General features: G+C 39.4%; 4 protein-coding genes and 1 non-coding gene across 9 annotated transcripts; 2 read left to right on the forward strand and 3 right to left on the reverse strand.

Annotated features, from left to right (window-relative positions):
- Positions 1–23,302: 23,302 nt before the first annotated feature.
- Positions 23,303–174,891, forward strand: PPP1R9A (protein phosphatase 1 regulatory subunit 9A). 3 transcript variants are annotated; one of them, XM_062569142.1, is made up of 19 exons: positions 23,303–23,376; positions 24,836–26,521; positions 105,886–106,018; positions 106,510–106,630; positions 111,717–111,821; positions 127,531–127,666; positions 133,859–134,014; positions 139,626–139,679; positions 143,351–143,580; positions 144,971–145,067; positions 145,195–145,366; positions 151,823–151,980; positions 152,540–152,840; positions 157,085–157,172; positions 157,272–157,349; positions 160,847–161,045; positions 163,740–163,859; positions 166,991–167,173; positions 168,185–174,891. In XM_062569142.1, the coding sequence occupies exons 2-19, from the start codon at positions 25,058–25,060 to the stop codon at positions 168,395–168,397; spliced, it is 4,008 nt and encodes a 1,335-aa protein (XP_062425126.1). In that variant the 5' UTR covers positions 23,303–23,376; positions 24,836–25,057; the 3' UTR covers positions 168,398–174,891. The 3 variants fall into 3 exon arrangements, with proteins under 3 accessions (XP_062425126.1, XP_062425127.1, XP_062425128.1); XM_062569143.1 differs by having other exon boundaries at positions 152,744–152,840; XM_062569144.1 differs by lacking the exons at positions 152,540–152,840; positions 157,085–157,172; positions 157,272–157,349; positions 160,847–161,045.
- Positions 174,892–176,263: 1,372 nt separating this feature from the next.
- On the reverse strand, positions 176,264–191,850 carry LOC134136888 (serum paraoxonase/arylesterase 2). 2 transcript variants are annotated; one of them, XM_062569145.1, is made up of 9 exons: positions 191,740–191,850; positions 188,183–188,253; positions 183,464–183,519; positions 181,762–181,927; positions 180,776–180,902; positions 179,814–180,014; positions 179,066–179,147; positions 178,482–178,610; positions 176,264–177,529 (listed from the first exon to the last, which is right to left on the reverse strand). In XM_062569145.1, the coding sequence occupies exons 1-9, from the start codon at positions 191,811–191,813 to the stop codon at positions 177,371–177,373; spliced, it is 1,065 nt and encodes a 354-aa protein (XP_062425129.1). In that variant the 5' UTR covers positions 191,814–191,850; the 3' UTR covers positions 176,264–177,370. The 2 variants fall into 2 exon arrangements, with proteins under 2 accessions (XP_062425129.1, XP_062425130.1); XM_062569146.1 differs by lacking the exon at positions 191,740–191,850 and adding an exon at positions 188,346–188,513.
- Positions 191,851–200,943: 9,093 nt separating this feature from the next.
- Positions 200,944–219,806, forward strand: ASB4 (ankyrin repeat and SOCS box containing 4). 2 transcript variants are annotated; one of them, XM_062569147.1, is made up of 9 exons: positions 200,944–201,256; positions 202,515–202,604; positions 204,325–204,386; positions 204,495–205,392; positions 206,377–206,663; positions 210,309–210,608; positions 213,402–213,892; positions 215,765–215,878; positions 217,077–219,806. In XM_062569147.1, the coding sequence occupies exons 5-9, from the start codon at positions 206,387–206,389 to the stop codon at positions 217,263–217,265; spliced, it is 1,371 nt and encodes a 456-aa protein (XP_062425131.1). In that variant the 5' UTR covers positions 200,944–201,256; positions 202,515–202,604; positions 204,325–204,386; positions 204,495–205,392; positions 206,377–206,386; the 3' UTR covers positions 217,266–219,806. The 2 variants fall into 2 exon arrangements, with proteins under 2 accessions (XP_062425131.1, XP_062425132.1); XM_062569148.1 differs by lacking the exon at positions 202,515–202,604 and having other exon boundaries at positions 204,495–204,578; positions 205,223–205,392.
- A 10,588-nt stretch (positions 219,807–230,394) lies between these two features.
- PDK4 (pyruvate dehydrogenase kinase 4) lies at positions 230,395–240,358 on the reverse strand. The gene is made up of 11 exons (XM_062569149.1): positions 240,098–240,358; positions 239,293–239,434; positions 238,210–238,281; positions 237,447–237,631; positions 236,943–237,032; positions 236,308–236,385; positions 235,566–235,642; positions 234,766–234,864; positions 234,376–234,486; positions 233,561–233,674; positions 230,395–232,989 (listed from the first exon to the last, which is right to left on the reverse strand). Exons 1-11 carry the CDS (start codon positions 240,234–240,236, stop codon positions 232,846–232,848), a joined length of 1,251 nt encoding a protein of 416 aa, XP_062425133.1. The 5' UTR covers positions 240,237–240,358; the 3' UTR covers positions 230,395–232,845.
- A 5,722-nt stretch (positions 240,359–246,080) lies between these two features.
- On the reverse strand, positions 246,081–246,152 carry TRNAA-CGC (transfer RNA alanine (anticodon CGC)). The gene has a single exon. It is a non-coding gene; the product is annotated as a tRNA-Ala (tRNA).
- Between the last annotated feature and the right edge of the window lie 12,606 nt (positions 246,153–258,758).

Below are 258,758 nucleotides of genomic sequence, written 5' to 3' on the forward strand. Positions count from 1 at the left end.
AGATGTAAATCTTTGTTAGCGTTATGGTTATATTCTCATAAACTTAAAAACATAATCTCCAAAATGAATTCTGTCTGCTTCGGACACAACCGCTGTAGTTATACATAAAGTGGGTTTTGCATTGTTCCTACTGAAATTCAAATGCAGCTCAAAATATTTCCAGCCCTTGACCAAAGTTTTGCGCATCATTATGTGGGTGAGTGAACCCTTCTTGGCAATCATCACAGATGCTTCTTTTTCCCGAAGAATAGTAAACACTTGTTCACTTCCTGCATGACTGACTTGCACAACAAAGAAACAAAGTTCTCTTTCTAAATCTCTTTTACTCAGTGTGAGCAGCAAGTTGTGTAGGACACTGCACAACTTTGATGTACTTGTTGGAAAAAAAGCTTTTTGTCACTGTTGTTTTGTAACAAGCTATAATGGAAAAGCAAGATTAGAATTGCTTGGGTGTATAAATTGTTAATATCAGACTCCTTGAGTCCAGTATTTCTTCTGCCAAGCTATCCGTTATTACTTCTAACAGTCCATTTCCTCACGCAAACATGACCATATGCTGAATGTCATCTGCAAGAATTATGGGTTACTGTGCTACTCTGATATGGTCTAAGTTAAAAAATACTTAAATGTTTTTAAGAATGCCTAAGCCAGATGTTAAGTATCTTTATCTGAAACTTGAACAACTCAGTTAAGTGGGTTTGTTTGTGTTTCACAGTGGCTTTATAGCCTGTAATGAGGAAGACATTTTTTTTTAAAGCAGAGTCAGTGCACAACAAGTGGATACATGCTGTAATTTATTCACAGCTTTCATAAAGCTGGAGGAAAAATGCCAATGGATTTTGCAAGTAGTGAAGTATGATCTTGTGAACAAATCCAGCAAATGTAGTGTTGTAAGAGATCTTGTGTCCTCTCTGCCATTCTTGTGGGGAAAAAGAAAAACCCTCTGGGATTTTGACCCATCTATCTAAATCAAAGTTTTCAAAGCTAGATGCTTACTGATGAATAGTAGAATCATACCTAGTCAAAAGATTGTTTTTTCGCATAATAGCAGCCAGCCAAATGTTAGCTATGTGGGTCCTTTTTTAATCAGTGGAGAGAGAGAGAGAGGCAATTCCTACCAGGCTGAGGTGGGGCTCTTCGGTGAGATGACTGCCTTACTGAAGATGCCTGTTGTGAGGTCTCTAGCAGTTAACTGACTAAACTTAAGTAAAATGAATACCTTCCATGATGAAAAGCTTTTTCAACAAGTATCAAAAAATGTGAGTGCTAGATTATGTACTCTTTCAAAATTGCATCAATGGGTCAGTTTTATTGCTATTTGCTATTACCAGAGTATGCAGGAACTCTAGGTACACATAAGGTCCTTGAGGCTGTATAAGCAGCAAACAAAAAGCGAATGCTAATGCCAAGAGTTGACACCTACGTATAAAACAAGAAATGACAGAAGAATACAGAAATACACGTGGATGAAAAGGAACAATGAGAAGGACTGTTACCAACTACCCTGTTGACTTATAAAGTAGAGAATGTTGAGTTTTAGAAGTAGAACTAAATCAGCACGTATTTTGTGTCTCAAAGGGGGACCCACTGTATATAGAATACATGATCTTTTTCTGCTTCATTATAAATGTAGGTAAAAATCCATTTTTTCAGTGTAAAAAAGATGCTGCTGCTGCAGGCATAGAAATGGCTGGCTGACTGGATATCCACTCCAGACTCTGCTCTGGGGATTCAATCTCTTAAAACTTTTTGTTCTATAATGTCAGATTTATGACTTCTGAGGCATGTTTTCTGTAGTAAAATATGTAGAAAGCACTTTTTATGAAAAAAGTGTGAATTAAACTTAAGAAATATGCTTCCTTGTCTCCTGACACCAGTTATATGAGTATTTAAAAATCCTGTGGCATTATTTTTTGCAAAGGTTAGGTAGCCTGGTGTCATAGTTATTTTCTCTCGTAGTAAAACAGTTTTTTTTTTTTTTTGCATGAATAACAAATGGATTAATTAATGCAAAACATTTTATTAATAGTAGTAGTAATAGCTATTATTTACCCTTGCACAATCTTACTGAACTACCAGTATCTGATTCATGATTCAGAGTGTGCTGAATATTTAATTCTTCTCTAGATTTATATTTTTTAAATGTTGAATGAGGAGAATCCTTATTCAAAAACACTGTTTCTGTTTACAACTTAGAATATGTATTGTGTCTGTTGTGATAATTTCTTTGATCATTTAAAGCTCTGAAAATACATTGGGATTTTTGTATTGTCACTGGAGTCTTTGAGGGACATATTAAAGTATTAATAATTAAAATAAATTAATAATCTTTGAAAACTAAGGAATATTATGTTTGAGCTCAATTCAAACTTTTTTCATAAAATCAAAAAATAAAAAGCATTATGCTAGTTAATGAAAATGTATAATTTATAATAAAAATATCTTAGTCCTCTGTGAGATAACTGGAAACCATGAATATAATTTTATATTATGGAAATAAGCAAATAAGTAATCTTATTACATGGAATTATAGAATAGTTAAGGTCAGAAGGGACCTCTGGAGATCATCTAGGCCAACCCGCCTGGTAAGCTAGAGTAGTTTGCTCAGCCTGTGTCCAGTCATGTTTTGAATGTTTTCAAAAATGGAGACTCCACAACCACTTTGGGCAACCTGTTCCAGTGTTCGATAACCCTTATGCTAAAAAAGTTTTTCCTTATATTTAAATGAAATTTCTTGTATTTCAAATTGTGCCTTTTGACTCTTATCCTGGCACTTGGCACCAGCAAGAAGAATCTGGTTCAGTTGTCTTTCTTCCCCCCTTCTCCCCAATCAGCTGTTCATCCTTCCTGAGGCTTCTCTTCTCCAGACCAAACAGTGCCAGCTCTCTCAGCCTTTCCTTGTAGGAGAGATGCACCAGTCCCTCCCTTTTTTTTTTTGGCCCTTCACTGGACTCATTCCAGTATGTCCATGTCTCTGTTGTACTCGGGAGCCCAGAACTGGACCTAGCACTCTAGATGTCATCTCACCGGTGCTGAGTAGAGAGGAATAATCACCTCTCTTACCTGCTTGCAATGCTCTTCATAATGCAGCACAGGATGCTGTGGGCCTTCTTTGCCAACATCTTACAAAGTTTGGTCTGATGGAAGCCAGATTAACCTACTGAAGTATCAAAATAGTGAAATTTGGATAGTACTGTCCCCATATTTTAATCCAGTTTTCTCAGACGCCAACTGTGCCAGATAGACCCATCATGAGACACTATTAGGGAAAAAAGTTGCTTTATACATTTAATCCCATCACCAGAGTGGTGTGTATGATTTTTGTGTAACACCTTCAAATGAAAATTGCATTAGCCTCCAAGACAGCACTTGTTGAAGTGAAGGAGCAGAACTGAATGAACAATGATTACGGAGAACAACTAAGTTAATCTGCTCACAGTTTGTGGATCCTAAGCTGTTGTAGGGGGCATCTGGGTTCCAGGAGAATAGAGGAAAAGGGGCTGCCTGTTGTCTTATCTGCTGCATCTTGTCTAGATGAGGCGGGGGAAGCAAAGGTCACATGTTTGAGAGCAACAGAAGTTGTGCAGCTGGGAGAAGCTGGGGTGCAGGTGGGACGGACAGTGAAAGGAGTAAGGGTGGCAGCAAGCAGGCAGCCGGTAGTGGGAGGGAGATGGAAGACTCCTGTGTAAGCTCTTGGTCAGTTGGCCTCTGAGATGAGGGAAAGGAGACTTTAAAGAAGCACAGGAGAGGACTGGGTGGAGTATGGTCCCTTTAAAGAGCAGGCAATGGGGCACTTCCATGTAAATCATTGGCTTGATTTGGAGTCCTTCATACTGGCCTGCAGAGCTATTCTTGAGCCTAACTAAGTAGGGTAAGTACTGGTTCTAACAAAAGTGTGGAAATTTCTTCTGAAGTCTGGAGCTGCTACTATTTAAAACACTTTGAAATAAACCCATTTTTTTTTTCAGTATATGCTATTTACCTGACTCAGATTTTCTCTCACTAAGCTACTGCTCTTTCCAGACCTCATAAAATAGCACTGCACGGGAGCACATACTTCACATGCTATTCCAAAAGATGGCAACCTTAGGCTTCCAAATTAGGCCCTCTGCTGAGAGCTCTTAACAGTTCACAATAGTGAATGTTAGAAACTTCTGGGTTCTCCAAAATTGGGCTTGTTTTTATCCATCTATCCTATTTTTCCTACATATAAAACAGAGTTTATGTAAATCAGTTGGGGGGGGCAACTTTCCAAATTTATGTGTGTGCCTGAAGGAAGAGGAGGTAGGAAACCCTACATCCGCTATCTCTGGGTTTCAGTCTGTGGCTTCTGTTATCTGCAGCCGTGAGGCTCTGCTATCATTGTGTGCTAAAACGTTGTAAATATAAAGGGATGCTGAGGCCAGCTCCTGTGACACAGTGATAAAACAGAGACAGGAGAGCAAAATCATGAGAAAGGAACTATTTAATTTGATCAAAACCTTTATTTAGTACTTTTATGCTTATATACACACACTCCACTGGTCTTGTCTATATCAATGTTCTTTAAATGGCAATTACTATCCTTCTGAAACCCTGTACAGTTCTGGATAGATAAACCTCTTCATTTGAGACAGGAAAATGCACATAGACATTGCCTCTTCATATTAAATTCATTTTCATGTCTTCACAAAGCCGAGTTTTCTTTTTTTTGGTTAGCACTTGTCTTCTGATTTGGTTTTTGTCTGCTTTGTGCTTTATATTTTGTTTTCATTCATAAATTTTGTTTGAGAGTAGATCTGGAAAGAAACTTCACAGACCATCTCATCAAGAAAATGCAATAATTTTAAAATGTTTTGTCAAATCATGTGGATTTGACTAAAGTTACATTGACAAAAAGGAAGAAATTTTGATGTTGAAGTCAAAATGTTGTTTTTACAGCAAATGTTTCTTTAATATAACAGGATCAATACTTGTTTGGAAATACATCTTGCTCATTTTTCAGCAGTGATGTTTGAAAACTACTAGATTTGAAAATTCATGTCCTTTCTCAGTTTGGCTTAAATCCAGATTTTGAAATCTCAGTTTCTGTGAAGTAGATATGCCATTCCGCAACAAGGTCAAAATTGGAGTCCAACTCTATTTTATGCCAACAGTCTTTCATTTCTGTAATTGTTCATCATCTTCCCATCTCCCAATGTTATTTTATTTTTATCAATTTCTTAGGATTTTCCCTTCCTTACTCCTGCTGCACTGCTGAGGGGGAATAAGTACTAGTCTAGGCTATTACCATCTTCCCCTCTTGGAAGCAGCAAGGAGGAGAACTGGGAGAGGGCTCTGAAAGTGGTGCTGCTGTTTATTCCTTGTGCACAAAGATAGATTGTGGGTTTTGCCATGTAGCCTGTAGGGATATTTTCCTCCCACAAGTTGGTTGCTTGGTCTGTTTTAGCAATTTGATATTCTGGTTGTTTGGTATCACCCTGTATAAATCTTCTTGATGGGGTTTGCTGTCTGCACAGGTGAGGCCTCAGACAGTAGAGATCTCACCTGTATCAGGTTTACCCTGTGCCATATGGGATGTGTCTGAGCACCTCACTCTTCAGTGCATTCATCCTTGCCACTCTTGTGGGATAGAAAACTTATTTTTTCCTGCTTTTAACAAATGGGAAACCGAGGTCCAGAGAGGCTGAAGGCTAGAAGCAGTACAGAGTAAAGAAATGGAAAAGGGCTCCAGTGCATAACTTTGAGGTATGGGTCATCAGGTGATGTATGGTGTGTATGGGGAAGTTGTACACCTCAGAGGGGTGATCCAACACAGCTGGCGTTCTCTTTTTTTATATATAAATAAAAGCCAGTTGTGGTGGCTTCCTTCTTCACTTCCCATATAGGTGAATAAGTACTTTGAGCATTAACTCAGGAAGTTACTATACTAGGACTCGCGAGGGTCTTCCCTTGAGCAGGTTGCAGTTGCATGTCCCAGCTGCTGGGGGAGAGCCCAGTCGAGCAGGCTGCACTGCTGGCACTGGGGTGGGATCTCCTCGCCAGGTCCTCACCAGGCCCTGGGAGTGCACTGGCAGGGATGAGAGGTTTCTGGGGCCGGGAAGGAGCATGACTCGAAAGCCTGAGTCTCCCTGCAGGGAGGGGCGAGTTCTGGACTCTGCTCCCAGCTGCAGAGCTTGCTTGTGCTGTTTTAACTCTGCTCCAAAACTAGGCCTAGGGGTGGAATCTGCATCTTCCGTTGTTCAAGTGGCAGCCCTAACTACTCAGGGACAAGCATACTATTCTTGGTATCTTCAGTTCTCCTCCGGCCCTAGCTCGGTCTGACTTCTAGCCTGGTGTTTAAGCAGGAAACAGGGATTCAAACCACCTCTTGCTGAAAAGACCTCTAACCCAGGTGTCTCCTCTTTTCCGAGTGAGTGTCCTAACCAGTAGAAAATGATGCAAAAAAGAACGCTTGCAGCAGTGTCTTTCTCTCCGGCTGCATTTTTAAAGAAAATGTTCACTTCTGCATTTTTGTGAAGTACTCAGGACTCTGCTGTGTGGTAGGTATGCTCCGAATGCGGGGATCAGGCTCCTCAGGGGCCACCGTGAGCCTCGGGTCTTGGGTTGTCAGCTTGAATAGGCAAGTGACATAGCTGCCCAGGTGCTTCATTTTCCGTTTGCTCAGAAAGAGAATTTTTAAGAAACTTTTGGTTTTTAACTGGGAAGTCCCTCCAGGACAAAGCACTTACAGATGACTAGTTTATGATTTTGGAATTTCTATACTGTTATGTAGTGTTTTAAATTCTCCATTGTATGTAGCTTTAGCTGTCTTGCCCTAACTCCTATCATAAAGAAAGAATATGGTAGAGTACATTAGTGCCTTTACTCCTTTTGCTATCACTTTGTCTATTCTATGTCCAAATCTATCAGATATAAAAAAATTACTAACCAGAATTTCTCAAGTACTTTATCTGAATCAGATGTCTGTAATATCACTCATTATAACCATTTCTTTGAATCATTCAGCTTGTTCTAAATATTTTTTTCTGCAGAAGATAATTAGATTTAATCTTAAGCATAAGATTTTTTTTTATGAAATACTGTCAATATTGAACCTAATACTTTTTATTCATTAAGGATCAGAATTTAATAGAGCTTATACATTCTACAGGATTTTGTATTTAAATTAAGACTTCTTTTGATTTCTGTAATGAATCTCCTTACCTCTGTATTTTTTGTTGAAGATACTGGTCCAGTTCCAACCATTATATGAGTAATTCTTGCTCCCTCAAATTCATTTATAGCAGAGGTTCAAAAAAAATAGTCTCAGTCTTTCAGGGGAGACTATAGATCTGCTGGTGACAGAATTTTATCCATAAGTTTAGATACAAAATCTCTCAAACATTGTTTATTTTTGGACTATTTTCAGCCTATAGTGTGCTCTTAATTTATGTTGATAATATTGGTGTCTGTTCAGAGATAATTAACTTCCATATTCCAATATCTTTGTGTTTTCCCCTAAAAATCCCATGAACTAAAAATCATCATGGCGAAATACTCCTTTCTACTTTTTTGGTTTGGTAAAAATGAAGCTAGTGGATAATTTGCTATCCAGGGCCTAGACAAATTTTTCAAATGACTGAAGATTTCCCCTTGCAAAAACTTAATTCCCTTCATCATTATCGACATTTCAGCTGTGCACACGGCCCCTCTCAAACGTCACTGGGGAGAGTTTCCATGGGAACTGAAGAATGTGCACTGATGAGGCTTGAAGCAGACAAATAACAGTCTTGCTTTTTACCAGTGGGCAAAGATTTACTTCTCTAGTGTTTAATGGAAGGCACTAGAGCTTATTATGTTTTGAAGGAGAAAAAAAAAGGGGGGGGGAGGAAAGAAAAAGGCATCTGGAAGGAGGCCAAGTCTGCACTGTATGCTTGTAGGGTTCATATTAGCTGCTGCAAAAGCAAAAACGACCAATAATTTCTCCTGCTTTTTTTTTTTTCTTTTTTTTTTTTTTAAGTCTTCCAGAATGATAGCAAAGAAAATGCTTTGCTGAATCCAGACCCTCAGCAGCCAGGGGAAGATGAGAAAGGAGCGGTGGTCATTAGGAGGGTAGCTAACTGGGTGCCTGGCAGGGAGGCATGGCCACTTTATGAATGTGATATTTTAGAGGTGTTGTCTGATGCTGCAGAAAACAATCCCGGGAGCTTCTCTCCATGTGCTAGAACGGATTTGTCTCCAGGAGTTAACTGTCTAGGTTTTCCCACAATGTTCAGTGCACCTAACCAAGACCGAACATTAGATATAACAAAGGTTATTTTGTGACTGTGATTTGGTAGGAGGGAGGGAGGATTAAAGACTGGCGTTCAGTTAAAAAATACTGTCTCACTGCAGTCCAGTAAGTTTCTCTGCTAAGTTGGCCGTTACCTGATTGCCACCTTCATAGACATCGTGGTTATTTCCCTGATGTACTGAGAATCCACAAGAAGGATCAGAGAGGTGGAAACACCGTGGTTCAGTCTTATGAAGCAGTGAAATTGAAAGGATGGAGAAATTTCTACTGCTTTTTAGCTCTGTGATATCTGTTATGAAAGATTACCTCCAAAAGGAAAAGAAAGGAGATTCCAAGATCCTATTCAACAAGGCTCCAGTACATGCCAATGCACTGTGTTCCTTGCAGAGCCCTATCTGATCAATACCATGTATTTTTAGAAGAAACACAATTCAAAGCTTGATTCATAGGACGGTAAATGGCAAGCTATATTTTTTGAAAAATGTATTTTCCCTTAAATTCATGTTTCTCTTTAATGTCACTTGATTTTAGATTTAGTTATAGTTTTTTTGTGCTCAAGTATTTAATTTACACTTTTGGGTAATGATTTTGAGTTCTGTTTCATAAACATAAATAGAAAAGAAGTATAATTTTTGCAATAGTTTTTGGAAATAGCTTTTTTCTTTTTTTTCTTTTTGCAATTAGTTGAAATAATAGATCCTGAGGGAGAATAATTAATGTTATTTCTGTATATATTGTTTATCATAGATATGAATAATATTTGAATAATAAAATTAAGAAATCCCATTTCTGTCTCTTACCAGTAATTAGTATGTTATAAACACACAAGGCAATTACTGTACTTAAAAATCAAGAACTCAAATTGAAAAATATTTTTTCTCAAACTTGTGGATGGGGCTAAAATAAAATGAGATGCTTACTTTTAAATAAGTGTGAAAAGGATTTTTCTGAATTAAAAGTATTTTGAAATGGTTGTAAGAAAAAAAACACAGTTGCATTACTACAGTATCAAATACAAGAGCAAGGCGGGTGGCAGATAATCAAGTGCAGTCAGAGTATGTGGGGTTGGTCAACTGTTACCTCTATCTTTGAGTCACTTTATTTGTGCGCCTTTATCCATGCACAGAGAGACCTTGCAAGCAAGGTGTTGTACAGTTTAAAAAGTATAAAGCAGTGCCCTTCCCACCCCCCTGAATACTAATACAGACTTTTCCACTGAAGATTTTAAGATGTCTGTGTTTAACTGCTGCTGTGCACAGGGCTTGTGGTCAAGGGTAAACAGAAGTGAAGAGTAATTGCCCTGTTTCTGACTCCTGGCAGAGTTTACTTGATTCTCAGTGCTTGACCGAGACAAGTGTTTGCCTACTTCTTTAATTTGCTACTAGCCACATATAGTATGCCTGCCGAGATTTCCAGTAGGGAAGGTTAGCTGAAGTTATGTCAGGAAAGAGACTGTTCCCTCTTTCCTATTTTTAGGCTGTTTTAAATGCTTGTTGTCTGTTGTCATAGATGTAGAGTATGATAACGAGCCCCCAAAAGCTAACATTCGTAGGCTGCTTAATGTTGTATTCCCTACTGCTCTGCACACTAGGTACCTAATTGCTGGCTGCAGACATTATACAGGATGACTATCAGAGGAGACACTGAAGACTGGTATCACTGATGAATCATAAGTCTCCTGGACTACTTATCCTTTTGGGAGAAAGAGACATCAGGACTGCTCCTTGAAGGTCTAGGTGGTGGAGGGGAGAGAGCATAGTGGAAAACAGCAGAAATGGTGGTGGTGGTTCCCAAACATCAGATAGAAGAAAGTGTGATGAAGGACAGGGTTGATATAACTGACATTTCATCCCAGTGTGCCCAAATCAAACAGCGTTGTTTCCTGGGAGATTGAACAGAGCTGCACGCTTATTAATCACGAGCGAAGCTCTCAGCTGTACTCACAAGTCCTCAGAAACCTGTCTAACTCACGTGGGTGAGGATCAGCCCACCCATGACAAATTGCTGTGCCTTTATCCTACATACAGCATATTATCAAAAATGTTATGTCTGCTGAGAAGAAAAACTCCAAATGTGATAAATGTGGGCAACACTCCAAGAAAGTGGGCTTGTCTTCATGAGAAAATTGCACTAAAAATCACACATTAAGTTGGTTAATTCATTTTAATTAGACTAATCTACAGACCTGCATAAGAAACTGTTACTTCTCTGCAAATGTTGCTATTTTGCTTACAGAAGTAAGTGTTTTGCGTAGATTAGTGTGCTGATCTAACTAAATTGATCTGAAATCACACCTTAAGCTTAAAGTGACTTTTTCTAGTAGGTAGGGTTATTACACTCTGGTCGTCTTTGCCCTGGCCTCTAGTTTTCAGTGTTTGTTATACAAATACAGATGCTGTGGGAAAACTTTCACTGAAGCAATTTGCATCTTTCCTCCCCAAAGAGCATCCATATTCCTACTAGGTTAAAGAAAGACTTGTGTAGTCCTGGCCTCTGAAGCGTGGCCACATCCTTCTCAAACTGCTCATCATAGACTCCACTACTAAAATTTTTTGATAGTGGTGCAAGTCAGAGTTAACAATATAGCTCTTTTTCAGTGAAAATCTTGGAAGAACAATGCTAATGCAAAATTTACTCTTCTATAATGTGTACTATTTCAATGGAAGGTAAAGCTATAAGATATATGTATATTCTTTTTTCTTACCCATCCAGGAAAGGAATGTGTTCTTAATAAGTAAACTAGAATCTAAGATTCTTTGAAGAAATACAAGCATCAAGTAATTTATAATCACTATAAATTTGTTTTCTATGTGCTTGCTCTCTGATTGCTGGTTGTTTTTGTTTTATTGTATTTTACTATTTGAACTTCAGTATTAAAAGAAAAGCTTGCAGGAGCTTTTAAGATGTAAAGAATTGTGTAAGACTATTAAAAATATTGCAAGAGTTGCTTAAGAGAAGCTTGCTGTTGTGACATTCATATCTAAAGTCAGTATGCTAGGACAAGTTTTTATCTGCAAGACTGGTCATTTTAAATAATAATAATAATAATAAGTCTGATTCCCAGTGAAGGGCAGAGACATGAAAGTAGAATTATTTTAATGATCTAGCCAGACAGGTCTGTCAGAGAAGTCTTGCATACTTCTTTATATAGTTTTATACAAACAAATTGTATTCTTTTTATGTTCTTTATGCTCTTCCAGTTATGCCTGCCAAACGTTTTACCCCACAAAAGCCTTTGAGGTGGCTATTATACAATTTAGCAGGAAATAGCTTAATGATCTTTCGCACAAGCTGTCTGTATTTTTGGAAGATGTTAATTCTATGAAATATACACCTAAAAGAGTAAGTAAGGATAGATGAGAAAGGAAAAGAGTGATCTTTGTGTTAAAATAGTTTGACTTCTTCAGCTTTCACCATGATGGGAAGCAGCTCAAGAATTACAACCCATCTCTCATGATTCCAGCTACTGATTGAACTTTTTCAATACATTTTTATACCTAAGTAGATCTTATAATGTGTATTACATATCCTATGATTATTTTTACTACGTAAGAATTAAGCAATACTGTTTGTACCTGAAAAAAAATACCAGGTCCTCCTCTGACCATATAATTTCTTGAGTTAAACTTACTCAGGTCCCTTTCTAAGGAAAGAAAGGCCCATTGATTCTAAAGCAATTGGCAAAGCTAGGTCAGGAATATGGAAAAACAGCATGCAAGAAACAAATTCAGTATGTGTGATTCAGTATGTATGATTCAGTATGCTGGAAACACAACGTTGCCCAGGACTGATGTGTTCCTGTTTTCGCTGAACTTAAGGATGTCTTCAGTTCTGTTGCTGCAGCAGAGTAGTTAGGCTCCCGGGAAATCAACAGGTGCCCAGGGGATAGCCTAGGTAAGCTGTTGCAGAATTACTCGAGCAGTGCTGGCTTACGCTAAAAGAGCATCTGGTCTAGTAAGTGGGGTTACATTTTTGTCCTTGGTAACACGGCTGTGACTTTTACACAGCAGTCTGCGGGGGATTTATACTGTACCCTTTCCAAGGGGCAAACTGTTCCCACAAGTGCTCACAGATGCTCTGTGACGACTGAACGTGCCCCTGACTGTGTTTGGGGAGACTCGTACCACGATGTGCCAGGACTGCCTGACCTCTCAGAACAAAGGCCCTCGGGGAAAAATGCTCTGTTCACTTCCCTTCCTCGTCTGCTTTTCCCTCAACAGCCCTATGTACCTAACCCTTCTCTGTGTGCATGGGTAAAGAGAGGCGAACAATGCGGGGAGCTCTGCAACCTCGTGTGCGGTCAGGCAAAGCTAGAGGCCCTTTGCTTAAGGCACGCAGAGGTGACCTCCTCCGTATTTTCTCTGTACAAACATGGCATCCTAATGGGGGAGACACCGAAGCCGTTCCCATGCCGCTCTCCCCTCTGCAGCCAAGTACAGCAAGACCACTGTGGGTTGAAGGCAGCGTATGCTGCAGAAAGTGCTCAGTAGTTAACCTTCCCCTTGCGTGTTTAGTATGAGCTGTGATTAGCTCAGCTGAGAAGTAGGTGGAAAAAGTTTCTGCATCTACCTACTGTGAAGCAGATTTTTTGTTGGTTGATGGGATTTTGCTGCTATTCAACTGTTTACATGGACACAGTGCCAAGAGAAAACTTGTGATTTAGGTCTATATCCTTTTTCCATTCAGTGATTTTGAAAAATAAAGTTAAAATTTCATTTACATTTCTGGTATGGATTTCACGGAATTTGTTTGCGCAGACTTGGCTAAACAAAGAAACAAAAGCTTTAAAATTCACCAGCTCTGTAACTTTCTACTGCTCTCCACTGGTTAAATATACAAAATCAGCTTTCAAAGTGCGCATAAAAGTAATTATGGTATAAGCCAATATTCAAGACTTCTGCTTTTTCAGAAAGTATTCAACTTTCATTACTTTGTTACTTTATACGCTGTATTTTGCAGAATCAGTTACACTTAAACAGAGCATGTAAAATAAACAGGAAAACAATTCTTTCCTCCAAAAACAACAATAATTGCTAGTAAGAGTTGTGGATAGTTTCCTAATTTGCATGGATTTATAATTTAAAGACATTGCAGTCTGCAATAATCATTCTTTCTCTAAAACTAACGTCTGTTCTGTGATGAGATATGGTCTGCTCAGTGGAATAGATTTTCTTAATCATACCCAAGCTAGAGGCCCTTTACTTAAGGGACACAGAGATGATCTCCTTATTTTCTCTGTATAAACATGGCATCCTAATGTGGGAGGCACAGAAGCTGTTCCCATGCCACTCTCCCCTCAATCATACCACATGATTTTTGAAAACCTGAATCTTCTCATTTCTGGCATCTATTTTTCTTCTCCAATTTTGAGCCCTCCATGAAGAACACAGACAGTTCTGTATTCGTCCTCTTTAAAATTTCTTGTGTAAGAGATGAATCAGTTAGTGAAGAATTCATGACTCATTTATACAACAAATTTCATGAACTTCCCCACCTATGTGGCCTGATCATACCCCTACTGATTTATCTGCTAGAGAACTTTTTCTTCTGCAAAAAGTTCTTTATTTTCTTTTTGCTATTGTTTCAATCAAAAGCCTTTTATTGATTTATTACCGAAATGGAATCCATAGCCAAACTCAAGACTTCTAGGATTACAGTCTCTGACTACTAGGATGACTGGTATGTATCATACATAATCACATATTCTGTGGCACAAGTATTACAGATAGGTTTAATCTGAGAAATAGTGTAAATTTCTGTAACTGTTAATAGCAGATGGTTGAATATTTTAAGTTTATGCTTTGCTAGCCCACTGAAAATGAAATAGAGAAGGCAGAAAGTTAAACAGAGCTATGTGGTCAGTCACTTTCATTACCAAACCAAATGTTTTACATCTACCAAGGCAGTTTTGGGGGGAAGGGGAAAGAATGGAGGTGGGCAAGGGGTGCCAACCTTTACACTTCGAGAAGTGCAAAGTAGCAGAAGTCACTCATTCTTGCAATAAGGTGGCTTGATAGAGCAAACGTTTTATTGAAAAGAAAATAGGGGGAAAATAATAAAGGTACCAGTCCTGACACACTGAATCCCTGCAGTTCCTGCTAAGATTGTTTCCCAGACTGCCATGGGACAAAAAGGATAAATGCCATGTGTGAATGTTACAGAAAACCATGCAAGTTTGTTATGCTCTAATTAAGCCATTTTTCTAAAACATATATGCATAAATAGACCCATAAAATAAAATTTAAAAAAGTGGGATTATTTGCACTTAACGTGCAGATTGTGTGTCCAGCCTCTGTTTTGGTCATGACAGTGTTTTCTCTTCTGAGCTTCATAGTAGAGAGGAGATGCACACTGTTCTTTGGAGCATGTTTACTTGTCTTTCTGAAAATTTCTACTGAAGCCCAGTTTTACTCAGTGTATTCAAATAAATGTCCAAATAATAACATATACCTTTGTGTTTCCTTAAAACACCTCCTTTTTCTCCTTCATTTCCTCATTATTCAAAATTTATTCCCATTTTTCATTCTATTGCCCACAGAGTTCTAGCTATTTAGTGAATTTGTTGTTATAGCTGCTCTAATTGTGAGCTGCACAAAAACTATTTTTTTTTTAAAAAAAAAAAGGTGTTTTAGGAATTTAAGAGCAATAGGAAATGCTCCAGGCAGCAACCAGAAGGCCTGCCTAAAAATAAGTGCTTAAGCTTTATGTGTGTATTCTACATATTTCTACCTTTCCAGTAAAGGTTTAGAGTTCTAAAATTAACTTTGAAACAATTCAGGGCTTTCTGCAGCTTGGGATTTTTACAGTCATTTCCTTTTTCAGTGATCAGTGATGTTCAATATATTCAGCAAGACACCTTTAGTTCTGTTTACCAGTCCACAGTGTTACTGAATGTCTCATAATTTTTAAACACGTAAGTTCAAGAAAGCTCTAGAATAATTTGGTTTAATAATTTTATCCTAATAGAAATAGAGTTTGGTGCCTTGGTATAATATACATTTTATAGTAGTTTTACAGCAGGATTTAATTCAATGTTTTCTATTTGCAATGGAAAAGATTTTTTTTCTATGATTTCTTCTGGTAAGCTACCTCAGACATGCTCTTAAACTCAATATAGTTAATTCACCAGGTCACCCTGGTGTGCCCTGTCTTCTGACATACGGGATTTTTATATTTAGACTTCATGAGAAGATGCTTGCTAACAAATAATCCATCCATGATAATGCCACCATCTGCTGTCCAAGGAGGAGGGAGAGGAACGAAAACCAGGATGAACTCCCTTACTTGTGCACACTCCCTCTAGCAATCCACAAATCTTATTCAGGCATCTGGCAGGAACTTGGCAGCTTTGCAATTGTGGGAAGTGAAAAATGATTGTAGTTAAGCTTATGCCTAGCATTCTCTCTCTCTCTCTCTCTTTTTTTTTTTTTTTTTTTTTAAACAGAGATAGTAAAATAGCAATGCAGTACCAGTTCGTAGGCATGCATCTATGTATAGGTTTAGATGGCCTCTCCGGAGCACTCACAAACTGCTTGGAACGTCGTGCATGGGTGAACTGTGCTGAGGACTTGGTGAACTGTGTTCTTTCTCCTTCTCTGAATGGCACTGTGCATTACTAGCAGTAGTACCACGACTTCTACCTCATACTATATTAAATATCCCTTTACTTTCTTTCTTGCAGTAGAATAAGAAAGGAGAAACAAGAATTACATTACTTGATAAAATTATTCTCCTCAGTACCTCTGTATGCTCTTGTAAAGCAGTTGTGCAATGCTGACATAGACTTGCAAAAGCAGGAGACCAGGAGGACAGTTAGTTCTCTTCTTCCTATTCACATGCCTATTCACACTCCTGTTCACACTGCTCCCTATTCACTTGCCCTTTGCTGTTACTTCATGAGGTTTTCACCCTTACTAACTCCACTGTGCAATCTGGAAGGACCTCTGCCACTGAAGCTATCCATTCCCTCATTGCTCAGCTTAAGCCTCCTCCTTCCTTTTGCTTTTTAAAAGCTTCTTTCCCTGTTTTAATTATCAGGCAAGCTGGAGCTCTTGGAGTATGAAGCAAAATTGTTTACAAACAGCAGGGTTTTCAGGACTGTCTGAGTAGATGGTTTGTCTACCTCACAGCCCAGCTCAAATGGAGCTGGTAACTTCATGCCTGGTAGAAAAGGAAGACGCTGTTCTATACTGAACCTCTGTAGATTTATGTAAATTTATCCTTTATTTGTACTGGAACCTATGTAATGTCATGACACAGCAGCTACTATAAAATTAAATTTATGATTAATGCATTCCAGTGTTTTATTGTTTGTGTACCATTCCTTGCTAGCCTTATTTACATCACTATAATCAAGGAGTCAGTGGGATTCTTGAACCTGCCTGTATAAAGGCATGGAGACATGCAGTTTCCTAATCTTCTTCTGTTTTAGACATAATCTCTTTCCTCTAATACACATTATCCCCTGTCTGAAAATTCCATAACATCTTTAAAAAACGGGGGGGGGGGGGGGGGGGGAAGTTCTCTTGCTCCTCAGGCACCCCTTACAACTTCCCTCTTTTCAGATCTGACAGGTTGTTGGCAGTTTTGTACCTATCTGTATTTCCCTTATGCCTCCACCTCCTCAGCACTCCTAAACACTGTATTTTCTGTTTCACATGGCACAGTACTCAGCAATCTGCATTAGTTTCATGCTAGGTCTAAACTCGCTTAGACCCCTGTAATCTCACTTTTTCTTTCTTCACCCTTTAAGCTCAGTCCTCTCTCCCAATTTCTTTACAGCCATAGTAAAGAGTGCTTGAAGGAGGGGATGGTCATTTGTAAGAAGTATATTACCTATAGAAATGCAAAACAATGCAAAGGAGAAACTACTCATGCAACCTCATTTTAGAAAAATTTTACCATAACTGTTCACCTTGCTGAAGGAGGTAATATTCTTCATCCTAATTCTGTGTCCCTTCCCATTCACTTACTAAAGGCTCTTGAACTTGGTATGTTTACTTCTGTTAGGCTATCAGATAGTCTGCTTGAAGTACCTGCTTCTGCTGCCCAGACATTAGCATATATAAATATTTTAGTCCAAGCTCTACTATCAGCTTATTTACTAAGTGATGCCTCCATGCCTAAATGAAAGCATGTAAATATCTCCCTTAGCAGCGGCCACTTGAGCAACGACGATCTTCATCCCTGTGGCCCTGCAGCCTGTAGCTCTTTACTCTCTTTGCTATCAAGTCATTGCACAGTAAAACTACAAACAGTGGGATCAGAACCAATGTGTCCTGTGGAAACGGATGGAGTGGGTTGTGCATACACATAGCTTTGCTTGGCAGTGAGAGTCCTTTTTGCTTCGGATTGAGACAAAAACTCTTGTCTCAGTGAACCAAGATGTGCCTGCTTTGCTTCAGCCCGTCCCTGGGCAGGCCTGTTCCAACACTCGCCTATAGAAATTTTGGCTTCTACCCACCCAGTGGTGGGTAACTTCGTCCCTTCTGAGACAGTCTGTGTTGCCTTTCTGCTGCTACCAGAAACAGATATTGCATCAGTGTAATTCTAAATAAACAACCAGCTTTCCAGAACACAGCCCTTTTCTTGTAGGAGAGGAAGGGAAGATGTTCCAAATAACTAGTTTTCATTTTTCCTGCATCTTGTGTTCCTTTTTGTTTGCACCTGCTCAGCATGTCAACTGAATATTTATTAAAGAAGCAAAGTCATTTTGTGAATGATCTCGTTCTTATTTTGGATTTAGTCCCTGACTAAATCCCACCACTGAAATGACAAGAGGTCCCTCTGGTCTAGTGATGCACTTTTGCATATACACTTATGTAACTAATAGAACATAACTCTTCAGAAGAACAGAAAATTCCGTATTTTTTCACTCTAAATTGAGCTTCACAAAATACTTTGAAACACATCTGCCACACGTGAGATGTTGCCCCTTTCATCCGATAGGGAGAGCCAAAGAGCTTCATTTCAGTGACCTCGACATTTGCATTTTAAGATTTTTTTGATATTCTCCCCAAATTTTAATATTAGACTTGCTATTTGAAATGTAGAGTTATGGTCTTTCCTTCCTCTGTTTTCATTGTGGCTTGATGGCTTTGCTGGTGCACAGCTGTCTCCCTTATAGCAGCTATTCCTGCATATTTGTGTCTTAGGCAATGGCCTCCTTCAGCGTAGTTCCTGAAAAGCTTGTCTTTTACGACTAATGCAATTTCTTGTTCTGTTTTCAGCAAATGTTGGTGTCATCTTATTCTTCTGTAATTCTGAACTACTTAAAGATGTCATTGTAAATTTGCAGACTTTGCTATGTTAATGCTTTTTTTGTTTAAACATGATAGCAGTGTTCTCAGTTTTCTTTTTAATGGTATAATAAAGTGGTTACCCTTCTTGACTTCTCTTCTGCTTTACACAAGTGCTTTTATTGTTAGTACAGAACTCTTGCTTGCAGATGTCTCTAATTGGTAACTTGGATTTCAATACCATTTATAATGAAAATAGTTTCCCTACAGTGATTGCTGCACAGTAATGTGTTTCTCTGGACTGGCAAAGTGCACAGCTCTTCCAGAATAATTGAATATTTTTAGCTGGCCTAGTAGCTGGTGCCATATAGAACACAGTAATTAAATATTTACTGCTCTTATGCATTAGACTAAACTGATTAACAGATTTAGCTTCAAGGGAGAATTTTAACAGAGGGCATATTAGCAATAAAGTACCTCTTACCTATCAGTGGAGAAAGGCAATCAAAGTATGAGGCAAGTAAGCAAGGTATGGGAAACCTATGTTTTGTTGTACATTCTGTAATGACAGATTACTATTCTCAGCTAAGCAGCTGTTTTCTCATTTGTATTTATTTCAGTTACTATTTTTTTTAAGGAAATGGGACAAGCAAATTCCACTAGGTCATAAAAATTTATGTTACCAGCAGGGTTTGAACCACAGACCACTACAATGTGAGCTCAAATACAGGCATAGTCATCAGCTTCAGGGTGGAGCAACCCAGACAAATATTTCTCTCATATGCCAATGGATTGCACACTGCAAGACAGTATGAGTGTGCTATATTTCATGATTTCTGGCTTCTCTTTCTTTCTTTGAGGAGTCATCTGTTTCTGTCTCCAGAGCAGGAGGCTCCAAAGTGTCACTAAATACAAATGGTCAGTCAGTTGGAAAAGGTGAAAGCAAAACTTGCTGTCTTGTGTCTTTCTCTCAGCACAAAACATTACCTGATATGGCAAGCCAGTGAACTCAGCAATTGTATTTGCTTGTGGGTTATATACTGACAGTATCAAGTACACTTTTAAGCTCTGAGCATCAAATATATTCCTCCTCTTTCTCCCAGTTTTTCTCCAGCTCATTAAATGTTCTTTTCCTAATAATAATAGTGGATATTTACTGCACAAGAAACATGCTGGATATGATACTTTTGCACAGACTGGACTCCATTATTTTCTGTATTCCAGATTCCGGCTATTGAAAATAATTTTCATTTTCAACACAAAATATTTGTTATAAAAAGTTTGTTGTAACAAAGTATTTCTTAATGAGTACCTCTTAATGAGGTTCCCAACTTCTGCTTTAATCATGATATCTATGAAAAATACAACTTCTAATTTATGCTGTTAACAAGGAATACATCTGATGCAAATTTAAGCTGTTCTGGTTTGGAATAGTTGAAGTAACTTTTCTAACTTTTAATCTTTCTTACTGATTCTGAGATAGAGAGAGTTCTCTATACCACATACCTTCATGACAAAACAGATGAATGTGATAGGTACCATTTATCTAGGAATATCTTACTCTGTCAGCTAATCCAGTTCAAAGAATGTTTCCTAACATTTTCCCCATCTGAAGAGCGTAATATTAAATATGAGTTCTGCCAGAGTTTGATTCTTACTGAAGAATTGCACTGGAGTCAACAGTTAGTCTTTTCATTTTTCATTTTATTTTCTGCAACTAGCTGACATCCTTCTAATCAGGCCGGTAGCTGATGGTTGTCTATGTTGTGCTGAAAATCAAAGTTCAGTGTTGAGGGCCTATGAGAGAAGGCTAATGAAATACAGCTCTTTCGACCATTCTTAAGATTTCTAGCTTTTTATTTTGCCAAAATCATTAGTTCAATGTAACTAGTTGTATATACTGTGTAATTCGTATCTTTCGCTTTTGAAAAATACTTTCCCGTTTACTTTCTATCCATAACTGTGCATTATTTGAATACCTTAAAGTAGAATGTTTAAAAATGGATATGATAATATTCTTACAGTAATTTAGAAAAGGATATTAGTGTTCTGAACTTAGGTCCTTAGGGTAATAATAATTGGCTTTCTGATAAATTGTTAAAACAGAAAGTCTTGTTATAATTACCAGAGTTTGTTTCTTCAGATCTTACAGGACAAAGTCCTCTTTTAGATACTATTCTTGAGCTTTCAAGTACTTTGAAACGTTCTGTGTGAAAACAGCACAATCTACCGAAATTGCCAAATGAGTGATATTAATGAGCTCCCATTTTTTACTCCTGTAGGAGAGATTACAGTCAGAAGATTGCTAATGTTTGAAACTAAAGGTTATCAATTCATTATTACAGTTGTGACTGTTGTTTATTTTAGTCTCACACTACTCTGGTACAGACAGATCCCTAACTCAAACTTTCCTTATCTTCCAAAATGTTTATATCTCTTTGTTCATACAAGTCCTCTTTCTTTAATGAGATTATGTGAAAAGAATTCATATTCTCTAACTGGCCAAGGGTTAATGATAAAACTCAATTCTGCTTATTCTATGATGTGTCTAAAAAAGAAAACCCTCCTCCGCAGTGGTTTGGTGGGGTAACAGATAGACACTTCCTTAGCCAAAGATCAGAATAGGTAAATAGTTTCCATTTCCATGTGTATATACAGATACTGCCTTCCAAGACTGGAAAGAAGCTGACAGCAAAAGATGATGGGTTGACTTTCTTCTTTTTCCTAGGCCATGCAGGGAAACTTGCATTACCACTCTGCTGAGCAAATATATTGCTATTTCAGTAAATTAGTATCTTTGAAGCACAAATGTCACTCAAAACAACCCATCAGTGACATCCAGATAGTAATGTTTGTAAGTAAATATAATGCACACATAAATGAATGAATGGAAAATTAATTATTTTCAGCATTGGAGTACTGCATCAAAACTAGTTTAAAAAGAAACTGGGTAAAATTTAAAGTGATGCTGTCAGGTGAAACAACTTAGGTCTCTCCTGTCATATGTGCAAATTCTGAATTGTTTGAATGGAATTGTTAGTGTGGTGCAGTAAAATGACAGCCATGCTCTGCCATATGCAACAGTTCAGCTGAACAGATCTGAAACTTGCACTGGTTTGGGAGCAGACTAATTCCATAACTTCAGTGAAGTTACTGAGTTTATACTAGCATTATAAGGAGAAACTTGGTCTCTTATCTTCCCCAAAGTATGCTGTGCAGCATTTTAATGTTGCTCAGGAATTAACAGAAATGTCAATCATGCTTTAACAGAGCCTAAAAATACCTTCTAGTCAAATGGATTGTCACAGAAATACTGAAAATGTAAAAGGACCCACAATTCTTGCTGATTATATTTTATAGTTAGTTGCATGCCCTGTTCATGCATGAGAGTTTCTCTTGGAAAATGACATACTAATCAAAACAAGACACATTTTATTATTCTAGAGACTGTAAAATACCATTGGTTTAACACAGGCACTGTGGAAATAAACATGTAAAATGAAGAGTTTTTGTAAGCGACTAGGAGGTTTAGTATCTTAGATGTCAGTGGCCAAAGTCTGACCCCCTAAAAAAGGTCCCAGCTAACTGTGAGCAGCTAACCTTGACAGTAATTGCTACAAATCTCAGCTGTTGTAAACATGAGATGGTATTGAGAGAACATTAAATTATTGAAAATAGCTGTGTTAGCTTCTATGTTAGAGGCAGGTAGGCTTTTCTTTAACTTCTATACTATCTCCTTACAAGACATTTAAGCAGAACATATATAACATATCCTCAGTCATTACTTACCTCTTTTGATCTCCCTTTCTCCCTGCGGTGCTGGGGTACTTTGGCATGGCAATGCTGAGCAGCCTTCAGGGTGTGCAGAACCCCTCCTGATCTCAGCCTGGGCTGCGAGACTCACCTGGCAACAGCCTGAGTGGAAGCCAGGTAAAGCTGATTACTAGCAGTGGAAAAAAAAACACTGTTTAAATGTCCTTGTTTCTGTTCTCGCCCTTTACCATATATTCTTATTGAAATATTCTTTTTCAGCCTGTTCCAGTTGATATTAATGTGCTAGAAATTAGAACTCTACTGAGGCAAATGAAGACTGACATCTGCAAATACTTAGAATGGTGCATGGTGCACGTGCTTCAGTCTCGTTAAAACTAATGAATTTTGTAAAGCTGTATACCTTATATCTTTATTTTCATTCAGTTGTATTTTGATTCTGAGTACAGAATCACTGTTTTTCAGCATTTGCAATGTACATCCCCAGGCCGTTTCTCGGACGTTCATGCAATTAGTTTGATGAACTTTGCTTCGAAGCTGCTGTGTGATTAGCAGTCATTAGCTTCCTGGCTTGCCCATTTTACAAATTACTTCGAGATTTCACGTTCTGCAGTTGAGTTTTCTTATTCACAGTCTAAAGCCAGGACCTTTTTTGTGGCAAATCCACCCAGCTTACGAGCAGCGAGGGGAAGCTGCTGAGGACGCAGCAGCCTCCTGCATCCCTGTCAGCAATCGCCAGAGCAAGTCGCGTTTGGGAGAGCTGCTGAGCGCTCCGTTACCAGCGCATGCCTCCGCTCGGCAGCCTGCGCCAAGTGTCTTGTGTTTCAAGAGCTGCGGAGGGAGCCCGCGAGCCCCGCTGCGGCCGGGCCGCCCCCCGCCGCGCCGCGCCGCGCCGAGGGGCAGCAGGCGGCCGAGCGCGCTGCCGCGCCGCTTCCCCCGCGCGCAGGCGGGGCGGAGCGGGCTCGCCGGGCCGCGGCGGCCGGGCCCGGCCTCCGCCGCTCCGTGACGCCCGCCTCGGGCCGGGCTGCGGCGGGAGCGCGGCCGGCCGCGCCGCCCGCCCGCCCCCGGCGGAGCGGAGCAGAGCAGAGCGGAGCACTGCGGCTCGCCGAGGAGGTGAGGCACCTGCCAGCGGCCGCGCCGCGCCGCGCCGGAGGGGGCGGGCGGCGGGCGGGAGCGGGGCTGCGGCGGGGCGCGGCGGCTCTCCTCCCCCGCGCCGCGCCGCGCCGTGCCGCGGGTGTGCGCGCGAGGAGCCGTGTCAGCGCCCCAGCCGCCGCCGCCGCCTGCAATGGCGTTGAGGCGCCGCGGCGGTTGCTGCCTCCTGTCAGGCGGGCGGCGGCAGCGGCCGTTCTCCAGCGAGGCGCGGAGCGCGCGGCGGCCGCGCTGAGGCGGGCGGCGGCGCTCGGTAAGGCAGCGCGAGGCCGCGGGGGAGCCGCGCCGCCCCGCCGCGGGGGGCTTTTGTTCCCGGGCGCCCGCCGGGCGCATCCGGGCCCGGCCGAGCCCGGCGCAAGGTGCTGCCGCCCGGCTGCGCCTTCGCGGCGCGGCGCAGCGCTGCGCGCCCGAGTTCCCGGCGCGGGGCGGCGGCGGGGGCGCGGGGGTCGCTCGCGCGGGTAGGCGGGACCGCGCGGCCGTTGGGGGCGGCGCCCCCCGCTGTGCCCCGCGGCGCGGCGCCGCCGTCCTGCCGCATCGCCCGGCGCGACGGGGCCTCGCCGTGCGGGCAGGGGGTGAGCGAGTGTGCGCGCCCCGCGCGGCCGCAGCCCTCGTGCTCCGCGCTCGCCCGCGGCACCGAGCGGGCGCGGGGCGAGGCGGGGGGAGCTTCGCTCGCCGTGAGCCGCTGCGCCGTCGCGGAGCCCCCGGAGTCCATCAGCCTGCGGCTGCCGGGGCGCCTCCGCGCTCCGCACGGTGCTGACAGCGCTGCTCGTGGCAAGGGACAACTTCCCCTCCCAGGATTTCACTTTCTTTGGTATTTAAACTGAGAACGTGAACTTCGGGCGCGTTTTTTCCGATTCGCTCGAGCGCTGCTTCGTTCCTGAGCAGTGTTTCTGGAGCAGTCTAAGCGTGTTATCTTTGATGGTGTTTCTACCATTATGTTTCTCTGAGAGGACAAGGGCTGTCTTGCAATGCCTCAGGGAAGAAGAACCATCATGTTTGCATGAATTATTTTATGGTCAGATGCAAGACACTCAGAGGTTTGCTGGGACTTTTTTGATCCTTATTTTCTATTACTGCTATGGAAGAGTTTGATGCAATAAAAATAGTGGTGTTTCTCTTGTCACCTTATTCTTCCTATGCATGTTGGTGACATGCTACGTCTTTGTGAACAGAATTCAGAATTAGACATAGTAATCCATGCTTTTGCTATGTAGTGTTATAAGTTTGATCATAATTCAAAAATCCATTTGAAAAAAATTACAAATTTTCATATGTTTGAGTAGTGTTTGGTGTAAACAAACACTTTTCCTTTCCTTTTTTGTAAATGTTATTTCAAGTAACTATACAAATGGAAAACATCGTTTAGATTGAAGGAAGTACAAATGCATGGCATGATTCATAAAAACCTTACTTTCTATTGCAGGTTAAATCTGCATTTGCTTCCAAAAGCCCTTGGTCTTGCTGCTTTGTCACAATTGACTGCGTATGTCTAGATACTTGGCTCTAGATCTTCTGTCGCGCATGGCCCTGCTGAAGAGCAGTGCCGCCTAAGAAATACTTCTCAGCCAGGATCTCGGTTGTAACAGATTGCTGAGAGTGGTACCTCCGTAATTATGTAAGCTGGTTTTGCGCTCCTGAAGTAAACATGATGAAAACAGAGTCTTCAGGAGAAAGATCAACCCTCCGAAGTGCCTCTCCTCACAGGAATGCTTACAGGACTGAGTTCCAGGCACTGAAAAGCACCTTTGACAAACCGAAATCAGATGGAGACCAAAAAACGAAAGAGGAAGGAGAGGCCTCCCAGAGCAGGGGGAGGAAGTATGGCTCAAATGTTAATAGGATTAAGAACTTATTTATGCAGATGGGCATGGAGCCCACTGAAAGTGCTGGAGTTACACCTAAAACAAGGGGAAAGGGTGGCCCTCCATCACCTCAAAGGCGAATTAGGCCCAAAGAATTTGTAGAAAAAACAGATGGTTCAATTGTAAAATTGGAATCTTCTGTTTCAGAAAGGATTAGTAGGTTTGATACTATCCATGATGGTCCTTCTTATTCTAAGTTTACTGAAACTCGGAAGATGTTTGAGCGAAATGCTCATGAAATGGGACATTCCAATCGCTACTCCCCAAAGAAAGAGAAAGTAGTTTCCAATGAGCTTCCGGATGAGTGGTGCAGCTCTAAATCTCACAGAGGCAGCACTGATTCATTGGACAGTCTTAGCCCAAGGACAGAGACTGTCTCTCCAACTGTGAGTCAGCTCAGTGCAGTTTTTGAAAACACTGACTCACACAACGTAATTGTTTTAGAAAAGTCAGAGAACAATGAAGAATACTCTGTAACTGGTCACTATCCACTAAACCTGTCTTCTGCTGTTGCAAATATCTCCTCCCCTGTTGCAAACCTGGAGGGCTTCAGTCCTTTGAAAGAGGCCAGCACGTGGTCTCCACCAGCCAAACAAAGTACAAGCTTAGTATCTGTTGAGAACTCCCAGCAAAACAGCACATCTTCCTCACTGAGACAGAAAACATCTACAGGCACTTTGTCAGGTTCAAAAACAACTGAAGAAATAAAGAATACAGAGGTCAGTGCTGATTCTGCTGAGAATTGTGTGGTGAGTCCACAGGATTTGGTCAGCATCTCTGACAGTGAAAGGTCTGTGGACAGTTGTGCTAGGAATAAGTCAAAAGCAGACACAGACGTTCTGTTGCATCAAAATGAACGGTCAGAAAATGCAGAGGGTGTCTTTGATAGACCTGAAGCTGCAGAAATATCAAGAAATTTAGTGTCAGGTGGTGATTTTGCAGCAGATGCTGTTTCAGATGCTACTGAGTCCCATTATGATGAGACAAGTGAAAAGGAAGTAAACGAAGATGTGAACAATTTTCAGAGTTCCCATGTGTACATGCACTCCGACTACAATGTTTATAGGGTACGATCGAGGTATAATTCTGACTGGGGAGAGACAGGTACAGAACAGGATGATCAGGATGACAGTGATGAAAATAACTGTTATGAACCTGATATGGAATACTCTGAAATTAATGGATTGCCAGATGAAGATGAAATCCCAGCAAACAGGAAAATTCAGTTTAGCCGTGCTCCTATTAAGGTAAAGTTACCAACATTCTTTTTCTGCTCTTTGGTTCATTTTTTAAATGTAATTTTGTTTGAAGCAGATTTTGACAGTTGGCTTTGAAAAGACTGCAGAGCATCTTCAGATGCATGTTTCTGTTACAGTCAGTCAGTGAGCATAATCTCAAACGATACAGGGGAGATGAGCTCTGATGAACTTGGGTCATTTCCTAGCATACCTTATATCTGGGGAAGCTAGCAGAAATTGAGAATGACAGCTAGGTTTGCAAAGTTTTGGGATTTTAACATGCATGCTTTGATTTATATGGCTATGAATTCTAATCACATGTGAAATATGGAAGTGGGTAGCTGGTGGCCTTGATGCTTGTTATTTTTTCATTTGAAATTATAACTTCTTTAGATTTCATGGCCTCTCTTACTATGTTCTTTAAAATTACTATATTGAAACACCATGTCATGAAATACAATGTGCTGTTGAAGAGTGATAGTGTCCCCTAGTAGGCCATTAGTATTCTGTATCTGAATCAGTATAATCTTTTCTGGTAGTATCGTCACTATTAAACTTTGTTCATATCTTTATATATGTTTTGTATATGCCAGTTCAAGAGGCTGCAGAAAAGTAAAAGACTTAATGAATGGTGTGGTTCTTGCAGGCGTTTTTTGGTTTAAGTACCTTGAAATAAGAGCTAAGAATATGGACCTTCTCAAGTATTTTCAGCATGGGGCAGAATAACTAGTGCAATGTTTTGTTATACCAGCATTTCATGACTGAGTCTCAGAGTTAAGTCTAAAAGTAATTTACTTTGGAACTGTGTTTAATACACATGGTCTCAAATGGACATTGCAAAAGCATAGTCATTTTTCCAGAAATGACTCTTGAAAGTGACAAATGTGGTAGAGTACTTGAAATCTAAATATTTTGAAATCAAGAATCTGAAATGAAATTGACTTTATTTTCATTTTGTGAGTTTATTAATCAAAATTCATAAATTAAGAGAAAGAAGTTTGACCATCAAATTTGAAGTAATATGTCACTTATAAAATTTGTGCTTACATCATCTGTGGTTTAAGTTAGAGTAGAATGTACTTATATCAAGAAATCTTAATCTGAATGAAGCAACCAGTTTTTCACATCTGTTATTGGGGGGAAGTTGCCTTCTGTTCCTCATGCTGTTAAAAGACCATTTTTACACAGAAGCAAAATATTCAGAGCCAAGATAATGGATTTTTTTGTTAATATTTTATTCAGAGCTGTGTTGTTGACGAAAAATCTTAACAGTTTTTCTGCTCCTTCTAGATTATTCTCTTAATTAAACTAACCAGACTTATTGAAGTTTTTGGGGAAAATGAAGTAGAGAAAACTTTTATTACAAAGGATTATAGAAGACTTTTCTCCCCCCTCCCTCCCACATGCTATACTAACAGACAAGATGACTCTTGTGTTTTCTGAAAAGTCTACCAATTATGGGCAAAAGTTTCTTTAATAGTATTTATTATGGTTCCAGCATGTAGGAATTCCAAAAGTAATTATACTAATTTTATTCTGAAAATGGTAGAGGTTTTTTAACACTTTTTGTTTCTGTTTTGAAAGATAAAATAGTGACATTATTACTTCAGCATGTTGCCATGGTCTGTGGGCAAACTTCTTTTGCTCAAAAGAAAGAGTCGTGTCAGGTGCTTTAAGTACATTCTTTCTCAATTACTATTTAATTATAAAACTTTTCCGTCTTAAAATTTTCTTGATGTATTCAGTTCATGTTAAATGTTATGCAGTTATAATTATATTCTGTCAGGAAAAAGCACCCAAGAGTCATGTAAAACGAGTAAAAGTGTACATTTCTCACAGTTTTTGGAATAAAGTATTCTTAACAGGCTAACTGAAAGCAAAATAAATACTGCTTGAATTATTTTAGCAGCTTCACTATCTATTGTAGACAGAAGAAAATGGAGTAAAAGCTGAATTTAGAGAACAATGTAGAAGAAAAGGTAATTTGGGAGATGCCAACGTAATTGCTTGTTATCTTGTCTGCATCAAATGCATGCAGTGTGGCTGTCATGTGGGGAAAAACAGAAGTGGGACCATGTGGAGGACTTGTGCTGAGAGGAAGACCTGCAGCAAAAGTTGTGGAAAATTCACAGCTGCTCGTTTAGCGGCCTTCCCTGCAATTCCCTCGGCAGTGCGAAGCAGCGTAAGCCCAGGCAAGCTGCCAGCAGCATCAGGTCGCTGCCCGGCCGCCTCACTGTGGGCAGAGACCCAAGAGACTGGGGGAGCTGGAGAATCCCCCCAGGGATCCTTAGAAACTTGGGATTCCCTGGGCTCACGCATTGCCTCTTTTACAGCCTTGCTAATTCAGCACACCACTGGGAGCTAATAACTAATTTTGCCAAGCAGTTTCTGCCCGGCAATATGTATCAGTGATGGTTTGCAGGCCGTGAGGGACTTGTGTTCTGTTCCCTCTCACGGTTTTAGCGTATGAGCTTATCAAATCGTTTACTTGGCTCACCTGTTACATGGGCTTGCTAACTGAATACGTAACAACTGTTGAAAAATTTTTCTGATTTAGGTAATTTTATGTGTTAGTGGGCATAACTTGTGTCATTAATGCTTTTCTAAAACCTCACCTCATGCATAGCTTATTTGAGAGAGAGAAAAATACAGAGCAATGTAGGAATATTTTCTGAACGGTTGAAAACTGATCCTCTTAAAATGAAGCAATTTTTACTTATCAGCTGTTAGATAGCAGTGTTAAAAGTCGAATCCAAACAGTTGAACACTCCAAATGTTTCGTGCTGAGCTTTCACAATGTCATCTCTCTGCTCCTCTTCCACATTAATTAACAAACTGGATTTTTGAATTTGTAATCAGTGAAATGAGTGGGTAGTTATTGCCTTAAAGTTGTTACCTGACGATCTCAACAGATTTAGTTAAATGTCTCTGAATTAGTTATGGTTAAAATACTTTTTCAAGGGATTTTTCAGATAGACATGTAGTAAATATAATAAGAAGAGAGCTGAGACTGAACAGCAAGAAGATTTTGTTACTACTGAAGGGAAACCTCCCTGTTCCTTTAGGGGAAACTCTATGGACTTTGGGAAGTAGTGAAGTCTAATTAGAAAGATGAATTAATAAATAAAATCTCATTCATCAAACTGATACAGATTTAGCTCTGCTTATCATCTGATCAGGAAACCACAGTTACTTTAGAAACCTGCTGTAAGGAGAAGCACGCAAGTGGATGGTTACAGGAAATTCTGCTCTTGTACAAGCTGTAACTTTGCTATCACAGATCCCATGCTCCATGGGCCATTTATTCAGCTTTAGGATTATAGGATTTGTTTGCTTATCTGGTCTCTGTTGAAAAATAATCTCTTGAGGAGAGGTGGCTGCCCAAGGGCCATTGTAGGCTTGGGGAGTTTCTAGGTATTTGGAATGTCACATCACTTGCGTAAGTAGTTGTACATGTATTTTGGGGCTCAAGTCAGCTCTGAGAAGAAAAAAACAGAATAAAAAAGTGCAAACATGAGTATGTAGGCGGCTAAACGTGGTATGTGCATGTTTACAGTCTAAGTATTTATATAGCAGTAATTTTCAGCAGCTTTCATCAGCAGTGGTCCGTTCTTGGGTCGAGGTATTCTGTATATGCTCAGCTGTATAATTGAAGCTGTTTAAAGCAAAGAAGGGAAAAAGTTACCTGAGTGTAATGAGAAGAAAAATTCAGTCAAATGGTTTTGTCAGGGATACTTTTCTATCAAGAGGAGCCGAATCTCTGTGATTTGTTGGCCTTCTGTTGACTTTTGTGGGATTTGCTGGGAATTCAGTTGTATGCTGCTGCCCAGACATTGCAGGCTCATTGTAAAAGTTTTGCCAGCAATACCCAATTCATTAGCTTAAGACTTTCCACTCTGTAGCAAATGGAAATGTATTAATTGTTCAAATTACAGTCCGTTTTGTGCCATGCTCCCTCCATCCTGGCTGCAGTTACGATGGAGGATTAATGTCCAGCTCTCCTGCTTGCCCAAGTCCAAAATGTCTGATACCTTAATAGCTGATAGTTGCATCTTCAGTGACTGCCTTTTTTTTGCCATAGACACACATTAGGCCATTTAAAGCTGTTTGCAGAAATCAGTATCTGCTACTGACCTTTCTTTTGCAACCTTGTACTTTGCTGTGCCCTACATGACTGAGGGTGCTGGAGAGGAGAGGGTAGTATGTGATCAGACCCTGTGGCTCTCAGTACAGAATTTGTTGCATAGCTAGGGATTTTAGCCTGAAGCTGCTGCTTCAGTCTTCAAAGTTCTCTATAGCTTCCTTAGGGGAAAGAGGTGATGATGTTTGCCTAACTGAGACCGCTCTGCATTTTTGGGTACATAGGAAAGGTAAGAAAGGGAAAGAGAGGGATATAGCAGTGGCTTTTCCATGCTATAGAAGAGGCTTATATGATCAGTAGTATCTTTACTTCGTATGTTCTTCCTCTCTGTTGTCATGCAACATGACTGAATTATATAGCCTGCAGAATTGCCATTTTCCAGATTATTTTGTTCAAATTGTGCCTTGGTCAGGAATCCACATTTGTGCTTTTTTTTTTTTTTTTTTTTTTTTAACAGTGAACATTTGAAGAGGTTCCACAAGAAGTGCTGTAATTGTAGTTTAGTATAAAATACATATGACATTTATATTTAAAAGTTGTTTTGAAGTTTCTTGTCAAGTATGTGTTGATGTATCTTATTTAAAAACCAGCTAAAGCAGCAAGTCTTTCTTTTAGTTAATCCTCATTTGACTCACTAAAATGTATTCAAGCATGTAAATGGTGGTGAGGAAAGAATTTGAAGCAATCTGATGTTGTAATTACTTTGGAAATCTTTGCTCTGTAAAATATTGTTATTCTTTGTCTAGCAAACATCGAAATAAAGTATGTTGGAAACATTTGCAAACTCTAGTGTTGAAAAAGAAAGAGTTTGCTTGATTCTATGTTTAATATAATATTTGCCCATTATTATTAACATGTTGATGAAGTATTTAGAATCATAGAAGTCATAAGTGAAGGTCACTTGTTCACAAGTATATTGCAGTCCAAGACTGCAATCCTGCCAACGCTTCTATTTGTATTTTAGTTAAGTGAATATGGAGTCTGACTTAGATGATCTTCATAGGAGCCTTTCAACCTCAGCAAGTCTATGGTCCTCTGAATAAAGGAGTCCCAGTGTAGGTACAGAAAAATAAGAATGTGTAGTTTCCTTCTGAAAACACTGAAATGACGTTGTCCTTTTCTTAGATATGGTTCTCTGCTCTGGCCACCAGGTCTATGCTTTGTTTAAACATTGGGAGCAGAAGGTAATTTTTTGCTAAAGCATGAAACTAGGAATTAAATAGCTTAGGCTCAGTCACTGATTCCTCCTGTAACACTGAGCACTGAGTAAGTCACTGAAACTTTATGCTAGTGTTTGAACTCTGTAAAGTGGGCAACAGGATAGTCTTTGACAGCTCCTTTAAACTTGTAAAGTAGTTTGCGATACTGAGCTAGAAACTGTTTGTGTAGCTTAAAATATGTATATTTTACTACATAAACTGCCCTAATACATTTTACAGGTATTATGAAGTACAAGAAATTCTACAGACTAAATAGTAATAAAATACATTTTACTGCAAAGATTAAATGTCATACTAAATTTGATTATTTGTAAAAGTTCTGAAACAGGTTCTTTTTTCTAGTGGTAGGATGTATAAAACATTTCTGTGACCTTATTTTTTATTCTGATTACATCTGTTATGAAGGACCATGATAGAACCTTTTATATATTTTTATTATGGAAAAGGAGAAGAAATGAGTATTTCCTTGTAGATATTAAGCACTCTGAGGGATGTCGTGAGATGAAGAATAAAAGTGAAGGAATAAAGCATTCTAGAACAAGTTGCTATTTTGGAAGTTAAAAGATGAATCTGTTCTACATGGTTGGAATTGTATGCTTTCACTGGATGAGTCTGTCGCACAAAGTTTTCAGAAGTTTGCAGAAGAGTTTTGTTGCGTTAAATATAATTATTGGAATACAGTAGGTGGAATAAGTTGCTTGTCTTTCTTAGTACTCTGTGGAGATGTTAACTGCTGTGCAGGTTGTCTAAAAAGTCACTAAGAGGCTAGAGCACAGCTATTCCAGGATGCAATGCTTGCCACACAGTTATTGAATTGGGCAGAAGTAACATTGCTTTAAACTCACTTTCATAGGCATTATGGAAATTTGTAGAAACTGAGCTTGGATTGAATGATTGGCATTGGAGGTTTACACAGCTTAAATTGAAGGGTTTTGCAGTTAAGTGTTTTGAATTTCAAAAATGCAGATTGAGAAACTGTAGGAAAATAGTTTGAAATTAGCTGAAGCAAAGAGCTAAGGGAGCTAACAAAAGGCTTCTTGGAGCTTCTCTGATTCACAATTAGAGAAACTGTGTAGGATTTGCATCCCAAGAAAAGGCAGAATGTATGAACCAAAGAACTGCAAAGCTGAATAGAAGAAAAGTCAGCCAAGAGAGTATCAGAAGCTAGCCAAGAACATACAGGGAATGGCAAAAGTGATTGCTCAGAAATGAAAGCTGTCATAGAGCTCCAAACTTTTAAAGTGAGAGTAAGAGGCTGCCAGAAGTCAAGCTGAGTTTGACCTTGTAAAGGAAAATAATCCAAGTAGTAAAAAGCTATTTATCTAATAAAAATAAAAGAAGAAAGGAAATGTGGTATTATGCAGTAAGCAGAAGGTTATTGTTAGAGCTATCACCCCAAGTTTATTTAGCCTTCATTTTTTAGCACAGCTGGTGATGCTGAACATGGAATCAGGATTAAGAGGGTCAAGTGAAATAGATGTATAAAGGTGGAAAGTCTTATAGGAAATGAAGGCAAAACCCAGAAGTTCCTTGTGCTCAAGTCTATAAAAAGATGGTTGGGATAAGTTGCATTTTAGAAAGCCTTGTAGGAAGGATTTCAGAACAAATAGAACACTGTCAAAATAAAGATGATATTTAACTGCAGAAGAGCAAATGCTGTAGCCATTTTTCGGAAAGTTGAGAAAGGTGGTTCTGGCAGCTGAAAATTACTACTCTTTTTTCTATGGATGTAAGGCTGTAGAAAAAACTTTTAAAAGAATAATCAGAGGCAAGGAGGCAGATGGAAAAACGGAATAAATGTGAACAAATTTACGAGAGGTAGTGTATGTCAGACTAAATAAGTATCTGCCTTTGATAAGATAAGACCTTGTTAAAGATTTCAGTAGTCTTGTCTCAGAAAGTTGCAGTGTGCTAATGATGCTTGCTTGTGACAGAAAGTGGGAAAGCCTTATCATTGCAAAGAAGGATTACAGTAAAATATGGATGACTGGGAGGTCTTGAGCAATGGAGATGGTTTTATGGCATAAGCTTCACAGTTAAACTAGTTAAATTAGTTAAACTAAATATTAGTTATTTTAAATTAGTTAAACTAATTCATTCACAGGGAAAAACAGCAAAAGAGAAAGCCATTCTGCAACACAAAATGACGACAATAATCTGCTGTGTGATGCAGTTCTGAGGAAGGCAAATGACGTTCTAAATACGTGAAGCAAAATGGTTTTTGTAATGTCATTTTATAACTCACTAGGGAGACTTTATATTGAAAGTGTCTGTACAGATTCTGTTTGAGACAAATGAGTTTGCAGGAACAGCTGCAGAAACTTGCTGCTCTTAATTTTTTTGGTTACTTCTATCGTAAAGCAGGGGGCTTAAGAAATTTATCTTGTTCAGTGAGGGATGACGAAGTCTGGAAAATAACTTAATTACATCTTTGGTATATTCATAAAGAAAAAGCACCTAAGTGCTAAAGGGCAGTGTTTCACTTTTAGGGTGGAATTGAGCATTTCCCAGCTAAGACCATAGAACTATAATAGCAGGCAGTGGCACGGGCAATTCCCTTCTCTTTTTCTGGGTTCCTAACAGAATTTTGCGCTCTCTGAGAGTGTCTGTTACTTCTGTTCAAGGACGGAATTTCCTTCACTACTGCTGAACTTACAGGCCATCAAGAATGTATTAAAAAAGGTATCTGACATTCCTGAAGTGAAACGGTACAAAATGATAGGTATTGTTCTGTGGTGTCTTACTCTACACTGAGACGTATTTTAGTGTGAGCGGAAGCTGGTTTTACTCACTAGAATGAGTTCAAGAGGTTTGTCAGATCACTTGGATATTTCTGTATAATAAAGTCAGTGTAAGGTGTATGTGCAGAATTTTGCTCTGATAGTTGTTTGCCTTGTGTTATCACACATGCAGCAGTGTTTTCTAAACTAAGCATATCATAACTTTTTCATGTTCTCTGCCATTTCTATCTACCTTGGTATTCAGTGCTTAATCTCAAGGACATAAAATGCTGGTTTGTGTTGAAAGAATATCTTTGTATTCACACTACACTGCATGTGGACCTGGTGCATTTTATTTGATAAAATATCTATTTCAAACTTACTATTCATATTATTCATTTAAAAGCAGTAAACTGTGGAGGCCCTTAAAAATAGCACTATCAGACTCCTGTCCAATTCATCTACATGATGGCCTTAATGATTAATAAATATCCCAAGATTTTACCCAGCTTGTAATCATTTTTACAAGCTTATAATCATCTTATAATCAGATGGACTCTGTCAATTCTGGCATATTTAAATACTTATCTGTTAGCTCTGCCTTCCTCTGAGTCCCAAGATACCTGTTCATTGATGCCGACCTGGGAAACTGTCCAGTAGAATTTATTGTGTAGGGACTTCTCAAACAGAAAACTCAGAATATTTTAATAATGTATTTTTTTTCACAAGGGCAAACCAGAGAGAACTCATGAACCCAGGGATTTAGAGCACTCTAGAAAAATGGTAGTTAGTTATTAGCTGGTAATTTAGAAATATAGCAGAGTGCGCTAATGAAAATGAGAGTATTTCCAGCTGGTATTTAAGAGCATGATGCTACCAGGCCATGTAGCTTTTCATTCTTCTTTGTCCAGCCTTTTTCTCTGAAGTAGTGGCATAGCTGTATCACCTCTCTATAAATATGGCATGCTGAATAAAAATACTCTCCTTGATGTTTTGTATATTGTTAATCATGTCAATATTTAAGACTATGGGAAAAAAAATCAACTTAGTAGTGATTTTTTCTTCTCTCCTTAGAGTCAGTAAAGCAATTCTAGCCTTAACATCTTGCAGATCCAGAGTAACTTCTAAGACTTGCTGTGTTTTGAATACAAGTGCCTGACACAGTTCTTACCAGTAAGTCTTAACCTGTAAGGCTTCATTTACATTAGAAAAAAGTTATGCTGCTCACAGTGGACTTTGGCAAAGGAAGCAGCCAAACTGCAACCCAGACTAATCCTTTTAATGCTTTCTTTGTGAAGTATATTAAATGACTTCTCTCAGTGAATTATTTATCAAATTATAAGAATACATGGTTTGGTAAATCCAAAGGCAGTGGTTCAGTTCCAATAGGTATTTCATGCTTGTAATTGATAACTTAGTTTAAATATGTATGAATATTTTAACAAGAGCTCCATGAATACAGAGAATTGCTACCTATAGTTACAGCAGAATGGGGTCAAGTAAAGGTTTCTGAGATGTGGAAGGTTTCTGTGTATTTTCTTTCCCCTAAAATACATAAACATTTAGCTAGAAGGGGCCTGGGTTGCCTTTGAGTTGTTGTGAGGCTCTAAGCCTTTTTTTTCCACTGGCTATAATTTAGGTTTAATTGTTAATTGCAGTCTCACTGTTAAGCATAGAACGATGATGTGGCAACCGATTTGTCACTCTAGAACTCACTTGTGATACTGAGTTTTCTTGGACTTTAAACAGTTATGAAGTATTCAGAGGGAAGAATTTATGGCTCTATTGATTAATGCGACCTTTGCTATTTGGGAACAGAATGTTACCTTAGCTGGTAGGATGGTGTTTTCATGCGTATGGACGTCTATGACCCATAAAGGTGTAGGTCCAGTTTTTGGATTGATAGTAACCTTTTAATGTTTCCTGGTAGGAAAATCTACCCACACCAGTGTTTCCTGTTTGTCAGTCAGAATAACCCTTTAAGAAAGGGTGTTTGAAGGGCTTTATTGTACATATGATTATGTATTGTAGGATAAGCAGATCGTCCTAAATTTGTAAGTAACATTTAACAATGCAAAAAGATTTTGGAAATGTATTTAAACAAAAATTATCAGTTAAATATTTATGATTAAGATGATAATTAAAGCCAGCCTGTACAAAAATAAACCTGTTGATCAGTCATGTTCATTTGCAGCAAAGGCCACTAACATTTTACATACAGCAATAGCCTGAATAGGCTATGTGTTGTATTATATATGTATTATATGGATATTATGTATTTCATATGTATTCCTTTCATTTTTTTCTTTGGTTGTTTAGCTTATGTTTAGAATTAGAACCATAAATGTCCAATTGAGACCATATACTCAAAAGCTGTAGTTAAACTGATAAATAATTTAATTGTGCTGTAAAACTTCAATACAGTCTCAAAATTATTCATAAAACGTACCAAGTTGTTAACATCTTCCAGTTGATCTATAGTGTCCTACTGATAACAGTGGAAAAGAAGCATTTTGCTTCTTGCCTAAAGCTCAAGAACTCTCAGAAGAAAGGTCAATTTATATTTTTGAAGATGACTAAAAGCAATTTATAAAACATGTAAGAGATCAGTGGGAAAGGTTTTTTTTTTTCTTTTTTTTACTGGCACTTTGAATAAAGGGATTAAAACAGAAAGACAATGAGTAATATAAAGCAGATTGTTCGTTCCTTTGGCCTAAATTTTGATCTGCTTAAAGCAGACCTCTTATGATTTATTTATTTATTATGATTTTCCTTGTGCAAAGGGTTACTTTTCCCTATTTTTTAAAAAAAGGAAAAGAAATGGGAGAGCCCTTGTTAATGCATGCCCTTGAAATACGCGTGTTTCTCGGCTTGAGAAATGTGGGTTTGGCCTGCAGGAGGTGCGCGCAACCCCGGAGGGGCGGCAGGGCCGCGCGCCCGGGGACGCCCCAGCGCTCGGAGGCCCCTGCACACGGCCCGGGCGAGTCTTGGGTCCGCGAAGCCACAGGGCCGGTTTGTGGCTTTTTTAAAGATCTAAGCATTTACTGCTGCTTCAGCAGTCCCACAGTGTAGCGTTACCTTCTATACACAATTGAACCCTTTCTTTACCACGTTTTGCCTCGATTGACTTCCTGATGTTCTCTGAGCACTGCAGATTTAATTTTTTTATTATTATTTTTAATACAGTCTTTAGTTGTCTTCTCTTTCAGTTTTTTTCCTATATTGATTCTGAACACTTGCCAAGCTGTGGTTGTTCTTACTGACGGCCTAGGACATAGTTCTAGTTTTTATCCTTTATATTTATGCTTTCTAGGGCTATACGCTTGACACTTTACATTACATTTAAAAAAGGAAAAAGCAGCTTTCTTTCTAATTGACAGCTTGAGTTTCTATTATTGTTTTATGTAGAAAGTATTCATTATTTGAAAGATTGAAGAATTTACTGGGTTTTTTTTAGCTGCGTTAATATTGGTACAGTATTACCACCTTTTTTTTTAATCTTTATTTTCTGTTAATGGTATGTGTTCTCTTCTTCCCATGAAAGCATTTGTTAATTTAAAGAGGTTTTTAATTTCTCTTTCCATTTTAGTAGGTCCAGGTTTCAAATACAATTTTTTTTTTTAATTTACAGACTATGTCCATGTATTCTGCCTGTAAATGTTAAGTAGCACTGTATTTTGCATCTGTGTCTCTTAAGCTGTTGATAGTGATTCTGATGTGCTTTCAGAAATGCACTTGAATTTTCATTCTTTCATTAGTTTCTGATTTGCTAACTAGAAGTTTCTTTCTTTTGAGGGAGAACGTTAGTTAAAATACTGCAGCTGCTGTAACTGGCTAATTTTGTCTTATCTATGCTTTTTTTTTTTTTTTTTTTTTTTTTTGATACAGTGTTGTGATGAATATGAACTAGATGACTATGGAAGCGTTTTCACTTTTTGGATTTGAACTGGCTAAGCTTTGTAAATACAAAGCAATTTCACTCATTGTCAATTTGTTCACAGGTACTTTTTTCACTTTGATTGATACTGTGCATTTCCTGACTCCTTTTGAGCATCACATGTTAGACCATTCTACTCTTCAGAACACTTCATGTAAATCTTTCTTATTTTGTTTTGGCTGAATTTTACACCAAGGTTTTAATTCAGTTTTTTTATAAGAGAGGTAAATCTAAATATTTTTTTTCTCTTGTTCTTTCTCTCTCTCTCTTTCTTTCCAGAATATATACAATTCCTTACTTCTGAACTTTGCTTGTGTGCTTTTTTACTTCCATCTCTCAATCTATAAAATGAAGCAATATTCTTTTTCCTAAGATAATTTCAAAATACATGATTTAAAACTTTAAGTAAGTTGTTAGGTATAAAATGATACTTCCTGGAAAAATGTTAACCCTGAGCCATATCAGTCCTTTATAGTTCTGTAAGTGAGCAGATCTTATTATTGATTGAAATACAGATGTGTTAGTAAGCAAAATTGCCTCAAGTTTTCTGATTCAGCAAAGCAATGATTCTTTTGATTTATATATGTGTGTGTGTGTGTGTGTATGTATATATTTAAGTTTATTGATTAAAAATTATAAACAATCTTTTGAGTTTGTACAGCTTCAAATGCATAGAGGCTCCTCTGTAAATTCTGTTCATTCTCTGATTGCTCTTTTTCTCCCCATGGATCTTCCTGTCTGATCTCTCTCTTTGCTTTCGATAACTTGCTTCTTTATTGTGTGAGACAACAAAATACAAATATGCCATATGTTTCCCTGCAGTGTTCCTTAAATCTCTTCTAGCTTGGATGACACCTGAGAGGAGAGGAAGTATGTTCTCAGGGCCATGTTGGATGAATATCTGTTTTACCTGGCTAACTCTTACAGGCTGGTATGCTGCCAGATCATTTAAAAATACACACTTGTACAGCAAAAAAGTAAGGATAAAAAGAACACATTTATCTGCATACGCAGATATTTGAATAATAAAATGTTATAGTGTTTATCAGAAAGCTCAGAAACAGAAATTATTAAGAACTTCGTAATTTGGTCTTTGATAATAAACATAATGCTTCCTAGAATTTGGAGCTTGCTTTATCTGCAAGAATGTTTGCAATGAAAAGTGAACCTGCCAGAAGGGTGTAGCAGCAATGGCTCTTAAGGTATGGTGTGACTTCTCTCTGGTATAAAGTATTTTTTGTTCTCTTTTAAACAAGACAGCTACTATAATCATGAAATACAAGATCAAATTCTTCGTCTTTTATTAGCACTGGAATTCCATGATACAAATCCACTTGGTGACTTGCTAATAATAGTTGTCTTTTTATGACTGTCTTGAATTACTTTACTTTAAAAATGAAGGTCAAAATTTTTTGTTCCCATTTAGGACCTCAGACTTAAGTAAGTTCCTAAAGAGGAAAACAAAAACTATAGTAAAGCAAATTACATACGAAATACCTTATTTACTCTGTAATATCTTATTTATTCTATTCATGCTGTTACCCATATCTGTGTATTTCATCCACATATCAGAGTGTTATGCTCAGAAATAAGATACTTTGGGTACTCTGACATTGTCCAGCCCTTTGTCATGAACTCGATCAGTAAACTAACTTGCTAGCACTGATAGCAAATTTTCAGTAGTTACAATATCAGCTTTTCCTTCCATGATTCAGTTTGCTGACCTTGCATGCAAGAATTCCTGCCAGCTCATGATAGGGTATCAAACATGTGGTGATAGCTGAAGGAGAGGAAATATTGCATTTGTAGTGGCGTTCAGTGCCATGATGTATCTGCACTAGTGTATCTGCAAACTATACTGTATCAGATTGGCAGAAGACAGTCCTGGAAACTGTCCTTGCAACACAACAGTGTCAGGTCTTCTACAGAGGTTGTCTGGCACACAGGGAACAGCAAATAAAGTATTAGCATACATTCAAAACAGAGCAAGTGTATAGACATGGTGATGGCAATGATTTGAAGCTCACAGATGATTTTTCTGATCTTTTGCTGCTTTTAGTAGTGATGAATAGGACAGGCATGAGGATAACTGCAAAACTGATACGTGCCACAGGTATGTGGTAGCAGGTAACATCTAAGAAGCAAATGAGAGTGGGGAAGTTTGGAACATACCAGACTTAGTGATACAGTACTGCAAAATCATGTGGAATGACACTTCATGTCAAAAAGAATTGTCAAATTGAGGTGACTTACGGGACCTTTTCTTAAAGATGAAAGCATAATTATGACCATAAAAGCTGAGGGGGAACCTCTCCATGATTTGCCTCTGCAGTTGCTGCCTGTGCTAAAAGCCTATCAGTGATGCTGTTGTATATTTTTCACCCAATATCGTAACAACATCCACCTCATGGAACTGACTGCTTTCAACAGACGCTTTTTTTAGTGGTGTGTCAGCAATGTAGCAGTTCAATGTGGACATGTCTGTAGAACCAGTTCAGTGATTGAGTAGCATTTTATCTATTTTACATCTCACCTTACAGCTACATTGAATCTGCACCACAGACACGTTTCTTAATTTCACAGTAAAGTTAAGGAAAAATTTACAGCTTTGTCTACAATCTGCTGATAGTTTCAGCAACTAATCAGCTAGAAGACAGCCAAAAAAGGAAGTGACGGCAAAGTATCTGTGATGAAAAACCCAAATCAGAGGACTATGTGGTGTACTGGCCTTTTTTCTTTGCTCTAACTGTATTCCCAGAGCATCAGGTCCTGGAAATTGCCGTCTGTTCTGCAAGGAGCCTAAAACAATGGGCGGAAAATGTAGTCTGCTCTCTAAATATAGTAACAGCTGAGATGATCCTTTCATCCAGGATGAGCCTGAGTCAGAAAGTGTCTGCTTCAGGTAGATCTCGCAGTAACAAAACAAAAGCATAAACTGCTGTTTTGCAAGAAACAGCTTCACTATCTAGCAGTATGTAAAAGAATGCAAAGCCACTTTAAGGTAGTTAATGATTTAAAGTTCCTAACTTTCAGCACTTTTGATGTATTACTAAAAAGAAAATCCTGCATTTCTAATAAATGGTGTCAGCTTCATAAAAGAGACTATAGTGTGTTCAGTTGAAAGCCATTCCTGATGAAGTTAATCACTACTCAGCGAGAACTGCCTTGTGTGATTGCATCGCGACTCTGCAAACCGATCAAAAAGATGCTCGGAAAGGCCTTGCTACTGCTTAACAGGTTTGCTTACTTAGTGACCTCGGAGTGCATATAAGTCACCTCACAAGAGCTGGGATGTTTTTTTGAGGTGTGTGGGAAATCTAGAATCAGGAATTTCCAGGTCATGGTACTGAAAAGAAAAAGCAAGAGTGAGTGTGATTGTATAGCTCTGTATTGAGACTGTTCCCCATTAACACTAAGGCCAGCCTAGGGACGTGAGATGTGCTGAAAGACTCATTAAAATGAAGTATATAAACAGCTATTAGTTAAAAAAAAAAAAAAAAAAAAAAAAAAAAAAAGTTCTTAAATCTAAAGAGAATGAGATGAGTCTTATTACTACTTGGCCTTTTGTGTAAAGTGTGCTGCTGTCATTTATTCCTCTCCTGGATAGGTTTTCAAGAAGAGAATTAGATCTTTTCCATTCTTTTGATTAAATGCTACAGTCACCTACATTGAGGAGAGAGTTTGAGGCTTTGAGTGCGGAGTAAAAGGAAGCATCTGTTCGCAGCTGTCGTGAGGGATGTGAGCTCTAAAGGAACAGTAAGTCAGAGAGATTGTTCTGCTTCGTAAACTTATTCTTGACTCTACGGCAGGGCCTTGGTCTGAGTTTACACTTACTTTGTGGAGCACTACCCCCAAAGCAGCTTATTTTATCTTAGGATTTTTATGGGGTTTTTAAATGCTGAACTCTGTGTTTTTAATTAGTCAGTACCTAAATGTCATATTCTGCTTTGACCAGCTGATAAAACTGTAAGTACTTTACTGACTGTAGTCCCCAGTTGGTGATAATAAATAGGAGAGTGTTTGTTTTTCCAGCCAGACTGCAGACTTCTTTTCTGGGCTGTTTTAATAGCAATTGTCAATTGAAATTTGACTTTTTTAGGTTGTCTCTCCCACTGTGTCATTTGAAAGAGGTAGCTGGGAGGTGACAAAGAATAACATGTAGCTTTACTACTGTAAAGCAGTTCAAATGTGGAACATGATACCAAGTAAAAGACCAGTAGGTAACATAGTAGAAAGAGAAACAATCAGAGGAAGATAAAATAACTCTCAGTTATGCACCTGTGATCAGTGGAAAAGATAGGAATGGAAGAGAGACCTTGGCATTTTCATGCCAGGTTGTAAAACTTAGATAACTCTTTGGGAATCTTATGATACTGAATTGATTTTCATAATAGTGCAGTTCAGAAGAAAAATCCATTTCAAAATGCATGGTCACTGACTTACAGGTAAACCAACACTTTCAGTGGGAATTAGGATCTGGATATTTTGGGGAAATCTAAGTCGTTTACTTAAGAGTACAAATGAAATCTGTGAAAAAGCCAGGAATTGTAACTATTATCTTCTGAAGTACTTGCCTCATATTGCCTGCAATAGTGAACTTCTTCACTATTTTGATTCACGACAACTTCTGCACAGTTTTCCGCATCTCCAAAACATACATGGCTCATTTCATTGCCTCTTCAGTAGCCGTGAAAGAAGGTTTCAGAAATTAAAAAGAGGTAGGTGATGTACTGTGAACGAAATTCTACCTCCCATATAACTCTTGCTGATACGAGTGGGTTTATTGTCCATGATGGCTTTGGCAGAATTGAAACTGAAATTAATATGGAGAAGATAAAAGAAAACAGCTTTTAACCTGCAATTGAGGTAGCTAGTGTTTTTTACGGTAGTGCTAACTTTCTTCTTAGCAGCAGTCCAAGGAGACTCGGTACCTGTTTGAAAATAGCAGCTGTCATAGCTATAATTATATGCTTGGCCAATAAAAGTAGGAAACAAATCACAATTCTCAGAATCTTTACTCCTTTCCTTTGTATTGCAGTATCAAGCTATCTAGACATATAGGAAACAAAAGAGATTTAAAAGTGGTGGAAGAGTCATGAGAGTAGGTGTGTATATAGCTGCAGGCAGCAGTATAAATTAGATGCACCTGAATTAGAATTAAACAAGATGAGTTGGTACCAAAAGTAGTCTAGTTTTAGCTGTACAGCACTCAATAAAAGACCGATTGCCTTGTAATGTAGCCATATACTTACTCTTATTTAAATATTACATAAAACCATTCAGCCCACCAAACAATTTTTTTTTTACTGAGCCTGTCTAAATGGTAATCACTGATGCATGGATATAGAATTTTCTAATAATTTGATATTCCTCACTACAACAGATTGTGAACATTGGTTGAAAAAAAATTTTTTTTTTTTGAAGAGTTGAAGTTGCACACTGATAGGTGATATAGTTGCATCATTCTCTTCTGTCCAGTCCCTCAAATATATATTAATTCTACGGATTCATTTATAGATAATCTGAGTATTTAGAAGAATCCAGTATAATAGGGAAATAATACAATACTGATTTTTGTGGAACTTACTTGATGGTTTCAGAGCACTTTACTGAGGGCAGTTCAAGGATGTAGTAATATTCTTTTTAAAAGCCTCTGATTTGAAGACATGAATTCCTTTCATGATTGAATTGATAACCTAAGATTCTGCTTACACAACTGAATAAATGCATGATATTTTTCTCTGTATATCAGAGGCCATAACTGGGGTGTAATGTGGGAAGACCCCTGGCAAGCTGTTTTGGTAGAATCAGGTAGAATAACATTTAAAAAATGTTATTTTAAATGCAATTAAAGAGTCAGAGATTTTTCTCTTGTAATTTGAGATGATTGAGTAATCTTTATGTCACTGCTGCCTCTACAGCTATATGTTGTTGTACATCTTCTACGCATGTTGACTTTTTTTTTCCCCGTGATGTCTTAAAGCATGTTTGCACAGCAAATATTGTGACTCTTCTTGTGCTGACTTACGAGTGAAAGCGCTGGGAAGCGTGAGGCAGGGATGTTGAGCTAACTAACCTGATGAACAAAATTATTTCATCTCATTGATGAGAAGTTGGCCAGACTTTGAGACTCTTGAGAAGTATCATACAGCATGAAAAAAATAATTGTGTAGGTTTTTTGTACTGCTATATGCTCCAGACTTTTCTTTTTTCTTCTCCTCTCCCCCAAATTCTGGCACAGCTGCAGAATCATGGTAGAATCCTAGTGTTTAGTGAGACCAAAATTACCTTGTTCCCCCAAACTCAGTGAATTCTCGCTAGTCTATATTACGGACCTTTTATTTCCTCCTCCTTTGTGGATATCTTAAGAAAATATATGCTTTACTATGTTCATTAAGTAGTTTTCAGAGTGTGTTATATAACCTGATGAGTTTTTTGTTTGAATCTGCACAAGATACTTTGCCTTTATGCATGGTTATCTTGCTGCTGTTATCAAATTTATTTCTGGTACTGCAAATTAAGGCATTAGTACACAAAATATAATAGCATAGGACAATTTGAGGTGATTTAAAACTACTTACATTGAATACAAAGCTAAGCAAAGCTGTTTTAACTCATATTCCTAAAGAAGCTCCCAGAGTTTTTCTAGTTTTCATTAGGTGGTGCTCTTCCTAAGTTACAAAGCAGCTTACAGGATTGAGCCCTGAAAAGTATTTTAGATACTATGACCTGGTGTTTTCTTTCCCAGGTCTTTTCAAAAGCCTTCAGAAATCCAATTTGGAGCACAGAAAAACAAAACTACCAGAGTTTCTCATAGTATAGAGTGACATAAGTGAATCCAATGCACTTCAAACGCTGTAGTGATGTATTTAAGATAAACAAAATCAACTACCAAACTCAGACCCTGGTGCACAGGCTCACTTGCCTCCCCTCTGTGGGAACCTTGCGCCCAGGCTGTAGATCAGAAATTCTGTCCCATCTGTTAAACAGTTAATGCTTGGCAGCAGCATCTTACTGCATTTTCCAGAAAGCCCCTCTTCCACCTCTACAGAATAAAATGGTCTTCTCCTCCCTGGACTCTCAGTGGAAAGAGGGGAAATTTTCTGAGCTCCAAGTAGAGCTGCTTCAGTGGGATCTCAGCGCTGCAGCTGTCTGTGTGCAAAGCTTGGCCAGCAGCTGCTGCACTGCCCTTGGGCACGGTGCGGATGCCTGTCTCAGGAAGGTGGGCATTATAATCTTCTAGTTACTTTTTTACATATTTACCTTTTCCCTACTTTTTGTTGATTGTTGCCCTCAAAATCCTTGATTTCCTGTTTTTATACAAACGTGTCTGTTTTTCGGAATCATTGACTAAGTGTGTATATATACAAGTCTTCAGTTAAAAAACTTATCTGCAAATAAGATTTGGTCTTTTTTTTTTTTTTTAACTCGAAATTCAAATTGTACTGTGGATTGATACTGCAAATTGATACATGCTGTGCAATATGTGCAAGAGGAAAGAGTGAGCAATGCCAGGAAGGCTTTAAGGCCAGTTGTATTTATTTTATTTGCTAGTTGTGTTTTAATTTGTTCCAAATTATAGTGTTCTTTGTGGCTGAAACACTTACACCTTTTAGTTTGTGAGATAAATTCAGACACTTGCTGAAACATGGCATCCAAATCAAAATGTGCAAATTTCAAGGATTATACTTAGTGATACTGAAATCCACACATATGAATTAAACAGTTAAATATACAAAATATTTTACTATGCTTTCATTTAACTATATAGATTGCAATATCTGAAGCTCTAAATCATGAAAAATTTATCATCAGAAGTTTAATTTTGTTGAGTTTATGTATTTTCAGTGCCATTTGTTGCAGAACTGAACTTTAGACCTGAAAAGGCCTAAAACTCATATTACAGCCATCTCCTTTGTTTTACAGACTTTTCAAATTTCCTATTATTCTTCTAATATAAATCACTGATTTAGCTGATAGCAATGCAGTAGAATGCTCCTTGTGAGCTCAGAGGGAGTTTGAGTTGCACAAAGACTGAAGAATTTGATTTCATGCTTATGCTTGTAGTTGTTTCAGTTAAAAGCAGTGTCTCCTCTGGCTGCATGTTGGACATGCAGTGTTCTGCATGGACAGGCAGTATTCAGTTTAATCACTAGAAACGCTATTCTGAGTAATCTTATTTAAGTTTATGTAAAATGAGTAAATTTTAGGCTTATCTGAATAGCCACAGTTCAACTTCTATTTCCACATGATACTTTCTAAATTTTTAAAATTAATTATCACTCTGATGACTTCCCTGTGCTCAGTCTGGTTCCCTTGGAAACCAGTTTACCCACACGTCTAATCTCTGAACTGATGAAATAATTTGTACTGACTGCAACTCAATTTGAAGAAATCCTTCTCCTGTCTTAATTGAAGAATGTTAATCTCTTTGTTCCAGAAGCCTCAGAATTTCTGGATTTTTTTTTATTAGATTCAAGTAAAATGTTTTGCTTATAATTATTCATATTAGTGCTAGAACATGTGGCCAAGAGGACTGACATTATCACAGATTTTTGAAAAGATGTAAGCATCTCTTATGACCACAAGTAAAGCAATATTGAGAGGCTCGAAGCCATTTGCTAATGTCTGAGGTTAAGTTTTGCGACTATTGAATCAATGTTGTAGCAGAATTTAACTGCCTGATCGGTAGTTCAGAAATGTTTTGTACTGCTGTGGAATAGCTGTTGCATAGTGGCAGAAACAGGAGTTGAACAGCTAATGCTGATACCCCAAAGTTGGCGAGGTGAGTGGGTTGTGTTATCTTAATCCTTATCTTGTGAGCTCTTCAGACCAGACTTCCCTGGAATTGAGTCTTCTGAAAGCAGATTTTTTTTCTAGTCTTTAATGACAGGAAAAAATGCAAGAATAACGTGCTACTTTCTTCCTTTTAGCTTTTCTGTTGCTTTTAGTTTCACTGTCTTCTTTGAGGGTTTTTTGTTTATCATCACGGTGTTGTAATTTCATTTTCTAAATTATATAACAAATGAGCAATGAAAGTTGTCTCCAGTTTCACAGGAACAATAGAAACACTGATTTTTCTCCTTACATCTTGGTAGTTAATGATACCAAGATTTATTAAACTAGTTTTTTAAAGCGATATATGGAAACTTGGAAATCAGTTGAATAGTAGTTACTCTGAAAATCAAAATAATATTTTGTTTTTAAGGTAAACTTATTCATCTTTTATTTCTAATGTTCATTTATTATTTCTAGTCATGGCCTTTCCTCGAAAATTAAACTATTGGTAGGAGAAAACTCTCTCTCCCACCAGACTTTGTTGTGATATCAGACATTGTAGGTAGAACTATCTATGTTTTTGTATTCTGGAGTATTTGATATGATGCTTTTTGACAGTTTATATAGCAAAATCATACATTATGTGACTTTTTTTAAATGTAGCTAAGTAAACAATTTCAAGTATCTGCTGAGGTGTTGCAAAAATTATTTTATTTACAGTAGTACAATAAATAGTTCATTTTCTGTTTTCTTGTTTGTATTTTTTTCTGGTATGGGCATCTGTTTCTCCCTTTTTCTGACACATTCAGGTCATTGAAACATTTCCTGAGGGTGATCACAGCTTTCAAATATCATTGGATATGTGCATGCCAGGACTTGGGTAACAAAGTGGCATCCTCAAACTTTTTTTTAGAGTCAGAGAGTTTCTAGAATTTTTTATGGGATTTGTTTCACCAAAAAACTTGACTAAGATTAGAAAATGCTTAATTGGGAGGAAAAACAGTAGCAAGCAGGATTTATAGTAATTAGCTGGAAAGAAATACAGATTTTTTTGTTTGGTAAGTCTACTTATATTTACGTGTTAAGATTCTAATAATTAGGACTGAAGATTTGGTTGTGGGAATTAACAGGAAATTTTTACTGGTTGTTAGAGTTCATAGAATATCTCTTGAAATGTTAGGAGGTTGATGGAAGGCATGTGAGGTATTTACTGTGGTGAATCACTTCTTATTTTTCTGCTTATCTCTAGAAAAAATGTGTGTGTGAATCACATGACTCCTAGTTTTTTGTTGCTTGGGAAAAAACAGTACTCCTGTTGCTCTTTCTTTACTGTCAAGGCCTAGAAATTGGCAGAAAATGTAATTTATACTGAAATGATAGTATACTGATTTATACTCAGTTGGTGTAAATTTGCATTAAAGCAAATGTAACTATGTTAATTTGTATCTACTGGATAGTTTCCACAGATGTCATATTTTCCAGAGCTTTAAAAGCTTTTAAAATAAAATGACTATTTTGAGCATTTCTGTAACTTCAGTCTAAATGGGTAGCAAAATTTTTTTATCTACCAAATCTACCAATTCTGTAGAAGCATAAGGTAAGTTGACAGCTGGGCCTGGAGGACATGTCAGTGAACATGGCTGAAAGCACAGTGCGCAGGGTAGTGAGAAATTACTGGATAGACTTTCTCAAGAATTGAAGACTATATTTGTGGTGCTGATGCAAAAAGCAAGTATGGAGATAGCTGATAGTGTGAAAGCTGGAGATGCAGACAGCACAAAAGAAGAACCAGTTGACCTGTAAGAATGGTGCAACAGACAGCAGATTTAACATCAGTCATAAGTGAAAGTCAAGAGCTTTGGGATTTTTGACCGATACCTCCTGGAAGTTCGCACTTAAAAATAGCTGAGAAGGAAAAAATACCTGCGGCTGATGATGGGGTTAATATAATTAGTCTACTGATGTTATGTAGCCTTGAAAAAGTAAGTGTGCATTTAGGAATATATGATAAGGTATTTCTAGTAGAGGTGGTGGAACCCTGGGAAAACCTAACCTGAAAAGCTGTTTGCTATTCTAGTGCCTTGCCTTTAAGAAACTTGAAATTTCTATGGGAACAGGTGGATAGAGTTGGCAGTAGTGGAATCCAACAGAGCCCTGAGTGAATCCTCATCTTAGAGTAGAGGCTTACAAGCTAAACTAATTTTAAGGTGAACTTGTGTTACAGTTCCCTAAATTAAACCTCTTAGGTTCATGTGCTGGATCAACCCAGGGACAGAAGAAATTAATGCTTGCAGTTGCATGCTTTTTCGTTTCATTTTGGCAGATTTATCACATGAGAGCTCTGGATTCTTCTATCATGTTAGAACTGACAAATGTGTCAGCTGTAAAATGCTACTGGTGTTGAGTATAGTTCGGTTTGCATAGCAGAGCTCATTCTGTGAGCAGCTATACAGAGCTACCCTGCTTTCTCTCACAGAAATTAGTATAATTGAACTGAGAAACCCTGAACCCCAGACTGTGATGGGGATTGCACCCAGTGGAGGCTAGCTGAAGGTAGAAGGATAAATACTAAAGAGGACAGCTGGGCACTTTACCTTGTTTTGCTGCCTACTTGATCATATGCATTTCTGGGCTAATATATAATGTAAGAAACCAGCTTTCCATGGGGATCAGCTCATTCACAAATACTCCGTACAAGTGGTAGATAAACCTCAATAATGAGGAAAATAAAACCTATTAGTATGGAGCAAGAAGTTTTTTCTCCATTGGTATTTCAAATTTCTCACATTTTCATGAGCAAAAATGGATATAGTATCTCTGAAGTTCATCCAGACGTATTATCTCAATTTTTGACTGAGTTACTCTTCATGTCATAACCAATCTAGTTTTTATTTTGGATTCAAGTACAGACGGAAACATCTAAGTGTTACTAAACTAAAAGCAGGTATCATGGAAAAGTAGATAAAAGTACATCTGACATAGTCACCTAAAGGATTATAATCTATGACAATCCAGTGAATACAGTTGCTGTAATTCATGTCATCCTAAAGGAAATTTCTGAATCTCCTTTCAGCTTCAGATGAGCTGAAGCAGATTTTGAATGGGCCTGTTGCTTCTCTGTATTGATCATGAAGCCAGCCTAGTATCAGCAGCCCAGCTCATCTAAAGATATTTACATTTTAGGTATCTACAGCCAGTGAGGGAAATATTGGTGGCCTTCAGATTTTAACCGTTTCATCTTGTTTAACTCATGTAAATCTAGCTTTGCTTAAATCTCGCCTTGTGTTTTATCTTTAGTTATCTCCATGTAAGGAATCTGCAGGGATTTTGCACTTAACTTTCACTGTTGTGAAGCCGTCAATACATTGCAGTTATAGATGGATTCAGCTTCCAGCTTTATTAGGGAATCACAAGGATTCCCTGTGTGGAAAGGTTTAATGGGTCTATAGAAGTCCAGTTCATTCTCTGTTTAGTGTGCTTTAGTTTTCAGTGTTTTAATAGCCAAATGCTGTGGATCCACATGGATGAGACTTGGTTTGGATCAAAGGAAAACAAGGTCTGTCCTCGTCTCAGTCACCAGCTTGTTTAGTATAGTGGTCAGGTTAGCCAACCTGGACTTTTCCTTTACTTGGGAGTTTTTACTTTTCTGTAAATCTGATTTCAGATATACCAGAGCTCTGCTTTTAATATCATTTGTTATTAAATAAAATTGCAGTTTATAGAAACACCTTTTTCCCCAGGGTGTTAGATTCAATATCTGGATACCTAAGTACTCAAAATTAACATAGACTATTTTTTCAATGTAGCTGTGATGCAAGACCCAGAACCAAGGCACAGAGTCATTAGTAACACAATTTGAAATAGTATATCTTCTCTAATTCTTGGACTCTACTTGTTGTATTCTGGGACAGGGTTCTTGTTGAAAATGTAGTCTTTAGTATATCACCATCTCATTAATCATCTCATAATATGTGAGCACAAAGGAATTGGAAGTCATGTTCTGCTGGTCTTTTCTAAATGTTGATTGCTTGTCACTGCAATCATAATGGGGAAGGGTTTATTATACAGGGCGTTTAATGGTTTATTTCCACACAGCTTTAAAGCTTCTGAGGAAATGGACTCCATTCATTGTTTTTGTGAACAGGTAATTAATAGATACATGTTCTAAGATTTAGAAGCAGGCATTTGAGAAGAACTGAAGCAAAAACCTACTGTTAAAATTACAATAATTTGGGGGGAAGTTTTTCTCAAGTATTTCACAAGCCTTTCACTTCTTCAGTCTTCCAGATGTTAAAATTATATTGGGGTACTCCAAAAACACTGTAAAGCAGAGTGGGAGAGTTTCTTCTCTTACACTTAGATTGGTTTTACTCCTCTTGCCAATGTGCTCTATGTCTGAATGAATCATGTACTGAGTTACAGGTAGCTCTGAGGTCAAGCGCAGATTCCTGCTCAGTATAAGCAGCACAGTATTGTAAGAAAATGGAAGAACTCAATACATGACAATATAAAACAGATGCAGTATACATCCTTAATTTTTGTGTGTATGTGCTCCCAAAGGCTGCAAATTTTGCATAAGGAAAAGTAAAAGTCTCAATACTGCCCAAGGAGAGACTATTTAGACCAACTAATGATATGATCAATGTCAAGGCAATCTGGAATGGTCCATAAATTGCTGTTAGGTTTGTAAAGCAGCCAAATTGTATTTCTTCACCATATCTTTTAGTGGACATAAAATTTGTTTTGATAAAGCACCATTTTTGTTTAATTATAATCTTAATGATAGTATTAAAACAACAGAGCATTAATCTGAGTAGGGTGAACCATCTTGGAAGTCTATTCTTTGAAGAAATATGTTGATATACTTTTAGACAATGACAAGCGTACAATTATTTTAAATATGTATTATTCAATCGTTTTTAATTTTATAGTTTTGTATTGTGAAGATGGCTTAATTAGATTTTTTAAATGAAATAATACTTTATTTTTTTTCCAAAAGTATCTCCTTTCTTTGGAAAATTTTAGTTACTTACAAAAAATCAAACAATCTACAATTACTTAGTTTTAGAGAAAACAGTTTATAGTTCAAAAGAACTTTTGAGAAGAAATTGAAACATTCAATGTTGATTTAAAATATTAATGGGAGAATGTTGTATTAATTCCAGACAGAAATATTTTGAATCAATTTGGCATTAAATCAGCCTTTTTAGGGTCCCAAGGGAGCTGTAGTTAGATGCTTCATGCCTTCGTCTTCACTTGTAGGTTAAGCGGCACAGCTAGGCTGTATGTATAATGATTCACCACTACCAAGTGATTTCTAGTTTGGCTGTAATAAGCCAGCAAGTGGGAAGACCAACTGTGACAGGAGATCCTGTTCTTCCAGGGAATATTGAATCATACATTAATTTTTAAGTGTTAATTTTAATTCCTGTACATACATAAAATCAATATTTTATAGCTATTATTTTGCAAAATCATCAGTAAGGCTATTTTGTTTTCTGTTATGTTTCCCAGCGCTCAAAATCTGAACACTCTGTCTAATAGTTAAAAATGTTTTTTACTGACCTGTATTTTAGGGTTAAATTGAGCTTACTCTTGACTTGCTGCTTTGATTTTAGGGGTGGACACCAGGAAGCCAAAGTGTCTAGCACAAACTTAGACAAATCTTTTTTGAGAGACCTTCTCAATAGCTCGTTCTTGCCTGTAGTATCGAATATAACTTACAAAACTCTCAACGTGCAGCATATATTAACAAGCCCATGTATCCCATGGGCTCAATGCCTTTTAATTTAAGAAGACCCTTTTCAAATCATCTTCCCAACTCCTGCCTTTGAGTTAATCCTGCCTATATATGAAGTGATTTCTGTATCCCAGCATCTAGATTTCTTTCCTGGACTTATGCAGATTTAATCAGATTTAAGAATTGTTCTGCTTAGATTATTTGTGTTGACATTTCATTTATGTTGCACTGGCAACATGAAAGGATTGACAGAGCTGGCAAAAATGATCCTATTCTATTAAATGAATTTTTTTATAATTTTTTTTTAATTTCTGTCATGGTTGTGGTTTCATCCAGCAACTCAAATGCAAACTTTTCATTGTTACAAGCTTCTCAGTCTCATGGAGAAAAAAGGAATCTTTAACAACAAACTCAGCACTAGAAGTCAGGTATTAGCCTGGAAAGAATCCTTAGTTCATCTGGCTAATATGAATGGCTCAGTTGAATATCATCTTATTTTCTCATTAATATAATAAAATAAGCGTGAGTTCATGTTAGTATGATAAAAACCAAGTTTGTTCATAGTTCAGGCTTTTCACAGTAACTTTTCCTAACAAATTGTCTCATTAAAATTAGTAAGTAAGACCTATTCCACTTGACTACATTCACCACTCTTTATATTAAATAACTAGTTAGAAGCACAAGCCGTTCCGTAAAAAGTGTACACTATCTCACACTTCCATAAGCCAGCCAATCTGACACTTTCTTTAGCAGCAGTGAAGTAGAATTACCTTGAATCACTAGGAAGATAGTACATTTGTTATATAGTGGGTTCTGATGGTTTTGTCAATGAAATATTTTGTAGCTGAGATTTCATAAACATCATAATGTCTGCATATTATTTCATCTCTCTGCAGTTATTTGAAAGGAACATTCTCCTTTTCAGTGAATGAAAATTCTAGCCTAAATATCTGAATTCCTGTCATTTCGCTAGTTTAAGCTTTTGTTTGGATTCTTTTACTGATGGATTAAGGTAGCAGCTGCACTTCGATCACAGCATCTATGCCTTTTATTTTGACTCGAAGTTTCAAAATGTGCAGTTCGTGAAAGGTCTGAGCAAATGGATTTCTTTGTTTGTCTTGTACAAAAGAAAGCAGTTTGAAGACTATTAAGTGTATTACTGTGCTACTGTCAATGCTGCAACAGTTTAGGATGCATCATTGTTTTCCACTATCAGTACATGGATGCAGAGTCCTTGGGAAATGATGAGAAGTATTACCACCTGAGAGAAATCCTAATTTAGTTGTCCACTAATAAAAGGGACATATCTGGAATAATTTTGCTAACTGAAGTGCTCTAGCTAAGAGTGACAGAAAATAAAGGAGAATTTTACTGGTGACATTCTTTGCTACTCAACGGAAGAAATGAGAAGCGAAAGAAAAATGTGTCTCTCCTTAATGTAAACTACTGAGGAGCTTCTTAGCTACTTTCCACTGTGTCAAGTAATCTCTACAGTTTATTCTTTGTTTCGTATTGCTTTGTACTCTTTTTTTTTTTTTTTGATAACTTGTGATTGGGTATCCTTCAGGGCTTTGAGTGTGTTTTATTCTGGTTGTAAAGCATGATACAAACTTACTAAATTACATAAATTAATTTTAATAAGTCTATTTGACAATCTTTAGTGTCACCATTAATGTATGTAATTACTTCTTGTATTACTTTTAATTGTTCTGGACTTGTGTCCTATATAGACATATAGTTTGTGATTTGGCAAATTAAATTGTACAAAAAAATAATCAAATGCAAGCAGATTGAATTACTGGTGCCTAAATTTCACAATACACAATTCTCTAGCTACTAGAATAAGTATTAAGATTTACTTACATATTAACATCTAGGGTTTTTGATTTGCAAACCCCTGGGTTTGGTTTATTTCTGTAATTGCCAAAATAACTGCAAAAGATAGTGAACATCTGTGTCCTGTAAAAGTAGCCTAGTACATCATTAAAGGAAAGTATTTGTAGAAAACGGTTCAGCAACTATTCCTTCCTGAGCTCTTTCCCAGACTCCTCTATCTCTTAAGCAGTCATACCATAGAAGTAAAGAACGATTGATTATTCCTAGTCTCTCCAGCAATGGCTGAATTTTGCTCTGCTTGATCCTAGCATGAAGAGGATGCTGCCAATGGTCTCTCCATCCCTTTTTTCCTAGCAGCTTACCTGGCTGCCCCTCTGCAGAGAGAAGGGGAAGTAGAGAAGATTCTGATTTACCCTCTGTAACAGTAAACTGAATGTTGCTTTTTCTGCTTGCTAGCCTCAGGGGTCACTTCTGTTCCTCTAAGCTCTTCACTAGCTGTCCAGCATATTCTGCATATGTTGCTTAACATAATATATAATAATAATAAAGAGAATTCGTTAAGCGGAAATTTTCATAAACAAGTAGAAATTTCCTGAAATGCTGCTTTTCCTGCCTCAGTTAAGCATTGATCTTGGAATTGTGGTGAGTAAAAGAAAAAATTAAGCCAGCTAACCAAGCACTAAATGGGGCATTTACTTGTATAATGAAGATGCAAATTCTGCCTCTCCACTTCTAACCCTGACGCCAGTTCAAGTCAAATCAAGTCAGCATTTATTGACTGGCCAGAGTTTACTGACTGAAAACATTACTCTTGGCAAACTACAAAATGGCTAGGAGTATCAGACAAAATAACTGACGCTTCACTGCAGTAATATAGATGACCTAAATACCCAGTTTTAGTGGAGGCTTTTCATCTGTTAAAATAGATCTTTCATTGAGTATAAATTGCACATAGAAATATACAGTGTAGAAATGTTGCTATAATAAAATATCTAAGTCTTCTAAGGAGCTCTGTTAATCACAAATGTTCTCAATAAATGTAAAGGCTCTCTTTTATTACTAATGTTTTGATTAGACTGTTGTCTGTTATGACCCCTTTGGAAGAATGTAATTTTTTCATCTTTTCAGCATTCTGGCACATCCCTAAGGCTATGAAATACCAAGAAATTAAAGAAATATGAAATATTAAATAAATGAAATATATTTTAAAATAACTACTTTCTTCCTCACGATTTCTTTAAAGCAATATTATCCCTTAGGATTTTTTATTTTTATTTTATTTAATTCCAAGACCTTGATTGTTTTACATTGTTTCCAGAATTGGATAGCAGCTCCTAATTTGAAGTGATTTGGTTTTAACATTTTTCCTTTGCAAGAGCACTCCCTTGGTTTGCAGAGATTTTGAGCACCCACCTCTCTGGCTAATTTCAGCTGAAGCTATAAATGTTCAGCTACCATGAAAATAGTGCTCAAGACATCTCAAGCAGGGATAAAAAGTGTTGCTTTGGAAATGATGGGTAGCTTTTGAAAATGTAATCCTGTACTTGAAGTGCTTTTTTCTGTATTAATTTTCTCCATTTTAGTTTTTTATCAGTGTGCTTTACTGAGAGAATTAGAGTTTGGATGGCAGGTGTCTTCCAGGCATGGACTTACTACGGGGGACAGGGAGGGAAGATAAAACCACAATGCTAGCACCAGAGGCCATACTGTTTGCTCCAGTGTCGTCATGACTGTGTGCCCTCTAAGCAAACTGCAGCTATGTTTGCTCAAACTGATTCAGCACAAAGGACTTTTAACATTTGTCTTGCATCCAGAAGAGATCAATGTATGAAAACCTTATTTTAAGGTACCATGTTTTAATATCAGTGTGCTTAGAGAGGCAAATGATGCAAACTAGAAGCAGCCTAGGACTCCTTGGTGAATTCTTTTCATTACATACAGGCCCTGTATGTAATTAAGAATATTTGAACCAGGGTAGCTTTACCCTGGAGCAATTAGAGGCATGAGCTCCTTTTGCAACTTCACTCTTAACAATACAGAGTGATGTTTACTTGAGCACTGTTGTGTGGTAGCACGCAAGGAAATCGCTGCTACTTTAAAATCCTTCTTTGTGATGCTGCACTGTACCTTCAGGAGAAGATTTTAAAGATAGTTGCTGTAGTTACCTAAAAGGGAATTTCAGCAGTGGAGACTGGGCCATGGTTTTCTCTAAGAAAGGTATGCTACCAGTGTTCAAGTTGTTCTGTTTTTGAATAATTCATACTAAATTTTCAGTAATTAGTTGTACATAAAAACTACTGAAGAAGAGCATATGTCTGCAAGTGTAGTTAAATTTATACTGAATGCATTTAGATTCATTTAAAATAAAGCAAATTTTAAGTGCTAAAAAGAGAGGGGTAAGAAGGAGAGTTCAAAATGCAGAATTCAGAAACAGGAGGTTCAGGGATCAACTGCCAGGACAGTTGGTGCAATATGGTAGACTTTCTTCTTGCTTGAAGGTGCAGCAGAGAGGAGGTAGTACAACTAGCACTGTAGCATCCTTTTACCCCTCTAAGCATTTCTGAGCATTGCATAAACAGAAATGTTAAATATCGGTAAATTTTGAAATAATGTGATCTTTAGTCACTAAAAAGGATGTTTTGGGGAAAGTGTTTTAAAGGGTGTTTTTTGTTTTTTGTTTTTTTGGTTTTTTTTTTTCAATTTCACTTCAAATTTCAGTTTTCCACATTAAAATTTCTATTCTAAGGATTGCTCTGTCCCTCCTCCTGGGACTCCTAACTTCCATTCCTAACCTCTCCTGATGCTCTTTCAGGCATAGACCTTAAGGAAGTTACTATATCCAGTTACATGTATAAAGTCATACATGTGACACCCCAAGGGAATTTTTAATTCACATTTCCTCGTGTTCTGGCCAGCCAACCATAATACTATGGAGAAATATTCTGTTTCAAGTACGGGAATAGAACTGATTTGTAAGGACTGTTCTTGAAAGTCCTCTCTGCTTACATTTGTCGTCCACTTACTGCAATGATGAGGATGTGTTTGCATAAAAAGGAGAGTGAGAGTCCATGTTTTCAGCATTTTCTGGTGCATGTTAGTTAACAGCTTGTGGCTGACTATTTTAAAAGCACACTGAGCTGAATAACTGAAACTGCAGTGCACAACTAACAATTATGCAAGTTAATTACTCTTGCCTCAGTTGCGATGGCTTAAACATGTATAATTGCCTTGAGGAAATAACTACTATTACTTTCAGGAGAACACTTTGTATTATCAAAGAATCCACTCTGAAGCTTGCTCTCACAAAAGGATTTTAGCGCGGATCCCCTAAATGTTAGATCCTGAGGGCTGGGTTCACGTGTGCATCGAACTCAGGTGCAGGAGCAGGGCCTTGTGCAGGCCAGGACTGCACTTGTGGGTGGGCTCTCGGCCTCCTCGCGCTGGATGCTCTTGTGCGAGCAGCTCGCCCCGTTGCCTCGCTTCCTTGTGGCGATGGTGGCGCTCACGCGGCTGCTCCGGGGCCTCCGTTGCTCCTGAGTGGAAGGCGAAGGTTCGCTGCAGTACAGGCACGAAAGCTAGCGAGATGCGGCGGATCCGAGCTGCGATGCCGCTGGTGCAGCTCGCCGCGGCCCGCGAGCCGAGCACCGCGGCGGGGGCGGGCGGGCGGCTGGTTAAAAATTCCTTTCAAACTCTTAAAACGATCTTCTATTTTACTTTGTGTTTTTTAAATAGAAATTACTACCCAAAAATCACATTATAGCCCCGTTTCTGGCTGAAACATGCAAATTTTACTTCAGAGACCTATGGTATCTGTTCTTTAAAGAGTAAGAGCATGCTTTATGTGTGTTTAAGCACTAGTCTTCAGCCAAAAATTGTACTGCATTTGTAGAGCAGTTAATACATTCAGAATTCAGAGTGAATAGGAAAATTTAAACATTTTTGCTTGTGAAACATATATATTATAATATACTACAAAGTTGAAAATGTAGTTGTTTCCAGGCTTGATTCTGGAAATCTAAAGTGATAAAAAAAAAAAAAAAAAAAAAAAAAAAAATTCAGTGCAAAAGCTGTAATTGTATTCCCCGTGGAAGCAAGCTGGTGTGTAACACAGCTCCTTTTGACTTTTACTATCTGTGGGTTTTAATGTAGGCGGAAAACTTGCCACAAAATGATAATCGGATAGTACTCGACATTTCTAAAAAATGGGTTTTTTTCCCACCAGATTTGCAGCCTACACAGTGAAGTTATGTACTTGTATGATGAGAAAATGTAATTTAGGAAAGTAGGAATTCACTGAATATAAAGTCTCAAAAGGCAGAGGGGAATACAATTTCAGTATGAGGCTTTTATAAAAGGATAAAGGTTTATTGAAGTTAGTAATCTCTTATTCATGTGGTTGCGCCTTGAATATTTACAAACTGATATAGAACAAAATGTAATGTGTGCATACATTTTTCAGTACCAAGTAGCTGGTACCAAATTCAGAGGATAAATCAAAATAAAAGGAGAAGATTTTCTGACATCTCCTTTTGCAACCTCTTGTAAGAAATGGGATCTGAAATAAAGAGAGTTACAAAATTGGCATAAAACTACTGGCATTAAAAGAAGTGGTTTTATTCCCGTCTATTTAACTGTAGTGATAAAGTTATTTAAGAAATGTAAAACAAGAGAGAGGAATACAGTTTAGAGAAACACATACATATTTACATGTAAATGCTTAGAATTCAACAGAATTGTGAGGGAGGCTTTTGGTTGTGTGTTGGAAATGGCAGTGTGTTGGAAAATAAATATCTTATTAAGACTTCTTATTTTGGAGTCCTCAGTGGGTTTGGTTTGATTTTTCATGTGTTTCTTAGTGTCATTCTCAAATTCTCTGTTCTTCACTATATATGTCGAAAAGGGGGAATTTGTTTTTATTAAACTTGGGACTTGCTGTTCAGTTGATAGTGAGCTGCACTGAGATAAGGATGCCTTTAAGCTTTTATAAGATAGATAAATTTCCTGTACCCATTATAAAAATTTTATTAAGTATTATAGGTGAGGTGTTTATGGTGATAGTCACTGGACATACATACTTACACAGACCCAGTTCAATGGTACCTTTGTCTCATTAGTCTAGAACTCTGTCACCATAAAATAACAAACAATTCTTGAATTACAAGTATAACTAAATAAAGTAGTGATTCTAAAATTTTGTATCATCATTCAATTATTTGAAAGTATTCAAAATAAATACTGAATTACAAAGAGTTTGAGGAGTGCAGTATCTAACGGCAACTTGGTCCTGTGTTTTTGCCCTGTCTCAAGGGCAATGCAGAGCAAAAGTTCATGAAATTAACTGGTTGCCATAAAAACTGAAGTTCAATCCACATCTTTCAGGAGGAAATGATATAAGAAGCAACTGTATAGACTGAAGTTTTGCTTGCCTATAATTATTATTTGGTAACTGTCACGTAAAACTGTCATGTAAAAAGTCTGCTCTCATAACTCCAAAGTGCAGTTGACAGCAATAATTTTTTTTTTCTAATCTCAGCACAGTATCAAGGCTTTGTGTTAGAAAGCGATTGTATCTGTTGCTACTCCAGGTATTATATTCTGGGCAAGTCTTGCATGAATTCAACTCCCAGGTGTTGCCAAAAAGAACAGAAATAAAACATTTAATATAATATTCTTGAACTTGTCTTTACAATGTGAAAATACTCCTTTAAGAGTACTGTATAAATATCTGTTTGGATTTCTTAATGTTTATTTGCAATATAGAGACACTGTAATAGGACGAGGATATTTGATGGTAAGATTCACTGAGGGTATTTTGTTTTTTGGACATCTTGCTGATCCTATGGAATATTTTTTTAGATATTATTTTTAGATAACTGAATGTTTATTACCACTTATGTCTAACAGCTTTTACATTTCTTTGATTTATTTTGGTATGTGTTATCAGAATCTTCATAAATATTGTTTGCAAGAGCTTTTAGGTTGTGTTTCCTACCCCAGGCCCCAGCTTTTTATATAATGTGCAGTTTTAAGATAGGTTGGTGACAACTCTTGATTTTACAGTTAGCAGCAACTCTTACCAGACATGATACTAGGCAAACTACTTACACTTGCTCTTGCCTCGCAAAAGGATTAAAGCAAGCAGCCCTTAAAGAGAGAACTTCCCGAAAAACATGATGGAAAGAGTAACTAAGAAGAAAAAAAAAAGTATTTTAACTATGCTGAACTCCAAAGCTGGTATCTCTTTAGAACAGCTGAGCATGAGGAAGTAACTTGCAGTTATAAAACTAGTTTAGCTTCTCTAAATTGCAATAAATGAGGACTTTCAAACAGAACAGATTGTCAAATACTGTAATTTATCCCTCTCTAAAATTGTTCTCTTTTCTTGAATTGTTGATATCTGATCACATGATTGCACAATTTTCAGTTTAAATGTCAGGGAAATAGTGAGAAATACACAGCCAAGGGAAAGAAAGAGTAGGATCCTTCTGGTAACAGCAGCAGGTTAGAGCAGATGTTCATCAAGCGTGTCTTGAAACGTCACCCAAGATTTAACTTCATTCCTGTGCAGAAACTTGGAGGAGTTGTTGCATTTCATTTGTTTGTTGAAGATATGCTAGGTTGTAAAAAAGATCAATACTCTGACAGGGAAAATCAGTTTTTAAGAGATGATGGAGAATTTAAGAGTTCCTCACAGAGTTTGTTGAAAAGAATAACAAAAGCATGATAAGATTTTACAATTTTTTTTCCTTCAAAACTGCCTTTTATTAGCAGTAGAGATATTATTAAATATTGGTTTGAAAAGGAGAAAGTAATTCCAAATCAAACTTCCAATTAAAAAAAAAATTGCGAACAATATCCAGAAAATTTTGGCTGGCTCAATGCCACCGTGGCTTTCGAGGAAATAGAAAAGTAAACAAAAGAAGAGAAAAGAGAAAAGAAAAGAGTGGTAGGTAGAATGCAGAACTTGTCTCCAAGAGCTATCCATTATTTTTAAGATTTGTCAGCTGTTTTTGTAAGTGATAATTCAGAAAAAATCAAGTACAAAACAACTGTTTGGAAAACATGTCACTGTCTTTCAGAATATCTCCTTTTCTAATAATTGTAGAATTTAAAAATAGATCTGATTGTGCATTTTATCCAAAAGAGTTTTTTTTGAAATGAAATTTTGACGTGTTCTATTTTCTCTCTGGGAAAATTTCAGATAAGATCTTCAAAATATATACAAAAATAAAGAAAAATTCAAAACTTCTCAGTTTCTTTGGAAGTATATCTGGCCAATTTTAGAATAGTTAGGGTAAGTTCTAGCATGAATCATATGTATTTCACAGGTTAATTATCACTTCTGATAGATATTATAATGGCATGCTATTATCTTGATCTTGGTATCTTAAGTGTTTTAAAATAGAAAATATTTTAAATGCTTTGGATGGCATAGCAGTAAACGAAAGAAATTGTCCTTTACTGCTGTTTTTCCAAATAAGGCCTTATATGACGCTACGCTTTTTCCACTTATTGTGTAGAAAATCACTCTTCTAATCCTTCTGCTGAAAAAGAAAACCTCTAGGGAAGTGCTTAATTCTGAGAGAGTGTTAGGCCTTCTCAGCACTCACGCATGTGCCAAGAAGGGCAGAATTGAAGTACATAAGAACTGCTGTTCCAGATAACCCAGCAGATGATGCCGGGAGTGAATCAGCACCCAATAATGTATACAGTGAATTGCATGACTGCATTCAAATTCTGAGGCATTGCAATAAAGCAAGTATAAAAATGGTGAAATATTTTCTTTGAGATGATTCAGGTTTGTTGTATTCCCTGGCATATTTTATTTGAAGTTGGAGAAATAAACACAAACAGCCTTTATTAAAGAAAGTAGTGTTGCAAGAAAAGTAGTAATGCAGCTCTTGAAAAGAGAGATGAAAGAAGTTGGTTGCAGGAAAATTTCCAGGAATTACAGGGAATAATAAATTTGAGTAAATTAAGATTATGGTTTCAGAAAAAGGCTAAATAACTTTTTGAGGCCATTTGAAAGAATATTATATGATACAACATTCCTCTAGTACTTAATATTGGAAAACTTCAGTTGGAGTGCTAAGGCTTGCCTTGAGAAATTAAGCATAGAAATGTGTGTACATGCTCATGGACACGCAGTTGTATATTGCACATAAATACTGAGAGGTTCCATAGAACAAGTGTGTATATATACATTTATTGAGGCATTAAATGAAATTTACATAAGATAAAGATAGGTGTCTGTTGGCATCATTTGGAAGAATATATCTCCTTTTGGAGAACTGTATATACCTTATGTTTTAGAACAAATGAAAAAATTGATAACAAGACCTTTCCAGAATCACTGTGAAGATCTTAGAGATTTCTTGCATTAAACTCAAGCATGTTTACTTATCGCTTTAACCATAGTGAAAACTGTGGGAAGTACATATGGAGTCGTGACCATTCTGTCTTTAAGTGCATGGGAGCACATGGAGAGCAAATGTCTATGGGCAAGCCACAGCGGATATTTAAATATGACCTTACTAAAACTGAAGGTGTCCTGTGGACTCCACACGCAAATAATTGTTTGCCACAAAGTATTTTTTTAGAAGATACAGAGAAGGATATTCCCGTTCCTTCTATTTTTTCTGTTAACTTTTATGTCATTTAGTAAAGGAAGCAGGCCAATAACATGGAGAAAAAAAAATTACATTTTTATTTAAGATATATATCTTTTGAAATGTAAATCTTTGTGTTGTAAAACAACTTTTTGATTGTCAGTGAAAACAAAAATAATTTTATGCATCTATGTGCTTTTTCTTTCATTTTTAATCGCAGGCAAATTTGCCTTTAAAAGTATAAAAACATATTACTGGTGGTAAGTGTTGTTAGTGGTCAGCAGCAGTTCAAGAACTGCTTTCATACGATTTTGTGTAAGATTAGAAGATGCAGTCCTAACAGGATTTAAAAAACACTGGATTCTGAAAATAAAGTGAAACTGCACATGTGAGCAAAAACCTTGCTGAAAAGCTCTGCTTCTGTCAGAATTTAACCTTGATATTTATGGTGTAGATAATGTCTGTTCTTTTCCATTTTAAGTTATATCCAGGAGCTATTAATTCAGCTGTCAGAAGTTGCTTCAGGCTGCAATTTTAATACAGGTTGTCAAGATGGAAAATCAACAAAAATTGTATCATCAGGTTTTGAGTTCTAGGAGTGTTATTAGAAGACAACTGAGATCAGCACACCTGTAAGGGCTTGGTTGAAACAGAGGAGAATTATTTTAAACTAAAAAATAAGGTAATATATTTCTTAAAATTTCAGCTAAATCTTTGGAGCACATGCCAAGCTACAAAAAGTCTAGTATGAGGTCCAAGTATGAGATATTTCAGTGCCTGCTCAGCATATGCTGAAAGAAAGTAGAACAATAATTACCTTTAAGTGAGTAGTCCAAGAGTCCTGGTAAACTTTTCCCATGTGCTTTGACAGTATTTTGTAAGAGTCTCAATGCTAGTAATGAACTCGGTGGGATATAAATTGTTCTCTCTCTTTATTGCTTTATAAATTAAGACTTTGAATCAGCCTTTAAAAATTTTTCAAAATTTATTTCTGGCAGATTGCTTGTCAGGTAAGTCTTCAGAGAACATATGTATTAATAAAAGCTCTTTTTAACTAAAATAATAGTTTTGTTTAGAGTCTGTTTCTATTTCTGTGCTTTTCATTCTGAGCAGAAATTTCTACTGCCTTTTGTTGTGCTTACAAGAAGTGATGCACTCTGTATCCTACCTTGAATTCTTGACAGAATAGTGTAAGATTTTCTCCTCTTGCCCATTGGAAGAAGTAGGGAGCATGTTCAACAAATAGTGTGTTTGTCTTGGCTAGAACACACACTTGTAGTATACCCACATGCTATCTCAAACGGCATTTCTTCCCTGTTAGTCTCATAGCCCTCCCTTGCAGTTGCACTAGGCTCATTTTATCCTGTAAGGTTTAGTGTACCCTATGGAGAACTGGTGTAATATCCATACCTCTATTAAGTCATATAAGGTTCTCATGCTGCAAGCAAAGCAAATGCTTCAGGTCACTAAAACTTCCTTCAGTAAGACTGCTTATCAGGAGTATAAGAGGTGATGGGACTGTTGAGCAAGACCTTCATTTTAAGTTGTATCATCGGTAATAAAATTCATGTTCCTACAGTATTTTCCATTAGAGATGTTACTTGTTCAGGAAGGCTTAAGTGCTGCTCAAACAGTGGGTGCTTGGGAGATTGGCTGCCTACGTCTAGGTTCCTAAGATAGAAGGCGAGACTTCCTGTTCGGGTGGGGGAGTGAGTGACGGGCTCCGCTAAGCGTGTATTTAGATTTATGGTAATTAGGTTTCTATTCTGAATTGTGGTCTGGATGTGCTACTCCTATGGTTTAAGTAGGAAAACTAGCTTGCTAACCTGAAATTAAGTGCTACGAACACTCTTTCTCCTGTAACGTCTTACGAGAAGAACAGGAAAATTGTAGAGCAGAAGAGAAGAGTCATGAGAGAAGAGACAAATAAAAGAATAGGGATGAGTGGTAGAGGATTACAGAGATAACAGAACTAATGAAAGATGCAGATGAAAGCAAATGAGAGAAGACAATAGTAGAAAAGCAGCAGAGCTGAAAAAAATACGGAAACAGAAAATGCATCCACATTTTCTCTATTCTGAAACAAAAATTGCCTTCAGAAAGGACAGCTCGTGTTTCTGAGACACGTGCCAATGTAGGAATAGCCTAGAGTTATAAACAAAGGGAAGTAATTTTATCTCATTGGTAAAATTGTTCCTACGCTACAAATTATTAAGCATTCTTATAAATCAATCTTCTTTTGTGCCGTGTCTCAAATTTCTCCGAAACTTATGCCACGCAATCTTTCAAGGTTCCCAGGTGCTACCTGCTACCTTGATCTATTTCCAGAGAGCTGTGTGGAAAGCCCTGCTGGGTAGAAGGTATTTTTCTTCTAACTCTGGTCAGTTCTTAAATTGTGCAGCTTCATAGGTCCACTTCTGGTTTCTCTGAGGATTTTGGAGCCAAGTGTAGACACCTGAGCATGTATTAGTGTCTCAGTGCTCTGGTAGTTTTGTGAGGTCTCTTTCTGGTGATCCCGTCACATGGACATACAGAAACTTTTCAGGAATCTTAGGTGCAAGTTCACCTGTCTAAAATGGACTATAGTTACACCGGTTCACAATCAAGATTTTCAAAATATCTGCCGATTTAAAAATTCAGTTTTTAACTGATACCTTCCAAAGGAATTGAAATTTTGACTAAAGGTGAGAGGATGTGGTTGAACTCGAGAATTTTGAATAGTGCCACAGTATTTTGTCTTGATTTAGATTTTCGATGGTGTTGGATGTATCAAGCCACATAAATCTGTTTAACATTGTTCATCCAAATCCTGTTTACACAAGGGTTTGGATAAATCCACCATGATCTCTACATTATCATTACCGCTGTTCTTCAGCAATTGAGCTCTGTGCTGAATGAATATAGTTCCTGCTGCAGCATAGACTCTGAGGCTTAATCTGTGCCCTAAGAAATGCTTTCCTTGTTTAAGTGTGTTACAGTCATGAGCCAGATAAAGAAACGAGTAGACTATCTGGAGTTCAGTGTTGTTCTTGACGCATCAATATGTCTTCCAGAAATACTGACTCTTCTAATGAAGAAACTCTTTCCTTAGTAGGAGCAATGCTCTGGTATTTTAAGTCTGGAGCTCTAGAGGTGCTAAGTTGGTAGGTTTTGCAGACATAAGTTAGCTGGTACGGTAAGAAGTAGCCTCCCCTCTTCCCGCTCCCCTCTCCCTTCTCTTCTCGCTGTAGTTTCATTTCACCTTTGCAGGGCTTTGGTTGTTGGCTTTCACCTAGCAGCACAGACTGGCTCAGAGAATTAGTTGGGATAAAAAGAAACTTCAGAAAAAAAGGAGTTAGTTATTATAGTCTCTTAGAGATTAGTTTACCTGGCGTGGAGAAGCCAGTTTCTGATCTTTCAGGCTTTTGGATGGGTCTTAATATCCAGAGCATAACTGCAGAAATCAGGTGGTGTTTCTGCTCTATCTGCCGGAAACACGCAGTATCAGATGCTTCTGATACTAAAATCACAGTCCCTTTTCAGGAAATCTGACTCGGTATCTTTCCAGGCCATCAAATGTTATTTAAAGCACAAGCAGACAGGAAAGGAAAAATTTAAATGGTACAGAAATGAAAGAAAATATGCTGAGCTAAAAGCAAAGATAGCAGACTTCAGGCGTGTTCCCGTGAATGTAAAATAGTCATTTAGAAAGCTGCGATAGACTGTAGCCCTTGTTGAAATTCTTTTGGATTTGTTTCTTTTTAATAAGATTTTTTTTCAGCTTTTCTGTCTTGTATTAAGTCTCCTGAAAGGCAGAAAAAATGTTACTATGGTTAAAGATACCAACTCCTCTCAGCAGGATTTCCTGCACACCAACACCTTCCTGCGTTAGAATGGTTGTGGCGTTACTTGTTTTCTTTATGGCCTTTGCATGAGACCTCTGGATTTAGCAAAGCTACTAGGAAAGAGGAACACTGAATGTATCTATTGATCTGTTATCTATATGGAGAGTCTTGTTTTGTTTTACTTTTCTGAAATAATGTCCATTTTAAAAAAACATCAAACAGCAGAAGCCAAACACAAGATACACAGGAAGCAGTTTATTTAACTAAATAAAGTAGTTTATTTGTGTTAGAGATGTAATTGCTTTTTGCAGATTGTCAAAACAAGTTTTTTGAGTTGCTTTTGAGATGAAGTTTGAATAATCAGTAAGATGCTTAAACCTCTGCGCGTGATGTTTCAGTGCATTGTGTAGCAATTAGCTCGCAGGAAAATGCCTTTCAGGAGTGATTATCAGCAGAGGTCATGGCACATTCCTTTTGGGTATATGTTCAGGAAAAATAATCAAATATGTGTGAAATTCATTCAGTCTTTTCAAACTAGAAAAAAAATACCTGTCTGTGTATGAAAATATAGAACTCATGTGCATAGCCAGAATCACATATATAAGATCATGAAGGTAAATTTAAGGGAAACTAAAACCCAAAATATTAAATCTATTTTGTAGTGGATTTTTTTCTACATTAATTTTCAAGTATGCCTTTGTTATTTCATTGACATAATGAAAGTATGAGATTTGCCTGCACTGAAGTACACACAGCTTAGAATCCTAATTAATTTAGGAATGAACTTAAATAGCACCCAGAACTGGCATGTTAATTAATATATACAAAAAATAAAGGCTGTTTTGGCGAGTGTTTTTGCAGTTTTCCTTCTGAATTTCTACAGTGTTAATGCAATTGCTATAATCTAGTGACAGCTGTCACAAAGAATTAATTATTATTTTTCTTTGTACAGTATTTATAGTATGCAAGTTGCTTGTTAATATAATTACTCCAGTTTATGGATTCTATTTGCCTTCCTGCCAAAAGTTTAGTAACATACTTTGTTCTGGCAATAAAATCTTGGTCTTTTGCTTTCTGCATTTAAGTTTATGCTTGATGGGTTCTCTGATCATCTCCTTAAATACAAGTATAGTTCATTGTTAAAGAGTATGAGGTGTCTTTTCTGTTTTGCTTCCTTCTGTTGTGCATTATACTTCCTTGTTCTTTTTTTATCTCCCTTAAAAGAACAGTTACATCCCTTATCCTTCTCTGGCATGTATTTCTGGTTTTGTGATTTTTTTTTAGCAGCTGACAATAGAAGGAAAGAAAACGAAGGGAGTGTAACCTACCACAGCTGACCCTGAAGCATTTTTGTAGCACTTCTAGTAATACAAACGTGGGCTGCTCCTGTAAGTTTTATGATACTGTCTCGTAGCCTGGTTATTGGGATGTTTACTGTGTGATTATATTGGATTTAAACAAGAAAGTTTTTGAAAAAGGGATGGCTGGGGAAACAGTGACTAGAGCTAAGGTGTTTCTCAGCAAATAACTTGAAGATTGAGAGTTCAGGAGATTTACTGGACTTTGATAGTTGAAGCTTTCTGCTAAGATGCTGAATGGATTTTCAAAAATTAGAGCTGATTAAGGGACTTGGATGAAACAGAAAAGAGCAGTTGTTCCAGGTAAAGATATTATTGATTGAGGAAGGCTCTTAATGGTGATATTGGTGGCCTGCTGGAGTAGACAGGATGATCACATTTACTATCTTAATAGAGATTTTTGTTAAGATAGACATGAGCAGACTGTTGCATTATATTAAAAATCAATCAGTCTTTGCCTTATGCTTTATTCCTGCTTCTGAGATCAAGCAATACATCTCTGCAGGCATCTGGTTTGAAAATAATTGTTGCCCACTGGCACATGGGTGAGTGGGCGCAGTGCTTGGGGAACTGCAGCCGAGGTCCGTCCTCAGACTGGAGGAGTTGCCTTGCGGCACAGGCGGAAGCCAGAGGTGCGGTGTCCACCAATGTCACCTTGCCACACACCTCACCACTGTCACTGTTGTAGGAGCTGCTTTTCCTGATCAACTTTTGTTGCACCGCATGTGATTTCTAGAAGTTTGCCAAAACAGAGCGTTTCGTTTGTTGCTTCTAGTTGCATGTTTGGTACGAAAAGTATTAGACAAGGAAGTGAGGAGCTGGACTGTGGGAAAGGAGTGTGGAGAGGACTGAGCATAAGGAAAAACGAAGGAAAACCAGTATTTTCTTACTGGAATTTCTGTTATTTCTAGATAAATGTGGTAATACTAACATTGTACTGGAAGAACGCCAGAGTCTTCCGAGCCTCCTGTATGATTTGTAATTTGCTAGGTATCACTTTTCATTCATTTTGGTACTAAGTGAGATTTTCAATAGAGCATAGTTGATGTATATGGCAAGAAAATATGCTCTACAAGAGTTAGTAGTTCAATAGATAAGAGAAAATTCCTTTTAATTTATATATATATATATATATATATATATATTTAAACAGCAGACTATCTTTCCTTATGTCTCTGAGATGTAATATCTATTACTAGACTTGGGGAGAAATCAATAGTTTTCCTCTGCTTCTGCCATGCTCAAGGGAGAAAAAAAAAATCTGAAGTAAGGATCAAAGTTGGAATAAGCAGGTTAAAAATAAAAAGCTGCACATTAAGGAACTGTTTAGTTACTAGGAAGTCTCCCATTGATTTGGAATGGAATTCTGGATCAAATTCTTATCTTAGGAGAAAATATGCTTTACAGACATTATCTCAGTTTTCCAAAATTCTCTTTCATATGGAGTTTTTCTGTCCCCTGGGGCCAGTAGCCCTTCATCTTCCATTGCCTCCCTACTCAGGAATGTAAGCACTGTGTTCCTTCAGGAGGCTCTTTTGGAAGAGAACAGAGATTAGGAGGATAGATTTCTTGATATATGAAAATGAACGATAATGCATATGGAGAATTTTCAGTCAAGTTTTGCTGTCATCTTTTGTTCATGTTGTATAAAGTGAAAGAAGTATCTTTATTTCTATTGTTCATTGCTCTAATTATTCTGAAAGTCACAACTGGCTATTGTCTTTGATTCAATAGAAAAGTGATTTATCCGTTTAAAATAATGCTGTTTATTTCCGGACTTTCAGTGTTAGTTCTTATGTGCAGAGTTGACTATTGTCCCCTAAGAAGAGGAAATGAGACCATACGATCTCTTCTTTGTATTACAGATGTTCAAGCAATCATAGAAGAATTTGTTGTCAGCTTAACATCACACCTCTGGTTGCTCTAGCAAGAAGAACTTTTGTATTTGGACAAAGCATCTTAGTGCCTACCAATTGTTTTCACTTTTAATTGCAATTTTAACTACTTTAATTGCGATTTTAATTTTCTTGTGGCAGAAAAGCTATGTAAATGGATACAGCAAAATTAACATAGCTATTTCTTAATAATTTCTTAATTCTTTCTTATTTAATTTCTAAATATTTGGGGGGGGTTGAATTTAGAATAAATGTATTTGACAACATAACAGAAATATTATATAGTGCCATTTTCTTGAATAATTTAGATATATATAGCTACACAAATTTCAAGGAAAGTACTTAACTCTGCTTTCAATGACACTTAATCTACAGCCTTTAATTTTTGATCTAGGCTTTTTTCATATCCTTGTAATCTTAAGGATGCATATAAAATTATATACTTAAGTAAATGCACATTCATTATTGGTGCTTCCTTCAGTAGGAAGAAAATGTCATTTAAACTATGATTTTAAAAGTTTTACAAGAATTTTTCATTGTTGTTTTTAATAATAACTATCTCACATCTTTATGAGGAACCTCCACTAACAACGATTTCCAGAAAGCAACATGTTGACTTAATTACCAGCACTGTGTAACTACGCCCTTACTTGTTTTCTTGCATATTACTTGTGGTTAAGATATATTCCTGTAACCAAGAACTTAGCTTTACTAAACATGGGCTTGAAAAATGGAATGATCTGATTCTGAAGTGGAGGAAATAAAAAAGGAACAGGAGATCATTAATAGATTAGTCTCATGTTACTGGAAGTCTATTTTTTATGGGTTGTCTATTTTAATAATTAAGGAAATCATGTTTTATAAAGATGAGGATATTTACAAGATAATTTCTTTTTAGTTATGATTCCAGTAAGATCTTTCAGTTAAGCTTGCTTTTTTTCTCACAGGAGAGTTTCCAAAGCCCTTCTCAGCTGTCTTCCAGACAGCACTGGACTGGCAGTCAGTGTAGGCTGGTGTAAAGGAGAGAGAGTTCAAAGAACAGCTATTAATCTGTGTAATGAATAAAATCGTTTGTAAGCAGCATAACATTTTGAAAGGGAGCAAGTTCCTGCATTCTCAACAGATCTGATTACCATGTGACAATTACAGTAGACTATTGTAGAGAGTGAAAAAGCCTTTAGAGACTTAGAAGCATATAATAATCTACTAGAAGACAGCTTTAGTTTATTGGCAATATTCAATTCAAGGTTAGGTTTTATGGCACCTCTTCCTTCTGCATATGTTTAGCTCTTGTTTTATCTTACAGTGCTAGCATTTATGAAAGTGAATTGTTTTTGATTTGACTTCCTTGTCTAACCCATCTCTTTGAATAAAAAGAAGTACTGAGTAGACTTTTGGTATCTGTTTCCCTTAAATGACTGTAGTCTGTTTGAGGCCTGCAGGGACATTTCTTTTCTCTGCAAAGCTCGCTATGGGTGCACTGCGAAGCCAAGCAGGGCTAGGGCACAGGTCCCAGCACTGGCATGCAATCATCCGTACGGTTAAATTGTTGGCATGGTCCCTGGCCCAGTTTTGGCCCAGGGCAGCTAGGGCTCTCCCATGGGCGTGCTTTGGCGGCTGGCACAGGCAGAGCCATTCCCATTAAGCAGTTAGATTCAGCTATCCAGCCTTGGAAGAGGAGAGAATCCGCCTCCAGAGTCTTGCTGTGTCTGTTGTCCTTGGGCGCAGGGAATGGTCTGCGGCACGTTTACTTACCAGTCTAGATACAGCCTGAAATGCGTCCTTCTGTGGGTACCACCAGCTCGAGCATGAGCGTGGCAGATCACCAGCGGCATCGCTGGTCGTCGGCCTACCTTTGTGGCAGTTTTGGAGAGCTGAGTGATAGGGAAGGGGGAACACGCTCCATCTGTCTGTCCCAGAAAGGGGTAAGGATAGGAAAGGATGCAGAGGAAACTCTGCTGAGGTGTGTCTTAGGGAAGGTGAGTTCATGTATCAGCTCATTAAGTGGAAATGAACTGATGCTGTTCTTAACCCGGTGATCCTGTGTTATGCTTCATCTTAACTGCTGCGTTGAAGTGTTTCTGAATTGTTTCCCAGAAGTCTCTAATTGAGAGAGAAGAGAGACTTAACAAATCTCTTCCCCTTCTTGTCTCCCGGCCATGTCTCTAGCCATTGAAGCACTGCACTGAACACGCTGGCTGCAGCCTCGGGGTCAGTTTATATGACAGCAAACCTTCATGATAGCCGTGAGTACATCCAGGTTTTAGCCCAGGCAGGAGTAAACGGAGGTAGACTGATTTCAACAATGAAAGAAGTTAGGTTTTTTCCCCACCCCCACCCCCCTTAGGAAACTAACATTAGGCAGATAATAAACGTTCAGCGTGCTTCTGCTTCATACAATGAATTACTATGAAATAGATGCTTTTTAGAGCTTGGCAAAAATAACTAAGAGGAGCGGTATAAATCTGAGGATTGACAGATACAGTGCGAGGTTCTTTGGAGACTAGCGCTTTGTGCTCTCCATACCTGTTTTGGAAGGACTTGCTTCAGTGCTTCTACGCGAGGGAAGACTTTGCTCTGAGAACTAACAAGTGGAAAAACTCTAATGGCATTGAAGACCTGAAGTAACATGCCAGAGGCCTCCACTGAGCTGTATACGAATGTCTGTGAGCACTTGGCCAGTGTGTCCATGTAGTACAAAACAATTTTCCTGCTCAAACATATGAAAATGTTGGAAAGGTTGCTCTGCTCCCTTCTAGGCAGAGAGATCTGTCTGCGAGGTGCAAGTGTCTTCCCACAGCAATCTTTACATTTCCAAAAAGAGATTAAGGAAGCAATTTTCAGTCTACTTTTAAAAAAGATGCTATATAGTGTTTCATTCTATTGCTTGATGGTGTCCAATTTTTAGTTTATAATTTTCCTTGCATGTTTTGTAGTCTGAGGAAAACTCAAATTTTCAAAGAAAACTTCCCTTACTGCTTACCCCACTATCCATCATAATACCTTCTTCAGTCTAGATAGGGTATTACTAACACTTTGTTTCGGTGCTGAACAGTTTTCTGAATTATCCAGTGATGTAATTGCTTATGTTTTTCTTTTCAACTTCTTGGAGAAATTACCTCAATGGTGATGAAAAATAAATATTTTTAGAAATAGCTTAAAATCTGTGTGGAACACTTGACCCACCTGTGTCTCTGACATCAAACAATGATGCTAGTAGTCGGCCATGATGGCATTTGAAAAAGCACAATATTTATACAAGCAATTATAATATAAAATGCAAATTAGGACATTGCAGAAGGATAAGAAAGACTATTGCCAGCCCATACAACCTGAAATGTTGTTCCAAAGAGTCAGAGAAGAGAGAGGAATGAGAGAAGATCTGCACTGTGTATTTAAGAATAACAGTGTCCTGAATTTTTGTCCTTTATGAGGTGCACAAATCTCTGTGTGTGTAGCACAGACAATGGACAAATGACTCTCCTCCTTTCCATTTATTAGCAAAAGTTGAACTATAATCTGAATAATTTCTTAACTGAAAATTTTCACAATGAAATAATGCTAATTGTATGTATATGTATGAATATATGTGACACTGATGTATTTAAAAAAGGAAGGCAAAACCCAATAATATCTTTAGTCACTTGTTTTTCTGGACCTTTTGATCTTTACTATTCTTGCAGTCTTTAGCAGAGTCCCTCACAAAGAGTTTATTCACTTCTTTCTTATTTCTGCTTTTTAGATGGATTACAGATAATTCCAGATTTGGCAAACTCTGGATTGTTATGCTGCGTAATGAAGTACCGTGAGAACTGCATAAAAACATATTTAATGTTGCACACATTAAAAGAACTAAGTTGCTAAGCCACTTACATACTCTAAGGAGGGAGGAAAAGACTAGATTAAGCTTTTCCTAATATGTCATTTATTATTTATTGTCTAATTAGATCATAGTAAACTATGGGATACAAAAACAGAGTTTTCTAATGCTGCTCTAATCTGTCTTCCATATTAATCATTTAGGCAGTATGCTGTCTGTAACTTGGAGTTCTTGCATAAAGTCATAACGTATTTTAAAAACTACTATAATTATTTTCCTTTTTATTGTCTTTTTTAGGTAAACTTAAATGATTATACCACTCTCTAAAGTGAGTATATTTTAATTCCAGTGATAGAAATACAATAATTAAAAATATTCCAAATATTGCTTTCTAGAAGTATAGACTTTTAGCAAAAGAGCAATACGATAGCAAAAATCATGCCCTGTACTAGTTATATGGAAAGGTAGAAGTTCACCTTTTTATAGGTAGCTCTATTTTTATCACCTTGAAATTAAAGATGGGGAGCTGAATTCCTATACAGCCTTTAGATGTTTTGTAAGTAAAAATTAAAATCTTTCTGAAGACAGAGTTCAGGTTTCTTGAGGCCTGCATTGAAGAACCTCTCTTGATTCACGGCTTTTGTGAGCTCCTCACATTCTACAGCGCGCCGGTTTAAAGCAACCAATGTAGGAAGCTTCTGCGATGAGGCATTTATGGTTTGAGTTACATTAAAAGTAAAGTAGTGTCACAAAAAAGGGATCATCCCAGAGGGCTCACAGGCAGAAAAATATGGGTGAAATGGGAAAACCGTTAACTAATTGATGAGTTTAACTCAACACAGAAGTACGTGTGCATTTTCAGTTGCTTTTGGGCATATTCTCTATCACTGAATATGCTATGAAAACTATTTATGGTAGTTGGCCCACAGTAATTGGAAGAAAAAATACATGACAAAGTGTGAAGTTTCTTAAATGAGAAGTAATAAGGGCATTTACTTTCATGAGAAACTGTTAGAGAGAATTGTGTTACCCTGTGCAGAGAATTCAACTTTTCCCTTCGTTAGAGTCTTTATGAAAAATTTAAGTTTTCTGTTTACAAAAGGACTTTCAGTATCAAAGGTACCAAATTATTTTTCCAGTGCTACCGGTATGGTATTTATAGTCCTGGTTATCTGTTTTCCCTCTGAATTGAGGCAGGTCTGCAGCTGAATGTGTCTGATTGCTAGCACACCTGTAGTAGGGAAGCCAGTGTTGGGTAGCTAAAAATAACAAAGTTAGGGAGAAACTGCCCTTACAGAGCAGGGGCCAAACTGCACGTGTGTTTTGAGGAAGTGGGATGGACAACTGAAGTGCGAATCTGACTGTCAGCCTGATTTCCAGAAGCAAGAAAGAGGCTGTACAGGCAGGGCTGTGGAAAGGCATTATAATGCGTGGGAACTGGGTAGTTGAAAAAATTGCAATATATGGTATTTTTAGCAAACGCTTCAGAAAGAATATAAAAGATCTTTATTTGGAGATTTACCTCAATCTTGACCACCAGTGCTTTACTAAATGGAGATTTCCTGACACACACACCCCAAACTGTTTTCCTGTGAATAGTACTGTGCAGCGGCTGAGCTTGAAGGGGACCTCAGGTGTCACCTCGGCCCACCGCCCCGCTCAGAGCAGGTCCGGGTGGAGCAGGTTGCCCAGGGCTGCGTCTGCCCGTGCACATCCAGAGCATCTCTGAGGACGGGGAGACATCACTGCCTCTCTGGGCACCGTGTCCCAGGGCTCGAGAGTCATACTTTCACTGTGGATCTGAGGAGTGTCCGGCTCCCCCTGCTCTAATCGCTCCTGCTAGGTAGCTGCAGCCAGCAGCGAGGTCTCCCAGCGCTTACCTAAGGGCTCCCAAGGCCGTGCGTACTGTGTGTCATTTAGGTACTGGCGAGGAGTGATTTGTTTTTTTATGTTAGCTTCTCCGTGGATAGTCTGGGGAACTCTTCACATGATCGTGTTTTATGTTTAATCAAAAAGAAAAAACAACTGAGGAAGAATATGGCATCTTTTATTTTATATACATTACTGACTTATTAGTGTTCTATCAAAATTCAGTTTAGAAGTTAGTTATATGTTATACACTATGCATAAATATTTATTGTATTACTATAGACCTTATTAAGTAGTATTAAAATATTGGTCTACAAGCATATAAAATATGTGTGTATAACAAAAACATAAAATAAATTTATGAATCAACATGGAATATTAAAATAAAATACAAGTTAATATATTAAATATCTTTACCTGTATTTATTATATAACTTATATTTTATTGGGAGGAAGTTTATTTTTTAAATTTAGCATGTTGAACATCATTTTGCTTCTTCCACTTTATAAATATGCTACCTCATAGACTGTAATGTAAGAGGATTATCTGGTGGTAGTTATCATGAAGCAGTTTCCCACTTCACTGTAGAATTCTCATTGGTGAGTATAGGTGATGTGCTGGCATTTTTAACATGCCAAGTAAATCAATCAGTGTGTTAGGAAATAATAGGATTAGCTAGTAATTTATGCCTTAGGAAAGGACTCCGATACTGCAGCTTTAATTTCATCTTGCAGCCCTCTCTTCTCTGCCCAAAATGTTTGTGGGGTTTTATTCGATATTTTAGAGAAGTGTGTTGAAGGATGGATAACTAGAATTATTTCTAATGTTTTTACCCTGTGAAGGCTAGATAAGGCTTCTGCCCTGGTAGGAAGTGTTGAGAGTGTTTTTCTATAATGTATAAATATGTAATAATTTCTTGAAAAATGTATCTCTTCAAACTTAGTGGAGAAAAAATGCAGTAATACGACACTGGAAATGTATTTTGAAGACTACTTGCATAATACAGATTGTCTGAGAGTTCAGTTTGCTGTACAGAAATATGATTATTTCACTCATTAGATATTATGTATGTTTTCTAAAACTTCCTGAATGAACAAAACTGGGCGGGCAGGGACTCAGAATATGAGGGGTGTTTGCTGGTCAGCATTTATGCTTCTGCTGTCAGCAACGTTTGGGAATTAGTTTCATACTGAAAGAGTACTGTTTGCTGATTAGTTGACAAAATAACTTTACTTCACCTGTAATATATATATTATATATAACTATATATTATAAAATACACAAGCACAATGCCTTAAATGATGATCTTACAGAATGATTTTGCCTTTAATTGTTTCTGAATCATTGCTATTATTCATATTTAAGTCATTTTTGATTAGTTTCAAAAGTCTTCATTAGAGGATTTTGCCATGCGGATTTTTACATGCAATACTTCCAGACATTGGCTTTAGTAAAAGAAAAATAACAAAACAGAAGAATATGTTACTGAAAATAAAAATCCACTTTCCAGGATTCTTTATGCAGGTATTTAATTAAGGGATTATCTGATCAACTCAAGAACACAGAAATAACGTCTAGTCTAAAATGCACAAAACATACATTAAGTTGTGCTTAAATATTTGATTGAGATTAAATGTTTGATATGTCTGACAGGGTTGAAGAGTTAAAAAATAAAGATGAGGAAATGTTTTTTGTCAGACATTAAAGAAGGAAATCACATGATTGTTTATGAGAGAGTAACTTTTTTCCGCCTATTTATTTACAGAGAGAAAGAACAGTGACATGGCCTTGTTTTAATTGTTCTTAGCATTAAAAATACAGAATATAATTTTGAATTACAAATTGCTTATGGTTTCAGGGGTATGTTATGCCTCATAGTCCCTTTAGGTGTTTGAGTCAGGTGGCACAACAAAAAGGAATTTAAGATCCTTGCAGTGTTTCTGCCTGTGTATTTAAATACAAAAATTCTTGTCTTCACTTAGCATCAAATGCCTATAACCTTTTCTTAGTGTTTCATATGCTCAGAACTGGGAAACGTGAAGTCTGTGTACAGGGCTAGACCTCCTGTCCCACTGAGTTAGCAAAGCCTGATAATACTTCAGAGGAGACAATCCTTAAAAAGAGATACAGCTACGCCTTACCTGTGACCCTTTGGGGTAGTTTTAATGTCTTAACAGGTGGTGAACCTTTGGAAGATCCCCAAACTTTCCAATTCACCGTATACCTGTGGTTCCTGGCTAGGTATAATCTTTTATACTAGAATAGTGGGCACTTTCAAACCACTGGATGTTGGCTTGAAATTGATTGCATTAAAATTAATTGGAGATTTATCTGTGATGTGTTCATCTGTGAGTGCTTTTAAACTGCCGTGATGTTAATGGATTTTTCAGGGCTTGTTCCAGGGCACTTGCATTAGTATGATGGTCTAGAAGTCATCTGGATGGGGAATGTGAGATTCAATCTCTTTAGACTCTCAGTATTATGTTGGGACTAGTTTCTGTCGTCTGGATGCAGCTGTTGAGAGCCCCGAGGGACACTGCTAGCAGCTCTGAAATAGCAGTGATTCGGGGGTGTTCAGTCACATAGCTGAATCTTAGCTAAGTTTTTTATCTATGTGCAAAAAGAGGTGGACCTGAGATTGCCCTGGCAGAGAATCCATATGGGCTGATTTTTTTTTTTTTTTTTAAAAAAACAGTTACTTTGATGTACCACATCTCTGTGATCTTTTGTTTCTTCTCCATTTGTTTTGTTTCTTTAACAAAGATCAGTCTAGTTTAGCTAATGAAAGGAAAGGTCACATTCATTTTGCTTTAATTTTTTAATGCTTTCTGAATGGTAAACAAACTGAATTCAAAAACAGACAAAAGGCAGCATGTGGTAATTTCAGATCCGTTAGTTGCTTATTTTTTCCATTTCTGTATGTGTCTGTCTCCATGCAGAGCAGGGATCTGAGCAGACCTGTCACCTCAGTCCCTTCCAGCCAAGGCTGGAGCTTTGGGGTAATTACCAGTTTATTTCTGCTGTTGCTCCCAGCAGAAATATATTTGTTCCAGATACCTATAAATGTTTTAGCTCAAATATGCACAACTGGCAGTTTGCTTTTAGTATAAATTTAGATTTTGGCTGTTTCTAGCAGTTAGCTGCTAATTAATTCTTCTGCCTTATACTTTTGATGTTCTCTATTTTCTGTGCACCTCACTGACTCCCTGCAGTTTCAGGCTTCTTAATTTGCTTTAGAGGGATATGGAGAAACAGATGAATAAGTGTTTACTTCACACAATGTTTTTTTATATATTCAGGAGGATCTGTAGACCAAAACAAGGTATTAAATGATTTGCATGCATTTTTGGAGTTTATAGTTTAAGCGGTAGTCCGGTTTCACCCTGTACACGGTAAATGAGCATCCTCAGACTGAGCGTTCCAGAGAGCTTCCCGTGCTGCTGCCTCTTTTTCTGCAGTCGTCTGTTCCATTTTAAGAACTTTTTGGAGAGTCATAGCTTACCCTAGAACTTCTGGAACAGCTGTGTCCAGAACTTCATAATACTTTGTTTTTATCAAAGATCAGCTTACATCAACAATATCCCTTTGTAAAAATCTTCTTTCTAAGGCTTTCTGTGCTCTTTTACCTATTTCAGTAGAGTCATGAGCTTCCAGGGAAAGAAAGAGATTACCATACTCTAGATATTTGAAGGGCAGCAGTCCAATTTGAAACAAAAATTTTTGTGTGTGTGTGTGTGCGCGCGCGCGCACACACACATTTCTGTTTGTTTGGAGGAAAGAATTTCTTAATAAAGTTCAGAAGGCTACAGATACGCATCCATCAGTTTACAAAGCCAAGGATGTAATTCCTTGTTCTACCAGCACACATCACCGGCTTTACAAAGTCATGTTCTTAGGAAGAAATACTGATGTATTTCTCCTCTTTAGAAAAATACACCACTGTGTATTTTTTCATCTAGTTCATTTAGATTCATAGTAGAACTGGCAAGCAGATAAGGCAGATAAATATTAATTTGTGTTGGTATCTGTGTCTTCCAGACTGACTAGTTAAGTTTCTGTGCAGTGTGTGGGTTATTGATCATGTTTCATTCCTTCTTAGAGTAATGGCATAGGCCTGTCTTAAAGAGAAGAGATATTCAAAGTTTGTCATCTGACACAACGCAACATCTCAAATGTAGTGGCTTAGTTAGATACTGGATACATTTCTTCATTGCAGGGATGGAAGTAAAAAGACCTAGCCTGCAGCAGTAGGTTGCTTTTTCCCTTCTGCCCTGTCGGCTCGGCGACGAGCTGAGGAGCCAGTAGGCTGGCAGGTAGGTAGGCATTTGTGGTGTTCAGGGCTGCTCAAAAACAAACTAAACAAGCTGCCCTCTCTGCCCACTCACATCATTTTTTAACAGAACTAAGTAATCTTAATTAGGTATAGAATCATGCTTTGCTTTGATAAATGTGTATGGATGAGGCTGGAAAAGAGACACTCTATTCTGTATTGCCATTTCTCCAGAAACCGTCTTTTCTCCCCACAGCCTCAGGCACTCAAGTAAAGGACCTTGCAATAACCATCCCTCACCCCCTGCTTTTTCGCCTGACAGAAATCACAAATAATTAAATACTTAAATCTGCCCTACATAACAAGAGCTTATAAGTTTTCTTCCTAAATTCTGCTTCCATCAGCCTTCAGCATAGCCTTCAAACTTGCAAGACCTTACAGGATCTAGAATATGTGCTAATGATGCTTACTTATTTGTTAGGTTGGCTAGTTTGGCTCATCTCTCACTGGAAAGAGGATAGAGTGAGGAAGCAGAAACGAAGAGACCTATACTATTAGTGATGAGACCAATTTTTTTTAAATACAAGAAAATTAGTGAATGTATATAGATATGTGCATATGTGTATGTCTAAATGAAATGACTAAGAGTATTTATATATTGCTCCTACTTCTGTCAAGAACTGCTGGAAATGTGTGGGAATTAGTTTTTCTTAGTGTTTAGCCCTTGTCTAAATGGGCAATAATGATACAACCTGAATATCTTTCCTAATATTTGCTTGCTACTATTATTGTATAATAATATGTATGTAATAATAACATATAAAGTTTATAATAATTAGTTCTTTTGTAATAACATTTAATAGCCTGCTAATGTCATTTATGCAAATCAACCTTTATATTAATACACGTTTACATGATAGTACACATTGTTAGATGATAAAAACTCCAAGACTTAGTCTGTCACAAATTCTCTACATTTGTGTCATTTTATTGCAGAAGTTTTACAGAACTGGTGAGCATCTACTTTTTGAATGTACTGGCAATATCAGGACTCAAGGGTAAAAATGCAAGATACGGTCTAATCTCAACTTTTGTTTTCACTTTTTCCCAAATTTGACTTTAAAGTGTCTATTGAAATGTGAGTTTTGGAAACTTAAGATATTTTTGAGTATTCCAGTTCTAACAGTAAACTTTACATTAGGCTGCATCATTTCTGATAGCCACTTTCCCCCCATGTGAAAAGGCTTCTATATACAGATTTAGCTGTTAAATCCTGCAAATGCCTTGAAGAAGCATTTTGATATTAAAACATCAATTTTCTGGTTTTCAAATCTTTTGAAGTTATTTACATGATTAAAATGTTTGAGGAAATGATACAGGCACTTTCCTAAATTGCAAATGTCACTTGAGTTAGACAGTTTCTTTTTACATGTATAAAGTGCTATTTCAATTTAAAAGAAAAAATGCGTGTTTCAACATTAACCTTTTGACATTTATTTGAATAAATATAATGGAATTGTTTGTCTTGCATTCAGAGTTGCCTAGAAGCACCAGAGGGATTTTGCTGCAGAGGCATGATGGAGGGAGTGTTGCCCGGGGTGCTGCCTGGCGGAGGAGGACTGTTTTGCGAGCGAAGGGTGTCCGCAGCCCCGGTGTCCACAGGGGCCCTGGGCAGCCTGCCTTCTGCAAGGAGCTTTCTAGGGATCTTGGCTTGCCTCTCTGTGCTCACCGCCCGTGAGCTCTCTGGCAGAGTGGGGAAGATAGCACCCTCCTTCCCTACGGCAGGGGATACCATGGGTGCGGAGAGGAGCAGGAAACCTCAGGCTTTTTGTGCACCTGCCGAAACCAGAGTGGTGCCTTGCACCATTCAGAACCAATGAATACCTTTCCAGGGATAACATAGATTGTAGCTCCTTGATAAGATTGTAAGTAATGCCTAATGAGATTAATAAAAGTACTTATTGTGGAAATAACATTCATATATTATTTTCACAAAACTTATTTTTATGGGAGCTATGTAGAACACAAAGTATCCCTTTGATATCTTAGTATCTTTCAGTCATTTAGTTTTTAATTCATACTTGTTTTTTTTTGTCTGCCAGACCAAGTTAGCTGGGCTTCTGTATCCTTCTTCTCCTACTCAGCTTCTCTTAGAAGTATTTTTGAATCTCACCGAAAAGACTGTTCTTCTTTTGAAGTTTTGATTTTGACTTTCAGATTGTAAGCTTCATGCAGGAAATTGTGCCACTACAGTCCCTCTGGCCAAAAAAGACTTCTGAGCTGTAATTTCTACTTTTCTCCAATATTGTGCAGTCATGCAGGCTGTACCCTGCACTAAATATATACCTTCAATCTCGCTGTTAGCTAGTATTTGATGTACATACTGAGTCTTTCTTCGGTGTAATTTGTGGTGTTGTCAGGAAAAGTTTGGATGGCTTACTGAGCATTTTATAAAAGCACCTTTTGAAGCTACTGGGACACCTTGCCCCACCTGAAAACCCAAACTGCAGTCCAAAAAGAAAATATTTTAATTGCAAAGCCCTACTGTCAGATTTTCAATGCATATGAGACCATCGTTAAAAATTATTTAGTTCGGGAGGAGATTTAATTATCTTCTTTAAAAGAAAATCATTTAAGACCTTACTGAAGACAGACCAATGTGAAAAAAGTCAATGGAGAATTCCAGTATTCCTCTTCATTTTATTAGTCAACATATGCAGACTGCCTTGGTGTCTAGGAACCTAAGCCAGATTTAAGATTCTGTTCTCTTTCTATTATGTGTGTTACCTTCAGCTGAAGCAACAAAATTTGGTGTGTATTTTATTTTTTCTTATTAGTAATAGATTAGAAAGTAGTAAGGACAATATAGTTTACCATAAAATTATAGCTTGCATTTACTACTTTACATCATCCTGTTTGACTTTATAACCATTACTTAAGAAGTTCTTTGCACATTGTTAATAGCTTTAAAACTATACACAATTAATGTACTTGCATTATGTTCACAATGTTGTTTTTACCTGAGAGGGCATGATTTAACCTGCTGTGTTGCTAGGAGTGTGCTCCTGGTTTTGTATCTCAGAGTTATTAAGGCTCACTTAAGCTCTGGAAGGATTGCAGCTGTAGGGGAGGGGAGATATCTCTACATTTCAATTACAGGTGTTCTTTTAGGCAAGGGTAATATTAGCTCTGCCTGTAGTCTCCGTGGGAACTCTGGCAGAGTCTGCATTAAGGAGCTGGCACGCTACCAATATGCCATGTGGCAGGTAGGCTGATAGTTTATTTTGCAGTCAGTGACAGTGGCGAGCTCTTATGGTACTAAAAGGACAGCAACTTCAGGTCATCTTCCATAAAAGAGGGTTATGCTGGATGCAGTTACGTTACATTCAACATCAGAGAATTTTTCTGTAAGTAATTACCATACAGCAGTCAGTAGTCTCTTGCTAAATAGTTCATGGTTCCTTACTTAAGTCCCTGTTTAATGGTGCGTTTTTTGAAAGGCAAAGAGATAGTACTTAAATTGTTCATACTACTCAGTAGGAGGATTTTTGTGCTGATCTATTTGGCAGAAATCAGTATTAGCCATAAGACAATTAATCCTTTGGTGGAATAAGTACAATGCTGAGTATGACAAATAATTTTTCTAGTATTACCCATTTTATGCATGTAGTTTTCAAGAACCCATCCTTCAGTAGTCCCAGAAGAGTCTACTGGCTAATAAAGTAAAAATTCTTTCTTAGAGAGATGTGGTGGTTTTTCCATAAATTTGCTTGCTGTTAGTTAGCGCTAATAGCATAAAAACACAACAACTACAGTTTGCATTCTGTCACTTTTGTTGAGCTGCATTAAATCATTTATCAGAAATAAAATGAAGCTGAGGCCGTGGAAGAGTGGCTTAAGCCACAGTGGACCTTCACCAGCTGAAAGGTAGAATTTGAAGCAGATTATGGTAGCTGTCCTTCTGGTAAGACAGATGGGCTTTCAACCTAAATGTAGGTAAAGGAAGATTACTTTAATAATGCTTTTGTGAGGCCTGCCCAATCAGATAAAATAATTTGTAGGACTAGAGCTGAGACAATGTTTTCTTACCTGTAGATAGCAAATAGACAAAAACATGCATGGTATGGTCAAGTTGCTTGTAATCCAAAGTACTATTGGAATGTTGTTATGAAATTACAAGATACCAACACCATTTTCTGCAGCAACCGTGTATTGTTGATGTTCTCTTTGGTAGCAAAACCATTCAGCCATTTGGAATAAAATGTTCTTTGGAAAGTTAAGTAAATGATGCTATGCCCTACACTGTCCAGTGTTGCAGTTAAAATTTAAAATTTGACTGCTTTTTTCTCCTCCAAAAGTTTGTATGCTGCTCTGTTTTATTATAGCTCCTTCAGTTTATGGTGATATTTGCAGCATAGATTTTTTTAATTCTCTTAGGAATTTTTGAGTTCTAAAGAGGCAGAGTTTTCCCTTAGATTGGAAAAAAGGTGGAGAGAGTCCATCTTAAATTTGCAGAGTCCTTCTGTTCAAACTCTGTGTTGGTTGCTCCAAGCCCAGGGTGTGGGTACCTGCACGCCTGTGTGGGGCTCTCCTGCCGTGCTCTTCTTGCCCCAAGATGGATAGATGCCTGGGCTCAAGCAGCAACATGTGACTGCATTGTATGTGTGGCTAATCCTGTTGATCTTGAGCAATAAATGTATTGGGATAAGTCCTTAGGAAACACATTTAAAGTTTTTACTCTTGAATAATCTATGAAAATAGTACTTCCCTTCTTTAAGACTAAAATTGTTGATAGCATCTTTTTAAACACTCTGACTTCTAGTCTTATTTAACTGCAAGGAATTCAAAACTCCAGCTGACTGTAACAGACAAAACTGCCCATGTGGTTATTCAATTTATTAGTACAATAAAAAAGGCTTTTAATTCAAAATTAGTCGTTTTATACTACATTTTCAAGTATTTTGTTTGCAAGTTAAAGATGTTCTTTTTTTCGAAGTCTTATTGAATCTCAGTGTTTAATCAGTAACATTAAGGTTAAAATTAAAGTTAACAAGATTAAAGTTTTACCAACTTGGCAGACTGTTTTGATGTCCATAGGCATCTTTATTTTCCCACACTGCCTATTTCTAATTCCCTCATCCAAAATAGTGAGTTTATTCACGATTCTTTCTTCTAAGTGTACACAGCAGCCAGGAGCTACGTATGTTTTATAGCAATGCACCATCTCCCAGTGGATGCTAACTAACTTCACTACTTTTGGTTTTCTTAAGTTAGTACTAACTTTTGTTACGAAAACTAGAGAGGACTTGTAGATTGTTTTAAAGTGTTTTTCTACTTTTTCTTTTTTTGATCCACAAAGGTTTGATTAATAATAGTATTAATGCAAGAAAGCCTTTCAGCCTTGTTAGGTTATCTTGAAATCATAAAATAGTATTTTAAAGATACATTCCTGAAAAACTTGGCTTATACTTCTATTTTCTGTTTACTAATGGATTCTTAGTAATAGCCATCGTTACATTTTTATATATATTATGGCAAAGTTTTATAAGATTAGTTTGCTGTTTTCCTCTGCTTATTTATTAACAACAATCACAGTCTTGCTTTTTGCTTTAGACAGTAAATACTAGTTTACGTAAAAATATGTAAAGTCAGAATTTTGTAGAGACGTTCGGATATGTTAGTTTTATTCATTGTGTTAGACTAGGATAACTATTGAAATCATGATAAGATTATTGAAAGGGTTCACTGTATTGGGTACATAGCGTGCCTTACACAGATTATACCCATTTTAATTTCTTACCTGGAATGTGCCCAGCTTCTGCTAAATGGTGTCTGTTCTACTTTAAAAAGAAATGTGCAGCTGTTTGCAAGCAGAATACAGTTACTGTGAGTGACAGCAATACTCAGTTGTATGTTGTACACTTGAGCTAGTGAATAACCAAACAACGTGCCACTAAATGCTTCTGCTATGTTCCCTACACGTACATACTGTAGAGAGGTTCTTTCATAGCTTTACAAGTCTTCATTTCTGCAAATGATAGTTAGACCTTTCTCCTCTGCTTAGGCAAATCTAGACACTGTTTTCTCTGAGAAAGAAGGCTAAACATTCTATTTTATTTTTCCCTGTGAAGGTAGAATATTTGTCTTGAGCTTCTGCTATTTATATCTCAAGCTGGTCTAGAAGTTGTGTCTGGAAGGTGGACAGCTCAGAGGAAAAGGACAGGGGCCTTTGCAAAGGCCTGGAAGCTTGTTGGCCATGCACCTACTTCTGTGGCTGCCTTTACTGCTCAGATGTAACAGGGACAGTGGTGGGCCACACATTTAACCCCATGTCTGTTTTCATATCCGATAACGGACACATGTGGCATGGTGCCCCACCTGCTGCTATGCGCAGATGCAGCTACATGTGGCAGGACTATTAAAGACATACACAGGGAGATGTTGGGCCAACCCCAAAATAGTAAATCATGTTACTGCCAGGGGAAAAAAAATTCTTAAAGGAAAACCAAAGCTTGCGTGCACGTGTACATTCCCATGCCCTAGTTGACTGCAAAGAGAAAAGCAGCCTGAGAGTGAGGAGACCTCAAGCATGACTGAAGCTGCTCAACTCTGAACTTCCTTTTTCAGATTTTACTTGCTGCGAGGAGAGTAGGGAAGAGCCTGGTACCATTTCCTCATAGCAGCCAGACTGAAACACATCTCTTCCTAGAACAGAGGTCGCAAAAAGGACGTATTTTCCAACTGTTTGCGCATTTCACTCCCGTAACTTCTCTAAGCTATATTCCTCCATGATAAATGACAGGAGCATGACAGGAGTCAGGATTCTTTCTTTTCCGATCAGATACCAGTAGAGGAGGTTCATGTTCACCCTTCCGCATAAGGACATGGTGTCAGTGGGGAAAAAAAGGTCTTCTGGTCTGCTTTTTTGGGACACAGTAGTAAGAGCTTTGTAAAACAGCATCGCCGAGCCTCACCTCAGTGTCTGGTGCCCCAGAGGAATAGCCTGACAGAAGAATGGAGGAGTCATGCTAAAAGCTTCAGTGATGACAGCCTGAGGTCCTTGTACCTCTGGAAAAGCATTTCAGAGACTACCGGTTCTGTAGATCCCGCGATAGGTGTGCTTTACATTCAGTTGTCCAGAATCTCAGTGCCATCACAGGTTCATATGTGGGAAATACGTCTATAAAATCTGAATTTACACCGCACGTTGGAATTTTGTAAGTACTTCATGCAGTCAGACTCACTGCAGATTCACAGCTTCTGAACTCATTTAGTTTCATTCTAACTAAAAGGGGTAAAGACAATAGCAAATATCAAATAAATTATTGATGGACCCTCACCTTTTCTTTCTGGGGTTGATGAAGTCAATTTTGCTACTGGCTTCAAGGAAGCAATATTAGACTTTATGCCTGATGTCACAGAAAACACTGAAGTTGAAAATGTCAAAAAATATCATTGAATTGAGTCACTTCAAATGTTTTTATTTTGAATCCCCATTTTGTGGCATTAATACTGTAGTCTCATCCAGAGCTAGCATTATTCATTAATACTGGCTTATCCCTATGATCCTTCATTCTCTTTGTCTGTTTGGTCAGCTACACTCTACACACACACTTGTAATCTTCTATTTGCTGCTCAGTTAATACTATTTTTTTTTTTAAATTACACTTACAGCTGCTATGTTAAAACCAATTATATGGGAGGCCAGAGAACCCCTGGTTTTGGCTGATGTTTGAATCTCTTTTACCCGGCGTACCATATTAGGAGGCATTAAGGAGACTACACTCCTCTGGAAATAGAAACTGTCTGATTTTCGAAGCATTGACGTGATTAACTGTAATGTAATACACTCGGTATGAACGCTTAATGGATAAACATTCTTTTGCTTACTCTAGGCAATTTTACATCTTACTAGGATGCGATTCATTGTGCTGAACAAGAGTGAGAACGTGAAACTGTCATTAGAAAAAAAATGCAGTCAGCCAAAATGAATTCTGCCTGCAGGTGCAATTAGGGGATTGGTAAGTCTGCGATACGAAGAAACTGAGTAGCGATCTGGCACCGAGACTGCTGCGTTGCACTTTATATTTGAAAGATGTTTACAAAATACAGCAAATCTTCTGCTGTTATTACTGAAGCTTTTTGTTTAATCTTCTTAGCTTCTGCCTGTTTGTCCATTTTTACGTGCACGCAGTGCCGTTACCAAGCTGAATGGCTGTTTGTTGGTGGGAAAGGAATGCAACGCTGCCGCTACGTTAGCATGGTAACGCTGAGGTGAACGTAGCAGGAGGGTATCAAAGGCTTAAGCTCTCTTAGAATCATGAGCATTTTAGTCAATGCACAAAAATGTATGTTTATAATAGAAACCAAATAAACCTCTGTAACATATGCCACCTAAAGTTAGGGGGTTACACCTAGCCTGTGCAGAAGGCAACTGAGGGTCTGTCTAATATGTAATGCCGTAGTTAGCCATGCTCCCAGTCTTAAGCCTTGTATTTAAGTCTTAAGTAATGAGTAGTCTGCATACTCGCACTATGCAGAGGAAGAGTTTAATACATTTTTAAGTATTTCTTAATAGAACATGACAGAGCTTCAAAGAGACAGTCTCTTTAAACTATAGAAATACATTTACATTGCTAAACCGATTTCAATTAAAGAATTAATTAAGAATTTCTAATTAAAAAATCCAAACATTTCTTCATTTAAGTGGTTGTTAAATTTCTCTGGAACAATTTGTATGTGAACTTAGTTACTGTGAAAGCTGCTGGTTTGACAAATTTAGCGATTCGGAAAGCTGTTCTTTTGTGCACTATGGTTTGGCATGCAAGTATATTTGCTTGTTGTGTGTCACTTCTGAGGTGGAACTGCAAAGTCTCACCGTTCATAGCCCCAGAGATGGTCCTCCTTGGCTCATTCAGCCTTTGCTGTGTGCGCAGCAACCGTCAGTGAGACTGCTGACTGGTGCAAAAGGCAGTATCTGCCACAGTACGAGAGAGTCATAAAAACCATCAGGATAATTGCAGCTTCCCACCTCTCAAAAGGAACATTTGTGTTGATGATGTAAAATTGAGAAAATTGGGCAGTCTTCTTACCAAGTGAGATGATTTCCCCCATACTAAATATGATTTGCTCTCCTAAGGTTTTTCAGTAAAGGGAATAAGTGTGCTGTATACTAACACACTGTAAGTATTACAGTATATAATTCTATAGTATATAACACTACAGCATAGTGTTCATGTTTGCTTAGCTTGTATGTCATAAGTTTACATCAAAACTCGAGTTAGATGAATTATCTCTTTTAGTTTACTTAGCAAATCTTCTAATTTGATACCTTTTCTGTGTAGTTCTTCAAGTTCTTAATTCTGAAATCTGTAAACAAATAAATGGAACGACCTTTGAAAGTTTTGATGTTTTATTTTTATTGAATATGCAGGTTGTGTAATTTTTCTGTGGAGATTTGTTTTAAACATCTAAAAATAATGTGTTTTATGAATAGTATTTCTTTCAGTTGATTGCTTCTGAGAACATTAGTGGCATTTTTACTCTGTGTTTACATGTCTTGACTTCTAGACTATGAGAGAGAGTGGTTGCTGGCAGAGGAGATACTGAAGTATTGATTCGTGATGGTATTGCCACTCTATGGCAGTCTGTACTAATTGGTACAAGGAACAGTATTTACTCTTAATCAGCTCATGTGTTACACTATTGAAGGCAGAGGAAAAATAGCACCCTCAGTGATGACATAAACCAGTAAGGATGATCTGAAAAAAATACTGCAGCAGATTCAGAAATAAATGTTCAGTTAAATAAATTGGAACTTTGCCTTGTGCCATCTTATCCATTTGAACTTTTTTGGGCCCTAGAAGTCCAGATTCAAGGCTACATATTAAAGGCTGTGCATGTTATAATTTATTTGCCAAGCTAAATTCATTACGAACATTTTCTTTTGCATGCTTGTTTTCATACTCTTCTAATTTAGACATACAATAAATTCTTGGAGATAGTAGTCTGTTACCTTGATAATAGCAGGCCTTACCAAAAGTGTGATAAAACATACTTACTGTCACATTTGAAATGAAATTTGTTGTTAAATATTATTGTGGATATTTTTATAATTTTTCATATTGTAAGAGCTGCACTCATGGCATGAGCTTTGACGTTTCTGGAGGAGCGCTGTCCCCTCTGTCCTCCCCGAGAGTATGTGAAGTGAGGAGTGTAGAGAGGTGTCCCGAATTCTGAAGGCAGAGAGAGAGGATTGAGAGGACTAGATTTTCAGTAGTTGAGATATTGTTATGAATCAGGTACATCTTGATAATTTTGGCAAGAAACAGCTAGTACTTTGTAGCTGCTTTCTGTAGAACTGGATGCATTTCGACTGTTAGAACATTCTGCTGCGTGCACTGGTGTCGGAGAGGTAAGCAAACGTCCCGAGAGAGCGTGAATTTTGTATTTTGCTTTAAAATATACTGCACTTCTAGGCTTTGATACCAAGTCTGTCAGCAGTCCTTTGTGTGTTGCAAGGCATGTCCCTCATTCTGTACAATCCTGAAATATCTATAATTTCATAAGAGTAGAAGGAGTTAAATCCTACGAAGGTTATTTATTATACTAATTCTGTAGTTGGATTTCTTAGCTGTTCGGCTTTTTGTATAAGCTTATGCAGATGTGGAGGGAAAGAGGCGATGAGGAAGGGGAAGTAAGAAGTTTAGAACCTACCTTAGGCAACGTTTAAACCTAACGTGTGCAATTTCCTGATAACTAATACTGTCAGGGGTGAATAACAGTGATAGTTATTCTGTGCTTCAATTTGTAGAGCAGGGGTATAATTTCTTCATCTTCAATATTTTATATTCTAGAAGAAATAACTAAATACAGAGGCTAATTCCTTGGCGGCTAATCTGTGTGGAAGGTTGCCGCTGCCTTTGTTGTCGCCCATACTAGCCGTGTAAAGATCGCGTACCTGTAGGTGTACTCTGGTTACAGTTCTTCCTTTTACTGGAGAGACACACCGTCAGGGCCCAGACAGGTGTTTTATTTTGCCTTGTAACAGAGGTGAAGTTACAGTCAGCCAAAGCAATTCCGATTCAGGGGTCAGTGCTGAACTGCTGCGGGAAATAATTTCTTAAATTCCTGTACCTAGATCTCTAAGAGCACATCTGTCCGGATCTGTGAGAGACGTCGGGCAGGGGAGGCTTTCTAAACAACCCTGAGCTTTATGGGAATCTAACATCATGTGGCTTTATGGAATCTAACGTCATGTAGGTTGGCTCTTGGCTCTTTTCCATGTGATTGTCAAGCTACTGTAGTGAAAAGTAGGGGGTTTTGTTCACATTTATTCTCTGTTTCTGAAATTTGGATTACTAATCAGAAGTAGATTGTAAGAGATTTAAACAATTGCAAAGCAAGTGTGTGTTAGCAATTTGCGGTAATACAAAGTAAAGGCAAGGACAAAAGACAAGGTTAGGGCAAAGGAATGAACTACATATGAAGTGTATCTGTAAAGCTTGCAAAATTTTAAAAGCTGCTTGGAATTAATATATCTAATCAATAAGACCCTAGGGATTCACCTCATTAGTCATTTATTCATTCCATCATACTTTATCTTCCGATTTGATGCATGGTAAAAAATAACATAGAGCCCAAGAAGATTCAGACCTCAGTTTGCAAAATACTGGTAACATCAAAAAAGTATGATTCAGTGAAAATCATTTAGCATATACTGTTAATATAAGAAAAAATACAGTCCTGGAATCTCTCATTTGTACAGTGGAGTATTCATTTTGCTATACGTGTTTTTCTGTAAAACAGGCCAGCTTTTTCCTATTTTGTAGTAATGATAATGCCAGAGTAAACGGTAAAAAGGAGAATAGAAGGGGAAAAAAAACCACACAAAATTATAATTGGTTGCTATATGCAAAAAAACTAACCGTGAATATTCAGATATTGTGAATATTCAGATATCTTGTTGAATTCAAATTTCCATGCATTATACTGTTCCCCATATTTCCTGAGGCAGAACGATACACACAGCAACTTTAATAGCTGTGAAAGTTGTGAATTCCGTGAAAGCAATGTTTTGAATAGCAGAGAATGTTTTTAATTTTGACCAAGATGAATCTTCTTGAACAAGCAAATTCAATTACTTAATTTGCTCTCCAAGAAAAACTAAATTTAATTTAATTTAATGAAGAGTTGCACCCTGAAGGTATGGAAATTGGTTTTTTAAAAAAAGAGAAACTTGCTCAGACATTTTGTACTTGAGTAATGCAGTATTGGCCGTTGAATGGACTGTTTGGATTTGAGGGGGTTGTTACAGAAAAATACCAGAACATTTTTCCAGGATTGGTTTAGACACCTATTTGGCCGCACCATTCTAGAAGCCATCCTTTGTGGCCTGTGTAGAAAAGAGAGAAATGAATTTTGGCAACTGTGTTTCTCATGTCATGTGCCATATGGTGTTCCTGAAGCTGCATTTGCTACAACCTGCTAAGTATTAATTTGGTTTCAGAGGACCTGATCCTGTTCTCCAGTCCCCTGAGAGCTGCAGCATGACTGTGCTGCCAACCTGCTGTTGGAGTTGTTTTCAGTGTGCTTCAGAACAACCCAGGAGTAGATGCTGCATGGGAAAGTTTATGTTCTGTCCCTGCAAAGTTTACTTTAGTTCAATTTACAGCCTACAAGAAATTCCCGTTCAGCAAGAATTTGCTTTTGCTGAAAGGGCTTGGAGTAACTCATTCTTGACCTACAGCGCCCGCTCTTACTTTCTGTCTCTCTTTCTCTCTCAACTGCTCTTGCCAGCAGTTGTGATGCTGACTGCATCTCACATGTTTTTTTTTTTTTTTTAATCTTTAATAAAGTACTGCTCTGGCTTTCTTTGCTATGCAGTAATCTCATGTTGTAAAGTGGCACAAGGAGCGCTTTGGAGCATGACTAGCGGACGGCTGGAAACTTTCTCTTTGGGGTTGTGGTGTTAGGTTGGGACTTGTAAATGCAGTTGTGAAAGAAAGGGGCAGAGGCTTTGAATAATAAATACACTGCGTTCAAACTGCTGGTGAAGTTAGCGGCTAGCAGAGGAGTCACCAGGGCTGTTCACGCAAGCTGTGCTGGCTCAGGAGTAGAATCGGGCAAGAACTGGTATTTGGAGAATAATACTTTCTTAGAACTTGCCCGTTTTTTGTAAGGATTGAACCGCTGGATTTTTTTCCCCGTATTGGATATTTTCAGAATAGACGGGAAAGAGTCCCTTCGTAAAGAATAAGGAAATGTCAGAGAGCATCTTTTATCTCTTTATTGATCCTCTGCATGGTAGTACAGATAATTTAGCATATTTTCAACAGAGAGGTATTGAACTAATATTTTAAAAATTTTACTTCTCATCTTCAAGAAGCAAGTTTGTAGAAAGCGTTAGTATTAAAACTTAGTCTTTTCTGGAGATCTTAGTGTCTTTTCTCATAAGGATAATATCTCTAATGATATAATATTAGACAAACAGTGATCAGGAATTTTTTTTTAGGATTTTAGAAATTAATCTGTAAAGTCAGCTCTATATTATCTTTGCTTTACTCTTCAGCCCAGTGCTTATTTTTGCCTGCTAATTATTCTGACATGTCTTGATCAAGAGCAACAGCATGAACTTTTCAGGTGGGACATGCACTTGTTTCCAGTAAGAGTGATTTTATAGATTTTTGCTGTGTGAACAAATCATTACATATATTATAATTAAACTAGTATTGTACTAGTACATCAGCAATAAAACTAGTACTGAATAAATAAATAGTAAATAGTTGGGTATATAACTTCATTGTTGTATTGTATTGTTAAAGAAACAAAACCTTAACCTAAGCCAAGTAGCAGTAAGATATGGGTAAAAATCCCACTTGTACAGAGGAAAAAATGATATCCAAATATTTGGCCTTCTGCTTGATTTAAAGGGAGCAAGAAGACCTCATTTTTGTACTAACCCATCAATACTGTTCTACACAGAGTTTTTGTCACATTTGTGTCACATTTTGTCACATCAAAAAAAAAAAAAAAAAGGAGGGGCTGGCAAAGCAGTTGCTGCCTTTCACAATTTCACAATTTCTAATTTCAAATTAGAGCTACAAAAGCTTTTTGGTATTCATACCAAAGAAAACAGAGTATTTTGGAAACGCGTTTTAATTTTTTTAATTACATAATAAATTATCAGAAGAGAATCGAGACTGTATTAATAATAAATGGACATAGAAGGTTTTCCTTTTCTAATAGTCTAATTTTATGAATTATAGTGCGAATGGGAAGTATTTCCTTTATGGTATAGCAAGTATTAATGTATTTTTCTTTACCTCAGTCCTGTAATTGTGTGGAGTCTTTTTGACATTTTTGAATATAGAATTTTGTAGGTACTGTTGGTTTTAGGTTGCTGCTTTTATTTAGTAAAGATTGACAAATGTTATGAATTTCCCCTGAAATTATTGCCAAATGCAGTCTTTTAAAAGAATATTCCAATTACAATTTTGTGAAATACATTAAGAGGCAGTAGGAAATAGAATTTGTTTGGAAGGCGAATTCTTTGTGCGGAGGTCGCCCGTGTTGCCATGCTCAGTTTGCAGAGTAGGAGCCATCGGTAACGCATCTCCTCCCACTGTGTTACGCTGAGCACCTTGGCAGCTGCGCCTTTAGCAAGGCCAAACATCTGTCATGTATTTCTCTCCCCGAGTGAAGGACAGTGGAGTAGTTTTCCGGGAATTTGGGTGGACAAGTGTGTATTGGAAACATATCCTTTCTCCTGCAGTACAGAAATGTTGATGTACATTACAGAGTAAATTTTTAAAAAATGGAATTGAAAGGCAGACGAAAAACATGACAGCCCTTAGTTCCCAGGGAGTAGAGTTCCCTACCTCAGATGGCCCCTGTAAGAGCATGATCTCAAACAAGATATGCCTTGATTATAAACCAGACTGTTGTGGTTGTTAAAGGTACAGGATGAAAAAATACTCTGACTCGGCCATTGAATAACTTGAAGACCTGGCAACTTGAAATTTCTATGTGTGTGAAACTGAGGGAGCAAAATAACTTAGGAGGAAAAAAGATTTTGAAGGAACAATTTGCTGAAGACATAAAAACCCCCAAAGCTGGAACAGGAAGCCTACTAGAAAGTTTGTAAAGCTAATAGACTGCCAAGATGCAACAAGAGCACTCAGAAGCCAGTGCCCTAGTAGAAAAACTAAAGAATGTTTCATGTTACTGTTCATGACAAAAAATATTCCCCACACTGAAATGTTTTTAATGAAGAATAAATGGAGAAATTATCTTGAAGTTTGGTAGAGGAAGTTTTTTATTATTGAAAAAATGAATGGTAATAAACTACTAGAAATAAATAATATTCACCTAAGAATTCTTAAGGAATTAAAATATGAAATTATCAAACTATTAGGTACAGAGTGTAATGTATTACTTTGTACTTCTGTCTCAGTATCCGAGGACAAGAAGGCAGGAAGGCAACACCGAGTTTTGAAGTACACTCCAGGGGAGAACAGGAAAGCACAGATTACAGGCTTACATACTAGGCAAATTAGTAGAAATAATTCTATAATAAAAAATCGGATTATTTGTGTATGTGTACAGACTGTATTAGTTTTGTAGAGAGAAGTCATTCTCAGAAATGTACTACAAGTCTGTGGAGGCTTTAACAAGAGTGTAGTTGTCTGATCTGGCTGCTCCTTTGACGCTTTCCTAAAAGACTTTGACTACATCTTCATTAGACTGAAGAAGATTAAACTATCACTGGAAAAATGGAAAGGCCCTTCCCTGGCATATCAATAGGTTAAAAGAGAAAAAGAGTAGGATAGGTTGCGACTTTTCATAATGAAGGAGGGTTACCAGTGGAGCGTCAGCAGGGACTGAGATTTTTAACTTGTCTGGAAAAAGGGTGATGAGAATTTTGTCACAAGATTGATGATGACGCAAAATTGATCAATGTAATCAAAGTGCAAATTCACTGAAGAACTGCAGAAAAATATGTGAGTAAAATAAAATCTGTCAGTAGTGGAATATAAAATGACATGTCAGTAAATACAATGTAATGTGGTTGGTACATTAAAAAACAAGAGGAGCTCTATTCATATGCTCTATTTGTGGGCTCCTAGTTAACCTCTAGCACTTAAAAACAGAGCTATTGGAGTTTTGTTGGACTTCAGTGAAAATGTGTGCACAAGACTTAGCAGTAGTCAGAAAGGTGAAAAATGTTACAAATTTCTGCAGTCTTACAGTTGGGCCAATCGGAGACCCAGTGATAAATAAATGAGTACATATTATAGTGCATAAATGTTTGACAGACTTCCAACCAGACATCAATGGTGAAACGTTTTAGATATTGCTATGTGAAAACTTAAAAGATTCTGGGGGACTCCCACAGGTATGGGAGCTAGTATAAGAGCAGTTTGCTGCATTGCTATGTGTTGCTGCATCTTTCTTGGAAGGACTCGAGCATTTCAGCTGGGTTACTTTCAGGTCCTACAGCCCCTTGGAGTTGAAATACTAAGACATTCTGGCTTAACTGTATTGAGTGCGATAGACAGATCAGAAAGAATGAAGAGATGCATCTTGTCACAGCTGATAACCAGCAGATGATACGTTAGGGCCACTGAAACAATTTCAGTTCCATGTTTGGATCTGAAATTGTGTTACATAAAAATGAAGATGCTAGCTCCAATGAAATGAGCTTAAAAGTTAAGTTGGGTTAGTTATTTAACTACTTGTGTACTAGAAAGCAAAAGTATGGTCAGGTTGCACACCAAACGAATGCCACATGGTTGGTCCATACGATTAAATGAGCATGTTCACATTGCTGGTGAAAGCACAGTTTGGGGGTTAGCATCAGTCAGGTACTTTTCCCAGGACACAGATCAGATGCAACACGCTGCTGGAGTGAATAGGAGAACATAGCTGTAAGGATGCAAGCTGAGATATGTTAGCCTTAGTGCCAAAGACTTGTACTGTGGTTTTAACCACTTTATGACCATGCTCACAGACAGGCTTTGATGGTATATGATAATTGACTAAAACAGGAATCTCTGCAGATAACATTTTCTGGTTTTGTGTCCAGGAATTGAGTAGTTCTAGTGTGTGTGGCAGCAGTTGCTCCTGGCCCTCACCCATAAGTAAGAAGAGGTCTTTGTGGAATTGAGAAATGTAGGGCCCAGATACTTTCAGGATTTCAGAAAGTAAAATCTTTAGAGTTCTGTTTGCAGAGTTTTAGGCAGCTTTAAACAGATCTTTCTCCTACAGATCTTCCTGAGGGAAACTCCAGACTTGATTTTGGTGTTAGCCTGTAAGTTCATTACAATATTGTAACTGTCTAATTCCCATCTGTGTCTTATCCATGTAGTTGCTTTTTGGGAAGATTTGTCTCCTTGGTGCTTCCATTTTGAAGCTTTTGTGACAGCTGATGCCCACGCAGGCTTTAGGGGAGACTTAAGCTAAGAGAAAGCTGGAGGAAGCCTGTGGCAGCTCCTCCTCTCTGACTCACTCCTTTTCAGTGTAACAGAGAGGACCAGGTCATAAGAGAAAAGACATTGAAAGAAAAGAGGAATCACCCACTTAAAGTATCAGAGCATCCTCTCCACTTTGAAGCTATATTGTAGACAGACTTTCAAGCAGAAAGTAATGAATGGTCAAACTGTGATTTTCTCTTATTTAGCTTCCTGAACACAGCAAGAAAGGTTATCCTCAGTGCTTCATCTCCCAGGACTGATGGGAAACACGGCATCCTCCCCAAGGCAGGAACCTTTTTCAGAGTGCAGTGCAAGAAGTAATCATCAGAATGGCTTATGTGCAGAGTACAACATAGTAAATCAGTCTCATATCCATAAACTTGTCTGATTCTTCTCATGGCTCTTGCTCTTTCTTGCTTCTGTGCCTGTAAGAGAATCATTTTCTCCTTCATAAAAGAAGCCCAGTTTTATATATTTAAAACAAAATAAAAGCTGACTGTAAAACTACTTTAGAGAAATCTGAAGCTACCGTGGAAACACACCTGTTCTTCCTTATAGACTATGGGGAGACGCTATAGAGTGCTGTTGTAGATACAAAGAAATGATATAGTATTGAAGGTGTCATTCACAACATTTAATGTTTTTTCTGAATGTCCTACATTCGAGTAATTTCATAGAATCATAGAATTGGTAAGGTTGGAAGGGACCTCTGGAGATCATCTAGTCCAACCCCAAACAAGTGGCCCATGTGGGGATCAAACCTATGACCTTGGCATTATTAGCACCACTCTCTAACCAACTGAGCTAAATCTTTGATTAGCTACTATCTTTCCTTATTTGGATTTTTCCTAACAATCAAAACAAACATTGTTAGTGCAATCCGGTATAGGAGATGGTCCCGGATTCCAGCTTTTAGTAAAATTAATAATAATGCTTCTGATGGAATGTATTTATAATATCCAACTGTACCTATGTTAAAGATTATCTCTGGCTTTTTATCTTTAACACAGTCAACAGGGTATTTGTGGCAGAACCTAAAATAGGAAATTGTTGTTATTGTTGCTATAATTAAGGCTGCATCAGGTTGATTAATACTCTTTATTGCTTGCTTATTTCAGTTTTCTCCCAGTTCAAATGTGGAACAAACCAGTTTATTCACTTGAGGAAGAAGATGGTGATAGAATAGATTAGTATTGGTGCGCTAAGGTCCACACTCTCCAAAAGCAGATACACACTGTGTTAAGTTTTGTTCCCTCTGAGAGTCCTCTCTCATTATCTTGACAGGACTTATCTCCTTATTCAATACCCCAGCAAATACACAGCACAACCTGTCAATGAGGTTATAAAAACATAAAATTATAAGATATTCCTGTAATTGTTCACCTTCTTGCATTGGCTACTTGTACGGTAATGGTGCAGAGCCCAAAGAAGACCTGTCCATTCTCAGGGTCTCTCACCAGGATATACAGAGAGATGGCTCATTTATTTGCTGCTGCTATCTGCAAAGAAGGTACGGAAAAACAGTGTTCTGCATTTTTAAAGATGTGTAAGTGACACACAGGAGGGCTTGTGATACCAGTGGAGCTTACCTCTACTAAAGCAATCAGCATCAGGAGTTCCTCTGGGGAGCCAGCTTCAGTCCCATGATAGTACGTGAGTACTGTTTCTGAGACCGTGGCTCCATGGAGAGCCCTGTTAGCCATGAAAAAAGGAGAGAATTTTGGATCTTCCCTGGGACAATATCATTGCTTTTTATGCCTGTAAGCAATCCTGGAATTTGCAGTTCTCCACAATGGGACAGGAGGTGTCTCTGATAAGTGTTTTCTGTTATTTTTACCCAAGGATAGTGAAGAAAGGAAAAGAGGAGGTAGCTAGGCTCTTGTGCAGACTTGAAGAGAGGTTTTGGTAGTACATAACTGTTCACATGAACAATATGAGGCTCTTGCACTGGCAGACTCCATGCTCTGCTCATTGACAACTCTGCAGTAGCCAGAAAATACTCCTGAAGAGCAGCCAACAATCTCAGGTCCAGCTTGCTGGTAGCTGGCAGCGGCGTGGATAGTTACGGTACAGTGAGTTCGGGAACACATCGTAATAACCTTTCCGTGATGCGGCATCACTTTCAAAATGGCCTTCTGCACAATCGGAATAACCAGCCTTTACCCTGAATTTTCAGAAATAAGAAAATGTTAGGGAAAAAATGTGCATGATGCATGGCAGCATCATGGTGAGGTAGTGCCTGTGACATTTACCCCCCCTCTCCCAACTGATTCCAGAAGGGTGACTTGCTGGCAGAAGTTCGAAGTGCGTGTTTGTGGCATTTCTGAAGCTCTAGTTTCCTGAGCATGGTGATGCATCCACCTAGAAATCTCTGTCCTGTTGTCATCCCAGATGACTGGGTTGGACCTCGGGTGATGTTTTTACTTTTTCAACAGAGGCATGAGGAGGAGGCATAATGACAGCAGTGGTGAGAGTGGGTGGAAAGCATGGTTTCAGAACAGATATTACACAGTGATCACCCGCGTATGTTGGCTGTGGCCCCATACATGGAACGACCTGGTGTAATCAAGAGTTGTACGTAAGGCAGACTGTTTGTGACTGTGTTAGGGAGACTTGTGTAACCGCAGGCACAGTAGAACAGTTACGAGCTGACAAGGCGCAGTCCACGCAATATGCAATTCGTGCTCAGTTGGTTTCCTTTAGCCGTCGGAGGGAAAAGGAGCATAGACAGCAAGGCAGTCAGCAGCACCTGGGCTTGGGATTGGATCTTACTCCTTGACACAAGCCACAAAGATGATAAAGACATACTCAGAATGTAAGGGATTTCTTTAATGCATTAACTGAGACAGTTTTTAGGTTGCAGAGTTTATAGTATGCAAGACTAACAATGTGGTTAATGAAGCATAGAGCAGACTAGTTGGGGGCATAGCCCCGTGATTCTTTGTAGTTCATCTGCTCTCTAACTTCCTTTAAAAAAGAAATTGTCACTACTTACTGTTCAGTGCCAGCAAATTCCTGTAAACATTCTGAGTATTTGATGGCTATGAGAAGATGCTCTAAACTTGGCTTCATAAAAAGCTCTTTTCCTTTTTCAAGAAGAATCGGTTCTGTCATGTTTTCCGTTTTCTGAATTTACCTGCAACATATGTTAGTATAGTTATAGACAGGTCTTTTTCTAGATTGTGTCGTTTTCTGTCATTTCTCTCTGAAAGAAAAGCAAGTAGTGTTGTAGATGCATGCATGGTTTACCTGAAAGCGCCACCAAAGATACCTAACAATATCTTCTGCATCTCTGATCATATGGTTTGTCATTATTTTGATGCTAGATGAATTGCTGATGACCCTTTTTCTTTTCACTTGTAAAGACAGAAATACGCTGTTCTGTTAACAGTAGTTCTATGTTGTTTTGTTTTGCGTTTTTTTTTGACATACACATTTACCTTTGATATCAGCTATGCTGTTACCACTGCATTGTCACCGCTGTTTGTAGTTTTTGATTTCCTATGTTGCTGGATTTTGAGAGCTGTTGTAAATCCTTGTAAACGTCAAAGGTGAATTCTGTGGAAGCGTATTTTTAAAAATACTTTGAGAGATACAACCAGAGATAATGTATTGAATGATTTGAAAAAAAAGCTTTCTTTGAGTACCAGCTCAGTAGACTATTGTTGTGGATGCTTCAACCAGCATGAGGGCAAAAACAAATTTGTTAAAGTGTTAAATTGTAGGGAATGTAAGAATTATCCTTGAATTTGAAATCTCATGCACACTGTAGGAAACACGGTGGCTTACTCAATAATCAGTTCTGTTAAGTATATGCCATATGAAAAAATGTATTAACTATTTCTTTTATTTTCAGCAAATCAAAATCTTTGAGTGACAGTTCTCATGCCTGTACTGAATGAGCAGTTTGTTACTGTGGTGAATTGACTTTGTTTCTCAAAAAAGAGAAATAATTCAAGCACAAATTTAATTTTCTTCATTTTAACATCGTGAGATTCAGTTTAAAAAATCAGTCAGCCATTAAATGTGATCATACAAAGTGAAGTAAGTGACATACAAGAATTTCTTCCTTCTTCCTCTAGTCAAAATACATGTTGAAGGCAGTGGGCAAGATCGTACGACAAATATACAAAATATGGTGAACTGATGCCAGGTAGGAAACACTGGCAGTTTTGCCCAGATGCTGTTAGTGATCCTATCATTTCAATTTGGATATTTAGAGGAGAGAAAAATAGCTATTTAAACCACAAGCAGCATGGAAATTTTGAAGACAACGGTAACTGCATTCACCACCACCATTATCTTTAATTCCCTTTTCACTTACAATACTATGTATTCTACAAAACTGTGTAAGAAGCCATCCCTTCTGTCCAATGTGCTTCAAGAAAAGTCATCCCAAACAAGAAGTCAAGATAGGACTTGATTCTTTAAAAGAAAATTATCCTGAAGAATATGCAGTCACTTTGCAACAAATCTGAAACTGCTACCAAAATAAGCTAATGTTAGTCATTCAACCCAGAAGAAGAGTGGAGCCAGTTAACATGATGAAAAGAAATCCAGAAATAAATGTATTTGTTTCCTGACATGTTGAAATTTTCCTCATACCATACCCTCATCTAATCTTTATGTTCTGCAAGCAAAACATACCTGCTGTTATGGCTCTCCCTGTACGGCTGGTGACTCTGACTCCATTTTCCTTGGTAAATCCCTTTCTATTCTACAGTTAAAAAACACTTATCTGTCATCATGCAGATAATTTAGGCAATCTCAAGCTAAGCTCTCAGGAGTTTTTTTTTGAATCTGTACTTGGCTTGTATGTGCCTGCTGCATTTCAGTCTGGAAGGGTTTATGGTCATACTAAGGTTAAGCTCACTAAGGTTTTATTTGAGTCTAACTCCACTAACTGATCCTTATTTTGACTAGTATCAATATGAATGAGATTGGCTTTGGGTATTTTATTACTAATGCATCCAGAATGCACTATGGAACCCTGGAGGGGTCATACTTCAAAGAAGAGGACAGAGAACTGCATATCCAGTTTGGATGCCATGGGACATCCCACCTGTGGTAGGGCTTCTTTGCGTTGAGTGGTGCATTCTGAGTTGTTTAATCTATTCTTGTGTCATGGTAGAGATGTTTGCTGCAAGTCATACTTCTTACAGTGAAGGTCTTCTATCCCATATCTACTTTTTTTTCCCCGTTACACATAGATTAGAATCGTTAGATTTGTAGGTTGTTTTATAGCATGATATTGTCTACATTGAAAAGCATGTTCATGATTCTCACTCTCCAGGTGTTTAGACCATTTTATAAGAAGCAGACAGAGAGACATAACACAAAGATGACTTTGTCTTGTGTGAAGAGATCTTTGAAGACACATGAGCAACAAAATACTTTACAGAACTCCTCTATCAAGGTGTTGCACAGATATGGAAACCGTCCGTTTTCTCATTTTAACTAGCAGTTCCAGCACTGAATGGAGTGAACAACAGTAGCAGAAATTAATAGATCACTAGATGTGCAAGCACTTGCAGCATCCACAAAGATTTTTTTGGAGTACTCAAAAGTGGTCACTTACGTTACTAAGTAGTTGTTTGTTTGCAAACATTTGCATGCTCTGTGGCCAGAGTTTGCACATAGAGTTTGTGTCTGATTTTACACCAAGTAAATTGTTAACGTTCTTCGTGCATTTATCTGCATCAGTGTCTTTTCTCCAATCTTACCATACATACCAAAATAGCATAAAACATTCAGTAGCATTTGACAGAGTTTAGTGTGTGACTTATTTTCCTTATCTTTTGGATATATTTATGAAGGCTTTTTAGGAACTTTATTTGGTTAGAACAACCTTTTTCTTGCATCAGTGTCAATGAATATCAATACAAGATATGTTTATGGATTCTTTTAAAGCAATTATTGTCTCAATCTTCCTGGAAGCGGCAAGTTAATCAGTGCTTCATGTTACTGCAAAATACAGGAATTAAAATTTCCATAGATTGGCTGTCATGTTTTCTGTTTCAACAACTTTATATAAGTTGGGTCATTTTGTGCAGTAGCTTTTTGGTAGCCATAACACAATTATAACACTTAACTACTGATATTTACTACTTAAGGGAAATTCATCTATACTAACTTCTTACAACAGCTTCTCAATGAAGATTTTATTATATGAGACAGATGTATTGACACTTACCTAATAGTTGCTTCCTCCATTTTCCCAACAGTATTGGGGGAAAGGTTTTCTTGACAATGCTGTTAGTTTGCAGGTGATTGAAAGTTCTTCTAAGAAAATTTATAACAGATTTACTTTCTTTGGGAAGGTATGTGAACTCCAGGCTTAAATACCAAGTACTGATTTGCCACCATTTAAAACATGGAGTACCTGCAAGCTTGTAGGCTATCCATGATGTGTGAAGATTGGTTACTGAAAGAGGCACTTTTTAGACTCCACGATGAACGTGAATTATTGCTATTTCTTCTTTTCACTTGGCTTGACACACAAAAATCAGACTCAGATGGAAAAGAGGATTATTTTTCCTTTTTTTTTTTTTTTTTAAGTAAGTATAAAATGGAGCTGGTTTTAGAAATAAGAGTCAGCTGGTCACTCCCTGTGTTGATAAATTGCTGGGTAGAAATGACACAGATTCCAGCCTCAGTAACCACATAGGCTACCGTCACTTTCTTTTCTGAAATCACTTCTGCCGTCCTTATCGGAGCGAGACCCTCAAAGCAATTTCCAGAATTGTTTTCACATGGTTAACAGTGGTGTTTAGCTTCTGGGAAGGTGGGCTATGCTCTGAGATAGCAGATCTCTTACTAGCTGGCTGTGACCATTTATCAGCATTTCACAGGAAGAGATTAAACACCAGTCTTTGTTCTTGAATTAGGTTTCTAGTTTATATTAATAGTTGTATCTTCTGTGGGGTGTCTGTAAAAGAGGAGGAGGTATGGGCAACTGTATTTGTTTTACTTTATTTGAACTAACAAGCACGTTATATGTATGTGTGTGTGTGTATATATGTATGTATGTATGGGACTGAAGTTAGGTAAAATGATGAACTTTAATTCATTCTTTCATTACTGCCAAATATGGACAAATAAGTGAATTAGGTTAGTATACTCCAGCTGTATGAAAACACATTTTTCCTGGCTGTTTGACTGAAGTTATTGAAGGTCTGAATAATCTCTGATTGAAGGCCACATTCTGTTAAAAGTATGGTAGAAAATAGAAAAATTAGTGAAATTAATGCCGCCAATATTAAATGTACTGCTTTAGAGTTAAAATAAAGCTGTTAACTTGGTTTGTTTTAAAAAATAAGCAAAGGTGTATATTCTGTTCTCCTAAGAAGTTAACATATAATATGCAGATACTCTTTAATAGTGTACATAGGTGGTATACATGTAGATTAGTAATCTTGAGGTCTAGCTTTGGTTTAATGAGTGCAAACTGGAACTCCATTGGGGTGAGCACCTAAACAGAGATTGTATGCAGGTCATGGTTTTTAATATATTTTCCTTTTCCATACCTATGAATTTTTACTAGTAGTACATTCTTAATGAGTTGAATTATGTTTTAAATACTGAATATATCGATGAACTTAGTTATTCAAGATCACAGTCTGCATTTGAAATCACAAACAATAAAAATATCGGTTATATTCAGAGGTTTTTTTTCAACCATACAACCTTTGATGTGCTTTGCTTGAATAAAAAAGCACACGTTTTAATATGTGAAATTTGAGCAGACAGGAGAAATTTGTCTTTAAAAAACCTTTTCAAACTGCAATGTCATAAGGCAAAGGCAGGGTAAATGTAGCTATTTTGTTAACTTGATAGTCTTTCTGGAGCAGATAGTCGAGCAATTTTGGTCTGTTTCCACAGGTTTTCAATACATACTCCAATGAAGACTACGACAGGAGAAATGATGAAGTTGATCCAGTGGCTGCATCAGCTGAATATGAACTTGAAAAGCGTGTGGAAAAGCTGGAGCTTTTCCCAGTTGAGCTAGAAAAAGGTGTGTAGTCTATATGCAGTTTCTATCTCCTATAAAACTGATCTACAAATCTTCTAAGAGGAAGTCCACTTAACCTACAGATCGTATCTTGAACTCCCATGAATCCAGTGTAGTTACTTTGGCTTTCTGGATTTCAGTAATTATTCAATAAGGATTTAAGAAAGCAGTTCAAAGACATACAGGCTTTTTAAGAGAATTATTTTGTCTTACTCCATTCACACATGATTTTACTCGGTGTTTCATACGATGTTTTCATTCTCCATTGGAAGAGTAGCGATCTTGATTGGTTGTTCTAGGCTCCTTATAATATTAGAGATAGTATTTTTTTTGTACATAATTACAATGACAGAATGTTAAGGTTTATAAAAAGAAAGAAAATGAATTAAGTTTATTAACCTGGAAATGAAAAGAAAACAGAACCTGAATATTTGTATACCAGATGACTATATAAATCAAATATAAATTTCTGCTTTTGCTTGTCTTTTTCACAGATGAAGATGGACTTGGCATAAGCATTATTGGAATGGGAGTTGGAGCAGATGCAGGCCTTGAAAAACTGGGAATATTTGTCAAAACAGTAACAGAAGGTGGGGCAGCAGAAAGGGATGGCAGGTAAACTAGACTCAGTGTTTGGAAACTTTACCAACAATAATTATTATGAATTATGATTTTCTTAGGAAAGAGCTCTTAGGTTAATGTACATCATAGTAACTCAAAGCTGTAAAATTCTGAGACTGAAGTGTTAATATCCTAATATCTGATATGATTATGAAAAGACACCATTTTGTGAACTTACTGTAAACTGTTTAAGGAGTCCAGATTTGCCAAAGATTTGTGTTTGAGTTCCTTATAATCAATAGTTCTCTATAATCAATAGTTTCTTATAATATGAATAGCTGGAGACTCCAAATACTCGTCATTTTTGAAAGTACTTTAGTTTTTAAAGGTTTTGAACTCCCACATCTTCTTTTGGCTTTGAAGCCAACTTTAAATAATGAGTACTTATGAAAATAAGTTTTACTGAACATGTGATCAGAAAAGTAAGTAGAAATTTGTGTTTCTGAATGGTTAAACTCAGTAAATATACACACCTTCAAACTTACTAACACAAACCAGTATTTTATATTTCTTGAATATGCTTATTTTACCGTTTGAAAGTTCAGTTTTCAACCCTGTCATATTGATACTGGACTAATAGGTTTGAATAGACAAAATGAATAGGTCTGCACCATATATCTTACACATTCAAGGAACAGACTGTGTTTTGTAATCTTACGTAATGCTTTTATAAAGCGTGGTTGCTTCTGGAATTGCTTATCTAGCTCAAATTGCTTTTGAACATAAAATATTTTCTATCAAATGTTTTCTATCATATGGGATAAAATTTTATCTGCTTTATACAGTACCTAGAATAGTGAGGACGTGATCTCTCATTAAAACTTACTCTGTAATTGTTTAATAATAACAAATATTTTTAAATATCTTCTTACCATATAATTCATTATTTTATCCCAGTGCATACCCTTTGTAAATTAGTGCACAAATAAAATACTGCTTATCTACCATATTAGCCTTTAGTCTACTTGTATGTGTTTGGTACTTGTACGTAACAAACAGTAAGGTAGTTAAAATTGTACTGATAACTCTGGCCTGAAAAAATCAGGGAGGATATCTAAGGTACAATTTAAAACATTACAATGTTTTTAGGAAAACTCCCATTTTCTGTTACAAGACCCATCAAATCATGATACAATGTACTTTTCTCTCATGGAAACCCGAAATCTGTGCAAAGGGGTTTCTCAGTGACTCAGTACCATATTCTCGATCCATGTTGCTGCAGACAAACAGATATTTTTCAGTTGTCACATCAAAGGCATTGTATAGCAGTATTTAACCAAGAATGGATGCTTTGAGACAAGTCCAAATTCAAGCACATTGAAAAGTAATAAGGAACAGTATTAATAATGTGTAGAAAATAAAATCAGTCATTAGACTGAATATGAAAAATAAAATCTTTTGTTGGGTAAATGCATAGCTTTTTCTTTCAAATCATTAGAAAAAGCAGATGCTAGTGGAGATGAGTCATTTCAAAGTATTTTGATAACAATTTGTCTGAGAACAGTTGTTTTGAAGCATTACACAGTTCTTAAAAAATATTCTAAACTGTCTCTGCACAAGTTACATTTTTCAGTCCATCATACTGAGCAACAATTAAGTAATTTGTTCAACTTCAGTTGATTTACTTATATAGCTGCTACTTCATAGAAATGCCCTTTCTCATAGGGAAAGGTTAAATCGTGACTGTTAGAGACTAATTATCAGAACTTGTTCATGATAAAAATGGATAAACTTTTATAATTAAGATTTCTCGACCTAAGTCACATTTTTTTCATATTTGAAATTATTTTGTTCTAGATATTGTTAATCCCTTAATAAGAAATAGTAATGTCAGATTTCCTAGCACATCTGAACTGGGAAGAGATCTGAGGATAGAATCAAAGTATGGGGAAAAATGAAAATAGAGCCAATAATCATCCCTTATTTTCACTTCTATCATTAAATTACCTTTAAATTTTTCGGTGGAAGGATATTGCTGCTTTTTAAAGAAAAACAGTTTAGAGACTGACATTTTCCTTTACCCATTTGTCGGTGCTGATATAATAAAGATGGTGAGCTGTGTGCGCTATCCACACCTAAACTGATAAAATAATTTTGACAGTTGTCTCCAAAATTCCAGCTCAATGCAAAGAAGAAAGCAAAAAAAAAAAAAAAAAAAAAAATCTACTATGTGAAATAGAGCTTGAAATATTGTATTCAGTAATTTTAAAATGCATTGCAAAGTCTGTAGGTCAGTATTTATTACAGTTTTCATTAATGAAATAAAAGTTTTAATTTAAGAAAAGGTTTGAAATGTTAGACACACAGTTTAGCGCTGAGGTACTGAACATACTCTTGCTTCCATGTGTGTACAGTAGCCACAGTTGCAGAAGCAAACTAAATATTTCTACTTGTAAATGACGTGTTATGTGGCAAAAAAGGCATCCGTGCACAAATAACTAATTTGTATGCATAATTAGGATAATTTCACAAGCAATTTAGGCAAGCAGATGTGCATGTATCTCTTTGTATTCTGGTTTCCAGACAAGTCAATTGCAGAAATGGAGATGAATTGAAAGCGTTAGTTTTATTTACTGGCGTTCATTAAGTATCGGATTTTTCCTTGCTACAGAAATGTCTTTATGGTTGAGAGGCAGAGAAAGCTTCGAGCTCTGGCTGAAGTGGAGCTGGAGAACAGATCCCAAGGACAGGGAAGGTCATCCAGAGAACTAGGCTGTGAGGAGTTCTTGGTCCTGGCAGTGCTGGGGGTCTTCTCTGGGACCAGCCTGTGGAGAGGCAAGGGGTTGGCTCCAAGCGAGAGACAGAGAAAGTGCAGAGCTGCAGCTGCGGCAAGGCTGGAAAAGGGGCTGCCAAAGGCAAGGCCACCACGAGAGCTTTGCGGCCAGGGGCTTTTAGCAGAGCACTGGGTTTGCTCATGCACATCTGGGGCTCAGCCTCAGGTGAGCGGTAGGGCCCAAGAGACCAAGAGAGCCTAGAGGGGCTGGGGGAGTGGGGCTGGGCAGGGTCCCAAGGGAAAAGAAGGGCTTCCAAGGTAACACGGCTGTGGGAAGAGCTTGTTCTGAGCAGTACAGAATAAACATGGCCACAGATAGGATGCATCTTTTTGACTTAGATATAATTACATGATTTAAAGAATTTTAATTATCTGTTGTATGATATATGTGCATGTTATATATAACTAAAATATGTGTATGTATAGAAAGAGAGGGTGTTTGGAGGACAGTGGCCATCAAAAATAAGAGTTGGACATGAATTTAGGAGCAGTACAATAAAGCAGGGAGTTACAGACTATGTCTGAAGGACTAACAGAATCCGATTCAGTTCTAAATGACCCAGATAGAGCCACCTACAGAGCTGCGGGCAACTGTTTTCTAAGTTGACATTCCGTCAACTGAAATGCTGTATTTATATGAACACTGCTAATCCACTGCCTAGTGAAGTACGTAAAACATTGTAACTAAAACTACCATCAGAAAGGCATAAAGCACTGTTCTTTCACAATTTAGTTCTCAGCTGAGGGAGTGATGACTTCCCATTAAGTGGACATCAACTTCTTAACCTACTTTTCTTGGAATCTTGTGACCATCTGACTGCAACTCGTGTCTGCTGATTTACGATGATATTACTAAGTTTTGTAGTATCTAAATACGATAATAGTGTGAAAGATGTTTTTTGAATGCTTCACTTAAATTGTGATAAGATTTTGAAATTAGAATGCCTAATACGGTTTTCAAGATAGGCTTAAAAGCTGTCATAAAGATAGGTTTTTTTCAAGGTTTCTTACATACAGAAGGGAAATAAATATCCTGTTAGTATGTGCCCAGAACGCAGTGATGTTGTGTTTTGAGATTGCCAAAGAAGTAATTCTAATAATTTTTCTCGGCAGTGGAGTTGGAAATATTGCTTGAATGCATGTAGAACTGCAACATATCATGTTAGACTTGACGGTGAGATTAGTGTTCCAAGTCAAAATGCTTCAGCAATCCTCTGAAGCCTGTTGTGCTGAGAAAGTTTCTCTTTGCAGTGTGTAGGCAGAAAAGAAATTTTACGATATCTTAGATAATTTAATTAAGCTACTTTACTATCATAATTTAAGTGAGATTTTTCATATGTGTTTTTTGATGTCTTTAAAGACAGTATTGTTTGGATAAATGGCATCCATGTAATACTTGAAAATTACTTACTTTAACTAGTTCCGAATGGTATTTTTTGTTTTTTAAAACTGTAGGGGTTTATGCATTTCTAGAGGAAATATGGATAAAGCAGTCCTCCTTACAAATATTTGTAATCTAGCGCCTGCTCCAGAGATTTCATAGCAGAGCCTGTTGCAGATAAAAGCAGCTTTTTTTATATACCTTCTAACTTTTTATGTGTAGAACAATTTGGTGTTTAAGAGATAGTGTTTGTTAAAACAGTCCAAGACCTTATTCTTGTTATTGTGTTCCCCAAGTTAACTCCTATATTGCTGGGAATTCACGTTTTAGAGCAAGTTCAGATTTTTTAAGAGAGTAGGTCATAATTAAGTCTGATGCACAAACTCTTTCTTCTGCAGAGGAGCAGGTTGTTTCAGTTAAATATCACATTTTTTTCCCATTATTTTGAAATACCAGAACTATATTTTATGCTGCTTTTCAAGATTGCCTTAGGAAAGGATGATAAAGGAATTCTTCAAGTATCTCATTTTATCTAAGTCATATAGCACATTCAAGGCTTTGTCTTACTGTATTTATATGCATGGAAAGTGACTGGATGACTGATGCAATTAATTCTAATGATAACTATGAAGTTGTCTATATAAGATACCTATGTACATGCTATGATATATTTTTCATTTCTTCAATGCTAGAGTTTCCTAGTATTTTCCAATATTGAATTGAAAGCTACAGTTCCAATTCAGGGAGAAAATGTCTTTTGCATTGTTTGTGTGTTGTTTATCTGAATCATTTTGTTTGAATGCAGTATCCAGCCTTTATCTAAAATCAAACAAAAAGAATTGCTGTATGCTATGCTTTGATGAGATCACGGGGAAAAAAACCCTAAATTTTATAATTTTTTTTCTTGTTTTTTTTTCCCTTGAAAGGATCCAGGTGAATGACCAAATTGTGGAAGTTGATGGCATCAGTCTGGTTGGTGTTACACAAAATTTTGCTGCAACTGTTCTTAGAAACACCAAAGGAAAAGTCAGGTAAATATATTAGAAGGAAAATGTTGTGACTGAACACTCAAGATTATTTAACTTCTTTCACAGGAATATCAGTATGCCTAGGTAGGAGTGGATTTTTTTGAACTCTTTGTACCTTCTGTGTTTTTATACCAGGACATGAAGGAGCTAGGATTTAACAGTTTTTTGTTTTGTCTTAGATTTTTATAATATGACTATCAGTAAGAAACAAGCTGAAATTGCACACACAAAAAGACTCTTAATGAGCATAAGCTGGTCAAAACTCCATTGACCAAAAATATTTACATCAGTTGAAATTACTAATCTGTTAGCCATATTGCAATTACTCTGTCACTGATTGGCTCCAAGCATTTCTGTTGGTGAGAATGGCTGAGTTACCTGCGACTGGGGTTGGAAGAGTAGGCAGTGAGCTCCTGGATGCCAGTTCTGCACATAGAAGAAGAGAGTCCTGGATGCAATAGTGTTGGGAGCTACTGATTTGATGAGAGTTACAATTCACTATTAATTCACTGAGCTACTTGGTTCCCTATACTGTCTCTGGCTTTCTGCCTCTCTGTTCCTGTGTTCCAGTTAATTGAAAGGCATCGCTGCAAGTAACTGTAAAGTAGTGAACAGGCTAGAAAATGTAAAATACTTTACAAGTAAAATTCTCTATGAACATAAATGCAAGATTGTAAAATGTTTGTAAATGAATAACAATACCTTTTCTCTAGAAATGAACTGTTTTGCCATATACATATACATATTTGCATAGCTTTTCTGTTTAATAACCTGGCAATTTCAGTAAAGATTTAACACTACAAAATGTCTACGGAAATATCTTGGGCATACTGCAGTCTAGCAGCCTCTTGTTAGTCACCCTTTGGTTCTCTTTCAAAATCCTCTTTAGTGAATACAATTTAGTCCTTTAGTTAATAAGAATTTGGGGCTGTCTTCTTTTGAACCATGACTAAACTATCCTATGTCATATATGCAAGGTCAGTTCCCCTCAGTGTGTGGCATTGGTGTGGTGGTATGCATCTATTGCATAATTTCTTAACTGTTCTCACACAACATTAAGGAATAATTTTGGAATATAGATTCTGCGAAGAATCTTGGGTATAATTGATTGAGGTTTTATTTGAAAGATTTTCACATAGGATGCTCCTGGATTCCTGTCTTGCTTTTTAAATTATAGTCCGACTGGTTGCAATCTAGACCCTTTTGTCATAAAATAGTATGCTGTAAAAAGTAATGGTTCACTGTTGTTCAGCTCACATTGGCAAGTGTAGTCGCTATCCTGTGCACAAGGGTCGTTGGCTTCTGACAGGTCTCATTTGTCAAAGAGAGATACATGAATTTTTACATTTTTGCTAGTAAGTGGGTTTAAGATACTGAGCTTTCACTTGAAAAATGAGCAAATGCATTAGTTTCAAAACCAGAATAAGAAATTGTTTAAATAATGTTTATATTAAAATAGCTGTATAAAAATTTATATGCACATTGGCGTATAATGTATTTAACAGTCTTTTACTAATGCATATTTAATCAGAGAGAAAAAAGGCATAGAATTTGATTCAACTTCCTCTTTTTGCTTCATGTAAAACTTAATGAAAAAACTTCTGTTTTACACATTACACATGATATGTATTACTTGTTTGTGATGAGCTGGGAGGGACTTTTGAAGATACTGCTAAGAAATCTGTGGCATAGGCAGCCTGCATGGGTTCTGGTCAGATCCTAAGTGGTTAAGTATGTTTTCTAATATTCTGCTGACACTGATGAGTTGTATTAGCTACTCAAAATTAGAAGTGCATCCAGAAAAGTTTATTCTTTGAAGATATACTTGATGTTGGGACTCTGCTGTTGATCTCAATGTTTGCTTGTTAGTTTAGTAAGCTAGAATTAATATTCATGTATTATAAAAGAAAATTATGTATTTATATCTTGCTGTTTTCCTTTTCCTGTGCTACGTAAGGTCTCTGCCTGCTATTTATTTGGTAGAGCAAGTGATTTTTTTCTGGCACATCCTGTTTCCCTGTTTTACTTGCTGCGGCAGAATGATCTCTCATCTTTCCCCTCTTTGACTGATAGCATTCACAACATAAGAGGTTCTCTTGGGACAGAATCGCTCGCTTGCCCCCAGCCGTTAATTCCTGCCTATTGGAAGTGTAAAGAGCAATGATGTTGACCTATGAGTGCAGTCATTCCCTTGGCAGCTGCCATTAATGATCCACATCACTGTGGGAGGCAGAAGCAGAAAAGGTTGTTTGTTGAGACTTCTGTGGAGAAGAAGAGACGAGTAGCCTGCTATAAAAATACCTTCTACCTCTCCTGCTGTGGCCATCCCATCTGATCTACAAGTGTGTAGGTGATGTACAACCATACTCCCAGGCTAATACAAAACAAGGCAACTTCATGAGTCTGTCTTTGACAGGAGAAATCACATACATACTTCCTTGTGTGTGTAGTGTTTAATAGAATTAGAGTTCTGCTGAAATTATTGTGTGCCTTGCAGTGTCAGTTTAACAGATTTTATACAATTGCTTTAAAAAGCGTAGTTATTTTTGCTATTATTGTGTATACCTTTCTTCAGCCTGGTATGCTGCACACACAGAGATTTGTGTGTGCTCCACTAGCATGACTTCCTCTTTATAACCCACAGCTTTATACACAGCTGTTTTTCCCCTAATGTAGTCAAAGTGCGTGCTAGTTTTTTTCGTAGGGTTTATACGTGATCTGTTGCAAGGAAAGGATGTTCATGAAAGGAGTGACACTAAAGCTACTTTTTAATTCTTTGCAATAAATGCAGTCAATATCTCTTCAGCAAGCTTGTATTAATACCAATGCTTAGTGGCTTATTTTTCTGCTTTGAGTCTTCTGAACACTTCTGAATGATCCTGACAGTGGAAGTCATTGACCTAGAATAGATTTTGCAATGTTTCTGCCAGAAAAATGTATCTGAACTGTCTGCAGCTGACATAGTAAGGAGACTGGGAAAATGAGAGCATGGCTTCTACCTTTTGAACTGTGGTAGTTCAGAGTGAGGGGGAAAAAACACAAACAGCAAATATAAGCCCCTATGGTTGTTCTGTTTGCTGTTGAAGTATTGAATTCAGAAGTGTTGTTATACCATAATGGAGGATCATTGACCCAACCACTTTGGATTCTCTGGTAATAATAAATTCTTTGCTTGTTTCACACTAATGTATGATGTTTTATAGAAGATAATCAGCACCATCCAGATGTTCTCTGATATCCTATGAGACAAAAGGAGGAGAGAAAATTCTTCCATAATCCCAACTGGCAATCAGCTTCTGTCGTTAGGAATGAGAATTAGAATCCATGTGACTTTAATCTGGCAAATACAACTACGAATGCTCTATCAATTTATATAGATATCAAATATTCTTTATAATCTTGTTTAACTATTTAGCTTACTAATATATTAGTGGATTTCAGAATTTGGGTTATATAGTAGAGGAGTTTTCCTTTGAAATATTTTTGTTTTGTTGTGTCAGTTCTTTTCAGTGTCCTCCCCCACTCTCAGATTAATGGTTCAGTCAGAGGGCAGCACCAAACTAATATCTCTAATGGTTCTGTGCTTTTTCTGACCCCATTAGGACCTAATCCTTCAGCCTGAAGTCTGCGAGTGGTGCCTCCTATTGTATGAGATAGGATAGAGAGGCAGTCTGACAGCAGGAATCCTATCCTGTTGTGGAGCTTCTCCTGTGTTATTTTGTCTAGTAGCTTGCTGTTTCCTTGTGGACTGTGATGCTAGATAGAAAACACAGAGTTCTCTGAAGTTGCTTGGGTGATCATGAGCCTGTGTGACCCCACCTTTTCCCCTTGTTCTTCATAATAGTGAATAGGTGCTAGGGATCCTAATGTCTTCATCAGAGAAAGTCACTTGGAGAGTTGTATACCTCCAGGGAATTTTATGTTTTCTGAAACACACCCACAATAGGGAAAACATTGTCATTTTGCGCATACGTACCTGCTGTCTGTCCATCCTCAGTCAAACGTTGAAGTTTTCAGTGGGATATAGAAAATGAAGGAACAATTATACTGGGAAAAGGTTGGCAGTGTGGGACTTCACTTGTCTGCCTCACTGGGCACGAAGAGTCCTGTCCATGCAGCTCTGGGAAGCAGAGTATCCCAAGAAAGGACAGGGTCCTAGGACTCGTACTGGACTGCAAGTAAAAAAGGGGCTTGCATGAGAGAGGTTCATCTGAAAATGCCAAAAATATACTGTTTGTATGCTATTATCATTATCATTTTTCTCTGAAAGGTTTCTATTAAGAAAATTAACCAAATTCAGTATTTTGCCACTGGACAGCTAGATTTTAAATTCTACCCTTGTATTTTCCGTGTCTTCTTTTGTCTTTGGAATGTGACTGAGCATTCTGTCCCCTTTATAAATTGTTGCCAGGCACTAAGCAGATTTTCCCATAGTGCTTTCTTAGTCAGTTCTTATTTTTTCAGGAAAACACAGAACCTGTGCAAAACCTGTATTATTTCTCATGACTTACACTACCTTGAAGTTAATTATATTGATTCTAACCTGTAAGTGGATTTAGAAGATTTTTTGTTTAATTAAACTCTCCTGGAAAGCCTCAAAATCTTCCTCTTCTAAATAATTAGTTAGCAAATTTTGCTGTGTTAATGTTTAATTCTCTACATCAGTGAAGAGTAAGTTCCAACAATAGCAGTGTTACTACCAAACCCCGAGGCAGTGCATTATTAGCTATTCTCTGTTCCAATAAAGAATCGTTTATTACCATTTTGTGTTTTTTGTTATCTGGCCAGTTTTAATTCAAAGCAGGATTTTGTCTTATTCCCCAGTTCATAGCAAGATTTCTTTATCTCTGCTGAGGGTGAAATGCAATCTTTCAGACAAAAATGCATTTTTTACTTTTGTAGATAACTTTCATGCAAGCCATGGTTATAGGATGAGACGTTAAAATATGCCCTCCTAACTGACATCATCTTTATGTCATTTATTCTTTCTTCAGCTAATCTCTCACTCCATTTTAAGACAGTTTCTTTCTGGAAGATATACTTGCTGAGAAAACTGTGTGCTCGTGCCTCTCATTAATTTTGTTTAACATCACAGCATCTGGAAAGGTAATTTAAACAGTTGTGTCTTTTCAAGTAATAAGAGAGTATAGAGGACAGACAAAACCAACAGCAGGATATAGCCAACAGCAGTATACCTCTGTGGGGAATGCTATTTGCACATGGTAACAGTGAACAGAATCATTTTATTTTTATGACTCCTTCCCCTAGATGATCATCTTCTCTTCTTCCGTTCTGTGTGCCTGTGCAGATTTCCTCCCTTTCTTGCTCTCTTTACCTGTGCTCTTGCCTTATGAAACAACTGAGTCCTTTAAATACAAATATTCTCCATGCTTCAAATGCGTATGGTGGAAGAGGCAGGAAAGATCTCTATCTCCCCAGTCCTGGATAATGAGGCAAGAACCAAAAGCAAACATATCCCTCTCTGTATCTTATTCAGAGAGCTGAATTATATTTTCTTTTTTATTGACTAGTGATATTCTTTCTTTCCTTGTTGACTTTATTTTGCTGAATCCAAGTACCCCCCCAGAGCCAAGGAAGGAAAAACTGGAGGAAAGAAAAGTCCTCTGCTTTGTAGTGCTGATTGCACTGCTGGGACTTTATGAAGGGCTGCATAAAAGCTGTTTGTGCTTAGTGCACATTCTGATTTTTTGATAAATCTGATTGATGGGTGTCATTTATAACTCTATCCAGTATAAACCTACCTGGTGGTGCCTTGTAGCAAAAGTGTGAATTTCTCCTGCTCCTTCCAGTAGGATGATACTAAAAATTACTTAATTTGAGTTGTTTTCTTTTTTTCTGATCTTTGCAAAGAACTCTTACAAGCACTGGTAATCAATCCATAAGGCTACCAGGAGCAGCATGCTGAACTTTTAATATTTAAAATTAATCAGTAGCATTCTAAACCCTTAGCACTGGAGAGATAAGACTGCATTCATCAGTGCCGTGTTGGATGTACAGCAGTGCTATTTATATTTCTTGGCTGCATCTGTACTTGTAAATTAAGTGTTCCTCGGACTGTTCACCACTGAGGCCAGCTGGCAGCAGTGTGGTCCGTGCTCGTACCATTAAAATTTGTTACTGTTCAGAACAGGGTGGCCATGTCCAAATTGTGTGTTGGGAACATCCTTAGCCGTTGCTAAGTCCTGGACTGTGTTTGAGCATTATTTAGGAGAATATTAGTTAACTTGGGCCAAACCATTCCAGAGACTGTTTAAGCAGTGTAACAGTGTAGACTATGAATTGCTAGTGCTTGGGAAGCGTTCCCTGACACTGTTTAATTTACTGGCGTAAATAGCCTCTGTGTCCTGGAAATCTTGCTAATTTGAATTTTATGGCAGACTTTTTCATGAAATTTTTGCACAGTTGGACAAGAAACTGTATTTAAGCGTGAAATATACTCTGCATGCAAAAGTTTTTAACGAAATTTTAAACCATTTCTCTGGAATCTAGAGCATTGTTATGAAATACTTGTAACATGAATTAGTAAGATTCTGCAGGCTTTCATGAGGAGTGGTTCTCCCCGCCACCCCCAACCACCACCACCAGGAAAAGGAGCAACTTGGCAGATTTTGAATCACATCCTCAAGTTGGACCAAAACGTAAACTCTTACCCCTGCAACTGAAATGTCATCTTAAATGTTTATTGGGCTCATTTCTTTGCTGTTTCAAAGTGCGATATATTTTGTTGTGCAAGTTTCTACTCAGTTACGGTATGCTGTGATTAATGTGATGCAACATAGTGACAGCTGGGCAGAAGTACCCAGCGTTCATTCTTCTGGATGCTTAAGCAAACCGCAGGGATGCTGCTGTAGGAGTACTTAGCTACATCTGGGCTGTACTACAAGTGGGTTTAAGCTTGTGCTAGAGTCTGGATCACTTAATCATCCAGATTAAGGACATGCTCAGAACTCAACTGCTTAATCCGTATATACACCTGGATTTCCATGGTACCAGGAAGGGTGAGGGTGAGGGAAGGCAGATCTCACCTGAAAATGCAGTCAGATTTTAGAAATATTCCTAGCTATCATTAGCACCTTTTGAACAGAGTCAAAGTATATGCATTCAGGTAAGCTGCAGTTTAGATTTAGAAATACGTTTCTTTGAGCTGGCCATCCCCATAAGTAATGGTGGTGCTATAGAGAAGGCTGACTATATGGTCATCATTTATTCAAGAAAACTTCATGTAAGTATTGTATTGGGATACTGTCAGATTCACTGGAAGAGGTGGAAGAGTTTCTCTACATGCGCTGTCAAAAGTGTAGAACAGTGGTAAGAACTGGAACCTGGAAGAGTGCCAAAGCATTGAATCTCTTGGCTATTTTTGGAGTAGTTTTGAATAAAGCTGGTGTGTCAATGACGCCCTGGACTGGAATTGATTTCTGTGGGAATAATTAATCTAAGTGCATTAATGTTTTTTAAATGCGGTTTTCTAATAGTTTGACTCAGTATCCATTTAGCATTGGCAAATGTAGCTTATCAGGGGCTTTTAGCCAAGATGTTGTGGAGAGATTGCTGAGGCTTTTCTGGCCTTTAGGCTATTACTTTCCTGCTCGTCCACAGACACCAGTGATACTGCTAAGGAAAACCCTGAGGTATGCCACAGGGCTCTGGGGGATAGGATGGAAGAGCATGAGAACTCAGGTCATAGTCTCCTTTCTCCTTCATGCCAGTGAAGGAGAAATGATCAGATAGGGTTGGATGTAGGTCAAAACCTGGTTGTTGATGTTGCAGAGGAGGCATTGGCTTCTATGACCACAGGACCCTTTTTGAGGAATGAAAACTGCTGGAAAGAGAAGAGCTCCATCTGACAAAGTGGGGAAAGAGCAAGTTTAACAACAGGTTCCCTAATCTAGTCAGGAGGGCTTTAAACTAGATTCATTGAGGGGAGGTGTCTTAGCTGTGAATAACAATTGAGGCTTGAAGGATAGTGAGGAAGTGCCTGGGGACACTGCATGACAGAGGAGGATCTTGTACTTCCCTTGTGAAAGCAGCATGACTGGGGACTTCTCTCAAGTGTCTAAACAGAAATATGTGTGCCATGAGAAACAAATTGGAGGAATTAGAATTGTATGCACAGCTGTAGGATTTGGAGGTCATTGGGGTTATTGAGACATTGTAGGACAGCTTGCACACCTGGACTGCTGCAGTGAATGTATACAAATGCCTTAGGAAAGACAGACTGGGAAGGCAAAGAGTGGTTGTGCTCCATGCAGTGGAGTGACTTGAAGGCGTGGAGTTGTGCTTTGGAACAAGTGACAGGAAAAGTCAGAGCTTATGGTTAGAGACTCATGGGGGACTTTTACCACTCCAGCATCTGCTAGAAGTGCAACATGATGGGACACAAGCAATCTAGGAGACTTCTGGAATGTATCCAAAAAACAATTTGTTGACATAAGTGTTTAATGAGCCAGCTAAAGGAGGCAGTTGCTAATCTATTACTCGCAAATAGATGAGAGTTGGTCAGGGCTATGAAGGTTAGTGGTAACCTTAGCAGCATTAACCACAAAATGGTGGGCTTTAAGAACTTCAGAGAAGGGAAAGTGAATACAGAAATTACAACTTTGGACCGCAGGAGAAAAGATTTCTGCAAGTTTAAGGATCTGCTTGGCAAGATCCCCTGGGAGACTGCCCTGAAGGATAAAATGGCCCTGATAAAAGACCTGTTTAATCTTTGAGGACAGCTTCCTGAGAGCACAAGAATAGTAGAAGTTTGAGCAAGTATGACAGAAGGAACATGGATGAACAGGGAACTGCTGACTGAGCTGGAACACAAAAATAAAGTACACAGCAAATAAGAGAAAGTATGGGTTATCTGGGAAGAGTATAGAGCATGAGGGAAGAGAATTAGGAAAACCAATTAGGAAAACTAGAGCTCACTGCTCAGTGAGGCAGAAGACATAGTGACAAAGGATGCAGAAAAGCCTGCGATACTTAATGACCCCCTTTCCTCAGTTTTTACTGATAATATTGGCTCTTAGGCCTCCCAGGTCCTTTAACCTGGTGACTGAATCTGGGGGAGTGAAGCATTACCCATAATAGAGGAAGATTGATTAGGGATTATTTATCCAAATTGTATGTACATAAGACCATAGGACCAGATGGGATGCATCTGAGCATGCTGGTCAATGTTTTTGCAAGGCTACTCTCAATTTTCTTTGAAAGCCCATGGCAACTGGAAAAAGATCCTGATGAATGAAAAAAGACAATTGTCACACCATCTTCAAGAAGGGCAAGGAGGGACTCCAGAGAACTAGAGGCTGGTTAGCCCTCAGGAAGATTGTGGATCCTCCAGGAAGCCATTTCTAGGTGTGTGAAGGGCAAGAAGGTGATTGAAATTGTGCCTAACCAACCTCATAGCTTTCTGTGATGAGATGACTGGCTCTATGGATGAAGACAGAGTTGCAGATTTTATTTAAATTGACTTTAGCAAGGCTTTTGTCATAGTCTCTTCCAGTATCCCTATTGCTAGTGGAAAATTGACTGGAATTTTGGTCCCAGAGGGTTATGATCAGTAGTATGAAATCCAGTTGGTAGCCAGATAGTAATGACATTCCTCGGGGGCTGATGTTGAGGCCAATACTGTTAAACATTTTTATTAATGACCTGGACATTGTTACAGGGGCAGCTGCTTCCCACATCTTCCAGCAATTTCTCACAAGATAGCAATGGTGCTGGAACATTTTAATGCCTTTGCCAAATTTTGTCATGGTGGCAAATTTGACTTTGACAGTTGATTAGTTAGTATGGATGTGATTCTGCCAGAGAAATAGGTGACCACTTGTTTAATTCAAATATGTATTAACTAAAGTTATTTTTTAAAAGTAAAATTAGTAAGACAATAATGCTAATAAAAACACTACTTAACAACAACAAATAACACGCACATGCATCTAGCATGTTATTCATTGCAGTTACGTATCTACAGCTTATACCACAGCCACACCAAAGAAGATATGTTCTCATGCGCCTATTCTGATTGCTAACGAGCAAAGGACATGCATGTTTGCTCAAATAATTAATAAGGATGGGGTCCTGCTGACCATGCTAAAAGCCAGAGTACAGCACACAGCTTACTTCATCCTGGATCCGGGATCAAAGGTGGCAGCTCCAGTGCTTCTGCATAGTAGTCATGCTTTCTGACAGCTGTTTCTCCAGGGTCTATGGAGGATCTTTTCCAAAGTTGACTTTTCTGCGGTGGGTTTATGTCTCCAACCTGAGTTGCCCCATCAAATGTTCAATCAGTGTTCAACCATCCATATACGTGACCTTATGTAACTTTATTCGGTCCTTACCCCTTTCATCTACTGATGGTGGTTACTTCCTCAAGTTACTTTGGGTACTAATCTCCAGACAGAGTTGTTTACTTCTTTGTGTTACTTTTGGGTTACTACCATCACTAATCTCCAGGCAAACATTGTTTACTTCCTGCTGCCAATTGTACTTAGTTCCTCTTTATTACAGCTAATAGCTTTAAAGACTGCTAAATATATGTTTATCTCTGATACAAGTGAGAGCTGTGTGGATTTACAGATGGGAGACAGAGGGCACCGTTAGCAAGGCTGCAGATGATACCAAACTGGGGAGAGCAGTTGATAGGCTGATGAGCAGAGCTGCTATTCAGAGGAACTTCAACAGGCTGGAGAAAGCATGCAGAAACCTCATGAAGTCCAGGAAAGGCAAATGCAGAGTCCTGCAGCTGGGGAGGAATAACCCTGTGCAACACTGGGAACTGGGAGCAATGAGCCAGAGAGCAGGTCTGCAGAAAAGACTCTTGAGAAGAGGTAGAAAAACCTACTTCAGTCTGAAGAAAAGAAGGATGGGATAGTTTGGATCTTACTACTATCTTCAGCTACCTTATAGGTGGTAGAAGGGGTGAAACCAGACTCTTCAGAGATGCCCACTGACAAGATAGATAATGAACAGAAGTTGCAGCAAGGAAAACGTGGAGTGGATAGTGCCCCCCCCCCCCCCCCCCCCCCCCCAAAAAAAAAAAATCACAATGAGGTTAGCCAAGCACTGGGAGAGGTTACATAGACTGTAGAATTTTCCTGTTCTGTGACAGGAAGAGACACAAAACTGAACAAGACCATGATCAAGCTGGCCCTGATTTGAGTAGGGGTGTGTGTGTGTGGAGGTCAACCAGAGGTTCCTTCCAACTTAATGATTGAATTATTTGTACTGTTGTTATTTTTGTCTCTATGGCTATTAAGTTTCAGATCATTTTTATAGGAGAATATGTAGTAGAATCTCATAGTTTGTGAATTTCTTAAACAGAATCATTGACCTCTATTAAAGGCTGACATCTGTTAAGAGAGTCTGATCTTGTTTATGAAAAAGTTTATGAGTTCCATCTTATACTGTTGTAACTAGACAAATTTGCCTTCTTATGGGGTTAGTATCACTTTTTGCACTTTGGTTTAATTGTATAGTTACTATCCTGATGGAGGCAGCCAGAGTAGGTAATTAAAGACATCTTGAAAGAAATTAGCTAAATGGCAGCAGAAGCAGCTCTGTACTTTAAAGCTCAGAGAAAATCTATTGTTAAAACCTACTTTCAAAAAACATTTGTAAATTCCCCAAATTACAATGAGATACTATATATTACAGTATATTTGCTGTATATTTTTTAATGATCAAACTATGTTTTAGGAAAAGTTAGAAGAAAAAATGCCATTGTGAATCATGTTACTGTAAAATACTATTCTTTATTTCTTATGTATCTGTTGCATTCTTATTCAATTTTTGTTGAATATAAGGAATCTGAGATAAATTATTCTTAACTGAGCACTAATGCATGAAGTATTTTTAGGAGAAAACATTCACAGAGAATAAGTCATTAAAAAACATACTGTGGAACTTCAGTTTTGTGTCATAGAATTACAGTGTCTCCACACATTTTTCTAATTCCAAAATTCTTTTCAAAATTGAAGTGTTTTTTAAGTAAATGAATTCTTAAAATAATGTTTCTGGCTCCCATTATTGGTAAAAAATTAAATAAACTACTTTTTGTTTTTTCAAGAAGCATAGACTTGCAGATCCTCATTTAATAAAAGCTACAAATTTGCAGAAAGCAGTATATGAGATATACTTTTAAATCCCTAAATTATCATTGGATTGCAGGAGGCATATATGTTGTTGCTATTTCAGTAGAATATTTTCCTGTAGCTGAATTATCAATTTCTCCAGATTTTCTAGTCCTTTAGATTTTCTAATACTCAAGATGGAGTCAAATATTAATCTCTGTCTCTGCTTATTTTAACACCACAAACAAAGAGAATACTTTACTGCAATTGAGCTAGATAATGTATAACTGAATATCAAGGTCAGTTCATGCCTTGCTTTTTTGTGTTACTGTCTCCCTCCCTCTCTGCCTTTCTCTGTCCCTCAGGTTGAATTTACATATGAATGACTTTCAATGAAGCTTCATAGGTTTGCTTAGTTTTATTTTGTAGTTGTGAGCTTTAATAATTAAGGAGAATATTGTCATGATGAGATTGAAATGGTCTAAATCTCTCATTTGTCTAATATCCAGAAAATAATCAGCTTCTTAAAGATATTATTGCAGACAGAATTTATAATTCTTTATTATAATACTTTGTCCCTTGAGACTAATTAATTAAGTCTGAAATGTATATGCTTAATTTCGGTGAGTCGAAGTGATGGGAAACACATAATTAACTACTTTGTTCAAGTATCCATATTATGCTTCAGTGACTAATTTTCTGGTCAGTGATTCACAGCCTTATGTCCCTTTTTAATATTTAAACACTTTGGATTATGATAAATCTTACCGTTAAAGCCAGTTAAGGCTTAAGGATCTAGCTAATATTTAACATTTTAAAACTTGTCTCTCCTTTATGGTTTTCTGAAGAGAGAAATATTTATTCTTCTATCTTTAAATTACAAATTTGTAATTTATGGGTTATCCTATTTACGGATTCAACAGATTTATTATATTTAATTTGATATTCTTAAAGTTATGAAATGTAGCATGGCAAAAGGTTTTGTTTACTTTGTAAAAACTGTAATTGGTGGAAACCTAACATTCCTTTTTACAACTGGCATCAATCATAGATTGAATATTTCTCAATATTTATTTTCGGATACTTTAGTCTAATGATGGAAATATCTCACTTTAAAGCAATCAGCTGTAGGAAGATAAAATGTTTCTTGTATATTTCTATTTTGGAAAATATTTTCTGTATGCTTCATCATTGCTTTGAGGCTTTTATTAACCCCTTCTAACACCTTGCTATCATTGAGGAACTTTTTTGACATATGTTTCAAGCCTTGTAAATAACATCACTATAAACTGTGAGTGCATTTGGGATGAGAATAAAAATGCAATTAATAAGTTGTAAAATTTTTATTTTCTACTTCAACATCTCTATATGAAAATATTGTTGCATTGGTTTAGCGTATCAAGACCATTCCTAGCGTGGAAAGAGGAGCTCTTCTGCTGGAAACTCAGAGGAACTTCGATTTCTGGTGTTAAAACTCTAAAGTTGTCATGTATTAATCACAAATAATCAGGAGTTACCACATATAAAATCTGAGACATAATACCTATCCTAGACTTTCAGACAGTGTACAAATAGTTGTATGAATTTATTCAAGTATCTTATTTTCCAGGAGAGGTGAATTGTCACATAGAGCACAGGAAGGAATATTATATATACAGCACATTACATCGTTCCATGTTTTACTACATGAGTGATCAGCCTCATGTATTTGGAAATGTGATGCTGTCTACTGTATATAAATAATACATTCATGCGAAACTTCACTGAAGATATTTATTTAAAATAAAATTGATCTTTTCCATATTCTCTTTTATGTTGTTTTTACATTTTGCTATTGAGGAGATAAGTGCAGCAAATGTGGGTTAAATATTTCTTTACTTGATGTAGTAATGTCAAAGGTTCATTGTTGCTTTCACTTGAGACTGAAAATCTGGCTGTTTTAGTCTTTTAGAGTAATACTTGGCTGTAAAATTAAAATTCAAAAGAAATAGGATCTGACTATGAGTCAGAGTGCAGAACAGATGAAGTAGAGGGGCCATAAACAAACATTCTTCCAGCCCCAGGTCTTTATCATTGCTGAGAATCAATGTCATATTTTGTAATTGTAGGAAGTGAGTGCCAGACGGTGATCTGATTTAATCAGAATTAAAATGCTGATGTTACTTGCTGATATTATTCTAGTGTCTGCTGTATTTCCTATTAATATTTTTAAACTAAGACTCTTTCTTTTGAATTATTTTTGGAGCACCTTGCATCATTATTTCAAATTGAGTCAGTTGTTCTCACCTTTCTTATCCTTTTGGAAACAATTATTGGCTCATTCATTTTGTTAGTGTGGAAATAATCTCCAAATTGTGTTCTTCTCTACAGTGTATGACTTCATAGAGTCTGAAAAATTGTTTGGTGTAGAAAATGGATTCAGGTTCATCCACTCATGGGAACTTGGCCTATATACAGACGCCAAATCTCAAATGGCTTTAACAGTGATAGGCAGTACTAATCAAAATCATTTTCTTACATGGGGTATAATACTTCTACTTCTCATTCCAAATAATAAATGAAATTTGTCATTTGTGCCAAATCTTTTGGAAACAAATAATTCACCATATGCAGTGTCTGAAAGTCACCTGGTTCTGCTTTTCAGCTCTGCATAGTACTTGTTTCACTTGTAATTACCTAATTGTCTTTCTAGCCTGTTAAGAAAATATTCCTTCAGCTTGACACCTCTACACCTTTGACACTGTTTTTGTTCAGTGGTTTATTATGTCAATGCTGTATAATGAGCATTTATCATTAATACTATAGGTAGCAGAATATCTAACTATGGTTATGCCATTGTGCTGGAAAAAGTGTTAGAATGAAAGCCAATCCTAAATTTCAGTTGCTGAAAACAAGCTTGGAAAGCAATATAAGTCTCAGCTAAAGAAAGAGAAACTTTTGTTGTCTTCTGTTAAATCAAATATGCTTCCAATTTTTGGTGATAGCTAATACTGAAGAAAAATGTTCCCTAGCAACAGACGTTCATGTAATAAAAGAAAGATTTAAATGAAGTTTAGAATTAGGGAAATAGTCTCTGTCAGATTTTAAAATGTAGAAATAGATTCTCTTTTAAAGGTTAGGCAAAAGACAAATATAAAAGCTCAGAAATGTCATTTAGGCCAAGATGAAGAAAGAAATTATTCTAGTGCATGTTCCTTTCACCACGAGCTGTCAGAAATTTCTCTATATTGTTGCTGTTCATCTGAACTTTTGTTGGCTTCTGAGAAATGAATTCCCTTAAGGGATTGGGAGTGATGATACTTTTTAAAAATTTGTCCTGCTTTCAGTCTGAATCGCTAAAGTTCAAATGCAGCAGATTTCTTTTACTGAAATTTGCAGTGAAGGTTTTAGAGGTCACCAGTCACCATCACTTTTTTTGTGTGTGGAGGGGAAATACTGTCATTTCCTGGCCTGATCTGTCTTTTGTAAACAGTGCCCTTCTAGCAAATATAATCCACAGAACATCTTTAAAACAATCATGGGCATGCATTTTTGAAGGAAAGGGATACTCTCTATTCTATATACAACTAAAAATCGAGAAGTTTAGTAAAGCAAAAGGAATGATATTTTTTCAATTATGTTTTATATAGGTTTGTAATTGGACGAGAAAAACCCGGACAAGTAAGTGAGGTTGCGCAGCTGATTAGCCAAACTCTAGAACAAGAGCGCCGCCAGAGAGAACTCCTTGAGCAGCATTATGCACAATACGATGCGGATGACGATGAGGTAACGTACTCTCTAAAATTTGTCTCTGGTATTTTTTAATGTTCTGTTTTGTATTTCTAGTTCCTGCTTTTAATTGTGATTCAGAGGCTAACTTTTGGCCCTGCCCATTAACTCTGCTGCTGATTTTTTAGAGATTTTGGTGATAAATCTTATTTCAAGAACAAAATTACTGCAGAATTTTTCAGCATGTGTTTAAAATATTCCTTTTGTTCCATAAGAGCAAATATCAAATTGATTGGCACAGAAAAAGTTAAATGCAAGAAGTGTTTTCTATAGATAGTGCCTTTGGATGAGAGACAGAAATAAAGACGGGACAAGCAGTTAACAGCACAAACTCAAAGGCATCTGTGTATTATCCTAGCACTACATCAAGGATGATGCCAGATCGATGACCAAAGATATGCTTTTTGGCCATTAGATTATGCAGTGCAGAAGGAACTCTTACACAGTATGTGATGGAAAGAGGAAGAAGAAGGGAAAAAACATCTTCTAGGGTAGATCCAGGATACCATGGAAGATCTCTTTGGAAGGAGAATAAACTTGGCATCAGAACAGCTGAGGAAGTACTTCAGTTATCAAAAACAACATGAAGGTGTAGTAATCTTTATTCTCAGAATAGACACCTGGAATAGACACTGAAGTACGCAGTGGGGAGTGTGATTAACAGACTCATCAGTAGATTGTACTGGGAACCTGCAGCAATTCTGAGTATGTTTGATCTTTGTCACCTGACTGTGCTTTCCTGATAAACTCATGTAACTTGCAGCATTCCCAGGCAATTGACTTTATAGAAGGTGTGATCTGATGTGCATTAGACACAGTTCAAAGGCATTTTTGGTCACCACAAGCACTTCTGCTCCATTTGCTATCAAATATGAGTGTTACTGCTTCAAGCACACCTTGCTTGTAGTTGGATTTCTTTACGTTGCTGTATGCCAGACTCCACTACCAGCCCAACGTTCTTTGGCTCTGGTAAACAAGGCATCTTTGGGGCATGGAAATCACAGTGTACATCATATGAACAAATATCTACAAATGTACCAGAAAGATCACCTTTTCAAGTCTCTTTCATTACAAAGATACTAATTCTGACTGCATTAAGATCAGAGATATTTGGATTGAGAGCATAAGGAGTTTCATACTGAGGTGATACAGATTTTAGCATGGATGTGCTCAGTTTCAGAGCTAGACAGTTCTTCAAAATGTGGTAGGACAGATCTCCAGCTACAACCTCACTTAAATAAAAAAGGAAATAATCATTATTCAATCCTTCATTGAGACTCTCAAATTCTGAGCGCCAGAGACTTTTCCACAAAGACAACAATAACATATCAGGTTTCCTGAGCAAGAAGTCAGTGATCAGTCTTTGAGTCTCAGAGTCACTGTGCATGGCTGTGTTTGATAAAGCTATTAGCTGGTTAAATCACATGAAGCGAGAACGTTCCAGGCATTTTCGAGTCCTGGTGTTTGACCCTGCTGTGTCACCAGCTGCCTGGCATCCCTCTACCCTGAAACTTAAGACAGTCTTCATTGTAGCCCAGGCAGCATCTTCTAACCCTTTTGGAAGGATCAGTGTTCTCTAAAGGTGCAGCATTAATGAAAGTTTTGATTTCTGCCAACCACCATGCATTAGACTTTAATCAGTTACTAAAGTAGAGAGCGACTTGTTAGGCTGCTGTAACTCCTCATTCTGCTGTCTTGCAGGAATGTTACCTGCCAGTTATTGGTGGGTGGTGGAAGATTAACACTAATACTTATGCAAAAAAGAAACATTATTTACTATGTAAGTAATGTGGTTGGGATCAGAACTGTCCTTCATCTCTTCACTTCAGAATCTGCTGCCATGGGCTGCAGATTGTCACAAGGTTTTAAGATGATTTCAGATGCTTCCTCCTTCAAGTCCTTGCACTGAAGCACAAGAAACTTGTGCGGAAGTGACAAATACTTACTGAAATAAAAAGTATACCCACAGTGGGACCCACACAAAGACAAGCAGGTTAAATGTGTATCAGCTCACATTTTTTTAAATTAAGCTCCCATGAGCCAAACGGAGCTGATAAGTTGATAAGTTACTTCTCAAGTACAACTTATGGTTGACAGTGTTAGTAGGGCAATAGCTGGCATTGCCAGATAGACGGCTGCAGAATTTACTCCTAACCAGTTGCTTTGCTTTTCTAAAATCCCACATCCCTTTTTGATTTATTGTATCCTGTCAGAAAAGACAACTGGAAAACTGCTTGAAATAGGCACTACCTTTGTATTTCCTACCTAGTATGTTGAGTATGACCTGAATCTGTATCCTTGACTGAAGTCTTTTGACTTCACTGCATTAACGCAGAGTTCTAGGCACATTTAGTCAAACTGTGGCATTTCTTGATATTTTACTTTGAGCATGATATTATCTTTTTCATGTTTAATAGTGAATGGCAAAATTCACATAAAAGAGGTGGCATATTTCCCTGAAGTCTGCATATTGTGATGCAAGATGTGAACTTGATAGCATATTGCAGAATTCTGTTCTCTCTGTGGCCATGGACAAGTAGTTTTATGCAAGTAACACTTTTTTTGTTTTGTATTTTAGTATCACTAATAGTCATTTGAATAATTTTTCATTTTTAATTATTATTTATCAGGATATTCTGCGAGCAAAGTAGCATTAGAACCATTGAAGAAAATTGTGAGACACAAAGAGAAAAACATTACCATATTCTTGAACGTTGAAAACCCAAAGAATACATTTATGGTAGAGGAAATCTTTCAGAGAATACAATTTTTCCAACATCATTAGTATGAAATACTTCTGTAAAAGATATGATACTATACCATTATATTTTTCTTTACTCTTGCAAAAGAATTAAGTGTAAATTAAAAAAAAAATCAGATGAAGAACTGGTTTTGAGTTCTTTAAGTGGCATTCCCTGCCTGTGAGGGAGGATATTGCAACATATAAGCAAAAGATTTAGCTTGGTACCCCCTTGTTTATAGTGATTTGGAAAGCTGACTTGACTGGTGCTGCTCCTTCTTTATGCTTGCGTTAGGCACATTTCAAAAATTCAAAAATTAATATGTCATTAAACAACAGAAGTGACATGTTTTTCCCTTTTAAAGTAAGAAATTACAATTCATGTTTATAAAGATACTTTCCTGCTGTTACCTGCAATAGCATGTAGCAAAATTAAATGGCCAGTATCAGATGAAAGCTATTCCTATGTATGGGGTAAGCTTAAGGCCTCAGTACTAATGCATTTTTCTGATCAGATGTTTTGTATGGATGTATTTTGCTCACCGGTAAAGGGACTCTAGATACAGAGATTTTGCTTTAAGAATGTTTTAAGTTTTCATTGGCTATTGTATAATTTTTTACTATTGTTTTTGTCAGCTGTTTTAGAAAACTACTGAATAGCAACGGAACCTTAAGCAGTTACAGTAACAAGTGTTACCTTAAAAAACTTGTTATTTTGAAGTAAAATAATTTTTGCCTGTACATTGCTACTTCTTGTAGAACACTATTTATGTATTTTAAATAGGCACAGGGTCTGAACAACTTTTAGTAATTTTATGTGATGTGAAATTCAGCAGGCATTACTTTATGAGTGAAAATATATTTTAGGTAGTATACAACAGGTATTTCTTCAAAACACACATTGGTTCTTGTGAACCTGTAATTTTTGTGTCATGCAATTATAAGAATCCAAAAGCTTTCTTTTGAAGACAAAAACAAAACTCTCATTTGCTTCTTTGTTCTAGAATGTGTTTGTGCCATCCTGTAATCTTGCTTACTCTAGGAAAGGGTTTTGCTTTGATGACTAGTTTTTGTATTAATTGAAGCAAAAATGACAGTGTCTATCCACACTCAATTTGTACAATTTGAAGCAAGATACTCTTTTATGTTCATTTCAGTCTGGCTGTCTTGAAGCACTGTGGCTCTTGAGGACAGTAGAACGTTGGCTGTTCTTGAACTTTGTCTCCACCATAACTCAGTGTTTGAAACGGCTTTACTTATAATGCAAAGCCTTTTATATATATCACTTTTTTTCTTTGTCTGTGAAATATTTCTTTATAGCTTAAGTCTTTGAAGGAATCAGTTCTAACTAGAGTCATCTGTTTCATTCCTTTTCTAAAATTAGTTACAGTTACTACCTTACAGTTACTAAAATTAGTAACTATATCTAAGATTTGTTGCTTGAAAAAGCACATGTAGCTGAACCAGACCTATATTTTTATGTAAACAGGGCATCAGCTTGCTAACTGGCAGTCCTCCCTCTACCTTCTCTTTTCTGCATACTTCAGAAATTTCCCTGCCATTACAGATGGACCTGCCCAGATGTGTTTTTTCTATGTAGAAATGATAGTTGCCTATCACCTTATAGATCTGTCAGGGATAACAACTTCAAAATTGATGGTACATGAATTGTATAGTATTTTGTTCCCACAGTAATTCAATTAATTTAAATCTCATTGAGATTTTAGAGTTAGATGCTCTGCTTGTCACTTCCATGACAGTATGTGAAGGTGCTGTTACATGTTGCTGGAAAAAGCAGAGAGAGTTAACAATATAATTTTGAGTTTAGGTAAGTGACTGTACATAGCCATGGGGGATAAAATAAAAACAGAAAGTTACTATGAGTGTATTGTAATGGGAGATTTGTTAGGTGTGTGTAAGAAATCTAGGTAGATAAAATCATACATTTAATTTCAAATGTTACTTCGTTTAACTGTAATGCTAACATACCTGAAAACTCCAGATGGAGGTGGGTTATGTTCTCTGCTTTTGTTTTAAGTAAAGCAAAAAGAAGCAAAACAGCTGCTAACTGTTTTGTTTGAAGACTACTAAGGTTCTTAGTCTAAGTACATATAAAATATGTAAAATATGATTACTGTATGTTTGATTGTAAAATATGTAAACATATTTTTATGTACAGTGACAGGTCTCTTAGGAAAATTTTCACACTAACCTGTGTTTAGTATATGAATGGGTCATACATATTGGTGGTTTATCTTCTTTTGATAGTTCTTTTAACTTCAGAAGTTTTTACCAAATCATTTTGTTTTCCAGACATTTTGTCTTTCATTTTAGCAGTTTAGAAAAAAGAAACTATAAAGTTTTCTTTCCTACAAACTTAGATTTTCAGCATGCTATTTATCCAAGAAGCAGTGCTGTTTATTATTGCAAATACATCTCTGTGTTACTAGATGCATATGTATTTTTTTTTTGTTTGTGTATACTTGTGCACCTACAATTAAAAGGCTTCCATGCCCTGCTGTTTACTTGAAAGAGACTTACATAAGCCTAAATGACAGCTAGGAGGTTTAGTTAAGGTAGGAAGATGAAATTCTAACTGCTGTTTGAACATCTAAATTACTATCTTTTGTTCTGAAGAGTTCTTTTGAAAAAAAATGACACCAATACATATTGGAGCATTACTAGCAATATATTTCTGAAAATAGTACTATGCACCTTGACCTCAGGAACTGAAAGCACATGTAAGAATTGAATAATTCTTTCAAAACTTTGAGTGTCATAAGTATTACTTTATTAACATGAGAAGGGCTACACCCTCGTTGCCCTCCCTTTCTCATGCATTTATTTATTCTCACTCTTTATAAATCCACATGTGGCCCTGAGGGAAGTTTTGCTTCACACACTGTGTTTGGATAGTCATCTGCACCAGCAGCAAAATATATGTGAGCTGCGATTCAAATGTGATGTGCTGCAGTGTGCAGAAGCCTTGCTGAAGCATTCAACCACCTTTGATATGTGGGAAGATAAGCATAGGTATATATGCAAAAGATTTTATTTCTGTTTGGAAGGGATTCCTTGTTAAATCTGAAATACATTGAGAGAGATCTTCCTATGGAAAAGAAACCCATCTTTGGAAAAGGATGAAAATGATTGAACTACAGCCCACAAAGCTGGCCTCTAGAAATCTTCAGTGCTTAAGATACTGTTCTCTCCTCTATCTTAAAGTTTTGAAATACTGCTGTGGAGTAGTAGTTCACATACTTAGAAATCATAACTGCTTGAACTAGAGCTGAATAAAAACACAAGCTATTTTGCATGCAGTATGCTGTATTTGCACACTAACTTAATTACACTCTGAAAGTTTTCAAGTGTTACATGTGTAACTATGTACAAGCAATCTCTGTATAATAAGAAGATAACTTGAATTTCTTAAATGCTATGAAATTAAGACAGGAGAATATGCTACAGATGAAGAAGATGAAGACATGGGACCTGTCCTTCCGGGAGGTGATGTGGCTATTGAAGTGTTTGATCTTCCTGAAAATGATGACATGTTCTCCCCCAGTGATCTGGACACCAGCAAGCTTGCTCACAAATTCAAAGAGGTAAGTTACAGATCTGAAAAATATTCCTGAAAAATCTCACTGGAATTAAATTTCTAGTAATTTCATTGCTCAGTATTTGTTATTTTCCTTGAATGGCGGGATTGATTTCTACCTGTTTGTGTAGTTAGTACTAATGTATGGCTCAAAAAGTTCTGCTTAAAGTAAATTGAACTGTTTTTTTCCTGAGTTGTTTTAACATCAGCTGTCAGGTGACTGTTCCAGTGATGGAGGGTGATTTAAAAGTTAAGTTTTCAGTACAAAAGTTTTTCTACCTTGGTACTTCATTTGCATTTTTTTGGCTAGAAAGACGAGGTGCAAGTTAATGCGCTTAGTTGCTTATCTTTTTTGCAAGATTCTAATCAAAAGTGACCAGGAAAACCAAACAACAAACACTAAATTTAAGTGAAAAGGAACATGATGGGGCTCTTCCTAGTTCCCAAACCATTACACAACACTCATCAATGTGCTGCAGTGTAGTGTGTTTGGTTATGTGTTCAAAAAGATGCTCTACTGTGGAAGCAGGCATGTTTCAACTTGGTGTTTTATCAAACCTCTGTGGCTGTGGTGTGTATAGCACCCACAGGGACTAAGTGAAGCTTAGATCAGCTGCAGTCCTTCAGTTTATATAACCTAGCACAGCAAGTTTGAGAAATATTTCTGCTGTATTTTAGTTTGTGCTTTTGATGTGGTTTACTTCTGAACTTTCATGAATTCTGATGCAAATAAAGGCATGAAACAAATGGATTTATACAAGCCCAGAGGAATGGGCTGCATCTTTTAAAAAAAGAACATTCTACTTCTTAAACAGGATGAAGATGGAAGAATTGAAGGCAATCAAAGCCTCATAGTTGAGCAGCAGAGTCCGTGTGGGCCTGGAAGGCAGTTTTTTTAAAAAAGAAAGGCTCTCTTTTTATCTCCCTTCTTCTCATGTCTTTTCCCCTTCCCTCCCTTTCACTCAAAGCAGATGTTTGATTTTCTACAAATGTATCTTATTGGTAGCAAGAGTCATAGAAATGGAAACTACAGAAAGTAATCTATCACTGAGAAAGCAGTCTTCCCCTTTTCTCTTGATACCCTTTTCAGCCTTCCAGTGCCTATTGTCATTCCTCCTTGTTTTCTGAAAGTTTTTTAGTTCACTTAAATTTTCAAGTTCCATATTTCAAGTTCCAGGCTATATGCAAGTGAACAAAACAGATTGCTTCATTTTTTAGTACTTTGCATCATGGTGATATAGTGATTTTATACGTGTTCAAAGTGGTTGAAAGGTACTACCATTCTTACTGGTAACATTTACCACTGCACTTGCCAGTGTAACAAGGCTCTGCAAAGCACAAATGCAGTAATGGGTAAGACTCTGGCCTTTGACTAAATCACCTGTAAAACTGTACTGGAATACAGTTTCCACCAGCTTGGGCTATTGCCAGATTTGAGTATATCCAAACTGATTTGAAGCTAGTTGTATACCTGTCTGATTTAATGGTCTCAGAACTCAAGTACAGAGAAGATCAAATTGAAGGACTTCGAAATCTTTCAACTGAAGAGCAGATGAGGAAGCCTGAGAAGAAAATATTAAATGTTCCTGCCAGAGAGTGGACTCTTTTTCACTAACCCATGCAGCTATCACTATTACAAGCATGCCACTTTTGATTTGCTGATTGTATTTAACAGTACACAGCTGCATTTTGATGGCTGTTACAGAATGAGTGCATGTATTTTTCTTGGTATTTGCCCTGAATTCTTTCAACACTGGAGGACTTATTCACAGTCACGCTGCACAAACCCACACAGTGTTTTCTGGAATTGTATTTAAAGAATAACTTCTTTCTTGTTCTTACTCTGGAGATTAATGAAAGTATTAAAGAAATGGGATGGACATAATCTTCTAACATAATAGTTTGACCTAATTAGTTGAATTCAGTCTTTGCAATGAAAAATGTGCCCAAATACTTTGAGAGGACTCTTACTTGAAATGCCTTGCTTTTAGAATGGAAATCAGAATAGACCTGGCCAGTCCTGAGTGAATCACATTACCTCTGCATGCTTTGTTTTCTTGACTGTAAAGTAGGAAAGACGAGACTAATTTTCCTTACATGCTTTGAGAGAAAGAGGTAGTCATCTGTAATGACTGGAGAGACACAAGATCTGTAGGAAGAGGGAATATCTTGTATGAATTAGGTATTATATTTCACACGTTTCAATGAAATCTATGAAAAATGCATTATTATAACCCAGCTTGTATAATGATTATTTTAAAAATTACCATCAGTTATTAGATTCTCTTGGGTACTTTCTGACCCATTTTACTCCAGATGTTTAACTATTGCCAGCTTTCCATCCCACTCTGCCTTTTTTAGTCTTAGAGTCTTAGATGTATTCAATCTGTTTTCTCTCAATATCTTACTTAAATAGTGAGGTTTTTATTTTGAAGAAATATTTATCTTTATGAAGAAATATTCAAGACATCTTATAAAAGGAAGTATGCTAAATATTCAAAATATCTTTGTTAAAATGAATTTGTCATTATACTGACTTTGAAAACTTTAAAAATATAAAATATTTATATGGAATATTTGCTAAGAACTTGTCTGGTGTTGTATAAGACATGGAATAAGGTATTTGTGTTCTCATATCAGAAAACTTGCTTAAAAACCTGAAGTACAGAGTCCAGATTTGCTTGTCAAATCACTCACCTTGCCTGTTGTTCAGTGTTAACCAGAAATGCGTATTTCTCATCTTTCCTGCCAGCATGATTAGTTCTGTTTAAAAAAAAAAAAAAAGAAAGAAAAGAGAAAATAGATGTCCAGCTACACGTTCATCTGTTCGATGGGAAAGTGTCTTTTTTTTCTGCCTTAACGGGATCTGCTGTACCATGTGTTGATTCAGTGATCTAACTGGGTGCTCAGTATTCATATTTTTTTAGCTTAATAACGGAGAGTATAAAAATAACTGTTGAAACCATCTGTACCTGAGCAGATTGCCATTTATGCAACAGTTTGGAGTTTGTTATGTCATAATAAGCTGCTTAAATGTTGCTTACCGGTTTGTGGGATTTTTAGAAGAGATGGGAAGCAGGTAGCCCATAAGGCTTTAAATTATGGCCTTTTGGTTTCATTATTAACTCTGCAAAGGGCAAAGTCTAACTCGTTCATCTTCCCCCTGATTTTACCTCACTCCAAAAGAATGAACAAAGTAGCTGAACTAAGTAAAGGTCTGGGCATTTTTTAAACTCTGTGAAATTATTAGTTGGCTCTTTCACATTTTTTCCTCATTGTCTTTCATTATTAGCAGAAATTGGATTACTATATAAAACAGTCCCCCTGAAAACTGCAGATCGAGGGTTGGCCTGAGTGAGCTGAGAAGTTGCAAGTAACCTCTTGCAAAAGCTAAAGTATCTTCCTAAAATTTCCCCTAGTATTTGATAACCAAATTACAAAACAGTATAGTATATCCTTCCTGGCTTCCTAGTCTACTGAGTGGAATAGCAGCAATAGCCACTTCTTGCCATTAACACCAGCTCCAGTGGTGCTGAGTGCCTTATTTCCAGCTGCACTGAAGCCTTTCCGTTCTAGACCAGCACTCCCCTGCTCTCAGGTGGCACATCATCAGGGACCCTCTGTGTGATCCACAGTTTATCCATGTGCTTGGATAACTTCCCTTTGGGTTTGGGTCCTATTCATGTTATACTTGCTAGTATGCCAGATGCGCCTCCACATTTCATGTGCTTCTGTAAGCTGTATAGATAGCAACTCGTTTCATTTAAAATGAAATCTTATATCTGCTCTTACTGGGCACAAGAACGTTTGTGGTACTTTTTAGTGCAAAGTCAAAACGTGACTTCAAGTACCTGCTGAAACTGTGTGGACTGCAAGTGCTCACAGTCAGTTCCTGCGTCTTACCTGGAGACAGTAACTGACAAATGAGCAGTAGAAAGGAGAATATTCCTCAGGTGAAACTGTTTGCATCAGTTCCTCATTTCTTCCAGCATAAATTGAGTAATTTTCCTCCAAGAGGGACTAGGATTATTCACTAGGTCAGTTAATGAGGGCATTTAGGTTGATCTGCAAACAAATGTGTATCTAACAGTATGTATTTTTGCTGTTAAAAGAAATGAGTCTAAGAGGTCCTATGAAATGGAAAATGGAATTGAGAAGTAGCTTCGCACTTTCTCAGTTACTTGTACTGATCAGTGCTGTGATAGTTCCTATTGTTAAAACTATTTCAAATAAAGAACTTTTCTTTTGAATTGTTTTTTTCAGGTTTTTTGTTTTTTTCAGGTTTTTTGTTTTTTTCTAAAAAACTGGTCTTAAAGAAAGTAGCCATTGCTTTACCAGGGATAATAATTTCTGATTCAGTACAGTTCCCCCATGTATTCCATTAGCTCAACATAAACTGTTCTCAAAGACTTCAGTCATCCTTGTAGGAGAAGTAACCATCATGTAAAACATGCTTTTCCATAACTATTCCTGGTATTCATAAATAATACACTAAGGCTTTGTCTTCACTGCAGTGTTAACTCAAACTAAACGAAGTTTTACCTTTGCCCTCACTCCTTATCCAACTCAGACAAGCCTCTGATTCAAATTAAACAGTGCTTTAGATTTAAGATTGTGGCCTGTCTGTAAGTTTGTCCATGCTAACTGCTTTAAACAGTAAAGCGGAAGAGATTCAGGTGCAAACCCGTGTTGGGTCACACCTACATAAGCATTTTGAAGCTGTTCTTCAATTTGTACTTCGGAACAGGCAAACCGTGGGTTGAAACTAAGCTTGAAGACATTTCACAAGGGTACCCGATACACTCAAACAGCTAAAGGGCATTTACTGTGCAGAGTCAGACTAAATGTAAATTGATTCAAAGAACACAGTCTTAACCTGCCCCCCTCCCACCCCCCCAAGAACAGGTCTGTGTGCATGTCAGGTCCTCAGTACCAACTGTTTGCTGTACAGATCCACTCTTACTGTCACACAGTGCTTGGTAATGTAAATATAACTTCTAGCACAATGCATCACCTTTAAATCTACTTGCAATCATTTTGTGTGCTTGAAATCTGTTTCCTGTTTTTTAGTTTCCCAGTTCCTCACTTGAGATTAGCTATCTTGAATAGAATAATTCAAGCTAATGATTGATAAGGATAGCATCAGTTTTAACATTCATCTTGCATGCAATAAATGCGTGGAATCTTTTGTTCAAGGTTTTTCTGACTTCTTGAGTTGTTAAATCACTTATTTCTGTATTTGCTCTTTTGTAACATGCCTGCTTTAATCAATGCAGTGGGACTTTATAACAGCACTGGGGCGTATTTCATATTCACATCAGAGGAGAGCAAAGCCCAGCAGTATAGCATCTTTTTAAGCGTAAGGCATTTGGTTTTGCTAAACAGATTGGATGTTCTGATTTGAAATTATGAGTGGTTGGGCGGCATCCTATCTTTAATTAGGTTGCACAGACTGAGTCATTTTGCAAGCTAGACATTTTAATTTACAATCTACTGCACTGCAGCACTCTTCAAGGCCTTCTGCTATGTAATAAGGTATTCAACTTGCAGCACAGGCTTTAAAAATACTGGAGTACTCCCTGTGACTTCACTTGTTTATTTTATATTTTCGATTTTAGTTGCAAATCAAACATGCAGTTACAGAAGCTGAAATTCAGAAGCTGAAGACAAAGGTAAGGATCAATATGCAGTTAATACACACTGTTTTTTTTCTTCTCTCCCTCATACAAAATCAGATCTTTATGTGGGTGGAGAAGTCAACATCCTTATTAAAGATTGTTTAAGAAACACAGTGGCTCAGCTAAATTGCCTTGTTATATATCCTCTATTCAAATTTCAATAAAATCTTAATTGCTGCTACTAAGAGAAGCTGCCAACTTGTATAGCTTCAATCAAACATACATTTTAAATGACAGTATTATAATCAAATGGCAGATTTCTAGTTTTACGATTCTAATGTCTTTTTTGAGTTTTTAAAATTATATTTTGATTGATTATTTGCATCTATATGAATAGTTTTCTAATTGATAGTGATATTAAAGCATCCTGTTTATGTTATTTTGCTTTTCCAGGCATTTTTCTCTTTTTAAGAACTGATTTATATAAAGATATTTAATAGAAATTACTTTCTCTTTACAGGAAAAGAAAAACTGTTCCAATTGTTTCTGTTCTCTTTAAAAGATACTCTAGAAAGGAAAAAGCTTACCAGTTTAATGGAAAACATTATCTCAAAATTGGATGCTAGATATTAGATTGAATTTTCTATAGCAATAAAAAGAAATTGTATTTTTTTATAGTAGGATAACCTTTATGGGAAGTTCAGCTGATAATTCAGTTGTTCAGTAATATTAGGTTTTCTAATAACATCGTTCTCTTTGAGCAATTTACAGAAGGAAATAAAAGGAAGATGGACAAATTTTAACTTCAGAAAAGAGTTTAGATGATTACTTCTTTCTACCAACCATTTACACTCACCATATATTTTGTCTAGTGTTTATCAAATCCATATAAATTATTGTTAAAAAGAAATTCATAATGCAACTATTTTCTGTAATGACAATTTCTGTTGTACTGTTTTAACTTATAAAGTCAGAAGTCTTTTCTCCATTCTAGTTTCCAGTTCCAGTCTAACAGTCGGAGCTGCATGGTTAATCCATTGGGGTTGTACCAGTCCCCATTGACTTCATGGAAATGATGTGTGGGTGTAAACATTCAGATGTGTAAATCCGTTTTCAAGATTAGGGTTATTGTACCTCTCTGTGTTGGAGTTCTTTGCCTGGTGTTTTGAATAGAGCCAAAGAAAATGTGGCTAGTGTAGGTAAATTACAACCAAAATTGCAAACGAGTTACTGTTTTTGCACATGCATCATTCATGATACCAGCAGAACTGGTCTAGAGAAAGTTAGATAGTGTTGCTAAGTAAACATGGATGGTTGCCATTTGTAAATTCTGAGAACTAAAATATGCATTATATGCAGCCAAACAGTGAAACCTGCAGGTGGCTTTGGTTGGGAAACGTGAAGAACCAACAAGGAGCTGAGAATCACAGAACGGTTGAGGTTGGAAGGGACCTCTGGAGATCATCTAGTCCAACCCCCCTGCATCTTCACTTATAGCATGTTAGACAGAATCACGTCCAGATGGGGTCTGAATATCTCCAGAGAAGGATGCTCCACAGTCTCTCTGGGCAACCTGTTCCAGTGCTCTATCACTCTCACTGTAAAGAACTTTTTCTTCATATTCAGGTGGAACTTCCTGTGTTTGAGTTTGTGCCCATTGCCTCTTGTCCTATCGCTGGGCACCACTGGAAAAAAGTCCAACCCCATCCTGTTCACAGCCTCCCTCAAGATATTTGTAGACACTGATAAGATCCCCCCACAGTCTTCTCTTCTCCAGGCTAAAGAGGCCCAGCTCTCGCAGCCTTTCCTCATAGGGCAGGTGCTCCAGGCCCCTAATGATCTGTGTAGGCCTACACTGTACTCTCTCCAGTAGTTTCATGTCTCTCGTACTGGGGAGCCCAGAATTGGACACAGTACACCAGATGTGGCCTCACCAGGTCTGAGTAGAGAGGGAGGATCACCTCCCTCGACCTGCTGGCAGCACTCCTCCTATTGCAGCCCAGGATACCATGGGCCTTCTTGGCCACAAGGGCACACTGCTGGTTCACGATCAACTTGTTGCCCACCAAGACTCCCAAGTCCTTCTCTGCAGGGCTGCTTTCCAACAGGCCTACCCTCAGCCTGTACTGATGCATGGAGTTATTTCTCCCTAGGTACAAGACCCTGCACTTGCCCTTGTTGAACTTAATGAGTTTCCTCTCTGCCCAGCCCTCTAGCTTGTCAAGTCTCTCTAAATGACTGCACAGCCTCTCATGTATCAGCCACTCCTCCCAGTCTGGTACAGTCAGCAAACCTACTGAGGAGGCACTCTGTCCCTTCATCCAGGTCACTGATGAGTAAGTTGAGCAAGGCTGGTTCAGACCCAGTACTGACCTCTGGGGGATACTGCTAGCTACAGGCCTCCAACTAAGTTCTGCCTTGCTGATAACAACCCCCTGAGCTCTGCCTTTCAGCCAGTTCTCAGTCTACCTCACTGTCCATTCATCTAACCTATGCTTCCTGAGCTTACCTGTGGGAGGCAGTGTCAAAAGCCTTGCTGAAATCAAGGTAGACAACATCCACTGCTCTTCCTTCATCTATCCAGCCATCATAGAATACTGATTGGTTAAGCATGGTTTCCCCTTGATGAATCCGTGTTGACTACTCCTGATCACCTTCTTTTTCTTCCACGTGCTTAGAAATGACATTTAGGATAAACTGTTCCATCACCTTTCCAGGGACGGAGGGGAGGCTGCCTGGCTTGTAGTTTCTTGCGTCCTTCTGCTTTCCGTTTTAGAAGAGTGGAGTGACACTGGCTTTCTTCCAGTTTTCAGGCACCTCTCCTGTTCTCCATGACTTTTTAAAGATGATGGAGAGTAACCCAGCAATAACGTCAGCCAGCTCCCTCAGCACAGCACTTGTGGGTGCAAGGGTTGTTCAAAAATCGCAGTAAAATTCAGACAACTTTGAAGGCCTATGGAAAAGGTCGATTGACTTCATTGGTGCAGAATAGTAGAACCATTAGTGGAACTATACTGGTCGTAAAGTTAAGCAGTGTTCGGCAGAATCAGCACCTGAAAAGGCAGAAATGTACAACAGCAAGGGTGTATTTTTCTTTTAATTTCAGCTACTTACAACTTGGTAAGGTTGTTTAGGTAAAACAAGGAATACAGTTAAAACAAGTTCTTTGTCCTCCTGATAGTTCCAGAATATTTGCAGTATTGGATGTAAAGCTCTCTGTGCTTGAATGAAAAACAATTATTTTTGGTTACAACTTGATGTTAAATTTTGCATTGTTCTCCCAACCTCTTTTGTTTGGCTTTCCAGATTAAGAAAGATTATGACACAAAAATAGGCATTGTAAGAGTTCAAAATATTTTCTAGTTTGGGAAAACAAACTTCCAGCTTATGGAAGTGTATGAATGTTTTCTATCACCTGGGTCAGATATATGGAGGAAAATATATTCCTAGTGATGATTGATTAACCCAGTAGTCCACTACATAAATTTTTAAAGCTTGTTAGTGTATCCCTGAGAAGCTTAGAAGCTGCACTGGAACACAGAGCAAAGGTTCTGCCTCATTTTCTGAGGAAGAATAACATATATATCAGTCTGTTCTACTTGTCTTGGAATCCTGTTTTCATTAATAACACATTATTTTGGAGTTATTATTTCACTAATTTTTTTTACTGTTTATGCTGTTTGACTTCACCCTTAACTAACTGGCATCTCTACTATTCTGTGCAGCTGCAGGCTGCTGAGAATGAGAAGGTGAAGTGGGAAGTGGAGAAGACGCAGCTCCAGCAAAACATTGAGGAGAATAAGGAAAGGATGATGAAATTAGAGAGTTACTGGATTGAGGCGCAAACCTTGTGTCACACTGTGAATGAACACCTCAAGGAGACGCAAAGTCAGTATCAGGCTCTGGAGAAGAAATATAACAAGGCAAAGAAATTAATCAAGGATTTTCAGCAAAAGTAAGCAGCTACACCAGGCTCAGCAAATGAATTAGTGGCCAGATAGGAAACATGTGTGTGATGTATTTTGAAATATGAAACCCACTGTTAAAGGCCTGTAAGGTAAACAATACTTTTCGCTTTTATCGTGAGAGCCCCTCGGTTCTTTATTACGGAAAAATGTTAGCATTGTTCAAGTACTGGTTGAAAGACGTTGTTGAAAAATAATAGTATAACTAAATGAAAAATTAATCTGAAGTATTTCAGGCTGAAATATTTCAGACTTACTAGATCAGTAAATGTGATTGCGAACAACAAGAATAATTGTAGTAAAACATTTGGTTAGAAATGTTATCATCAATTTGTAGTGATGTTGTATCATCCGGATTCACTCCTGCTGTGTATTAATGTAACATAAAAAAGAAATTGTGCTCTTGCACGTCTACATTTTATTTTTCATCTTTTCTTAGATGCCAAGAATGTTTGAGCTGAGTTGAGTTAATTGATGATTGCCTGGCCCCTTCTGTTTCAAGTAGTCCCCTCCCCCTGATGGCTAGCAAGAATAATAACATCTTACATTTCTATAACAGCTTCGGTTCCACAAGGTTTCTTTTGTAGTGTTTTTTTCATGTACTACTGAAATGCAGTCATTTAAAGAAGAAAACTCATTTCTTCAAAACGTATAGCAATGTCAAGTGACACCTTGGAAAGCAGAAGTGAATATCCTGTTCCACTGAAAATGATATGAAGATTTTAGATAGTCAAAATGTCATTACCCATCTTGGAATTTCATGATTGTTACAGAAATAGCTGGCATTTTATGTGCTTTTTATCACAAACTTCTTAGGTTTTCAAAATAAAAGGCAAATCCCTTGCTAGAATGAGCCTGCATAATTTTTCTGTTGGTATTCTAAGTTATATTAGTAAAAGATCTAGTCAATCATTTTTAACTGCCTCAGGCTCCTAAAGTCACCCAGCAGATTTTTTTTTAATAGCTTACTAGAAAATTATGCCCTTTCAGTGAAAGCATGCAGTCATATTCCTATAAAATACGAGATTCCACCCCATTTCTCATAACAGAACTGAGCTAATGTTGCTTCCATTGTAAATACAAATGATGAAAAAATTGATTTGGTTTAACAGTTCTGATTATCAGTTAGAACAACTGAGATTTTTACCTTTTCCAGCTTAATTCCCCGTATTATTATATAGCTCATTCATTTAGACTAATAAATAACTGTTTAGGTTTTTGTCTTATTTGCAGTTTAATACTCATTGTCAGATTAGTAGTAAAATATGTTAACTACATAATTTTCTGATGCACATTTTTAAATATAACATTGTCAGAACATTTTATTTTCTATTTGAATCTGATTGTTTTGATGACAGCAAATATGTCTTTTCCCCTAAGAGAACTTGACTTCATCAAACGCCAGGAAGCTGAACGAAAGAAAATAGAAGACTTGGAGAAGGCACATCTGGCAGAAGTTCAAGGCTTACAAACTCGTGTGAGTAGTATTTACTCAAATGCTTGAAGAATGAGATAGTTCTGTCTGATAATCTGGAAAAAAAAAAGCACATTTTATAGATGTTTGTGTGTAAGCTATGAGTAATAATGAGTTATATTTCTTTCAGATACGAGACTTGGAAGCAGAAGTTTTCAGGCTGTTGAAGCAAAATGGGAGCCAAGTTAATAATAACAACAACATTTTTGAAAGGCAGACATCTTTTGGAGAAGTTTCTAGAAGGGATCCAGTAGAAAATCTAGACACAAAGCAAGTGTCCTGTCTGGATGGCTTAAGTCAAGGTTTGTTTGAATCGACCTATAACTCCTGTTAATGTGTGTGTTAATAGTATGGTTATAATTTAGGATTTAAAGAAAACAATGAATAACTGTTATTTTTCCAAAGCTCGTTATCTTATGGGAGCTGTACTAGTCGTATACCAAATAAGGACAATATAGAGTCCCAGAACAGCTGTGCAATATATATCCTTTAAAGAATGGAAGTGACTAGTGCCTGTTATAAAACAAAAATCATTACTGATTTCTTAAAGCTTAAATAAATTTTCAGTGGGATGCTATCAACATTTAAGTTTAATTCAATGCAGTAGGAGAAAACTCTGTTTTCTCATGTATTCCTACATCTATCCTTAATTGCCCAACCACCAAAGGTCAAATAAGAACAGAATTACCAAAATGAGAAAAACAATGTTAAATCTCCCATTTGAATGGATCCCTTAGATATATTTAGAGAAAGAAATTATTTGTATATATTTGCAGTGGACCTATCAAGGTACCTTTGTAGAAGACTCTGTGTGTGCATGCGTGTGCACACACATGTTTGTGTATGTACACATGTGCATATTTGTGCATGAGTATATGTATCTTACCATTTTTCTACATACTACTACTAATAATAAATAACAAGGCTGAACTACATAAGTGAATAGAGAAAACTGCATAGGCAACTGAATTCTAAAATTACATAGACATATCTGAACGCACTGTTAACCAATACGGTAAAGTACAACCGACTGGAAGACCTTTGAGATATGCTTTTTAAGTCTCAATTACTGTTTTCCTGGTTCTGTTTTGTATCTTTGAAGAGCATCATGAAATGTAAATACTTTTTGTTCAAGCTATATGCTTTTGTTCTTCTCCACGTCACTTATTTCTCTAGTGAACTTTTGGGGGTAATTTATAGTGAGTAGTATGTTAAATACAGATCTTCATTGTTGGTGGGTGCATCATGGCAATGAAAATAGTAATTGCTAAGATAAAGTTGGTTGTTTTGTTTTTTCCTACTAGCCTATCAGTTAAACTTCTGTGTCCTGTGGTTTACTTCACATTTATGAAAAATCACGTTTCGTGGTGTAGTTTTATACCTTCCCTACAATTTCATAGGTTTTTCATCTAAAATTCAGCGAGGTTAAAAACCAAAGTTTGTTAATAGTGTTTATCTATATTATTGCATAAATAAGAAAACTCATATGCAAAATGAAGTGGAATTGGATAGGAACTGTTATTTCAAAGAAGAATAGAGCAAAATAAAGGAGTGGTAAATTATATAAATAAGTTCCTGTGCCATAGGATAAGTAGGTGAAAATAAAATTTGTGATATTTGGATAGATCCTGTCAGCAGAGTAACTAACCTTTACTTGGTTTACAGAAAGGGTAATTTCCATTATCCAGGCTGTGCCAGTGAAAATATGCTAACAAATTTCATACCTTTAGTTAGAGTTTTAAGCTATGTAACCACAAGTGGTTCCTCAGAGATGAAGTATATGCAGAATCAAAGCTGATTTTAGGTCCACAGCCTTGGATCAAAATCGTCTGTGGCAGGGGCAATACTTAATTGCCTTACTTTGGGGGGGGGCAGGTTTAGCTCAGTTGGTTAGAGTGTGGTGCTGCTAATGCCAAGGTTGCGGGCTCAATCCCCATGTGGCCTATGCTGAGGGTTGAACTAGGTGATCTCCAGAGGTCCCTTCCAACCTTACCATCCTATGATCTCCTATGATCTTAATGTATATTTAGTGACATTCTGTGAAGTCAGGTGTTGGGCTTATGACAAAGGAGCACCAGACTGTTCCTATACAGATCTTCATTTTAAATAAACTATGATATTATTTATTTCTCTGGTGTAACAGTATGCATTACATTACCAGATAAATTGATTTCTACCAGGCAGAGAAGTTTTATTAAAATCGATATTTTAACAGTTATTTCATATGTGGGCCAAACTGAATATTGCTCTGCAAACAAATCAATATGAATTACATTTTTTAACATAGTACATACATAGAAAAGAGCTTGTCCTGCTGAAGCTGTAGCTGTGTGATATGCAGACCTCTGGAATTAGTTTTCACAAATCTGCACAGACCTGTTTTTTTCTAGCAAGTGTTTATTTACTTAAATCTCTGAAGTTTAGAAAAGCACTCATGGTGACAAGAAAGTCTACATTTCTGCCCTAGAGACTCAATAAGTGATACAAAAGTATTTAAAATTTAGCAACACTGTTAATAGAAGTGATTGCAGTAATTTGCATCAGGAAAGGAAAGTGTGCTTTGTTTACCTACCTGACAAAAATGATGTTTACAGTTACTGTCTTAACAATGTTAACACATATCTGAGAAGAAGGAGCTGAAATTCATTTTAAGACATGCCTTTACCATATCCCTTTTGGCCTTCCCTGAAACATTGTCTTTAAATAAGACCACAATATTTCATTCTGATTTGACTTTTTTTTTTTTTTTTGTAATATAATTTGGACAGAATTTCTAAATATAAAAAATTCAAGAACTTTTTTGTGAAGTGTTAAAAATCAGTGTGACAGTACTTTCAAATTATTATTTTTTCAATTGATATTGAAAGAATTTGCTTTTTCATTGGGAAAACATTCCACTGGAAAAATGCAGCCCAGTGTTCAGTACTTCTGAAGAGTTAAAATATACTATCTGTGAATTTAACTATTCAAGTTTAAGCACCTAAACACAAATATTTGGTTGAAAAATGAATAGCTTTTCTATATATCATCAATAAAATTTTGAAAGCAGAAAAAGCATAGTTAAATCTTGGATTCCAGGTTGAACTTGCATTGTCAGCAAGAGAAAAGTCCCTTTTTAAAATAAAGAGCTCTCTAAAAATATAGTGTACTTTGTCTCTATTCTTTCCCCAGTAAATCCCAAATCAGAGTCTCTGAAGTCTGTATCAGACTGTAATGTAGTGATACTTGGTATGCAGAGAAAGAGCTTATTTCTCTATCATCATTCTTCTGTAAGCCTTTTAAGAAAAGGACTTATCCTTGTCTAGTAATACATATATTTAGTAACCAGCCTGAGCATGTTGACAGAAGGGCCTGTGAAGGGCAGGGGGGCAACCCCCCATGTCTCTGGATGGTGAGCAGATCTCCACGACATGCCGTGTCCGGTGCAGTCTTTGTGAGTCACACAAGCAGCTCTTCCAGTCTCTTTCTGAGTTTTTATTCTAAGAGAGTAGCATGCTTTTCATTGAGCCTCAGTATTAGGTTTGTGGGGTGGATCCACACCCTGTAATTTTTACTCTATAGTTTGCAGGTGTGTATCTTCACAAAAAAATCAGGATACGTAAAATATTTTTATGTCCCTCCCTGTTAATTAAAATGATACTAAATATGGTTTTTGCCTCACTGTGAACTGAGTTGTTTATTATATTCCTCCGTGGCAACAGATTTGAGAATAACTAGTGGATGCGACTTGATGTAGGAGCGTAGCTGTCCCTGCAGCTGGCCATGTTTAACATTGTGTCTCACTACATGGCTCCTCAGTCCTGTTGCAACGTAACCTCCTGTGGACAGGCTTCCAGTGACATCAGTGGACGTTACAAAGAGAAAATCAAAACCATTAAGGCCCACCAATTCTGTCTTCATTTTGTCTTAGAGTACTAGAAGCCTGTGAGTTGTGTTTCCGTTACAAGTATTTGATTTATTTTTATATTCCAGAAAAATAGAAAAAGTGCACTATAGCTTTCTGTTTCAGTGGTTATGAACTGTGGCAGTGTGTCTGAAGTAGAGAACCAAACTCTTTATACATGAGCTGGAAGCATTCAGTGACTGGAAATCTAAACAGTTCAGAGTTGCTGCTGACTTGGATAATATTTGCTTACCTCTGTGCAGATACCCAATCGAGCTATTTTGATGCTTATGCCTTGTGAGTGTCTTGGGATACCCAGGAATGCATCAGCTCACGGAGGGAGATTTTGAAATCTATTAGTGTATAATGGGAAAACAGCAGGAGAACAGGCAAGCTGCTTCCTGCTCCACAGAAATACTGAAATAATTCAGACAGAAGCCCTTTGGAGGGAAGTGTATCCAGGCCTGTGGAAAGAAAGTCTAATTAAACTGTCACTGTGACAAAATTTAACCTGTTAGAAGTTTTGTGTGAGCTATTTACCAGGCTCCTCAGTGGGTTGGGAGATGCCAGGAGAGATGCTTTGGATGTACATTTGTGTCACGGAGCAGCAAGGAGCAGCACGGAGCATTTGTGTCAGCTGCCCCATGCCTAAAAGGAAGTGGGGAGCCAAGGGTGGCACCATGGGCAGGAAGGGCAGACATCTCACCAGCGAGCGCTCAGTCTCCTCCCAAGCACAGCAAGCAGGGCAGGTCCAGTGATGGAAATCAGGGTCAGTCGAGCACCCAAATCAGCGGCCGAGTTCATAGTGATGGGGCAGGTCTGAGGTCCAACTGGGAAATCAGTCGGCGGGTCAGGTTCAGGATCAGGATTGTGATGGTTACCAGTGCCAGCCACCATCAGCCCCAAGGGCACCAGGCAAGTCCCCTATAGTGAGGCAGGTCCGAAGGGGAGCTGGGAGATCAGTCCTTGGGTCAGGGCCTGAGTCCTGCGGCAAGGCCAGTCCAAAGTCAAGCTGGGATATCAGCTTGCGGGTCCTGACCGACAGGGCACATGGCCAGGCAGAGGCAGGGCTGCAGTGTGGCTTGGCAGGGACCAGGGGTAAGAAAGAACCCAGCATAAAGGCTGATCTGGAAAGAAAGGGGGGAGGCAGACTCCCACTGGTGCTTCTTCAGCTTTTTTGACAGTAGGCTCACCCAAGATGAGGGACCTGCACTGAGTTGCCACTGCGCGTGGGCGGCCCAGCTCTTGCAGAGAGGGAGGAGCAAGCGCTCGGCCCTGACAATCTCCTGGCTTCAACAAGGCCAGTATGACCACTTGTGTGAGTGAGTGCTTGCAGTACTGTGTCCAAAGTTTGCATAATTTGAGCTGTGAAAGCAAGGTATGTGTGGAAGAGAAGGCACTTGAAAGAATAAATATAAGCAGTGGAAGACATTGCAAGGTGCAGTCACCTTATTTAATACTGCCAGTGGGAGCATAATTACAAGTCAGACAATGCTGATGATTTTGTATTGTCATCTGTATATAGACTTTAACTCTCAAAGAAGGAAAGCAAAACATGTTACTAGAAGTCTTGTGGTGCAATGAGAACATCCATCTGCAGTAAGAAAAATGAATTTGAAGCCATGTCTTACCCTTCAGTTATTTCATGACAGACTAACTCGATGTTTGGCTGAGATTTCAAGAGTTTGAACTGATCCAACAGCTCACTAATGCTGAAACTGAGAGTCCCCACACCATCCCTCCCTGTATATAGCCATGTAGTCCTGCCTCTTACCTTGCACTGTTCTAGCACTTACCGAACACTTTTGCGTGTGGTGTCCAGGGGAGGCCTGGGATTCCTTTCTGCTTTCCCCTCATGAGAGGGATGATGCGATAGAGCGATCAGACTGTTCTACTGTAGTCTGAAGGAATGAGTTTAACACTTGTTCATAATCCCATGACAGGCTGCCCACAGGTCAGTCTAATTGCAATGGAGTTGCGAATCTGATTATTTAGACGCTTGCTGTATCGCCCTGTGTGCTACTGACTACAGACATTGCCTTGGTTGTAATGCACACATATTGCACAAGGTCCTTTGGGGGGATAAAATGCACTTGGTATAGGAGAGAACAAGTTAATGTTCTTTAAAATTTTAAGCCATTGGGGGTATGATAAAATGTAGAGCAGCCTGAGCACTGCTGTAGATATTCCTTTGTAACTTGACAAGAATCTTGCAAAACTGGTGAAGCTGTGGGAGAAATGCTTAGTGGGGCAGTTTGGGGAGAAAAACGGCAATCCAAATTGTCCTCTTCAGGTGACTTAAAAGTTTGGGGACAAGCAAATTGACCCACTCAGTCTAAATTGGTATATTCATCCAGATGTTAGATGATGTCTTTTAAAGAGCATTGAGATAAGGATTACTTTACTTTATGCTATTTATCTGTTCCTTATTCTGTATGCCATTGTGGAGGAGAATCCTCTATAGGTTGAGCACATACAAAGGGGTCTAAGGGAGTCAAAGGGGACTTAGTTTCCAGGCTAGTACCCTGTATTTAACAACAGGAGATACTCTTTTTGTCTGTTTATGTGTGCGATCCTTCATGTTACAATGTGAGTCATTTGTTGAATTTTTAAATATTTGGAGTTGATCATTAATTTTTCCTTATACAGTTGCTGTGTCTGTACAGATAAACTTGCTAATTGTTTCTGTAAATAACTAGGTTCTTTGCATGTGCACTTTAATAGTTCTGAAGGTACAGGTGCAAATAAACATGAAAAAGTGCATGTAATACCTGAGTACAGGTAATACAGGTAGGAACAGGTAATACCACAGGAACAGTACCTTAAGTCCAAAAGATTCTCGTGTTAAATAGCTTTAAATTGTGTTTTCGTACAGATCTCAGTGAAGCAGTGCCAGAAACAGAGAGACTGGACTCTAAAGCTCTGAAAACTCGAGCCCAACTTTCAGTGAAGAACAAACGGCAAAGGCCTACTAGACCAAGGCTTTATGACAGTATCAGTTCAACTGATGGAGAAGACAGCCTGGAACGAAAGGTGAGAAAGACTCTTCACTCTCTCTTACACTTCTCATGGAGTGCTACATTACCCTGTAAGTTGTTTCATTCTCTTTCTTTGTCCTTTCAGTGTAGCACAGGCAGTATTTTCTTTACTCGTCTGTGGCCAGCGTGCTGTGAATGCCCTTGAGCGATGCGATATGCCGAGTCTGCTCTCCTTTTAGTCAGCACATCTGTTGGGGTTTTTTTGTTCTTTTTTTTTTTTACAGGAATTGTGGGCTTTCTGATTTAGGTGTACTTTATGATGCAGAGTGGGCCATTTTATTTTTGCAGGAGATGAAAGGAACTTGAAGCCTGCATTTGTCTATTTGCTAAAACAATTGATACGATATTTACTTATTGTTTTGTCTGATTCTAACTTCCATCTGAAAAAAATATATAAGCAAAAAAGTGTGTGGTATTAAAAGGTAATAACATGAATTATTTCTTAAAAATAGTAAGGATAAGTAATAAAGAAAAGGATTGCATATTCAACATAAACCTTGCTGTGACTGGTTACTAAATGGCATAACCTGCTTTATAATCTCTTGTACCAACAGCCGTCAGACAGTTACAGTAGTCCCATGCACATTTCCAAATCACCTCTGCCCTTATGTGTGAGAGCATCCTCACCAGCATCAGATTCTGGTGCTTCCTCCCTCTCCCCAGTGGCTAGCAGTGCAGCATTCTCATTTGACAACCTAACTGAAAACCAAGAAGAAGGACAACAGCACAAAGGAGGTGTCTTTTCCCCTCTTGTTCAGGGGCACACTCCATTTCCCTCTCCTTCAAAATCTGGACACAGCTCTGAATCATCTCCTTTCCATCACCCAGCTGGCAAGAATGTTTTACAAGATGAAGGTATTACTATTTTTTACAATAAAATGGTGCATCATTTTGCTCACTTATATTTGCTTTGTGTAATTGTGTTGTGTATTAAGACTTAGCAGCTAAAAGGCCATCTTCTCATACCTTACTTTAAGTGTCTTGAGGTCAAAAACTTACAGCTGTCGTTGACAGTATGAGAAAAGGACAGTTTAAGTTGAGATCAGTAATAGTTTTCCTTCTTTTTTCACTTGCTTAAAACTCACTGAAAAAGATAGGGGCAAGTTACCTTCAAGAAATTATTTTCTCTCTTTTAAAACACAAATCATTTTTAAAATGACTTTTTTTCTTAATATTTAAAGGTCTTCAGACTATGGTATTTTATTTTGATTAGCGCACACAAGACCAGCCCTTCAGGTTTTTTTTGGTTTTTTTTTTTTTTTTTTTTTTTTAGAAACATAGTTAGTGCAGTATACTTGCATGAAGTATGTGATTTTGGCACTTCTTGATGCTTTTTTGGAGGGTGGGTAGGGGAGCGTAAAGCAAGAAAAGCAAGAATAACAGATTTTCTGTAGCTTTTAATTGCTGAGAGGCAGTGTAGTCTAGATTAAACAAAAGATCAGTGGCTGAAGACTCATTTGCAGACAACGTCTTCCAAGTGGTTTGTTAGAAAGCTTGGCCATATTGGTATTTATTTAACTCCAATTCTTAAAATGTAAGCTGGATAAAAAATGATCCATCATATCTAGCTCCGGTGTCTTTTTCAAATATTAGTTCATTTGGTGCATTAACAGTACAGTTTGGCACAAAACTCTGAGCACTCCTTTTCTGACATTTTGGGAATTCAAACTTTGCATTTTCTGTGGTTTTACCATTCTTTGATACGCACCTTGCATTCTCTAACTGTGGCGTAAGCTAAAATACCAGTAATGGGGGCGAAAACTGTTTTTAAGTGAGGGCTTCGGAATAGGTGTGGAGTGGTTTTTTATTAACTAAAAAGAACAACCTGTTCAGAATTTTTGTTTGTTTCTGTAACTGAAAAAGCTTACTGTTCATTTGCAAGCTGATGTTTCTTCCTGTCTTCATACAGGGCTCCCCCACAGATTCTTAAAAAGGCAGATTAATAAAGCTTTGTTGGATTTAAAATAAATTAATTTATATACTAGCATTTTTACATAGATTCCGAAATTGCTAGTCTATTTGCATAATTGCTAATGAATCAAAGTTAACTTCAGAGCCTGAATTTTGGAAGTAAAAATAAGGGCAAGACTTTCCAGACTCTCACTTCAGTATGTGATGAATGTGCTTTAGTGAAGTCTGAAATCCTGCATTTTCATCCAACACATGAAGAATATATTGATGAAAATATGTTCTCGCAATGTAGGGAATAAGAGTAGTATATTGTACACATTATGCTGTTCTTTCCTCTCCAATCTGTAGCTGAATGAACTGTGTCGTGCTTTCCCCACCATGACACTTACGTAAACAACCAGTGCTTTTGAGTGTATCCGGGTTCTAATAGGTACATGAAAATTAAAGCCGAGCGTCTTAGTTTCAAATGGAAAATCTACAATTTATTAAGTTCTACAGAAGAAAAATACCCTCAAGTAGCTGTTTTGCAAGCAGTGTTGTAGTGATATGATTTTAATTGATTATTAATTTGGCTGTCAAATTTACTGTGCAGGAAAGAGACAGGACCAATGACTATATTTATTTTATTGTTTTGTGTGTTTAGCTAGTTTTTTTAGAGATAGAGAGTACATTTGTGAATTAATCTGTATGAGCTGGTGTCCATTGATTAATCTCTGATTAGCAAGTGACAGCTTTAGCAGCCTCATGCTCCCCCTCATTTTTTTTTCTTACAAGGTCCTGCAGTGTTGTAGAAGGAATTGAAATGGCATGAGATCAGTTCCAGTGCAAAATGGTGGGGGATTTTACTTGTTTGTCTTTTAAACACTACTTTTTAATGTATAATTTTTTTTTCTTGAGTTCTGGCCATTTTGTGCAACAGCATTATTTGATAAGGCAGGTGGGTTGACCACTGATGGGCAGACCTGTGTTGATGTGAGGGTGACTTAAACTGTTTTGTCCTGTTGTGGCTTTGGGAAAAAGTTAGATCTAGTCTCCTGTAATGTTCATCAGCCACAGATCGCTTACATCAGCTCTTTGCGGCTGACTGTGATGGTTTAAATGGCTACTGTGTGATTTAATCTGAGGAACCAGCTCTGCGTGCCCTCTCTGAAGACCTTCAGAGAGTCAGGGAAGATGCGCTCATAGAGGATGGTCAAATGCTTCTCATGCCCCAGTGGCATCTGCAGCCCTGTTTAGCAGCCAGCTAGGTGCTGCCACAAGCTGAGCAGTGTGTTTCTCTGTGTGTGCCAGCCCCTCTGAGTTAAACACTTCTGAGACTGCCTTTGAGACTTAGTCCTTTCATCTTCCCCATTATTTCTTAGCCAGGATGACTGCTTTTCCCAGCAAATCGTTGGTATTGACCCAGGGCTGAACGGAAGCCTGCTGGAGCCACAACATGTCCCTACTGAGACTAGCTCTCCACATCATTTCCTCAAATGCAGCAGCAGACCTCCACCTACTAAATGCTTTTATTATTTTTCCACCGCAAACCTTGTATCTCTTAGAGTTTCATTTACTTTGGTAAGATCTTTCTCAACCCCACCCCCTAGCCCCCAAACCCCACTTGGCTGTGAATAACTAGTGTGAAAATAAACATCACAGTCTTTTATTCTGGAAGCTGGCAAGTTTGACAGCAGTTGAATGGGAAGGATATGTTAAAGATGAGAGAGAAACCATGTTTGAGGAGTAACAAGAGGAGTATATCCTGTGTCGAACTGATGCAAAGTACGCATTGCCTAAAACCTCCTGAGCCTCTATATGGAATGGATTTCTTTTCAAGAGATTTTGGCTTGTTTTTGTCAATCTTTGAATTACTTTTTTTACTCCTGGAACTTTTGTGTGTTTTCTCTCTTGGCATCAAGTTACATGTCAATTCTTCTTGAATGCTTTCCTTTTCTTAACATAATAACTTGTGTTAGTAGAAATAGTTTGGCTTTTAGAGTGTAGGAACTGTAAAAGACTTATTTTTCTGCCTTTTCCATAATGATTTGTGTAGCTTGTATGTTCATTTTTTTACCTTAATGAAAAGTTGGCTAAATATTATCCACAGAGCAACGTACAAAATTTTTCTATATACATGGTAGTCCTGTAACAGTGCAATGGTAAACACAGAACGCAGAATGGTTGAGGTTGGAAGGGATCTCTGGAGATCATTTAGTCCAGCCCCCCTGCTCAAGTAGGGTCCTAAGATTTTGGGTTCATTTTAGGGGTTCAGTTTATATCAGCTCGATTAAGAGAAATCCACCAACCTAGCAGTGCTTTCAGTTTAAAGTCACATTGTAAAAGTCACCAAACTGCAAGTGGCATAAACAACAGACCTTCATTTGTTTCCTGTAGGGTTTTTGTATTCTTATGCTTAAGAATCACAGAAACTGTGTCTGAATTTTCATCTTCTGTATGTTTTCTTTTAACTTCCATTATAGATTTCACAGGGTATTTTGCGTATTCAGGTTCAGTGTTTTAACTTTATAGGTAGCACAACCTATTTCCTCTTTAGGTTTTATCAGTGTATATAAAAGAGGATTTATAGCTCAAGACCAAAAATAGGTAGAAGTCTCAGGGCAAATGTATTAAGTAAGCTACATTTATTTATTTATTTATTTGATTAAAATGGTTGGATTCAAGTTAAATGTTCATTTTAATAAAGGTGTTCAAGCTAAGCAGGTTACTATACCTGGCATGTCCACCATAAAAATTACCCTCTTCTCTAAAGTTCAAGAAGGAATTTCAGCAAACATTTCTGAAGTAAAGCATGCATACCCAAAAGTTCCATAAAAGAGAAATAAACTCTTACTGCTGAGTTTAAAATTGCATTCACTTTGATTTTTCTCTGTTAACCTTTTGTTGTTTTGACTTATTATAGATTCTCTCACTAGAACACCACCAAAATAAACTTTTTTTTGTTAATTAAAATAAGCTTTCTTCATGTGTATTTTCAAATTCTGAAACTTTATATATGTTTTAGTTCCTTTTCACATCATCCTCTTAAAAATGAGAAGGCGTCACTTAATTAAATCATGTACTCACACACATGTACACGTATGTGTATCTAATTATGAACAGATGAACAAACTATACTGAATGGAAAGCAGAATAGCTTTCAGTAACAGTTAATAACGTCTACTCTCCCATGTACGAATGTATCCTAGATGGTGCCACATGTGCCCAGGCAGCAAGAACAACTAGCCCTACTATGGGGCAGGCAGAAAAACTAAAGCGAAAACTTGCAGACCTTGGGTAAGCATTTTGTTATTTAAAACATTTTTTAAAAAAATTAAGAGGAATTGAAAGTGAAATTTCTGAGGTGCTTTCTGATATTTTCTAATACTGTTACAGGGCTCCCTTGAGAAGGAGTTCAAACAAGGGAAAGAAGCGGAAGGAAAAAGAAGCTATTAGGGTGACCTGTGGCAGTAGGTATGGGGAAAAGATTAAGGATGCAAGAAATGTTATGTCAAAAACATTGGCTGAAATGAATCATCCTAGCAGATGAAAACATTTACAGTCCTCCTTTAAGTTTTTATCTTTGAGGCCAACTTCTGATCTTACAAACTTAAACTTTTTAACAAACAGAAAACTAACAAATGATCTAAAAATACTTGGAGGCTTATGATACCCAGTGCCAGTACTATTATTGTGTCCACTGATGGGATTTGCAGGGGCAGGTTACTAGAGCTGCCTACAGGATACACATGTAGAAGGTTAATAAGACCCTTATATCTTGATATCCAGATATCTTGACACAATTCCACACAGTTTTGAAAAATGCCCCCAGTATGAGGATGTGCAGCAGGCCTTGGCTGCAGCTTTGCTGTGTCCACTTCAGAAATCTATTCAGAAGGATTTATTTCTGAAAAAGAATATCGTAAATTCAAAGAATACTGGGAAAATGCTGGCTGGATTGACCGTGTCACCAGCTCTCAAGAAAAGAATTGTGACTTGCTAGCGAGATCTGATGAGGCAGCATCTCCATCATGTGGACTCTAAATAAAGTGAATGAACATTCAAAATGGCAGACAACAGCTTTTTATGCAAAACTTAGTGTAGATTTTTATTGAAGGTTTATTTTTTATGCAAAACTTAGTGTAGATTTTTATTGAAGGTTTGTTCCCATGTACTGGTGGGCCCAGCATGATCCCAGCTCAGGGAGATGAGATCTGGTTCCAGGTACAAAAGATAACCATTCAGTTAAATGTCAGAAATACCAAGCAAACATGATACGTTCTAAAAAGTTTAAAAAGGACGTAACAACTCCAAAACTGTCCAAATACAAAATAATGCAAAAGAAAACCTACGCGATAAAAGAACAATCTAAGTAAACAGACTTCGAATGATACTTGCAAAAGCTTTGTGATCGAAAACCAGTGTGTAGCAATTTGTGGAGTTTTGCTTACATTCTAATATATAGACACACAGTGACAGCTACAATATGTAGTTCCTTAAAATCATAGAAGCAGAAGAAACTTGACTTCTGACTTAGCCCTTCGGGCACACTGTACTGAATTACAGTGTTCTACCTCAGCATCAGTTTGTATCCTTCAAATATCTGCCAAAATCCTTAGTGTGTGTTAGTCATCTCTGTGATGGAGTCAGTAAAACTGTTTCAGCTTGTGCCATTGGTGTTTCTGCTTTCATGTACCCTCTAATTAGTAATACTCATTGCTGGGTTTTCCTAGTGGAAGAAAGAGATTTGTGAAAACAAGTTTTCTGCACTTAGATGTATCTCTAAGGCTGCTTAGTGTCCTTAGCGCTCCCAGGTAGCATATAAATACAAAGATACAGGGAGGAAAATATGAGTATATACTTGCTTGTAAGAAGCAGACTCTATGAAACTTGGTATGTTCTTATACCAACATAGTTAGTATGTTATCTACTGGACTTCACACATCTGTGTCTTTCTTAGAGGAAAACAGATCTCAGAGCAGAAGGATCAATTGCTTACTTGACCATACAATAAATCAGTAATTTGTGTTATTTGTTTGATAGCTTTTCATTTTCTCAACTGATTTTTCGAGTTTGGATACAGATACTGAAAACAAAGTTTAATACTGTTTTCAACCTCAGAACTAATAAGCATTTATAATTCTCACTATGCCTCTGTAAACTGTAATGTAAATACTGCAGTATAACTTTTTAAAGGCAACTTGTCATTTCCTTTGTTACTTACTCCAAATAATTTGTTTCTGAAGAAATGTGAGGATGCTTTCTGTACAGCCCAAAGCTGAATAAGCTCTTTGAAAGATGATGATCAAAAGATAGCATCCTATTATAATTTTTATGTCCATTAAAGCAACTGATTGATGTAGAATTAATCATCTTGTCAGATGGATGTTCCATGCATTATTTTGACATTGCCAGAAAATAGCACTCAGATGTGTAGAAGAAAACCCTAGATTATTCCTTGAGACTACTACTAGTGTTACCTAAATAAAAAATGCCCCCATTTCAGTAGAAAGAGTAGAAAGCATATATTCCACTCCATGGGGATAAGTGATTTGGGTGGCAACATTCTTTTTTCTGTCTGCTTTCAAGCAAGGTCTGAGCATGGGAGAGGAATGTGGGTCTGAGTCAGACAGATCAACCTTTCTTTGTGCAGCAAAAGGAGAGAGGCTTCTTCTTCCATTTCCTTGAATGGGGGCCCTATGATAACCTAAGTTGCATTCATACTTCATGGAGTAAATCTTATTTTCCCATATTAAAAGTGCTTCAACAATAGTCTACTGCCAGAGTGCTGAGGAATTTCATTTTAGGATGTAGTTAGAGGTGCTTTGTAGGTGTTAGGAATGTATCTGCAGTTTCGTTAGTTCAAAAAGACTTCTCCAGCCAACTTAACCTTAGGATCTAAGTAGTGTTAAATTAAGACAAATCTAAAGTCATCAGCAAAGTTGTATATGCTTATGAGAGAAGTATGGGTGTTTGAAGTGTTAGACTGTAAATATCTGGCAGATACAGATTAAATACAGAAAAGAGACTTCACAATATACAGAGCTTGTACAGAGTTTTATATATATATATATATGTTAATAATATGTATGTTGTTAATAATATATACATGTGCTAATAATAATTTAGAAGCTGTCCAGAAGGTAGAAGTTGAGGGATACTTACATAATTGTATTTTACTGTTGGCTGCTAAAAGCCTTAGAAATTTCAAGCCCTGAAACAGGCTTTATTAGCATAAATATATAATTTGATATAAATAATACATTGAATTGTATATAGAGAATGTGATGTTTTCATAATTTCTTTGGGGCAGATACTTTGACTAGTTACTTCTAGTTTACATACTGTACAGTTGACATGATAGACTTACCTATTAATTTAGGCATTTTGTTTTGTAACTGTTACATTTTCTTTGATCACATTATCCATTGCAATATTTGTTATTACAAGGAGAAAAGCTGATCATATTGCATAGGCATTTCTTTCTTTCTTTTTTTTTTTATATTCATGTTTTTAAAATCAAGCTCTCTGTCAGTATTTATCTGGACCATCTACACTGATGGGTTCAAGTGCACAGTTCATTCTGCCTGTGCTCCCGCCCAAGCCAGACCTGTCTGGAAACCACTACCTGCTTGGGTCAGTGCTAGCTCTACTCTGTTTAATCATGCTGAGATGCCCTTGTGGCGCTTAAACGTACCAGCGCAGCTGTGTGGCTTCTGGGCTGGAGCTGGCTCACATCCAGGTAGTGGGAGTACAAGCTTTTGAGCTGATTCCTGTCTTTGTTGGGTAGATATCACGTGAGAGAGCTTGGGTTTAAAACAAACCAACAAACAAAGCTTTTTCTTCACTTATTGAAAGATTTCAAGGATGTCATTACCAGCTGCATACCATTGTGTTCTTTAGTCGCTGTTTACCTCTTTAGAATTTTTTTTATACTCTAACACAGATTCCTGCTCCTTTCTCTTAAACAGGACCACTGGAGAGATACTGCAGAAATCAGCAAATGCTAAATCTTTACTAGAACGATCCTCCTCTCTCCCACACTGTGTACCATTCACATGGTATGGAGAGAGCAGCAAGGGATCTAATTCTTCTAGCAACCTGCCATCACCTACCAGCTCAACTGAACCTTCTTCTGAAAATATAAGTCCAGCTAAAAAAGGGGCAAAGGTAGAAAATAAAAACTACCTTATTCCCACTGTGTTGAGTGGCATAATTGGCTTAATGTTTCTGGAGAAAGAAAAGGCCAATATGTTAATACTACAATAAACAGCGCATGGTGTTCATTGTGCAGTAAAAGCTCATCCGAACAGCGCATCTTTATCACTGTGCCATTCCACATTCTACCTTTATACTCCGTCTTTCCCTTAATGTACGTTAATTCAGTAAAGTAGCTGTGGTGTGCTGTACTGTGCCAAAACCAAGTGGTACCAGTGAAAATTAGCATTTGGATCCACAGAACAAATGCTAGATATGTGTATTCAATTGTAGATATTTTTCTGCATCCTTCTGGACTGAATACCTACCCATGGTTAATGTATAAATGCAAGTGAGGAAATGTTGTATGCTGTCAGTCATTTGCCTTTTTCTCCCCGGTAATGAAATCTGCTTGTCGTGCATGCTAGATGTTGGGCTTAATTCCGTATATGAAGATCCTTGAACTAAAAATATGAGCTATTACAATTTAATACATCTGTGTGATTCCTTTCTATGTGCATGAATGTTTCAGCATGTAACTCATTAAATAACCCTTAGTTACAGTAATATACTTAGTTTTTTCATGTTATTTGTTTTCACTTCTGTAAAATATTTATCTGCCTGTATCCTCTTACAACTTACAGCAACTTACTTTTTATATTGCTCTGGAAAAGAAACAGAAATGATGCTGATCTTTATATTCATGAATTTGAGTCATAATCGGAAATCTGATCTCTCCTTCTATTTACATATAATATATATACATAATAGCACTTTTCATTTATATGTATACACACGCGCGCACGCACATACACACATTTAATAGCGTATACATAATAGCTGTTTTCTCAGACATCTTATGCTTTTGTTGCCATAAGCTCTACGTGTCTTTCTTCTGCTATGTGCCAACTAGCTGTGATATAAAAAAAGACCACATTGCGTTATGTGCTAGGGAGGGTAACACAAGGTTGACCAGTCTAAATCAGATTGATTGAGAAGACCACAGACAAATTCTCAAGGTTAAAAATAAACTAATCCGTTACCTGGGTTAGATGAGGGTTAGACATGTGGATCCTATTTCTGCCTTTAAAGAAATATTTTGTAAAAATAGCTTTCAAATGGGGAGAAAAGCCAACCCTTTTACAGTTATTATTAGGTTGGTAAGCTAGTTTTATTTTGTTGTTCTTTGTGTGCTCCTTCATTATTATTTTTAGTGGGCCTTGGCTGTCGTATTTTTTTCCACAAAATTTTAAAAGACTAAAGTGAATCAGGACTGATATTGACACAAGATGAAAGATCAGTCAGAATATTTTAAAAAAAGAAAAAGAGATTCACACTACAGGAAGTAGAACCATGAAGTTCCTTGCCTACAAATGCCATGGAGGCTAAAGTTTACTTACAAGGAAAGCTGCTCAGGTGTCCTAGTCCTCTGTAAAGAAACGGGAAAAGCAGAACAGTAAATCTAAAAGTTGATGTGAGAAAACTGAGCACAAAAGCTTTCTGGTGTTCTCTGTAAAGTTTGTGATCTCTTAAACTAACGGTGTCAATTTAGGTTTTTTAAGCACAAACTGATGTCACTTTTCAGTGGGATTTCCAGCAGAGCTAAGAGAATCAAGACTTGGTGTTCTTCCTGTTTTCAGAAGAGAAAGCTCAAATATCTCTTGGAGGATAATATGATAAAAACAATTTTTTGAAATTTTCTTTTTGGTTTTGAATGATGTAGTGTTTGGATCCATTTTTTAAAATTCAATATCAGAAGTGAATTGAATTTACTGTTCAACTAGATGTTAGATTAAAATAGGTGAAAGAGGTCTCAGTAGAGAGTAGAGGTCTCAATATAAACTGTATTTTCAATTTCAATGGAATATTATGATATCCTTAATTTTTTTTTGTTTACTGTTGTTCTCAGATCAGACTGTTTCACTCTAATAGAAAATACTTGTTAATTTTTGTATTCCTCTGATGGTGATTTCATTTTATTCCTAGAAAAAAATGTGCATGCTTTTGCTATTCTTTGCTATAAAGTGTGATGTTTGTCATTACATTTAAGACAAAGTAATACTTGTATTTATGGTTTTTGTTTCAGTAAATAGTATTTGATATCACAAGATCTCTTTTACCTTCATTTTTTTTCTAAAGGTATAGATAAAGAGGAAGATCCTTTCACTTTTTAGGGGATTATTTGGGGCTCAGAAATGGTTTCACAGGATATTCTCCTTGTTCTTTCAATAGCAATTTTAACTTTTCTCTGATAATTAATCCGCTGTCCTAGTCTTTGTGCTACTGCGTGTGCCTATGCTTGTCCTAAATGTGTGAAGTACAGTGAAATGCTATTGATTAACCATCAGAAGCAATAATTTAGCACCATGATGACAGCCAGCATCTGTAAGGGAAGTCTGCAAATTGCTTACAAACCTTTTTGTTATTCATTGAGACATTAAGCTGACAAAGATATCTCATAAAATATGTAGTGATAAAAATATTTCCTATTTTATAAACATATTAACAGTACTAAAGATAAGGCTTCATAATCTGTTTTCTCACTGGTCTGATGAATGATTGAAAGCACTCCTAAACTGTGCCAACCTGGAGAACAAAAAGCAAATTTCCCTTTTAGATACACTTCTGAGATAATTTGTTCATTCTAACTCATCTTTTTCTCTACAGAATTTCACATTGAATGATGACTTCAGTCCTAGCAGCACAAGTTCAGCTGACTTGAGTGGTTTAGGAGCAGAACCCAAAACCCCAGGTTTCTCACACTCCTTAGCACTGTCATCAGATGAGGTATGCTGATGAAATTGTTTAAGGTGGGAAATAGTTTTCTTTCTCTCATGCCTTTTTTCTTGGTAGTTAAATAATAAAGGGGAGGGTTTTTAAGGCAATAGAATGAGAGAAGAGCCCGTAGTGGGAGACTATAGTTTCTCTTCATGTAATAATCATTTGAAATAAAAATCCTATGGTAGGAAAGCGAAGTGCTTTTGGTTTCCTACAAGGTACTGTGCTTCACACATTTCAATACACATTTCCTACATTTTAAATATGTACATGTGAACCAGTATACATGTACGCTAAAACGGGCATAGGTTAAACAATTTTGAGATAATGAAGATACAATATAGTTGGCTGAATGTAGTTGTGATGTAAAGCCCCTTCACATCATAGACTAATTTTTACCCTAATATATTAAAATGATAATGACCTGTACATGCATTTTTTGTATAATACCACACCTAAAAGTATATATACTGATTAGAATGTTTATGAGTTAATCCAGTTTGCATTCTCTTTGTGCTTTCTTTGCATACACACAGTGGTCTGAATTCAGGTCTTTCAAACTAGATTTTTGTTTGAACAGTGATAGCATGCAGAAGGTTTCACAATCCTATAAATTGATGACAGAGTTGAGTTGAATATATTTTGAAAATGTATCTCTGAAATATTAGCTTTGTAGCTGAACTGTCAGTGAAGCTGCACAGTTTGACAATAGCTGATAATGCGTCCAGTTGACTCAGGAAACTTGTGTCTTTGTTCTCCTCAGGCTCTGAATAAGAACTTAATATTTTTCACTTGCAGTTTGAGCCAGTACTTTTTCTAAAGAGGAAGAGGTTGAAATATCTGTTTCTTTTTTCTTTTTGATTCTTTTATTTCTTTTTTTTTTTTTTTTTGTTACTATTGCTGCCTGCTTCTTTTGCATAGGTTTAAATACAAACAGCTGTTCTGTGCAACCCCTTTTGCCAAAATGCAAGTCTACAAGACCAAATATTCTTTAGAGATTATTACTGCAGATAGTAAAAGGACAGACATTTACAAGAGCCACAATGCAGTGGTAGTCAAAAATTTCTATATTGAAAACAACAAAGTGATTTTTTATTTAGTATTAATATCTTGACAACACATTTTAGTCTCTCACCGTTTTTTATTCCCAATGTATGATATATTGTCAAAATGCCCTATTTCTAGTGGTATTGAATTAAAAGTTTGAAAGTGCTTCCATCTTATTTGTTCAGCCTTCTACTTTGTCAGTTCTAAAACACCAACTCTGAACAGGACTACAAAAGTAAATGTGTTTTCTCAGTGCTCTGCTATGTACCAAGTTGCAGCCTCAGATTCAGGCAGCATGTCCAGTAAGAGCTGCAGTGGAAATGTACACAAGTGCCCTTGCAGAGGGTTAAACTAGGATTGCTCTTTAACCTTTGATAGCATATTGGTGCAAACTCTTCTCCTTCATTTCCACTTCTCTGGCAGATCTGACATAATTACTTGAAAGACACTCAAGAATGAAAAGGAAAGGGTGGAGAGGGAACCCAGTTCTTGGGCTTCGCACCCCTCTAATTGGGTTTTGCTCTTCCATTTGGAGCCATCAGCAAAATTTCCATTGACTTCAGCCTGTCAAGACCAGGAACTCCAAGGAGTTTTCTTTGGCACAGTTGCAGGCTTAGCTGCCAAATCGTGTGTGTGTTGAGCTTTCAACATAACCTCTCTGCTTCTGGAAATAATTTTTTTAAAGAAATCTCTTTGTTTTTGAGTAGTCATATCCGTTTGCAAATCTTGGTGCTGCCCTTGCCTGAACTCTTACATGCTGTTACATGTTCTGTATTTTGTTTCTATAATGCTTTTCTTTTCCATTTCTTTGTTGCTCCCTCACTCAGAGCCTGGATATGATTGATGATGAGGTGAGATACTAGTGAGCTGTTTGTGGTGAATTGTGTGATCATGGCGTAGCAATATATTGTCTCATTTGCAGATTTACACTTCTTGTTTTACTGCGCTGCGTGGCAAACCCCCTTGTTTAAGCACAATGTGCAGATGTCACTGGCTCCTCTCTCCCTGTCTTTAGTTCTCCCCTCCTTTCTGTTAAGAGTTGTCAAGGTCAAAGCAAATTGCATTTTTTGTAGTATGGTAGAAGGCAAGAGGGGTCCATTTCAGACCAAATCCACAAGGCCAAGCGTCAGCTGGACTGAGCTCATGCTGGCTTTAAGAGAAGAAAAAGATAGTGCTAGATGGGTCTTTTCCCCATCCCTGAGAAACAGACACCCAGAAACTTAAACAGCTCCCAGCATCATTTAAACCAGTGCAAAAGCTGTTCTAATGTAAGACAGCTGCTGCAGCCCGTAGCAGCTGCCTCTCTGACCAAAGGTTGAACAGAGTATCTTTTGTTTCAGGCCCTGCTGGCATACCCCTGGGTGGAATAAAGTGGCAGAGGGAGGACACCAGGCTAGCTCCACCAGCTGTACGACACCCTGAGCCCCCCGCAGCCTCTCCTAGTGCTGTTCTTGTGCAGTTTTCTCAGCAGCACAACATGTTCAGAACAGGGCCAAGGCTGGGGGTTCTCTGTGTTTTCTTTACTGTTCCTCTGTGTTGTCTCATAGTCTTCCACAGATAGTATCAGTTTCACTCGCTATTTTATGTCATCACTTTGAACTTCAGAATGGTTTTCTGAGGGCTTTTTTTCCTGAATTTCATGTCTTATAGCTTAAACATACCATAGAGATCTATGAATGTACCTGGGAAGGGGAATGCAGAGTTCCCTGCATCCTTTAGAAATGTTCTAATTTGAAGAATTAAAATCTCTAGAGGGAATGGGAGCATAACTTTATTGAATTATGCCACACAGACATTTCAGTCCATGTTTGGATTAAAAGGAATGACAGTTCCTTTTCTTCTTCTATTTATAAATAGACAAATATATATAAATTTATAAATATGTATAAATAGAAGACTGTGTAGGTACCTTGTACCAATTCTTAGATAAATTGGATAGATACAGAGGTAATTTAAATGGTGCAAAATTGTTAATATAGCAGTATAAAGATGGTACAAATATCTCTGCTCTGATGTTGATGGTTTGTACAGAACAATGCTGTTACTAGTCAGTGTTACCCTTTTAATAATAATGCAGCGTGTTTTTGTCACAGATCCTTGATGATGGACAGTCTCCTAAACACAGTCAGTGTCAGAATCGTGCTGTTCAGGAGTGGAGCGTGCAGCAGGTTTCCCACTGGTTAATGAGCCTGAACCTTGAACAGTATGTTTCTGAATTCAGTGCCCAAAACATTAATGGGGAGCATCTCCTTCAACTGGATGGGAGTAAGCTCAAGGTAACTGACTATCTGAACTTCAAGACTATCTGTATTACTCACTTCAGATTTTAAGGAAAGTAAGAATTCTGCAAGAAAATAAAGAATCTCTGTGCATTGAATGATGACAAACTGGAATAATAAACACAAAGGAGATAGATAGCCACAGCATCATTTCACAAAATTCCCATATGTATTTAGATCAGAAGCCTCAGAAACACAGGGCATTTGCTTTGTGAAAACTCTGAGTGTATATAATGTATCTGAGTGTATATAATGTATTTCCATGCATTAATCATATAGCGGCATGTACAAGTGGTATTTGCATGCGTGTATCTCATCCAGCTCTATTTTGCAAAAGAGTGGTTCACAGAAAATAGTAAATAGAAATGCATCAGTAGTAGTTACTGAAAAAATGGATTACTGTGATACTAGAGGTTAAGTTGGACAGCAATTGTGCAATGTTAGAACTAGATACAGTTTTGGTATATGAAGTATATATTGTTTATTGCAGTGGAAATGTGAGCCTACTTTTCTCAAAAATAATTTCAGATAGGAGTTGTGGACTGCTTAGTGCATATCTGAAAGTCAAAGTTTTGCCGTTTCGGGTTGGGAACCCTTCCATTATGAAATTTTCTGCTGACCATTTCATTCGCTCTAGGATTTTTACAGGAGTACAGAGACTTTTGACTAAGGGACATCAGTGGGAACTGGGAGGTCTTCTTCAGCATAGAAGACTTCAAGCAAATTGTTTAATCTTTCTATGTCACATTTGATCAGTGAAATCAATATAGTAAAACTTTGGTTGCAATGAGATCTAATTCTTTCATATTCTAGAAGTTGAAAGTATAGGAAGAAGTATAAACTAATGTTACTTACATTTCAGTAATGTGTCTGAGTCTATCTCAGATCAGCTTGGTTGTGATAGCCTTCTACTTAAGAAGAGTTACTATCAGAATACTAAGAAAATTGTGATGGATTAAAGTGTATGAGATACTACTACTTTTTTAAACTTGTTTTCCCCCATCTCAGGCTCTTGGTATGACATCTTCCCAAGACAGAGCAATCATTAAAAAGAAACTAAAGGAAATGAAAACATCCATGGAGAAAGCTCGCAAAGCTCAAGAGAAAATGGAGAAGCAAAGGGAAAAGCTTAGGAAGAAGGAACAAGAGCAACTGCAGAGAAAATCCAAGAGAACAGACAAGTCTTCGTCAGATGCGACAGATGGCACTAATGAGCAGTGATAAGCAGACCTACTACTATGTTAGTAATGTGGAGGCACTTCAAGGGAAGAGAAAGTCTCATCCAAGCCAGTGCCCCTTCAGCCTTCTTGTATTTCATTACACAAGAGTATATACACAGAAATGGGGCTATACATAGAATGAGTAGGGAAATTTATATTGTGTAGTTTTATTTTCCTGCGTATTCAGTTCATGTTTGTTGTTGTTGCCATGCTAAACAACTCCAGATCCTCAGTTTGTTTTGTTGTTGTTGACAGCTAACAGATTTCATATTTTTGTGGCAGTGTTTCCTTCCAAACTACTCTTTTCTGTTGAGCTCTGTGTGTTCGGTCACTTCAGTACCCAGCAAGATGCTGAGGAGCATGGTCTACTGCTTCACGTGTGCTGAGTAGGATGGCTAGTCAGAATGACTGGTGAATGTTTATTCAGCTGAGTAAAAGTTGCTGTTCTCTCTCCAATAGAGTTGACTTAACTTTCTAACTGGAATTTCAGCTTCTTTACGGTGTTTTGATACTCAGTTCTATCTACTGGAAGAAGTTTCATCTTGCATCAGTACCTTGAAGTGACACTGCTTTGGAAATGCGACTGTTCAGTGACTTCTTATTATACACTGGAGATAAAGACAGGAGAGTCAATACTGCCCCCGGGAAAAAGACAGGAGGTGAAACTCTTTCTGTTAACTGTAAAATAGTTTAATCCAGGAAGGAGGCAAAGCCTTAAATGATTATGTGGGTTTACACAGAAATCAGAGGATAACATTTATCCTTTGGATATCTGAGCAAGGATGAATTTCTATCTAGAGCACAGCATACAAATCTGTATAAATTTCATTGTGCTCCCAGTGTGTGTAGGCAACTTACTTATAGCACACTCTGCTTTCTTTTTCATGTATTTTGACCAGGAAACTGGATTTATGTTGCTCTGTTTTTTCAAGGAAAGCACTACATCTTCAGATTCGTTCTCCAATAAGCACTGGGAGAATAAGCTTTGTGCTGTGCTATTATGAAGCTGTCAGTGGAAACATTTATCAGACTCAAGTCTGTTAAAGACTTTTCAGTTTTTAAAGAAGTGCACTTTAAGAAGAGGAAGAAGAGGGATTCTGGTTAAAATAAAATTCAGTACATTGCTGTTAAGATCAGTGCTGCCATGGAGGTGAAGGTTACTAAATCCAAAGCTGCCATATATTAACGGTTTTGATTAGTGTGTTTAGCCCCAGTAAAAATAGAATTTTTAGGCACAGGCTGTAGAATGTTTGGATAATTTAACTGGTGACTGTATTACATGCTTGAGAGATTTCTGTTTTCCTGATGAAGCTGGTATGTAGTTTTGACTATGACAGAAGCAAACAGTATATCTTGCACTATATGATGCTACTGCCTCTTAAGAAGAGTATTAAAATATCCAGTATTTCTTCATAGGAATGGAAAGACAGCAGGCAAGTATCCACAATGAGAAATTAAGTGTATTACCCTATTACTTTGTAGTCAAAGCTAACTGTGTAGCAGCGTTTATAGTTCAGGAACATCTCTTCCCTTTCATGCATTCTGGAAGTTGCAGTCTCCATCTGGTCCATCCTACTAACCTGTATGTTGTTTAAGCTGTTGATGCAAAGTCAGAAACTTGAACTTGACAGTCTAAAAATTGATTCAAAATACTGAATTATTTTAAGGAAAATCTTTGTTTTAGTTGGGCTTGGCTTCCGTTCTGCACTTTGACATACAGACAGTCTGTAAAGCTCTCTGGAGCTGAGAGATTTAAAACAGTTGGGATGCAATGTTTATAGTTAAATTTCTTAATGTGGAATGTTAAGTTTTCAGTTTAATCGTAATAGTTTCTTTGACATGTAAAATGAACTGTAAACTGATAGCGTCTAGTTCATTTAAAACTAATAGACAACAGACCTACTTAGTATTAGCTTTATTTTTTCTTCCACATGCAATTACTACACGTTTCTGATATGTACTCTATTGAAATATAAAAATGAAATTGTGGTAAAAGATACTTCCTGATATTTCTGAAGACTTGTGATATTTTTCTTGAGATAAAGAGACCTTTGGCAAAAAAATATATAGCTATTAGTGAAAATTCTGTATTAAAGTGAATCTTTCTGCAATCTTTGTAGAAGAAAAATTGTACAAATTGAGTAATAAGGGCTCTGTGAAATTAGCATACAGTTATTTTAGGAGGTTATAGTACCTATATTTTATATATAGGTATATATATAGGTATACATATAACCTCCTATATTTTAGGAGGTTATATATACAAGTAAGAGACGTTATCTGGAAGAAACTGGAAATTTAATATTTTAAAAACAAAGTTGATAATTGCATTCAATGATGATTTTCTCTTTAAGTTATGTTTACATTACAGTAATGTTTTAAGTGGTTGTATGTAATAATCTAAGGAAGTGTCCCTATTTGATTTTCTTCATCTTCTTAGAAACTTGTGCAGACTTCTTGGCATTATACATTGAGTTTACTATTTTGCTGCTTGGAACCTAGTGCCTAGTTAATCTTTGTAAATCAGGTTCTTATTCTGCAGAATAACTAACTAATTTGACTTAAGTCTTTCAAGTATTCAGGGGTTTTTTATTGCTTTGTAGTAATGTTACTTTGTTATTCTCTGATTTAAAAAAAAATTTAACTTCAAACAGTAACTTAGATTTAAAATAAGAGCATAAAATGCCTGTCGATTAATGGCTGAAAACAGAGCGAACCAAGCAATGTCAAGAGTTTCACTCTTTGTTCTGTGATAAAAAAGGTTTAGGTGGTTCCTTTTGTTAAGTATAGCAACTCGGTTTTGGGACATACAGAAATGTCACTGGATTACAGATGTAAGGACCAATGCAGTTTAAGACCTTTATTACTGTTTCATAAGATCTTTGAAGTTGTGTTGCGTTTTTCTCCTTATATACTGAAATGGCATATATGAAAGAGAAGATATGGATGTCACTCATCATTCTCAACTTAAAACTTCCTGTAAAACATGCTAAGTCAGACAAGTGCATGTTGCTGTGTAAAAAGAAGAAACAAACATCCCACGCTAAGTGACTGGAAAGACTTCCCGTTCACCTGCACATGTAACTGTAAGCTACTTCTGCATCTCTGTTTTTGGAGTTAAAGCAGTTTTGTATATGCTGACTGGTCTAGCCAACTTTAAAACTCTGTGCAGGCAGCTCGGTGTTTCTGCTCTTCTAGCCGTGCATCTGTGCTGGCTGCACGCCTCGGTGAGCCTAGCTGGCTGTCAGTGTTGACCGCCCCGTTACCGTTGATAGCCACTTTTGTGAATTGTGGTTCTGCTCATACAGTTGAGTTACTGCCCTGATACATATATCTAGCTTCTGACAGAGTGAAGAAGTGGGCTGCAGTGAAAAAAAAGAAGAGTTAATAGGAAATGGTACTTTGAAAAAACAGAAAATAGAAGATGCAACATTGCTGGTTACTTTAGCCCTAAAAAAGCTAGTGTTTGCATTGAGATTCTGAAGAGAATGATGGCTCTGCTCTGTCCAAATCTGCCAAACATACTGACATTATTCACTTCCACTGGGCATTCTGCTGTGGGTGGCTGCCTGCAGCCATGTGACGTGAGCATTAAAACTGCTAATTAGATTTCAGTTTGCCTGGGCAGATCAGGACGGGGGAACGAAGAGCCCGACCTGTTGTGTGCAGTGCACGGTAGTGTTGCTCACTGGTGCTTGCATTTCACCCACCCATCTAAGCAGCTCTGGTGGGAGTCCTTGTAAGCAGAGCCTGTTCTAGATCAAAGGTTAGAATAAAACAGTAGAACAAAAGCCCATAATAAAGTGCTAAACAGAGCTAGGTAATGTTTGTATCTGAGTGTACCCAAATGCTTTTGCAGAGTTTTGTTTTTTTGGTTTTGGTTTTGGTTGTTTTTTCAAAGGTATCTGTTGTGCCATGACTCTAGTCTGCTGCAGGGATGCAACAAGAATTGAGTTTTTACAAGAATTACTGCACAGCCTTCCTCAGCAGCTTGCCAGCCCTTTACTCTCCCTGGCATTCAGAGGTGCCCTAAGCAACACAGGGTCCTAATACTTTAGCTACTTCAAAGCAACTGCAACCTCTTGAGCTACTTCACCTTCAGCTCCTGGTCCACATGCTATTGGGTAAGAGGTGGGCAATGTGGATGAATTTGTTTGCACTTAAAGTCAGTGAAAGAAATCACGTTCTTAGTAGTGCAGAATCCAGCCCTGCTGTAGGAGAGAGAAGGCTGATCATCAACTGTATATGGCCAAGAAGCACCATTCTGGATGCCCTCACAACACTGAAAATCAGAAGAAGTTTGCATGCATTCAGCTGTCATTCTTTAAAAATCTGCAGTGCAGTCTGTACTGTTTGTTACTGCTGCAGTTTAAAGAAGGTTTTCAAGAATAAAGTCATGTGTTAATTTCTTAGTATGTATTTACAGAGAGAGAGAGAGAGAGAGAGAATATTGTCCTGTCAACAAGAAAGCAAAACCTGATATTGCTCTTTTAGGTGTGGCTTCTTGCCCTGCAAAGTCATGATAGAGGGGCTGGGCCGGTTTAGCAGCGCTTCCCTCGTTCCATGCGCTCCCTCACTTTAAAACCTCAGGAAACCTGTGCTGTGGTCCAAAACACTGAAAAAAAAATAGATGTTTGAAAAAAACTGGCACATGTTTGATTAACTTGTAAGTCTTTAACAGTTGAAACGGGCAAAGTGCACAAAGCAGTTAGATGTTTTTGGATTGGTTTTGTTAAACCAGTGATTGAGAATAATGAAATAAATCAGCCTTTCTAGAAAGGAAAATGTTCAAGTGATGGGGTTTGTGGCTTGATTCTTCTTTAAATAAATATGTATGATTTTGTGTGTGTACATACATATGTACATACATAGATTTTCATACAGATTTACACTGCATTGAGATTAGTAGCAGTGAGTATGTAGGTAACTGTGAGTTACAGGGCTGTTGGTACATAATCTACACATCAAAGGGTCCTGATACCATAAAGAAACTCAGACGAGATAAGTGCTAGCAGCTGGTCTCACCAGTGTGCTCCCCTTTGCTGTGCTGATAGCTTTACTCACTGTTTCCTTGTAATGTTGTATGTATTTGACAGATCACAAGATTTTAAAGTTTTGTTAAAACCATATTGAGAACTGCCTTTTGTGTGTCTTTCTGCATGTTGTCCTCTCTTTATTTTTTGGCAGGATTGATTTATTAGAGTGTTAGTATTTTAGGGAAAATTTGTTTATATATTTTGTAAACCTAATTTTGATTTCTGTTGGAGTGCTTTGAGCAGCTCATTATTGAGCAGGATTGTAAGTAAGTGGTGTCAGACGTGACCTACCCAGTGATTGCGGTTGACTGTAGGTCATTTGCAAGTTGCACAGTCTTTTCAGTTACCTCCTGTATGTATTTTATTCTACCTTTTCCACCTGTGAAACTGTGTGATTTTTTTTTCCAAGCTGTGATTCCATATCTATGACATTGAGCTCTCCAATCTCCCTTCATAAAATGAGTTTTCTGTCACTAACTGGCAGTGAGACTGGTACTTTAGCTACAGGCATTAGGTCATGACTCAAAAGATGTGTCCTAGTGGAAGATTTGGCTTTAGTGCTCAGTGTTGCCTCTTGCTTTGGACGTTTGGACTCTTGGGAACTGATCGGTTGGTTTATAAAACCTGATCTTCTGAGTTGGGAGAGGTTTTTCTCCAGGCTGGGGAGATGAGGAGGGACAGCAGCTCAGGAGATGAGTCCCAGCTCAATAACCAAGGAGCCTTAGGCTGGTGCTATGGGTGTCCATGACACCAGCGGAGCAGACTCAGGCCCCAGCGATGGAGAGTCGAAAGGAAGCAGGGAGCACAGGGCACCAGCCATAAGGAATAAACAGACCATTCTAAAATGGGGAATGCACAGTGAACCGCTCTTCTAACTATATATACTTTCCCTTACACATTTGCTGTCTTAACTACTGCGTATGTATTTTCCAGTCATGTTGCAATGGTAACTCACTGGTAGCTGAGAAGTGTTAAACATATTGCTAGACAACCAGGCAGCTAAAAGACTAATATGCACTGTGCTCACTGTAAAAATTGGCTTCTTTTCTTGTTTCTTTTTATATGATAGGAGGAGGTTTGTTGCGCCTTTTTTTTTTTTTTGTTAGAGGTCAAATGTATATGAAGTGCATGTTATTCTGAAGATTTTGTTTGTACATCTTGCTGTCTAATCATCTGCATGGAAGACACAGTAGTGCCATGTCTGAGCTTGTTCTCTTGTGCTTGGTTAATATGAACTTCTCTAGATTGTTGAGTTTTCCCCTAAAACAACATTCTTTAGTTATTTGGAGGCATCAAAATAAAGAAAAACACAGTGGCCCTTTGTTTTCTTACAGTTTAAATACAACAACAAAAACCTTGTGGTTTAAAGTTAATTTGTTAGTGTAAATAAATTTCTTGCCAATGAGTATTATTGTTGTTAGACAACGAATGCAATAAAATGAGAAATCCTGAATCTTTATTAGAATTTGTATTGAGTCTTCACTCTCCTACTCACTGGTTGGTCATTCCAGAAGTAATGATAAATTGTAAGCACGACTGGACAAATGCTTCTGCATGTGTTAGAGCTTTACCCACTTGTTCCTTCGTTCTGCTTAGTGCTGAAGGTGATTATTTTAATCCCAGCTGTTAGGCAAAGTAGTGTCATACCCAGACCTCAGATTGGATCACATTTGCAAGCTATTATTATGTTTAAAAAAAAATTTTTTTTAATAGAGCAAGGAAAGAGAATGGCCATTTTCTTAATGTGGGGATAAAACGTAGCATGCAGTCGTTTGTTATGACCAGTGCACATATTGTTGTAAAAACAGGCTACCTTTACATTGCTGTTCTCCCATGTTTTTTCGTGGTTTAAAGAGAACTGCATTAGTTTCGATATATAGAACATTTTATTATTTTATACTCACGTATAGCTCAGTTGTAATTGCAATGGTCATTTCATAGATTCAAAATACAGCAGTCCTGCTGAACAGATTTAATATATCTTTATTTATTCTATTTTAGCAAAGCATTAAATTAGCTAAGAAGCAGCAGAAGGCCCAGACTCTCCAATTTGTCTAGTCATTTCAGTGGATTTACATCTAGCAAAATGTAGGCCAAATATTCAGCCGTTAAGCTGGATCCTTAACCCAGACTGTGTATCCCCTGCAGCTGCATTGTAAATGCTATCTTCTTCTACTAGTATTGCCATCAGCTGTGAGAAAAAATCCTCAATCCACAAACAAGAAAAGTTTAATTAAATACAACAAGGCTTTATGATAATTAAGTCCAAAATAAAGACTGGCACCTTCTGTGCTTGCTAGACCTTTCCTTGGTGCTTGGGCCCGTTACGTCAGACACCTGCTTTCTGGCATGCCAGAACTGCTGGGCATGGCAATAGCGGCTCTCGTAAGAGCAGCTGGAGAGTCACGAGGCCACATTCACTGCATCCAGGTTAACTAATAATTAACACCCTCATAATTCGGAGCCAGACTTGAGGGCCATCCTCCACTGCTGTTCCTGAGCTGCCAGTGCATTTGCCATCTAATGATGACTAAACCCTGAGGGGCAGGAGCTGTGCCCCAGCGTTGCCTTTTGCAGTCTTTCCAGCCCAGCACTGCTTGAATGCACAGTGGCCCAACGTCTACTCCCACGTCCTCCCCGAGGCTGCGACGCTACGGGAGGGTGGCAACGGGCTTCAAACCCTCCCGCCACCACACTGAAAGGAATTTAGTATCACCCACTTGTCCTCTGCTCAAATGCTTTAGGAAAAGGTAAGGGCAGCCAGTGCCTGCACTTCCACATACAAGCAGCCCCCAAGGAATAGTTTCATTAATGTTCAGAAACAAAGCCAGTAACCAGTGAACACAGTCTTTATTTATTTTCTGAATGGCCAGAAACAATTAGAAAAGTGGGAGATGTGTGACAAAATCCAACAACTTGTAGATTTACTCATCTGAAGATGCTTAGGTTACTGGAAAATGTGAAACTTTTAGTTTTGCCATCAGTCACTCCTAACAACTGCTGAGGCAAACACTGATGCCAGCCCTTCTACTTATCCAACCACACAGTAAACCAGTCAGTGTTTTAGCTGTCTCACTACCACTGCTTTAAACGCCTGACGCTTTAGAATGTGACACTTTTTATTTCTGAACAAATAGTGTCACGAGCCTAAAATAATTTTTAACAAATGCTACCAAGCAAGCTTTTTAGCTAATCACAAATAACTTACTTAATACTCCAATCTCATCAAGGAGATGCACATCAAGGAAAAAGGCTTTTTTAAAGCTCCCTTTGGAAGAGTCACTAAGAAACCATTGCCAAAGTGATGTCCCCTCTTTCCTCAGTAGGATTAAGCTTATGAAACTGAAGTAACATCTTTAATGTTTTAAAACACTTAAATTTAAGCTATTTTAATGGCTTAAAAGGGGAAGAGAGAAGAAATGAGGCTGAAATAACATTAATTCTCCTTCCTCTGGTTCCTGAAGCGTACGGGGAAGCTGGCAGGAAGGTTTAGGAAAAGACCCGCCGGCAGTTCAGTCCCTGGGAAAGGCCCAGGATCAGTGACAGGAAAGTGCATCACGCACGTGGGTAGCAATTTGCACATTAAAAAAATCAAATTGTTCCAAGAAATAAACAGAAATCCAGTCACAATAGATAGGTAATTCCAAGTCTGGCAGTTTCAGCTATTCGCAGTCACAGCTTGCACTTCGAGTTCAGCCTTTGCTGCTGACAGCGAGTTACCTGCCTTGGACAGAGAAGCTCTAACGTCTCACCTGACATTCTGTTTCCTTTACTCTTGCATAAAAATCTCATTTCCCTTTTGGAGCGGAAAGCTAAAACGCCTGACCCATGATTCTGGTTAATTGGAAGAATCTTGCAATCAGCAAATTTAGCAGAAACTATGCGAGTTCACATGGAATTAAACCCTTTCGGCTGCAGCAAATCTCACCCGGGCCGGGCTATAGCTTGCAGTACAGCGCTCTGTGAAACACTGTGCCGATGAGCAGCTTTCCCTCGTAGACCGCCGCCACCGAGCTCCCCTGCAGCACCGAGCCGTTCTCGGCGTACACGCGCGTCACTGTGGGCGTCTCCGAGAGGATGTTCTGGATCCGCAGCACCTGCAAGGGGGTGGACGGGAGAATATGTCCACAGTGACGGCTGTGGGTGAAAACTTCCCACGGATGGAGCATCAGCTCGTTAATTTATACTAATTATTTAGACTGATTAGCTGCCAGTAAGTGCAGTCGTTTCACCGAGTGACTCCTGCGCTAAGGCCACCAGTGCTGCTTCAGTGAAGCATAGTTCGAGACGACCGAGTTGTGGGATTTGTTGTTGTTGTTGTTTCATTGGTTTTTTAAAGTATTTATGCAATAGAGAATCCATCCAACTAAGGCAGGCAGTCATCCCCAGCATCAGGAATGTGCACGTTTTTTCCAGGCTAAAAGTTGCCTAATATCTACTTGTTTTCTTATCTTTTCCAGAGAGAGTAAACAACTGCCTGATGTTAGGAATCTACTGCTATTAAAAATGATCATTTTCTCAAGTGTCTTGTGGAAAGGTCAATATAACACTAAAATCAAATGGACCAGCCACCTGCACGCACAACTGAGTGCGATGACGCAAGCACCCCATGGAGTTCAAAAGGAAAAAAGAATTACAGCGTCACCGACAGCTGAGCTAGACTTGCACAGCTAAACCTTCAGAGGGAGAGCGTTTCCGGTTTTGCTTTGCGCTCGGTCAGTATTTTTGTTTTGCAAACAGGTGCGGGGCTCAGTAATTAACACTGTTCATCAAAACCTGATTGTGCAGCCGCAGCTGCACAGAGAGAGGACTGAAGTGCTAAATGGAAATTACGCAGTTGTCTACTAAGTAGCTGACTAGGTGTTTGTTAGCTGGGTTTACACTGCTGGAGTTTTCCGTGAGAGACCAGAAGCTAGAAGCTGGGAGAGAGGGAGGTCTTTGCTTTCACAGAGGCTGGTCAGGCACCAGTTACGTTATGCCAGGACAGGTTGAACAACGCAACTTCCTGGTACAGACAGATCCAAGAGACTTAAGTGTCCCAAAACACACCTCAGAGGCAGGCAGATTTTCAGGGCTGTAGTAGATCAGCTTCATTCCATTGGGGTGACATCCAGTCCAGATGTCTCCAGTGTGAGGGTCAATAGATAAGTTATCGACTAGAGTGTCAAGCTGCAGCGTCTACCCAAAACAGGAAAAACAGAGAAATTAAAGCTATTAGAAGTTCTGGAAGCTGATTATAACACTACCTTATTTTCATCTCATATTTGCCTGAAGCAATGTTTCTCACTATTCCCATTTTTCTTTTTCACCGTACCCTTTCTGCCGTCCACCACACCACGCAAAACCCGCCTGCTGCTCCAGGCTCTGCCCTGTGGCTGCATTCGCACCTGCGTTCAGACTCTTTATTTCTGTGCTTTGCGGCTTTGCCTGCACCGACCGAACGAGACTCCCACTTGGGATCCCTGGCTGGTCACTGGCGTGAGGGCCAAAGACCCGAAGCACAGGAAGGGGAAACCATGGCAAGGGCTGTTGCAAAGCACAACATCAGATGCAAGCGAGGGGGATCCAAAGCATCCACGGGGACTAACCTGTCATTTCACATATGTCTCCTTTCTGAAACCGCAGCACCTTACCTTCACGTGGGTTAAATTCCAGTTAGCATGTTTTTCCAGAACATGGACATTATGATCAAATATATCTGCAACATAGATGTACCTACAAAAGAAAGCATCTCTTAGCAATGTGTATGAGTAAGCAGATACCAAAACCAGTCGGTTCCCCATGCGTAAGCCCAGCTCCTTCTAGGAGGAATTCCAGCCGGTGGCTCTTACACGGCAACAGAAATTCCCAGAGGCCACAGGGTGCCGAAATGAAGCCAACCTGCTGAGGCACTTAGGTAGTTGCATACCGTGCCAGTTCCTCCACTGCAACACTCTGAAACGGCCTGGGATCATTAAGCACACAAATACACTTTCTTTTTCTTTTCAAAGACCATCTGTATAAACCACATAACTAGTTAATACACTCGTATAGACTTTAAGACTGTAGAGTATTCCCCACTTTCAGATATAATGTTGGGCCACTAGTCCTTGCAAGCAATATATACAAACTTCTTTATCAGCTGATTAAAGTACAACAACCTTTGATCTTACTGCACATAAAATACTACATAAAGCAAAAAACATTGCCTGTAGTTAGAGTGAGAGACATTTTACTTTTGGTCTACAAGCACTTCTTATTGCTTACATTTTATAGGTATCACCTTGCTTTACACGAGCCAGTTTAGACACTAACCACAGAGGAATGAAACTACATGCACAAGTTACGATTTCAAGTTTCTTTTGTGTGATTCAACCGAGTCAGAGGCAAGGAGAAACTTACTTTCCATCAGGTGAAATGTTAATTCCATTGGCTGAATAAAACCCAGCTGCTACTTCTTTAACTTCTTTCGGACTATAGTAAACAACATTTGACCAAGTCAAACCCAAGAACATCTCCAAGTACATCAAGATGAAATCAAAGAAGTAGTGGTCATTGGTAGCATAGAAGCTGTCTGGTCCCACAGCTACTAAATCATTCACACTAAGAAAAAAAAAGAGAGAGAGAGAGAAATAAGAAAGGAATTATATGACAGCTATGAAAAAGTTTTGCAGGATTGTCCAGAATCCAGCTGGGATACAATGTGCTGCAATTACAGATGGCATTTCAGATACACACTGTGTTATTTAGACCATTTTTACTTTCATTTTGTTTTACATGGGCCAGAACTATAAAGCACTCGGACTTAAAGATGACTACGGGGCATTAATCAGTTATTTGGCTAGCTGTTTACAAGCCCACAGAGACTTTTGCTCTCTTCATTACACACAGCTGGAAAACAGAGAATTGCTAGGAGTTGTGACAACTTAACTTTTCAAGCCTCCTTCATATTGCAGTCACTTTGCAGCAGCATAGATCAAGAAAATTTTGTAGGCAGCAAAAAAAGAAAACCTAAAAATATACATGTTTTCTATACTGTAGCAAAATCAGGATAATAGAACATCTGAAGATTCTTACGTACAGTGAAACAAGACTGAGTTACATGAGAGAAAGAGAAAAGGATGCCAAATCAAGGTAATTCACTAATTTCACAACTATTAAAATTTCTCATTCACAAAAGAGATTGGAAAAACACAGTACTTGATTACACAGATAAGAAGTAATCAATGAGAGAAACAGGAAAGCCATCTGAAAGAGAAAAGCTTTCTTATTAATATTATCCTAAATATAAAATTACCTTACTTTGTTTTTTACCAAAAGAAGCCTATTCTTAGATGGGGGAAGACTGTATTTGGATCCAATACCTTGGCAGAAGGTCATGTCGAATAGTTTTCAGGTGTACAAGAGAACGGTCATCTTCTGAAAATTTAAACACTTCTACTGTGCTCTTCTGATGTGGATGATTCACAACGAAGAGGTACACGGAATCATCTTAAAAAAAAAGGAAAGGAAATTGCTGAATGTCACTAGGTCTCTGTAATTGCTGCAATCTCTAAGCATCCACAGCTCTGATGCAGCCTCATTACAGAGCACATGTTGGTTTTGGTGCATTTAGCTCATGGCTTTTTAGAGGCAGAAGGAGGAAGCACCAAAAATTTGCCACTGCATACAACAGGATGCCAGTGCAGTCGAGTCCAGATCCTCACCATTTGTTTGGCCTTTCTCTCTCCTGAGAACTGCCGTGTAAACTAGATGTTTATGATTTCAGCCAAGGGAGGAAGAAAACAGGGCTTCACCTTTGCACCCAAGCCGACGGGTGCTGCAGTCAGGCTCACTGCGGTGCCTGGTTGCATGCAACAGCCACCGCTGGCTGGGAAGGAGGCCTTCTGGTGGCCATGCTAAAACTTCAGTGAAAGGACAGGGGAAAGAGAAAGGAAGGAGAGTATGAAGTATCCATTATTGGTGGCAGTAGCCTTCCAGGGAGGATATTAGCCACCTCACGTCTTGGCCACAGAGCACCCAAGAGTCTGGGTCTATAATTTACCCTTTAGAAACAGAAGTCCACCCTCCCGTCACTACTGGGCGGTGGAGCACACGTCTCTTGAAAATCTTTGAGCTCAAGGGTGAGACAAAGGTGGGTGGCTAAAATAAACTTGAGGTGGTTTCAGCACTTGAAACATTTTCTATGTTTTCTCTCCTTTGAAATTACAGAACACCTTTCTGCCTGAAAACCTTTTTTCTCCCACCAAGTGCAGGCTATTGGGAGTGCAATGCAAGGCATTGAGGGATGTCTGCTTGCATACTCTCTAGGGTGAGATTCGCTGCCACGTCCAGTGAAAGCTCTCTTTACCTTCATCTATATAAGTGCTGATCCCATGAGGGCTAAACGACGCCAGATCAAACCCACGGCTGATTCTCAGTTCAATTGCTCTTGGATTTTCTTCATTCAAATCCATCAAAAATATTTCACCTGGCTTGTCTGATGCAAAGCTGTGCAATCCTGGATATCTCAAACCCTGTAAAATCAAAATGGCACATCATCGTTCCAGGGGGGAAAGGTAAAAGGAGCACAACAGGGCTGAAAATGGTGACACTTAGTTGAGGCTTGCAAGCACACCTCAGGATCTCCTCCGGCTTCCTGCCCCAAAGCAGGCAGAGGAGGAGCAGGCTCTGCTCTCCCCAGCGAACCCCACTTCACAGTGCAGCGATGCCAGCAGCACCCAGGCAATGAGAGCCATGCTCCTGGGCACCCAGAACCACCCACCAACTGGGTGTCTTCCCCACCGCCCTGCGCCAACCTCCTTCCTGGGGAGGTGGGCAAGGATGGGGCAACAAGGCAGGCAGCTGCATACAGGCCAAGCCTCGCTGCCAAAATCCCTCCTTTCTTCCTCAAAGCAGCCTAACAAGCCTTCACCCTCTGCCAATGCAGGCTACAGGCTCATCTTGGAGAGATCCAGCTGCTAGACAAGCAGAGCTCCAGCACCAGGGAAGGGACTGATGTGCGTGGGAAGATACCGGAAACCCACCCGGGCTTTCGATGCCGTAGCAATGATTGCAGCTGCCCCCCAGCCCCTCGCCCTGCACAAGGCCTCGTGCGATCCTACGGCTTCGGGCTGCACGGCTCATCCCAGCCGACTTCAGCGCTGCAACGCCACGCGAGGGAACACCTTTACCCAGGCTCTCCCTGTATTTTGAAATCACTCTTTGACCAATCACTCTGGGGGGAAAAGTGGAAGTCCAGCACCATTCGGTGCATCCAACAGAAGCACAGTACACCCACAGTGAGCAGCAGTGTGACAGCTCACGATTTCTGTTGTGAACTTTCCAACTTTATTGCTCTCTTGATGTTTCTAAAGCACGTAAATGAAAACAGCAGCTTTTCTTTTAGAAAGCAATTCCTAGCCCTCTTGACTGCAAAGAAAAGCTTGAAAACCTAAGTCCTAAAGGAAAAAACAAACAAAATCCCACAAGAACAACAAAGTCAACACACAAAAATCTGACTTTTTAAGATACAAAGTTTACACTCATTTTTAACAGGAGGGAGGTTTGACATTTCAACATTTCAAGTAAGCAGCATGAGAGAAATACAAGGCTACATGGGGAGATGAGCAAGTGCAATAGGATACACGTATTAGAGCCACCACTACCACCACCAGCACCACCACTTCTAAGTTGAAAAATACACTTGCTCTAAGAGGAGGAAATGGAAATGCCAACAAAGCTGACTCAGGCCTGCGCTATTCCTCAGGAGCCACACTTGTAGGAAAATAGTCCATCTGGCAATTTCCATCTATTGCTTCTGTAGGTAACAAACCACAGAATCACAGAATGGTTGAAGTTGGGAGGGACCTCTGGAGATCATCTAGTCCAACCCCCCTGCTCAAGCAGGGTCACCTAGAGCATGTTAGACAGGATCATGTCCAGGTGGGTTTTGAAGATCTCCAAAGAAGGAGATGCCACAACTTCTCCAGGCAACCTGTACCAGCACTCTGTCACTAAACCAGGACACCAAAGCAGGCCAGCCGAGCCCAGCGAGAAGCGCAGACACTTACGGAGCTAATGAAGGCCAGCCCATCAGGGAGTATGTCGATGTCTTCTGAACCCCTTTCTGCAAAGGCAAACAGTTTTTTTTCAGAAGATGTTAAGCATTCCCGGCTGAACAACCTTCTGCTGTGTGCATCTCCAGCTCTCACAAGCGCTCCTTTCCGGTATGACGGCACAACTGATAAAGCGCAGTGGAGAAAGCAGCAGTGGCTGCAGTAATTATTAAAAGCGATAGGTAAAGCTCCCCCCGCCGCCGCCAGCTTTGGCCTTTAATGCTCCGTACTATGCAACGGCATTTCACAGAATCACCGAATCAGCGAGGTTGGAAGGGACCTCTGGAGATCATCTAGTCCAACCCCCTGCTCAAGCAGGGTCACCTAGAACATTCCAGCTCACTTCTTGCTTCTCCTCCCAGCCCGGCCACAGACACAAGGTGCCCTGAGCTCGGAAAGCTCCTCTGCCAGCGCTGCACTCCCCGGGCTCGCGGGTCGCGGCCACGCGGGATGACTCACTCATTTCTGACAGTTATGATGTTCTGCAGCAACTACTTAGCGCCCGCTTTCGACGGAGCGGTTTTCAGGACCAGACTCGGCCCGTACGCTTACATAACGCAGCCCGGGAGAATTTCACACGCTGCTCCCTGCGGCGGAGCTGGGACACTTCATTAAGATGGATAGCCAAATATTTAGTTAAAGCTCTCAAAGGACAGTAGAACTACCGTATCTTTAAAGACTAAGAGGGCCAATATTTAGACCACGTGTTTAACTGTGAGTAATCATTTCCAATTCTGCCAGTTCCTATGATATTTCTCCCCATTAGAAAAAAAACAAAACCCTTTAGTAAGAACACTAAGTAATTTTAGACTGTGAACAAGTACTCTCCACAGAGTATTTAGTCCAGTGCTCAAGTATGTTTGCCAGCCTGCGTTTTCATAGCTTCTCCAAGAAGCCTCCCCACTTTTCTCCAAACCACAGCCAGATTTCCAGATAAGCTTTTTTCCAGAAAATGGCTATATTAAACCCACCTGAGAGCTTCTGCTTCAGGAGGAACATGTGCTGCAGGTTTTATTTAATGAGGCAAGAGCTTTTCCACCTAGGCTTCCCCACCTCTCTGTATGGTGGGTGCCAGCAGTAACTCTGTACCAAGGAAGACCTCAGGAGCCTGCCATAAGCTGGTGATTCCCCAAGTCATGTGGAGACATGCTGGCATGGCAATCCCAAATCCACCGCCTGTGGAGAAGGAAGCTGCCAGGAGCTGGTTGCACAGCCGTGGTTTTGGACCTCCAGACAGCAAAGCCCTTAAAGGCAGGATGATGGAGAAGCTCGTCTACCTGCGCAGCCCGCTGCCGGGGGACAGCGCCTGCCAAACCCTCGGGCTTCTCCTTTGCTGCTCCATAACTCCTACTCGTCCTGGCATGAGTCCAGCCGAGCTGTAATTCATCCAGGGGCTGCCCAAGAGCTTTAAAATATATCAGTATCTTACTTCTGTGTTTGGCTACTGAGTTTTGACTGGGCTCAGGCAGGAGGCTTGAAACATTTAGAAGCACCCCGAAACACTTGGACTCAGCCTACCTTCCTTTATAAAATGAGGCTGGTGGCAATTCCCCCCTCTTTGCGGGACTCTGGCACAGATAAGAATGGAAATATGTTTGGAGAGGCTCGGCCACCGTGGTGGCATAGGCCTGGTGCAGCACGCGGAGAGCGAACAAATCGAGTGAGATATAACCGTTTCCCTCTGCCGAACGAGGCTGCCAAGCAGAGGGATGGGAAAGCTACCCGGGAGCGGGCAGCTAAAAAGCACCAGTGTGCGACGGACGTTACGATGGAGGTAAGAGAGCCCGGCACTGAACTACGCCCTGCTGCTCAAAAAGAACGTGCACAGCAAAGCACGATTTTGGCCATTTCCCAGCTCGGTCCGAGTCTGCGTAAAAAGGAGCAAAAGCAGCGCTCTGCGTTTTGCATTTGCAAGCAAGGCAATGCCTACTCAGCTTGATCCTGCCGGGCCACCGCTGCCGAGACGGCGGCGGCAAAGCGTTATACAGGCCTCCCCAGGGCACCCGCTCTGGCACGGGGCTGCCTGAGACCAGAGAGCTAGCAACTTATTTAGGAGGCCTCTGAAAGCTACCTACGTTTTATATTCAATTGAACCACCCAACCCAGTTTGTCCACTGAGCTAGCTGAATAGGTAGGTTTAAAAAAAAACCCCGAAAATTAAAGACACCAAGAAAAATATCACTGTTTATGCTAGAAAATTTATATCTTACTATTCTCTGTTTTATCATAGTATGAATTGTTCTGCAGAGGCACCTAACAATAAAAAAAATGGATTTCATGCCCCAAAGCAAGTGAATTCCCTATCTATATCCCATGCATTTTTCTAAGACACAAGTATTTACAGAAATTTCTATAGCAGCTTCTTGAACTTAGGGAATTACTTCAGGACATGCGGTTAATTTATTATAAACCACTAACATGATTAAGGTACCATAAAATTCAGAAGATACTATTTATTCAACAAATACAGAATTTTCTACATATTTGCGGATAAGATTTAGGACAAAGTACATTTTTTTTATCACTTTGTTCAATGTTTGCAGCTGTGCTTATATTGCACAATATTTGAAAAGCAGAACAGATCAAAGTCTTTAAAAGAGAGAGAGAGAAAGAAAGAAAGAAAGAAGGAAATTGTGCACAAAAATAGGGGTCCACTAGAGAATTTTTCTGTTTACTCTGGGTTTGGTTCCATTACTACTGATGCATTGCTTTTAACATAATTACAATAGACTGCACCAGATGCTCTGTGTTTTTCTACATACCGAATGGGTAGTTTAAAATTATTTGGTGCAGAGTTGATTCAGCTCATTACCTATGCCCCACTTCAGAGACCAGTAGGATTATTTCAATGCTTAAAACAAAAGACAATGTTTATTCAGTTTTATCATCAATTTTTAAAGGAAAAAGGCCCAGGAGGACCAAGAGACACATGTAGAAAGATACCTTACATAGCTACAGTGACTCACATGAGCAACCTTACAGATCTGAGCACAGTGAAACCTGCGGTTTGAATTGCATTACTCAGGCAGCCCCTAGGTGCTAGGGCTCCCCAGGCTCCCTTAGTAACACAACCTGTCCCCGGTCATATTAAGTGGGTTTTGGAAGACAGTTGGGGGCAGATGGAAACTTTTTACATTGCAACCATCCTTTGTTACCTCTATTTTTGCAGCATCAGACCCACATAGTTAGCTTCTTCATTTCACCTTTTCCTAAACCCAGCAGATGACAGCCTGAACCCAAGGCAAGGTGCCCAGCTCCATGTGAAGGGACAGCGACAGAGCAGCAAAGTGAGAAGCAGAAACAAAACTTTGTAAATTGATCAGCTGCAACCTCTGAGCAAAGCAGAATTCGCCTAATCTTCACGGAACCAAAAACAAGATGTTGTTCATCATTTTGGTTGGAAATTAAGCAGAACTATACTTGCATTTTTCAGCTTTCCTTCTTTCCTTAACAGAACAAGCATTTTTGCAAACTCTTGTAAAGACGGAAATAGTGATGTTCTTGGAAGAATCACTCAAAAATGATTTTTATATGAATCATCATCAAACAGGCATTATCCTGAGCCTTGGGTGAGTAAACTCAGGCTAGAATTCTTCAAGTGTGATTTCTAAAGACTTATTCTATGCATAGCCCCAGGCAAAGGAATACTGCATACATTTGTTCATTCATTGCTGTAATTTGATTTCACAAAGACTTCCAATTCCTGAAACAAGGAAGAGGTAAGATTTACAAAACCAACGTTATGACTCAGCAAGGCTGTTATATCTCCAAGGCAAGGCTGTTAACCCTCATCCACAGCTTTTTTTTTTTTTTTTTTAATGCATGCAAACTCCATGCAAATTTCCACAGAGCACAGACATTTCCGAAACACTAAGGGGGAAAGTAACCCAGTTATTAAGCCTCTATTAAGCTTAAAAAATAGAATTTGAGGAGAGTGGAGACACACCGCGTGTTTAAAGCTATCAATATGATACTGTAGTTATACTAAAGGGAGAAAAAAAAAACACAGATAAAAATTCCCTGGTTTTAAATGCATGACCTTAAGTACAAAGGCAGCATTTCAACCACTCTGTTACACCTTTTCACAAACCGGACTGCGGTCACAAATACGACCTCTTGGTCTTCGCGGCCTCAACGTTAAATTGTGCAACGGCGCTGAGCTTTGGGGCGCAGCGTGGCACAAGCCCTCTCCAAAATCTGCACGAAGTGGGGCTGCAGGGGAGGCAATCCAGGCCGGCGCCGAGCCGGCCGGCCCCAGCAGCATCTCCTCGGCCGCCCGCGCCCGCGCTCTTCCCCGAAAGCGTCCGCCCTCGCCCAGCTCCTGCACCGGCTGACGGCCGCCTCCCGGCACCTGCCTCGAGAGCGGGCGCTCCCTCCTCCAAAAGGCAAGTCATTCCCTAGGCGGCTTAGCGAAGGGGAAACGTTTGCCAAGCACTGATTTGCAAGAAAAGGGACAGCAATGTTAAATGCCAAAGACAAAAGCTCTCACACCGAAATAGCTAGTTTTTCAGCATAATCTTCCACCTGCTGCTTCTAACGGTCCAAGTAACAAGACATTTTTGAAAGCTAAATTAACATTTTATTTCCAGGATCGGGCTCAGAAGCTGGCTTTAGCAACCGGTTTTAAATTAAGACTGGACAAAAGCAGTGGACCGTGTCCCGTCGAGCACCTACCAATGCCTTTAATGAGCCGGCAGTTCGGGAGCTCTACCGGGTCCACTTCCCGCGTAGCGTTGAGTCTCCTCCTGCGAGCAGAGAGCGCAGAGTTAACCGCACACAGGCAGCTTTAAAACAAGTAACACTTCCAGCGTATCTTTGTTTTAGCTTTATTGCTTACCACATCCCAGCAACGTATCAGCTGCAAAATACCACATAAGCAAAACCCAGTACTGACAGCAGCAATTGCTCCAAATCACTGCAGTGGTTACACGCTTTCAGAGGTTGATTCTCCTAGACTGAACAGCTTCATGAACTTGACTTTGCTCATGAGCTTCAGGAACAAGTTTTCGTGACTTTTATGTCACCCACCACAGCTAAAACACACGACAAAATGACATAATCAGCCACACTTTTTCTTCGGGTCTCAGCTGCCTAAATACAGTAGCACTCTGCAGTTAGGTCCAATTTTTCAGATGAGGAGAGGGCAACATTTTACTGCATCCCACTGGCCATTTTTAGTGACTAGGTCACCAGTCGTTGCATTTTCTTCATTACTTATTCTACATTCAGATTTAGCAAGAGTACTGTTGCAAGGGAGGACTACTCATTTCCTAATGACAAGTAGTACCTGGTATGATGATTTTCAGCAATTACCCATTTCCTTCGTCTTCTCTCCAGCTTCCCACCCATAGCATCATCCTTCAGCTGTGCTTATGGCACCCCTGAATACTAGATGTGGGCAAGTGCTGCTGGACCAGAAGCAGGTATGATGCAGACAGAGCCAAGTATCTAGCAGATATACATGAGCATCTACATATTAATTCCTATTTCTCCCTCTCCTCCCTTAAGGGATGTGTATGAAACTGTATGAAAGTCACCTCAGTACCAGGACTGCTGTATTTGACCATGTGGTCCCCAGCACCAAAAGCAAATACTTGTGCTTACATCAAGCATAAAAATGTCAAGCAGATTTTTTTTCCAAAAGAAAGCTTTAAAACTAATGTATTCTACTTTTTTGCATCACTATCATGAATGCATTTTGAGGACGTACTTGCTAAAAGGATAAGGAATTCTGTATTTAAAGACCCTGTAGCAAAATCTAGCCATGCTTTTGTTATAGTTTTAGGCATAAACTGAACAGCAAAATCAGTCTGTGGCATGAGAAATGTGCAGTGCAGCCGAGCACCATTATAGTATTTAAGTCTTGCATTCTTTTAATTGCCTTATTTATGATTTCTAAATTGATTCAGTACTGTATCATTGCCACATAGAAGCCATCAGTTCTTAACATAAGGCAAGGAAAATAGGGGAAAAGGGGGGGGGACAAAAAAGGCAGAGGAGAGCAAGGGAAAGGAGTCAACTTCAACTCTCCGTGCCGCGCTGGCTGGGGTGGCCATGCCCTACGCTACCGCTGCTGCTGCCTTGGGACTTTTCCCTCTCCTCTTTGCATCAGATTTTACAGAGCCATCAGCAGCCGCCGCAGCACCAGGACAGCAGGGGCTCAGCCAGCTGTCAGCGAGCGACGGCAACATCCCGACGGCGTTCCCAGGGAAACACTTCGTGAGCTGGAATGAGAGTAATTCGAAAGGACGCCGGTCACAAGCCTGCGGCGTACAGAGAGGCTCTTTCCAAATGTGTCAGTTTATCTAGCTCGGGCAGCCTCAGCTTCTCAGCCAGATGGCCTAGACAGCGAACCGTCCTTACTAAAAGTACATCAGATCTGCACACTGCAGCAGATGCAACTTCAAAAAAAGCAGGAATTCTGCCACTTGGTGCAATGCCAGTGGACGGGACCTTTTCCCACCCAGTCTGTTACCCTAAGTCCACTGCCTCCCATTCTCCTTCCCAAGACCCAAGGAACAGGCACTGCTTTTCTTTGAGCAGCAACCTCTTACGTATTCAAAGTCTCGCTCTCCGTTTCCTCTTCTCCAGACTAACCAGTCCCAGATCTTTCCTTTTTTCCCTGGTGGGACTGAGAAACACACTCTCTTATTTTTCTTTTTTGCTCCCAATTTTTGCTCCTCAAACGGCCACAATCTTTCCTGAAGCACACTGCTGTTTTACACACAGTAGCCAAGCCTTGTTAATACAGCGTGTTACAAAGTGATAACACTGGCTGTTTATATATGTATATAAATACACATACATATATGAACAGTAATGTCACATATGTAAATTGTCTGAGAAAACAGTAATACAGTATTATTTGCTTTCAAGTTTTACAGGTTAGAGAGGGTCTTCAGAAAAGAGCTAGAAACTTTAAGAAGTCGGTGGCATAGTTCAGTGTAACTTCAGCCAGTGACACACAAGAACTTTACTTGCTAAGGATTTCAGAAATTCAACTACAAGAAGAAAACATGGAATTTAATACCTCTAATGATTAACACACCTGAGAATATAGTCAGTTATATCCAGTCCTGTTTTTCAAAGAATTTGCATGACCAAGAACTATTACTATAGTCAAACCCAGTAGTAGAGCATGTAAATAAGGTATCTGCCTTTTCTAGAGTCCTGAAGACTTGTAATAACTCCTCTGGTCTTATTATCTTTTAAGCAGTTTGGGGATTCTCGTATCATAGCTTTTAGAGACAACAAACCACACTCAAAAAGAGCCTTTGCTGGAGTCCTGCTGCCTGGGTGGAGGCTGGGAACAGAGAGGTCTGGTAGGAATTAATAACACCACCCCACACTTTCTCCTCCCAGGGCTCCAAAAAGCCAATTTAGAGTAGGTTGTTATCTGAAGTTGTATGTTTACAAAGCCACCACAGCCTTACGGCCTGCTGCTATGCTGCAGCTTGCTGAAAATGCAGAAAAAAAACAGGGGGAAACAAGCCACGGAGAGCTGCAGGCACCCTGGGCAATGGAGACTCTCCTTTACCAGGCTGCCCACACTGCACGTGTGTCGGCAGCAGGAGGGTCTCGGTGCCACCGCAGCGGCCGACGCCGGCCCTGCCGTTAGGTGGACGTGGTGCAAACGCACCTGTACGGGGTATTTCGGTCCCACGAGTACAGGCCCCCTTCTGTAATTAGCTATTGTAACTGCATCCCCCTGATCAGCTGGATGTTGTTCCTCGGCCTGAAGTCACCAGCTAGGCGTTTGCTCGTTCCCAGCGCGCGAGGCGCCCCGGGGCCGGCGCTCGCACGCGCCTCTCCGGGCCCGCAGCGCCCAGGGGCCGCAGCGCCGCGCGCCCCAGCTGCGCGACTGGCGGCCGCGAAGCGCGTGCCCTGCCCGGGGAAACCTCACCGCCTGCGGGCCGCCCCGGGCCGCGGCCTCGGAGGGAGGGAGGCAGCGCGGGCGGTTCTGGCGGTGGGGCTTCCTCTCAGCGTCCGGCCGCCCGCCGCCACCGGGGGCGAAGCCGCAGACGCCGGTTTCGGCAATGCAGCTGCGCGCCGCCACCCGCAGCCGCCCCCGCGGCAAGCGGGGCACCGGCCGCCCGCCTCGGGGGTCCACGAGGCCCCGCCGGCCCCGGGGCAGCTCGCACCCCCACACACACACCTCCTGCGGGCGGGCAGGGCGGCGGCGGCGGCGCGGCCCCCCGGCCCCCGAGCCCGGCTGCGCCCCGCGGGCTCACCGGAAAGCCAGCAGCCGCTCCCCGACCAGCGCCGCCGCTATCCCGACGAGAACCGCCGCCAGCAGCTTCCCCATGGCCGCGCCGCGCCGCTCCCGCCGGCGCCAGCCCCAGCCCCGCCGCCCCAGCCCGGCCCGGCCCGGCCCGGCCCGGCGCCGCCCCCCGCCCCGGGGCCGCCCCACCCCGGGGCCGCCGCCCGGCGGGGCCGAGCAGACGCGCCGCAACCCCCTGGCGCGGCAGGAGACGGGACCCGGGGCCGCGGAGGAAAGCGCATCGCCGCCGTTGTCTTTTACTGCGACGGGGCTGGACTATTTCTTCCCCTTGATTTTCAAATTTCCCTCTTTTGGCCCCGGGTTACTCAGAAAGGCAGGCAGCTTGCTTTGCCAGGGCCCGCGAGTCTCGCTCTGATGAAGTCTGCTTAAATGCTGGAAGTATGTGGCGGGGTGGATGGGCAGCAGTGCTTAACGTTTGGGGATGCTGGGATGGCAAAATAAATAAACCGATAAGCAAGGGCTTTCCCTTCGCTATTTATGATCCAACTCCAGAAAATGCAACTCATGGCATAGATAAGATAATGAACCACACTGCACCTCATTTTTACTGTACTGTACAGCCATGTAAAAGGACTTGCACAAGACTGATTTCTGATCTCAACCAGCTACAGCACCATTTGTAGGCATAGTATTTTCCATTTATTTACAATACACTTTGGCAGAGCACACACTAGTTCCTGTCTGGGTCTCATTTTTGGCACATAGTGGATGCAATTCATCTGACAAAATCTAGATGCCTATGGAGGAGATGCAGACATCACAGTTGGTCATAAAATCATAGGAGTGGTCATACTGTCTCAGACCAAAGGTTTGTCTGGCCCAACAGCTCATCTCCAACACAAGCCGTAGGCAGATGCTTAGGAAAGAATAAGAAGGAACAAGGCAAATTGGATAAATCCCTCAGGTTTCTTTCCCAGCTTGCAACTCTTTTCAGCTCAGCTTGATGTTGTTTCTACCTGTTTAGTAACTCTTACTGGATCTATCTTCCAAGCACTTTCCTATCTTCCTTTGAAGTGAGAAACTCATTTTCCATATTCTTTGCTAATGTCAAGGCATATAGGCATCCTGTATAGTCAGAGCAGGTAAGCACTCACTCTGAGGTATCAATCCACCTGAAAGATATCTAAAACAGATCAATAAATCTTCCCTAGATGTGTCCATTTCTCTGCATTATAAAGGGATCCATTTCAGTGGAGGAATCTCCTCTGTAGATGCAGGGAAGTAGAGGGAGTGAATCTCACCTGAACTCTCTGCTCATCAAGTTATCCTGGAGTGAAGGAAGAGCCTGGTTTTCTGGGCAGCTTTCATCCTGAGCCTTGGGTCTGCTGGCGGCACTGTCAGTGCAAGCTGCAGCTTCCCTTCCCTGGCACTCCGTGGGCCTGCCAAGTTGCTGGAGCAAAGCTAGAAATCATGTTTCTGCTCTTTGGTGTCTAACAAACCTCCCTGAGCTCTTCACCTTTGGCGCACCCAAATGAGTCCTGGGAGCAACCTCTGTTCACATAGGATAATAATTAAAAGCAGGAAAGTGTCGTGTGCACGTTATCAGCTGTAGGATTTCAGCTGGGGGGACGTGTCAAGCCTGGGAGTGGAAAACAAGCAGAGGAGGGAGACAGGAAAAACCCTACTCCAGTTTAATCATTTAGACCCCTCTGCAGTCAAAGAGAGGAGAGAGGCACCTGTGATCACATCCAAAGGTGGACTAAATCCATCACAAGAAGCACAGGTGAAACAGGATGAGCAGCACTCTGTGCGTGCCCAGGCTTGCTTGCTTTGTCTCCACTTATGATATAGCAATAGCTTATTATCTCAAAACACATCATGCCCGACTCATTAGTGTACTGCTACACCAACTTTTAAAAAGCTAAACTCTTTTTATCCAGATTTACTCACACTTTACCAATGTTCATCCAAAGTAAATTCACTGATATCTGTATTGCCAAAGTATTTACAATGGATTTACGGTAAAGAATAAAGGTCAGAATAAGACTCCAAAGTACTCTAGAGTGGAGGGAGGTCACCTGACTAAATACAGATGCCTGCACTGTAGACACGAAAACCTTAACTGTATCCTCCAGACTATATTAGGATGCATCATCACAGATAACTAAAAACTTAGGATGCTGCTTAATGCGCTGGCTGACTGTTAGGTGGAAGAGGCTTCTGAAAATGCTGAGGATTAAATCATTATTGCACTGACTATAGTGCACACGTATGTAATCAAGGAACGATTCTGCTTGGATCTCAGCAGCATCACAAAGACAGTTTGGTGAAGCACCTGACTCATCACATTGATATAGTGATGAGGACACTAAGTTTGGAAAAAATCCTATGTAGGTAGTATCACCAAGGGAAACCAAGGTAAAATACTCTCAATAGTGTGTGTTAAAACCTGATAGTCATTACTAGCAATGTCCTGTTAACTGTCAGGCACAAGAAGAACTGACTGCATTTGGGATCCAAGCACCAGTGTCCCACTGCTTTCGCCACTGTGTTGCAACCAAACATTTGCAATGTCGGGATTGCCCAAGCCGAGAGGGCCCTGAGGACAGATCTGGTCTGCAATGAGTGAGGAGTCAGACAGCACTCACTGTCAAAGAGCTACTCTGCAAAGTGAATCAAGTACAGATGACACGTGGACACAAAGACAAGGCAGATGTGATGAAGCAACTAGAGACCAGCCTCAATACCACCATAGCTCAACTGCAAAAGCAGAAGTAGGTATCAAATCAGTGTGGAAAGTCTCAATGTGCTGTACTGAGTGAACTCATTAGTTTTGCTAAATGTGGTCATCAAGTCTGGGTTAATGAAAAGGACAGATCCATGCAAGTGCTACACCAAGCTTCAAGTAAAAATAAAAATTGTCAAGCAAGAAACCTGCTTATCACAAAACCAGGCAAAAAGCATAAGCAAAGCCTAGCTTTTGCATACTGCGGGATATAGGGCCAGAATGAGGGAAAGTGCTTCAGAAGCTGCAGACCTTAAAGATTACAAGAATTTCTGCAAGGGCTGTGGCCCTAAAACAGTGTTAATCCTGGTAGCTGATCAAAGGGAAATGTAGATTGCTCACTCCAAGATCTGAGCAATTTGGTAAGCCCTGCGTCCTTCACCTCAGGTGGAGCTAAAAGCACTTCCCAGCTCCCCATTCAAGAGCAGGGAGCAGAGATTCCTACCACTGTTAAGCAGCTGCCACAGCACAAGGCAAAGTCTGTGGCTGCTGAAAACAGTCACCACCTAGCTATAAAACTGGTGTTTGTCATGATGCCTAGTAAAGTCACGATCCCTCAAGAGGTTCAAGAATACAGAGGCCAATTGCCTCTTGCACACAGAAAGGTAAACACGCCTGCAATAACACCAAGGTACACTGATTTGCTCAACTGCTGAGAAAAATCCCTACCGAGATGGTACCAATGGATCTGTTGGTGAGGCCATTGTAAAGACTTGCTGAGTTGCAGTCTTGCTCCCTGCCTAGTCCTAGTTCAAAGAGAGCAGAGAAAGGGTCTCCACCTGGTTGTGGCAGAGCCAACCAAAGCCTCCAGCACTGTTGGCTGTTAGCAGCCCAGAGGCATCTGCATAAATTTGGATGCCCAAATAAGTTTGTGAACCATTTTGCTCATTTCGTGGCGGGTGAGGACAGAATGTCAAAACCTGTCACTGTCAAAAACAGCCCCAAGCAAAGCTATGTCCTACCACAACTCTTGTTTATCATCTCTTATGGTAAACAGTGCTTTTTACAGTGCTTCTTGCTGCATCTGGAAATAACAGTGAAAGGAGATGATTTAATTATTTTATAGGTGGTGGAGTTCCTAAACTAGGCTAAATAAAAAGTCAAAGAGCTGCTCCCAGGCACTCTGCCCTTGGCTGTTGACAGTGCACCAGGTGTGCAGAATATTACTGATGGCTTTGATTGCACTGCCATGGTTCAGCTTAGCCACACACATAAAGCAAATAATGCTGCCCTTTTCCCAGGCAAAAGTGTGACGAACTAATAGGGCGCCTTGATAATACCATGCTTAAGTCTTGTAGGTGAAATTCTGCTGCCCTGGCAGCAAACGCCTCAAACACTGTGACTGATAACTGCCATACAGAGAAAGGAGAAGAGCAGTACAGCTTTTGAAAGGTTAAAGCCATGTGTCTGGAATGAAAGAGGGTCCTGACTTCAAATACAAGCAAAGATAAGCCATGGTCCTGTCACTGTGACTCTTGTGTACACTAGGAACCTCATCACACTGAGACTCAGCCCACTCATCCCAAAGTCAGGATGACCTCCTGAAATTGGAGCCTGTCAAATATTAACTACTGCCAAAGACTCCTGCAGGCTCAGCTACACCGGTGTTAGCACTGGTGCAAGCACCAGGCAAAGCACTGCCCCTGGCTGTGGTCTGTGGTAGAAGGCGACAGTCAGCCTAGCAAAACGTCCCACGCAGGCTCCCAATCTTGATTTTCAAGTGTGGAGTTGGTGTCACAACACAGGAGGCTCACAGCTATCTGATGTGGTAGACTGCAACATATAGATGACACCAAAGCCTGCCACCAAAGTGGAACAGTACAGTGACACAAAAGGAATGAGAGGAAAATGGACAATTAAGCAGAGCTACTACTGCACTACCCCTATTTACTTATATCTTGCAAATATCAGACAACTCTGTCAGAACAGAAGCCACAAAGCTAGATTTTCAGGATACACTATATCAGTAAAAAGATATCAAGTCAGATGAAGAAATCGAACAGCTTTCAAAATATTTGACTAACACAAAGGAAGGAAGGAAATTGTCTCGCCACTTAAATACTTTAACAAACATAAAAAAACTATTATACATACTATACTACAATGTTTTGTGTTAAAACAGATACTCTCTGCTTAAGAGATTTAGTATATAGTTTATTTACAAACTGTGGCCTTTTAAAATTATGTTAACAGCATGAAGCATGAAGAAAATAAGAGGAAATGGAAATGGAAAATGAATGCAGAAGTCCACATCTGTTCAGGAATTTTGATTCCAGCACCTGGTTTCTCACTGTTTGCCCTCTCCCATATTTACAGCCAAAGCCTACTTTCAGATTTACATCAGTGTGAGCCCAGTATAACACCACCAAGGTCCATTTGATCTTGTCTCACACTTCCAAGCAATGGGTACTCTTGCTTTACTGAAGCAACTTCAAATATACATGAGTATAGATTTTGGCTTCAGAGGCCAAAATCATGCATGACTCAAAGGAGAGGAGACTTCAAATCAATCTGTTCTAATGGAGGAATCAGTAGTAATCTGGTGTTACAGGAAGCACTTGGTACTCCTTGACAGGTAAGACGGTGGCCACCACCTGAAACCATAGAAGCAGAGGGAGCTATAGGCAAAGTGTGGCTGGAGCATTTGGGGTTTCAGACAGTGAGAACCAGCTGAGAGACCCAAATTAATGTCCTCACCTCTGGGACAGATGGCACTTGGGGTTTGGCAGGTCAGTTTGGCCTGATCATTCTTTGTGCACTGAGCTGGCCAAGCTGCACTCCTACCGTGTAGGTTGCCTCACATTCAGCTGTAGTCAGGAAACATAAGGAGAGGGGCAACAGGTACTGTGACGGACTGGGAGTCCCAGGAAGAGAAAAAAATCAGCACATGAGAAGTAGCAGAATCAGCTTCCTTCACATTTTCTGGCACTCAAAAGTAATTATAGTCTTAAAAGGTGCTTGACAGTTACATGGGTTTATTGCAATCCCAGCCCATGAACTTGCCTAAGTGCAAGCAAGAGCAATGATACCTTCTTAATATTGCTTTCAAATGGAAGCACTTCAGACAAGTATTGCTCTATTTTTGTCTGTGTTTGAATTTTTCCTGATTTTCAAACCCTGTTAGTAAAACTGATGTGAAAACTAAATAAGCTATCATAAAGCTGTGATTTAAAAAAACAAACAAGAAAAACCCCCAAACCCTGTTGTCTAATCCTTAGGGTATCCGGGGTAAGACAGACACCTAAAGACTGCAGAGTATGAAAGTAACACCTGTTCACTACATGTAGTATGTATAATTACCCACCCTCCATTAGAACTAAGATGAAATTAAAGTGTAAAATCTTTCAGCTAAAATTCACTTAAACTATAAGAGCAAACTGAAAGCAATACTATTCCCATAGAAAAGTCTGTCTAACATACACTGGCAGTAAGTCTCAAAAAGCCAAAGGATTCCTGCAGTTATACTGATAAAATATAGGACAGTTTACCTATTGTGGTTATGTTCTTAATATTTAGCTTTTAAAATACTTTCAATCAGGTATAAAGGTATATGGATATATATGGATGAATACTGTTATAACAATATAGATCCATATAAAGATATAACTCAATAGATTCATAATCTTCTTTACTTATCTTTTAAGCCTAAACTGTCAAGACATCTGACCTACTACATCATAGCTTCTCCTCTGCAAACACATGCTAGGAGCAAGGCACGTGGCCTTGGCAGAGCCAGAGCCTTTGGGTAGTCCAAAAATACCTGCATGGACACCGCTTTTCTGGAGGAGGTGGGATACGAGGGCAGATTGACAAGGTACTGGTGGGAGCACTGCTGGGGCACCTTGCTCTCAAGAGTGGCTTTCAGCTCAGGGCAGGTGGTGTATGAATCCCTCTGGCTGTGAGGCAGGATCCAGAAGGAGCTTTTAGAAAAGGAGCTGGACTTTGTCTTTTTGGCCTCATACAGTCCTGGGCCTGGGCAGGGTGGGGGAGGCCTGGAGACACGGGCAGGGGCAGGGGTGGGGGGGGGTTGGCAGTGCCCTCAGGGCCTTGATACTCACTTGGCTTTAGATGTCTGTGGTGAAGATACCCATTTCAGAGCTACATTATTATGCTTCCTTTATAGTTAATAGAAAAAAAAAGTATTTCTAAAGTACATCTGTTGCATATTTGACCTCCATCTTAGGACAAGTGGAAATGTGTCCTACAAGATCACCTCCAACCTTCCCAGATGATATGATCAATTGGAGGCAGATGTCTACACAGTAGGTATCTACGTTTGGGCAAAGGAAAAAAAAAAAAAAAAAAAAGTCTTCTTGCCTAATCTGATTGCTGCCATGCTGCAAGGGATGGTAGCAGGCTATCTTGCTCCAGCCTGCATCCATCCTTCCATAATTTTCTTACACTTCTCTGTGCCTACCAAGGAAATAGAAATGTGCTCTTGAGAAAGGTGATGGCAAAAATGAGTAACAGCACCTTCTTTTATCTACTTCCCCTATCCATTCACTGCAGAAACATCCTTGCTGCCTCACTGAGTGCAGAAATCCGTTCTCAAAAGAGAGTGCATTATTGATGGGATCAAGGCTGCAGACAAGTGATAAGTAGGTTGATTTTTTAAAGGCTTGATTATAAAAAAAAAGTCTTCTGGAAATAAGAAGGCTTTTCTATGAGTGCTTTTCAATTTTAGATGCAATTCACCGTATCTTTGACATTACTCTTATATCAATACTGAAAAGTATCAACCTTTCAGGGCTTTTGAAAATTCAAAATGCTTTTGTATATTAGCTCTGGGTGATCTATTAGTGTTAAAGAAAGCACACAGTGTGCAGCATTATATTTTTCCTATTCTTCCATATTTATTGAAGAGCCAAAGTCATGCTCTTTATTTTAAACTCAATCAAAACTCTTATTGACTTAAACTGAGAATATGGTTGGAAAAGAACAGAGTATAAATAGAATAAAAATGATTTAAATGAGGACTTGGTCAACAGAATATGGAGAGAAAATAAAAAAGAAACAATAAAACCTACATCTAATTCCTAGACAAAGCTACTGAGAAAGTTGTGATTGGTCACTATGACAACCATTTTTAAATGGGAATAAAATGCTTTTAATACTGCAAGCACATTTTTCTATACAGATTTAGTAAATACACTCAGACCTGATTAGAGTGAATGTAATTTTACAGTAGATATTCTATAATATGACAAACACCAGCACAAGCAGAATCAAAATACAAATTGTTATATGATGCTAATGTTTAACTGTATTAGTGATTCGATCATATAGCGCAAGAGGCAACTGGTAACATTATTTTCTTTCCTCAGGGAAACTTTTAATAACTAATCTAACTCAAGGCAACTCCGAATTTAAAAGAGAAGTATTTGCTTGTTTTCTTGGCTTTTATACTAATGGACTCAGGGTGATGGATCAATGTACTGAGGTCTGCTCTGTAGGACGTAGGGACCTGCTCATGCTGCCTCTGCTCTGACGGCTGCTGGGAGAGCAGCGATTCGATTCTCACCCGCTTTGCCCTGCATCCTTCCCAATGGCATCCAGGTTGGCCCTGCCTTGCGTCGCTCACGCACATCTCCGATGCCCGCCGAGAAGGCTGGAATTCCTGCAGTGTAAGCAAGATTTATCCCACACTGTACCAATAAAAATGGCATTGGGGATGCTCATTCCTTACACCGACATAGTTAAATCGTTACTTCTGCAAGTAAAAATTTGGTCTGTGGTGTTCAGGGAAGGGAGATGTCAATACCTGGAAGGAGTGAGCTTAACAGCTTACGTTGCTTAGAAATGCAGCAAACAAGAAGTGCTGTTTATCAGCAACTGATTTATCCAGTTGGGTGGGAAACAGAGGAGGTCAAAAACAGGCATCCAAACCCGTGGAACAGTCATACGAGTGCACAACAGATATGGGGCCACCGTAGGGTGGCTCATTCCCTATCTGCTTCATCACCGTGCCTAACCCTGTTCGTCACGCGCTGCCTGTTCTAGCGATATCTCGTCTTCCCCCTGCACACATTCCTCCCTCTTGGCAGATTCTTCCACGTGTGGCATCTTGGCGTCACTTCAAATTGAGTCCTTTATAGCAAGAACAGTCTTTTTCTTAGGCTGGCAAACAGTCCTGCTACTGCTGAATGAGTTAATATTCCTTTATGTGTCAGTATTTTGATCCAAGACGACTGGTATTTTGGAGCATTGCCACCCTTGCAAAACTGGAGAGCCTTCCACACTTTGGCTGCTTGCCTATCTGAAAGCCTCTGACACTGCATTTGATGCGTATTTAATATATAGGAAACATCTCATAGCGCACCAGCTCAGCTCCATGCACAGCTTTGCCCGGGTTTTACTTTGCAGGCAAGGCAAAAGCTGCTGGGAATGGCCCGTCGCTTCCCCGGTCGAGGACTGCCGGAGCTCAGTACCGGCCGCCCTGCAGTAAGCGCGGCCAAGCGGCCCTGGGAGGGGAGACGAGAGACGCGGCCTCCTGCAGGGCTCTTCCTATGGGCAGAGAATTATTTTTGTCTCGCTGCTGCGAGGCAACACTTGTCTCCGAAGAGCTGCTTTCCACAGGCTTCATTTAAACCCACAGTCTACGCCTCACTTCAGCAGGAGGAAAGAGCTGTAAGAGATTTACATTTTAAGTGTGGTTTCAAAATCCCCCAAGTTTAAGTACTGCCAGATACTATGACACAAATCTGCAAAAATATGAGAAGAATTTTCCACTCGACATAGCTAGGTAAGATTTGTTTTTCCATTCCTTGAAAATACTGACTGCCTGATTTCAATTTGCCTGTGTATACTGGCACCTTGTTTACAAATATATGCCTTTGACCCAAAGAACCTAACAGGACTGTATCTGGGTAAAGAGGGTGTTTCGTTTGAATTGTTTTGCAAAATAAGGATATTTTGTGTGTACTTTTTATGTTCAGTGTTATCTTAATGGATACTTTTGAGATACCCTAAACTCAGTGCTACCACTCTGCCATCAATAGCTAACTCAACTATAACACAGTAGCTTCTGGACGTCCTAATGGATATGTTCATAGCACCATGTGGAACAATGCACAGAAACAGAAGAAACAGGTTCCTGGAGCTGAAGATGGGAATAGCACACATCAAAACCAAAAAGAAACCCATGGAAGAACATGCTAAGCCTTTGCCATAAAGTCTTGCCATGAAGCTCAAGCTTGTTGGTATCAACCATTAATTTTATGACACCCACATGCCTCAAGACTAGGCATCGCTTGGTATACATTTTTAAATTATATTTCCTTTATCAAAAGTAAAAACGACTCTCAAAGGTGCGTAGGTTCTCTGCTCCTAGGAGTATGGCCTCCAAGGAATTGGGACATAAGTATCTAAATGCTTTTGAGGATCTGAGACCCCTTTTTTTCCCTCCTGTCCCTAACAAATGAGAACAAAGGCAAAACAATACAACAAAAAACAAGAGGAGAATTCCAAACTGAAAACACTAAGGAGGTGACCAAGCTACCAGGATTAATTTACAGAGAAGACTTTTCTCAAATGAGCTGAGTATCTGGAAAAAAAGTTTGCACCTGGCACAGCTAAGGATTTTTTTTCTCCACTAAGAAGTAAAGCAAGAAGAATGGAAAAGATTTATGTAATTTTTACACTCAGGGCCAGCATTCTAGAAGAAAATCAGATAAAACGTAGCAGTGGCTAAAGCAGGCAGAAAGATGTATAAGAATGAAAAAAAGGCAAATGAAATACTGGCAAAAAGATGTGTGATGCAGCTAAGCGAAAGGACTGTGCTTAATCCAACTTGGGAACCGAGAGAAGTCAGGAAGAAATAGTTGATTTGTAAGCAGCCTGGGCAGTGACATGAGAAACTTGGGCTGATGCTGCAGAGGCTGCTAAGGCCTCAGGAAAATAAGGGAATTGTGATCGTGACTGCAACAGTATTTTTAAGAGCTTGCACTGTTCAGAAGAGATGAAAGTGTGGGATTAACTCAAGGATCTGTTTCTTGCTTGAGGGCGGCAGATCTGATGTTTCGCACGTTTCCGACCTTATGAGGCTTCTGAGCAGGACTGACCGCTTCGCACAGAGGCTGCATTTTTACTGCGTAAGTAACCTGCTTTAACCAGCGATCTGCTGGGGACGGAAAGGGTGCCTGCCTTGTGGAGCTGAGCTCTAACTGGTCAAGCACACCAATAGGTGGCTGCAAGACTGAGAGCTGTGGGGCACGCGCATACCCCTCCGTACGGGGAGGGCACTGGCAACAGCCCTGCTGAAGCTGCAGGAAGGTGACACTGATCGGTGAATGCTCTCCATACCCACCCCGCCAGCGCGACCTTTTGACAGTATAGTTGCAGCACAGGCTGATTTGCAGGACACCACAAGTCCCTCGGGCCTGTACCAGGAGCGTTTTCCGTGGTGCAGCTAGAGACGAGTCCCCTGCTGCTCCAGTTGCATCACAGCCGCTCTCTTGGAGCCATTCTCTTTTTTCTGGCTTTCTGCCTGCCCCAGCATAGAGTTCAGGACATTGCTCTTCACTTCCAAAACTCTGCTCTGCTAGAGCTGTTCCCAGCTCTGCTGCAGACACGCGAGCCACGTAGCTGCCAATATATCATCTCTGCGCAGTACTGAGTGCCAACGGAGGGGCCCCGCTCCTCCAGTCTCCTCAGGAGACACATTTTGCACAGCCTGCCAGGACATCTTTTCTCATATTCTCCTTTTCTCCTTAAAGTTCTCTTTGCCTCCTATTAGCAGTGACATCTCTGACTTTCCTACAAAGCCCTGTGCCACCAAGCCATCCTTCTCATCAGACCATCCTCCCCTCATGTGAAATTCCCTTCGTGCAATCACCTCAAGGCAGCCTTCCCCAGCTCAGTTCTGTTGTTTGATGCCCACTTAATAAAAGACATGGCCCTCGAGTGGAAGTGCTTCCCTTGACTTCAATGGACCTTGGATCATGTCCACAATAACTTGCTTTATTTGACAGAGAAGGTCCTCAGCAGCCCATCTGAAGTCACCAACAAGACTGCTATTAACTAAAGCAAAAATCAGTGCACACCTGAAGGGCTTTGCCTGCTCTTCTCCAGCTTTGTCCTGACTTGTGAGGTGCTGATCCAGCCCATCCCAGCGAGGTGCAGGTGTTTGTGTGCCTGCGGACACGAGTGTGTTGTGCAGAACACAAGGAAAGGCCAGGGCCAGGAGGGCAGGATTTCATGTCCACAGCAAAATTACGCCTTTGCACTGGCTGTCTAATTTAGACAATTGCTTCTGAATGTGGAAACTGGATTTTCTTGGTGGATACAATGTGTGAGTGCTGTGCAGTGCCCATCACAGCAGCTACAAGCCTAACCTATAAATAGCCATAGTAAATGTTATTTGTACTAAACCAGTGATGTACTATTGTTTCATGGTACAATGTTCAGAATACTTGGCAGCTTTAAGGCTTGGATGCCATCAGTTCAGACTTTCAAAGTCAAACTGCCACCTTGTGGTATGGTGGGAGATAAAAATAAAAATAATATAAATATATAGTTACATGGGAAAAATCAGTCACTTTGTCCCACCAGTGATTTTCAGTACTTACATATTCTTAAATAAGTAGCACAGCACTGTAAGTACGTTGTGTGTTTGCCAAACAAAATTTTTATGTGATTATTTGTCAATGTAAAACATAAGGCCATTTCCTTGTTCTTGTATGTAATCCTGCTGAAAGCAGTAGTGTATTCATATGGGTAGGTTTCTCAAGACCAGACCCAAACGCATCATACAGAAAAACACTAACTGCAAAGGAGGCCAGTATCTGTACTTGTTTCTTTCCTCTCTTTAAGGCTCACCAGTGTTAAGAAAGATTTCTGTGAGAATCGGAGCAAGGCCACACAGATTACTGCAGGTGAGCAAGCCCTAGTGCTTTGGCTGGTCTGAGGTGCTGTCCCTGTGCATCCCTCTTGGATCCTGACGAATGTGAGGTGATTTTAATTAACTTTCTCTTTGACTCCAGGCCAAGCTATTGCAAATTGCTTCACATCGGTTGTCAACCAAGGGCAAGCCCAACGGAGCAGCAGACGCACAGCGATTTATTACAGTAATGTTTGTGCATCTGAAGCTTCAGATGGCAGAGCAGCATGGAGATGTGCTGGCGGGAACCTTTCAATACACCCTTATATTGAATGGCTTTGTATAAATCTAATGCTATTTACCAAAGATAGATGTAAAACTAGTCCATTTCATAAAGAAAAGCATAGCTGAGGTGAACTATTGATTGTAGCCACGTATCAGTGCTTTGGGCATATACAACTTTTCCGATATAGGGGTTTAAAAAAGGTGCAAGTAACCAGAACTCCATAAAATCTACAGTTTACATCTTATCCTTCTGCTCATGGCAGATAAGCATTAACATGTTTATTTAAAGCATAGTCTGGAGACATCCACTACTGAAAGTAACAAGGAAAGAGGGGGGGCAGGAGGGCAGGAGGGAAAGTAAAGGTACTAAGAGCTTGGCACTGAACCTCATAGTGAGGCTACGAAGATGCAAATTGACTCCTGGAGCGTTAGAGCTGGTCTTTTTCTTTTCCCCGACTTTATTACAGGTCTGAACACAATACCTCAGGAAAGCACTTTATTTTATAAAGTGCTCTTTATTCAAAAGCAGTTAGGTATGATGTACTCATAAATGTCACAGTTCTCCAAGAATTGTTCTGTAACATTTCTATGGTGCACTTGCCCTAGCATGGACCTGGGAAGCATTGCCATGGACAGATGCCCTGCAAGTCCATGCAGGGCTGGCTGAGGAGACCGACTCCTGGAAACCCAGGGAGGCCACAGGGGCTGCCACAACTTCTGATATCACCCGGCTCACATCTCCTCATCAGCCCACTCAGCAGCTGAACTTGCAGGAGGTCAGGAAGAATAAACATGAAGATATCTTCTTAATGGTTGCGATGCCAGCTTATTTAAATCAAGGGTGGGAAGTCTTCTACTAGCTGTGGTTTCACCAGGAGCCCAAGCAGGTGCAGATGCCATCAGTGCTGCATGAACTGCTTGTGCATGGTGCATGGCAGCAGCTCATGGTGGCCAGATGTGGGTTTTCATCCATTCCCAATGCTGTTGCTGGCCCTGGGACAGGGACAGGGCTTGCAGGGATGCAGGAGAACAAAAAGAGAGGTAGGGGGAGCAATTCAGGGGGTGATGGGGTTGTGAGGGAGAGAGAAGGGCTCTCAATTTAGATGAAGGATAATTTAGATGATGGGAAAGGAGTGAGAAGAGCCGCACAGCCTGCTGGCACCTGTGAAGTCTGTAGAAATCCTGCTGCTTAGGATATTATACAGGAGCTTGGACTAGACAGGGTGATCCCTTGAGGCTTTACAGGTCAGGGTATCTGTGAGACCTGCATGGCAGGGGTGCTGCTCTGGACACCTCATTGATGGCTGCAGGAATGTAATCAGGACCGATGTGCTGAACACTGTCCTGGGAAAGAGTGAGCAGCCTCCTCCAGAAGAGCACCTTTTTGTTAAATGCACTAGTTAAAAGGCTTCTTCAGAGAGACCATCACCTCTCACTGCAGTCAGTCAATCTGCAATGGCAACCATGAAAAGAAACATGAGTGTTTCTCCACTTGAGAAACAATGCCCAGGACTAGTGTCTTTCAGTGTGAGCATGGGGCAGGAGTAGAGGGTAACCATGTGCTTAAAGAAGCTTAAGGTATAAAAAGCCCATGAAGATCATTCTTATTTTGGTGTTATTGCCGGTGTGTCTGTCCTCGCTTTCATAAAAAGAGTGTGGCAATATCCAAGAGTGGCATCTCCATGCCTGAAATGCTCCTTGTATAAATAGAACAAGCAGATCAGCATGACTTAGTGATAAAATTACCTTCTGGTCTCCAGGAACTTCAGCATGCAACTCTGCTCTAGGACCTCAGTGTACCCTTCTTCACTGCGCAGACAAATACGTTTGGAAATGGAGCTGGAGGAGACTTACAAAGAAGGGGAGAATATAGAGGGGAGAATGACACGATCAGCAGCAGCTAAGTTGGTGAAAAAAGCTTTTCTTGAAGCCCTGAAATTAAATGACTATGAAATAGTGGAAGAGCTCTTGAGACAGAAGAAAATAGACGTGGACACGGTGTTTGAAGTGGAAGACGAAAACTTGATTCTGGCTTCCTACAAACAAGGTAAACACAATGGCAGGAAGCAGACGGGTTTGAGTAATTTAGGAGAAACTGTGGCCCTTTGTCCCTTCAGACCCTACCATGTAGGTCAGTTGACAGGCTGTAAAATTGCAGTAGGTTTATATGACAGCTAAGAGCTGAGGAGGAGCCTGCATCCTCCTCCATGGAGGAGGTGGCGGCCAGGGCTGCCTCCTGCACTGCGTGGGAGCCGCTGGAGGGGAGGTTGCTGGCCCAATCCATGGGCTCAGCCAAGGGCAAGCCAGAGACCCGACCGAGCCTCTGTGTTGCTGGTTTGGGGAAGGCTAGAAGGAAGAGTCCTTTGCATTTCCTCACGTGAACTCAAGTGCAAAGCCCAGAATAGACCGTGCAGCTAAACGCAGTATATAAATTTCTAACGCGTACCCAGCATGTCACATAAACAGACCATTGAGAAACAGAAAACGTTCAGTGTCTTCCATTTTCAGTTTATAATAGTACTGCAGTGAATTGTCCTTAGCTCAGTCCTCAGGAAGTTCTGTGGACCTTGAATGCTGCTGAACAGGAGATTCAGTTTTCAAAGTGAGGTGTGCTGTTGTATCTATCAAATCAGAACAAAACACCATGAAGGGGCACAACCAGGAAGGACATCTCAGCTTTTCCAGAGTATAGAAAAAAACAAACCTGTTCTCAGCCAAATACTGGCTGAATTTCTAAAAACTTACAACTCACAGTGATAAAATAAGTTTAGTCTCCATTAAAATCAGTATGTTTCATTATTTACTTGCCAACAGATTCTTCATGTGAATCTAAAAAACCTTAACCATCAGCCCTTGCCAGAAATTAAGCACACATGGCGATAAACACTTCCAGTCCCAGCAGCACAACAAATATTCTTTTTTCCTGGGCCCTAAGGAAGGGACAATCGTCTCACATCTTCTCATTTGCTGTGCTTACTTCTCATTTAACAATTAGCTTCTGCTCTTTTGATTTCATAAGGGTGAGGATGATGCAGTCTTGGCTTGTTTTCCTTGGTGAGCAGGTCTGAACTAACCCACTCAGTGATAAAAGTATCTTAAAATACTCTTCTGCCCTCAGCAAGCTAAAATGCATTCTTGCTGCAGTCTTAGGCTGCAAAACTAATGCATAGGTTTTTAATTGTAGATTATTTGACTGCAGACATTATCCTGTCTCTTTTGGAGACCTCCAAGAGACTCTGCTTTATGCTGAGGTAAATGCACCTAATAGCCTAAATCACAGGAGTGATTTACTTTCTTTTTCTGAAAAGCAGAATGCACTCTACTAACTCTTGCACAAATCTTAATGATATTCTGAAGCCCAGCTGACTGCAGTTTGGGAGGAGGACTTCCTGGAGTGGGAGAGGGGAGAAAAGTTGTGGCCCGGTTATGCACCATCCAGGCCACCTGAGCTTTGCCAGGCCTGAGGCTGTGAAGTGGAAAGGTGATGCCATGGGTGGGAGAGCTGCTCTGCTGCCCCTCTGCCAAGGAGTTTGCGGTCTCCTGAGGCCCCTGAGCTTGCAAGCGCTGTTGCTTTTTCATGTGTCCACCGCAAGCAAGCACAAAGAGGCTCCCACAAAGCCCACACCATGTCTCAGCGGCCATCCTGCTGGCCTTGGGGATGCCTGGGTTTAGGGCAGAGAGCGAGAAGATGCTCCCAACACCCATAAGGGACTTGCCCATGGCAGCAAAGGCATATGAAATCAATGGTGGTTTTGGGCAGGAAAATCGTGGCTATATAGAGTGGTAACTTGGCTCTTCAGCACTGCTTTCATGCTGTTCGTTACCATTTACGGCTCCCATCTGTAAGTTTTCTAGCATCCAAGCCATCAGGTCTGGCACCGTGTGGGATAAGTCAGCTTGTTGCTGGCAAGAAGGAATTGGAATTTAGGCAGGGAGCCGGTTTAGGAGACTTGCCCTGCTATACACATGGGCCCCAGGATGTAGCCCGCCCCCTGTGTGCCCGGTTCAGGAGAACCTAATGAGGAAGGTTTCTTGCAGAAAGCGCCCAAGTTATCTGCATAGTCATTGGCTCAAGAGAGGTTTTGAGCACCTCTGTTGGCAATCCTGTCCGCTGCTTAGGCCTGCGGGTGGCCTCAGGGCTACCTGCTCTTTCTGCTGACTGAGCGGGTTACTTTGGCAAAAGTTTTGGTAGTCCCCAAAACTTAGACCTAAAGCAGGTGCCACAGATTGTGGACAGGTTTCCCACAGACCTTGTAGATGGTTTCTCACCTCTGAGATCTCATGTGCAGGGAGTAAAAAATGCTTATATTTTTCAGCAACGTGCCACTGATGACACACCGGAGCAGCAGGTGCAGCTGCTACCTTGACTGTCAGTTTTATAACTGCACCCTTTAAATTGAAATCTAGCATTTTGCAGAGCGTTACAAGAACTATATTACTGATGGCTATTTTAAGATTGCAATTTAGCAAAGAGGGGAAAAGGAACTTTAATCAAAGTTTCTCCCTGTCACCGGCTCTTTGTTTCCACCTACCTCTTTCCTTCCTCCCCATCTCTCTTTCTGTCTAACTCAATACATCTGATTGCTGTAAAAACTGTATCCATGTGACCGTAAGAATGAAAAGCCATATATAACTAGAGATTCAGAAATAGAGATTTGAATTAATTTGACCTCATTGCACATCTTTAGTATTTTTCTGTCTTTTACATGATAACAGTATTTAACTAGGCAGTTGTCTAAGGAGAAATAAATAAGTCAAACTCAGAAAATCTTATATGTGCACATTCTAGCTAAGATGCAGCTGCTATACCTAAAAGAAAAAGTTCTACCCTTCTACTGATGATTATTTTGTTTTACTTTTTTTAAACAAATGATAACAAATGATTATAGTAATCACTTCTGAGACTGTCTCTGTGCAGTCATTAAACATGTAGTCCTGTCATGGGAACACAAAATTAAGTGTTAGTTGGTCTTGCACCTGTTTGTAAGATTAAAAAAAAAGGAGAAGAGATCATTGTGAAATTTGCAGAAAAAAAATCCAAATATTTTGGAACTAAATTTCACGCTGAGGTGTCACCACTTCCGTTTGGCTCTCCAAGGTAATTTGCATCCTCCTCGAGACCCCCTGCTCGCTGCTGCAGAGGGGTGCTGGCAGTGGGAGGCCTGACCCCACTGCAGCCCCGCTGCCGGGGCTCTCTGCATGCGGTGCAGCACCGCAAGTTCGAGCCCAGCTCCTGCCACCTCAGCTCTCCGGCGCGCGAGCGGCACGACGTGCTGTTGAGTCACTGGCCTAAGTAAATGCTGCCTTTTTGTTCTAATGTCACCTCTGTTCAGCCGTCTGCAGGCTTAAGATCCCATTCCCTCATATTTTTTAGTTGGCGGCATTGCAAATGTGCTGAGAATGTTTTTAATTCAGCCTACAGAAGTCATGAGAAAAAAGGAAAGCTGCCTTCAGGGTAGAGCCGCACGGGGACTGCCTACCCAAAAGCCAGGCTGTCCAGCACGCACAGTAAATGAATGCGCTTAGTGAAAATGAAGTTATGCTTGGCAGAACTTTGTGCACACTGAACTCCAACTGGTGAAATACAGTAAATTAAACCCCAACCCTTCCTCTACGCTCAGTTATCCACAGTGGTGGGTGATCCACAGAAAAGTCTTAGCCGAGGATGGTAATACAGTCTCACTTTGTACAGGATATTGGCTGCCTAGCTACAAATTAAAAATATCTTGGGCAACTGGGCTTCACCTCGCTGTCATGTACGGCCATCTGGAGTGTCTTTCGGTCCTGCTCAATCACAAAGCCACCATCAACTGCCGGCCCAACGGGAAAGCCGCGATCCACGTGGCGTGCGAAACGGCAAACGTCGAGTGTCTCAAGATCCTTTGCAACCACGGCGCGAAGCTGAACTGCTTCTCCATGAGTGGGCAGGCGCCCTTGCACTTCTGCACGACGCGCACCGCCATGCCGTGCGCCCAGCAGCTGGTTTGGAGAGGTAAGGTCGAGCGAAAGGCTGCCACAAGCTCTGGAGAGGCTCCCGTGGTAGTGGGCTGTCTCTCTGTGGTTGCTCTTCCAAGGCACGTTGTCAAAGTACAGGTTTATTTACCTGCCCTTCTTCCCCTCCCACCTCCTAGAGCAGCTGAGGTTTCTCCCATGCGGTTCCTCACCCCCGAGTTTCCCTCTGCCTGCCCCTGCCCCTGCTCCAGGCTCAGGTCCCCCTTCACTGCTGGCAGCCAGGGCCGGTCCCACCTGCCCGTCCCACCCGTCTGCACCCGCCGGCTCGTGGGACAGTCCCCCGCAAGCAGGGAGTCACTATTTTTTTCCCCTCTCTTCCTCATCCACGTTCACTATGAAAATGTTTCCATGTGAAAGCGGGCCCCTCCGCTCTCCTTTTGTGTTCGGACTTCCTTGACAAGCTTCCTTGGCAAAATCCTTCCCATCGTTTGTTTTTTTGAGAGCTGGCGTTGAAAAACCGAACGCAGTTTTTTCACGCTCTGTCCGTTTGTCGGCAGCCAAACTCCCACCCCTTTACAGGGGGAAAAGGCTGTTACATAAGATTAAGCTTTGCCAAAGTAAGATGTATTTTGTTGCTGACCGTCTGTAACAACGAACCTATGAATAGACGTAATTCCCTGGATAAATGTGTTGGTGTCACACGCTGGTTCCTTAACACAAGGAAGCTGACTCAGGCCACAATAAAAGACGGCCATGAAGCGCGCAGCAAAGTCAGGCCTTCAAGAGGCATCGTCGCAATCAGACAGATCCCCCTAATTATCCCACTGTGCCGTGGCAAGTACAAAAGCTTTTATTTTTGCTAGGCACGTTATTAGTGCAGACTTTTCTTGAAATGCAGAGCCCAAGTACGCTTCGTAGGCAAGGCAAACTGCAGTCCCAAATGAATCACCCCTTTGCTTTTCTTCTGCGGGAAGGATGCATATTATTTTGTTTAGTAGAAAGGAAAATAAATGCTGCCACTTGTATCCTGCCCAAAGCAAACAGTGCTGGCAGCAGGAGCTAAGTGTGCTACCGTGGAAAAGCTTCGGAAGTCCAACGTACTCTTACAAAACGTAGCATAGGACGAATGCAAACGAAGGGTCGTATTCTGAAGGCTTTCTCCTCCTCACCACCAGCCACACAACAGCACTGCTCCACAAGCTGCCCTTCACCCCAAAGCACTCTGTAAATTCAAATCCCCATGTGAGCTAAAGGCGGTGGCTCCAGCCGAAATGGGAGAGGTTCTGGAGCAAAGCTGGGCTGGTGTTTACATACATGTTCTCATTACTCGGTAGCCAAAGAGCAGGTTTCAGTTAATGTCACTACACCAAAGCTTCTGGGCATATTACCGCCCCCCCCCCCCCCCGGCTATCCCTGCTCAGTGGTGTTGCTCTGGGTCAGTTCAGGTGGATGCAGCTCAACCGTTTCCAGTCTGGGGCACTCACTAAACAGGCAGAAACAATCCTGTTTTCGTTTGCCGCTTGCAAACATCAGTTGCTGACCCTCCCCTGGAAGTCAGCACGACTCCACGTGCCTTGCACACACCATGGCTAGCACTCAGGTTTTCCAGCCCAGAGGAAGTTTTTGACTTCCCTTTCTTCTCCACAGTCCTTAGACCTCAGTCTTAGTGTTAAGTACGGCCATGTAGGGACTTCCATGAGACTGGAGAGAAGTGATGGCCACTCAGCTTGCGCTTGCTCTTGCACAAGTGCTTCATTGCCAGTTTGCCAGGGTCCCTGGCTCAAATAAAGATCTGGAGGTGCGAGTCACCCAGCTGCTGTGGTCACCTGGCTTCAACATCTTCCATCTCTGCAGGAAGCCCCTTGGCTCCCAGCCTGCTGGCCCCTGTGCGGTTTTATGTTTCCTGTGGTTCCACTTTGCTCTGGGGAATGGGATCTCGACAACCTTCTCTCTTTTGTAACAAAGTGTTCAGGATTATTCCTGGAGTGATTTGTGTTCTTCGGGGCAAATTGCTGGTAGCTGGAAAGTATTACGGCAGTTAGAAAGCCAAGCTGCAGCAAGCAGGAACTAGGGACGCCTGTCACTATTTTGGCAGAAGCAGTGCAAAGAGCAAGGCAGAGTTTATGCTCCTTTTCCCCTCTGTAGCTGTGCAGAAGCTCTGCTTTACTGCCCAGAAGATGGTGCTGTTGCTTCAGCTGGAATACAAAATCTGCACAAATTCAATGGCTTTACCAAGCCTGCTAGCAGCTTGAAAACAGGATCCAGACTCTCAGCTGGTGACTTTAGCTGTACTTTATATATATATATATATATATGTATATGTACATGTATATGTATATGTATATGTATATATATTATCTCTGGATCTAGTATAAAATGTCATTTCTTTCTGACTCCCTGTTAATAGGGTGCTACAGGAAACGTTCTCAAAATATAGATTTGACCAAATTATTCTCTAGGGTAGAAATAAAACTAATTTTTCATTCAATTCCTAATTTATAGGAAAAGGCACTTCACAGAGATTTGGACCTGAATTTTGTTCAAAATGGAGTGTTAAGATAAGGTCTTCAATCAGCTTTGATAAAGTCCTCTATCCACTTAGGGCCGAGCTATCACATCTGAAGCCAGATCCAAGAATCTCAAAAGTTTCTGAGGGTTTCTCTGGAGGCCTATGAAATGCAGAATCTATGCCTCTAGCTATTTGCATTTCCACAAACATTTTCAGGCTAGCTGCCCATCCTCACTCTGTCCTTGGATAGCAGGACTCAAGCAGAGAGATGTTTGAGCCAGGATTTTGTTGTGTTGAATTTTTCCCATCCTCTTTCTTTCGCAGGAGCAAATGTGAACATCAAGACGAACAACCAAGATCAGGAGACTCCCCTGCACACGGCCGCACGCTTGGGTATCCCTGAGCTTGTGGCCTTTTATGCAGAACAAGGAGCACACGTTGATGCTGTCAACGCCCACATGGAGACTCCCCTGGCTTGTGCTGTCTATTGGGCCCTTCACTATAAGGATCAGATATACAGCCCAGACCACCACCTCATTTGTCGGATGCTCCTAGACTATAAAGCTGAAGTGAACACTCGTGATGAAGATTTCAAATCACCGCTCCACAAAGCTGCCTGGAACTGTGACCACGTGCTGCTACACATGCTGCTGGAGGCAGGGGCAGAGGCCAACATCATGGATGTCAACGGCTGTGCGCCCTTGCAGTATATCTTAAAAGTGACATCTGTGCGGCCAGCTGCCCAGCCTGACATTTGCTACCAGTTGCTGCTGAATCATGGAGCCGCTAGGATATATCCTCTGCAGTTTCACAAGGTTAGGGACTACTCTGCGCGGAGTAGGGAGAGTGGAGAGAGGTGATGCCTTGAACGGGAGTAGGATAAGAGATACAAACTGCAGGGTCTGGTGATGTCTGGGTTTGCTGGAGTCCTGCTAACTGTGGATCCAGAATGACTGAAACCTCGTGTGACCGGCTGTTGTACGATTGTTTAACAGAGGCAAAATTACATTTGCTAGTTCCAGAATCCAGACATAGACCCCATTTTCATTCTTAACCAACCTGAAATCCAAACTTTAAGTGCTGGCTCAAGCAAACATTTCAGAGTTAATTCACTTTCCTCATTTCAGAAAATCTATACGTTTTTGTCAAACCTGGTTCCATTCAGGCTTGTCTAAGTGGAATTATATGTTATGGCTTGTCCCAAATGTTGAAGATCAGGCTAGACAATTCAGTTTGTCACTTTTAACCTTTAAAAATGTATAAATCTATTCGAACTGAAATGGATCTCAGTAAAGCTTTGGCTCGCTTCCAGTAAAAATGTGAGAAATTAAGGGGAAAGGTTGGACTTGGGTTCAAAGATGATGAAAAAAAAAGAAAAAAACAATTACAGGATCCATCCGAGGGATTTTTTTAAGTTCCACAAAGCCCAAAGCACAGACAGAAGTAACTGATAGACTTATATCAGGCTACTAAGTAAACTTGCTGTTATCAGGACTCATTCTCTCTAATCCTCTGTTCTAAACAACATTTTGCAGCTTCTCTCCTATATTTGTAAAGTTTCAACAGGCCAAGCCACCAGAAATCTTTGAATAAAATGCCAGATCTTCTGTGGTACATGGGCTGGCCATGTTTATAATAAGTGAGGAGCACAGTCTGGACCAAGCTATTTTCAACTCATGCTTCAACTGATAACACTCATTTTTCTAAAATGCGTTTGAGAGTTGGGCCAGGGGTCTCCTCTGCCCTCTTCTGCCTTTGATGTGCTGCATGGACTGAGTCTCACTTCCAGATCATCATTTGCTGTCTATAAAATACATAGGGCAATGTTTATCCCAGAGGGATGTTCTGCATCCTGTACAAAAATGTACCCAGGACAGTGCGAACGCAAAGCACTACTCCATGCGTATGGGCTACAGCAGACTTTGGCCCTTTCTTGCAGAGCTAGGGTGACCGAGCAGAGCACGGGCTTCCAGGGCCTCACATGGTTGCAAGCCGTGCTTCTGAATCGTGCCATCTACCAGGCTTTTCTGGTAGCCATGCATTTTTTGATTCATATGAGGAGATTTGTTCTCCCCGTAACGTATAGGTGAAACTCCTGTTACTTGTAGTAGCTATGCTGCAGTAGCTGTGATGGTCTCAGGATGGAAGCACAGTAGGGAGGGATAATTTAATAGACTGATAGGAAAAAAAAATAAAATAAAATAAAGGAGACGCTTTCAAGCTTGAGTATCCTCCTGACCCTCATGAGCACTCTTCCCCTGATGGAGGGAGGGTGTTGCTTGTGTAATGGGAACGGGCAGCCTTGACAGCCCAGCAGGAATGAGGTCACCACTCCAAAAAAAGCAGAGTCCAGGCTTGATGGGAAGGGCTGCAGAGCCGGGAGATGCATGCCTGCTCCCTGCGCTGTGTGGCCTGGAGCAAATGTGGCTTCAGCTGGTGGCGAGATGCTCAGCTTAGCTATTAAACACGTTATCTGCAGATTCAGGTGATAAATCTCCCATCAGCAAGCTGCATCACGCTGGGGACCAAAGCCAGCGTTCCCGTGTGGCACTAACCCGGGTGCACGCAGCTCCGTGGGGCGCTGCCTGGTTGCACGACGCTGTGCGGAGCTACGCGGGCAGGGCTGGCTGGCTCCAGCCCCCAGGGCTGCATCGGTGAAATATTCATGGTCTGTGTCCTGCCCGCAGGTGTTACAGGCCTGCCATTCCCACCCGAGAGCCGTGGAGATTGTCATCAATTCTTATGAGCACATCAAATCGACATCCAAGTGGAAGGAGGCCATACCTGACGACGTCTTCGAGGTAAGCCCTTAATGACTTGAAACTGCCTTGATTATAATTATCATGGGTTTTTTATCCCTTGATTATTTTCCCTTTACTTCAGGTGCAACGCTGGCACCTATTTTTTGACTCATCCCGAACTGTGTCAAAATTTACAAATCAGTGCTGAGCTGAGGTACAACAGTATATGCTGTGCATTATCAGTGGCATTCAGGGAACCACATCTATATTCTAATTCAGAATTATAGAGCCGGAGGAGCTGTGAGACTAACGGCTTTTTCAGGTCAGCTTCATTCAGGAAGCATAAATCCATCCAGGTGAAGACAAAGTTAAGTGTTAAAAGTCTTTTTCACAAAACAAAAAGGAAAAGCACTGTGTGAGTTAAAAGTTAAAAAGGAGATAACTGATTTCATTTTCAAACAAAAATTTTAATCTAAAATATTGAAACGCTCCATTTTAGAAAAGTCTGTAATTATTCTATTTTGTATTGCCATGCCGTTTTGGTTGTCAAGGTCATTTGCCAAATCTGACATGAAATTGGAGAAAACATTTTGTTGACACAAACCTGTACTTATCAATAAATAAAATATTCATCTGAAAAAACATTTATTCAGGGCTATGAAGTAACAAGAATACCGAACAAGGTCAAGGCATTGGATAAATGTTAATTATTCTCATATATTTACCATTTGCTACTTTTATTTCAACATCATTAATTTGTAATAGCTGCATTTTTCCTTTGTGGAGACATGATTCTATTTATTCTCAAAGGATAGTAGGGCAATGACCAAGTCCAGAGTTGCTTGATATTTCTTAGCTTCAGCTAACTCATCAGCAACACTGGCCATTTATTGCCTAGCTGCCCTGCAGTGGGGTTTAGATGATTAACTAGTTAGTTTGCACTGACCCTGAGTTGGCTGAAGCTCTCCTCGAAGTAGGAAGACTAACAGAAGTTAGCGGAGGAAACCCAGACATAAGGCATATCAAACCTAGAGATATGGTCAGGCATTCTTTGACTTAAGTAACACTAAATGTTTGAGACAAGAATTTCACGCAGACATTGGCTAAACCAAGTAAGCCCCACTGCTGGGCAAGGCTCTGAGGCACAGGATGGCTATGGATGTGTTTTTACCTCATTCTGCCATGGTGCACGTGTTGGGGGGCACAGCTGGGGGTGGAAGAAAGCCTTATGGCTCTAAAACACTGTTGTTTCTTGCAGCGATACCGGGATTTCTATGACTCCCTGTTTGCCGTGTGCAGCAATTCACCGCGGTCGCTCATGCACCTATGCAGATGCGCTATTCGGGAGACGCTATCGAAAAGGTGTCACAGGGCCGTCCCCTTGCTCACCATCCCGCTCGCCATGAAGAAGTACCTGCTGCTGGAGCCAGAGGGAATCATCTACTGAGCCGCAGCAGGGAGGGTGTTGTGCCGCCGTTCCAGCCCTGCACCTGCGCAGGGCCATCCCCGCACTCCCCCTCTACAGGAGACCGGCACAGCTCTTGCGCAGACCTTTGCTTTCGTTTGCTCCCAGGCCAGCTGGAAGCTGGGCTAGGGTTTGCCAACTGCTCCGGGAGTTGTTGTCTTTCCAGGCTCACAGCGTCAGGAATGGGATCTGTAGTCTCCTGGAGGAGCTCAGGAAGGCACAAATGCAGGACTCCAAACTTTATGCTTCCGTCAGTCTGGTTTAAATGACCCCAGCAACGATGCTTCTATTTCTTCTGATAACTATTCCACTGCCCATTAGATGTCATTAGAGTCAATGCAAACAACTTTTGATACTGTTCTCATATTTTCTTCAGTGGTCATTTCAGGGGTAAAAGCAAGGCTACTATCAAATACCAGGATACTCCTTAGACCCAGAGAAACACTTTCCCCAAAACAAATGGGTGAATGGCTTTGAATTCTGACCACAGAGAAGATTTCAGTCATTTCCCTATTTCCCTATGGATTGACTCTGAATGCAGTGTTAATTCATTGTTCAGTACACCCCTCTGCATCGTATCAAGCTTTGTCATAGGAATATCTCTTTCACTCTTGGTATATGAACAGGATTGAAATCTGCAGCACTGACATTTCTGTGCATTGCTCTTCAGGCTTGGGTGGCTTGTGGTGTTCCCTAACATGGCTGGGCTGTGCCATGGGGCAGCAGACACAATCTCTGCTCTCACTGTGACTGGTGATAAATTCACTTCGTGATGTTGAGAAACACAGAGTAGATTTACCCATGTAACACGCACAGCTGTGCATATACCCATCTCTATATATTCCTCAGGGTGGTGTTCAGTGAGATTTGTGAAGAATATGAACTTTTTTCTCCATTGAATATCAAAGGAACCTAGCCCATTAGCATGGACTATATACCCCATTTTTTGACAGCTAAGCTCAGGTGAGATGACTCTCATCTTAAATGGAAAGCATTTGCAAGATGATGCACTGGCTGTGGTGTTACCAATCCGCCAGTTCTTCTGATTTGCAGGTCATGCACAGCATGCACAATGATGGGATTTGACCTGCAGACGCAGTCCATTCTTATTCCCTTTTTACATTTGATGTCATCTGTCTGGACTGGTCTATCTCTCCCAGACTCTACTCAGGGTTTTCTTAAAAGAGAAGCGAGTGGAGCCCAGCACTGGGAGCCAATAACTCCTGATTTCTGGTTGCATCTCCAACCGTGGTACCTTCTGTGCTCGCTACTATTATTAGGTCTTTGGGAGAGAGCCTGCAACATGCTAGGCTCTTCCCAGCTGCACGAGAGTTACCAAACTGTTCAGTGTCTCGGTGTCTGCAATTGCCAAGGGGCACCAGCAGCACTTCAAGGAATGTGCAGATTATTTAGTACTGTAGATCACTTTGCTGACAGAAAGCACAGTGATAAGAGCCAGTATAATTAACAACAGACCTAGTAAGTACTAAATCAGTATCAAAAGCTGTCCTACCATTAAACCCATCCTCTTGATTCCTGAGATAAAACCTACTTTTAATGTAGCCTGATTTTTTTAAATAAGCTTTTATATGAATTGCGTTCTTTTCATCTCAGTTTTCATGAATCAGACCTGTACACTGTGCTAGGAGAGAATCCTAGTTCTTAGGTTTGTTCACGTTTAGCTAGACAACAATGTTGATTGCTGTTCAGTAGTTTCCAGTTCCAATGCACTGTTTCAAACACAACCTAAACCATGACGAAACGTTTCCCTGTATGAATAAAAGGGGGCCCATTGCGGTATAGGGTCCCCTCCTCGACTGACCAAAGGATCTTGAAAAGCTGCAAAGATTAAAGCTTTTAATAGCTCTAGCTGAGACACTGCAGTAGTTTACATGCCGTTATCTGGGACAATTTATAGAATAAACTGCTACACAGAGAATCACCTCCTTGAGGTAGCGCCAGGTTAATGGGATCCAAAGAATTCTGCAGGGGGGGGAATTCATGGATTTGGAAGAAAGACCGAGAAGCTTACATTATCTAAAAACAAAGCTTTTCTAAGCAATGTATCTATGTAAATTAGGGATGAGGGAGAGGACTTTTGCAAACCAGGCAAGGCAAGAAAATATTTGTTGCTTTCTGAGCAGTCTGACAATGGGACAAGGACAGCTGGAAGTAGCTGATTTTATTTGGAATGTGTCCCTGCACTCAAGTGAAATTCGGCATCTGCAAGAGGGAGGTTTAAGGCAGAACAATAGCCGGGTTTTTTTTTGACCTGTCGCAGACAGGACTCTCTTGCTGAGAGAGAAGAAAAAAGGCTGTCACCAGTATTCCTGAATTCCCTCAGATCCTCCCCCTGTGCAGCTCATACACTTAATTTTTATTCTGTGGGCACCCAGCCTCACTTGCAAGCTTTGTACCAAGCAGGTGCCAGATTATAGCCATTGTGGGATCTGACAGGGAGCACAGTGGGATCAGGCTGATTATAGTCATAGGAATTTGCAAGCTGTTAAAAACACTGGAGAACATCCCTATCACAGAAAAAAAGAAAGACCTGATTGATGCAAATTAATTGCTTCTGTTGTTGGAGTTAGAAAGACCATCAGTAAGCAAGCCTTATTATTTGCTACATTTTAACATTTCTTTCTTTTTTTCTCATAGTCTATTCTCTTCCCACACACTGGATGGAGTTGCCCATGTGAGTCCTGGCGGTACTTAGTAATAAGGTCATCATTTATTTTCTTTACAGGATGCACAGTCTCATTATTCTGACAGATTCCTAGAAATTTCACACCGTCATGTAAGTCTCGATCATGCCTCTGTGTTCTCAAAGCCGCCACAGATTGGAGGGCTGCAGGTGGAAATAATAAGAGGCTGAGTTGTCACCCCTGAGCTGCAGGTCTGACCCTGGTCATGTTCTATAATGACTAGAAAATTGTTTTCAGAGTTGCTTGGTGTCTTCTGTGAAATGAGTTGCTTTTTGCCTTTGGCTTTTCAGCAGAGATGTAGCCATATTTGAGAAATTTCCACTGCAATTCATGGTCTATTAGAATATTGAGAGCATAGATAGGCGCAAAGAATGAACTCCCCTTTCCTAGGTGGTCGATCCTTCCCCACCAGCATCTGATCTCACAGCTCCCTTTATGAGTAAGTGTTTTGGCATCTGTGAAAATTCATCTATTCGGAACCACTGGTGCTGTCTTGGAAGATCAGGTCTCCTTCCCAAAGGGCAGTCTGTTACCAGCTTTGGCAGAGTCAAGTTAACTGATGTGATCATGAATTTATGTAAGTCTCTCAAACAAAGCAAGATAAGCATCGGTAAAATGTTGGGGAATTAATAAATGTTAGAGACACAAATATTGGGGGATGGGGATAGGGTCTGGTCTGCTGGGAAAGGTGGCAGCTTTACTCTCAGCTGCACTGCACTGCTGCACCAATTAAACCGGTCACAGAGGCTCTCCTGGGCTCGTTCATATTTTAAGAAAGTCATTTGAAAGTGTGCTAAGTCTTTTGGCAAGAAATTTTGCTCTTGGGACAAATGCCTGTAAATCAAATATATAAGAGTTCAGCATTTAAGATTGGAAGGAAGATTGAAACAGTCTGGGGTGGCCAATGTTATTACATACCTTTATTAAACTCTGAGAAGCCAAAGAGGCATGCTAGCTTTTCAATACGCTTGAAGGTTTGCAGGGCTCTTGATGGGATGCTGCTGCTTTTCTGAAATGCTGCAAGCCATAAATGGGCTGGACAGAGCAATATTTCCATTTACTTTCAGGCTATGGAAGTAGAATTTCCCCATACTCCCCAGAGTTTGCTCTTCTACTAAATGACAGTGTAGAGCATGCTATTAGCAGAGATACCAAAGCCTAGCTAGTGTCTGACACCTTAACCTCCCTAAGAATTATATTAAGGTACTGGAAAGATCTACCACAGCCTCTATTTGTGGAACAGCAGGGACTTCTGGTACAGCAGATGAGTGGGTCATAGAAGATTACTATGTGCAGCAGCTGTCAGGTGGAAATTGGTTGGCTGCTCAGAAATTTGTTTCCGACTATTTCTCCAAATGCATCTCAAGCTTTGCAACACACAAAGTGGAAAGGTGTCAATGTATATTAAGTATTCCAGCGACCTGTTTGGTTTTAATACACGGTTTGTGTTTTCTTAGCTCACGGCAGCTGGGTGGTTGTCCTTTACCTCGCACAGGCACCCTATGGAGCGCTCCTAAATTACAATTAAGGCATCTGAGACAGGGGCAGCAGGGCACGCGGTGGTTTTTATATCACTGATTAGCTGCTCTGGTCCATTATTTCATGCTAGAGCTGGCTAGGGATGCTGATATTAGCCCTTTGCTTAGTGCCAGAATACCCCCGCATTTTCCCCTTGCAGCAGCGCAATCGTGCCGGCTGCAGACTGCCTGCGCCACACTTAGGACCGAGCTAGGTTATTTCATCAATAACTGTAATGGGGAGCTGCTTTGCCGGAGAGTCGCAGTAAGCCTGCCAGCTGTGTCCCTGCTTTTTTGAATCCAGATAACTTGGATCAAGAAAAGAGACCTTTGCCGATTCCTCATAACCCAATAACTACTACCTAGCCAGGGACCAAGCGTAAGGGCACGACTCTTGTGAGGAAAAACGAGAGGCGGCAGAAGAGCAGCAAGACCTGCAAAAAATGTTTTCCGGGTTGTAGAGCTCCCTGGGGGGGGGAACAGACCTGCGCGACCCGTAGGTGCCCGGGCACGGCTCGGGCCGCACGGAAACGCGGGCGTTGCTGGAGGGCAGCGCAGCGCTCGGGCAGGGTGCACGCACGCGGCGCGCTGCAGAGCACAGGGCAAGAGAAAACGCCGCGCTCAGGGCAAAGCCGCTCGCCGACAAAGCGTTGCACGGGGATTTGAACATCCACACGGAGTAAAAACCGACCTGAAAGCCCCAGTGGCGGCGAGGGCTGCTGGATTACATCCATCCACCAGAGCCGAGGCAACCCCGCCGCGAGCTGAACCTGCCGTTTCGGAGCTGGGCGCGGAGGGAGGCGCACGCGGGGCCCGAGGACACGCTGCCTGCGCACGTCCGCGGTGAAGGCACCTCCCGGTGCCACAGCTCGCCGGAGAGCTGGGTCTGCGATCCGGGCCCATTCCTCCTGCGACTCCACAGAATTACGGTGGTTTCTTTTCCCCTCACCTTAAAGCACTTTTGGCAGTTTTTAATTGAGGCAATTTCTGTGGTACACTAAAGGGAATTTATCCCCGGGTAAAAATGATCTGAAATGAATTGCACAGGCACATCCGCACCCAGAGAGGAACACGGCCCGCCTGGATGCGACCCTGTCTAACGTGCTCTAGGTGACCCTGCTGAGCGGGGAGGTTGGACTAGATGATCTCCAGAGGTCCCTTCCAACCTTACTGATTCTGTGATTCTCTGATTGTAAGACAAAGTCTGTCTCTAAACTAATGGCGCCTCTACCACCTGCAAGGAAGAGAAGTAATAAATGTTTATGCTTACGCTGGGCTTTGAACATGTATCCCGCGGTTGTACGGTGTCTTTGCAGCCATAGGGTGGATGGGGAAAGGTGCCCTTCACCCGCGATTTAAACCTCTCTGTCTTCTTGCCAACATCTGAAAAACACTTCTGGTACGTTTTTTTCTTTTTCCCCTCTGACATGGTGCCTGGGTAGCTCTTACCTCTCCCCAGCATGGTGCTCGCAGGGCAGGGGTGGAAGGAGAGCACTGCGCAGAGTGGGGTGCCACAGCTGCACCTCGCCTGGCATAGCACCGGCGGAGGCAGGCTGTGCTCGGCACTTACCCAGGGCAGGAGTCCTTCTTCACGGGCTCACCTGCTCTTGTGTCCTGCCTAGATCCCACACATCTAATGTCTTCATGTGCTCTTTGCTCCCTACGGACCTCTGGAGCCCTATCCCTGGCACAGGGAGCACTTGCCGACTGCTGGTGCTCTTGGCTTCAGGCTTCTGACCAGCCGCAGCCCCCGTGGGAGGAGGCTGCTATGCTGGGGATTTCTCCAGGGCTTGTCCTCGGGGCAAGAGAAAAAGAATAAAAGGGGGAAGAAAGGATGGAAAGCTGTAAGCAGCCATGCGTTCCCTGAATTTCACTTTGTTAAAAGCCTTGCCCGCATGAAACGAGCCCAAGCTGCAGCTGGGCACCGCCGCAAGCTGCTGAAGGGTCCGTCCATCTGTCTGTCCCATGCACGACAAAGCTCCTCTCCAAGCTGAGTGCTCCAGCACCAGGACAGATGGACAGGGACGCACGGACGCCTCCACACCAGTCCTGCACCCACACCTCGCAGCGCAGGCCTGGGCGTCTTGTCTCACCCAGCTCCATCAGGAAGGCTGTGAGCTCACCTCCTTCACTCGGCTTGGTGCTTGGAGACAGGGTTTTTGATGGACTGGTCCTGCTGCGCTGGGGAGGGGTCAATGGGCTGAGGTGAGAGCTGTCAGGTAGTTCAGTACTTTTAAATTGTCCATGTACACATATTTCTGTTCAATATAGTTGGGTTCTAGACTACCTAAATGTACATCACACACTCCTTGTCCTCCCCAGCTGTATCTGTTTATAGTAAATTCCTCCATCGCAATACGTGCTATCTTGTATGCCATGTGGCGTACCGTAATAGTAATACGGGTCCTTATCCAGATCTTATGCTCCTAAGGGGTTGAAAAATCAGTATGGCTGTTGTCTTCCCAAGACCTTCAGAAGTATGTATTTCTCCTCTACTGACCGGCAGATGAAACCATTTTGGCTCTGTCCAGAATTCCCTGGTTTCGACAGGAACCTTTTCCTAGCTTTCAGTGCACATCGTTCAAGGTATAAAGAAGAATTATTACCACTCTAACAAACATTTTCATTCGTATGCATTAGTATCATAGAATCATAGAATGGTAAGGTTGGAAGGGACCTCTGGAGGTCATCTAGTCCAACCCTCAGCATAGCCCATATGGGGATTGAGCTCGCGACCTTGGCATTAGCAGTACCATGCTCTAACCAGCTGAGCAGTATGTTGATCACACATTATTTTACACTTCCTGTATAGCTTGAAAAAGCAAAAATACAGGGTTAGCATATGTTAAAAGCATATTACAGACTAGCACAATGTTCACTACTGAACGTGTAGTTGCATCAGCTGAAGTTCTCAGGCATGCCTGTAGGCACCTCATCTGTTAGCTTTGGAACTGATCCACGTTCTATAAGAAATGAAACAATTGAATAGCTGCTTCTGAAAACAATTATCTTAAAAAACCTTTATAAGTGAAAACTTAGCGCAATGTCCACCAATGCACTGATATACTTCTTTTTTTAAAAAAAAGCCAAAGAAACTTTTCAGTGCTAATGTATTTTGAAGAAAACCAGCCTTTGTTTTAGCAGCTTTTATTTTAGCCTTTCATGGCCAACAGCTTTGCTTTAATGTCCTTTCTGATCTTTCAAAATGAAGCTACCCTCCTCTGAAAAAGCTTGCTGTTTTGGATAGAATTTGTCCCCAAAACTCCAGTTTCCTCTAGTAATGTATGTACTCATACCTGCGAAGAGATGGGAGGATCTTCAGTTCTCTTCTGCTCTGTTTGACTGCAATGGTACATATTTAAAGTCAAGACACATCCTTTCCCTTAACAGAAACACTCTCAGATGGAGAATGTCATTCTGCTGCAGAGCAAAGGAGAAGGCAAGGACAACTCTTTGGAGAAAGATAAAAATGTCTCTTTGAGTCAGCCTTGAATACTAATCTCTCTAATGTAATTTCCAGGGTCTGGCTGAATCAATTTATGGTACTCCAGTGGATAGTTTTGCCATTTCTCCAGCTATTTTGACATGGATGTTGTCATTCAAGAGTGAGAAGCCTGGGAATAGGCAGAAAGTGCAAAGATTTTATTTTGCTTAAGTGAACTGATCATCTAATGGCCTTGACAAATCATCAAAAGCTTTTGGAAGTATAATATGCCTCTGAAGCACAGAGTATCAGCTATGCAGGTGTGTGCTGATGGGCACCAGCAGCAGGAACAGGAAGAACAGAGGACCAGGAGGGCAAGGGCACAGAGGCAACACTCGTGAAGTGAATTGGACCAGTAGATGGTTTCTGGGCATCTCCGCAAATAATACGAACAATGAAAACCCCAAGAGTCTCCCAGGTCAGATTTTCAAAACGAAGCTTTTTTCATTTTGTATATATATGTAAGCCCTGTGGCAAACTTGAGTAGAAACAGTGGAAAGCTACCCAGAGACTTCAGAGGATTTTATATCAGGTCCTGGCTAAGCAGAAGAAAGTCCTTCTTTGTCAACACGAGTTTTATGCCTGTGCAAACAGATTCCTCACATCTGTGATGCAACAACATGTACCTGTTAATATGCACTGTCATAGAGACCATCTGGTCCACCTCTGCCCAAAGGTTGAATTCCTCCAGTGATATCCTTCGTCAGCAGGGGAGTGACTGTCTGTCACCAATGCCCGTTGCAAAGCACATCACTAATTGTGCATGCCACCCTGATTGGAGGAAAGGACAAATATCCCTGCCAGGTGTTCTACCCTGTTTCCCCATTAATTTGTTAAAAATCAACCAGCAGTGCTGTGGACTGCAATGCTATAGAAAAGAGAAAGCCACAAGCAAACATGCTCATGAAAAGGTGAGCAGTGCACCTGATTTCTCAATATGCCTAATGCTGTTTAACAATATTCAGTATCAGTTACAGTCAACTTCTAATTTTCTCTAAAAACCCATCCAGTTGGCAAACAAGTAGTATCTGTTTGTCCCACACAGTGTAAGCTTGGGCTCTGGCAGGGCATATTAGTTCAGAGAGGTCTCCATCCTCAAGTGCTTGTGTTGCTGTATGTGGGTGCAGAGCTCCAGGAAAGGGGCCTCATGCCACCTCCTGCAGCCATGGGGCACTGTGGCTGGTCAGAAATGCAGACAGACACATCAAGCTGGGAAATGCAGGGCAATGGTGAGGAGTTGCACAGGGCTGTATTATCTAGAAGATAATTTTTCATTATCTATCAACTGTGCCAGCAATGACAGCGAGGTGATGATGGTTGAACTCTGTATTTTCAGCCTCCCACAACCCCCCAGGATTAGTAAGGGGGCTTGAACCATTTGCCTAAATGTTTAGGTTCACTAATACCTGAGAAAGTCATACCAAATATTTGCATGGGACTGGCAGGTATAACCACTGAGGTGGCAGATGGGACATGAGCAGGATACTCTGGAACGTCTCCTAGCATCAAGTGTCTGTATTTAGGAAACTGAACCAGCTGAGAGGCAGCTGAAGGCACCTAAATGTAGGTGCCTATATGTGAGCTAGGTGTCTAAGGTCCCACTACAGTCAGTTGAACTCTGGTCACTGAAGACAGGAGAACTATACAGCTTGGCAAAGGTAGGTGACTACTTCAGGAAAAGCTAAATAGCTTTTATGGTCCTCAGGATACACTTGTCACCATAGTGGGAGCTTGAAGATCCAACTCACATGGAGGGCACAGGCATACAGATACTTACATAGTGCCACGTTAAGTTGTCACACTTGGTGAGCTGAATCCCATGACAAGGTTCTCCGTTTTGAGGCTCTGCCTTCTCCGGAGACACAGGAAAGAAAACCTAATTTACAGGACAGAAACCACTATCTTCATTTTACTGGCCATTCTTATCTGAGCCCTCCAGAGAGCAGGCTTACCCAGATATATCACAATAACATAATTTAAAAAGTGGCTGCTGTAAGCTATGATCTCCCTTTCAACTCGCAAGAGGCTGCTCTGTCTGCAGCCGTCAAAAGTGGTCACTCATCTTGCTGCATTTCCCAGCATTGCAGGTCAGTCTGGGTTTTAGTCGGACCTGACTTAGTTGTAGAAGCAATTTAGAGGAGGGTTGGTGACAAGCATCTTCTGATATCCTATGCATATTTTTCTTCTGTAGAACACCTATACAAAAAAAATTTGCTTTAATTTCAAAAGACGGTTTGCTCCCATTCAATATTTAGGATGGCATGGAACAATTCAGGCTGTCTACATGGACTTCCTATAAGGTGAGTGAGAGAAGAAGAGCCAACTGAGACTGCCTACCAAGGGAGTCCTGCTTTTTCTGATTGAATGAACAGAGGAGCAGCATCTGGCCAGGTACCGAAGAGGTCTTACCATCCTGAATATGCACGTCATAGGAGATACACAAAGGCGTCTGAGGTCCTCTAATACAGGAGCTGGATACAGGTGATTTAAAATTGTGGCATAAGCTTTTTGGGGAAAGCAAACTCAAAGATGTTAACATAGAAAAATGCCCCTTCCTGTTCACTGTTCCTCCCCTTTTTTCCCTCCTCACCCCCAATTAGCAGAGCCTGGAAAATCATAGAGTACTAATTTCTCATTTCTGTTGGCTCAAGAAATTAAGGGCAGATAGTTATAACCTGATACTCTTAAGTCACCATCCCTACCACAAGGGAGAAAAAATTTGTTTTTCGAATCCAGTAGTATTTCTTACCAAAGGTAATAAAGGCTGCTCTAAGAGCTTTTGTAATAGCACTACAGGAAGGGCATTAGCACACACCGAGGGCAAAGTCTGGCCACTCTGGAAGCTGGGTTAAGTGATAGGAAAGTGATGATACTGAACAACTGCTTGTTGTTCAGTCAGTGAATCGCGTCCGGTGCTTTGCTGAATCAGGAGTTGGCTGCGTGGCCCCTTTTCCTCACTGGGTTTTGTGCAGGGGAAAAAAAAAAGAATATTCCAATTTTTGGAGCCTTCTATACCCATAGGAACTGGCAGAGAAGGCCTGTGAGCACAGCATGCTGCGAGGATGGCTGCGCTTCCCTTGGCCATCGTGGTGTCTCCGCAGGGCCCGTGCAGCAAGCGGAAAAACAGTGCTAGGAAGGGGAAACTGAGCAAACAAAGAGGCACCTTGTAGGTTCAGTGCCACACCCCCTCAGTTTGGCCATCTTTTGCCTTTGATCCTCCAGGCAAAATATATATATATATGTGTGTGTGTATATATATGTGTGTGTGTGTGTGTGTATGTATATATATACACACACACACACATTACATTTTATGTGTGTGTGTGTGTATATATATATATATGTATGTATGTATTTAAAAGTTACTCTATCTTTATAAATTGAGAGAAATGTAAGATATTCCCGTGAAAATAAAAGTCTGTTAAATTGCCACTTGCAGAGAAATATTATGTTATGGCAGTCTATTCTGTCCAGTACCTGTAGTCCTGTGTGCCAATGATTCAGAGCTGAAAGGGATATTTTTGTTTTGCGTGTGGAATAAGTTATTTGTGAAGGGCTGAATCCTACTTGAAGTCTGGGTGGTTAAACTCAGTGGAAGTGTCAGGAATCTTGTAGTAGAATGTTTTCTTCCTAACCATAACAGTTACACAGCAGCAGCCATGGAAGATCCACTTATCAACTCAACCTCTGCAACTAGTCTTCTGGGGACTGCCTACTGATTTGTATTATGAGATGGTTATGATCCCCCTTAGGACTTCAGAAAATCAGTTTATCCTTATTCTGCAAGTAGGACTTTGCAGGGACAAGATGTAATTTAGGAGGCTAGGAAAGGCTTGTGAAATTAATATTTAAGCACGTATTATCCAAGAACAATCAGATAATACAAGCCAAACATCAGAATTTAAAGTCAGATGGAAATATATTGATATAATGATTGCATTGAAAAGAATGGTTTAAACAAACTAAACAAACTTTAGCATTTGTTTCTCAACGCTAAAACCGAAAGCAAATCTTTCTGGTGAGAAGACTGAGGCTTGTGGTCAGTTTTCCTAGAGTCAGATTTCCTAGCAACTAGAAAACTCATTATCTGACAGCTCTTGAAACCTCTGCTGCTTTCTAGGGTCTTTATACACTATATAAAAGGACAATGAATTCGCCACAATACTGTAAAAATTTAAAGGTTGAAGTCAAGTAACTTGGTCATTGATGCTTTTATCAGAAGAGGTAAGACAAGGCAAGATTCTCTTGGCTCAAAGAGCTCTGTCTACACTTTGAAAAAACTCCCCTTTAAGAAGAGGGAGACTTTAAGACTTTAGGTCCCCCTTAAAGTCTAAGGGGACTTTAAACTCCCCTTTAAGAAGAACTGAGTTCTTTGCTCCTAGTTACAGATTATTTTTGATTCTTGGAAGTGACTGAAACCAGTGGACATTACCAGGAAGACTGTAAGTATCAAAAATCATCTACTAAAATAATGTTCTCTTTTGGAGGCAGGTTTAGCTCAGCTGGTTAGAGCGTGGTACTGCTAATGCCAAGGTCGCGGGTTCAACCCCCATACAGGCTATGCTGAGGGTTGGACTAGATGACCTCCAGAGGTCCCTTCCAACTTTACCATTCTATGATTCTAACCTCTGCCCTCCACCCCATCCCATCTCCAAAAAACCCCCACCTCACCAACGTCTAGAAAAGATGAGAATTGCTTCTTTTAAATAGTATACAAGAAGAAAAATATTTCTTCTGAAAACTATATTCAGATCATTCAAAATACCCCTTGCTTTTTACTGTACTCATCCAGGCCAACATCTAGGTTCTCAGCACATTTCACAAGAGCTAGAAAGTCTTGAAAATTAAAAGACCAAGACTACAGAAAGCCTGGGAGGTTGGAAATCATAATTTTAAATCCTGAAATCACAAGTGTTATACAAAGCAAACTACAGAATTTAAAATTCCAGTGCAAGAGCTACAGAATATCTCAATAGAATACATAATTTTCACATTAGAAGTAATTGTTTAGGTAAAGTGTCAGAAAAAATATCTTTGTATAAAACTAAAATTGGTAGTCAATTTTCATTTTCTGAGTTTACGGAAGAACAGTAAATTGATACTAAAGAGGGTAGACTCTGCACTGATGAAGGATTCCCAATTTCTCCTCCCTAAGGAAAGACTGAATTGATGATGTGAGGCAATACACAGACTTCAACTGCCAAGTAAATTCTCAGCACATCTAACATTAGCACATGCTGACCAATGCTTCAGTGTTTCTCTCCTCTGCGATGCCTATTTGATGCAGTATGAAAGTTGTTTTGCTGAACTCCATATGAAATCTTAAAGAAAAATAACCATACAAAAAACAGTGGAATATCCCATGCTTGCAGTAGACTTCTTAAAAGACATAAAGACACCAGTCAACCATTTACATGTTTTTTTATTATCAAATTATTTGAATACCCACATAGCAGTAAAAAGCTTTAAACTAGAGCTTTATTATCAGTAATAATAATAGTAATTAAAAAATATCAGTAACTGCTGAAAAAGGCACTATAGCTAGGTGGCTAGCCCTTAAGTAATTTTTAACGTTAAAAGATATTCCACATGGGTTTCCTAAGTGCTATGCATGCCCCAATGTCTGCATTGTGGAAGTGTTCTGAACACAAAACTTCCAAAAATTACATTTATCCAGAAAGCTTCTATCTGCAAGCACTATTACAGACATTTTTTTACAGCACCTGGGTGCTTCAACTGCTTTGAAATACAAGTTACAGCTCCCACCTGGTGTAGCTGCAGCTATATTACAAATATACAGTATGTCATGAGACCACAACTCATGTTCAAGCATAATTGGGCACAAAGAAAGAGGTATAATCTGTGTTTACTTATCAACAATGACTACTTAGGTATGTTTTTGTGACCTTGTATTCAATACAAAAATCAACAAAGTATTCAAGTATATTACGGTAGTGAAGGCAATCTTTTCACACCTGTGTTTTCTAGACAGAGATATTTCATTTTTATTATCCATTCAGTAAGCTGAGCTCAAAGACAAATAATATGGTGACTTTTGGTGACTACAAGTTATTCACTGGAGTAACTGGGCCTCTATGCAGTACTTAAGTCATTATACTCAGTAATTATCAAAAATGCTTCTAAACTTAGTTTCTCAAACAAGTAAAGCATATCAGAATGCTATTTTAGTTTTTTTTGGTTGAGAAATCTATCTCAACAAGACTGCTAGAACACAAAGGTAATTCAAGTTTTCTCTTATTGCTATTAAGAAATGTATTTGATATTCACAGTAGAGTATGGAGTGGCTTTCTACGCAACACATACAACTCAGCTTTAGAAAGCTATCATACAACTAGGCAGGATGCTTTAAATGCTGTATTTGCAGCCTTTTGCCAAGGATTGTACACATTTAAGGTAATGATGCTAGTAAGTCAAAAAGGTTTCAAGTAATAATAAATAGCTCTGATGAACTTTGACTGGCCAGCTTGGCAATTCCAAATAGTACTTGACTTCCACTCTGTTGTTAAGTTTACCTCACTTATGAGGGGGAAAATCCACACAAAAGATGGGAAAGGAAGAAGCTAACGGAGAATACAGTATTTTCCCAACAGCTCTCTTTCCTACTGACACTGTTCCTGTGGCCACTCCCCCTTATTTTGCTGTTCATGAAAGTTATTTTTTATAGTTTTCATCGCTTTTCATATTTTAAACCTTCTCATTTCCTAAACCTTTTCCACTGCAAGGAATAGTTCTTACACGAAAATTCAGTTTCACCACCACTATTCCTGAAAACCTTTCAGAGGTTTAGTGCTCATTATAGCTTTCAAGTTTTAGAATTCCCATGTACACCTTTGAGCTAAAGTATGGTCCAAAACAAATTTATCAACGCTGTGGATAGGTTCTTGGATTTTACACAGAAGTAAAACTTGAACCACATTTCCCAATTTTTGGATTTTGGTTTAGTTTACTGAACCACTAATCTTCTAAAAGCAAGACAAAAAAAGAACCATTTTTAAACATACTGTTTCCCATGCCATTTTTACACAAAACACACCAAAAATCTTTCAATTCCACTTGCTATTATGACCAAGTGTCATTCTACTTCTTCCCTAAAGTATCCTGATTTCCTTCTTAGTATCTTATGCACAGGAGCCTTACCTTGCTACTTTTTCATGAACAGCTTAAAAAGAAAATTCAAGCAATGTAACTCAGAGCAGGGCATCACATAAGAACTACTACTGGAATACAGAGGCTTATGTTTTGTTTTTAAGTAGAATTTCTTTTTAATAAGAAAAACAGTCTCCCTCCCTCTCAGTCAGGCAGCATTTGTATGCTGTTTGTATCTTGCTACCAGCCTGCCATGTTAAGAGGATCTTTTCCCAATGTTATAAATACAGTTTTGAAGTACAGGTGCACTTATCTACCTGTTCTGTAATAAAATGAGGTGCTAATAACTAGTCTAGGAGGAAAATATGTACCACTATAACTGACATTTATCAGAATCCAGAATTAAAGGATTAGAGAGGACCCAAAAAATGCACACCTTTACTGCATTAAGTCTTTGATCATAAGATAAAAAAATAGACTGAATTTCCTCTTTATCCATCTCTTTTTTTTAAAAAAGACATAGCAAAAGATGCACACATCCCTCCATGTACTTGTATTTTCCTTATCCTGAAGTTCACAGCAAGATTTTGTACTCAATGCATACAGTCTAGATTATAAATGCCTGATCTTTCTGTCAGTCACAATACTGAAAAATTTGCCTGTCTGAAAGTAAACGAATACTTCCAAACACCAGTCCTTGTTCAGAAGACAGTTTGATCCCCTTGGGTGCCTTGTATACCAACTTCTCTTCAGAAAGATGCACTCTGTCTCGATACATCCTTTGGGTCTTTACTTGGGACACACCAGTCATCTGCCTCTGAGGTAGCTTGATAATGCTTATAAGCAGATTTGTTAAAAACTGGGAGTTTTTCTACCGAGTCTGTTGATAGTGCCTAAAATCAAGAAGGAGAAAAGTTACTCAGTTTCTGCCTCTCAATAATGCCATTTTACAAAAACTCAGGCAGTATGTTTCAAGTATTAAGCCTCAAGTAATAGAGAAAAATTATGCAAATGTTTCTAAATAGATGCAATAATTAAGATGTGCTTTAGTATCCAGGTTTGTCATGGAAAATTCAGCAGGACAAATGCAACATCAGATCATATTTATGTACTTTATAGGCCTTAGAAGTATTCAGTAGCATGTTTTCAAGAAAATCTTGGAAACAGTGGAACAGAACTTCTATTTACAGAAGTATAGAAAAAACTTTAAAATGTGTTCCCCTTCTCCTCTATATTTTGCAATTAAAAAATCATTTCATGTTGTGCTGTGGAACAGTTAGACAGAAATGCAACATGTATACAGCAGAATAGTGAGTGACCTTTTACTTCTAAACACCAGTCATAACCCTTTCTGGCTCATAGTCAAAATGAGATTTTCAACTCATGAGCAGAAAATTTGTTTTCCTTACAATGATGCCAAAGTAGTTACCTCATTACATTATTGCTGGTTATCAAAACACATACCTTCAAGTAGATAATAGCATCTGTTCCATAACCGGATATGGAGTAGAGATTTAAGTCTCCTTGAAAGTATTTAGCATACAGACGAGAAATTGGCAAGCCATAGCCAAAGCCAGCCTAAAAAATAAAGTACAACAAAATTAAGATTTTTTCCCTCCATACTAGCTCTTATGATATAAAATTAGGTAACTGGAAGGTGTTCAGAGATTTTAAACTATTAAAAAGTCTCTGCATTTCCTCTTCCTTTAAAAGAAAATAAAGTTCTGACCAGTTTATAAAGAATATTGAACAGACCATCTTAAATTCTGAAAGAGCTTTTAAATCAAACCTCAATGGAGGAAGAAAGGGCTATATATGTGTCTCACTTTAATGCAATAAATTTATTTTCCCTTCCCGTTTTTCCTACTAAGGTTTGTTTAGTAGAAGTTGATTGCTACTAGCAAAACAACACTATTTTAATCCTACCACCAGTTGTGTTTGCCTCCATAAAATATTTATAGTATGTCTGAGCACTGAGTGGGAGTGAAGACCAACTAAATTATTGCCATTGGAATAAAAGACGGGGGGGGGGAAAGAGTTAGATTCAGGGGCTAATGTTCTTTGTTTATATCCTCCAAAGGACATGTTTTTGTCATCTACAATAGACAATTAAAAACTATTCCAGAAAGCATTAATTCATATCTCTGAGGCTCAATAATCTCTGTATGCTCTACAAAGCAAAGGAACGGACATAATGTTTCCTTATTTAAGATGAATCTATTATTCTATGCAATATTTATAATATTTTATTAGCAATACAGGTATTGAAATTATCTTACAAGAGGAGTTTGTCGAGCATCATCCATCCTTGGCCTTGGTGCTGTAGAATACATGTAACTAAATAGCTGCTCAATTTTCCTTACTGGAACACCACCTCCTCTGTCAGAGATCTGATTTAAGAGAGAATAAAGTCAATTGCAGTCATATACTAAAAACAGTATTTAAAATGCTGGTATTTGAGCAAACTCTCCCATAAATGCAGACATTTGTTTGTAGCATATTCTTTTTCAGCTAGATAATTGCTCTGGATGGAGGCCATCAACAGAAGGCTCATGCATAGTATCTCTGACCTGTTGTAGGAGGTATCAAGTTCTTTAACAGTATTTGTGGTAGCATATGAAATCACAAAAATTACATTAAGCTTATGCTGGTTTTGGCCAATAAATTACCTTAATTGCGAGGTCTTCATGTCCGAGAACAACTGTCACTTCAACTGGAGAAAGGGAAGGACTGTTCTCTTGAAATTCAACTGTTGCTCTCATTGAATTCTACAGAAATTAAGGTTATTATCAGAAAGCATTGGATATATGCACTTAAAATCACATCTGTGTTATGCAGAGGCTGAGCCCAGTTACCATCCTTTCCTATCAGTGTCTAGTTCTCAAGAATACACTTAGCAATTTCACGTAACATGAGCACAGGAGGCTGAGCATCTAAAAATAACTAAACAGTGCAGACTAAGTTTGAAGGATTACATTGTTCTTGAGCAACACAAAACTACACCAATGTAAACAAAATAAAATAGGTTCACTAAAGTCAGCAGGATTCTGGACAAGAGCTGAGTTCAGCAGTTGCTAACAATTCCCAGAATTCTACACTGCATGCTAGCTGCAGATGAGTTCAGCCCCAGTCATCACCTCTCAACCCACATGCAAGACACTAGGGCAAAAAATGCACTAAGGACTAGCTCTTAAGAGCAGCAGGTCACAAACCAATGTTAAACAACTAGAAGGCCCTATTCTATCTCTCTCCCTTGCCCTGCCCCAGTTATAACCACATCAGAATGTCCAAATGTTCCTACTAGCTGCAATCATTACTTTCCCAACTGCCCAAGCTATTTCCCCACGTAACAACTTCTTAGACATCTCACTATCCTGTACAAAACTTTAATCCAATCAGACCTACGTAGAGAATTTAAGTATTTAAGCTCCTGCTCAGAATATGGAGGAAATAGCTTGTATTTACATACCTTAAAGAGCTCAAAAAGCATGTGAAAGAGATGTGATGGAACATATACGATGTTAATTGGCTCTCCTGGAAACTTTCCTAGAGGAAGGGAAAAAACAAAACCCTAAGACTTAAAAATGGAGATAGAACTGTTTTGTTTCTGAATTTTATAGTAAGCAAGTTGTATGTTTAAACAAACAAGAAAATATATCAAGTCTTTGTGGGTTTTAAATGAACAAATAATTTTATGTATTGATACAGTGTTTGAATTGTAACTATCATTTGCTTAATCACAGTTTGTTTTCAAATAAATTGAAAAGTCTTATTTTTCGCATTTCTATGCAGATGATTAAGATCTTTTACTTATGAAATGGAATTAATATTTGAGTACTTAAGCAGACTGCCCAAGACCGGAGGACATGCAGGCAGTTTGGACTAGAACCAGTGTTTCTCAGTCAGTAGGCCCACTTCCACCCCAAACGCGCAGCTCCTGTCTGGCAACGTAACACATTAAGTACAGACCAGTAGCCCTCATTCCTCAAATTCATATAAATTACCTCAGAAAATCTGATAATTAAGATGACATCTGAGTTCTAACAGGGGAGATTAGATAAGGTGCTTGTAAAAGCAAATTAAGAGAACTAGCATAACATAGATACACTTGTAAGTACCATTATGGCTGCAGAAATAGAAGTCTTTGGAGTAGACAAGGCAATCTGATTATCAATAAGACAACAGAACAAACATAAAAGCCTCTATCTTACCATTCACTTGAGTAAGCTTCAGTTCTGGAGATGTTAAGTAATACTGGTCACACAGCATCCTGGAACTTTCAAAAGCATCTGAAATATTTGTTTAAATAAAATATGTGAAAAGAAATATCAAACAGTGTAGCAATTCATTATAATGTACTGCAAAATATAATTTTAACTGCATTAGCCGCTAGAGTGTTACAGACTAAGCACGTGTTTCACAAGGGACGATAATGTTGCAGCCACTGTATGTATTAAGAACTGAGACTAAACAGGCAATCACAGCAGCATGGGCAAATCTTCACTACAATTTGATAATTCTATAAGACAGATGCATCTGGGATAAGATTATCTAACAGTAGATGTTGTTGATGTCATCACTGACAACTTTAACTCCAACCTCATTTATCACTTGCTATTCAGACACATTTTACTGCTACTTTATATTTTAAATTTTCTGCTCTACAGAAGCACACATTTCAGCTGACTGTTTTCAGCCACTTCATTAAAAAGCAAAACAAAAAAAAGACTTGTCAGTACCCTATACAAACACATGTCGGTTGCCTGTTAATTACTTGCAAGCAAAACCAAACATCAATAAAGACGACAATTTTTTTTTTTTTTTAATGATCTGAGAGTATACATACCATTCACTACTTCAACAACATCACAGCACGGATCAATACTTCCAATGTGCCTTGGGTGCCCTGAGCTGATATTATCATCAAAAAGAAGGGCTGTTTGAGATGAAAACAGTACTGTATTTAATTCCAAATACTGTATTATGAAAAACTATGTTCAGACTAACATAGTATGATCACAGCACATAACCATAAACAATACAGTCAGTATCTGTTGTGCCTTTTTAAGTTACAAATGCTATCTGCTGCCAGCAAGCTATGCTGGCTTCTCTGGTTCAACATCTAAAGGCTTTTCAGAGGCAAAGATAGATCTCCAAGTTTTCTATGCAAGACTTACTGCAGTTAGTATTTAGTCTATGTAACCAATATTCTATTAAAACTTCATATATTCTGTTTCTAACTTTTCACTTTCACAGGAAATCATCTGTAGCAGCTCTCTGTTTTAGAAGCTTACACTAATATGCTTCTCATTAGATTGAAATTTTTCCTCAGATAAGAATTTCTACTTACTGTGTTGGTTCATTAGCATCCGGGTAGAAATACGGCTCATGTAGAAACGATCCAAGAAGTACTGGATATTTTGATTGGTGACAGGATCTACTTTAAAAGTATCTTTGTACTCAATTACCCCTTGTGCCATTGTAGGAACCACATCATGATGTCTGTTTCGGACTCTAATTAACGTATCTATAAAGCTAGAACAAAAAGAGATCTCTTTGAAACATTATTCTAAGACAAGGCAAGATTTGTACAAAATTGAATACTTCAGAAACAGAGGTAACTGTGCTGTGTAACTGTAATATTAAAATACTTTTAAAAGAATGAAGAAAACAGACTGCAAGGTGAAGAAAACTCACCGACCTAAAGCAGAAGAGTTTGGTATTTTTATATTAAAAGGTGTGTTTATTAGTCATATTAAATTCACTATCCATTTGTTCACTTGTAATAGCCTGAGCAGAGAAGAATGTGGGGAGGGAAAAAGATCACCAGTTCACACCTTAGGAAGGAGCAGAGATGTGACATCACAGGTATTTTTGTTGGTATTTCTCTGTCATGACAGCTTAAGGCACTGCCTCCAAAAGCAAGCTGCAATAGGTCATACTTATTTGCAATATTACTACAGCTTGATCAAAGATTTAAACGAGTTCAAGTGCAACATTTCATGACAAATGATCAAACTGAGCTAATAACAGTACTGCCATTCTAAATTGATGACATTTTGAAAAACGAAAAGAAAGATGAAAAGCTCAACGAAAACAAAGGAAAAGCTTACTTGTGTAAGACTTTTTGGTCATCTGGGCTTTTCTGATGGAATTCAACCAGCTCCATTAGGCTTTGGATGTACCTATTGAAAAAGAACACAAGAAACACGTGCTTTATTTGATTGTTATTAGTCTAGGAGCTGGAAAAAGACACTGTCTTGTCCTAATCATTACTCTTAAACAAGTCAGCTGAAAGCTTGAAGTATCAAAGTTCCACTGAAGTATGGAATCATGAATAGCCTTTTCTTGAACACCTAAACACTGGAAGTTTTAAATGACTCCTTTCTTGTGTTTGTCACCCAGTCTGGAATTTAAAATATCACTTTTGGAATCTAGGCTCCCTGTACAGTTCTTGGGAAAAGTGAGGTATTTCAGAAGTACCAATCAGGGAGCTACCTAAGGAAGTTTTCCTGATCTTGATCAGCTTGGCACAAGCTAAGCACTTGAGCCTCTTTATCCAGTCAAGCTAGGACAACCTCTGACAGCCAAGATACATTCTGCAAAGGCACAGCTGCAGCTTGGCTAGATTAAGAACAACTTCTGGATCCCGCTCAAATGCATTTTGTCCTTTACGTCAGCCATCCTCTCAAACACTATAGCTGTGCCTGTAAAGCAAGATTAACTCAGATTCAATCACTGTCAATAACCACAGAGATCATGCAAACTGAATTCCAAACTCAGTGCATATGCCAAGGCAATTTGCTGCAGAACTGAAACTTTATTAATAACTTCATCGGTGACAGAATCAAACAAGTAGTTTGCTCTCCCATTCTTGTGTCAGCTTTGCAGATCTGTAAGTGCTAGATGAAAACAACATATATCTTTTCCTCTCTCTTCTTAAAAGTAAGAAAATAGATTTTCCTCTATGAGCTATTTTAAACTATTAGGTCAAATATGCAATTTAGAAAATATCCATGTTGTTTTTCCAATTAACTTTAGCATGCTAGGCAAAGGCAACATATAACAGCTTTGATGAATGGACTGCATCTCTAGTGTATTTTGCTGTTGTTGCCTATTATTCACATAAACGCTAGGACAACAGGGTTGTTAATGTTATGTTATTTTGCTGGCAGAATTTAATGTTTCTTACTTACCAGCTCTTCACTAGTTGTACTGATGGAGTGCTTAGTAATTTATCAGGAAGAAGATCAATTTCTTTCAGGATATTTGCAAACCTTACAGGAAGCTCTTGTCGCAGAAATGCAAAAGATGTTCTCTCACATCCATTAGTTGAGCCTATAAGATAAACCCAATATACAAAAAAAGTTTTTTTAAAAAAGTTTTAACATTTAAGTATGAGCTACTGTCTTGCAGTTCACTACAGACTTCAGGACTATATTCCTTCGCATTTGCAACCACCATGCTATTACTACTTGGCAGTTCTCCTAAATGCATGTACATGCTTGTGCTGAACGTTGTCAGGTGCTGGCAGGACACAGCCCTTTCCCTGGGGGCATACTTGCATGTTTCCTATGTAGACACGGAGCTTATTTGTAATCCTCTAGGAGAGCCACCTCAGCCACTGTAAACAACACAGGCTTCTTAACGGTGACGTCTGAAAATGCCATGGGAACAGAGATTTTACAGCTGCCAAAGCGGTAACTGGATACGGGTACAGTACGTCCCGTCCCCTCCGTCGAGTAAAGACTAATGACTCCTCCCTGATAACGCTTCGCAGGGAACACGAAAACATCTATCAGCCGATCCACCTATTACCCCCCCCCCCTTCCTACTAACACCACCGAAACAGCGCTTTAGCGTATCCTCAGCGCTAACCGAGGCCGCGGCAGGACGAGCACCGCCTTGCAGCGGGGCGGTGGGCCGAAGGGAAGCCCCGCTACCGCCCCGCCCCGCTCCGCCGCGAGACGCGCTCCCAGGCGCCGCCGCCGCGGCTCTCACCGAAATCCAGCAGCTGCTTGATGGAGAGCGGCGAGGGGGAGAAGCGGGAGAAGGTCTCCACCTCCAGCGGCAGCCGGCTGCTGCCGCTGGCCCCCGCCAGCGGCGCCGCGCTGCGCAGGGCGATGCGGGCGGCCTTCATGGCTGCGGAGGCGGCAGCGGGGCGCTGGCTCGCTGGCTGGCTGGCTGGCTGGCTGGCTCGCTGGCTGGCGGGCGGTCCGCCGGCAGGTGCCGTGGGGCTGCGGCGCTGCCTCCGCGCCGCGGGCGCTCTGTGCCGGCGGCCGCCACGTGCCGCCTCTATTTACGGCCTCCCGGCGGCGGGGCTCCGGGCGGGACACGCCCCCTAACGGAGCCGTCTCCTCGCGGGCAGCGCGGAGAGGCGCGGCGCGGGCGCGTGACGGCCGCTGGGGACAGGGAGCCCCCGCCAGCCGCGGGCGCGTTGCCAGCGGCTCCGGGGCACCGAGGCGGAGGAGGGCGGCGGGGCGGCTCGGGGCCGCGGCGGAGGCGTTGGCCGCCGCGCCGCCCCCCAGTGACCTTGTTTACGCGTTAGGTGTAGGGCAATGTTAACCGCCCCCTCCCCGCCCCGGTCGCTGGGCTGTCCGGACACGAGCCAGGGCTTTTCGCTGCCGCCGCTCCTCATTGGCTGCCCGGGGCGATAGCGAGCCAATGGGCGCCGGCTCGCGCGCGGCCCCGTTGGGCGCCTGCGGTGGGTGCGCGCGGGGAGTGAGGGGGGGGGGGTCGCCATGTTGGGGGCGCCCCGCGCCGCGGAGACCCCTTGAGGGGTCCAGCGCCAGGGCAATGCAAAGGCGTCTAACGTGCTCACTCTTTAACTTCACACTCCTTCAGTGGGTGCTGCGTGTAGTGAACACGAGTGGCAGCCCTCAAGCCTTGCGTTGCCTAGTGCTCAGCTCCTCAGCTGGCTGCTAAATGTGTGACCTGTGACCAGCCTGGCTCGTCGCAGGTGGCAGCTTTCTTGTGAGGTTGCAGTTGCCTGTGTTGAGGTGGCGATGCTGCATGTGGTGCTGAGTGGAGTGCTGATACAGAGGAGGGAAAATGCCTCGAGATTTGCAGCTGCTGCCTTTGCAATAAGTGCAGGAAATGCTAGTGAGAGAATTACTAAAAGCCCAGAGTCTGTGCAGAGAGTACATGGCAGTGCAAGGGGCACAGATGGGATCCTAAACAGAGTTTTTGATATGTAGGTCATCATGGTGACTTGGATTAATAGTGACCAAATACTTAAAAGACAGCTGCTTTGGTGACGCACTGGCTCCAAATGTCTGAGTGACCGTATTTACTCTCTGCATCTGACCTAGGAATTGATGGACTGATCCGCTCTCTCACTTCTAGCTAATCTTCCAGGGTCACAGATGAGCAGAGAAGAGTCTGCTGTTCCTCTTGTGGAAAGAGAACTTTGCTCTCCAGTGCTGTCTGGCATTTTACTGAGACCTCAAGTTTACTTCACTAAAGGCAGTATCTGCATAATGTGTTGAAGAATGGAGTTAGTTTCAGCAAAGGAGATCCTGACATCCTAAATCTTCGCAGCAGGACCATGTGGCAATAAAAAATGATACTAAAGAACCTAGCCTTATTACCCACATAAAACTTCTCAATCCAATTTATATTCATGTATAAATACACATAAATATCTGTATGTGTGTACTTTTTTGATGGGGAGGAAGATACATTCTGAATAAGAAACTCACATACTTAGTTTAATATGCAGAGAAGACCACTAGCTTGTTCTTAATTCTTTTTTGAAGCTTTATCTATTTTTGCCTTCCTAGTCTTTTCTGCTAACCTTGCTGTTCCACAATGCTTGTTTTATTATTTTATCTCTCACCATGGATTATTTTATCTCTCACTCTCCTATTGTTCCATCAGCTGTGTTAGGCTTGATCACAGTGATAGAAATGTTTGCGTATGAAATGCAAAACGAACCAAAATATATCTAGTAATAGCAAATGTAACCTTTTTGACCTTTCCTGCTCTTGCTAGAAGCTTACAATTTGGGAATGGATGCTGGGGTTTAACTTTGCCTGTTTAACTGTGTTTTCCTGCAAGTTGCAGATGACTCATTGAGGTAAAAAAAATCCAACAAGTTTGTTTAAATTATGGAGCATGTATAAATTATTTTTTGTTTTCATTTTCTTCCTGAAGCAAATAATCAATGGGAAGCATAAGAATCAAGATTAATGTTTTTCTGTCAACAGACATCTGCACTGGACAGTTGTTTTAGTTTATAAGTTCACTATTTGATTCCCACTGAGATCCTCCATTTTAATCTGCTTGATTGCTGACTCTGCTAAATATAAAGAACTTGTATAACGTTTTTGAGTAGTCATATTACATATTCTATTCTGAATAGGAAAAAGCCTACTAGGAATAGTTCTTGTAATTTGCAGTCTTTATCTTCACAGAAATTTGTTTTCTCATAATTTTCCTGATAGTTATGTGCAGTGAGGGGGACAAACAAAAATAAAGGCTCTGTTTAGCTCTTAGCAAACAGTGTAATAGTAGCTGCAGGAAATATAGGGCAAGTATTGCCTTTCCCAAGTATTGAGAGGAAAAGGCTCCAGTAATTCAAAACTTGGATGCTTTTCAAAACAAACCAAACTTCTATAATACATACCAGCAGCCCACAAGTATTATTCCAAAAACTAACAGTTCTGTTACTCTGATGACTGCTTCCTTCGAAGCATGTCTCTTTCATAATGCAAATTTGCCTCTATAAGTCTTCATAGGATGGTTTATACATTATAGAATGCTTTGAGCAACATGACTTCCAATTCCTGAAAAAAAAATGAATGATATAGTTGGGCAGTAACTGTTAGGAATATTCTGAATATTGGCCCAGCAGCTAATTTTTTATGCACAAAGTAACAACTTACCTGGATTCCCTGTCAGCCAAGTTGCATGTGAATAAACAACTAGGCTGTGAATATTGTAACGGTTCCAGATAACTCCACAATCTCTCCAAACTATGGCACTGTTTGTTCTCCCTTTCTTTCCTCTCTAAATCACCATTTTCTCCTTCCTCTTGAAGCCTTAGTGCACATGACAGTTAACATGAGTTGGTATTAGAAAACAGCTTTGGTAGTGAAAAACAGTGTCAGATTCTGAAGTGTAGTATTCATCAAATATTTCCTCATTGTTGCTATTTTAGTATTTTAAAAAATTTCTGTGCTACCCTAAGGCAAGTTTTGAAAAGGGTGTAACAACATTTTCCATTGTTGTTATTATTTCAGTTGTTTCAGTCACAGTAACGTCTTGCTGACTATCCTTAGGAGGTGTGTTAACATTCCCTTCTGCACAGCAGCTAGGTCCTAAACAGCAGAATGAGTAAGACCCCACAGTCTTACTCATTTGTCCTCCAGAATGCTATCCATTGCAATCAGTTCCCCCACCCCTCGCCGATGTTCCCGATGTCATCCTGGATGCTGGAGACATAACGTGCTGTGCTCAGGGCAGCGCTGTGCTCCTCGCGGGCCAGGATACGTGACTATTGGCAGTGTTGCAGTTGTCTAGTAGAAGGTGTCTTGGCTGACTTTGCCCTTCCATTTCCTCGATGGGGGGTACAAATTTAAGGCTCTTCCTACTAAACCACATGCCAGTGGGAGCTGGAGACACACCATGCTGTGCTGGGGTTGGAGCTCCTCTCCTGCCCAGTGGAAATACATGTGACGCTTGGCGGGGTTGCTGCTCTCTAGTAGGGTGCCTCTTGGGTGCCAGGGTCCCTGCCTTGTCTTCAGTGTGGACCAAAATTGGGATCTCTTCTCCTGACACAGCTGCCTGTTTGCACAAAGTTTGTAAGAAATGGATTATCTTTCAAACTTGGCTGAAATTGGGTAACCATTATTTTGGAGGGTTTGATAGACAGGTTTTGAACGTAAAGGAAGGAGCAGTCTGGTGACTGAAAGGCATGAGCTCTATTTGCAACATTTGGGTCAGATTTCTAGCAGTACCATGGGCAAAACCCTCAGGCTCTGTCTGCATACAGGTCTGCATTTATCCATCTGGGACAATACTTTATTCCACCAACACGTGATGAGATTTATTTTCTAAATATATACGCAGCCCTTTGTGTGGAAAAAAAACAACAGAAATCACATTAAAGCCAGGGTCACATCTTCCTGTGCTCCTCTTTCTGCCCCTGGATGTTACGCAGCTGCAGAAGCTGTCAGGCTGCCGAGAGGGCTCCCAGTGCAGCGAGAATAGTCCAAGTGGGTGAAGGGTTGCTGGCTCCACATAAACATGCTCGGGTCAGGCCTGGCTGAGCAAAGTTTAGTGGGAGAAAGGCCGTGCAGCTGCTCCAGCGCTTGCGCAATATCCTCCGCACTCCCATGTTTTGCAAAAGTCAGAATACAGTAGCAGGATCATTTTACTGCCTGCATTCTGGCCTGTAAACTGCTAGGAGCTGTAAACATCCTTCAGCCTGTACCTGCCAACTGAGCGGTCGTAAACGGCAGACACCCTTTTTTTCTGATTCCCTGCCTTTCGTTATTCAGATATTCTGATGTTTTTTGTTAACTGCTTTAAAATCACTGTTCTGGTAGGGCAAAGCACAATGGATGACTGGTTTTAAAATATCGCTATTCCAAAAAATAGCTGGAGACTTGCATGAGATAAACTCTAGGTGTTTCAGACTGCAGCTGAGGGACAAGCAGAAGGAAAGGGAAAGCTATTTGGAGTATAACTCTACCCTGGAGGAAAAAAGCTAGGACTCAACACTGTGAAAGAATATGCCTCGCTCAAAGTCTGTATGATGAAAAAGCTGTCACTAGAGCATGTTGAATTCAAGAGACTGCTTACTATGCCAGAGGACAGAAATCTTCAGCTAAGAACACCATTGAAGAGAAAATAGAGATGAACTGTCAGTGTGGGCTGGAGCTGATTTAAAGTATAGAGATAGACAAAAGTGTCCTTCTTGGGTCTCAGCTGGCTGCCTCATTAGTTAAGGGAGAGCATGAGCTGTCCTCTGTGAGAGCTGCTGCAGCAGAGGCAATGGGATCATCAGGAGAGATGCTCTGCCAGCGGCTGCCCTCACCATGAACTGTCCTGCTTTGAAGAAGAGCTCCTGGGAAAAGGTGGACAACCTGAGAAAAGTCAGAATAAAAGTGAATATTATCAGGAGAATATGTCATTTAAGGTCCAGATGTTTCAGCAGAATCAGAAAGCAGTAATGTTTTCCTGTAGGAATTTGGGAAGGGAGTTAGTAAAACAAGATGGATCAGTTTAAAAGTTTCAGGTTAGAAATTTAAGAAACACAACACCCTCAGAAGAAGGATCTCTAGCATGACTCTAATCCTTACTCTAGTCATGGGCTTTGAACTGGTATACATACTCCTTCATGATGGACTAAGTGAAAATGAGATCTTTTTGCTAATCTTTTTATAGGTCAACTACTGTTGATACTGTTGACTATATTAGGAGGCTTAGTAAAGTGGATATGATGACTTGAATGTCCACATTATTTCTGCTCAGAATGATAGCACTGAATCATTATGGCAGATGATTTTGTCTGAGGCTAATCTCAGAGAGCATTTTTGTCTGCACTCTTGTTCCTTTGCAGGATTTCTCTCCTCAAATACAGGAGTATATATTTTCTTCTCATGCCTGACATAGGAACTTGAATGAGAATTTTAGTCTAGGAGATTGTGAGATAAGGTGAGAGGCATCACCTAGGAGAAAACTTGCTATGGTGCTGACTGCCCCCTCCCCCTTTGAAAATAGCTGCAGAGTTTATGGGTATTACTGGAATGCTGGTCACTCCCAGGGGTTCAGATTGCCGAAAGGGAGCTTGTTTCTGTTTTGCAACATTGTGACTATTATTGCTGAAGTGTGAACTCGCAAATATTCTTAAACTACTCTTAATCATAGAATCAATAAGGTTGGAAGGGACCTCTGGAGATCATCTAGTCCAACCCTCCTGCTCAAGCAGGATCACCTAGAGCATGTTAGACAGGAAAGCATCTGCGGCAGCTGCCGCTGGAGATGCCGGGGATTGAACCCGGGGCCTCATACATGCGAAGCATGTGCTCTACCACTGAGCTACATCCCCTGATGAAGACTGAGTTTTTCTCATATAGAAGCATGCGCTCTATAGAAGCTAGCCATACAGTAAAGCTATGGGAGTTTTGCTGTTTAGTGAAATGTTGAGTAACTGCAGGCTAAGCCATAATAGCTGCAGTTAAATATGAACATGTCTATGTATTAAAATAGTCTTGATAAAGAATTGGTACAACCAAAGTATTGCCAATGCACCATTAAAGTTGTTTGCTATTGAATCTAGATAGGTACAGCAATGTTTTTCTATCACATGACTAAAAGATACGGAATTATGGGTAATTGCAGTGTTGCTAAATCACTGATAACAACTTCAACAAATAAAATGTTCCATTAATTGTGGAACTGTTTTCATCTTGTGATGTACTAGGCTCTACTTTAGTAGGTTATATGGAGTCTGACTAGTCACTGTTCTTTTTTAACTAGAATTCCTTTAATATTCTTTATCCGCATTGGCATTTTCAAATTAATTTTTCAATGTTGCACTCATCTAACTGTCCTTTGAACTGAAATGTAAAATAGTCAGAGCTATGTTGCTGCTTGGTTTACAAGATTTCAGTCTACCTGAAGTGACATAAAAACCCACACGGTCTAGTTTAATTTTTAGTCATTTCTCTGATTTTAATGAAAACAACATTCTAAATGCATTGTAGTGTTTGTACACATGCATTCACAAACATATGTTTATTTAGTTTCTATATGGAGAAACCCCTGGACATACAAAAACATTGAATGAAGGAAGCTGGGTTTTTTTAACTAACGTATTTGCCTGTTTCAGAAAAGCTCAAAATATGTGCAAATACAAATCTTGATTCCATACTTCCTGGGACATAATACCTCAGTATAAAAAATCAATAAGTTTGCAGGCATTGGTTTCACAAAGTCTTCTTTGAAAAAATATATTTTAACATGCTAACACAAGGATGCAGTCTTCAAAATAAAGATGAAAAATGTCTTTGCCTTCTTTGAGACCAATTGAATTGTAAGTTTAAAAGGACATAAATCTGTTATAAACAATACAGCTTTTCACTGCAAAAAGCAGATTCATTTGAAATGTGTAAAATTTCCATTTACACCTGATAGGAAACACTATTTTTTTTCTTATACAGTCACACAACTACTGCTGAGCAAATGTGAATTTTCAAGACCTACGTTTCATGACTAATGATTATTAATATTTAAACAAGTTTGAGTATCTGGAGAGCTCCTCATCCCCAGAAGAAATGCAAGCTTACTGTGTGGTTCATAAAGTACTGGAGAAATGTTACAATATTTTAATGTTCAAATCAAATAGTAAGTCTTCTGTAAACTACTAGAAGGTATCCTAGCCAAGAGCAAACTTGGTAAAGACCACAAGAGGCCTTGCTAGCTTTCAGCATGTGCTCAAACAGAAAGCAGTGTTTTCTGCCGAGGTAGCTACGATAGCACCAGTTTTCTCTCTCCTTCTCATTCCAGATACGCTGTGTGAAAGCCTGAAAACTTGTACATTATTTGCAACACTTTCTATGCTAAAGCTGAAGGAACTGTAATAAGAAAGCTATCAAAAAAACGTGGAAAGTTAGTATTAAGAAACACATATGTAGTTCAGCAAGAATACAGTAATAATTTGAATAAGTTACTTAAGCTGATACTACATGGATATTGCCACACTTAACTGAATAACAAGGATATCTGTATTTATTTTTACAGATAATTTTGGGCTGTCTTAAAATAGAGCCTGCACATGGAAGTGACGTATATGCTAAAATTCTCTCATATATAGAAAAATAGTGTCTTTAAATTGTAGGTATTTACATCAAAAGGTAAAGTCCTTGCTGGATTCAAATTAGTGCCAAGAATCCCAGCTGACACATGACTTTACTGAAACTGACCTTTGATGGCTTGGGAAAAATCAGAGGTTCCGTGAAAAGTGAACTAATAAAAACACTTCTATAATATTTCCGATAGAAAAATTCTTAGCCAAACATTTATTGTATTTCTGATTCTTCTTATGAAATATATAGTGTCTGCACTTTATATATGAAAAAACCCAAAGGGGTAGTTGGCCGTATTTTGAAAAACATATGTAATTTTGTTTGACTCAGTTTTGGCTGCCTAATGGAGGCCATGAGACCTTGCAGTTTTTAGAGTGAGATTTTTGAACTCTCATTACCTTGGAAAATTAAGTGCTAGGTCTGACTAACATCCTGAATTTAACTGTAGTTTTGAAAATACAGTATAAATTTCTTACCCCAAGTCACTCAAGGAGATGAATTATGGCATTCCGACTCCCATACTCCTCTCTTTCAAATGCAAAGGGTGTGTGTACCATGTTTAACCATTCTTGGAGAAGTCTATCTAAAATTGTACATCTGAAGTATCCAGATAATTCTAACCCTTTATAGTCAGCTCGTATTTCAAATCTTGTGCCAAATGCTTGAAGTCCTTACAGTAGAGAAGACCCAGAGGGAACATATAAAATTATATAGGAAAGGCACCAATTCACACTTGCTGAGCAATAATTTGGTTTGGTTTAGTAACCTGTGAAGTGGTTCACTGAAATGATGAACTTTAAAGAAACTATAAAGAGTGTGATTATTGATATCTGCTGTAGGTGACCTTTATGTGCTGAAAAGATCATGAGGTAGTCAAGACAAAAAAATTACAACTTCCTTTTCTTCTTCTATTTAATGGTCTGAAATTGGAAAATTGGATCTATTGAACCCCAGTTGAAAGTTAGGACTGCCAAATAAAATAAGGCTACCACCTGCAACTTACAGTTTTCCAAATATGTTATTTATATACCTTAGAGACTAAATGCTCTTACTCAAGTGAGTCGACTCACTACTCTTATGTGAACATAAATGACCTCAGATTTTTTCCATCTATTCACTGTCTGTTCCATTAACTTTCCCCTCTATTGTGAAGAAACATATTCCATCATTTTAAAGGAATTGGTAAAGGCATAAGTAGCTACAGATCAATTGATGTTTTTACTCCTCATTTCAGTGTCTTGGTAAGAACTGTGTGCCTCTCTAGCTTTTTAACTTTCGAGTATTCTTTTGGGTGCACTTTAGGGTTTATATCCACCTAATCTAAACTCCTGTCAGTATTGTGAAATTTGTGCTTGTATTGATCAGCTTGCAGGACATGGTCAATACTCCAGCATCACAGTTCCTGGATTTATATCAGTAATATAGGTAGATAACATTTATATAATAAATAACAGGTAATATTTCAAATGCATTAGCTACGCAAGTGACCTTTTGACTCTCCGTGGGAGCTTCTTCCAGAAGAGTACAGAGTCAGCATGCTGATTACCACAGCAGTCTGAGGCTGACATTTTAAGTGTCACTCATCATCTTGATTGGGGACCAAAAAGGCAATAGCATGCCGCTGGCTATGTCCTGTGACACAGATATTGCCTGAGACATTGCCTGCATGTGCTAGAAACTGGAAATGCTGATGGGGATCCAGGCCAGAGCCAGGAAAAGCACTGCTTTTCTTTATTTAAATAGCCCCTTAGCAATTCCTCTGTAATCACGTCAGCTGGATTATTTTTTCCAGAACTCCTGTCCTGTTCTGTTCTGTCCTGTCCTGTTCTGTCCTGTCCTAATCTATGCTATTCTACAATTACCATCATAATAAACAGACGTTTTCCAGAAGTGCACTGAGCAACGTGATGAATCTTTAAAATATGTGATGGTCATCTTTTTTATATTTTTCCATTGGGAAAGCTATTCATTTTTACCTTGTTTAAAATGAATTTTATGTCTGATTTACACATTACAGCATGGCCAAAGGAATGTGTTTCCCACTTGGAATAGAAGTATAGAGAGTGTGTAATAGATCCTAATTGTCATAGGTATTTGCTACATTGCCTTGGCTTGACTTCAGAGAAAGGTTTGTGTGCTTGTAGGAGAGATCTGTTCTATGACTGGGAAACCGAGCTGTCACCAGCAGTGTTCAACTCAGCATTTCAAATGATCTTTTAAGTATTTTGGGATATGACAACTGAGTGTCTGAAAATAGGATAAGGAGAAATTGTTTACAGGAAAGGACTGACTTTATATGCTCACTGTTTACTGCGTCGCTGAAGTGCTGTGCTGTAATGTTCTGTGCTAGTGGAAGTTCACAAAGAACTGATGAGCTCAGGCATTAGTAAAGTCTACAGTTTTCAGCAGGATGATATGAAATCTTCTTGCCAGCTGCAAACAGTATAATGTCTAGCTATTGCAATGTGAGAAATCAGAGGGGATCACTGGGACATCCCTGAAATGGTGGGCTAGCTTCTCAGTAATAAGGAAGTTGTATATGTGTTATTTCCAGCTACTGGATAGTGTGTGAGTGATTATGAATAAAGTCCTAATCTGAAGTCTGCTAGAATCAGTTAAATGTTTCCAGTCATTTTAGCTGTGGGAACTGTATTAGGCTTCTCTAAGATAGGTGAGGGCAAAATGCCTAGTGAAAAGAAAAATCAGTTTTAGGCCTTATATTTTTCAATAATTTTTAACAATACTCAGATTGTGATTGCTCCTTGTTCCACTTCCTATGTTCCACATAGATTAATTCAATGTAGTCTTCTTATGATTGTCTTATCTTAAAAAAAGCAATAACTTAGGCCACATTTGCAAGAAAGAGTAAAACAGATCTGCACTCTTATTTTGAAATCTTTTTTGTACATTTTTGTTCCTTCTAGTTAAAATAAGCAATACTTTGGTTTCAAAAAGATTGTGAGGATAATGTTCACCATTGATCACAGATTGTCAGAAGAAAGAAATATAAGTGTCTGAGAGAAACCAGCAAGGAGGTAGCATTCAGGGGTCTGTTGCCAGGACCCAGTGTTACTGGGGGCAGACAGAGAGGGAGAACCTCCATAAGCACCAATACCTGAGTATGCTCTGAGATCAGGAGAGGAGTGAAGACCCTGGAACTACTGAATAATACAACAGTATTATTAGTAGCATTTCTGTTTGACTGCTTGTCAGTAGGGTGGCTTTGCAATTGAGCAAAGGGAGGACAAGAGGAGAGTGGAGAAACCTCACTTACTGAGTGCATGAAAGGGCTGCAGTTGAGAGCTGGTCCTGGAAAAGGCCCAGGACTTGTCCTTAAGGTGAACTTCAGCTGGGTCATTTGTCCTTGAGGTACACTGGAAGGGAGCAGACTGGGGAGAGGGTAGGGACTGTAAGAAGGTGATAGTGTCATCCCCCTATTTGCATTGGCTTAGGAATGGTCCCTGGGAGATGATGAGAGTTGATGTCCACGGAGCCTAATGCCAATAACTTGAGTTTTGCTTGAGATGTGTCACCTCTGTGCCCTTCTGAATACAGTAGGAGATAGAGGTTGGTTTTGGGAAGAGAGGAGAACACCCTGGATTTGAAAGGTCCCATCCTTTTTACAGGAGTTTTTTTTTTTTTTTTTTTTTTTTGAATCACTTGCCCATCAATGCCAACTGTTTGGCACAGAGGATCAGGAGAGGTGGGAGAGCCCTGCTCAACAGAGGAGAGAGAATAGTGGGCAGAGCTGAGGTAACAGCTGGCACTCGGAAGGCACTTTAGGCCATGTTTTTGTATGAACCTCTGTGACAGGGGCTTTGGAGACTGAGGCGGAGGTGAGCTGAGAAGCATGCAAGGGTTGTAGGTCTGGGGTCTTCAGTCCTAGCCCCCAGTGCCTGTGAGGAGTGTTTATTGTAGTTCTGATTTTTTCACTGACCTGTATAGATTATCAGGATTAGGGTGAAAACTGGGGTTAGGAAAGGGAGTAAGTCATTGTTCAGATGACTAGTGCATGCAAAGTCTAGGCTGAGCTTTCTATTGGTATTAGTCATGAATGTATGTGGGGTTTTAGGGTAGGGGTATGGCTAGGCTATGGCTGGGGTCAGGGTCAGCAAAAGAAAGTATTACAGAACCTGGTTTATCACAGTGCTGGGTATGCAAGAATTTAATGGTTAACCTATCGTGTAGACTGTCTGACACTTTGTCTTCAGTTAATACTAGGTTTAGGTATAGGGTTAAAGTTAGGGTTAGGAAGAGTGGAGTATTCCATTTCATAGATGGCCTAGCTGAAAGAGGAGAGGTGTTACTGACAGGAGTCAAAGGCTTATATGGTGTTCTATTACTTGTCAATATGAAATTTCACTGTATTGATAGAATTTGGATTTTGATCAGGGTTTTGATATACTAGAATGAGGACTCAGTTCGATGCAGACTAACGAATGAAAGTATTTTAGCCCAGTTAAGCCTGTGTGTACCTAAATTATTGTGCATAGCATAAGGAAAAGGTGAAAAGGATAAGGTTATTTATCCACATAGAATGGTCCATAAGCATGGAAAGAAGATTGGGCTTGGAATGGATCAATAGGGGCTAAGATTTCATTTTAGCCCCTATTCTGATCACCAATATACATTGTCACCTATGCCTGAACACAACACCAGTGTTATGAACTAGTATAAGTTCAGGAAGAGTAATATTCTGAGCTCCATTCAGGTGTTTGAACATAGGTGTCTACTGTATATGTTGGACATCCACATGGGCATGGCTGATAACACAGGACTTATGGGAGACGTCTGTTTCTCTTCTGAAGTGCTATAGTAGGGTAAATTGAAGTTCTCAGACACTATATGAGATTAAATTTTTGCGGTATGGTTGTAGGGCTAAGATGAGGGCTAGTATTGACAAGAACCAGTGAATAATACCACATGTTAGCCTATCTTGGGGTATTTTAGGGTAATGATGACAGGTGGTATCAGCAAGGTAAGTGACTAATACTTCATGTGAACCTAGTTCTGTTGCGTGTTGATAGAGGGTGGAAGAGCTATGAGTTATGGTTAAGAAATAAAAAGATGGAAAATTTGGGGAACTTAGGTGATCCAGAGATCTAACATTAATATTCTTGTCAGTAGAGACCAATGGCTGTTTCAGACTCAGTCTGGCCAAGAATTAACATACAGGTTTGGGGTTACCATAAGAGGAAGAGGCATGATTATTGCACCCGGAACATCCTGTAGAACTAGAATGAGGGCTGGCCTTTCAAAGGACCACAGCTAAATACTACCTTTTAGTCTTTGGTAGATCACAATATATTGTGTTAGGGTTATCATTAGATTTCAGCTAATGTAAAAGAAGAATGATTGTGTGTTGGTTTTGTTGGTTCTTCCTTGGCATGTGAGTGCCGGCTGGGGCTGGTAGGTATAAACACTGATTTATAATATTTGAGGCTTCTTGGAGCCCCAGATTGCATCTAGTCTTCTGTCTGCATGGAGGATTGGAATTACAGTAGGGTTAAGTTTTTGTTAGGAAAAAGAAGAGCAAAAGAATTCATGATGTTTAGTAGCTTGTGGGATTGAATGAGAACTGGTGGTAGTTGGAGGCAATTTCTAAGTATTAGAAATTGGGAAATTAGGAAGAAGTATTAGAAGGAGACCGTGTCATGGTATTACCATAGCTTGATTTAATATAGTATTAGGATTATTTGTGAATATCATACAAGTATTAGGAAAAGAAAGAGTTTAGAATACTGTTGATTTTTGTATGGCTCTGGGCTAGTATAACAGCTGGTGGCAGTTGGGGCTTGTGTATCAACAATTCTATATTTCAGGAATAACTAGAAAAGTGAAAGATTCCTTGGTAGATAACAGTGACTGGCAGATAGGTTGAAATCTGTTGGAGTCAAGGGCCAGTATCTAGTTTTTTATTTCAGCCTCATTTTGATCACCAACCTATATGTTATACTAAGCTTAAGATGAAGCAGGTGCTTAGGGAAAGAAAGAAAGAATGGAATAGCTTAAGAACATGAGAGCATGAGAGCACAGAACGTGAGAAGGACCAGTTGTTAACACTTTATGTGGGCACCTAGTTATACAAAATATTGTTTGGCTTGAGTCATTGTTGAGAAAAGTATTTTAGCATAGCCTAAGAGGAGAAGTGGGGTTGCTAGAACCAACGTTTCATGTTCTATTTTGGGGCAGATATTGGTGTTAAAATTAGGGTTAGATTTACAGTTAGGGAAAGGATGTATGAAAGGAAAATGAAAGAACCTAGATACCCATGTCTCCTTTGTGACCTCTGTAGATATGGACAGATCTGAGGTTAATAGTGCATCTAGACTACAGTTCATTGCCTAGTGCTAAGTTAGCAAAAATTTGTTTCTAAGCGTTGTTCAGAAGTTCTGAATTAATCTGAGTTTGGAGTTGGTCCACCAGCTCGTTCAGAGTTTCCTTTTACAGTGCATCTTTCAAAGACATTCGACTGTTTTACTTTCACTCATTGCTTCAGTGTAGACTTTCCCGCTTACTGATCATCCAGCTCAGTCAATCATTACAGAGAAGCTTCTGTAGATATTATCGCAAAGCTCCTAACCTGCTTTAAAAATGGTGGGAATTTTCTCTGAATATAACATGTCTGTGAAACAAGCTCTCTATTAAACCCTTATTGACAACAATTGAATTACACAATAAATTTTGCCTTAATTTCTGATACCAAACAGAGAAATGGAAGATTTATGCCTGTGGGCTCCATTTCTGTTTAAATGTTGGAGAGCTCTGAGGGGGAGTGCCAGAGGGAAAAAAAGAAGTGATGGTAACGAAGCAATAATTGAGTGAAAGAAAAGAAATAGAAAAAAATAAGTGAAAATAGGCTCCCTGCCTCACATCTTTTTTGTTTAACTGCCCATTACATTTACTTTATTCCATCTTTTACATTTCTCTGTTGTCATACACTCTTAGTGACCTCAGTGTTCTCTTGGTACAGTGATTTTTGTAAGTTGAAATATTCAGGTCCAGGGGCCAAGATCCTTTTGAATGCTCTGAGTCCTAAAAATCAAAACCTTCTAGAGCTTCAAAAATATTTTCATTTGTTATATTTTGAGGGTTTTGCTAAAAGAGATGCAATTCCTAAAATAAATAAATAAATAAATAAATAAATAAATAAATAAATAAAAAGCAAGAGAGAGAAAGGGTAATTCATGTTTATTTTCATCTTTACTTGGAAAAATATTTCCAGAACGTCAGGAATGCTTCATTATAAAATACTTGTTAATGATACTTCTTTCACTTTATTCTACAATATACTTGTCTCAAGGTGCAGTATATTAAGGTGCAGTATATTTCAAGGTTCTTCTCTGTCTCTAGTTGGGAACAAAAATATCTGTTTGAAATGCAGCCCACACAGATAATACTGGGGAAAGGTGATAGGTAATTTCCAGAGTGAGGCAGTGCTGCCACCTATGTCATTCATTCTCCAGCAGTTCCAGACCTTTTTTAAACCTTGGCTCACAGAGATAATTTCCGATCAACTAGTAGAGTAGTGTTACAGTGTGTGAAATGGAAAAAGAAGTGCTACTATGGAAGGAAAAAAAAATTCTCCGTATGTAATCTATTTGTCCAGCTATCCGTAAAAATAGAAGGGCTAGTTTATCAGTCAGAAGTTTCCAAGAAACACAGGTATTTCACACTGTTGACTACCAGCCTGTTTGATCATGACTTTCATAGAAAGATTTACAGTCCTTTCTCAATGTTTTTAACATTTTTTTTTTTCAAAAATTTTTTGGTTGTTTTACTGGGTACTTAATAATGATCATTATTCTTTACCTCTGTTAGAAAACCTAGATTGGACAACCCCAAACCAGCCAACCCAGCAAATCAACCCCAAAAACTCTGCACTCTTCCTGTACTGCTTGAGGCTGCCCCTTCTGATGTGTCATACTGTGATGGGCAGGGAAACTCCATCTTTCTCATCTGGAAAGCATTATGATGAGAGGTTTCTGTGGAGGGAAGATGACTAGCTAGAAGTAAGCTACCTTCCTAAATGAGGTCAAATTGGAACTACCTGGGTAAAGATCAAATTTCTGACAAGTTTTACTAAACAAATTGGTAGACGCTATTGTATGAATGTCGTATTGTTTAACATAACAAGCAGCGCCTAGAAGAAGAATGTTAGAAACAGATCTATAAAGATTGAGCAACTGTGGATGATCAGCCACCTTTGTTATGACAGTATGATCCCTTCAGTTCAAGCTCAGAGCTGCTACTCGGCAAAAATATACCACTTCTGTCTGTCTGTTCTGAGGACAGTAAGATTTTTGAGGATAGCAATTTGCCATGTGTACTAAACTCACATAACTTTGTTTTTTTTTGACAGAATAGTGGTGAGTACTGACCACAGTTCTGCAAGGAACTTCAGTGCAGTTCTGCACTAAAGATAAAATGTGGGTAGCACAGTGAGCAAGATAATATATTATTATCTTGTTTACAAGCAAACAGACTGTGAGCATTTGAACTAAATGTAGACATAAGAATCTGTATAGTGCCTGCTGCATGATGTAAGAAAACCAAAGCTATTGTCTCACACAAATGGAAAACATTCAGTGTAAGAAAGGTATGAAAGAGGTATAAACATAACTCAGACAAAATAATTTGTATCAGAAGTGTGCTAGTTATACGTGTTGATTCCTTAGAAATACACTATTTATGAAAGCTCTGCAGCAATACAATTGCATGACATTCCTGTTTTACTTGGGGGAAAGTATTTAAATATCACTGTGCAACTGAACGCAATAAAGAAATATCTAATGACAATTCCATCTACATCCCCATCCCCATGTCTGAAACCCTTAAAGATGCGTTGTTTTTTTATTGACAATGTGTCACCATTCCCATAACCCATAGCTATTCTCCTAGGCTGGAAAGCAGCAGTTCCTTGTGGCTCTGGATTCTTCTGTGTTTGTTTGAGAGCTTTGTGAGCATACACGTGACAGAGTATCCACGTGTAACGTAATTTGTGTTAGGCATCTGAGCAGACATGTTAAAGGAAAATATGATATACATGCACACAAATAGATTATGTATTTTGGATTCCAGACAAGCTGTTGTCAGATCTAATATTGGCCTCTGGTCAGGATATACTTGTTTTCTGTTTTAACATGGAGAAATTCTGTAACATTTTGTGGGAAAATGCTACACATTTGAAAGTTAACAGACTTCCATTATTTTATTCCAATGTTTTTCTTCAGAACTTACTCTATACATTCAAGATTTGTATCTAAAATTTTCAGAGCAGTGCCAGTTCACACTAACTGGAGGTCTATCCCTTTGTTTAAATCAATACCAACTAAGAAATTATAGGGGATAGTATTGCCACTAAATCTCTGTGTAGGCTCTTTAGGCAAAAATAGAAGCAAATTATTTAAGAACTGATAAATGCATTTAAAATGCCGAAGTTTCTGGAAGTGCAACTCAAAAAATCTTATGCAAACAGATAGACTTCCTTTCTGAAAGCAGACTTCCAGAATTACAACGAGCAACCAGGCACTACTGTTTACCCAATTTTTGGCATAGTGAAAATGTTTGCTGGGGAAGCTGCTGCAAAAGATAAAAGGATTGCTTCCCTCAGCCAAGAAAACTAAGTCTCTGCTAAGCTTTTTTAACTAAAGGTTACTTCTGAAATGGGGAAAATCATGGTGTGTACTCTGCAAGTATGGTTTATGTAGCTGTTAGGAGAAATGTATGTTGTATGATAAATAATACCAAGTACATTAAGGGTCAGAGAGAAGGCTTGGAATTTGGCTGTAAACATGTTAAGTTAAAATAATTGTATTGTATCTAATAGATACAAATAGAGCAGGAAGCAAAATTTTGTAATATCAGTGTTATTTTGTCTGGAGATCAGAAGCCTTTGAAATAGTCAGTAGAAATAATTACAGTGGATGAATTCCACTTCGTGTTCTTCAAGGCATCCCGCACTGGCAGATTTCTGTGGCTGTGTAAATTGTTACTGACAGTTAATCCTGCCTGGTTTAGCTATGCCTGTGTGGAACAGGCGGAGCTCAAGGATGTTTTTGCTGAGATGCTGAAATGTTTTCTTATAATCCGATCCTTTATTTGCCTGGTTGCTTTCAGTTATACTTAAGACTCCAACTTCTTGTTTTTAGTTTTACTTGCTTTCAATGTTTATATTTAGTCATTTTAGTGTCCTTCGGTGTTCAGTACCGAAACAGTTTTTTGAAGTTTCTTCGAATCATGATTGCGGATTTCTGAGCAGATATAATATATTTTAAGAAAAAGTCTTTAAGCTGCTTAATCAGTCCCTTATTTTTTGCCTTTTACATTTCTGCACTGTGTGTTGTAAAAACCAACCTTTCAGAGCACTGTAATGTGTGACTAACGGGTATTCCTACAGAGTGTGGAGAGGCAGTAATTACTTTGGAAGGGATTCTTTGCTGCCAGTCCTAGTAAAAGAATCTTTTCCCTCAACATTTTGTCCTGGGTTTGCCTTGATAATTGCAAGCCAACTCATATTTCTGAAAGTGGTGAGAGTTTAAAGTAAAACAGGAATCTTTAGCTACAACATACACAATATTAAAAATAGAGTAGAATGAGTTAATTCCCAAGTCCTTACCTCTTCACACAGAAAAGTGTTAATCCTCAGATGACTTGGCAATTGGAATCTGGAGTAGCTCTGTGGATCCTACACAAATGACTACTAAACCTACTCAAGTGAGTGGCGGTAGCAGACTAAAACACATTACACAACAGGTATATAAAGGTCAAATTTAGAAGGTAACATCTGCAAAATGATAATGATGGCTAATATATTTAAAACCCCTTTATAGAAACCATTTTTTAAA

The sequence above is a fragment of the Rhea pennata genome, chromosome 2 (assembly GCF_028389875.1).
Source record: "Rhea pennata isolate bPtePen1 chromosome 2, bPtePen1.pri, whole genome shotgun sequence".
Taxonomy (NCBI): Eukaryota; Metazoa; Chordata; class Aves; order Rheiformes; family Rheidae; genus Rhea; species Rhea pennata.

Coding starts and splice junctions, on each gene's coding strand:
- LOC134136888 (XM_062569145.1), bottom strand. CDS start 191,813: ATGGGGAAGCTGCTGGCGGCGGTTCTCGTCGGGATAGCGGCGGCGCTG. Junction 183,520..188,182: donor CCGGCTCATTAAAGGCATTG/GTAGGTGCTCGA, acceptor TTGCCTTTGCAG/AAAGGGGTTCAGAAGACATC. Junction 177,530..178,481: donor AAAATCTGCCTGCCTCTGAG/GTGTGTTTTGGG, acceptor ACCCCCTTGCAG/GTGCTGCGGATCCAGAACAT.
- PDK4 (XM_062569149.1), bottom strand. CDS start 240,236: ATGAAGGCCGCCCGCATCGCCCTGCGCAGCGCGGCGCCGCTGGCGGGG. Junction 235,643..236,307: donor GAAGCTTACTCAAGTGAATG/GTAAGATAGAGG, acceptor CCCTTCCTCTAG/GAAAGTTTCCAGGAGAGCCA. Junction 232,990..233,560: donor ATGCTATTATCTACTTGAAG/GTATGTGTTTTG, acceptor TCTTGATTTTAG/GCACTATCAACAGACTCGGT.
- PPP1R9A (XM_062569142.1), top strand. CDS start 25,058: ATGATGAAAACAGAGTCTTCAGGAGAAAGATCAACCCTCCGAAGTGCC. Junction 145,367..151,822: donor TCTGGATGGCTTAAGTCAAG/GTTTGTTTGAAT, acceptor GTTTTCGTACAG/ATCTCAGTGAAGCAGTGCCA. Junction 163,860..166,990: donor TAGCACTGTCATCAGATGAG/GTATGCTGATGA, acceptor TTTTTGTCACAG/ATCCTTGATGATGGACAGTC.
- ASB4 (XM_062569147.1), top strand. CDS start 206,387: ATGCAACTCTGCTCTAGGACCTCAGTGTACCCTTCTTCACTGCGCAGA. Junction 206,664..210,308: donor TCTGGCTTCCTACAAACAAG/GTAAACACAATG, acceptor CACTTTGTACAG/GATATTGGCTGCCTAGCTAC. Junction 213,893..215,764: donor ATCCTCTGCAGTTTCACAAG/GTTAGGGACTAC, acceptor TCCTGCCCGCAG/GTGTTACAGGCCTGCCATTC.